Here is a 288,358-nt window from a genome sequence, read left to right on the forward strand (position 1 = left end):
TGCTTCAGAGGATGGTGCACGAAAACCATCTATTGAAAACCTGTGGTGTAATCAGCCTAGCAAGGAGGTTGTCGCTTAACTCTTGTAGAACAGAGATTATTTGAAGTCCTGAAGCATGAAGGAGCGGTGACAACTGAGGTGAAAATCAAAATATAAGGTAGAGAGAATGGAGGAAGTGAGAAAAAGAACAAACTGGGATATAAAATGAGCCCAGAGGATCACAACTGATTTTCCTCCTGTGCTGTGCTGAACAGAGGATCCAACTCAAGGTCTTCATGTTGGGCTTCTGTACAACATACAGGAGAGCACGTTATCTTTGATGAGAATGTTTTCTGTGGTTTTATGTGATACTTGCAAAGCTGCAGGATTTCTAAGTTACCCAGTTTGTTCCTCCATGTCATTCATATTCTTTTTTAAACAAATGGACTACACTTGTTCACTCCTTAATCCTTGCAAAAACTTGCAAAACATGGTTCCTTCTCTGCTTCTTACCAAAAGTAATCTGACATGCATTGACTTGGCTATACAAGCTGCCCAGATTTGGATACTCCAGCTGCTCATTGTTCTTTAAAGCTCTCATTTAAAATCTAAATGCTTGTACAATTAATATTAAATACTTACTCCGGTGTGTGGTGTCAGGGCAGGAATCTTAACTGCTATGGACTAGGTAGAGAGAGCTACCAAGCAACTCCACCGTGAGTGCTCCCCAGCGAAGGCGCTGAAGAGTGGCAATTGCAGCTCCAGGAGGAGTCTTAGCTGAGGCAAGCCCAGCTTTCCCTAATTCTTTCTGTCGTGGAGGGAGACCCTGTTCGGTGCTACACCTCTCCAGAGAGCAAAGCAGATGCTGCACGTTGTCCTTACTTAACCACCACTGCTCGTGGTACCTGAAATTAGATAAACGGAGCTCAGAGAGACCGCAGGAACAGCGTTATCCGAGTATTTCTACCTTAGTAATTCAAGACAATGCAAGACCCAGAAATCCCTTTCAGTAGCCCCTATTACCCTTCCAGATGAGTTTCCCTCATGATGGCCCTAGCAGCGGGATGTTAAGTAGAAGTGACAACCAGACCAAGCCTTGTGCACCTCTGCATGTCAGATATTTCTCGAGGAGGAGGGGGACTGGGGAAGAGAAGCTGCTGCCTAACAGTATTCACCCTGCATGGAGAGAAGCGAACGTATTTGAATGTTTTAGTACAAATACATCAGCTCCTTGCAGGATATTGAAACCGATCAGCAGACCCTGTGATCAGCTTATCAGAGCTGACTGATGTGTCAGTAGTGTCAGCCTGTTGTCAAGGATAAGTTTTTATTGTTTATGGTTGTCACTTCAGCTGGAGATTAGATATGAGACCTACTAAATTTGCAGCATTGTTACCTCACTGTGGACATAAGCTTTGGAATGTGCCTTGGGGAAAAAAATATTATTACATAGGAGAAAATGGTTCCTATACACCTCCCATATGGCCCAGATGGCTTCCGATTCTACACCTTAATTTGCTTACCCTGTAGTAGAAACTTTACTTTCAGGGCAGTAACTGGAATACCATCTTATCAGGGAATACTATTCGAGAAAGCATGCCATCTCCTCATCTTCAGAGAAACAAAACCCTTTGAAGACACGACAAGGTAAAAAAGAGAGTAGCTGGCAAAAATTCCCATGCTCCCATAGCAGGCTGACCTGTTACATTGCTGATTTAAATGGCATGCCTCTTTTCATATTGTGTTAGTGTTTCAGCCTCTGCCCCTCCTTGAGTTTAGCTTCTGGGATTTTGCAATTTATAGTCCAGTGTTCTGCTTTTCTGTTTCTAGTCTTGTGTTGCTTGCTTTGCCCAAGCCTGTAAAACTAGATGACCATCTTGTTCTGACAAATTTGCTCAGGGTCAGCAGGGTAAAAAGTCTGACAGAGGAATTATAAAGAAAAAAAAATGCACAGAGATGGACAGAGTTTCTCCTCAAGCATAGCTAAGTCAAGCCTAGGCTCAGTCTTTGTTTACGGCATAGCTACCGCCGTTTGTACTTTGGGGAGGGAAGTGACCAGAAGTAGTACTGGAGACATTTGAACATGCTGCATGCAAAACACACTTGTTTGCCATGGTACCTGATAGACCCCCTCATCACACAAATGTCTGAGTGTAACAGATTGCTTTTTCTCCGAGATTCAGATTGGAACTGCTTGGCAGACAAAATAAAGGAATGAATGTTTTTTTAAAAATAGTCAATCTGTTTTTTTCTGTGACAAACAAAGATTTATGTGGACCCAAATTAATAACAATATGTTTCACATTTCCTGGTCTGACTGCTGTGTGTATCTCACCCATTGATATCTTTATTCATAGGATGCAAAAAATAAAAGTGCAAGAGTAGCATTTTTCAGAGGATGAAAGAAAGAGGATGGTGTTTCTAGAAAATAAGCTTGTGCTTTGTACAAGGGAATGGAACTGCTGGGGGAAAGGAAGAGGGATGCTGTGGACCAACTCTCTTCCCCCTAAAGTGAGGTGTGAACATTTATGTCTGGTTTAAGGCAAAGACTGCTGGCATATTAGCCTCTCATGAGCTGGAGAAGAAAGGTACTTTTGTGGAATAGGTGGTAAACCAAGGCTCAAAAAAACCCCCATGCTCAGTCCTTGAGAGGTTTCCTGTGTGATACCGAGTACATCCCTTGGGGAAAGACTCATTCCAGCTGCCTTCAGCCACATAAAAGTTAGTCATCGCCTTTAAATTCCTCGATATGGGCATCTCCGATAAGCAATTAACTCCACTGATCTCAGACAACTCCTAAAGTCGGGATGATCTGCCCAGCAGACAACCTGGCAGAAGCGGCTTAGTGTCCGTCTGTCTGCACCGAGCTCTCCGTCCTGCCTGGGCTGGGACTTTCTGCTCAGGCTGGCAGCTCCGTCAGGACAAGCTCTGTCTTATTGCACGGGGTACGACAGGGCCCTGGATGCCCTGTGAGACTTCTAAGCAATTCTGCAGTAATAAGTGAATAATAGTAGCGGAGAGTTGCTTCGGGCTCGGTAAACTTCAAGTTTTATAGCAGCGGGCGTCTCGATTCAGAGAGCTGCCGAGTGTGAACAGCCATCCTACCAGAGCATCCTCTATTGTTTTGTGTCTCAACTTCTGTCATTTAGGAATCCATCGACAATAAAAACAAGAAAACTGGCCCCACTGAGTGAAATATGCATTGCCCTTTGGCTTTTTTTTTTACCTTTCATGGTTGGAAGCCCGGTGTGATGTATCTGACAAGGGAAAAGTTTCCCAGACTTCTGTTATGCTGGTTTCTCCATCGACCCTGACGGCGTCCACGAAAGCACGCAGGAGTACAGCAATGCCTGAGCACATCCCGAGGGCTTTCGTGGCCTGCTCAACCCCACTGAAAAGGCCCACAGCAGTGGTTTAATTAAACACAAATTTATCTTTGCATTTAACCGCTTCTCCTGCTCCGCCCCCCCCATACCGCTGAGCCCCGCGGTTATTTAAGCCAGGAAAAAGCTGGATTGAGACAAGGGCTGTGTTCCCAGGAGCACAGCCGACCCGCAGGAGCACAGCACCGGGTGCATTGATGGGGTGGCTGCTGAAATGGAAAGAGTTACTGTTCACTCCAGCCCCAGTGCTTTAACCTGACTGGTCCCCACTTCCCGGGGCCAGGCTCACCAAAATCTTGTACTTTACCGTTGCCACCTCTGGTACGGACTGATGCGGAGCGAGCGTAGCTCTTTTCACAGGCAAAACCGAGGCACACGAATCGGGCTGAGAAGAAGCGTTTGCCCCTATCGCAGAGGAAGATTTCTGATCCCAATTGTTGTTCTTGAGCTGGCCTTGAAATTTTCAATCCCTTCTCGTGGCTGTTGACCTTCACCCCATTTTCTTGCTGCCTCCATTCTTGGAGAAATTAAATTTTACAGAAATAAAAGAAGCACATTGAGAATGGAGGCATGTTTCATTTACTCTAATTATGCACAGTGAAAAGTTTCCATTTCAACAAACCTCATTGATATTCTGCTGTGAACTTGACTGGGGAAAGAAAAAAAAGAACACAAAAGGAGATTTTAGCAGTCAATTGACTTCAACTTAAAAAAAAAAGCGCTTTTGTGGATTTAAGAATATTTCATTTTTCACTTTAATTTCCTTCCCCTCTTTCTATGATTGCCGTGATGACAAAACACCTCCCTCGATCGCCCTGAGATTCTGGGATGGTTGTAGTACCCTAATACTCTGATACGGGAGCTAGTGTTATTTTTTGGATTAATTCCAAATAGCAGGATATAATGTGTCAATATTGCACAGGGCTTTGTGTTGTATGTGAACAGGCCAGCTCTTAGCCCTCTGGGAGAAATACTTATTTATCTCACAGATGTGGTTAAATCTCTCAATATTTCATGACCCCTGTCACTAATGCACTTAGACTCTATATGATCTTTACAAACAGTGTTCATAAAACTTACATATACAGGGATTTAATAGATCTGAGAGCAAGCTCAAGAATCATAACGTGAAACACTGAATAATTTATTAGAAAATATAGAAAACCTCAAAGAGAAAAAGAGACAAGAGTATTTTTTACTTACAAACCCTATGAACATTGTTCTCTCAGAGGTGGAAACTGTTAAATTCTGCTGAGATTTTCTTTATCACTATGAATAATACATAAATTAAAAATAATAGAAGTATATTTTCATAAGTGTTAGTATCCTTGCTTCCTTCTCATGCAAAAAAAGTCTGAACTAAACCTATCGCAGTAATTGGCTGTGCCATGACAAATACAGTGTTGTCATGAAAAATACCACAGTGAATCACTTTCTGCATTCCCGGATATGAAAAATGCTTGTTATGCTTGAGTTAAAGTTTTTAATATGTAGCAGTGGCTTAAAGAGGATAAACACTAATAGCATTTTATTGTTTAATAGTCTAAACATCAGGAGTACAAAATTAAAATTACACCAGGAAACAATGTAAACACTGTAAAATACAGTCAGAGAGAATAATGCAATGACTTGAACTTGGTCCCTGTATATATAACCATCGTCCTCTGAAATTTTTAATCTGCAGTCCTAATTAAGAAACTGGGCAGAACTTCCCTCAAAATATATGAGCAAGACACATCCCTGAATTGTGCAGGTAGAAATCCGAGACCAGTTTGGAAAACTTGTCCATAATACCAGTAGGTCTTAATCTTTGCTCTTCTGAGCTGCGATGTGCTGTAAACCTCTTCTTTCTGCTCAGCCCAGGCTGGAGTCAGCCTCCCCAGGGTGCCCTGACCCAGCCATGAGTTCTCACCATCCTCACCCCTCCTGCAGCAAACTGAACGCCCCGGTGCGTTCCTCCCTCCTGCGTTTGGATACTTGCATCTGCCTCCCCCACCAAGTTTGGGACATTTCTCTGGCAGGTGGCAGCCTATGTGTCCTGTGCCTGCGTTCCCATCGTGTTCGTGTTTGTACCAGCTGCATCAACTCAGAATCATTTTTTCTTCCCTTTTTTTCCCTTCCTTTTCCTTTTTTCCTTCCTTTTTCTTTTTTCTTCCTTTTTTCTTTTTTCTTCCTTTTTTCCTACCTTTTTTCTTTTTTTTTTGTCCCTTTTCAAGTGTCTCCCTTCTATTTTTTTTTTCCTTTTTCTTCTTTTCTTCCTTTTTCTTCTTTCTAGCAAGAGGGTAACAACTGATCCCTTCAAACCCCAGTATCCCAATATTAGATAAGATGTGCTGATACATGAACCAAGGCTTGCCCTGACAGCCAGTTTCACACCTGGGTTGGTTCATTTCTATTCCTTTACAGGCAGGAATAGGGGTTGCCCAAAATCCCCACAGCACTAGCTCTTCCCCCAACCAGGCTCTTGACTCCAAGGAGGCATCAGGACAGATTTTTCTGCAGATTTCACAGGTCTATATTGCAACACTCAAAGCACGAGCCTTGTAAACTTGGGGAAGACACGTTTATGTACTTTCCAAGGGGACACCACTATTTAGGCTTGCTCTGAATCCAGAGTTGTTTCTCAGCCATCCTCTTCTGACACTATTAGCGAAGTGGAACCAAGAAACTTAAATGGATTTACTGACTTGAAGATACTGCAAGGGCTTAGGGGCAAGTTTGATACTGTATCATATTGTTATCACTTTTGGTTTTCTTTTTCCGTGTTTCTTGTGCTCGAACATAATTGTACACTACTATAAATTGCCACAGTTACTAGTGTAGCCACAAAAATATTCCATGCTGTAATATATGAATGAGACCCACTGGGAGCCTGCTGAAAGTGTCATAAGAACAGAAATGGAGCAGCTGCATCTGGAATAGTAGACCTAGAAAGTGCCTTTAATCCAATAGGATTAATATTCCTAATGTTTCCATTTACCCTACTGATCTTCACAAGAAATGTTTCATGAGGAAAAAAAAAAAAAGTTTTGTTTAAGCATGCACTGTATAAAAACAAATAATCATGCCATTTCAGACATGGAAATTGCTTTTAGTAAGGTTAAGGTGAAAACTGGATACCAGTAGATTGATATCCAAAGCCCTCTGAAATCTTCTATGACCTTCAGTGGGCTTTAGATTAGGTCCTCAGAGAAAGTGGGAAAGACAAGCAGGGCAGAAGTCTCTCATTGGGTTCATGAATGAGAAAAAAAAGTAAGAAATAGGTGTGGCAGAAGGTGCCAAGGCTGAAAAATAAGTACTACAAGATCAACTGATGGAAAACTTGAAGTGAAAAGGCAAAGCCACTATGGCCAAGGGTAGAAAAGGGGACACAACTTTTAAGCATCTCTACACTATTTCTTTGCACCTAACAAATGAAGAACCACCCCCTATTCTAGGTGTTGCATGGAAAAGCATAGCATTTGAAGCAAGAGGAGAAATTTTATATGGTAGAGCTGGGCAACATTTGTCAGTAAAAAATTTTTGAGGACTAGAAATGCAGATTTGTTCTTCCTGAAAGATTTAATGAATTAATTTCCTTTCCATTTAATTGCTCTTTCCATGGAAAGAAAATAAGAGGAAAAAAAAAAAAAAAAAGATGTTTTGTTTTGACAGTTTCCAAATGAAATTATTCAAGTTTTCAATCAAGCTTTTCATTTTTAATTTCTGTTCCTCTTACCTCTTTTTTTGGGGGGGTGAGGGTAGGGGGAGTGTATATGTTTCAAAATTATTACAACTGTTTCAAGTCAAGTTGAATACACTACTTTAATTGTTTAAAAAATAAATGAGAAACTGTTTTTCAACTCAGCAAACTTTTTTTTTTTAACACAAATTTGTTTTCAATTTGTTCTGAGATTATTTTTATTTCTGTCTTTCTGGAACTGCCAACAACACTGTCAAGAAAGTTGTACATTATTAATACACTACAAAATGCTGTTGGAAGAGGGCTCCAGAGATTTTATGTGAACTCTCTGCAACTGGTAAACAAGTATGAACAGAAACATCTACAATGACAATGCCCCAAATTATTCTGACTCCGTAGTCAATGTAACCAGATAACATGGTTACAATAAAAGAAAATATCCAGCTTTGCTGGACCTCATGAATAGCAGCACAAACCACTTGCCACCCTGCAACTCAATATTTTTGCTTGGGTTTATGTTCCTGCAAAAAGACCAAACGAGCCCCTGGACTGCATGTAATTTTTTCTTTCTCAGCTGAGAAATATCATTTTATGATTGCAACCATGAAGAAAACTTTACATTGTTGTGTTCAAAGTGGAAAGCTTGCCAGCTTTGCTACATGAGAGCAGTCATCTAAGCAGTACCTTAAGTGCTGAATATGAGCAAAGAATAATTAGAGGAACACGGTGTGCACTGCAGTAGTGAGGGTGCATAAACATTTCAGTGTAAAATCTGTGGTCCAAATCCTGATGGCATCACTGAGGAACTCAATACTTTTGTCCTCAACGAAATGCTCTCCCTAAATCTCAACTTCCTTGACTGATCAGAAATTAAGAAAGGATTTCCACATTCAGACTTTCATGGTTACTTGCTTTGAACTTCAATTTAGAGATTGGGTTTGGAGTCTCTTAAAAAGCAGAGTACATTTCTCTCTAGCCACACATCACTCCCACTGAAAAAAATACGATTTCTGATGTGAGGAAGTTTCCTTGGCCTGATGAGATGGGCAGGTCCAGGAAAGAAGTGCCAGCAGGATTTGTTCTGTAATTTGAAAAACTATTTTATTTGCAGCACATACTACTAGCTCTCAGGTAAATCTCAGGGTTAAAACAAAACAAACAAACAACCCCCCCAAATATATTGCATAGACATGATTGAAATGACAGAGAAGGTAGGTGAGAGGAGTGGAGGGGAGAGGAAAGGGTTAGCAACAAAGTAACAAAATAATTTAAAAATTCCTTAAAAATAGAGGTGGACATAGTAACATAAAAGTAGCTGTGTTAGGTCAGAGATGGATTTGTGCTCCAGGTATTTTCCCCCTTAAAACCATGCATACCTTTGGAGTCTACAACAAACTGTTTCAAGAAGTTTCTCAGATTAAACCACCCATGTTTGAAGAACAGCCTCATTTTTTTTCAATTGAACTGATTTCCTGACTTCATTCGATGCCGCTGATCCCAGAGTGTAATGAATTAGAAATAATAGCTAACAATCTATCCCCCTTTGCTTGTCTCATGCCATCGGTGACTGGAACTCAGATTTTGGTTTTCAAAGATGTAGGTGTTTATTTCAAATTTAGTACATTTCAAATATACTAATGATTTGCAGAGCTGGTATGGACTTGCAGCACCTATAGACTCCTTTGGAGTACGGGTACTTTGCACCACTAAAAAATTTGGCTTGTGGTAAAATCTGAAGATGCTTGATCTGTAAAGCTGAGAGCATTTTACAAAACCCTTGTAGGCATAAATTCTGAATGAATTCTTCAGCACAGTATGAAAAACATGGTTGGGTCTAAACAGTTTTGCTAGCACTGTCCTGCAGAATCAATAGATCCTAGTGTTATCAATGAGCATATATAACAACAATGTATTTTTGTATGATTGTAAGTACAGTAGAAAAACTAAAAGAAGAGCGATCTGAAAGATCAGGAAAATAGCATACCCCGAACAGTTAAAATAATAGAGGGTTTGATTTATATCCACAAAAGCCAGAAAAATTCAGAGTTAAGCCTACATTTCCTTTCTTAAGTCATCCCATTTTGCTTCAGAATTTCAGAAGTCTTTCAAAATTGATAGCTTATCTTGCGATTATCGCTTTATTCTTCAGTCAGGTGGGGTAACACAGCACCATACAGAGGTTTACCTGGCTGCAGAGATCAAGTCAGGCCCTAAACAGCTCTTTAACACAGTTTTCCAAGGGGTTTCTGACATACAAGCAATTAGCTTGTGTAGACAGATGACAGCACAGCAGTGTTAATCAGCATTCCCCAGAGAATGGCAGGGTCAAAGAGAAGAGTTATCTTTTCACTCGATGCAATTTTTCTCAATATTGAGAGCTCATTCAAACTGGAGATTTAACCCCTATCAAACCCTCATTTCCAATGGCCCATTTCAACTGAAGGCAGCTCTTGTAGCCTTAGCTGGCACCACTAGATCACTCCTAAGGCACTGAACATTGCTAAACTAATTCTACTGTGTGCAAATGCTTCAATTTCCAACAGACAACTTTCCTGCATTCTCTGTTGGGGTTTGACCTACATCTGAAGTAATAAAGTACTCATAAAATGGGGGGGGAAATATAATTACTTGATGGGGGGACCTACCAGCAAGTGTACCTCTGCTAACTGCTTTCATGCCCAAGACAAGATGGGCTGAATCTTACCAGGTGGAGATTTAAATACTTGATGGAGCCTTCTCTCTGTCTCATTTTAAAACTGTTTTTTCAGAGAGCGGAGACTGCCAGTTATAGTTTAAACTCAAGCTTTTCAAGTGAAAGCTGTTGACTTCTCCTTAGAATCTCACCCAAGGTCCTATGGAGATTTTAATTTGTGGAGAGCTCTTGTCTGATGGGATTTTTACCAACCAGAATTGAAGGACATTCCTTCTGCCAGGACATAGTTATATTAAGAGAGTTTTCACTGAGAAATGCTCCTGGCAAACATACTAACCCAAAAGGACTGTGTTGTGTTTTCAGGCCATTAAAATAATTCCTAATTGAGTTTAGTAGAATAAATCCTGTTCCCATAGCTGATGGAAGACCATGTTGAGATGCCACTGGGACTGCTGTGGGGAACGAAGCATGTGTTGGTTTTGGTTGCTTGGGCCATGAACAAATCATATGCTCCCAGTTCCCTGTAAAATGAGAGGAGACGGGAACTTGGAGAAAAGGATGTAAAAGGGAAAATACACAGTTACGAAAATCTGCAAAAAGGGGATGGAAAGAGTTCAGTGAAGCAAATGGCAAGTGCTTGGTCATAGGGGGAAGAGAAAGAGCTATGGAGCTATGTGAGATATGGACAGGGAAGAAGGAATGCAGGTGAAACCAGAAGTTGTGGATCAGAGAGAAAGAAGTGCTGGAGGAGAGAATAGGAAATGATCCAGAATAGCATGTAGGAAGGTAGAAGTAATACAAAAAGTCCCTATGTAAGGTAAGTTTATTTGAGGAGAGCTGATAAACTATACAAGCCTTGTGAGACTGGAGACATCCAATTACCAAGACCTGCAAAAGGCAGGTATTTTGCATCTTTGTATAAATAAAGAACTCTTTGATGTTGAAACCTGTGTTAGAAATTATGCCTTTTTTTTTTTTTTCCATTTCATTTTGAAAGTACAGAATATTATCCATTAAACCACTTATTTCCTTAACAGGCAGAACTAAATACAACCACAAGACTATTCAGACCAACAAATGCAGTACAGAGCAATCCAATGTTCTATAGTAGCTTACTTGGGTAATCTCTTTTGTTTACCCAGGTGAGATTAGCTGCTCGTGAAAATGTTTGTCTTCATCAAAATGCAGATGTATTCACCACTACAGTTAGTATAGAAATAGCCCATAAACATATATTCATGCAGCTATGCATAAATTTAACGCATTCACTGGCAAATGTTTGCTCGAGATGTCCTGGTACTGTTCAAATCTGTTGCTTTGGCCATGTCCATAGCAAAGTGTTGGAGCATTCAGATATCTGCCAGCTTGATGGTAATGGGTTAATTAGCCCTTCAGAGAGTCAAAAAAAAAAAAAAAAAAAAAAAAGGAAAAGAAAAAGAAAGAAAAGGAAAAGAAACAAGTGCTACATGTTTCATTTAGCATGCTAGCAACTACTAACCAATTAAAGGAAGACAACAAATACACCCTAATTAGTTCACCCATATTCTTTATGGTGAATCTATCAAGGAGAAGGCATACAGGGCATGCCTGAAGAAATACTGCTCGCTCCTGGTGTTAGAAGACTCTTAGATTTTTCTTGTCCATCTCTCCTATTTTAGCATCATTTTTTACCCCCCTATTAGTGTCCGTCACAGTTTTAATCACCATAAGTCTTAGAAAAACATCGTAGACTATTCTTACCTCAAGTAGCTATCACTAAAATGAACTAACAGTGTTTTCTTGTTTACCCACAGAAATAAGGATTACTCTTCCACTGGATTTATAATTGGGTCATTGAAATCATTAACTACCACTCTCCCTGTCCCAAAGAGAATTATGATGACATGCATGGTTTTTTACCTGTTGCAGGAAACACTCAATTACAGGCTGAGGCAGGGATTTTCTTTTGTGGGGTTTTTTGGGTTTTTTTTTTGTTGGGTTTTTTTGGTGTGTTTTTTTTTTTTTTTTTTTTTTTTTTTTAACAGCTGGATTACTTATGGAATGTTAAAGTACATGACACCATCTCCATGGAGCAGTATTTTAGGAGACTGAGAAATTAGGAGACGACATTTGAAAAAGCGTTTCTCAATGCCACTCTTCGTAGGATGTCAGGAATGAAAATGGACTTGCCATTAATTCCTTGATACATGACTAGTGCGAGGAGTCGCTCAAACTAATTCATGTTTAAAACCACACATTTACACTTAGTAAGGTTGTGAAATTATTTTGTGATTTGGAATTTGAACGATGGCTGAAGCACAAAGGTGGACTCCTGGTCACCTCCAAAGACTAGACACCTTCATGGAGGTTTGCACAAAGATACAGGGAAAGCCGAGTCTTTGCAGCACTGTTCAAACTTCTAAATCTTCAGGAATTTACCATGGTTATCGGCATCATCCCCATCGAGATTACATTCCCCTGTAGAACTACAGGGACTTCTCTCTCTGCTCCCTTTGTCTTTCTTTGCTTCTCACCCTTCTCCTGTCAGCGTAAGAGTCTGTGGTTCTTTACATCTTGAGATGCTTCCTAGTTGCAGCTGCCAAATTCCCAGTTCCCATTCCAGTCCAACACAGTGCAAAGTACTGCTGATATTAAAAAGATCTTCATTTTATGCTAGTGCTAAGTCTGCACTTAGAGAAGTGGGAGGTGGAATACCATTTTAGATGCTTTGTGTCTGACTCAAAACGTGTTGTTAGTTTCCATTTGGAATTCTGCCTTTTCCATTTTTTACATGTATTTTTGGATGGGTAAACGAATGGACTCCATTCTTGGATGAAGATGAATGCGGACCGCTTATATCCCTTGAGTGGCGTAGGTGCCTATCAGTGTGATATTAGTAGAACCTTGAGACACCACACAAGCTTTTTATTATTTTTTCCCCAAAGTATGGGTAAAATTACAGTGCAGTATTTCTTGAACGGAATTCATTTTAACAATGTACTGTCCCCAAGGTGAGAGCAAGAAATACAAAAATATTACTCTCTGAGAAGAGAGAGTTTTGCCTGGGAAAATGTACTCATTTGTCAAGTACGTTTCCAGAAGCTGAGGACCAACCTGAAGTCTGCAGGTAATAAGCCTGCACACTCCTATCTGCACAGGCAGAACTGAGAACTACACTTACGAACAGGGCCTTCTTTGTCCTAACATGCAATTACCAAGCCATCAGGTGGGATTTTGAACACACAAACATAATACACACTGCTTTATGTACAAATCAGCTGTCAGGATCTGAAATTTTGTCTCCAAGTATTCCTTAACACTATAATAAACAATGATCCCTGTGAAGACAGCTGGATGCACAATACGATTCTGTAAATCTTGGCAACAAGAAGTGGAAAGAAATGATCCTCATTGGCACTACATCAAACAAATTAGCCCTCTGCTAGGTCTTTATCCTGCCAATACTGAAAATGATAAGCCTTGATCCCAATTGTGATACAGATCAGATTGGTTTGTGGCAATCAGCTTAAAATCTATTCTCAGATAATTTCAGTTATTCTAAATAAATAAACACAAGAAACAAATGGCTGTCTTAACTACCGATCTAAGCACAATGAGTCTGATTGTTCTCTCACTTCAATGCGCAGGGATCAGGCATAGCTCCAGCACGCTCACTGCCAGGCAAGGACATGAGGGCTGCTGTAGTGCAAGGGAAGGATAGCTGGAGCCTAGAGAAATAGCGATATGCAATATATGTAGATTCTGTCTGACAAAACAGAGAACGAAAATCACTCAGATTTACGGATTCAGAGATTCATTGAGTTTCGGACCAGACAAAGGTGTTATGTCAGCGATCCCTTCAGTGCGCTTACAGAGGTAATACGACCTTTCTATTCTTGATTAATATTCTTCTGTTTACACACGGAAGAACAGCATTAATCCTTTCAGCTGTCCTCTTTCTGTGTTTAACGTGTTTTACATGAGCTACTTCCTTAGTAGGGTGTTCAGGGTCATCAAACTACCAAAAAAATTATAGTCAGCTGATTATCTTAGATAATCCAAAGATTTTTCAGCACCTCTGCTTCCCAGAACCTGCCCAAGTGTTCCTCTTTATCCATCTATCTTTTTTTTATATTTAACTACATGGAAATACAGCATTGTATTTACCAATCAGTTCAGACAACTCTGCACTAGACACCCCTCATTTTCATTCTGTACCATTTCTCTTAGCTGCTTGTTGTACAAAACCTTTTACCAGTGATGATTCTGTATTTGTTTCTGCGTTCGTTTGTATGAATCATACTGAAATCAACTTACACCTGGCTACTTCAGAGACGTTCTCACCTGCCATTGCACGCAGAGGTTGATGAACCGACCAGTTTTAACCCTCGTACCATGAGCTATGTCAAGTTTGCATTTGAGGGGCTGCCCTCAATCCATTCAACACCCAGTTATCTACATGTCTGTTTCCCTGTGCCAAGGTGTCTTCCTACTGCCAGACCAGTACGTGACTGGGAATATGTTAGAAGCCGCAGGGTGGTCATGGTAGAAACATAAAGACTGAACGGGCTCAGGCCCACACTGAGAGGCAATATCCTGGAAAGAGAAGCTGGGAAACTCGTCTGATGCTGAAAAGCCACAGATGAGTAGGTACCTGGGCCTCAGCAGTAAGCTGGTGGGGAGAAGAAAGCATCCAATGGGACTTGGGAAAGGAAGAAATGGTACGGTAAGAAACCAGTGCATAAAGCATCATGGTAGAAGCAAGATCAAAGAGACTGTGACTAAACAGAGGGGTACAAGAGGAATATTTTGTGAATATGTTAGAGAAGTAAAAGAATATTGTGATCGTACCCACCAAAGCTGCTCCATCACTCCCCTCCTCAGCTGGACAGGGGAGAGAAAATATAACAAAAGGCTCATGGGTGGAAATAAGGACAGGGACATCACTCAGCCAATTACCATCATGGGCAAAACAGACTCCACTTGGGGAAATCAGTTTAATTTATTAACAGTCAAATCAGAGTAGGGGAATGGGACATATAACCAAATCTTAAAACACCTTCCACCCATCCCTACTTCTCAGGCACAGCTTCACTCCTGAATTCTCTCCCTCCTCCCCCGCTGTGGCACAGGGGAATGGGGGTCGGGGTCAGTTCCTCACACGTCGCCTCTGCCGCTCCTTCCTCCTCAGAGGGAGGACTCCGCACTCTTCCTCTACTCCAGCGTGGGTCCCTCCCACGGGCTGCAGTCCTTCAGGCACAGCCTGCTCCAGCGTGGGTCCTTCCCACGGGGTCCCAGCCTCCTTCGGGCATCCCCCTGCTCCGGCGTGGGGTCCTCCCCGGGCTGCAGGTGGAGATCTGCTCCCCCGTGGACCTCCCTGGGCTGCAGGGGGACAGCCTGCCTCACCGTGGTCTTCATCCCCACGGGCTGCAGGGGAATCTCTGCTCCGGCGCCTGGAGCATCTCCTGTCCTCCTGCTGCACGGACCTGGGGGGCTGCAGGGCTGGGGCTCTCACGTATTCTCACTCCTCTCTCTGGCTGAAATTGCTGGGGTTTTCCCCTCTCCTTCTTAAATCTGTTCTCCCAGAGGCACCACCGTTGCTGATGGGCTCAGCCTTGGCCGGTGGCGGGTCCATCTTGGAGTCGGCTGGCGTTGGATCTGTCAGACATGGGTGAAGCTTCCAGCAGCTTCTCACTGAAGCCACCCCTGTAATCCCACCACTACCAAAACCTTGCCACACAAACCCAATACAATCATGCGATCTGAGCTAAGAAGTGAGAAAAGTAAGCCCCTATCAGGGTGCTGTTACAGTTGAAACAGCTTTAATTTAGGCAATCTTTACCTTATTTTTTTATAGTTTAATTTATTGACACCACAAACTTCTGATCATTTGAGTATTGAGAGAAAAAAAAGACAACATAAACACTTAAACAAACACTTTATTAAACACCTCTCCTTCCCCCTGCCTTTTCTCAAATTCCCTTATTTTTTGCTGCAGATTACACTCAGTCCATCCCAACTCCACCTGCGAGGCACAGGAGGTTTGGGCTGTGAGCGTAATAGGTTCTGTCTGTTGCTCCGCGTGCAATGTTGGGTTTTTTCTTCTGATACCTGCTTCTTGCTGACTTTCCTCTTCTGCTGTTTGTTTTGGGGTCACCCACGTGTCCCCCAGCATAGGTCACCCACATCTCCAGTAGCTTTGCTGGTGTCCCTGCTCCGGCACGGTCAGTCCTTGCCCTCCCACCACGCAGCAACCCCTCTAACCCTCCCAAAACCCAAACCTACCGGCTGTGCCCAGCTCAGGTGCGAGGGTCACCCTGAGGGCAGTCCTTGGGCACAGCCTGGAGTGGTGTAGCCTGTGGCTCCCAGTTCTCTCCCAGTGAGCTCAACTGGGGGCATTGCACTGAGCCAACGCCGCCGTGAGCTGCTCCGTTACCTCCCCATCTCTGCATCGCATTCTCTGCACCATGCAAGCATGCCCTGGCTTGTAAAAATCTGTCAGAATAACCCTCTTAATCCTCAGAGGAAGGATTTTTTAAGGTTATTCTACTCTGGCGTACGTGCTGCATGTTGGACTGTGTATTCGATGACCTCACCTATGACCTATGAGTGTCAGTGTTTTAGTGAATGATACCATTTCATTGAGAAAACCATGTTAAACAAAGCAGCAGGCACAAATATGGAGAATCAATTGGCTGACTGGTAAAAAGGTTTATCAATGTAATTATAAACAGGACCTCGTATTGATGCCCGTTCTGTAGAACTGTATAGATTAGGAGAAACCACATTTGGAGATGAGTCTGTGGCGAGGTATTGAGGTGACATCTATTAACTGAATAACGTGGAAAGCTGCCAAGATAAACTGACACACCATTGTTCTTCTAGAAAAAAAAAGAAAAAAAGCAAAGAAAAAAGAAAATGTTTTGCTATGCAGCTCAGATATTTGCAGGTCCAGAGAATGAACAGACATAATAATACCCTCTGTAGATTGTAGGTACTATATAATCCTGCAGTTACATATTCAAAATTTCTTTTTAAAGCAGCTATATGTGTTGACAGGATTTATTTACAGCTGCACATTTTTTTCCCTGACACAGATCTCTATAAAAATAGAAGGGCTAAAGGTCAGGCCACTGAGTCATTAACCGGAGCATTTAGGTTATAAAATTTGTGATGGCTTCTCCCTAAACCTTAATGAAAAAAACTTGCAAAATATGATTATACCTAACCCGTATTCTGATAACATCCATGCTTTGGGTTGGGTTTTTTTTTTCCCCACAAGAAAAGAAATAATTTTAAAATGTTTTTGAGTCCTGCGTAAGAGCATCCTCAGAAAACTAGCTGTTCTGGCGATGGGCAGGCTGTGGTCCATTTGGGACCTGGGCCATCCTCAGAGGCAACGGCCGGACTCCTCCATCCTCCAGCACGGAGACAGAGCAGGGACTCTGCTGTTTGCTTGGGCCCTGCCATGTCCTCATCATTTCTTTGCCTCGTATAAAACACAGCAACAACAAGCAGAGTTCTGTAGGTTTTGAATAGCCCTAACCTGGATGGGCTTCATAAGTGTGTTTCGGAGGGGAAAACAACCAACCTCCCAATAACACCACTCCTAAATCTTTAATTTTCGTGAGCTTTTGTGTGGATGTAGCCCACAAAACAGGAATAAATTACTCATTTGCAGGAAAGAAAAGTGCTGCCTGCATTTTTGTGAAAGTAACACAGCCTACAGACATATGTGAAATTCCATTACCTGTAAAGAGAGTATTGATTTAATTTTTTTTTCTGTTTTGAACACTACGACACCAGAAATGATGGGTTTCCATTTTATTTGTATTAATTGTATACACACTCTGGAAGCTGATAGGGTATGATTGATTGTAATTGAGCCGTAAATTTAGCATTGAGAAATGCCATCCATTTAGCTGGACAGTTCTGTGATGAAATACATTTCTAAAGCATGGATTGCAGGCAGAGTGTCTGAGATAACAAATGATAAATGCTTCGTACCTGTAGCTACAGAGAGGCAATCCTCAATAAAAGGTGGGTAACTTCTCAAAGAGCTACCATAAGTTATTTTCCCTTGATTTTGCACCACAAGAAATTTGTTTTATTAAAATACTGTTTATCACACTACTCCTTTTATTTGACAAAAACACACAGAAGATACATTCTGAAATCTAAAACACTGGCCATCCTATCATTGTGTGATGTGTCACTAACCCTCTGCTCTACAAGAAAATACTTTTACATAAATCTGACTAAATAAATCAGGCTCTTGGTATCTGTATATATGTGAAAAGGCAAGCTCATGAATACTCAGTTACATATCCATATTGTAGGCTGCTGTAATGCCACCGAAGTCAGTGGAGCTTTACCAGTTTACACCACACAAGGATCTGCTTTGAAGTGTGTATGAAGGTTCTGGAAGCAAATCTTAACATGAGCTATAACACATGTTTTGTAGGTGACCGTGAAACGCATCATTATCCCTCATGTATTTTTGTTCTTTTTCCCTCTGCAGAATTTCATAAGCAAAACATCCTGCCATTTTGATTCTAAGATCACTTTGAACAGCTGTAAGAGGTTGATTTCTTTATAAAAAAAGATAAAGTTGTCCTGCAGAAATATGAATTTTTAAGCATCACCCATACAACCAAATTGTCATTCCTGACTTACCGTCTTTTTCTCTGAGTACTTTCATGGCCCTTATCAGTCAGGTGCCTGAGTATCTTTTTAAGACAAAATATGACGGTTCTGTTTCCCCTTGGAAAGGAGATGATTTGGCTTTGGGATGCAGAAAATGTGAATGAGAATGGATGTCAGAAAAGCAAACGGTTATGTTTAGAAGTGAAAGCAATGTAACTGTTGGTCTGGCTTTAACTGTGATTGATCCATCAAGGGTTTTGTCTCCTGTAGATTTAAGTTTCCTCTTGTTGGTCAACGGTACACTTCTGTTCATGCAATGAAGCTCTTAGAGGTGGTGATAGCAGTGAAACATGGAAGTTTACCAGATAGAGAGCTCCTACTCTGTGTTGAGCTTTCTCGTGTAGAATTATTCACGTAACAGAAATATTTTAGTGCATCTCCAGGAGCATATTGGAGATACATAAAATTCTGTCTTCCTGCTTTCTTTGGAGACTTCTACTTCCCACGTGGGTCAGCACAGAAAATAGCAGTGCTGGAACAGAGGATGGGAAAGGATCACCTGGATCCTTCATCCAGTCCCAACCAGTCATTAAAGCCTCAATACTGGAGACATACACAGGGCTGCTATTTCTAGTGACTCCTGATATTCCAGCTATCAAAAAAACCAGCACACTTTTTGTTTTCATATGAACAATGCTTGCAAGAGAATATAAACAATAATTTATCTGTAGCAAAACAGTTCATAGTGTGCTTGAAAGAAAAAGAGAGTGTTTTGAAGAGGAGTCAAGTAAATGGTTCAATCAGTATTTCAGGTCTTAATGTCTAAATGCATATTTTGAGTCCGTAACAATAATTTACTTTCTTTTCTCAATACTTTATTTAAAGCCCATAAAAATAGTTGACTGAAGCAGCAAAATATCTTATCCCTGTGTAAAACAGAAAAGAATGGTGATATGGTTTGGGTGACAGAAGGCTAGAATATGACCAAGGAGTTTCACTGTTGAAGTGGTACCATCTTTGCTGATAACAAGTGATCTTCTTTCCAGAAAAACTGCTCAAAATCTGACCATTGATTTTTTTTCTTTAGGAGAAGTAACTTTTGGAGGTATTAGAAATGTTTGTCAATAATATGGCAACTTTTTAAAAGATACTTAAGTTTACATTTAGAAGGAAACTAAAAAACAAAGCTCCCAAAATGACAGGGGCAGTGTGGCAGAGATTTTGATGGAAACAAAACAAAGAATTTATTTTTATTCTTTCAAAATTGTTAACAGAAAAATATTAAGTCCAAACCCATCAAAGCACTCTCTCTGGAATTAAAAAAAATCCATAGATTCTCTGTGTCTTGGCTTTAACTAAAATACAAATAATGATGGAGAATTTGTGTTATCCACTATCCATCCTGAGCTACAAGGTTTAAGGCACTGGATTTGTGCAGATGCAAGGAGGTGCTCACCAGCACACGCATTCTGCTCACATAAGATGCATACAGACCTGGTATTTTGGTTTACTCCTGACACCTAGAATAATAGCTCACATCTTCTGCCAGAGATGAATGACTGTGAATGAGTGTTTAAGAGACTTAACTTCATCATTGATTCCACAGGCTTTTTTTTTTGCCACTCAGTCTCCTCCACCAAACTCAAAGTGGTCTCCAATTTCTGCCCCTTTTCATTTTGTTTTGCAACAGAAATACATCATCCAGTGTATGCTTCTGAATTTATAAAATATGCAATAGGTATTCAGGTTTTCAACAGCACCACAGCTTTGGGGATCTTTGAAGGACTTTAACATTTCTGCAGTAGTACAACATGTTGAAAGTGTTACCTTTCTGTTTCCTTTGTAATCTTAATATCAGCCAAAATCAGCAACACAGGAACGCAGGCAATTATCAGAATGATTGAATAGAGACATTTAGGAGATGGATAGGGACACAGGATCTCCTGGTAACGAGAGGCGCATTCTGCTTGGAATTTGGCATTTGTCCATAACTATTATGCCCTGGACTTCGACGGTGTTTCGATTGCCCAAAACTTTCCCCTTTCACCCCAGCAGCAAGTCCTTCTGTCTTTTTCGCCGGCTGAGTCGGAAGCACATTTCGGGATGTCTCAGGGGATGGGTCGGTGTGGGTTCCTTCTCTCAGCACACACGTAGTGTCAGCGATCTGAGGAGCAGAGAGCTCCTGTCCTCCTGCGTTGTGTTCGATGGTGGCCAGTCCCTTTTTGTGAAGAATTCCTTCTTCTTGCCTTTACGGAAGAGTTTGACTTCTTTGTCTTATTTATTTCTTCTGTTTCTGCCTCTGAGTTGGTGGCCCTGAAAGTGCAGAAGTTTTGCTATATTCTTTTCCCACTTTTTACACAGTTTTCCTGCTTGAGGAACCAACATAGGAACCAGAGGGCTTGTAGGCTCCTTGTAAATCACATTTCCATGCCCTTTTACTTATTGCAAGCTCAGTCATTGCTTCACAGCCCACACAAGTAAGTCTCAAAGCTAATTTATGGTGCTAAGGCAGGGAGACCTCTATTTTAAGGCGGTGCACCTGAAGAATCCTCTATGAGCAGATATGGTTTATGAAAGAAGGGCCAGCCATGTATGGAAAGAGGAACTGAGACGATCGTAATAGCTGTGTAAGCTCTTTCCGTGAGACCTCATGGCAGTATTCCACCTGGCCATGCTTCTCTTCAGCAGTTTCTCCTTTCTTTACTCTTTTTATTTTTGTTTCATAATTCATGGCCTCAGAGCACCCTATTTCATCTCCCTGTTTTGGTGTGCTGCGAAAAGGACTCAGTATGGATGAGAATCAGGCAGCCCTTTTCGTTCTCTCTTGCAGGCCAGCCTGGATGCCTTCACTAGCAGAAATCTCTTTGGAATCACAAAGCTGGTAATGGGTCCCTTCCAAAAGAATGAAGTTTGTTACCGTTAATATTAACCAGTGATTCATGAGGTGCTTTTCAAAATTAAGAAAGTGCTGAATCAAAAAGTGCAGGCAGAGAAGGGTTGGCTCTAGAAAATGAATACAAATAGTCTTAGAAATTGTTTATTACCAACTCTTTTAATAATCTGTCCTGTTACTGCCTACAAAGCAGAATGAAAATGGTAGAAGTTCACAGGTATTTTCAGAGAACAGCACGGTGAGGTTTTAAGAATATACATTCTTCTGAAAAACATGCAAAGTGTGACATTTTGGATCTTTTCCTGATGTTGTCAAAACTTCACTGACTGCACCAAAGCCAGGTTTTTACCCTAAATATCAGAATACCGCTTTGAATTTATGTGGCACTGGCTTACCCCTTATAAATCTCTATATGTTCTCGGTACATGGTTCTTACAAATACCATTTGTAATGAATAGGGTGTGCATTCATTTGCACTCAAGGTACAAACCTCAAAAAAAAAGTCTTTGGCATTACTATATTCTTGTCCTAGTTTTAAATGACTGCCAGTTTTTATGTTGGTGTGTACAGCCTGCTTAACAGAACTTTTACAGGTTGCATTTCTGGAAGTAGAATTTCAGGTTGTTGGCCTTGAGTTTGCTCTGACTTACAGGAGGATTTCTTCTGACTGCTGCATATTGAAGATTTGAAACTTGGCATCTGAGGCCTGTCTTTTTCCTTACGAATATTAATTCTGTAGTAATGGTTCTCAGTTTGTGCTGCTTACAGAGGACAGTTTTGGTTTATTTTACTCCTTAAGCTTTTTCCCCCTCCAGCTGGAAAAGAGGAATGGGTTGGATAACTAATTTGCAGCAAGATTTTCTTTTCCTTTTTTTACAAGAAGAAGGTAAAGGGTCATCTATACATTTCCTGAGTATTCTCTGGTCTTACACAGGTTTTCAATCTACAGATTCTAGGAGAGGCTAGTAATGGGAGGATGGTTTACTAGTAAATTCTGGCTAGTGTCTGTACACATGGAGAAAATACCTCCATGTCTTCATTTCAGCTATTATCCCAAACAGCGCAAGGGATAGCAAATCTCTACAGCAATGGGCGACTCTCAAAGCCTTTCACAGCAGGATTGTCTTGGCAGAGGAAAGGTCATGGTTATGGACTTTGACAAAGAGTTCCTGAGAGGCTCTCTTTTCTTCCAAAAGTTTGGATTTTCCTTTCATCTTGTATCACTGTTCAAATACACTGAAGATCATCACTGTTCTGAAGAAAATCCTGAATAGGAGGTGTGTCCAAATGGAATAGCTATCATTCATTCAAGTCCATGACACAGCAAGTTCTGTAAACCAGAGAAGCTGATAAACTCATTGTGCACAGCTAGCCCGGAGCTGAAATTGCTGTTTCTTTGGAAATGCTGACATTTCAAGGAGGAAAATGCAATTCATAATAAGAACAAGATACTAAAAGTGTGACTTCTGCTCTAAAATGAAAATAGTCTGAAAGCATACTTGTGGAATAAAAACATTTTAATTTGGTAGAGTTCAGAAGTTTTTATTTGGCTTAAATACTTCTAGTCATTTTGTTTCAGTTCCTTGTTTGATATAAACTTTAACTGTAATCAAAAGCATGAATAGATGAATGGTATTAAAAAGGAAATCTAAACACATCATATACCATACATAAAAAATAAATACTCACAAACACACAAATACATATTTATATACACTGTGCCAGTCATCGTGTTTTCTAAAATGCTGGTTTTAAACTGCCACCAATGCCATTGTCTTTTTTGTGTGAGTTTTAATATTACCATAGAACCATACAATCATATTTCTAACCCCCCCTGCCATGGGCAGGGACACCTTCCACCAGACCAGGTTGCTCCAAGCCCCATCCAGCCTGGCCTTGGACACTGCCAGGGATGGGGCAGCCACAGCCTCTCTGGGCAACCTGTTCCACTGCCTCAACACCCTCACAGGGAAGAACTTCTTCCTTAATATCTAATCTAAATCTACCCTCTTTCAGTTTAAAACTGTTACCCCTCATCCTACCACTACACTCCCTGATAAACAGTCCCTCTCCATCCTTCTTATAGACCCCCTTTGGGTACTGGCAGGCTGCTATAAGTTCTCCCTGGAGCCTTCTCTTCTCCAGGCTGAACAACCCCAACTTGCTCAGCCTGTCTTCGTACAGGAGGTGCTCCTTCCCTCTGATCATCTTTGTGGCCTCCTCTGGACCCGCTCCAACAGGTTCCTGTCTCTCCTGTGCTGAGGACCCCAGAGCTGGACGCAGAACTGCAGGTGGGCTCTCGCCAGAGCGGAGCAGAGGGGCAGAATCCCCTCCCTCGACCTGCTGCCCACGCTTCTTCTGATGCAGCCCAGGGTACGGTTGGCTTTCTGGGCTGCAAATACAGACTGCTGGCTCGTACGCAGTTCTTCATCCACCAACACCCCCAAGTCCTTCTCTGCAGGGGCATCCCACTGGGCTCTACCTGTACGAATGAATGAAATGTGACGAAAGGGTTTCAGACTCTGAGACTAGATGGTGTAGCACAACTCAGGGGCATGCCCCTAACCGTTCTTGCCCTCCTTAACTGAGCAACTGCATGTAAACAAACAGCTTTTGGTTTCAAACCGTACTTTCTGACCCAGGCCAAAACTGTTCCTACAGCTTTACCAACCATTCAACAGTGTGGACGGTCAAGGGACGGTACTTTGGCCTATGGTTCAATTCTTTTTAGTTTGCTCATACCGATGTGGCCATAGGGACAATTCCAGGAGACAAGGGCCGATATCTCCTTCCTGAAGATATGATTTTGGAAAGAACAAAGAGGCCTTGTAGCAGAAAAGCTGGGGAAGAATTAGCTGAAATTCGTCAAAAAGAGATATATGGAAGACCAGTGAAGCCTGAAGGCCCGACTCTGAGCTCATACACATGACTCAGGATAAACGTCAATGAAATTCTTGGGATCGATCTGACAATAAAGAAGTGTAAGATAGCCACAGACAGCACCTGGCCAGAGATCCAGAATTAGATTCCCAGCCGAAACACTGAAAGAAAGAAAGAAAAAAAAAAGCTTCCTGACTAACTGCATATTCATCCACCTTCCAGACTTTAAGTCAACTTTTGTTCTTTTCAGAGCGTAAGTGTATGTATTAAAGCTACATGATCAGGTTTTTAACTCCATTGTAATAATATATACAGTAATTTTGTGACATACTCATTATCACATATACACAGCATTCAGCTGCTGCTGATTGATGCCTCCCACTGCTGCTGTCAACCAGTTATGACAAGTGTCCTTGCCTCAGTCTTCAGGTTTATAGCATAGCAACCTCACTGAAGATCCTTCTATTAAGTTGACGGTGGTAGGGGAGAAGGTACAAGCTGTATCCCATCTGATGGAAACCCCTATAACAATGCTGCCCCCGTGTTATCTAAACCTCTGCAATTTCCCAAAGCAGTAGGCTTTTTTATTTTTTAAACCTGAGCAGAACTGATTCAAGCATGAGGACTGCAGGAGTGCTGAATATATGTAGAGTGCCTAAAGTTACAGATGGGAGGAATCTGGCCAATGCGTTTAAATATGGAGTTCTGTGTCTCACTCTGGGGCTGGAGAACATACCCTGTGCAGTATTTTGCTTTTTCTTTTGAAGCAGAGGGCATTCAGCCCCTCAGGGATGGAGCTATTTTGAAAACACAGCAGTGGGTGACATATATTGCATACTCATCCACACCAATGCTGTTTAGAGTTCTTGCTTGCCTTAAGGATTCCCCTGCTTGCGTTTAGTAAGGTGTAACTACTGTAGGGACGTTTTTTTTTTATGTTTATTGTCCTTTCAAAAATAATTTTCAAAGAAAGGTGAATACAGTGGTTTGATTTTTGTATCGACCACCGTTGCATTGAGACCCTGCTGAAACAGAAAGCTGCTCCGGTGGAGTCAGAGAATTGAAGGTGACCTGCTGGAACAGTATTGCTTCCTAGGGTTTGGAGCGGATCCAGGCTGGCGGTGCTTGCCTAAAAACACTCGAGTACCTGCACAGAACTAACACACCAGACACAAGGGATTTCTAGCTCAGAGCAGGGTGCCCGAAGGAGGCTGGGACCCCGTGGGAAGGACCCACGCTGGAGCAGTTCGTGAAGAACTGCAGCCCACGGAAAGGACTCGCCTTGGAGAATTTCGTGAAGGACTGTCTGCTGTGGGAAAGACCCCACGCTGGAGCGGGGGAAGAGTGAGGAGTCCTCCCCCTGAGGAGGAACGAGCGGCAGAGACAGCGTGTGATGAACTGACCCCGACCCCCATTCCTCATCCCCCCTGTACCGCTGAGGGGGGAGGAGGGAGAGAATTTGGGAGTGAAGTTGAGCCCAGGAAGAAGGGAGGGGTGGGGGGAAGGTGTTTTAAGATTTGGTTTTGTTTCTCATTATTCTACTTTGATTTGATTGGTAATAAATTAACTTAATTTTCCTCAAGTCAGGCCTGTTTTGCCCATGACAGTAACTGGCTAAATGATGTCCCTGTCCTTATCTCCACCCACGAGGCTTTTGTTATATTTTCTCTCCCCAGCTGAGGAGGGGAGTGATGGAGCAGCTTTGGTGGGCTCCTGGCCTCCAGCCAGGGTCAACCCCCCCCAAGGATAAGTGGAGAATGTAGCTGAGAGAGAAAGAGACCTTCCTAGCAGGCTGCTAGCAAAGACAGAGATATGTTGAGGACTCTATAGAAGCAACATACCTGTCACAGGTTCAGTTTCTAACCAACAGGTTAGGCAGGAGGATTGATGGGGCAGAAGAGAGTGTTAATTTGCCAGACAGTTGGAACCATTAAGCTTGATCTTGAACTAGAACAGGTCAAAGAGTTTATCTGAACCCTTGTCTGCTATAGCCTGACCGTATCTTCTAGGAAAAAAAAAAAAAAAAAAAAATTAAAAAAAGGGAAAAATTATGTCTTGATTTTAAAGTATTTGTCAACAATTGTTTGGTTGTCCCAAATACTGATCACCATCACAATTTGAAATGTGCACCCTGCTTGAGTTCTAGTTTTTGGAACTTCAGCTTCCAGCCATTGGCTCCTGTTACTCCACCTTCTGCTAGACTGTAAGCAAGCCTCCTTTAAGCTTCTTTTTGAGAAATGAAATAGATTTTGCTCCTCTCATGTTTCACACTACAGGGCAATTTCCAATCATTTAATCACACTGGCTCTCTTCTCAAACTACTACTGTTTTTGCCTTTGAACTCCAAGTATTACAACCACCCACAGTATACTACAGCTGTTTCCCCACTAGAGTCCAAAACAGTAAAGTCTCTCTGCTTCCACTTCACATTCCCCAGTTTACACAGTCTTCAGTCTAAATCACCTTTGCTTACTGCATTATTCTGAGATCTTGCATTCACCTGATTGCCCACCATTTTTTTTCTAGAGCCCCCGTCCCCAGAAGAGAATCCTGTATCCACTTTTTGAACAATATTTCATTTAGTGTTTTGTCTTAGATGTACCAGTTCCACTTCTGCTGTGATTGGAAAACAGGAGAGATACTGTTATATTTTCCCATCATACCCGGAGACATCTGTTGTCTCTTAGTAAACCGTTGTTCTTATGAGCCATCACAAATTCATTTTCTGGTGTCTATAGATTCTTTAGGAGTAAAAGAAGGCCATGGAGCAGCATTCTTTGAAACAGCAGTCAAGCCTCCCACAACAGTCAAGGGTGGAGTGCTTTAATCACACGAAGATTTCAACTTTTGAAGTATATATGCTAAAAAGTAGCAGGCTTCAGAAAAGTTTGGGGAAAGCTACTGCAAATTCCTCATCTCCCTCCTCTTCTCACTCCCCCTCCACCCCCCTGATTCTTTTCAAAGTCACTAAGAACCCTGATCTGTTCCAGTAATACTGAGACTAGTTAAGGTGTGTTCCTTAGTCTATCATTAGCAAAGGACTATCCAGCTTCCTCCCCCCCCAAAATCCAAAGATTAACTAACATTTTGGAAGAAGCTCTATGGACCATCTCGTGAGGCGTAGCCATAACCATTCATATTTTCAAACAGAAAGCGGGTTACACTTTGAATATTACCCCTTTTTCCCCCATTGTGTACCTTTCCTTCTTTTAAAGCAAGGAAATCTGTGTTTGCGTCATATTAAATGCCTTTATCTGGCAGATCAACTTCATCTCTCCTACAGCCAACGGGTGGATTATCAGCTGCCGGTTGAGCAACACGGTCATACGCCAATCACTGCTTTAACTGTTCAGGGCCTTTGTAAATCCACTCTCTCTGGAAGCAGATTTTGGGCTTGCTGTATTCCATTTCAGAGTATGGAAGACAGAACAAAATTTGAGGGGATATATTTAAGTCACTGTCAAAAAATACTGACCAGAACATTTGCGATACGCTATTTTCACATCTCCCTAAGCTATTTTTTCCTCCTACCCCAGGAAGGCACGTGTTCCTTACTGAAGCAAACACAGGGCTATGTCTCAGTGAGAGAGCACCAAAATAGCTCCATTAACAGCAGTTAACTACCATGATTTAGCCCATCTGGAGATTTCATCCATAATGACATGTTTGAATATTTCAGCACAAACCATTTCACTGAGAGTCAGTGTACATTTGTATCTGGACACGTGTGCATCCATTAGAGCGTATAGATGTGTACAGGTGCGTGCGTGTGTATGCCGGCATCCAAAAAGTAAGTAGAGTAAAATATATTACAATCATATGTGGATAACTGAACTAGCTAAGTAGATTTCCTTCAAACTTATGTCCCCAAATTACCTATGAGCAAAAAACACAAGTATTAAAACTGTCAGCACAAAGGTAATTTAGAAGAGAGAAAGTTATAAGCTACTGCAAATTAGAGCATGGAATGAGAGTACTTCTCCTGTGAGAGAAGTCCAATTTCACCTGGCTTTGGCATTGAATTTTTCAGGGAGAAATTACCTTCAGAACTGACTTCAAATATTAAAAAAAGAAGAAAGAAGTATAAAGAATAAATACAAATGCTGACAGTAATTAAAATCAGAAAGAACTTCAATAATTTAGATTTTAATTATTTTAAAAGTAGAATCTGTCAAGGAAACAGCTGGGAAGAATGTTAACTAGAAACCACATTTACAAGGATCGACTTTAATCACGGATCACATTGAATCAATTAGTGTTATAGTTAACTAGCTATTTGTAAATCCAGAGGCAATTTTTGTTCATGGGTGAATGGAGTACACTCCATGAATAAGTTGCCTTCATTTTTATTTTATGTATTTGAAATACAGCAGAACGTCACATGTATCATGAGATTTGGTGGTTTTTCTTAACGTACTAGCTTCTGAATAGATTCATTTTTTTAAACTGTACTGAATATTAATGCTATGTTTAATTATAATCCATGAATCCTAAGCAGTACTGATGTTTCTTCATACAAAATTGCTATGAAGAACTATTTATCGGTTTGATTATTTTCTGCTTTTATTTATGTTTTGTCACTCTTGCTGTTGCCAAAACAGTTGTGTTATTTTTCTTTTGACAATGAAAGTGTGTTATTAACTCATGATAAGAATGCAGAAGACAAGGAGAGAAATCTGTTGTTGTTTTAGCCGTACTTTTAAATAGTGAAATAGCCTAGTGGGCTAAATTGCCCAGTGCTGAGGCACTGTAAAATTGTGGGTAGAGCCCACTACATGTGTATACTTCTCTTAAGTTTGTATGGCCTTTCATCCAAAGTTTGTTGAAATCAGTGCAAACTTTTCCACTGACTTCCACTGAATTTTGATTCATGGTCACATCGCTAGTAAAGGTCTAACCCCAGACCATCCAGCACTCATGGAGAAAGTGATTTATAGATCACATAAAGATCAGCCGCAATTTAGGACTTCCTACCGTGTCATCGGACCTTCCACAGCTAATGATGGAAAAAGACATGGCAAAGCAGAGCACTGAACGGTGAATATTGGACATGCAGCTCTCCTCTATGGTCTCTGCAGTTTGCTCTCCATGTGTGAGTCTTATTTACTCACCGACATTCAAAACATCTTTCATATAACGTGTCCCCTTGGAATACCAAAAACCCCCACTTTGTGTCAGGCTCCAGGTGGAGGGTGCAGACCTTCTCTCAACCTAATGCTCTGCACGATCTATCCATACATCCAAGATGAGCTGTCAGTTACAGATAATAATATTCAGCTGCCCATCACTGATCTTCATCAGCAGGGTGCTTTATCCACAGCCAGGCGTCTTTTGTGGTTACTGGGAATGCACACCCCATCGCTCGGTCCTGGAGCTGCTTCTTTTTCCCTTGCCTTTCCATTTTCCCTTTCCTTTTCCTTTTTAACCTTCTAATTAATTTTTGAGTTGATGACCTTGAAAGAGAACAGTCCAGGCATGGTGGCAAACAGAATGAAATCTGGGGCTACTGGGGGAGAAAGAGTGGGTAACAACAGTTACACACCACTCTCGGAGTCTGGCTATTGTCAGTGGCTGTATCAGCGAGCTTTTATGAATAACAAGTTTGAGAAAGGCATCCAGAAATACCATACATTGGGACTAGGTTTGTTGAGGTTCTGTACACACTTGAGCTAAGGCGAAATGAAAGATCGGAGCCCATGGGGGCACTTAGGATTATAAGAGCTAGGAAGCTGTAATATAAAAATACAAATGCCAAGTACATATATGCCATAATAAATAAATATTGTGATTTCCCACCGGTTTGGAAAACTACCTTTTGCAGGTCATTTACCATTGCCTTAACATGCTTCAGATTTGCTGTAGTCATTTTTTGCTTTAAGATTTCCCTGAATGCTTTCAGGCATGTTGATATGTCAGTTTAAAGCATTAGTCAGTATCTAATGCTAACCAGCACAGAGCATTTATTACATAAAGCCCTTGGTTGCCTCATTTGAAAGGAGTTTTATTAACGTATTGGAATGAATAGATTCTTCTGATTATTCTTAAATTTGTGAAATACATGAATAATTAATAAGTGCTTCTCTACAAACCAAGACAATGAGATGTCAAATTCACAGCGTCTGTCCAAGGCTCCCTCACTCTATAGTGGGTTTTCAACCTCCTGTGCTTGTTCTGTTCCCAGTCCCGCACTGGAGTCCTTAGCCGGTGCCTCTTCTTGAACCCCTTTTGAGAGTGGTCCCACAAAAGAAGTGGAAAAAAACACCAGAAGGAGCTCTGTTTTCTGGGGAAAAATATTTAGTAACTTGGTTTTCTCTCTTCCTGCTTCACCTTGCTGAGGACTCCTAACAAGGTTGAGAGCACATGGTGAGCATTGCTGCAGGATCCACTAGCTCCCCTTGGTGTGACTATCTTGTACTCAGGCAATTGAGAGTTGCCTCTTTCTTTTTTTTTCACGTCTGTCTGATCACATCTCTGGGTGCTCTCTAGTTTTCCAAAATCAAGGCAAGAGCAGGTCCCATGAAGCAGCTACCTGATAAAGTCTAGAGATAAGTTCTTGTTACAGGGCTGGAAGAAGAAGACATTATGTTCAGGGGTAATGGCAAAAATGCCTCTCTGTTTCTCCTGTTGAGGGTGGCAAGGTGAATGTAAAAGTGACAGAAAAATGGAACTACCATGCCCTAGTTGAAATGCATTAATTTATGACATCTGCTTTCTGTCTCATCTGTTCAACCAATAAATTATATGGGGGAGAATTGCCTTCCAAAAGGTTGACATGGGGCTTAAGGTTCCCTTTTTTCTGCACAGTGCGTTGCTTTCAGGCCCGTCGTGCCTCTCTGCAACTGCTCTTTGCAGTTTGCCTGGTGTATAAGGGAAACAGAGCTGGACTTCAGTAGTTGGCTACACCAGCTCAAATCTGGAATAACTCCTTGATACCAGCGGAAGACTTTGTCTTTAAAGCAGCAGAGAGCCAAATTTAGCTTGATGCCTCACCGCCTGTCCTTACCACTGCATAAACCCACTAGAGATTCTGGTCTGTGCCACATGTATGTACGGGAGGAAGATGAAGGTGAAGGATGAATGAGACTGTATTTGCAAACAGCCGTGAAAAACAAAAGCTTTCCTTGTAGCCTCTATTTTACTTTCTATGAGCTGGTGCTCAGTGCTTGTAGTAGCAAAGATCTCGTGCTCTGGAAGGCTAATAGAACTGTTTAGGCTTATTTGTTAAAATGAGTCAATTCCTGTCTAAGACAAGTCCCTTTTCCTGTGTTAGGACTTGTAAGCATTTAACAGAGAAGGGACAAATGCCAGCTAGGCACTAATAGTCTTCATTAGCAATTAATTATAAGTAACAGTTATGAATCTAAATCAGCATCAGAAACTAATGAATTCATCCTTGTCACGGACAAAAATGGCTAATGAATGTGGTCTGTACGTAGCTAAACAATGCAACGGAACTATAACTTAGCAAGCGAAAGAATAGATACTGTGAGATCCTGGGTCTGACCCTGCTCCCACTAAGTCAATCAAAAGGGTCCTGACACCCTTCAGGAAGAGAGAGTGTGGCAGTGACTTCTGTCATGGAAGAAAGAGATATTTTTTTAAATAGCTTTGACCCAGTCTTTTGTGACAGGTAAAAGACAAAGAAAGGGATATTTACTCAGGGAATGCTGACAAAGAGCTGAGTTGAGACTATCAGAAATGTCTAAGAGGTTTAGACGCTAGACGCTAGACTTTAGACGCTATTAAAGCAGAGTCACCGAGACCAGGAGTGAAACATCCACGTAATCAATAAGCTGTCAATGTTTAGGGTCATAATTAAGGGATACCTGTAAAAGAATAATACCCATTCGTTGAGAAAGCAAGTACTGGGTATTTACATGGGTCTTTCTAGAGCTGTATTCATTTTAGTTATTGATTTCTACCTGACAATTTTTTAAAGAGATAGTATAATAATACCATAATCAGTTACTAATTTTTTGATACCATGGCACATCTCAGGAGACAGAATCAGGAAGAAGAACAGATTTTTCTCCTTCCTAACATTTTAGCAATTAGCAAAATAGGTATCATCCTCTTCCATTTTTGCTATTGATCTGAAGGGATTGTGTGGGAAGGGACCTGGCCTAGGGAATTAAGATTCTCTCTCTGCTTGTGAGGGCGTGAAAATGTCTTTCCTGCCATGTTTCTTTCATTTGTCATTTTATGCTGTGCACCTGCAGTTTGTAGGGCAGTAATACCAGTGGCAAATCCCAGTTGTGAATCAGCACCATATGCCTGATCTGTTGTCAAGATACCATATGAAAGATCACGGCCTTCTAGTGAATAAATGTATAGCTACCCTCGGTGCTGTCTAACCGCTGTGTTTCCACTGGATCAATCTTAGAGTCCATCTTGAAGTTTTATCATGGAGCTGAAAGATAAGGCAATGGGAGAAGGAACACTGACGGCATTTCGAAGTAGGACTATTTGCCTGCAGCTCAGCTCAGCCAGTTGCGAAACTGCTACCAGCGCCCTGCTGCACCATGTCCCCAGGGCCAGAGGAGAAAATCAGCGTAACTCAGACTTAAATCCATCCAGCCGTAGTGATTTGCTCTGGTCTCAGAGTAAAGCCTAAACTCCCCATGTTGTTAAATGAAAACACACAAGAAGCACAGCACTAACTACGGGGAGAAATAAAGGTAGGAATGGGCGGGTGCTGATGCAGTTTGGTATTTCTTTAATCCTTTTGCTTGGAGATAAACAGCTTTTATTCAGACATAATTACCTTTGATCAACATATACCTTTTCAATTCCGTTTGAACTTCAGGAGCAGACCCACTCTAGGTTGGTGGAACCCCAGTCAGGTTCAGCACAGTTCCCAATTTTCCTTGTCTGTGGCAGGATCCAGCTTAGAAACCCCCAGGACCCCAACCCTGGAAGCTTTATCTTCCATGGAAGCAAAGGGCATCTTCTAGGGATGCAGACTTCAGGCTAACTAGCCCTCCTTTCCCAGTTCTCTCCCTGAGTTATTGGGGTGTTCCTCCTATTCTTGATTTTCTTGGGAAATGCTCTCTGCCGTTGTTACTGCTTCCATGGCACAGTCCATGTGGCGTGCCATTACAGCGTGGGGTTGTCCCTACATCGAGGTCAGTCAAAGATTAAGGGAAGCCGAAAGAAAAGAATGAGGATTTGGGTTTAAGTAAAAGCCAACTAGATTTAGGGAAGTGAGCAGAATTAGGGCTGCAAGGAGGATGTAAATGTGGATTGGGTGGAAGCTTTGCAGACAAACTCAGAAAATTTGTACCGCACGTGAGAATGACATGAAAGAAAACACAGAGGTGATACTATGCCCTCTGCTTTAATTATACAAATACTATATATTTGGACTACAAATTTTGTGAAACTCTTCTGTCCCTTGTAAAACAGAAACTCATGACCTTTCAGTGTTTCAGTCCATCCATCTCCAGAACTGGCTGATCTCCTGGTATGCACCATGACCTCTCTGCTCGTCCTGGCAACATCTCCACCACTTTCCCTTTGTTTTCTGGCATCCTGGTGCCTGTAGGAAGGGAAAAGCTGCTTTTGAATATTGTTGCAGGGTCATTACAGGATTTTGAGCTTCCACAGAGCAGGTCTCTTTGCCTCTGTAACCTATTCTCCGCAACCCTGCCAGTTAATGCTTCCTGGATTCTTTTCTGCTCTCTTATTTTCACTTCTCCTGGTTTTCAGAAGACCAGACCGACCTTGCTCTGTCAAAAAAACCCTACCAAATTTCTTCTGAAGTAGTGGTACTCTTTTCTTTTGTTTTTCTCTGCTTTCAAGTTTGAGTTTTTCCTCTATTCATTGAAGGGGAATCTATTAACCATAGGGTTTTTTTCTTTTCAAATTACTTTATTCCAATGATTTGTTTAGTTGACATTTTAATAGTCAGCAATTTGTTCTCAGTGACTTCTAATGCTGGATTTATTGTAAAATGTGTGGTGGGAACAATTAAACATTTTAAAATTGCAAACATACATCATTTTCTACATATTTTACATCAGGTAATGCCAGCAATATTCCTTGCAAAAAAAAAAAAAAGCATTTTCTGCACCAAGGACACTAATCCAGAACTTTGAAGAAGCAGGAAATTTATCAAGGACACAAGGCTCTGAAATAGTCAACCTCTTTTCAAAGTAAATCCGCCTAGTGAAAGCCAAACGCTTGCTTTATATCTCAAATTAATCCATCGATCACTGTGGATTTTTAATCCACAATCCCACTCTGCATTAGAGATTGTGTATAAAATTCCTTCAAAATATGGACGAAAAAAAGCCCTGACATCAAACTGAGTCTCTGCTCTTAAATCTCCATGGCAGAAAAGGACCTGCGGGTGTTGGTCAAGAGTCAGCTGAATGTGAGCCAGCCGTGTGCTCAGGTGGCCAAGAAGGCCAACGGCATCCTGGCTTGTATCAGCAATCGTGTGGCCAGCAGGACTAGGGAAGGGATTGTCCCCCTGTACTCGGCACTGGTGAGGCCGCACCTCAAATATTGTGTTCAGTTTGGGGCCCCTCACTACAAGAAAGACGTTGAGGTGCTGGAACGTGTCCAGAGAAGGGCCTGGAGCACAAGTCTGATGAGGAGCGGCTGAGGGAACTGGGGTTGTTTAGTCTGGAGAAGAGGAGGCTGAGGGGAGACCTGATCGCTCTCGACGACTACCTGAATGGAGGTTGGTGTTGGTCTCTTCTCCCAGATAACAAGCAATAGGACAAGAGGAAATGGCCTCAAGTTGCACCAGTGGAGGTTTAGATTGGATATTAGGAAAAAATTCTTCACCAAAAGGGTTATCAAACATTGGCACAGGCTGCCCAGGGAAGCGGTGGAGTCACCATCCCTGGAGGTATTTAAAAGGCATGTGGATGTGGTGCTTAGGGCCATGGTTTAGTGGGACTTGGCAGTGTTAGGTTAACAGCTGGACTCGATTTTAAAGGTCTTTTCCAACCTAAATGATTTTATGATTCCATGGTGTTCTTGAAGGCCTAAGTTACCTTTTACTGAGCATTTCAGACATAGGGGTCATGTTGCATTTTTCTGGGATCACCAGCATTTTAAAAATTTTGCTGTGGCTTTTAGCATGCTGGAGGCGTATTAATAACTCAGAATATTATCCTACCCATCTGTAAGTTTTAAATTGAAGATACAGAATTAATTTCCTATATGTACCAAGAATAGAAGGTTTGGATGGTTTCTTGTTGCCTTCACAAGCTTAGCACCTTTTTTGTTTCATACAAAATATGAAAAACTAATTTCACAGAATTAACTTGAAAATCCTTTTCTGAATAATTCATTCTGGAACATCTGGCTGACTCATAGAGGCTTTGCTGTTGCAAGAAACTTTCAAGCCTAAATTGCTCTGAACATATCTGCATTTCCTTTGATTATTAATATGATGGACAGGTTTCACACTGGTTTGTGCCAACACAAAGTAGCTGTGCAAATGAAATTTACTCTGAATGTGCCTAATGTTGTGTGGACTACAAGTGTTCTTCTACTGAAAGCTTTATTTTCACTGTCATCGAACTCAGGGAGGGGGTGAACAATTTTGTTCTTATGACTAAAGCAGCTGGCTTGACTTACCATCATCCATATTAGGCCATTTGCAAACCTCTTTTTAACATTTCTTGGATTTAAAATGTTTATTTCTAGTCTGATACAGTAGAGGTATTTTGTAATTCTTGTGCAGAAGCAAAATAAATTTATGGTTCAACTCAGTTAAAGAGAGAAAAGTAAGAGAAGTTAAATGTACAGTTTGATATAATTTGATAAGCAAATCAATCTACCATATGAAGAGGTATCTCCCCAGCTCCGTGCTCTGAAACTGTGTTAAGCAGTCTTTAAAAATACCTGAGAAGCACCCAAACCAGCTTACTACCTGACATCCGAAATCTCGCACATTTCTTAGTGCCTGGCTGTTGCATCTGCAGTGTATTCTGCAAATAAACGGCGTTTGCTGATCTCTGCCTAGGCTGCCCTCCTCCAAATCATACACAACATCCAAGTCGAACGTAGCACCACAGGAGTTACAGGTGCAGCCAATTAAAACCCTGTCAAGGGAATGTGAGCTATGAAGGTGACACTTAATATATATTAACATTAGCTTTTTTAGTTCCCTCATGAATTAATGGGTATTAGCTGCAGTATCAGCTTCTAATTATCACATATTTATTACAGGCATCGTGGGCTGGAATCGGGCGCACGCAGAGGCACGGCTTATAAACTGGTTATAGGCTACGCTAGCAAAATGGCTTCTGGGTCCAGGTAACTGGGCAATTGTCTCAAGTGCCCCGTGCAATGTGGGCTGGGCTGCACAAAAGGTGTTGGGAATACTGGGGAGGCCCAGGAGGAGCTTCTGATTTTTCTCCCACCTTGAGCAATCTGCAGGGGAGTGAATAAAATAGACTACAAGAAATGATTACGGAGGCTTGAGCATAAAGACCTTCATTACGTCACTTTCCTTTTTTGTAATTACAAAATGCAGCAGCTCGATACTGAGTCAAACTGTGCAAGACGCTCCCACCTTGAAAATCTGAAACCTGCAAAAAGTCATCCAGAAAGCACAGGGATGAGTAAGGTAGGAAGTGGGAGAAGTCTTTAGCAACTAGCCAGGAGGTGAAATAACCCACTAGAGGCAGTGGCAGCTATCCCTTCCCACTTGTATGAAGCCAAAAATATCCAAATCCAGCCTCTAGCCAACGTCTCCTGCCCTTCTGCGTGGCTGTGTGCTCTTCTGAAACACTAGCTGCAACACAAAAGTGCAGTTCTCAGCCTGGAAAATAGACACCAGCAATTGTTCTTGTTTGTGAGCAGTTGCATAAATATGTTTATAGAGATAAATAGGTCAGAGGAGATGAAGCCCATAAAACTTCAGAAGCCATATTACGTAAATCATGGTGCAAAGCACTACCTAGACTTCAGAAAATTATCATGAAATTGCAAAAACCCTCATTAAACTGAAATACTGTCCCAATAAAGAGCTGCTTATATCAGACATGCTTTCAAGAGTACTGATAAACACTGAAAGCTAGAAGCTGCAGGAAGAAGAGTTTGAAGTAAATGTGATTTAAGTGCTACCTATTACTGATACAAAATTTGACAAGTTTGAGCAAGAAATGTAAAATGACCCAACTTCACAGCAGCTTGAGAGAGTTATCTTAGACTGAGGCTAACAAGAAATAGCCTAAGTACCACCAACTATACAAAAGGCACTGGGATTATGGAGATGAAATAGCTCCGTGTGATGGGATATTTTATTAGAAAAAAGATTGTCACAATAGGGTATCATAAAAGGTCAGTAATATGGCGCAAAATCCACCCAGGATGTTGAATAGAGTGGAGCTCACAGTATCTGGTGCTGGTCACAGAACGGAGCCTGAGCAGAATTCCGTCCAGGCACAAACAGCACTGTTGGAGATAAGGTACCCAAGTGTGAAATCTTAGTACATTCAGGGAAAATATGTCAGAGAGCCAGTGACACCATGTTTAATTCCTGATTACCTCGAGGCCATGGATGGCACAGTCTGAATTAAAAACTTCATATCCTGAATACTTGAACCCATAGTGAGTCTAACAACACGCTTTACATCATTTTTTTCTGAGCTAATCAGTTTCAGAAATGAGAGGGAAAAGGGAAAAAAACCCCTTTACCTTCACCTTTTGAGCTAAATAAATAGAGCTAAGCAGCCCTGAAATCATGGCACAAGAGCCCTGTGCCAGGCAATGGGAATAAAGGACGTGAATGACAAACACTCACATGCTGGGGATGGAATAATGTTGAATTTCAGCCAGCAGATACCAGCACCACATACCGAGGATGGAGCTTGTCATGTCCACTCCAAGGCTAACGCAAGGACACCGAAACAAAACCAAGGGGAGGTTGCAATCCCTTTCCTGAAAGAAAAGAGAAAGTAAGTTGGAAGTAAGGCTACGCAGTTAATCGTTTCTGGTAGCACAGGTTTGAGTAACGCTCCCTGGCTCCCACGCTGCACACCAGGTTGCACCAGTTGCACCTGTAACTGGTCGCACTGGTGCTTGCCCCGTTGCACCAGTTGCAGGTGCAGCTCTAGGGAGCGCTGGTGTGAGCCAGACTGAGAACAGTTCTGGCTTTTCTTCTTTTGAATTCAGTCGCTCCCTTCGATGGCATTGGAAACACTGGGATTGCGGAAAATAGCAGTGGGGAAACATCACTCCGAAATTATCTTCCAGCTGGTCAGAGGACTAAAGACAAAATCAGCAAAATGGAGAGTATCTGTGAGTTTCACGGAATTAAAATGCGACCTAACTTTGTTATGCCTTTCAGTTTTATAGACACATAGCTCTGACAGAAAAAGATCTGATTTTTCTTTTGTTTTATTCTTTTTTGAACTGATAAACCTCCTTGTACAGATGCTGTTGTATTGGTATTAAGGTTATGGTTTACTAGTTTCTTTTTCTGCTTCTTCCACATGGAAATATCTCCTCTGATGCAAGCCAACATTTGTATCATTGTACCCATGCCTATCCCAGAAAAACTGAAATATTTCCATTATGCTGATACACACACACCGCCTGGAACTAACCAAGGCCCTGATCATCACTGCAGATATTCATATTCTTTTTAATTCATTTTTGAGGGCTTGAAATCCTATTTTTATCCTTCTTTTTAGTTACATTAGGCAGTTTAGGTTGGGCAAACTCAAAGAGAATCCCTAATCATCTCCTGTGTGAAGCACCGTAGCATTTGCGAATTTAGTTTTGCAGCAAGAGTAGAGGTATGAGAATCCCTAATCAGGTTAATAAGGTGCTAGAGACAGAGAAAATGTTTCTAAAAACAACAACAAAGTCCCCCCTAAGGATAATGATGTAAATGTCAGAAGTTTCAAGCAAGTAGTCACGATGACGGATGACACACTGCTCAAGTAACTGGAAGTGCTTACAGTGCTATCTAAATAATCATTTTCCAGCATTGATATGTACTGCATCAGGAAAAGTAAAGAAGACATGTAGACAGATCTGACAAGGATCTGGAGTGCAGAGCAGCCTGACTATGCAGTCCTCATTATGTTATTTTATTCTAAGCCTTTTCTATGTGATGTATTTTGCCTCCTGTTTTGATACTGTAATTCAAAATGTCTCCTATGCTCCCCCCCTACACCTAGAAAGGAGGAAGATACAAACAACAAAATTTCAAATAGATAATTCTATTGTCATTCCCATAAATATGAGTAGCAATTTAGGAAATTACGAGGGTTTGTTTAAAATAACTTCTTTAATATCACTGCAAGTGCTCTTGTGTTGCAAAGTACTATCCCCAATGCAAATTATATTTGAAGAAATGTGGCATGGAGTAGAGGCCAACAAGACAGGTCATTCAGTGTCACTCTATATATTTATTTTAAAGTAATATCTGGCAGTACTCAGGCAGTTATGTTATTTTGACAGTTGTATCAAAAAAATTCCCCCTTCATTTCAGATTAATTTCATCGGTCGTCTTTTCTCTTTTACTTGCCTTTTGAAAATATATGGTATCTGAACAATTTTAAAGTGCTGTAGAACTTCGTTATGGTTTTTCTGACTTCTTTTCCTAAATATTCAAAACCAACTCCTTCACTATTGGACTGCCAGGATCCCCTTAAGCATGTTGGCGTCATTGTAACTTTAGTGGATTTCATTACAGAATAAATTGGAATTTTGTGCTACTGTTATGAAAAGTATTTGGAACAAGCACAGAAATATGAGGAATGGGTAGATTTCAGAAATCCCAATAAACTCAAAAGTCAGATGACTACCGATTCATATTCACTAGATCTGACTTATATTATCCTGTTAAATGAAATAAACTTCCCTATGCCCTTAGTTTCCATAAGTCTGTCTGCCTACCATTGGCCAATAACAGACATTTCAGAAAGGGGTGGAAGAAACCCTATAAAAGATCGTTGTGAAAGGGACCACCTTCATAATACCCTCTGTCACCCCATAGCCAGTATGTCCCCAAAAGCAGAAAATATCATATTGGTTTCTCTTTAAATGAAGGCGATCTCTAAAGACACGTCAATGGATTTGGGTCTGTTTTCTCATTTATCTACACCCTGCCACTCGGCTTTCCTTTTTGATAGGATAAACCTTTTGAGATTTACTAGGTTATCCATGATGATGTCCATGTCTGTTATTTCTGCAATTATACCTAGTGCATAACCCAGAAACATGTCTAAGCGGTTCAAGTGTCGAGTCATCCCCTTCAGCGCTCGTTACCTGCCCGTTCAGAACAGCAGAACGTCGTTCGTCATCGCACACCCTCGTCACCCCCTTCCCCAAGGTCCTTCTGAAATTCTTCAAACTTGTGTCTAGTCTTAACTATTTCAAATTACTTTGTGTCCTCTGCAAATATCATCACCTCTGGGGCCTGGCAGTTGGAGAAGGATCAGCTTATACTTAGGTCGTGGTTTAACCCCAGCTGGCAACTAAGCACCACGCAGCCACTCGCTCACTCCTCCCCTGCCCAGTGAGATGGGGGAAAGAATCAGAAAAAAAAACCCCAAAACTTGTGGGTTGAGATAAAGACAGTTCAATAGGCCAGAAAAGGAAGGGGGAAAAAAAATAATAACAGAATATACAAAACAAGTGATGCACAACACAATTTCTCACCACCTGCTGATCGGTGCCCAGTCAATACCCGAGCCGTGGCATCCCCCAGCCAACATCCCCAGTTTATATACTGGGCGTGACGTCATATGGTATGGAATACCCGTCTGGCTCATTCGGGTCAGCTGTCCTGGCTGTGTCCCCTCCCAACTCCTTGTGCACTCCCAAACTCGGCTGGCAGGGCAGTGCGAGAAGCTGAAAAGTCCGTGACTTAGTATAAACACTGCTCAGCAACAACTAAAACATCACTGTTTTATCAACATTCTTCTCATCCTAAATCCAAAACACAGCACTATACCAATTACTAGGAAGAAAATTAACTTTACTCCAGCTGAAACCAGGACAACTTACTTTTATGTTCTTTCTAAGTATCTGCTCCTGGCCCCCATTGAAATACTGGATAAAGAGATCTTTCGTCTAACAAGTGCAGCTATTCTTACAGTCTTAAAGTTACGTATTGTCACCATCATCCTCTGTTATTAACTGTTTCGCCACATAATGTAGGTGAGACCCTGAGAGTATGAGCACGCAAAAGGCTGCTTGGTAATCTAAATGGTGAAGCTGTGATTCAGCAGCAGCTGCTCGTGCACACGAATGCATAGAAAAGCCAGGGCCATCTCACCAAAACTAGCTACGAGCTCAGGCCTTGCTCAGGAACTCAGATTTGCTGAATTTGAACGGCAAAGCAAAATTTGAAAACAGGCAGAATATGTCCACCATGAAAAATGTCAGTGTCACACAATATTTTGGCAATATTTTGGTTACAATATCGCTCAGCAGACTGTCAGATGGAGGAAGGTAATCTTCGCAGAGTTGTTCAGGTGGTATCTGGAAACAAATTCACGGGCAAGAAATATATTGATAATTTGATTTTGAGTGGAGGGACTACACTTGAACGGTGTGCCATCTGTACCTCCTCGTCTCGGCAGTTCTGCCTGTGCTATCTGCAGACAATCTTCAGAAAAGCCAGGTGATTGCTATATTCTTCTAGTTAAGACAAGCATTGTTGTCTTTATTCTGAGCTTTTTGTACTAAACTCTTCCTCAGTCCTACGTAACTAATATTAGTTACTCATGAAAGCTTTACCAGTCATCTGTCTGTCATATTAGTGACTATGAATATAATTAACATTCCACAACGAGCTTTCATCCAGTCACCATTTGATTTATCTGCTAAACCTCAAGCAATTCTTTACTTACAGACGTAATTGTTCTGTTGACGTTCCAGAGCTGAATTATCCACAGGTTTTATCGTAAAGTGATGGGAATACAATATTCCACACAGGGAAACGCTTGCCTTCCAGGAAAAGCTGATAATACTTCATGATAACAATGATCTTGGCTCACATTAATTGGGATGGAAATCAGAAAGAGCACTGTGGTAAAGGAAGGTAAAGAAACACCCTGGGTAATTCTATGGTTAGGGGGGGTATTTTCCTAAACTAAGAATGTGATTTTTGATTATTCATAAAAAACATTGAGTCTTGAAGAATGGATAATCAAATCATTCTGGTGTTAGGCACAAAATAGTAATTAATACTTTCACAGAAGCTGATGCATGTATTTTTTTTAAAATGTTATTTGTGTGATACGTTGTTTTAATGCAGCCGCGATAAATGAAGAAAGGTTATATGAATGGCAGCCTTACCTTGCAAGCCAAATCTATTATCTGCAACTGTCACATTTTCATAAATCTTCCACTTTAATTTTTTAAAGCTGCACTACATATTTATAGCAGTCATTATTCACCTAAATTAACAATTCCTTCTGACCTCCTGTGCAATGCATGTTTGTGTTCTCCTAGACTTTTGTCAGCTAGACGCTCCCTTCCCATACGTACAATATTGTATTTGTGTAGGAGCTCTCCATAGCAACTAATGAGCTCCTGAGGGTAAGAAAAGCAATGAAGCTCAACTTTGACTTACAAAAATGAATTGGTCATTTCCCCTTTTTTGATAGTGACTTTGATAAGATTTATAGTTCAGCTGTGTTGTCATTTGCTTCCGGTACCATTGCCATAGAAAATTTAACCCTGTCCTTCACAGCCTGGGAGAAGTCCTGCGTACACCAACCTCCGTGCTGGATGTCTTCTTTTTACTCTGTAGCTGGGACAAATTTTGAAAATGCAATGACCTGCTGTTGAGGAGTGGCACATATCAACAGAGCTGTGGTAGGGAGGTCTTTTCGTGGCAATACTAGAGCTATTTCTCCTCTGCTAATGGGCACCACTTAATTTTTTCTTTCATGCTGCTCTGTTTGGAGGGTGACTGTCATCTGGTCAGGTACTTCTCATCTTGTTCCTCTGAATTCTGAACCTGTCAAAACGCAACTCCCATCAGTGTGGAGTGGGAAGGACGTGGGAAGTTTGCCGAGGGAGGTCCCTTTCTGACAGCTACTAGCACAACCCAAAGCAATGGTGGGGTTTTTTTTCTTTTAAAACTTGTCATTTTTATAAATCTTTGTGGCTGGGTCTCAGGATCAATGTTACTACTTTCTCTCTTCATAGGGAAACAAAGAGTGGGCATAAGAACATTTTACAATATTGTGGCAAAATAACTGAAATTCCTAAATTTCACTGCTGACCAGTTTATTCTGCTGCCTGGTGCCCCATTAAATATGATTGGCTTTATTGTAAACCTTCAGGTGTGTCTCCGCGAAATAGGCATATGTCACACTTCCATGCTATTTCCAGTTTTCCCATGATCCTGTTCTTTATCTTCCTCTTTTCAGCCAGAATACAGAGCTATCCACTTTTTCTCTATCATCAGTTTATCCCCAAGATTTCCTGGAGAAGCAAAACTGAGCATCCTAAAAGACCAGTTCGGATACTGTAAACAGAAACTATCAACCTCCAACCATCTTCTCTGTGGTTTTCTTGCTAACCAGTGAGCACGTATCCATTTTGGATTGCGTTTTGAGGTAGAGCCATCTTTTTGCTTCAAGTTCATAAAAAGAACTGTCCCACTTTCCAGGAGCACTGCCAGAAAAAGAACTTGCACCGGGTGGTTACCTCTGGCTTTCATCCATGCTATTCCTGTCAGGTCTGCATTCCTGGTGTCTAGTAATAGAGTGATGCTCGGTGGGAATTCAAAAACTCTATCTCCGGTACTGGTAAGAACACAATATCGTTGATAATTCTACCTTTCTGCCCATTAAGTTGAAATTAGTCAACATGTCCTAAAACTATAAGTCAGGCTGACAGACACAAAAGAACTCAGGCAGCATAGTCAGATAAGTCTAGTTTCCTTAGAAAAACAGAATAAAAATCCTTTTAGATATCTAGTCCTCTTTCTATTGTACAGTTTCCTTTTCTTTCTCTTACTCCCCCTTGCAGTATAATAGAGCAGATAACGTCTTGCTGCAGATCTTTGTACATTCAGTTGTATGTGCATCAGAAAACCACAGTAAAATTTTCACTGCTTTTAATGACAGACTTGCTCAGATATTATAAAGGCTAGACTAAGCTAGACAGGCAGTTCTTTTGTTTTTCGAGGTTATTATTATAGGATAAACAGTGTTTTCAAATTATTATCCGTCCCCTTTCTCTCTAAATCCTAAATAATCTTTTCTCTAAACTGTACATAACTATTCTACTCATGACCCTTCATGTGGCTTCTCAGAGTTTATAACGTATTCTCTTATTTATGCAATTTATTATCCTAGCAGATTATTGTTTATCAACATTATCCATCATGCCTCTGCTTTCCAGTGTATCACTCAATCAAAATCCCCCTGGAATTTTTTTTTCTTTCACAATTTGTGAATACTTGTATTTTTCCCTTGTGAAACACCAACACTTGAAAACAATAAAAAAAACCATTTTCCAGTTACCTGAAAATAGCTGCATAAAAAAAAAAAAAATTGTACTTCATTAAAATTATAGCCAGGCAAGTGATATTCTTTCCATATTTTCGTGAATTCGTATAGTAGTCCAACTGCATTTTTTTATCATTTTTCCCCCAGTTCAGGTTCCAGTCAGTCACCTTTAAAATGTTACAGGGCATCTTGGCTTCCCAGGACTCAGAGGAAAAGGGTGAGTGGGTGGCCACGTAACCATACTCTTTGGCTACTAACGTCAAAATAAACCCACAGTGTAGTGAATAAGAAACATGATGGGACGTTTCAGGGTGCAAAACCTGGCCTTTTGGAAGGGTGAACTTGGCCCTGTTGCCTCCTCCAAACTGGAAAAATGTCACTGGGACCAACGGAGTGTTCCAGGATCCTGGCAGCAAAACCAAGGAGTGGGTGCTGGGCTCCGGGACAGTTTTATCAGGACCTTCGAACCTTCCTGTATTTTCCACAAAGCCTCCCAAAAACGGACATTGACCGTGCCAGTCTTGTTGGCATTGGCAACGTTTAGCTGTTATGCCTGTTGAAGCATTCCAGAGGGGAGCACTAAAACAAGCAAAATGTATGTAATTTCCTGATATTAAAAGCAGAGCTTTTTTTATCTCTTTAGTTTTAACGTTGTGATAACCTTTGACCAATTCTCTTTTTTCCCCTTTTGCAAAAGCAGCGTTCAGCTATTTCCTTGTCAGAAAGCTTATTATCATATGGGAAAGGCAGAGCTAATGAATTGCATATAACAAATCTGACGGTACTGAAACCATTAGCACCAGAAATTCTTCGTGATTTGAGGCACATCTGCAAAATTACTATTAGCTTCTCTTTACCGCAGGCTGAGTACAAAAATGTCCGATTTTTCATTTTGAACATCCGATGAAGTTACAGGCACATTCTTCCTTTTGAAGGCTCATCCTGGTGTGAATATTTGTACTTACTGCCCCTGAGAACGTCTAAGGCAGACTTTCTAGTTTTCCAGCTTTCCTTTAAAGTAGAGGTAGGAGTTAAGACATGCCATGTTTGCCAAAATCCAACAGTATTCTTCCATAAATATATGAAATCAAACATCTCCTGAGCTCGATCTGTAGTCTGTGTGACATCATGCTATTTATATCACTGTGCTCCTGATGATAACCAATCCACATGGTTTGGTTCAGATAAGAATCAGGTTGATAAATATTTATCTGATTCTCCATACTTAGACTGAAAATCATTCCAGTAAAGACAAGTTAAGCATTGTATATATGGTGCCATTCTTCATCTGTTCAGCCCCTACACTCTTCAGGGCAAGGACTGGGGATGAAGATACGGCAACATTTTGGAGCTCTGATCTCTGACTGATATTACTGTAGCAAAAAGAGATATAGATACAGATATCAATTCTGCCAAATACAAACATTTAGCTGGTGACCTCAGCTATTGGCCACAGATGACAGCAATGTCTGGCGATAGAGTACAAAGATGGTGAGAATAAAATGAAGAAAGAACATGAGAAATCAAGTGGAAAATCACAGAGATCATAGGGAGGGGAGGATGGTGAGAGAACCAATAAGTGTTTCAAGCACACCAGGAGCAAGAGGTCAGCAAGGGATATAGAAATGTTCTTTGAGAAGGAAAGAGTAATTTATTGACAAAAAAATGTTTTCTAGACAGTGCACTATCTCCAGAAAAGGGTCCTTTGTCTCTAGGTCTATGGAGAAGGATGGGGAGAAGCCAGAAACCAGACAACTAAATTCTTGCAAGGCAGAAGAGGGAGAATAAAAATTCAAGCTCTGTAAAAGAAGGGGATTAAATATACATCTATTCCAGGAAAATCTAGTGTGTAATACAATATTAAGTATGATAGGAAATTAGTCAAATGAGTTGGATGTGAAGGCATTTTTTCTTTAGCATGGAAAACCATGCATTTGGAGTCTGAAGACCAAGAGCATGAAAAGAAAAAGCAGGACCTTTCAGTCTCATCAGTCGGTGTATTCAGTGGTCTCTGGATGTGAGCAAGCCCTTCCTTGCTAGCGTGCTGATGAGTTAGGCCAAGGAAGGTCCAGCAGCACCATCCTACGTACTCAACAACTTGCTTTTTACAAAATCTGATGTTACTGTTCAGTGAAGGATGCTGACTGGCTGACAGATGCTGAATGCTTTTCTTTCACATTTTATGTCATCTTTAATGCCATAAGCTCTTTCTGCGTGTGTGTGTTTTGTTCTTACATGGGTGGGAGTATCTCGGCATTACCATAAGGATCTGGAAAAGTTCCTGTTTAGGAACAAGGAAGATGCTTAACTGGTAGTCTAAACCATCAGTGAGTATGTGGCATCCCTCCTCTGCTTGATTTAGACCACAGATGTGGATATGGGCTTCCTATCTCCCACATGAGCATCCTGACCACAGGGCTATTCGCTACACTTTTGTAGACTTCTTTCATTCCCCACTGATGGAGGTTGTGTTCAACACTTATTATCACTGAAGAAAAGAGAAAAACAGCCTCCTAGCTTCACATTTACAGCACTCACCAGGTGTGTGCCAAATGGTTCAGGTTCATTCCTGCATGTTTTAGTGCTTGTGCACAGTGGCTTGTCTTCAATATGCTCAGAGCCATAAAAAAACACATACAATGGTCCACTGTTTCCAGCGGAGATGTGCAAGGCTGGCGCATCCCAGGGAAGCAGTTCATACCTGCGTCTCACAGATCCCACAGGCATGCTGTCACACAAGATATATCTGAAAGACCTTTTGCTTTGCACAGAACTTCTACTGGAGACCTGAAAGACGGTTCGTAGCAGCAGTTTTGTTGAGGAAGCGGCACTTTCCAAACTCTGAACTCAACAGGAACCCGCAGTCCCTAACAGTTTGCTATTCATAGTCAGAAGTAACCAAGAATTTCTCTGCAATGTGTGCCTACACCCTGCAGCTTTTGGCATTTCTGGGACATTTTAGCAGAAAGGTAGACCTCTGATGTTACATCTGCTTCCTCTGCACCTCTCTGTGCATCCTTTGATATCTGTGACCGGCTGAAAATGCAGGATCTCTCACCTGTCCTGGCAATGCAGCAAATCCTGGGGCAGAAAATACTCCTCTGCGTTGCATGAGAAGGTGCCCGTGCTCAGTGAAAAGTTGTCCTTGGTACTCAGTGTGAGCAATTCAGCACACAAAGAAGAAAGAGGGTAATGCAGGTACTCTCAGGGAAAGGCAACCTTGTGAGATCAAAGCAAGGGGGACACTAAAAATATTTAATTGCGCAGCGCACACACCTCAGAGATGGGAAAATGCAGTCAGATAGCTATAGCCTGTGAAAAGGTATACGTTACGTGAATGTGACACATCAAACGCTCATCTAGCATAGTGTGTATTGATAATGAAAAGGAAATATACTGTCAATCGTGAATCGCATCAGTCAGGTCCCACTTTTCCTTTGACTATTAAAAAGGGATGAGTTAATGACCGCCCTGTTATCTGGCAGAAAGATTCACAATACAACTTACCCTTGTGAAAAAGAAAGTCAGCATGGTTTCTTCTCCCTTTCTTAATGCAAGAGAATCAGAGAACTGTAAGCTAGACCATGTGATCAATAATTGCCCAAGTGGAATAAAAATAAAGCCATAAAAAATGACTATCTATCAAAAGTTTCCATGAAAACACCTCACACAAAACTGAAAAAAAAAAAAATTATTCAGAGTTTTTTGAGTGGGAGACAATTTTCCAAAAATACTGCAATTTTACAGTAATTTTGCTCATGCAAAACCAGAAGTTCAGCAAAAAATATGTTTTTCACAAACTTCACTCATTACCTCCTCTCCGTTGACAGCAAAACCGCGGTCTTTCAGGGTTAAAATGGACAAGTGTGTCATACAGCCCCGTTACCTGAAGTCCAAATGCTCTCACAGAGGCCACCACATCCTTGGGGTCACCGAGCAGTCGAAGGCCAGCACAGATTCACGCCGTAGCCCTGAGCCAGCTTTGAGTGTAACCGTGACAGCACCCAAGAAGGGACCACACAGCAGCTTTGCAGCTGATGCTGATGCCCATCTTACCTTGCCACCGTTGCTGGTCCCACTCCCACATCCATTACGTACCAAATAGCCGGGTAAAACGTTAAAGAGTTTCACTTCTGAAATGGTTGTGATAAGGGAGCTTAAGGTCAGTCCAGATTTGGCTGGACCAGCCACCCTGCACCCTCCCTGGGGATGTTTGGATGTGTTAGCTCAAATTGTCTGCTGGGATAAATGGCTGAATCTCCATTGATGTTGGGGAGAAGGCGGCATTCACACCAGCTAAACAGCCAGCCTGCGGAGAGCACATCAGCTCGGCTTGAAGGAACGGCTTTGTATGCAGCAGCCGCACAGAAATCCAGAAAAAAACGCCTTTCCCCACCCGGGCAGAGGAATCTGAGCCGAGCTCATCACAGCGGGAAGTTTTCCTCTGCAAATCTTCCGGTCCACATGAAAGAGCATCGTTACCTGTTGCTTTGTAGACTGAGCTTGAAGAGAGCTCTGTATTGCAAATAGAAGGTGTGAACATCATTCCCTTTGAAGTCGAAGCCAAAACTCTAGACTCTGACAGCAGAAATATCAGGAGCATCATTAGTAACTTTCCCATTTCTTCAGCACACAGTTGAAAGGCTGCTGTCATGGCAATTTTAAAACATCTGCTTTGAAATGATTTTAGATACTTTTTTTGCACTTAACCTTGCAGTTTTTCAGCTGCTTTGTTTGCAGCTCAGACTGTATAGCTTTCCCTGCATTTAAGTTCCTTATATTTAGTTTCTCATATTTAACTTTTTAACACTGATCTAGGTTTGGTTTAGCAAGGTAAAATCAAAGTGTCTCAAAACACTTTGAATGAGTGTTTTTTGAGAATGAGAAGAATGGATAGACAGACAGACAGTTAGATTTTCTTTTCTTATAGCGTAGTAAATCAAAACCTGATTAACTTGCCTCCTTTACCTTGCATTGCTTGTACCTCCTGCTCAAGGGAGCAACCTTTTTTCCTATTTGTTTTGAAGGCTATATCACAGAGCAGTCTGAGCTTCAGAAATAGAACCGCACTCTTTAGCAGGTGCCAGCCAAGTAAAATCTTTGGCCATTTTGCTCAAAACAGAGTAAAAATGTTGATAATTTTAAAATAAGGTTCAAGATGTAGGAGTCTTCTGAGTGCAGATATACTTTCTGGACTCTGGCCTATTTATGTGTTAATAGAAAATGTGGGTAGCCAAGAAACAGTCTGACTGTGTCTGTTCATGAAAAGGAAAAACTTTTGTGTTCAGTTTTTCCCACGATAGGACAAGACAGAGACATGCTTTTGAAGCCATTACAATACGATCTCAGGTATGGAGGAGGCAGTAGGGGGAATAAGAGATATTTCTTGTAACTGATGGTGCTTTTACTTAAAATGCGGTATACATTTCAGATGGCTTCAATTATCTGGGCGTCGGCAATAATAAAGTATTTCTCTAGCACTTAATAAAAGTAGTTCTTTGTACGTTTTAATCAGAACTGGATTTCTGGAGAACGCTTCATGGGTAGGCAACGGTATGAAATCAGACGGCTCCTTGTGAATTATTTCCAGTCTGTGGGGAGGGAGGGAGGAAAGGCAATCTGCAGGAAAGCTCTGCTCTTCCTTCCCTGCCTCCCCGCACGCCTCGGAGCCTTCTCTGGCTCCTCTGCAGGCTGAGAGTAGCCTTCAGTGATGCTGAAGGAGAGAGGAGAGAGGGCAAACCAGTCTCCAACTTGCTTAACGCTGTGGCAGAGCTCCATTTCAGCAAAGGAAAAAGCTGGGCTGACCTCTTGCCGCTCTCGGTTGTACCAGCGCAGAGGAGGAGGCCGGCTTCAGCCTGCCCTCTCATACACATGCACAAAGCTGGATGAAATGGAGATGGGGAACATCTTGTTCTCCTTGCAAGTCCCCCTTCCACCGTACGTACTCTTTGGTGAGTGGCAATACCCTCCTCTTCTTCTTAGAAAGCGGTTCGCCTTCCTGCAGGAACAGCTTCCGTCGTTAGAGAATGTTGGATTATTCTTACACATCTTCATCCTGTGGCTAATAAAAAGTAAACAGATAAGAAATGACAGAAAAAATAGCAATAGCTAGGTCATGCTCTAAGGGCGTCTGCTGATCACAGAAATCAGGGCTGAACGGCAGACCTCCGCCACCCCAGCAGAGCTCTGCCAGAAAAATAAACTAAATAACCAGTGTTTCATAACAATAACAGTAATAAAAGTCACGGCAGGGAATTCTGTCTCCACCTGCGCGGAGCCAGACCTAAGCTCCCCGAAGCCACGGCAATGCCTCCGCCAATCCAGCCGGCTTCGAGGCTGCGCTAGAAGAAGCAGGAGACAAAAAAGAGCAAAGGCTGTCTCCGACGAGAGGCAACGGGCATGCAGGGCAAAGGCAGGACCGTGGCACTTCTTCCCTGGGGAATCGCTTCCCTGTGTACCTGGACAGGAATATATCACTAGGGGAAAATTAGATATTAGTCGCATTAAGGGTATGTCGTGAGCTGACTCCTGTATCCCAGTCTCAGCCCCGCCGACTGCAGGATTCCTGCTCTTCCTGGGGTCAGAAGGGACTGTGAATGCAGGTGCCCAATGTGTTTTTCAATAAGAACAAAAGGTCGTTTTCAATTTACTACAGCATTTTGTTTTTCTAAATTCAGAGTCCTGTGCAGATTTCGTGCTAGAAGAGATAGGGAAAAAAAGATCCTGCAGCCATACTGAGCGGAAGGGGGAGGGTTTTTTTCCTTTTTTAAATAAAGCAATGATTATAAAAACATGACAGGAGCATGTCTTCATATGGGAAAGCTTGTCATCTTTATTATTTCTCTTGGCAACAGGTACTAGATGTCCATTCTGAAACATAAGCCTTTCACTCGTAGGCACAGCATTGAAGCATTTCTCTTGTGAAATGTGAGTAAAAAGCCAGAGGTGGATGCAGCTAATTGTATTGGGAGAGGCTGTTAAAATAATCACTCGTTTCCATCTTTATTGCTTATGCCACAGCAACACACCTTGGGCCAGGCCCTTCCCTTACAGTGCCATCAGAGGGGGGCTGTGATCTTTCATGACGATGACTTCTCTTTCCTTATAAGTTCTTAACCAAAGCCTTGAAGAGGCCATGTTTTGTCCCTTTGAAAGTGATCTTTTTATTTAATGTTTTCTGCACCCAGAGTCCCTCGGTGATATTTCATTATTTAAGGTGTGTGAGAAAAACTTTTCATTTTTTAACTCAATTTCCCTTTTAACAAGAACGTCTAAAAGTTCTCACTCTGGGCTACTGGAAACAACAAGGATTTAAAAGTGAAGATAAGCAACAGCAACATAAAAAGACAGGAAGAAACCCAGAGAATTGTCTCAGAAATGATTGCTGAGAAATTGCAGGGATGTTGAAGGAGGCAGAGAAATGATAATATTCGCAGAAGGACAACAGCTGGGGAATGAGGAGAAGCGGGATTCCTCCCCGTGCCATAGTCCCACGGGATACCCAGCGTGCAGAGAACACAGGTAATGCCAACATTTGTCGGCGCTGCTGTCAAATCTTCAACTTAGTTGGCTCCATTTGACCTATTCACTCTTAATTAACTTCACCCAACAGCAAGAATTAGCTTCTGGTGGTCCAGCTCATCGAGCACGAGTGTGAAAGGGGGGTCAGACAGCTGGTCCTCTGCGGGTCCCTTCTTTTTGCCTTTACAGAGGCGTTGGGCGTCTTAAACCAGGCATCGCTATGCCCAGGTCTGGAAGAGCCCGTCCTGCAAAGCACGGTGCTGAGCACCCGGACAGGCACCTAGTGCACCGAGCTGCTTGCGTGGGAAAGTCACTGCCCCTGCGTCTGTGCAATATAAAACACAGAAGAGGGCTTGGAGCAAGCCCTGGGAAACAGTTTGCCCTTCTCCCCGCTGGCAGACCTCACTTTTGGACTACAGAATTAGGGTCTGAGTTTGGGCGGTGGCAGGTAGAGGAGACAACCGGCCTGATTCGGTCACTTCTGGGTGAGCGTTCTGCCCCGGTGGGATATTATAAAAGAGGGAAGAGGTGGAGGCTTCTCGTTTTCCTGCTACGTTTAGAGGTAGCCTTAATTCCACTTGCACTTCTCGGGTGTCACCTCCTTTACGAGGTTTGGCCCCTGCCTGGCTCTGCTTGTGTTCCCCCAACCTGCGGAGCAGATTGGAAAGGGAATGCCGGGAGCATTCCCGGCATTGGAATGCTGATGGTTGGTTGCCAGAAGGGTCTGGCAGCCTGTTAGGACAGTGTCCAAGCTTTACAGAGCTCTGAACCCCGCTCAGGAATGAGGGCTCTTTCGTGCCAGCTCCTGCCTAGCAGGTTCGACGGCCACGGCACGTCTCAGACACGAGGGTGGGTGCAATAGGTGAACAGGAAAAAGTCCTTTGGGCTGGTAGAAAGAAGGATTAAAGGAAAGGTTTAAAAGTAAAATTTAAAGCAAAACAGGTGCTGGAGGTCCTAAAGGGTAATCCATAGGTTTTTCTTGGGGAAAGAGGTTTTGAGGAGGGATTTAAAAGGAATTCGTTATGATCTTGCACGCATCTTGGTGGGCGAAATCCCTCGGCAAATCCACTTGGGCGCGGGCTAAGCTTCAAACTGTGTTTGTTCCTTTAGACCCATATTTTCAGAAACGAGAGGGAATTTGGGGTGCCATCCTTTGTCCTACTCACTTTTCCTGCTGGTATCAGGCAGGCATTTAGTGTTCACTTTCCAAAAAGCAAAAAAAACCCCAACTGTTTCTTGGTGGGTACTCAAAATCACTGATCACTTACAAAAACACAGGTGTAAATGTGGTTGGAAGGGATCCCAGTGAGAAAAGAACTCATTTATTACTGCTTTTAGGTTTATTTCGGCATCCATTAGAAATTATTCAGAATTATCAAAACTCCTCACTCTGACCACAGAGAACACTTCAGAAAATCCCATTTTCTGTGTGTCACCATACTTTACTTTCAGGTTAGCTTGGTTTTGGTCACATTGTAAATGGATAAAGTATAGTTATTTTAATGATAACAGATAATATGCCTAACTCTCCAACACAATCTTCCTGTGCAGGGTTTTCATTTATCTTTGCGTTTTCTTCTGTCACTGTCACTTCCATTACTCTTTACTGAGAACCGCACGCCTTTCTAAGAATCTGAATAACAGCAAAAAGGCTCTGGGTATTACGGTGAGACAGACAGGCAAAAGTGAATATGGAAAGATACTATAATGCCACAGTATGACAAATGCTCCCTATAATTCCACATTCTTGCAACTCTGTGATACTTGTGGCAATCTAAGTGGATACCAGACACATCCTTTCCAGAAGTATACATCCCAAGAAGCATTTGACAGAAAAAAACTAGTAATATGTTTATCAAGATTTTAATTTGATTGATAAACAAAAGGTGTTGTTTGGTTTGTTGGTGATTTTTTTTTTTCTTAAATGCATCTGTACTCATATGCGGGAGTAAACTCCAATACAAAGTACCCTAAATTTCTTCCTTTGAACAGTGGTAGCACGCAGAAAGCCTTACCATAAACCCGTGTTGTGCAGGCATGGAACCTCAATCCTCCTGGAATTAATAAGAAAGTAGTGACAGGCTCCACTGGAGTATGGATTTTGAGTGTATTCAGTTCCCTGAGGGTTCCTTCACTTTATCCACTAAAGACATCCTTACTTTTTCAGACTGATGTGTGACCTCCAACCTTCTGTTAACAGTTTTCAAATATAACTGTTCACACAATTTTTCAGCTGCAGAAACAGGCATTTTTTCACGCTGAACTGCTGAGGAATAAAATTAAAGTTCACATAAAATGTAGTGACGACTTGGAAATCTTCCCTCCTGGACCAATATCTCCTTGTTAAAATAAAAATAAATAGGATTGTCAATGTACAGAAATTGCATGGCATTGCCTTCCCAGAGTAAGCGAACGGTTTATTCCAAAATAAATCACAATATTCTGAAACAATCACTCCACCCTAGAATTTTTCCTGAACAAAACAAAACAATAAAATATCCTGGAATAAACCCACCACATTCTGGGACACAAAGAAGAGTAATTTGGAATTATTCCTGACAGTGTTAATGTGACTGCGTCAGAAGCATCATTTTGGAAGAGCAAAACAGTCTTCTCTTGGAAATGAGATCTAGAGGTTGCTACTCTATATATCAGGTAGTTTTGAGCTGGGCCATCCTCTGATGAGGTAGAAAGCTGGATAAATATTATTTTGAACTCATTAGACCAATTCTACTTCTTTTGGCCTCCCACATCACAATCATCAATAAGGCAACAAGGTCACCATACTCAGATTTGCTCACATTTAAAGGACCTGTTTTAGAAGGCTGAATTTTAATGTACTAGAGATGAAGACCTTAGAGGGTTACAAGAGCTTACTACATAAAAACAACAAAAAAAATGAATGTGGTCTGAAGGTTTGTTTAAATTGACTTTAACGACCCTTAAGCCAATAAGCCTGAAGTAGCATTTGCTAATTAGCAAGCCAGTGTCTTAGTAGATTTTCTTTCCCTGGGTCCTCAGCATAACTATTGCAAATGACCCCGTGACTTTCTTGCACCACGAGAATGCGTTTATAGAGTCTACATGAGGGCACTGAAGAGTTGGTTGTGATGAACGGCCCAACACAGCCCGCTCATTTTATAAAAATTGCAAGTGGGGTTCTAAAAACCTCCCCATTAGTGCTTTTGGTTTGGGAAGCGGTTTCACCAAAAAGAGACAAACACAAACAAGAGTTTCCAATCGGGGGAGGCTATCGATACCTGAGCAGTAGGTGGTCTGGGAACAGGCCTCTTTTCTGTGTGTTATCTAATGAATGAACCAATTTGCTTCCTCCTTCCGAGAAAAAATTAGAAGAGGATTTCATCCCACTTAATCAATATTAGTCAATATTAGCCTGCCTTGGCGAAGTTAGAAGGCAATTAAAGCACACACACCTCCCACTCTAATTCTATACTCATAAAGATCAAAACAAATTACCATTAATGATCAGCTTTCCCCCATTTGAACACCATGGTCTCCCTTGGGCAGAAATGAGCAACTTCAGGCAACCAAACTGCTATCAGAGAAATAAAATCAAGCACTGCGTTGTCTCAACCGCTGCTGACAGCGTCTAGTTGCTTGCAGGATGACGTGTTAGCATCTGGTACATACCCTCTGAGATAAGGAGTGCTACATATTATTTGGGGAATTGGATTCCAACAAATACCTTTGTTTCTGCAATTTCAGCAGAGCTCTTCGCCAGCGTGAACTCTGATCCGTCTACTTTGTGCAAAGTGCCAAAAGAGCGTGACAGAAGAGACTGGAGGACAGCATAATTCAGATTCTTTGGTTGTCATGCCTGAACTGTAGACCTGAAAGAGATGTTTTGATATTTCACTGGTGTGGATAAAGGCTGCCTAATCTCCTTGCACAGTGTGGAACTGTTCATACGATTTTGTTGGCATTTCAGTGGTCCTCTTTTTACTCTGCAATCCCAAATGTCCAGGTCTGTGAAAAGCACATTATCCCGTTTTGAAGTGAAGTTTGGCTTTTGAGAAAAATGGCACTCTAGAATAGAACCCAAATATATAGATAGAAGAAACACAGGAAAATCCATCTATTAAAATTTAGTTTTGTATCCTGTGAAGGCATTTTGCCCTGGTAAGAATATACTCTACTGCTCATTTTACCAGTTTCTCTGCTCAGCTTTCAGGTAGCTATAAAAAATTAGGACTTTCCCCCCCTCCCCAAATATTTTATTGCTCTGGTATTGAACAGGACTTAACTTGTTGTTAAGCAGAGCTCAAGTTTATTCAAGTCCTTGTTGATCACTATACCACATCCTCCTCACTGTCCCACATTCCTCTCCCCTCCCTCTCCCACCACAGACTCAGCTAATTAACAGCTAGGAATTGATGTCACTCTCTGTTGCCATTTACAGAGTAAGGAACTCAGGAATATAAACTTTTTTTTTTTTTACAATGCCTTTGTATCATCCTTATGGGTCCGATCTTTGTGGTTTGCTACAATCTAGCTAAGCCTTTGTGTTAATCCCACTTAGAAGTATTAGCAACCTCCAAAATAATGAGATCATTTCACTCCGTGAGGTTTGGGGTCTTCATGGAAAAGCCGGCGATGAAGCACATGGGGGATCTCTGTACAGATGAGGTCTTTCTTTGATGAGCACTGCCTCTGATCTCAAAGAAACTCTGTGGGTTTCCTGACCATTCTTCTTCCCAATCATATCAATATCCAACAGGACCAGCACAATTCTTACCGTTGCATTATAAGTGCTCTGCTATAATTAATCTTTTTGTTGCACTCCTTCTTGAGTGATTTCCTTTCTACCTAGGTATTTCAAAGAGCGGAAGAAAAATGAGCCTTGAGTTGCAACTACATTGCTGGCTTTATGAAGATACATAGTACAGCTGGGTAAACAAATTCTCCAGGCTTGAACAGCCTTCCTTGAAACTGCAGATATCAAGCAGATACTGTTCAAAACAAAATGATAAATTTTAAGCAAAGGAAAAAGCCCACCTCTTTTAAGCCACATAAACTATTTCATGCTCAACCACATGCAGTCATTCTATTCCCATTTGCTACTAAGAAAAGAGGGAAACAATTTAGGAAAAGGCTACTGAATTTGATGTCAAGGGTAAAATACCCTTCCTGCATCTGTTCTCTCCTGGTCACCTGCTGAGGGCTGTTCATGGTGCTACTACATACTGCAAGTTTGCTGGTGACACCACAAAAATTGGGGTTCCAGTAGGGCTAGGCATTGTCTGAACGCCCTGGAAAGTGTTCTGTAATCACAGCACTGCCCAACCTGCAGAATGCCTTTGGAAGAACTCCACATAACTTTAAATTAATTAAGGGGCATGTGAGGGGAGCTTACAGTGAAATCAAGCAGAGCCCCACATTTGGCTGAGCTACAGACCCGGCACCAAACTAGCTTGGCTATTTTGGCTCACAAGGTTTTGCAGAGCCAGGCAAAGTAGATCTCCTCCACCGAGAATGGGATCCACTATATGGGTCTTATTCCAACACATCCATAAATTCAAATCTTTTGTCTCGTGTTTAACCCTGTCCCCTGCCCAGGGATCTGTACGTAGAGTTGCATTCTGTGGTTCTTGCCTTGTTCTTCACCTTCTTCTGTTTTCCTCTTATCCCTTGCTCAGGAAAGGGTATTCTGAGTAAAGACACCTTAAGCCTAAATAATTTACAGATGTTGTGCGTCTTTATCTCAGGGACAGAAATGCTCGTGCAGATCTAGCTGGAGCAGCTACAACCTTCAGCTCTTTGTTACTGTTCCCATAGCTGAGACATTGTTCTGGAGAGCGTGAGCATTCCCAGACTGGTTTTTTTGCAAAGTCAGCCAGTGGATGATCCTCTGGGCTTGGGATCCTTTGGGGTTGGTTTTGGGGGGGATTACTATCAGCTGGGGATCCTTTGGGTTCCGTCAAGAACATCAGGCATCCCGTTGTAGTCGAACACGTGAACAAACGGACCATTTGCTTGCATTGTTTGGCAAACGTGACTGATACGGTTTGACTTATACACCCTGACCCACCTGACTTATAACCAAAAAAAAGACTCCAAATGGAGATTTTCCTATGCTCGCAGTGAAAATCTCCATCGAGCTTTCTCCGTGGCGTTGAGTCAAAATGAAACTAGAGCAGAGCTTCATCCTTTGCCTCTTTTTTTCTGAGTACATCTGCACTGTTCGTCAGCATCAGGACTGTAAGACAGTGGGACCGAGCTGTCATTTGTGCTTCAACTTCTTGAGGTTGCATATCTCACCTTCTAGAAGCAGAGCTCCCTGTTCCTTCACGAGAAGTGATGCTGCCCACTGTCCTGCTTTTGTGCCAAAAAAAAATAGATAAGTGTTGTGTTAAAAGTTTGTCAAACCAGGATAGCACAGAGGAGAACTGCCAGCTTGTTTGGGCTTTTTTTTCTCTGAAATGACTTTAAGATGGCAACCTTTCAGTCCCAAGCAGCTATGGTTACTACACCTATGCTGGGTCTGATAGATACATCTACTGTACCCACATGTTGTTGGCTGCTATTTTTTCTCTTTCACCTAAAAAATTAGTTTAGTTTATTCTTGCCCTCCAGGGAGAAGTGTTTTCCTGTTGTTTTCACAGTGTTAAGGTCCATTTTCTTAAAGATGTTTTCTCCCCTTATGCAAATTATAAAATGTTGGCTGTACAGTCAGGACAATGTGGTAGTTCTATTTTCTGTTGTCCAATTCCTTGGCTTCTAGGGGAAGGGGACAAAATCTATCTTTGGACTAACCAGAGCCTCAGAGTTTTGCTCATTTTCATCTTTCAAGACGATGTTTTTTGTTTCTTTTTTCTTTCTTCTTTTTCCAATCTTACATAAAAATTGGGGGGCGGGAAGGGGGGGATTTTGTGTGCTCAGATTGTCAGTTGAAGTCACGAAGTCATTCATCACAACTCTTTCCAGCCCAAAGGACTGCTCCAGTTTGCACCAACAGTGCAGCTAGTTTGGCAGACAAATTTTCTCATTGTTATCCTGTTTTTCCAGCACGACTGTTAAATCCTTGTTTTATAATAGTTTGCTATTTTCTTCTGGCAGTACCCACTGTTCATTAGACATTTTTGAATACAAGAGGAGGAATGTTTTTTGTCAAAAAAACCCTGCTAAACAGGTGCCAATACATAAAATTCAGAAACTCTGTAATTATTCTTTAAATAAGAAGTTATCTCTAACTAGTGTATCCAAGACTATCATTTTCAAATAATTGCAGTTGTGTGTTCTGTAAAAGATGAGGAATTAACATTTTAAGACTGTTGAGACTTCATTTTAGGCAGCATTCAGAAGCTTTACAAACAAATAATTTAAGTTGTATAAAGTAAGGCTATTGTAATCCATACAGTAGCTGTCAGATGTGTGATGGAAATTCTTTTGTGGGTTTGTTATTGATTGCTGCTTACAGTGTTATTTGTTTTAATTATTGATTGTGACCCCCCCCCAACTTCAGACCTGTCGAGGAAAATTATTGATATGCAAAGACATTTGATGTCAGGAGATAGGTGTAATACCCAAACAGGGAATAACTACCCCTCACCTGTAGCCTTTGGACAAGTTCCACCCTAAAATTCATATATGCAGGCACCACTCACAGAGGCCTAATCCTGTACTGACCGCAGTGTAGGTATTTGTCTCTGTCAGCACAAATCTTGTCTTAAACTAGAGATGTGAAATGGGCTTGGGTATTGTAAGACAGAGAGAAAACCTACTCGGTTAACTTCATCCTGTTTGAAAGCTGCAAAGTGAATTATTTCATCTATAATAAACCGCAGCCAGACTTTCAAATCGGTCCACTCAAAGGACATGAAACACTCACTTTTTTTTGTTGTTGTTTGTATTTTTATTTTTGTTTTTAGTTCTAGTTTTAGCTTCAGTTTTAGGTTTAGTTTTAGTTTTAGAATGATTGCCTTCTCTGTGGAGCCCATAAAAAAGTCCCCATTAATGTTGTCACATTCCCGCACTTCATGCTTTGCATGACACGACGTGCTGTGATTGACCTGACCCAAGCAGATACTATTCAAAGCAAGGGTTTGAATACAGTCACAAATATTATTGAAACAAGGGAAAAACCCCATGCCGTTCCAAGGCAGCAGGTCGGTGGTGCCCGGGCTGGTAGGAAGGATGCACGGCCGCTCTCCAGGTGTCTGACTGGGAATGGGCTGGATGGACATCACCGTTCTCCACTCTGGCTCTAGAGACGAGCATCCTTCCCTCCGCTTGCAAGGCTGGAGCTCCTCTAAGGACAGGACGGGGAACGGGACAGGTCCGTGTTCAGGCTGCTCCATCCCATTCAACAGATGCAGCTGGTGAAATTAATCTCTCGGCAAACTCCACTCCCTGTCACAAGAGGCGTCCCCTACCGTGGCCGCTTGCCCCGTCTACAAGATTTCAGTGGTGTTAATTTGGCAGCACAAGCCAGGGCAAAAGGGAAACTGAGGAAGAAATGGGAGTCACAGACTACAAGAAGCAACCTTTTAAGGACATGGCCAGTGTTACTGAGGGTACGCGATGAATTCCAAACACAGTCGATGCAATGTCTTTTTCTCTTTTTTACTTAACATAACTTTATTGATTTGAATATATCATTAACAGAAGTAATGGAGGGGGCAAGGAGATAGAACTGTCCACTATAATTTAATTTTCTGTCAAAAGCTATATATCTGCTGCACTCTCCGTTTCAATACTTCAGTGTATTGCCACTGGCAGACTACTGACTGAGAAGATTTTGCTTTATCGACAGCAAAATGCTCGTGACTCGTCCTATCACGGCTGCGGAGACAAAAATGCATAGACTTTAGTTTAACACAATGCCTACCTGCAGTTTCAGTAGGGATCCCAGGACAGACTAAAGACAATGCAAGAGCAAGTTAAGCCCACAAGTGCTTTCTGTGGGCCTGATCTACAACCATTCACCTTGAGTAACCTTCCAAGGGATTTTGCCTGTATATGGGTGAGGATTTGGCACGTCAGTCAGTGAAAGCTGTGGGGTTGGATTCTCTGTTCCCTGTGCTGAGAAATGGGACAAAATGGTCCCTTTTTTTACAGCTGGGGTGGGACTGTTTGTTCTGTATAAGATGACTGAGGCACTGCAATGGCAAATTTAATACCATGAAAAGTAGGAATCACATAACTTAGCACTGTATTGCAAGCATCGGTGCAACTCCGACTTTTGTGTCGTGCGTATTAAAGCATCCAATCCAGCTTCCCAAAAAGCTCCAGAGTGCCTCACAGCCTCACCCTGTACCCTGGGTCTTACTCAGACCAGTGTGAGTACGTTAGCCCAAATCTCAAGTCCCACTGCGGGCTCTCTCTGTGCTTACAGTAACAAAAAGAAGGACAATACAGTGGAAATGAGGGAAGGAGAGGAACAGAGCTAGCATCTGCGTTTTCAGCTGAGGAGCTAGCATCTGCGTTTTCCGTTTCAGAGTGGAAGACATCCTGGTAGAGCCTGTCCCTGGGTGGATATATTGCTCAGTCAACTCTGCTTTGGTCAGGAGCCTTCGGCAGTGAGGGGCAGAGGGCAGCTCCGACAGAAAACCCACCGCTAAGGGAGGCAAAGTGCCGTCTCTGCCCAGGCATGAGCCAGTTTGAAGCTGCTGATGTACTGTGGTCTGGAAGCCCTTGCTAGAGGAAATAGTCCATTTTTTATCCCTGAGATGCTCTTGTCCACTATGGAGATCTAGGCATTATTACTTTCAACTTGTCTGTTGCCATTAAAACCAAATCTTGTGCTTGTTTTCTATAAACAAGAGGGAATGTGCCTCACTTAGCCCAAGACCCCCGGAAGGGTGGGATAGGAGGGAGCTATGCTCTGAGACTCTTCCACAGTTTACATTACAGCTACATCTGCAACGATTAATTTTCCCATTTTCAGGACTTGCCAGCCACTGCTGGTTCACAGAAGTTATTTCATCCTTGCCCGTCTTTTCCTAGACAAAGTATGGGGAGGCCCCTCTTAACCTTGCCAGTGACTCAGAAGGCCTGTCGACCACAGAGGAGCCCCTCTTGGCTACAAGATTTGGTTTGCAGCGGTCTTTTCCTCCGGATGAAAGGCCAGATTTTTTCTTCATTTGTTCGCCAAGGCAGAAAGCTTTCCCAGGCTCCCAGAAGTATGAGAAGCCCTGGGTGTTATAGTCTGTCATGGCAGCTCCTGAGTGCACAAAAGAGCATTTCAGAAAAGCAAGAAAAGAGTTAAAAACTCTGCAGCATCTTACAAAAGCGATATTTGCTTTAGTGGCTAAGTTACTGCTTGCTTCTCTTGTTTTCCTGCTGCCTTGTAAGATCTTTACTGGCTGACTCTAAGTAGGGTAGAAGAGTAGCGTGGCTACAATGGCAATAAAATGTAAATTGCCCTCACGTATGCCTGTTGTGATAGAGACAAGACACGCTGAAGGGGCCTGACCCTGCTCTCGGTGTCACCGGCCCCTGTGCCACTGCCACTGCAGCAGAATTACTTCTGGTCTACACCAAGGCGCACAAAATCAGGCTCACCCCCCATGCCACATCTTCTTCCTTTTCCTTAATGCTCAGAGGCGGTTTCTCGTTTTTACGATTTATTCCTTGCTGAAAGGCAAATGAGAGCACCGGTTCTCTCTTCAGCTTTTTAATATCACTTGAATCTCTAAGGGTGCAGGACAGATTTTTCCCCTCCAATAAGGGAAGGGATTAAGAAACTCAGAAATGGCAGAGTAATGGAAAGAGATTAGAGAATTCAAATAATTGGTACAGGGGTGACAGCTCAGTTCTCGTAGCACATGAAAGTGCTTTAGAAAGAATTTGAGAGGTCAAAACATAAAATTACTTTCCACCATGTTGCTAGTTTTCCCTGGCTGCTGTAAAAAAGCACACCAGAGTACCATTTTCCCTTTCTACTTCAAGCAATATTGTTTCTCTCATTACAAAACCACCGCATAAAATTTTGTGGTATGCCATGTCTGAATCTATTCTCTCTGGCATTTCTGAGAAGAAATCACTAACTACAAGTGCAATAACTCTTCAAAGTTACACTGTCATGGAATGCGATGAGTGGGAAGAAAGGCAGAGTTCATGTGTTGAAACCTATTTTGGAATGGAAAATGTTCAACTTCCTTTATTTGGTCAGGCATTCAGAAACAAGTATCCTTCCTTTTTAACACAACACTGCTGCAAAGAATGTTTTTAAATTGATCTGATATTACTATACTGCGGTAATCTTCCAAAATCCATGCTAAATCAAATGCTTTCAGTGTACAACCTCTCATGGTCCCTTGTAGCTCTGTTTTCTACGGTTCTCCAACTGCACTGATTTCCCTATCCTTCTCTAGAGAGTCTTCCTCCTATATTTCCATACCATTGTTTACAATTACTTCAAAGTGCAGTAAAATAAGATAAGCGTGGAAGTCTGTGCAAAGATCAAAGCCGACCTTCTTAACAGTTGTTTTGTATGCAGTTAAATCTTACAAAAATACAGTTCCAGAATGTCAGTGTTATAAGAAATACGTCTCCACTGCAAGCCAGTACTCGCAAAGCCTGGAGCTCGGTCTGTGTGAAGGTTAAGGGAAATGTGTGGGAGCCCAGCGGCAGTCACAGGCAGAGAAGAGACGCGCAATGCTGAACGTGACTCTTCTTCCACACCTCCACCACTCCAGCACGTGAGGTGGAGTTACACTGACATGCACCAGCAGAACAGAGCACGCGAACTGATATCCCTTTTTCTTACAAGCTGATGTGAAGAGCTGCATAGAGGAAACCATTTGCAGTGCACAGTTAACATGGTTTTATTGGCCCAATAAAGCACAGGAAACATAGTAAATATTTTCAAGTGCCACCTACTGGCACTTTATCTAGTATTGACATAAATACAGCTATTTTTCATTTCATAGAGCAGATGAAGGGCTCTAGAAATTGGATAAGTCTCATCAGCTGTGTGGCCAACAGTTGAGCAGACTTCAAAGCTAGATGTTACAGCATTTTGTGCACAGTACGGATCTCGCATCTTTCTCCTGAGCCGCTCAGAGACCTGCAAACGTGAACTAAACCTTTGTAAATCCATGTGAAGCAGATGCAATCGGTGGAAGAGCATTCTCATTGCAGGCGGGACCCAGCAAGGACGGTAGTTACCAATTCTTGGTTCCACTGCAGACCTCATGATACATTTCTTGTGAACGCTCCAGCTCCTGGAGCCAAGAGATTGCATGAGAATATAAATCCCGTTCAGGAATAAAAATGGTGTATGTGTTTGGTTCTGGAAGGTGGTGGTGGTGGTGGGAACCTGGGACTCCCAGCAGCCTAGAAAGCAAAGAAACAAGAGTTACCTACGATCATTTTTCTTTTAATCTCAGAGGCTGTTGAAGGGAAGAGCTGGTTAATTAATTTGCATACTGGGGCTTGGCAGCATTGCAAGAGTTGAATGATGAGGCCAGCATCTCACAGGAACTCTGTGATACAGCTGGCAAGAAATCCCAGGCTTTCTCGCTCCCAAAGTCCTGCCTGCAAATTGCTTCACTGATCTTTACATCTGATTTTCACTGATGATACATACTGAATATGGGACTGGAGCCTCGGGTTTGTTTTGGTTTGTTTTTCTTGTTTGGCATTAATGCTACTGTCACTTAATGTGAAAACCCTCTATATGGCTATTTTCCTTGCAGGGCTGAAATGCCTAGAATGTTGCAAGAAAAGATTTTATAGACTTTGAGAGAGAAGGAAATTAATTTAATGATGTCAGAAAGTGATTCAATATAGCCATGAGTTAGGACAAATTATTAGCCTTCTGCAAAAACTCCAACCAAGATTTATATTGTCTGCAAAACTCACTAATGATATTGAGTCTAGGGTCTTATGAACCAGTTTAAAAGAAATTATAAATCTAAATGAGCACATCTGAGCATGAACCCTGCCATTTTCTCCAGGCCAAAACAAGATTTATTATTAGAGTTATGAAACTTTGGACCCTATTATATATTAAAGAATCCTATTTATGACCACATAGTTAGGTCTGAATTGTTGTGCTTATTCTAAACACTGCTTTTGCAAGATTTATGTCTCAGTCATTTTACAACTTTCAGGGATGAAACTTGCCATTCATAACCACAGCACAGAAAAAAATTTTCTTTTGAATTTTTTTGAAAGACAATCAATCACACTTCAGGACTCGCCTGGTGAAAAAATGTTGTTTTTTCAGGAAACCCTCACACCTACTGAAAGAGGTTGTGACCACGCTTAGCTTTAAAAATTACTTAATTTAGAAAGCTATGATTTTACATCCTCACTCCCTGAGGTATTCAAGCTCATTATTTACAGTACTGTTTTTCAAATGTAAATGTCTAAGAATTATTTCCCGTGAAAGGCAGTTGTTGCACACCTCTAACAAAAAGAGGAACATTCATAAAATTATTTTCTTGCCAGCTGAAAAAGTATCTCATTTGAATAAAAGTAATTTCAAATTTTGCCATTGAAATTTGGAACACAGTGCTGCTTAAGATCAAGGAAAAAAGGGAGTGATTCCCATGCCCTACTGTCCAGGGCCACCATTTTTAAAGAATTAACTGGGAGAAGTGTTCGTGATATCTGAGTCACGTAGCCCCTGGACAAACCATAATTACTTGTCTCTATAGATGGAATAGATAGCTGGGATGTGGTAGCCCTGGATTATAGCTGATTCAAGTCATTCACCTTTGTCTTGAATTTATTTGCAAATGTGGACTTCATACATCCCCTGGAACACCATGATAGTTGGTTTTTAACCAGCCCATGACTTCAGATGAGAGATTTCTTAGAAGAGTAGTGTCGTGGTTTAACCCCAGCCGGCAGCTCAGCCCCACGCTCACTCCCCCGGTGGGATGGGGGAAAGAATTGGGAGAGTAAAAGTGGGAAAACTCATAGGTTGAGATAAAGACAGTTGAATAGGGAAAGCTAAAGCTGCACGTAAGCAAAGCAAAACAAGGAATCCATTCCCCACTTCCCACGGGCAGGCGGGTGTTCAGCCATCTCCAGGACAGCAGGGCTCCAGCACGCCGAACGGGGGCTTGGGAAGACATAAATATTCCCCCTTCCTCCTTCTTCCCCCAGCTTTAAATGCTGAGCATGATGTGATACGGTCTGGAATATCCCTTGGGTCAGTCGGGGTCAGCTGTCCCAGCTGTGTCCCCCCCCAAACTCGTTGTGCCCCCCCCAGGCTCCTCGCTGGTGGGGTGAGAAGCAGAAAATGCCTTGATGCTGTGCAAGCACTGCTCAACGATAACTAAAACACGGGTGTGTTATCAACACTGTTTTCAGCACTAATCCAAAACATAGCCCCATACTAGCTACTGTGAAGAAAATTAACTCTATCCCAGCCGAAACCAGCACAAGCGGCTCATAGGCTTTATTTAGTGTTTACTGCAAGTAAACATTTGGCTGAAAGAACCATCTCGGTCTTGTGGATTTCTGTGCTCCCCGTATCACACTTTGACTCTACTAAGCTTATCTATTCTCCCATTGTGGTACCACGTGTATTCTCCCATCATTTTCTTTAGAGACAGAAAATCCTCTTGCAGTAGGAGCAGCTGGATTCTGTAGAGTCGAAATCTGGAGTTCATCAGTGCCTCAGCAGATTCACAGACCAACACCTCAAAGGCAGCAGGCAACCACTGAATATTTTTAGGCTAGATTGATTTCCATCACCTGAAGATCTCACCTCAGGTACTTTTATGACATTTCTGTTCCCTTCCTGCAGGATCCTGGCCACACCAATACCTGGTGTGGCTCTAAGGATGGTTCTACCAGACCTGAGAAGTTCACCTGCCATGTAAAATCAATGGGCATGTTCTCAGAATTTCTGGTTGAAACTAAACATTTCAGGTTCAAGGAAAAATCTGAAATTGGGGTAAGGAAGGGGTCATTGTTCTCTTTTGGGAAAAAACAGGAAGAAATTCCTAAAAGTTACCAGGAAGTCTGCAAATCATTATTCTCAGATAGTGAAAAGATTTGGTTAGGGATTTTTTTTAAACAAAAAGAGTACCCAGCTCTTACACTCAGGGCCTGTAGCTCAGCCACAGCTCCTATGCCTCGCAGACTCCCACTTACTTAATGCCTGAAAGCATGAAATGGAGTTCTCAGTGTTTCCAGGTGAAAGAAAACCGGCAGCACTAGGAAACTGGGTCATGACATTTTCTGTGTGGACGCCCTGACATGCAACGTGAGGTGTGAGTGCTAATGGCCACGTGTCTGGTAATGACCTCTTAGTCGAGTGTAACCTTCTAATTCAGGGAATTTATCCATGGTAGAAAATGCTGATTTTGAGCCCCCAGTTGCACAAAACCCAGCTTCTGTATTATTAAACTAGGGCACACTAGAAATTAAAAGTTTTGGGGCAGGGGTTAGGGGGGAAGAGGTTAGGATTATGGCTGTCGAATGTATGTCAGAATCCCACAGCACCATGAATCTGATCCTACACCAAACTGTCACACTTATACTGGAGGCAGTATAATTGGCATGGTAAAGGTTTCCATTAACCGTGAATATAGCCTTGTATGTCTTCTGTTTGCTTGTTCTTTTCTTTCGTTTGTATGCTTTATTATGCAATGGGAAGGTGATAATAATAACGTTAATCAGGCAGCTTCATCAGTGTGAGGTTAGGTGTAAGCGTGTCAGTGGTGACCATGTTGTAACCTGCAGCTCTCCAGGCCATACTTGAGTGAGTTTCAGAGACTGCACAAGTAGGGATTGTCTCTAGTTTCCTTCTCTTCAGATGAGTATCGAGAGTCTTCACTGATTGATATCATTGACCATGAAGTATTGCTGGCATGTCTGGAAGCCTCAACAAGAATGGACAAACCAGTTCCTGAGGCTCCATCTTCTCTTAGAAAAGACCCCAAAGATATTATTGGGCAACTCCCTGCCTGTCCTGAGGGCTTGATTGTTCATAAGCATTAGAGGGCTCTAGCTTCTTGCACCTCCCCGATCAGCGTGTGTATCGGGACACGGGTCGCACCCACTATGCAGGCAAGCCATACAAAGTGTTCCCATGTGTCACTTCTACCCGTTCTCCTACCTTCCTTGTTTTCCTGTCACCACATCCCTGCAAGGAACAAAGCTGTTAGATGGGAAGATGAAAGACAATAAAGCAAGCATTCACAGCCTCAAAAAGAAAATAACAAATGATGGGACCAGTTTCCCTGACAGCGTAAAATGGCATATCTCTGCAGACTTCATCTGGCCTACTGTTTGTATTTGAACCAGGCATAACGCCCCTCATTGTACGTCTGAATTTTGAAATGACCAATTTATTTACACGGTAACTATGCCCTGAGCTCACCGCAACAGGACCAACAGGGAAGCTGCCCTGGTTCTCAGGGCAGAGGAGGGCTGAGAATGGCAAGAAGACAAGCAACAGGAGGCTTCTCTGAGGTCAACTCCCTGGTGCTTAAAGGCAGGCCAGAAACAAGAACAAATCTTCCAGCCACTCTTTAAACAACAGCAAAGTCCCATAGCAGAATTCCACGTGGGATAGTATGGACAAACAATCCTTGAACTGTTCTCTGCAAAAGGGTCCAGTGGCAGCTGTGAGGTGTTGGGAACATTTGTCTGTACTGGCAGGGCAATGTATGAAATCCAACAGCAGAACGTCCCCTATACGCCATCTGTATATGGCCCAGCGTGCAGAGTCACCAACGCCTGCCCTGCCAGACCTGCAAGGGGAACCACAGTACTCTAGCGGGGAGAAGGATAGACCAAGCTTCATTTCTGAAGTAGATTTAAGTAGGTCAAAGATTTACTTTTTTTTTTTTTTTTTAAATATATAGTAATGCCACCATAATTCTTAATGTAGGCATAATTGTGTTTGGACAAAAATGCTTTAATAACTGCATGAGATGTGACTGCCTGCGATAGCAGGGAGCTGGAGGCAGTTTTTTGGAAGTGTGATTCCCATTCCTCATTAGGTATTTCATGTGCCTGTATGTCTGCACCGGTAATTAAAAATAATCAAGCCTAAAAGTCTGCACAGTTCCCTATTTACTCTTGCAAAACCATAACCAGCTTTCCCTTGGAAAGGAACTACAGCCAAATGAAAGTGATGTTGGTTTCAAATCGTATTAACTTGTAGAGCCTTGTGCACAAAAGGACTATTCACACAGTTGTTCCTATGAGGCATAACACAGACTTTGGCCCTTTTTAGGAAACTCATTACTTAACAATACATTATTGTGTTTGATTGAATTGGCACGGATATGCTGGCAAGGCTGGAAGAAGAATCTGTGTTGTCATGCCAAATGTTTTTCAACCTGTGTGTTCCTGTGTTCAGGTCTGATAAGGTTATCCGTGGTGCATATGCTTCTCATCAGAAGGTTACATTCTTATACCATCCATACAGGCTTCGGGGAGGTTGCATTTAACGCTGAAAAAAACCCACCTGGAAAGGCAGTTCTGCCCTAGCCCAAGGCTGGATCAGGCACCCCTCGCCCTATTCTGCTGATGTACCTGTGATTTGTACCTCCCCGGCTGCACCGTCCTTCCAGTTCAACAGGAGAGTGGGATGGTGCCCCATCCACCCTCATCTTCAGGCTATTTTGTATGGCGCTTATGGAGGCAGACAGGTGGGTTTGCATATTTTGGGGCTTGATGAGGTGACTGAAGCAACTCCCTCATACCTCATATACAGGTTTTAACCACTCTACCAGAAAAGAGAGTCTTGATTTTCTCAAAGGTGTTGTGAAATGAGCCCGGACCCACTGCTGGCCATGAGCACTAGGCACATGCTGAACATGCCTGCTGGCCGTGTCTGACCAGAAGTCTTAAAAAGAAGGGGTAGGGTCAAGGTATCCAGCTCACCCGTCTTTTGTCCATATATAAAATGATGTTCGGATTTAGGCACCTACTAGATTTTGCCGGATTTTTTGCAAGCACGTCCCAGGCTGGAGACTGCTGGGCTGTGGGTGGATTTCAGTGCTGCGATTTGTGGTCTTATTTTAGGTGCCATTGCAGGTACTCCGGTTCTCTTCCCAAGGCATGGGTACGCTGGAAAATTAGGGCTGCCTGAACTGTCTGTAAGTCCTGATCTAACCTCATTGAACACAGGTTTTACATTGGCTTAGCTTAATTAAATGATAATACTGGTGTAATTCTTAATACATGCACAATTATGTTAAGCTAAAGATTTCTTAATAACTGTATATCTTCCATGTACAAAGGAAAGGGTATTGGGAATTTTGTCCTTGCTGGGATATTGTGCCTCTTTGATTATAACAGACTTATCAAAACAATACATTTCTGACATCTTTTATAGACTTCAGAGTTGCAGCAGTCCAGTGTTTGTGTCTGGCACTCTGATGTACACTGTGTTGTATTTTTGAAGGACAAATGCACATTTCTATTGCTAGAATAGGACTCTTTAAAGTCATACGTGATTGCAAAAGGTCAAGTTTGCTAACCTGACATTAGTTGACATCTGTTTTCCACTGCCGCCTTCCTTCAGTCTAAAAACGTTCCAATTTCCAGCCAGCTTCATTTCATCTGATGTTGCCTCCATGAATCTTCTTTTCACTGTTTTGTCTTCACTGTATAGGGGGGTGGAAGTACAGGGAATGCCTTGAGTCTTCCTGACTCGTCTTCTTGCCATTCTCTATTTTTTTTCTTCCTGTTCTCATTCCCTAGATAGTGATTCCTTTGCCACCTGGCAGATTCCCAAGTCTCTAACCAGAATTTACTTCTACCATTTTGCAATGTCTTCCCCAACTACTTCCTTACCACCCTACTTCTGATTGTTTCTTTCTTGGCAAAACGCCTCTCTGATGTCAGGAAGAAATAAAATCTCTGAATCTATAGTATGAGTTCTTACCTGGAAGGTTTTCTTTGCCAGCCTGAGGACTAGAAAAGATTTTTTTTTCTGTTTTTAATGGTATATCCTGCAGAAAAAAAAGGGTTGTTAAGAAACAGCTTGTTGTTTAGGAACAGACGCTCTTCCTATGTAGTAATAAGAGCTTTCCTTCCTTGGTTGAGCAAGTTCTTTCTCCTCTGAAGGACTGGAACAGTACCGACTCAAGAAGCCCACTTCCGTAAAAGTTTCAGATCAAGGTCCTTTGTGAGTTACTAGCTTCAAAAGCAGGTGATGAAGAAGAAGAAGAAATCTCTGAGTCACATGCTGACGGCATGCACGGTTCACGATGCCACCTCTGATCAATCTGCGTAAGCAGCCACGGCTGGAAAGTACCTTTCTTGACCCTAGTTTTCGTGGCTTCCCTTCAGTTATTTGGCTGAACACAAACGCCTATCTGCCCTTCCTATTTAAACAACTGCAACCTGTTTGCCCAGGATGACAATTACTTTGGTTGCCTTATCAATGTCTGTGGCAAAAAGCTGTGGAGGAAGATGATAGCGTCTGCTCTGCTGCAACCTGCTATAACAACCCCGTACGTCCTTCTGCTGTAATCCCGCACAAGCGAAAAAGAGTGGGGCAAGGACCCTCCTCCTCCTCGCATCATTGCTGGCGTTCAGACATAAAGGGAAGCTTCATGCCTCCTCCTGAGTGAGAGCTGGGCCACCAATTCATGTCAGTCGTGTTCCACATGTATATACATGAGAGTAGCAGCAGTTGCTGCTCTTTGAGCTCCCACAGCCTTGGTAAAAAAAGCCTTCAAGAGCAGCTCCTTCTGCACCTTCCCCCCACTGCTGGATGTGGCTTAGAGCCACAATCCAGCCCTTAGACTGCAAATGGCTTGGAGCGGGGATTATGCTTTTCTTTTATGTTAAACAAGAGCAACCCACACTGAGTGTGCTCATTAAAAAATCATGTTGTTCAACACTGATCCCTTGGGCTATACTTAGAGCTTCGCAATATAACATGCAAGAGACAGGTTGGATTCTCAGGCCAGCCAGGCTCAGAAAGGGATGAGCGGACAGCAAAACTGTGTGTCGGAAGAACAAACCCCTGTTGGAAGAATAAACCCCATACCCGTGGTGGAACAACAAGGCAGCCTTCAATAGGAGATGTTCTTAACAATGTGGCCGCGTAAATGAATTTAGAAAGGATCCTAACAGGTGTGAAAGAGTGGCTGTTTCTGTCAACCAGAAAGATAAGTTCTTGGCTATGCTGCATCACAAATCACATTAAAAACCGAATTAAATAGTACCTTGTGCCATTACTAGAAGGTGTATTTCCTGGCCTTCCCTGCCCAGGAAGCCTACCCATCTCTAAGGACCACATGCGTAGGTAGATAAATGACACAAGAAAGAGAAAAATGACTAAGTAGCTAAGCCTATTGTGCATCGTATTAACTTCATAAATGTCCCTAATGATTTCGCTATGGGTGAAGTGCATGAGGGAACTAGCAGAGATAAAAGATGTGAGAGTGCGTAACAATTTAAGGATTCCAAGCATAAAATAGATGCACCACTTGAGCTGAAAGCAGAATGATGTCCCGAGAAGAGCACTGAGACTTCAGGTATTTTCCATCTCAAATATTGGGAACCCTAAGCAACCAGGATCCCACGCACAGTTGCTGCTCCAGATGTTTTGACCGGCTTCAGCCTCTCTGGGCAAACTCTTCCATGCGAGATCTTCCCATTGTAGCCTTTTGATTTGGCTGCCCCCACAGCCCCCCCATCCAGCCACACAAGGCTTTTTGCAGGAGAGACATCTCAGGAAAGAACCGATACACAAAGGAGGGAGGAGCGAAGCCTACTCCATTCGAATGGGGGCTGCAAAACCAACTGCATTAATTAATACTTGCTGCATTCCTTGGTGCAACATTTTGTGCGTGACACCTGACCTTCACTGAGAGTGATGTGTCACTCACGTCTCACTGCATGAGATTTGTTCAGCAAGTATCTCTGCATCCTGATAATGATGAGGCAGCTCAACAGTTTGAGCCTCAACGCTCTACCAGCCTGAGCTGAAGGAGGCAGAAGAGAAACTTCTCCGTTGTTAAAATTGCAATTGTGTTTTTCACTGTTGGGATAAAAAAGGCTGAATCTTTAAAGCAAGTGGCAGAGACACAGACATCACAGAAAAGTGGTGCCTCTGCTGGGTTCAGGGTGCAAGATTAGAAGGATATATATGACAGAAGGAGAGATGAGGTTGTTTAGAGCAGCATTTCTCTGCCTTGGTCTGCAGAATACCACTGATCTATCAGATATTCAGAGATGATCCTCAGGAAGATCTTAACTACTTAAATTTAAAAACTAAAATTTCCCCTAAATTCTTCCCACTTACGCAGATAATTATGCCAGGGAACTGGGGGAAGGAAGCCAGAGGTAATAAAAGAACACTCAGAGTGAATCCTGTTGAAATTAGCCTGTAAATGAGCAGAGTTGTGACAGCATTGAACGGACTAGTCCGTGACCGTCCTTTAAGGAAGTCAGATCAGAAAAGGCTGAGGAACACCAAGCCCCACAAACAGTTCAGCATCTGACTTGATCAACTTGTGAGAACTTCTTTTTTCCTTCAGGAGGCTTTTTGCACAGAGACAGTTGTATGTTAAACCCCAGATCACACACTAATGGCCTGATCATCTGTGTTTGTAGCAACCCGTTGCCTTTACGGCACTCCTCTTTTTCCTTCTCTTCAGCAAGGAGGACGCAAACCCCGCTGGTTTCTGTGGGCTCCGTCTGCAGGAGCGGAACTAGCAACTGTTTTATCGGAAGGCGGGGAAAGGAAAAGGTGACCAAAAGTCTCAGCATTATCCTTTTGCACCTGAAAAACTGCAGAAAGGACGCAGGGAGCTGCCCTTGGGGCTTTTTAGTGGCAGACCCTACAAGCAGTGGGGTTGCACATGAGGACACCATTTGTCCTGCAGAAATTTTGCTGCTGGAAATAAAAAAAAGATGGACTAGCTAAATCACTCCCTTTCGCTTTGCAGTGGAAAGCTGGCACGTTACCGGCACACTGCCCTCGTGCCTGGACGGTGGTGAGAGCTGGGGCACGTAAACCCTATTGTCCTAAAGGAACAGCCCGTGCTGCCGGAGCGCTCGTGCTCCGTGTCACCGACACCGGCCGTGACCCCACTTTGGGGCCAGCGTAGGAAAGGTCCTTCCCGAGTCCAAATGGGACACGAGGGACACCCCCGCTTCCCTCCTGGGAAACTTCAGGCACATTTTGAATGAGTTCCTCGCATGTGGAAGTCAAGCATTTGGACCCAAATATACCATCGGTTTGGCCCGCCATGGTACCATCTGGAGATCGTTTGTAATCACTCTAGTTCATGGGTTAGAGCACACCCCTTCCAATAGCTGGAGGAGAACTGATGATAACTACCATGAAAACAGCGCCTTTATTTATAGCAATACTAAGAAAGTGCTTAATTGGTTAAAAAGCTGCAAAATTGCTTTTCTTAATATAGACTTGAGTTCAGCAACAAAATTGGAAATAAATATCAGGAATCTGGTTTAGAAATACAATATTTTATTCATCTGGAAGTAAATAAGTTGCTTACTAGTGCATGCCAGGAGGGTAGGGCGGTGCCCTTTCCATGGAGTTCCCTTTCCCAAGTGTTATTTTATGCCTCAAAAGCTAAAAGACATTTTGCTGCCGCTCAATGGGAGAAAGCAAGCTTGTAGTGCAGAGTATGCAGGCAGAAGTAAACCAGTTTTTTCCAGCTGGAACTAGGTTGTTGCTATAGCAACACCCAAATGATAGACAGATTTTCTGAATGTGCAGTGGTCTACTGTGATAAGAGAGCTTCCAGGATTCCTACCAAATAGCTCCAAACTTGCTGGCGTGCAATAACACCAAATGCCACGTCTTTGAAATAAGACAAGCAAACAAAACCCAGCGCAATAACAAAATCATTTTTTTTTCACCTAGCTTTCAAATAAAAACCCCACTTAACACATGGCATTTATATTCCTAGACGATATCTTCCTGCCAATCTCTTTTTAGCACACTGGCATTCCGAATGACAGACCACACTCCAAGTTTAACACCACCTACGGGCAGATTCAATACAGTGGCATGCAAAGTCTTGTGTGCACAAGACGCTAGCTCCTTCGGATTTTTTTTTTAGGCTGCAAACTGCCTGCACACTGGTGAGAATCTCACTGAGTCAGTGAAGCTTCGCAAGAGCACACCGCTCTGTTCACGGCTATATTTTGCAGCACGAAGACCTTAGAGACTAAACGGCTGGGCATGTGGCGGAACAAATATTATGTTCATAAACCATCCACAGAGAAGTTTCTCAGGGGCCACTTCCATAGAGTATAAAACATACCTGCCTCGGCCACGTCCCCCTCGCACACCCTGCGCACGTGGTTTTCATTCAAAGCGGTTTCCTCCTCTGCTCTTCCTTCTCGCTCTGTTCCAGGAGAGGAGGGTCCAAGATTTTGGATTTCTGGGAAGAAATCTTTTCCCGAGCACAGCCAGGGGCTCATGAGCATCGCAGAGACGTTTTGGCTGTTTCTCTTCATCACCCATTACCTCTCAGTGGGAGTGCTACTGCACCGTCTGCAGTCTGCAGCTGACAGAGTGTGTTTAATGTCCTTTTGCCCCCAGTACCCCATCCCTCCGGCAGTTCCTCTCCCTAGGAAGCTGCTGCCAATTATATTGGTGAAATCTTCCCGTGATCTTAGCCTTATTTCTGTAAAAGCCATTTCATCCCCGTTGAAATGTATCTGTAAATCCAAGACGGAGGGTTTGACCTGTTTGTGTGTATGATATGTGGTCTGTACTCAGATCATCCTCAACACGCTTAGATCTGTAACTTAGTTATTGCTAGTGACTTTATCTTCACACAAGAGAATTGGGACATAGGAAGGTTTTAATTGCAGCTTTGATGTAAAGGCAGCTGGGAACTTGGAGACCTTTGCACAAATGTGAAACGAGAAGCCTTGGGTGGAGCTGGAAGTCCAATTCTCCTCATTTCAGGGCTCAGACCTTATGCACACAGCCCTTCTGCTACCAAACATTTCCAGTTAGTAAAGAAGAAAAACTTCCCTACACCTGTATATTAAAATCGCACTGATTGCAAGAGGAATTATTTGTGCAGAAGGGTGTCAGAAGCAGAAAATCACTTGCACGTCTAGGTATGATAGCAGATACATAATTTAGAAATGAATTAATAAATGAAAGAATAATTTATAGTTTGATTAAATAGAGTTATATGCATTTGCTCTGGTTGTTTTTTTTTTTAGTTATCTTACTACTTAAGATTGCTTTGGAACATATTTTTCTTCTTGCTTAGTTGGCTTATACAGCTTTGATAATGTCCTGCAATAGGGCTCAGCTAAATGAAAGGATGAATTGCCTTTATGATTCACAAGGCACTCTGACTAATTAATTACTCCGCATTTAGGGTTTGGCATTTGGTCATCAATCGTTCAAAAAATTCACATTTGTAAACATATCCTTTGCAGCTGGTCTTCTTATGTCAAACTTCAAAATGACTAGTGGAGATATGAGAGAGCTATAAATGTTTTTCTTTGAAATTTACTGGTTGTGCTCCAGTTTATTTCTTGTGGCAAAAATTAAGCAACAGATGTGGGAGGACAGCAGCTCTAAGGAAGAATGGCAAAGCATCTTGAATGATTCTCAAATGTACTTTCTTTTCCCCTTTTTGTTATTAGATGTTGGAATCCTTAACTGCTCCTTGCTGTGGCTTGGGTCTGTGAGCATTTGCTCTGGTGGTAGGGTGGCTGTGTGAAAAATTTTGAAAAGTCTGAGATGAGACCTGTTGCAGAACGGGAAGAAAAGCTAACCAACAAAGTTTGCCTCCATTCAGCTCTGCTCAATAGGGAAGAGAAGTGCAAGAACCGCAAATCCTGAAAGAATAGGCTTTATTTTTTATAAGACCAGCAGCTTCGTGGCTTACAAAAAGAATTCTTAATAGTCTCCATTGTAAGACTTAGAATCATCTGGTCATTAGATAGCAGAAATCACAACCATCTGAGCGAAAATTTTTCATGCTGAGGCTGAATTTTGAAACATGAGACAGATGTCCTACAGCCAGCTGATTCGCCCACTGCACAGCCCTGATTCCTCACCACCCAGGGCTGCTCAGTGCCCTGAGAGAGGCATATTCTGTGAGGAAAAAGAAATGCCGCATGGTCATTCAGACAGACTCACCTTCAGGTTGCTCGAGCGATCTTACTTCTATATTTCCTACATTGCAAACACTTGCCTTTTCAACACATACACTTTGGACAAAGTGATTGGCAGTCACTATATGTATGCATATTTGTATGTAAATACAGAGAGTGTACGCAGCATCTCTTTGTACAAGTGATACAGGAAAAGGGGACTAAACACCATTCTTATTTAAATTACAGTGTCTGTTGGTTTCACTTGGTTGCTTTTTTTGAAGCGTATACTTGTGCTTTTAAAATCAGATGCCAGCTACCATGCCACAGGGTGGAACTTTGATCTGCCTTAAATGCAGGCTTCAGCTATAGAGCTGTTGAAGGACATATATTTAGAATTAGAAGGACCTCCCTGGTTGACATGAAACATCCCCATAGGCTGCGCTGAAAGGGTAACTGCTGTAAGGAAGAACTTCTCCTGGGACGCCACGATCCAGGCTTTTTTGACCAAGAGAAGACACAACTTCTGTGACTGCACAGGCTCCACATGCAGATCAGTGTAACTCTCACGCTTGTTCGTTTTGACCTGCTGTGGCAAAGAAAGAGATTTGTGTATGGCAGTTGTCATACCCCAAGCTCTGCCCCTGGGCTTGGGGCCCTCTCCCCTTCTCTTTCTCTTTGCTCCCAATATTCTACCCTGTCACTAGGGTAAGTTACGACCCTCCACACCCAGTATGTATTTTCCAATCCTGTTTTGGGGAGTGGAGGAAAAGGAGTCTTTAGTACAAGTAGTTTTATGGCTCAATAATATAGTAAAAGGTGAGCAAACTTGCTTGTCTGCTGCGTATGAGACGTGGGCAAACTCGGAAGTGCCGGTGTTGTTAGCACCTTAGCCCAATCTGTCAATGTTGTACGCGTGCTCAATTCCCAACAGTTTGGGGGCAAAAGGGAGTCACGAGCGGTGTAAGGGTTAGAGCGAGCCAAATCGCAGGAAAATTCACTTTATTTGCATTTATCTTTGCTTGCCTCAGACACTGGGGTGGCATGTTACTACAGGCTCATTTTTGCTGCAGCTTAGGGAAGAGGAAGACTGTCCTGCACCGGGGCAACTCTGCCAGCTCCAAAGTCTGGGTCGTAGTGTCAGTTCTTCCCTGGTGACCAGGTTAAGCGAGCAGCGTGCTCTGAAGTGTCTGGGGAAGCCCCATGCAAGGGAATACTTGGACCCATCAGAACACAAAAAATCCTTCAGTACCACTGTAGGGAGTTTTTTATTTATGTGGGATGGAGGTCAAAATGCGTAAGTTGCGCTGCACAGCACTCAAAGGCTTGGGTGCTTGGAAGCAGTACTGAGGTATGCAGAAAGAAGAATCCAGGGGGAATACATCAATAGCACTGCAGGATGTGTTACTAAAAACCTTCAGGAAGGTTTAACATAGCTGTCTAAATGAATGCAGTGAATGAGTTTCAGTATAAATTAGCCAGTCATTTCCTTCTCCTACTGATGCACATGATAGGGAAACAGATTTTGCATTGCTAAATACGGAAGTAATGTGGGGCAGAGATACTTTTGTATACCTTGACTAGAGCTTGCAGTTTGCACAAGTCTCTCTACTGTGTCACTTCCAGTCAGAATACCACATTTGCCTGGCGTTTAAGCCTGGCCCGTGTTAAAGAGGCTTTATCCTGCTATAGCTGTTTTCACTAGCACACAATGATATAGGCTTTTTGTGTGTGGATGTTTGTTTTACATCTATTTCTGGAAGCTGCAGTTTAGGTGTAGTTATGCCGGTATGAAAGTATCATTTGGACTAGAGGAACTCATTTTGCAGCCTGAAGCTGAATAAGCTCTACCACTAGAAGCACATTTAACTGGTATAATTGCACTGGGATCCAGGGAAGTAAGAATGGCTTCTTTACTGGTGCAGTAAAAGCTGCAAGACTTGCCAGTGTAAACAAGTCTTTAGATGCATTTTTCCCACTCTAGCTGTTTCCATCCAAAACAATCCCAAGTTTTCCCAGGTCCTTCACTGCAACCTGAGTGCAGTGAGACAGGACTGAAAATCACGGGGTCATAAACTGCGTATGTCCACATGGAGGGACTTCCTTGGATCCAAAAGTTCGGAAATACACCTGCTTTCTTTCGGAGTACCAATCTAACAGAGTGGCCGGGCTGTGTTAACAATCGTTTATTTTTAACCAGCTCGATTACGGTGATGAACACTGCTAAAATTGCATTTGTGAATAAGGCCATTGGGTTATAAGCTTGTTCTGCAAGCGTGGCCTGAGCTTGCCAGCCCTACCCCAGCACACAGCTCCCACCACACTCCTCGGGACCACTGCACACATGCTCCTGCTGCCTTATTACCACTGGAAAATCGTCTGCCCACGTTTTGAAGGACACTGTTTCAGCCAGAGCCTTGCCAAGCGCACAGCGCCTCAGCATAAAGAGAACAGACAGGAGAGGATTTACTTTAAATTGAGCAAGCTTAATTACACCAGGAGAAGTCTTCTCAGGGAGCACGATGACTTTCTCATGGCTTTTTCTGCTTTCGGGATTCTGTTTGCTCTATTTACTTTAACATTCCTTTAAAATATGTGTGTGGTGCCTGAGGGCTTGGCTCAGGACAGGTCAGTGCTACATGTACTTGGCCAGCCTAAGCCATGCTCTGACATCTCCTTCACTTTCTCAGACCTTGAGTTCCATGGTTTGGGTTCTGGGAGCTTGCCTCAGGGTTCTGTGGACATCTTTGAAGAGGAGAGTCTCTGAGACATCCTGTCGTCATGTTGAGGTCAATCCTAAAGGCCAAATGTGTATGAACGAATCACTGCAACACCTCCCTTCCTTTCAGTGTCACTTCTCATAGAAGACGCGGGCTCTTGGCTTTGGCAGGACACTGAGAATGTCCAAAGTTTTCTGCCTAGGGAGATATGCTTAAGGGGAGCTCTAGCTGCAGACTACAGACACCCAAATTCTGATATCTATACATAGGTGTTTACATGTAAGTTAGATCCATACACTCCCTCCCTACTCAGTGGAGAGCTAGTCAATACAGTGATGGAGCATGGGGGGAGATTTATCTCATCCTGAAATAAACACCTATTAACTGGTCAGCTCAATCACTTCCCAGACTCCACTGAGTGCACGGAGTTAGAGAAGGAGAAAAGAACGTGGTCAAATCAGACTGAATACAATAGCTATCGAAACATTTTTCTTGACTCTCAGCAGAGACAGAATTAATTTCCTAAGCTTACCATACTCTTGTGGATGCCAGAGAGGTGCAAAATTACTGCAAAAACTAAGAAACCAACATTTCTGTGGCCCAACCTAAACTGTTTGGCGTGAGCTCAGATTTAAGACGTCTGAGAAAAGAAATCAAGCTCCAGCACTGAGAAGCTCAGTTATATAGACATGAACATTGTTTTTTTCTTGAGTTTTTCAAGTATACTCTCACAGATTTTTCCCAAAAGTGTCAAAGACCTGTTCCTAGCAATAATCAACTGATTTGCAAGCCCTGCAGTGTTTAAATGAATAGTAAAGGTTTTAGAATTAAGGGGAGGGGGAGAAGGGGCTGTATCCGGAATATTTGGAGATCCAGTCCAAACCTGTAGGACTCTGCATGGCGTCCTGGAAATCTGGGGATAGACTCCCCAGAGTGAAAGGAGACAATCTTGCTAAATGTCATTCATTACTCCAAGTTTTGTTTCATTAAAATGGATACTCAACTCCTGTATGAAAACATATTTGTAAATACATATTCACTTCCCGGTTGAGTTCTTTTGAATGCATTAAGAATTGTTCCTAGAGACATTATTATGTGGAGGCATCTCTGAGGACTCTGAAAATAATCAGAAACAATAGATGAAGTAAGCAGAGAGAACCCACTCCCAACAGACTGCACTCCATGCTCCATGAAATCCTGTTCCCTATGGTATATGTACGTATTCCCTATGGAATGCACGTGGTGCCACTGAATTTGCTGCAAGTACAGACTAGGTCTGTAGAAATGCTTACTACCTGATATTGAATCTTGCACATTCAATAATCTGTGCTCTAAAAGCAGGGAAAAAATTGATTCCCTTCTTTCCCTGACCCCTAACCACTGAAAACTGTACATAGCCCACATCCAGGCTTAACCCCTTCAGACATTTCACTATTTGAAAAGCAAGGCTAGCTGTTATTGTAAAAAATAAAATATCTACACAAACTGATTTTTTTTGTTCTTTGGGGTAGAGAAAGAGAAAAAACCCAACTGTTCTAAGGGGTAGGGTAAGATGTGTGCAAGGGATTGAATTCTCTTGTGTTAGGACACTGCTGATTTCTTGGCTAGATGTTACTCCTTTCATCTGAGGGGTGCCTACTGTGTGCTGCTTGTCTATTACAAAGCAATAGTAATGCTCAAATGCCCTAAAGTATGTCAGAAATTAATGTCATGGAACAGCTACAGTTCTTTGGTCCAATTTTGAACAAAAACCCACCTAAAGGAGTGCTGCATTGTGGCTGCATCCTTTCCTCACCAACAGGCATGGAAACAACACGTGAGTTTTTCAGAGATGTCAGAATGGGCATCAGTTTCTTCAGATTAAGGTGTTCATCCTCTTGTTTCAGGGACAAATGCAAATAAAGCACCTGAAATGATGTCAGTGGAATAGAAAGCAAGACTGCAAGTGTAATTCATAGCTCTGCCTCTGAAATCATGTGACTGTGCATGAAATAGGACGTCTCTGACTTCAAAACATATTTTCTTTTCTAAAGATCAAAACCCTGTATTTTGATTTAGTATATATAGTACCATAGATTGGTAACTACATTTTATAGACTGGAAAAAAACCCCAGTTATGATCTTCTTTTAACTCTGTTGAAGAAAGTAACATGGAGGGTCTTGAATGTCTTCTGTCACCACAGCTGCTGTTTCAATACAACCCAGGTGGAAAATGCTTCACAAAAGTACCTGCGTCACCTCCATTTCTTACAGCTCTGTGGTACTGCCAGGGATGTGGCAAGACGCAGCTGCTGCCACAGACTTGCCAATTCCTTATGTGATACCCGACAGCTGTTGGAAGCTGTGTGTTAAAATTCATGCTGGGATTTGAATTTCTATATAATCTTCCTCAGGAAGTGAAAGCTGCAAAGCAATCTTTATGTCCCCTGACTCCCAGCCTCTGCTCCTATATTAAGCAGGATTCCACTTTGGCTGAGAACGTGCACTACACTATACCATTTTCTTTAATTCTTTTTCTGCACAAAACTACGTTTTGGCATGCAATCAATCCCTCCATCAGCCTGTTCCACATGCATGTGCTTTCAGTTACAAAGCACTCTGATTTGTATCTTATATAAAGATGCAAAGCTTTGGGAATACATCTCTGAGGTGTGCAGATTCAGGAGGGCGGCAGCTTTCTGAGGACTGGCAGCATCTGTCTTCCCCTGCCTCAGCCAAACAACATACAGAGGGCTCAGCTCCAACACTATCAGAGTTGATGGAGCTGATTTCAGGCTACTGCTCCGTTTTCCAGAGGCTGCTGAGGGCCTCACCACTGATTCCCCGGTTGGAGAGGTGAGAACCCGGAGACAAGGTGCAGGGAGGAGCAAACAGGGAAGCTGCAGGTAGACTATTGCTCCACAGTCTAAGCACATCTCTGCCAGAAAGGCTCCAACAAACCACAGGAAATTCAGAAAAGGGCAACAAAAAAAAATGATTAAAGAACTTGAGGGATTCATTTCTAGAGCAGATTAAAGGAAATAAATATGCTTAGCTCAGTATTGCTAACTCAGGGGGAATTGGAGAACTCCGTGCAAGCACCTGCAGGTGCAAAGAAGCTGAGAAACCTTGTTTAAAATGATTTAAGGAATAGCTAGTAACAAAAGAATGGCATTGATCAAAGGAAATGTAGGCAAAACCCTTGGAAGTTCTTTGCGGCATTGATTGTAATCAAGCAATGGATCCCTGAATCCTAGGAACTGATGGAAGTCCCCTTGCTCTGACCATTTAAAAAAAGACTGGACAAAGTCTCCAGTACTAATTGGGAATGGACAGGATGAATAAAGTCATAGGGAAAAACATGTACTTTTTTTAAGAGGTAGGAACATAGCACTAGGAAGAGGGTGCTCCTGTGTCACAGAGGTGCAATGAAGACTGCAAAGGCTCTCGGGCTCCCCCAAAACACCTGCACCAGGAACCGCGCAGTTTGACTCAACGTGCTTCCTTCCTCACCCTTCTCTCCCTGAGGCTTCAGCATCTGCCCTGATGTGTCGTATTTCCTCCGTTTGCTTCCTGAGAGAAGTCCCTTTGGCTTGTCTTCAGAGTAACAGGGACCCACTACCCTCGGGCTGATCCAGATGTGAGTGGCCATGAGACAAAACCCTTCAGACCTGCTGGTCATACACCAACGAGCTCCTTTACCCAAGCAGATTTCTGCTGCTGGGATTAATGCCAGTCCCAGCAGTTTGTATTTCAGACAGGAACTATGTAGGAGGATGAATCCCATCCTGTCCAGCAGCTACTCGGAACCTTTCTTTTTTTACCTCGTGTGGTACTAAAGTAACCCTGATCAGCGGAAGGGCTATACTGGAAAGACAGCCGGTGCAGAAAGATGCAAAAATGGAAAGTGTCCTTTGTTGTGGTGATGGAATCCAAACTGCAATAAAGAGAACTCGCATTATCATTTTAGGGTGTGTTATGAAATGACGAACTACAACTTCCTTCCTCAATATCAGCAATTGCTGTTCAAGTCTGAGGATCCAGGCTGGGGACGTTCAAGATCTGCTGAAAAGGAGCTGGGGGTCCTAATGGGAAGCAAACCAAACACGAGCCAGGAGTCTGCCCTTGCAGCAAGCCACATCCTGGGCTGCATCAGCAAGAGTACAGCCAACAGATCAAGGAAAGTGATTGTCCCACGGTACTTGGCACTTTTTAGGCCACAACTGGAACACTGTGCCCCAGTTTGGTCTCCCTAGTTCCAGAGAAACATTGAAAAACTGGAGAGGATCCAGAGAGGTGTCATGAGGATGATGAGAGGACTGCAGAACCTGACATGAAGAAAAGCTGAAGAATTTAGGTTTGCTTGTCCTAGAGAAGGAAAGGCTCCAGGGGGGTGTAGTCACAGTCTTCCAACACCTGAAATGCAGTTACAGAGACGATGGACATGTGCCCTTCACAAGGATGCTCCGAGTTGCTTTAAGGGAAATTCTGTCTGGATATAAGAAAATAACATTTCACTGTGAGACAATGAAACAATGGACTAGGGTGTCCAGAGAAGTGGTGGAATCTCCCTCTCTGGAAACACTCACCACTTGGCCTGACAGGGCCCTGGGTAACCTAATAAGCAGAGGCTTTCAGCACAAGGCTGGACTAGAGGTCCCTTCCAGATGAGACTTGGCAAGCTCACTTGAGTTATATGGCAAACTTAGATGACTTCTCTCATACACAGATGATTCTTATTCTCTTCCATTGCAGAAGACAAGCATTTCCTTATGTTTCTTTCTATACAGTTCCCTTAATTAGTTTTCTTTTAAGGTGACCTGAGCAAAGACCTTTGAAATTTCATTTGGGTTTTTTTGAAGGATAGGTGAATTTCGCTTTCTAAGATCCAGAGGAATAGCTCTCCAATACAGGGTCTGGCCACATTCTTTTGAGTTCCCTGTAGCCGGTTTGTTTGCTCTGGCATGGAGACACATCTCCATAAGCATTTGGCCATAAAAGAGGTTTTAACATAAAGAACACTTTTTCTATCCCAAATCAGGTTTAAAAAAACGTTACTTCAACCATCTGTTTGAAATAATAACCCAAGCAAATTATCCAAAAGCATCCAGCTATAAGTTAATTGTAATGTTTGGTTTCAGCTTTGACACCTTGCTTTTATTACATTTCCCGAGCATGTCTTCACCTTTCTGCATAGGAAAGGAAAACATAATTTTGAAGCAACAAATTTCTATAGGTGATTTCAGATACTTCAGTGTGAAGCAGGAGATTTGGCAAAGCTGATCCTCTCCTGTGAACTTTCTAAGCATCAGATATACCATTTTCCAATGCTGGACCAAGATACTTTTCTGGAATATTTCCAGGCCACTGAACTATGGACACCAACTTAGCAGAGTAATCAGTAGAAAGTATACGTGAGAAAGATACAACAGTTGTTTTTTTAAACGCTCCTATGGAGCCCTTGCTGGCCAGGAGCACTGCATCCCACATTTGAGCCTTTGCTTATAAAGGAAGACTGTGCCCTTTCAGAGAATAAAAGTGTGAGTGGTGAAAGAGGCAATCTCCATACTCTAAGTTGAACACTAATGAAGTTACCTAGCCTGAGAGGAAGAGAGTGGGTGTTCCATCTTCCTCTGTCAAGCCAACATTTCTGTGGGCTTTTAAATTCCGTACTTAATGCTGATATGCATCTTTGTAAAAGTGATATTTTTCCTCCTGAGCCAAGCATATTTATCAATCCCATGACTTGCATTTTAAGCAGTTAGAGATTTGAATGCTTTAAAACAAACCAATGTGCTTTAGGGAGTTTTTGGATAAACAGGATTCAGGCTGGGCCCTTACTTATTAAGAAGTAGCTATATTAACTATGAAACCTCATTAATTTGAGTGGACTGGCATATTTATAAATAAGGTAGAATTTGGTCCATGTGCTATAATAACTTGTCATTTAGTTGTGATATTCATAAAGTTCCAAACAGATGCTGAAATAAAATACTGGTACAGAAGATTTATAGTCTCAAATTCTGCATGCCCAAACATTTTTCAGAGTCCTAAACATAGCTGCTTCAGCTGCTGTTCACCTTGTAGAAAAACTGAATTCAAACATAGCAGGTTAACTGTTCAAAAGAGAAGAAAAGATAAGAAAAGAGGATGAAAGAAGAAAAGAGGATGAAAGAAGAAAAGAGAAGGAGAAGGAGAAGGAGAAGGAGAAGGAGAAGAGAAGAGAAGAGAAGAGAAGAGAAGAGGAGAAGAGAAGAGAAGAGAAGAGAAGAGAAGAGAAGAGAAGAGAAGAGAAGAGAAGAGAAGAGAAGAGAAGAGAAGAGAAGAGAAGAGAAGAGAAGAGAAGAGAGAAAAAAGCCTGATGAAAATCTGGAATCTGAAGTAAACTCCTAATTTAGGGAAAAAAAATGAATTAAACACAATTTCCATAGGCTTATAAGCACACATGCATCATGGGGATTAGTGAGAAACTTAATTGTCAGTGTACTGCCTTTGAGAGCTTTGCCAGATCCCGTATCTTTGACTGTTCTGATCTTCTTCTAGCTGGTGTCCCTGCCTTAGTTTGTCATGCAGCTAATTCCTGGACTAAATCAAAAGAAGAAAGCTTAATTTTAATGCCCTAGTCTTTGCAAGTGACTTTTGCACTGGAACAAACTTGGAACTATTTTAAGAAGGAAGAAAAGCAATTAACTTTGTCAGCAATTTTTTCACTTGCATGTTTGGTATTATTTCAGCTGTGATTTTAAATGAGTTCTCTGCACCTCACTTTGCTTTCTACTTGATTTGCCAATGAAATCTGATCTCAGTGCTAGTCACATCACAAAGTCTTGCGGAGGAACTAACCTGAAGACAGATTTTACTCCTAGCTGAACCTACATAAGTCTGATGGAATGTGATACCCAGCCACTTTGCTACTCACTTGGTCAATAAACTGTAATCTCCCCTAAGGCTGCAGACAAGTTGAATGATTTTGAGAAAAACTAGTTGGTTTCAACATAATATCTGTGCATTACAGCAAATCTGTGTGCTTTTGGGCTCAGCAGTTTGTCACACTTTAATCGGGTAGGCTTCATCCAGCAATAAACAGAAATCCCATTTTACTGCTTGTGTAGCCTGTACCCCTGTATTCCCAAACAGGGCGATGGGCTCCTGCAGAACCAGCAAGTCTGTGCTGTGTGCACCGCGACCTGGAAGGCACCTTGTCTCCAACTGAGTGCTAATGAGGAGCAAATACAATTCCTTGCACATCCTGGACTTCAGAGCTTGTCTTCATCTCTGTTGCCGGCTGCCGGTAAGGAACATGGCTCTGCGTCACACCTTGGAGAAGCAGGGTGTCAGGACACAGCTAGGAGACTCAAATCGTTACAGTCAAAGGTAACGAGACGTTTCTAGCTCGGGCCTCTGGCACAGCCCAGTAGAAGGGTACCTGTGGTAACGTCAGTTGTAGACATGAAAGGATGTCATGCCTGGAGAAAAATCACAATGGTGTTAAAAGTACATTTTTTCCCAAGTTTCGTGTTTCCCATTTGCCTTCTGTTTTCAGGGTCTTGAAGTCATAGCAACCTCCCTCCTTTTAGAGGTTCTTCCTAGCCACAGAGGCTAAGATTGTCTTCTTTTTGTGAAGCTGAAAGTGAGGGGTGCTTGGAGAAAAGTGAAATTCCCCTGATGCAGCCGCCACACGTCATGCCTCCTTAGTGCAGCCCATGCCTCCCGTTCACATTGCCCCAGCAGTCCGATGCCACCCGTTATCTCCTGTGGCATCTCTCCTGCCACAGCTCAAGGCTGACAGTCAGTGGCTGCCCTGGGGGTCTTCATTATCCCTGTGACCTTCTGCCTGCAGCAACCCCTTCTCCCCTCTGATTTGTAAAGTCCAGATGTTCACCTCCACACCGCAGCCCTCCAGCTGCTGCACCTCCTCCGTTGCTCATCCCCCCTTGGCCGGCAGGCTCAGAGCCTGATCCTGAACCCTCGTGCTTCCTTGGGTTGGGGTCTCCTTCCATTTGCTGAAATCTCTGGGCTGTCTCTCATGAAAGTGCTGAACTGAATCTGTGCCTTTCCCAGGAAGATCTTGGCCACATGCATGTCCTTTCCCAGATTTTCTTCTCAGAGAATGGCTGCTTGGGAGGGAGCTGATGGACTGATGGCCACAGATCCTGTTTCTTCGTAACCCTCACAGCCCAGAGCAGGAGCCACACAACTAAATCCTTTACCACCCGGCAGCTCTTTGGCTGCATTCATAGCAAGTCTCAGTCCCGAGTTAGTAATGGTCCACGTGCGTTATTTCTCTTGGTTAAATTTCCGTGAAGTGTGGTTGTCAGTTATATACATCTGAAGACACTGTAGTTCTCAACTGAAAAAAAGAGGTTGTACATTGAGGTCTGTACTCCATCCTGCTTCTGTACGAAGTGTTTCCCTCATACTGGATGAACAGCTCGGTTATAATTAAACTGAGCACAGGGACAGCCCTTAGTTTGGTTTATTGTCTGCCATCTTCCTGTTCAAGCAGCATCAAGGTGAGGGCAGGCAATGGGTCTATTTAAAAGGTGTTAAAGCATATCTTTATCAAGTTCAAGCATTGCAAACATGTCCTGGGGGAGGAAGGGGACATTTTAACTGAACAGACCCCCTGGAGTCAGAGGCACAGGAGGAGAGACATGCCCCTAGATGGACGTCTTTTTGGTGAGGGACATGCACTGCGCCACAGCCGTGTTTAAGCACTTGATCTCACCTAAAAGAGCTGCCAAAGCATCCTGGCAGCTGCAGGGGTCAGAAAGGATGTCCTGGAGCTGGGCTAGCCTGTAAGGTTTCCCTTTACTTCTGTGCATCTGTCTGGAAACACATCAACTCCACCATTGGGTTTTGGACCAGAAAAGACAGGTCCGTCTTTCCTTCTACCTTTACTTTTCTCTGGTGGTCAGAGTGATTTTAGGACAACTGGCAAACTACAGATGCTCCATTTCCCAATGAAACAATAAGCCATAAAACAAGCTTGCTGGAACATTCTTGTAATTCACAGCACTCCCTTCAAGACTTGGGGAATAACTGAGTGCTTCCATCCTAAACAGCAGGTACCACTTTGAATAGTGGTCATGCAGGACATGAGCCGAAAGGAATGTCCTCGAGGGACCGGTGTTAGCCAGCACTTCTTGAGTGTGCTGCCCAGTGATGGGGGGAGGTTCAGGCCTCCCGCAAGTTTGTAACAAGAGCCAAGAGGGAATATGATTTTCCAAGGCTATAAGAACACCACTTCAAAGCAAAGGCTAAATAACCGATGCTCCCATCTAGTGGTGAAACTGTACCCAATGGCTTAGACATGTCAGGAATCAACCGGAATGTCATTCCCAGGGGATATGGAGTTGGCTGGACCATGCCACAGGACAGTGCCACTCCTGGGAACTTCTGTAAGGCTTTGCAGTCTGTGATGGACACCCACACATATTCAAAAGCTCGGGAAAAAACAGTACAGCATTAGTACAGTAAATTAGTAAAGCTACAGCATTAGTAATAGTAAATAAGAAAGATAACATCAGGATCGAGGGTTCTTTTAAGGCAAGGGAAGTGTGGAATAGCATTGTCAAAATTTCTTCAGCAACTTTCAGTGAGATGTAGGTGCCCACGTTACCTTGGCTTCGGTTCCTAAAGCATGAAGGCCCCTTTCAAAATGTTATCCTAGGTTAGTAATTAGCAACACATTATGATTTGTGTTGTTGTTATGTTGATTGTCATGTAATTAATATGCTAATGTTCTAATACGCTGCTGAACTTATAATTATTGGCCAGAATAAAACCACGCTTTTTTTGTTTCTTTTTTAGTTTACATCTGAAACCTTACAGTAAGAGGTGAACAATTACCATATGCTCAATTTGTGACATTATTGGGAGTCACCCCATGACACTATTGTAAATCACTTCACGAGGTCTGCTCAGTTCTTCCTAAGATGCTTATTTTCAATTGTTATGCTTGGAAGCTGAGCAGATCAGCAGGAAAATGGTGCTGTTCTTCTCACTGGATCTTTTTTTTTAAAGGCACAGCTGCTGCCTACAAGATATACCCAGAAGCAAAATTCATTAATGATGCTGAGACAGTACTTGTCACAAGAATGAGCTGTACAATTGGGAAAGAACTTTAAAATATCATCTCTTGTTAGACTGTAATTGTCACTGCTCTGTTTTGACTTCACTGTCCTTTTTTACTATACCTATATATAATAATGCAAATAGCAAAATAGTTCTATCACCGGTCTCATATATGCTCTTTCCAACAACACATTTCAGAGCACTTCACACTGCCATAATCCCCATTTTGCAGAGTCACAATTCCCAAATCTCAATCCAATGCCACCTGTGATAGAGCCAAAAGACAGGACACTCCTTGAGAGGACAGAGTATTCCGGAGCCCATGCCTACTGTAGGTGAAAGACAGAAAGGCAGCATTTCTGACAAGCAGTAGGACTTCAAGCAGCAGACAAAGCTTGGCTTTCATTTCACTGGAGGTCACAGTCAAGAAGGACCTACAAATTTATTTGTTAACCTGAGTAGGAAGGAGAGGGAGCAACGTGGATAGTGCTTGGTTAGATGTTAGCTGAATACCAAAACTGTTTTCTCCAAAAAGCTAATCCAATATTGGCAAGCCATGAATTTAATGACTCGGTACAAGATCCAAAGTGAACCCACAGAATGGCTTATGACAGGTTTGTTAATGAAGGATTTGTGTTTATTGATAGAGATGAAATTAATCCAATACTAGGCAATATTTGAGACAAATTCAACAAGAATTAATGCAGTTGACTGAAATTAAGCAAAAAGCACTGCTAAAACTATCGGGATGATACAAGTGCTGCTGAAATCCACTTCCAGTGTATGCATCTTATGTGGAGGTTATACACCTGTAAGTGAAGGGAGAGTCTGTGGCAAATGAATGAGAACCCACAAATCCAGTGGGGGGCTGTCATGAGAAGTTATACTGCCAGAGCAAAAGAAAAATCACTCTGAAAAGTGAGAGCAATGCAAAAGAATGCATCGGTAACAAAGAAACTAGAGATGCTGCCTTAGTGAAGAAGAAAGTTAAGGAAAGTAAAGATTGCATCAGAACTCATGTCACCTTGTCAGTAAGGGGCCAGGTGTCACTGGTAGAGATTATTCCTAGGATGAAGTGCCACTGCAAAGCCCAAGCAGAATTCCAGTGCGCTAGTCAAAATAATGCTTGCAAAAGTCCATAAGCAGTCACAGCTCTCAAACCTTGCAAAGATGTCAGCCAGAGATGTTTTTGATAAAGGACAGAACTGCCGATCATCATGTTAAGCACACTGCATGCACAAACACATACGGACCCAACATTCAGGTTGTACAAAACTGCCATTCCTAAAACCTGAGAACTTCAGGCTGCCAGGATACAACGTGATGCAAATCTGCATCATGCGCCAGAGAGATAAGAAAGGAAGAGTGCATCATCAGAGTAAAATATTTTCATCCTGTTTTTTTCAGTTTAGGGTAACCCTAAGAAATTGGCAGCAAGATGTGCTACTGTTGTTGGATGTTCAACTTAAAAAGATATTAGGGATGGCAATTTATCTTGCCAAGTTTTTACCTTACCTTTCAGAAGTCTTGGTAACACGAAGATCTGCTGAAGATTGGGTTTCAATGGGATGCTGGCAGGAATCCACCTTCATTGAAATGAAGTAACTAATAAAAATTCAGATGGATGCATCCAAGCAATGACTTGTGGCTCTGTTACTGCAGGTAGGGCAGTGAGTGGCTTATGTATGCAGCTCTTCCACCTTTACAGTAATAACCTATGCACAGATTAAAAAAGAGATGTATGCAATTGTGTTCAGCTGTGAGGGTTTCCATCAATACGTGTGTGGGAGAAGTGATTGTGGTCTCTCATCATACGTTATCCATGCTGGCTGTATTGCAAAACCATCTGAAAAACCCAATCTATAAATATTTTTATTCCTATTTGAATAATGTGGCTTGTCATTAAACACCAGGGCTCTAAAATACATACTCTAAGCAAATTTTAATTTAATATTAATTTAATATATCTTATTGCTATTTTACCACTGTTAGGAAAGGGGAGGATGTAAAGGATCCAGAGAGGGTGCTACAATAGCCATATTTTGATTCATTTCGGCACAAAATTGGTATTGCTGGTGACAGAGAATCATCAGTAAATAAAGTGACCTTGAAACCACCAATTGTGTGAGGCATTAAAAAGAAGGAAGACATGACAAAAATGACAGAGCATTTGACTGTTTATTTCCACCTCCCCTGCATTCCCCTGTCAAAGGATGAAGAACAGAAAAGCATAGCATCTGTGCTAAGGAAATGTCTATGAGCATTAATTAATCATAACGCTAGTCCTCTGTGTGCTGGATGTGGTGTCACTCTCTCACAAACACTTTACCCGTTCCACTATCATCAACTCAATTATTTGAGATGCTTCTCGGCAGGTGTATATGACGCGTTCTTTCAAAAGCTTCTTTGTGATGAAATATTCTCAATGGCTTAATGCATATTCCCTTATGCCACAGACTGTTAAAAGCCCAGTCACATCCCCAGTTCAAAAACCCCTCGGTAACATTCAAGCTGCCAATATAGCAAGAACCAGCCACAATGGTAAGAAAATTTGTGATTTATCTACCGAAGCCAAACAAATGACTCAAAAGCATACCACAGCCTGTGTGGGTTGAAGTCTATCCTTGCCTCATCCCCCGGCTTTAGCGTGAAGAGCACAAGGTCGGGGTGGGAGCACTTGGAAAAGAGCCGAGCAGTGTCCCTTGGAGCCTCCTCTCTAGCCAGCGTGGCTGTGGGAGAGAGCACACGCTCGGCATGGGTCCTCAGGCTCTGAGACAGCACCACCGGCTTGTAGCAGCCTGCTGAGTAACAGCAACCACTAAGATCAATAGGAGGACATCGCACCATTTTATCCTGTCTGCCAGAAAAAACTAGGCTTTAAGGTTCAGGTGAGATCTTTAGCTCTTGAAGAGATTTCCCTGTGGCTTTGTCCTCCTGCAGCCAAATGTAAGTCTTAAAGCAAGGGCTCGGCAGACACCAAAACCAAATCACAAATAACCGTATCTATGTCAATCCACAACTGCTGGTATTGCACCTCCATCCTTGGTACCTGGATGCACGTGTTTTATTTGCAAAAATAAAAATAGTCCCCATACCAGAGTAAAAAAAAGAAAAAACGATGCCTCCATTAGTGTTGGCACATTGGGCGTATGTTATGTGTTCAGACAGCAGGTTTTACAGCTGACTTCCACAAAGGCGGGTGACAGTGCACGGCACTGGGAGATGAAGCCCCCTTCATTTTTTTCACACTCATACCTCATTAAAATCCTGCCTTTCCCCATCCACTGCTAGAGACCAATCTGCTCCCGTCATACAAAATTATGAGAAAACTGTAAATGAGAAACCTGGCTACAGATATTCAGGAAGCCCCCTGCCAAAGGTTGCTCTATTTATCCACAGTGCAATGTATATGCCTTACAGATGTGGAATATAATTAATGGGGAATATTACCTGTCTCCATTTTTAAAGCTGTTGTTTCAAGATGATGTCACATACAGACAATACTCCCTGGCTAAATTGTACTCCCACGGCAGCAGGGAGGGAAGAAATTTAGAGCTATTTGCTACACCAGCCCAGGTCCCATTGCTTCATTTTGCAATAGAAATGACATACAAGTAGGCTAGCTTGTGCTCAGACCCTTGTCTTATTTGCAGTTCTTTTGTACTCTTATTTTCATATATTATGGGGCAGCCAGACCAAAAACATGTTGTTGTTATAGCCGCGTACAATCTGTTCTTTCTGCTTTGTGAATGTTTACTTTATAAGGCTGTTTGTCAGAGAGACAGAGGACAAATAGAGGAAGCCCATTTTATATCCCTAAACCTAAATTCAGACCTGATAGAGACACACAAAAGTGGTGCCACAGTTCTTCCAGTTAGGTGTTTCATCCTGCCTCTGAATTTGATCCTGCCTCCATAGGAAATAACAAATTTCCATTGATCCCAGGGTTAGAGAGCAGGGCTTGACTTTAAAACATCAGCTGAACAGCTCTCTGGTTAGTGGTGACGTTTCTGACTCTCAAACCCTTCATTAGGACAGCATGCTGTAAGACACTTTGCTTTTCAGAGTTTGCTGGCTCGTTTCACACTTAACAAACTTGCTGTGCTATCATGAAGTTCCTGCTGCTAAGGGACGTAGCCCATGGATGATATACATCCCCACCAATTCCCGTCAGAAGTGTAGATGCTCCATTAAAATGCAGGTATATTTACAACCACTCCCATCCTGTTTGACACTCACTAGGCTTCTCTGTATTCCAACAGCATTTATGTGCTTCTACATTATTTAAATTTCAGTGTGCTCCTGCGTCATGTCTGGTGCCAGGTACTTGGGCACATTTCCTTGGTCTTACAAATGCACCTTGGTCTCACACAGGTACATGACTTCATTGATACCAGGATCTCCCATAGTCCCAGAACTTAGGGTCACCCTTTTCCCAAACTCTCCCTGCTGCAGTTCTACTTTGTGTTTATGACCTTCTTCCTCTGGGACCAGGTGACAGTTGGAACAAGAGGGCATTGCTGGAGTTGAGGAAAACAGTCACTCTTTGCTTTAGCAAACACAAAAAATATATAGATCTAAATGGAATAGTACTATAAACTCTAACTCATGTTCACCATACTTTTTCCTTATCACTCTGAAGCTTTCTTTATCTTTACATCAAAGCCTTGCCTTGCCTTCCCTTCCCTTCTAGTCAGTCTTTTAGCGCTCAATTCCAGAATTTTTTCCTCTTTCTCCAAATGGCTGGTGAATGATCCCAACCTTAGCAACACTTCCCACTGACTTGACCTGTTCAGACTTTGGTAACAGACTCAAATAATTGTCCAGTTATTTAAGGTATAGCAGCCAGTTATTAGCCCAAGAGGATTTCCATGTAGCAGAGAAACACAGATGTTCAGCAGTTCCCCCTTATTAGGTGTGTGTCATTGCTCCTTTAGTCTTCCTCTGGCGGGCAGATGAGCCAAAAGTTCCAAGGGCTGCAATTTGATATAGATAAGTATTCATGGTCCCTGACGAGAAACAGAATAAACTTTATATGGAGGCCCCAAATTGATAGCATTGTTTGTTGCAAATTTCCCAGATGTTATGATTCAAATGTTTTTGTGATGTGGGGAAAAACAGCACTTTCCCTGCAGTCAGAGGAACTCAAGTCTTTCCAATTATGGTCACACGCTTAGTCTTATTAGCACAAAATGTAATTTGCGTTAATCAGACTGAGGTGGGTAGAGCGCGAAATTAACTTGACTTTCATTTTGCATTGTACAGTAAACTGACTTGGTGAAATCACTGTAGAAATCTGAGCTGTGAATGATGGATGAGATGAAAAAAAAACAGAGAATAAACAGTGTCGTGTAATCGTCACTGTACTAAAAGGGACACAATATTCAATTCAGTTGTTTGGAGAAATGCTTTACTTCCCTGGCAAATCAAAGGGCATGTTGCCCTCAGCTGCACCTATATTTTGCCACTGAAGCTAAGAGCAGAGTTTGGACCCAAATATTTGTCTTTAGCATCCCCTGTATTCTAAGAGCTTTGGATGCTTGGTGGATCTTGCCAACAATTTTTCAAACTGTTATTTTTGCCAGAAAATCACAATTTAATGAAAATAGAAACACATTAGTTTCAGTGAAATTTCCATTTGCAGTTCAAGACTCTTGTTCAAAATCCAGAGGGAAAGAGAAGCATTTACTAGCAGCAAGCCAGAAGCCACAGGGTGTCCAACTGGGATATGGGTTTCAAGTGTCTGCTCCTAGTGAGGAAGAGTAAGAACATACACCTAAAACCTTCTACATCCCAGAGAAGTACGCCAATGGCTGGCTCTTCTGGAAGCGTGTTTTCCCTTGAACTTATTCAAAAGGCTTCTGTTTCACTTCAATGAAGAACAAGGTCTTGACATTTTCCTTTTCTTTTCTTCTCTTTTTTTTCAAACCAGAACTCTATTTCCAGCCAAGCCTAACATTAATTCCCTTTTCCCAACTCTCTGCCACCTTTCCGGTGTGGCTAAAATAAATGTTTGGGAGATGGAAGCTGCCCTATACACTGGAACCATAACTGCCTCCACCTGAGCCACTTCCTTATAAACAACAGGAAAAATAAAACAATGCTTCTCAAACATTGGCCTCCAACTTTTTCAATAAGATTTTAACACTTTTTCCCACCCCTTGCCATAAACAGAGAGATTTCTGTCTTGGGGCAAACTGAAAATTTGAGAAGGATACTGGCACAGCAAGAAAGCTGCAGAAAAGTTTGGAAAATAAAAGGGGCAGGTTCAGAGGGCAGGGATGGGGGAAGAGAGAGAAAAGCATCCATTTCCTTCAACAAGAGCACAGAAAACTGAGAAACAGTAAAGTTCACTCCTGCGCAGGAAGACCTGGGTGAGACGGGGACTGAGGCAACTTCAGCTGGGGTAAAATAATCGGGAAAAGGGACATGTGCTTACAGCCGTGGTGACAGGTACCGAAATGCCACCTACCTCCTGATGACAGGACAATCCTGCTCCCCTTTATACCCACTGCTATATACAGGAGCAGAATGTTCCCTGCACAAAATGGTCTTAATTATTTTTTCTCAGGGAAAGAGTAAATTTTATCACCAAGTAGGAAACACTGCTTACTGTTTACTATCTTTAAACTGTGAAATGTGCTGGAAAATAAAGACTTTAATTAAAGTTGTCTTTTCAATGCCTGTTCCTTGCAGAAAAGTGACACCATTTCAAAACACAGCTTTTCTTGTATGCCTCTATTTACTTTCCCATTTTTCATATAATAGCTTCTATTTAACCAATTTCAGCAACATATTTAACTTCTTTGCAGATGTAACTGCAACACATTCAAGAGCCTTGCAAAGTAGAATAAAGTTGTACAGTATCTTCTGTGTCTCCAAAAAGGTGGGGAACACAAAATCAACCAGCCTAAAAGTTGTTCTCCCAGATTAACGTCAGAAGTCCTGCCTTTATTATTTAAACAAACCGGGTAATGTTTGCACTGTAAAGCTCTGATCTGAAAATACCAAAGCAAGATAGGAACAGGTTTTGCCAACTCTTCCTATTAACAGTGGAGGGTAAAAATTGCTGACTCGCTTCGTGACAGTAATTGGCTAAACCCCCTGAACTTTAATTGTGGTTTTAGTTGTCTTAAAAAAATGTATTTGCATATTCAAAGTATGATACATAGCCTGTATGTATGCAAATAGCCATTAAACCACAGCACTGTTCATATTTCTTTATTTGTCTTAAAGCATTTGCAAAGTACGCATGATGAGAACAGCTTTGCTACACTGATCCATCTGCACTCCCCTGCAGCGGAGATCGAGTCGTGGGGGTTTTTTTAGGCGATGTACAGCAGAAAGCAAGGCAGCATTTCCCAGTCCAGCTACAAAGTTTCATGAAACAATGTACTAGCAATAACTAGCGCTGGAGCAATGAATAACCAGCAACCAAGCCACTCCTGGGAAAGCTCCCTTGCATTTTAAATCAACAAGAAAACAATGACCCATTTTCAAAGTATAAAGTAATTCCTGTCAGAAAAGTAACTTTCATCGCTGGTTCCTAACCTGGTGAAACCAGTGTACGTGACTTCTGCAAAGCCGCAGTCCCACTTCAGGCTATGAAACCTGCTGTCGATTGCACCCGATTCGAGAGACACTTCTCTGCCTGCGGGAACGTTGCCCGTTGCCCTTGAGCTGCAAGTGCCCGTGTTTAGTGGCCAGACGACACTAGGAGGGATGCTTGGAGTGGGAGCGGACACTGAGGATGAATTTTTGAGAGCTTTTCAATCAAATGGTATAGGAGCACTTTTTCTGGACCTTTCAGTTACATCCAATAAACCCTTAATGGATGAAGGTGGAGGCTGGCTGGGGCGATCAGGACAGCCTAAAGGATCTTCTAGATCCCTTTCAGGGGATCCGAGGTCCAGGGGCCCTAAATCAAAACTCCTCAGCGGTTAGCAGGAGGTCAGAGAAGGGGAAGCAAAACAGGAGAGGTCTCTCCTTGTCCATGCAGGCACATGACTTGCTGCGACTCCGTGTGCTGCCTGGCCTGAAATGATGAATTCTGGCCTTGCATGCTGCCCTGGCCTCTCTCCGCACAGGTCGGGCTGCCTCTGAGCAGGTATGGGCTGCAGCAGGCAGGCTGGGCAGAAAGGGCTCTCTGCCTGCAAGGGTTTCAGGGAGTGAATATGTATTTGCCTCCCTGCTGATAATGCCATCCTGGCAAATAGGCATTTCTTCTTTGGAAAAAAAAGAACCCCACTGTACGTTGGGAAAACTGTTGCTCTAAAAGCAATTTTTTTCTCCATTCTCCTGTCTTGATGATTCAGCAGATGCAGCACATTTTTTTTTTCTCGTCGAAAACCCTCTACATAAAAACATGTTTATTTCAGTTAACCTTTTTAACCAAAGAGCCAGCCCACTGCAACTCATCAATAATGCCTCCATAAATCACAGCTGCCCAGAGTGCAGGCAGAGATTAATTCTAAGTAATTTTGTGTATAAAATTTGCTCTAAACCTCATCTATCTCTAGACGTTTATTTACGTATACAAAATATCCAGGTTTTGAATTCCAGTGAAGTTTTGCACTGACTGATTTTTAATAAAAATTGCCTAAAGGCTGCAAATTACTTTAGCATCCTCGACTTCCATTGAAAGGAAGTTGACAAGGAGTCCAGGCGCATAGCACCCAATGAGTGCTGCTAATGGGAGTAAATAATTGGGGGGGGAATGGACAGAAACTTCCAGAGCTTCAGCAGAAAAGTAGGTGAGAACATCATTGGAGTTCATCAAAGCAACCAGCCTTTAGGAACGTTTTACTGCCCATGTCCTTAGGATGCTACAGTCTTTTGCTTGTGAAGGCTTTGCGATCTCGTTAATGTGAAGGACGGAGATTTACAACGTTTACGACTTTAATTGTGTGACTGCCTATAACGTTTGTGCAGTGATATGAAAACACTGGCTGGTGGACGTTAACTGAGGTCGGTGGGACCGAGCACCAGAGGAGACAGAAGGAAGCTCCCTGCCCTGCTCACCTTGAAGTCCCCACCCTGTTACTCATTTGTTTTACAGATGCAGCTGAAGTTCACCTTTTTCAGAGCTTGGGGATGACTTCTGCAGTAATATGACAATTGGCAGAAAAATCCAAGCTGAAGATAGCTCGGGCACCTTTGGTTTTTCATTTCAGCTCTTTACTGTTTCTTAGGAATCTGGCTCTTGATGAGAAGTTCCAGAGGTGGGACATGACTCAGCCTGAGTGGCTTTCCACGTGCAAGGGAGTAAACGGACAGGTGACCCTGGTCTGGTTGAAAGTCCATGCTGTGGACAGGGAAGTCCGTGCTTCCTTCCTAAGGCAAGTAGGAGGGAGAGGAAAGCAAAGAATAGGCTGTGACTGCTTACCAGCTTCCACATCTGAGCCAGCAAGAAGAATTATTAATACAGGTCAAGTCAGCAGTAAGTTAGCAGTTTTCCTCAAGAGGAGAGTAAACTAGAAAGAAATTGTTTTGAGTACCAGGGCTGCTTCAGAGATGATGCAGCTTATACTTGGTGGCAGGCTCCAAATTCCCTCCCATTCCATCTCATACCGCACCTTGCTGAGACGCAACGAACACTAGCGTGCAACTGGGCTGGCTCTTCAGACACACCTGCAAGAGGATAACACATTTCTTCCAGAGATGATCTATGCCACGCTGGCAAACACCCTGCCCTTCTTTTTTTCCCTGTCTGTTCTGTGGAAACAAAAGGAGTTCCTCGAAAAACATTGTATACGCACCAGTACCCTTCAGCCAGGATGTGACAAGCCCTGCGAGCCCAGCCAAACCTGAAACTAAACCACCTCACCACTGAGTCAGGGAGGATTTCATCAGGATGTTTCTGAAGGGCAAAGAAACAGCTTGCTTTGGAGAGGAGGCAATTCTACCAATCACCTGCCACGAGATGATATGAGAAAAAGAAACCAGGCCACTCTCTCTCCTAAGGGAGAGCTGTTAATTGAGCTCTGTAGGCTCCCATCCTAAATCCACATCCGCATCTGAACTGCAACACCAAAATGCATCTGAGGCGCACAGAAGCCAACGACAGTATCTGCAGCTTATTAAAAACCTGCTTGATGATTAGAAACAAAAGGCAGGTCAGCACAAACGAGAAACATGGCATGTGACGACTGTAGGTCCCTCTGGGTGCAGCAGGACGGGAATGCCCAGCCGGAGGAGCCTTACCCAGAGGCAGTGCTGCTGAAGAGCTGGGAGATAGGGAACAGGCTGCAGCCTGCTCCTTCCTTCCCTGCCCCAAACAGGGACGGCGTGCACCCCACGCTGGTTGAGGGTTTGCAGAAAGAGAGCAGTAATCCACCTAAGGCGTCCCCTCCAGGACTAATGGCAGAGAACGATCTTGGGGGAATCGTGAGAAGTGGGAGGTGCACAACCTGCAGGTAGCCAGGGATTACTCACTCACATAACCTTAAGGGCACGTCTTTTGTTCGAAACCAGAAAAGTTCTGAAATAAAACTGCAATCACTTGGGTGAAACTCAGCTTTGGTAAAGTCAATGGAAAAATTCGCTTTTACATCAGTGGAGCCGTATGAGCCAAGGATATATTTTGAAAAGGTTGAATGAGTTTGTGCCCAGGCTTTAAGGATCTTTGTGTACTGTACCCTGCCAGTTTAAATGATGACTACAAAGATCTGTTATATAACTTTTTCCAGGAGAGGTGAAAGCTTTCTCTGTGTCACAGTTTTTAATATACTGTGACTCTTGCTCATAGTAAATTAGGTTATTTATCCCCTTTATTTATATGCACTGCTCTAACACTGTAACAAAACAAAGTGATAGATACGCCTATACCAGTCGTCAAACTCAATAACAAAGCAACAGCAACTGTGTAACTTTACCCTATTGTTAGCAATTTATATAAAAGACAAATTCTTCAAGCTGTGAACGTGTGAAAGTAAATTCTTTACCGTTCTGGACTTGCCAGCAATTACTTTGTCCTCTGATCTCAAACCCTTTCCTGGGCTCCTGCGACAGCATGGGGGCCTGATGCTGATCCTGCAGACCTTATCCCAATTTACTTTCCTGGTTTCCAGGGAAGCTGTTCTTTATTACACTGCTGAAATTGAAGACAGAATCAGGCTAATGGTCAGAAGTACAGGAGGCAGAGCTCTTCCATTTTGGAGTTCAGAGTCTAAGCCAAAAGCAGAATGTCAAAGGCAGACGCAAACCTTATTGGATTGCAGACTAACTCCACCTGCCTTCTGCAGATAAATTTTACATTTAGATGTGTAGGGACGACTCCCACTGCAGTCAATAAAAATTGTGCTCAACCAGCGTTATTTGTCACCAATCCAACTGCCCATTCTGGAAGTCTTTTGCTGAAAGACAGGGAAGACTTCAGGCGACAAGCTCTCCTGATACTGTGTTTAAACTATCTCAGGTTCCCGTGTAGAGTATCTTAGTGCTACCGGCTTCCCTGTAATATTCACTTAATTTATGCTATGCATTTACATTCTACTCCAAATTGAAATTCTATTTCACTGGTATATTAAAAATGAGCCTACTAAAGAACAGCACATTTTAAAATAGTAACAGATGGAGAAGTCTGTAGAGTTCTACAAATTTAGAGTCCTACTTTGAAATTAATTAAATAAATTAAAAAATTGAGTAAGCACTGTCAACCTTTCACTCTGCTTCTTAAAACATGTGCTTATGGTTTATTGTATGAGCCAGCACATCATTTTATAGACAGATGCAGCAAGCCTGGGCAAAAAAATTAATGGGAAAATATGCATACCTTAATTGCTAATTATGCTTATAAATTTAGATTTTTGAATCAATGCTATACGGGACTATCCCTCAAGCAGCAGTGTGCCCACAGAACCAATCTGCGGATATATCTACATCGCAGTCCCTTTCAACAGCATTTTGGTTGCCTTTATCACATGTATGTAAGACAACGTATTTGTATCACATCAGATCACATTGATAAATGAGGATTTTTACATTTTTGAAGAAATTAGCTCTAGGTTTGAAATTTGTTTTCACAATGTCCTAGGCCGAGGGGAAAAAAAATGTTATTTTTGTTCACGAATTGCAAAGCAGTTATTGCAAAGCAAGTTATTTAAATGGAATAAGTAAATGGATGAACTTCCCTGGGGTTTACAATCATTATTTGCTTTTGGCACGGAGTCTTATTTCAACAATCATATTTTTTTAAACCGTCAACCTATTCTTGATTGTGTTTTGTCTTCCACATCCTTGTGATGTCACCTCTTAACTTAGCAAACTGCACCTTTTTTTACTTTAGTACGAATTGTTTTGATTTCCACGCTCGTTTCGTGGCGTTGAAGGCGTGCCTTTTGCAGGCAGGGCGCTCGGATCACCTTACCCCTTACAAACCCGGGCACAAAGAAGCGACGGTCTCGGATGCATTTACACAGCCGCTTAACTTGGGGCATAGATTCAGCACAATAAAGGTTATCTGTCATTGCACTGATGACTTGTACGCGCAGACTTACTTCGACTATTTGCAAAGTAAACTGCCAGCCAGCCCGAACAAAGACAGTAAAACACGCTTTAAGGTATTTTTAGCTCTTCAGCAAGCCGAGAAAGGAGAGCAAGGACCGCACCGCCAACGTTTCGCTCTCCGTGCCGCTGGAGAGGCGCTGGCAGCACGACAGGGGCGATCGGTATTTACCGTCGCTCCTTCAGCATCTATTTGATCTCTCCTTCCCTTTGTGCTCGCCGATCTAACAGCCCTGTACCGCATTGTTTTCCCACCCGCTTTTACGAGCGAGATAATGTGTTTCTTCTCAGGAGACCTTTAAGCTTAAAATATTTCCTTAATTAACGGAGCCTAATCTTAAAGAGCCAAAGCTGGCTGCGGCGTTTCCACGCCGCGTGGGTGCAGGAATCCCACTCCACCCCCCCCCCCCCCCCCCCCCCCCCGCTCCCGGGGCCGAGTAAAGGACAGTCCTTTCAACTTTCCTGACCGGCCACAGGCAGAGGAGACCCTCCCTGCCCCGGCCGGGCTCCCGGTGCCAGAGCTCGGTGGTACCGGAGACTCCCCCCCCCCCCCCCTCCACACACCCACCCCGGAGATGTTTCCCGACCTCGGCAGCTGCCGCCCCGCTTCCCTCCCGCTTTGAACTTCTCCAGCACAAACCTCCGAAGGTGCACCCCCCTCCCCTCCATGCGTCCCCCTGTCCCCGGCCGGCGTGGGGGAAGATCCCTGGTCCCCCCCTCCAAAAAAAAAGACGCAGCGCTGCTTACCACCTCCCACCCTCCGCAGCTCCCGCCCCTCCCGCCAGGGCCTCCCCGCCCTCCTCTCCCCTTCCCCGAACAATGAGCCGGGACAGCGCTACGCGGCCCCCGGGGGCAGCCCTCGGCATGGCCGCTCCTCCACAGAACCCCCCGACCCCGGTTCCCTCCGCCCGGCAACCAGCGCAGCTTCCCGCCCTCACCACCGCCCCTCACCGCCCGGCTCCGCCCGTGAGGTAACGGGGTGGGTGGGTGTGGAGGGGGGGGGGGGGGGGGCGTCCCCTCATCCCGGGAGGGGGCTGCTCGGCCGTGTGGCGGCAGCCGTTGAGGGGCTGTGTGTGTGAGGGGAGAGTGTGTGTGAGGGGAGAGTGTGTGTGTGTGAGGGGAGTGTGTGTGTGAGGGGGTGTGTGAGGGGAGTGTGTGTGTGTGAGGGGAGTGTGTGTGTGTGAGGGGGTGTGTGAGGGGAGTGTGTGTGTGTGTGAGGGGGTGTGTGTGGGGATGTGTGTGTGAGGGGAGTGTGTGAGGCGGGGGGGGGGCCGTGCCGTGCCGCGCCGCGCCGCTGCGGGCCGCCCGCTGCCCGGTGTCACCTCCCGGCTGTGGTACCGCTGCGATCCGGCGGGAGCCGGGGGTGCCGCCCGCTTTCCCGCCTCCCCTCTTCCTCCTCCTCCTCCTCCTCCTCCTCCTCCTCCTCCTCCTCCTCTTCTCCGGCTCGGATCCGTCGTCTGCCCGCGCTTTGTGCGTGAGGCGGCCACCACCATGCGGGGGGAGAGGCACCGCGTGGGAAGCGGCCAGGCGGAGAAACCCACGCCGGCCCGGTCGCTGCACCTCGGGGGGCAGGCAGCCCGGTGAGCCCTGAGCACCCCGGAGGTATGTGGGGGCACCCCCGGGTGGAAAGCACTTTTATATATATATATATATATATATATATATATATTATTTTTTTGGGGGGGTGAGGGGGTGGGTTTCTACTGTGCAGCGTTTGGTGGAAGGCAAATCCTATACGTGAAGCCATATGGATTCTCAGTGGCATATAGCTTAGTGGCTTCTTGGCTTCACAGTTTTCAGGCGTGCAGGGTGTGTTTTTAGTAGGGTTCGCCTGCTCGAGAGGGCTTGAATAGATATGTTTAGAGAAGCAGTGCTTTCCAGGAATTTAAATGAGACCCTTTTTTTGTGGTTGCTTTTCAAGGCTATTCTATTAGTTCTATATTTGCTTTTGCAGATTGCGCTTATAAAGAGTTAGGCGGTCATATTAGCATATAGAAATCGATATTCTCAAAGAAAAAAAAAAGGTCTCTGCGAATTTACCTCTAATAAGCAGTGTAGATGACTTTTGCGGTCTGTTTATGTATTTTATCAGGAACATTATCATCTCTAATACTCAACTACCATTTGTAGTTTATTCTGTCATCGTAATGTGTTTCCGTTGGTACTAGAAAGAATTTTGATTAGGTTACTCGTTCAAGTAATTTAGTTGATAACTGTTGGAGTAAGATTTAGTCATCTCGCTTCTTTATGCGGAGAGAAATGTTAAGTGGTAGGCAGGAGGCAGCAGCAAACCTCAAGGTTAAGGTTTTTGCTCGTTTTTCAATCTGATTTTCCTTTTTCAGTCTTGTAAACTTTCTGAACTTTAACCCTTTGCGATGAATCTTTCCAGGCGTGGCGTCTGCATCCAGGTAATTTTAATACATATATATATATAGATCTTTTCTTCTTCGGAAAACTCATGCAAAAGTAATTCAGCTGGTTTTGATAGTGTGGGGCTTTTGGATATGGGGAAAGAATGACTACATTTTTTCCATTTAAAGATTAACCTCTTGCAGGTTGTTTTTTTTAACAGGTTTTTGGGTTACTATTTTAAATTCAAAGTATAGTTTAGAGGTATTTTTCCTTCATAGGCGCTTTCTGACTAAAATACTGTTTGACTAGAAATCCTGCGGGGGTTACCTACTGGTTTTCTGTGTGTCTTGCTAAGACCAAAAGCTGCACTGTTGGGAAAAGATGTGCTATTTGTTGCTGGATGAGAAGCTGTGATAAAGGGTCTGGAGGTGAGGTCCTGCCTGTGTATTCAAACCCAAGGATATTCAGCACTGATTCTGTAGCTGACAACAAAGGAGCATCTTGGCAGACACCTCTGCTGAAGCAGGCAGAGCTCCACTTGCTGTTTGCTGGGAAAGTGCTGGATTTGACATCTTGTAAGTGAAGACTTTGAACTATTTGTAGGCAGAAGTCTTCTGTGAAGGAGTTTAGGACCTCCACAACTCCTGATGTGGTAGTCAGAGAAGTCTTTTTCTGCGGTTCATCTGGGCAGAGGACAGGATTTCCCAGCATTGTCCACCCTGTGCAGTCAGAGTTGGAGGATGTATACGAAACGTTAAGAGGTTTGTTGCAAAGTTGCAGACCTCTCCATCTGTGTTTTGTGATGTGTTTTCTACTGAGGAAAGGAAAAGAAAGGCTAAACAATAGGGAAAGTGTTATAAAAACTTCATAAAATGAGCTTAAAGGGATGTTAGGATTGCATATGTAAATGTCCCAGTAGAAAGACTATGGATAATGTTATATGTTCACCTTATCTCTGTCCTTCTTTGAAATCTGCAAAATGATTGTTATATACCCTCTTAGATTAAACATAGAGTTGCGCATAAATAAAACCTGGGGATACCATTTCCTGATTTAAAATTAAGAAAGCAAAATAGAAAATAATTGTAATCCTACAGAATCTGTTTGGTTTTTTTTTTTTCCTATTTCAGATTAGTGAAATGAGATAAAACAGCATCCTGTTGGTAGCATCCTAATGATTACATTGTGAATTGATGCTGTGTATGTTAGTTACTGCATATACTAGTGGAGCATGCTGGATTTTACATAAGTTGTTGGAATGCTACTGGTCTATCAGAAATTGTATGCAAATCTCTCTGCAGTAATTTTCAGATTGTGTTTTGGGAACTTCTCTGTATTTGCTAAGCGATTGGCTGGCGGTCTACAGAGGAGTAATTTGGCATATGGTGTTGGCTCATTTTGCATGTGTTTAGCTACTGATGGCATTAAAAGAAGCCAAAATACATTAAATAACTCTCTAATATTAATTATCTTGATAAGAAATTCCTGCAAATACTATTAAAATTGCAGCTGTATACCAATGCTGTGTGATTGGTGCGAAGGCAAATCGAGGGAACAGGGTCAGTGGGAAATCTGTTGATCTGCGAAGGTCTGTCAAGATGCTGTTGCTGCTACAAAGAAACTGGGCGCCCCTGTGACGCTGTAACTTTGGAACAAAGGCGTAGGAACTTGATTCAAGGATTGGAATATCTGGCTTTTCTGCTACTTTTGTAGTGCAGAAATAATTTTTGTCAAGTAAGACTGTTGGCTTCCTCAGAGTGAAGGTGTACAAACCTCGAATAGCTCTTCCTGGCACTAAGCAGTATCCCTTTCACGTGTTTGAAGTGTGTTAGAAAGGCTGGCTAGTAACATTGGTACTAATGAAGGAAAAAGAAAGAAATTGACAACATCAGATACTTTTCTTTAAATTATTCCCCTTGTTGTTAGTTATTACCAAGCATTAGACTGCTACACTTGAATATAATTAATGTAGTAAATGGTTTATTAGGCACCATCTGAACTTTTGTCTTGTTTAATTATAGAAGCTTAGTGCAGTGGTCTGTGTACAATATTCAGCCCAAATAATTACTTTCAGACTTTTATCTGACCATGGTTATTTTTGGAGCAGCTGCATGCATGGCTTTTCCCTGAACTTTGCACTTTTTAGGCTCTCATTTGCAGTCGTGCCGCTACGTTTCCAGTTTGCATAACTAGAAGCAGTTGCGTTGCGATTTTGCTGGTAGTAATTCAGAACAATTGTTTTGCGTGCCAATCTATGGTAATGTGTTTTGATCTTCCTTAAAACTCTATCATTCATACTTAGGTATCCACCAAACCATGACACAAATGGGTAAGTTGCAATTATTTTTTTCTGAAAGTTTTTAAATGGTTACTGAAGTTAATAGTATTTCTTCCAGTGACATTGCATGTCTTGAAAATGATTTTAAGAAGGTAAAAGTAGTGGCATGGGATGAAATCTGTGCCACAAAGAATTTACAATAAAGGGTTCAGATACAGCAAACCCTTCTTCGTGTGCTTAATCACGTACATTAATTCCATAATAAATGCCATCTTCCTCCTGTAGAAGTCATGGTGTCATACTTGGGGTGCAAGATCCTATGGAAAGCTGACTGCAACTACCATATTATACCTGAGAATGATGTAAAAGACCTGGTATTTGTTATTGGTTTTATGAACATTTTGTATTTTAGATCCAGTCTTTTCTAACAGTGCAACTATAGAAAACTGATTTTCTTGATAAGTAACACTTCTGGGAAAAGCAATTTTGTAAAGAAGTTCAGATTTATTTTTATTTGGTCTGAAAATTTTACATAGACTAGAAAAAAAGTGCTTTGGTAGTTGGCCTTGAGGGCAAAGGATGCCAGAATCATTGTGTTTGTTGTAGGCGTTTTTCTAAGCTTGGCTCTTTCCAGAAGGATAAACACTTGAAGGGTTAAATGTCAGGGAGCTGTTGCCGGTGTTCTTGATGAGGGCCCTTGACCTTGGGAACTTGCTCCTGACAGATGCTCAGACAGAGCCTGTTGGTCTACAGGACTTCAAAGCCCCCTTCAAGACCGGTCACTTCAGAGAGACCAAATCTTCCATGTTGCTGAAGACGGCTGGAGGTTGGGTGGGAGCTGGGGAAGTGGAGCAGAGCTGGGCTCTGAGATGTGGTGGTCTGGGTTGCTGTTACGTTTTGTTGGAGACTTGACCCTACGGCTGGTTGTGTTTGCCATCACATTGTGCTTTCTGGAAGGTGGCACTTCAGAAATCTAAATGTAAATGAAAAGTAAATGTTATTCATTGCATAGCTCTGCGATTGTCATCGGAGTAGGATTCATCGCAGGTTTTGTACAATCCACTGTTTATTGTATTAAGTTGTATAAATACTATCTGAGATTAGGGTGTTTTTTATAGCTAGAGTTGTGAAACGACTGCGAGTGCTCTCTGGGGACAGAACACAAAATCATGTGAACCAAATGGCTGTTAACTGTGGAAAGGAAAGTTTCTTCTTCCCTTGTGATACGTATCTGTCTGGATGGAAGATACGTAGCCCACCAGATGTGGAGGACTTAGTGAGATGGGGTGATTTGTTCTGCAACTTTGTGAATGCATTATGTCATTGATGGAGCCAAAGGTCTGGAGGATGTCAAAATTTGATGAGGGATCTTTATAGGATCCTCAGCTTAAAGTAGCTCTGCAATGCCAAGTACTGTATTTAATTTTGGTGGTGGATTTGCCTTTCAGTCCGTCACTGGAAGGACTGTTTTTGGGCTGGTCACTGTCATGTCTGTCCTTCAGCAAAGGCCCTGATGCTGTCTCTACTGCCCACGATGTTCTGTTTGAGGGACAGGGACCTAAGTACATACCTTCTGGGTATAAAAATGTAGCGATGTGCTCTACAATCACAGTCCAAAATGCCCTCAGTCTTTGCATAACTGAGTAGTGCAGAATTTGACATTCTTTTCCAAGGCTGATTCCTAGATAAGAAGATGCTAGGTCAAAGTGCCGTTTCAACGCAATGCATTGCAAATCTGAAAAATGTTGTAGATATTTTATAATTCACCACGCAGACCAGGAGGTGTTTGGCTCTGGACTGGTGACGGGGTATCGGGCTGTTCACCCTTATACTGTGGCAGGGAACGGAGGTCACTAACAAATGAAAGCTGTTACCATCTGATGGCTGTTTAGCCACCTGTGAAATGTGCTTTCTAATAGACGGGCTTCCACATCATAGGAGCAGCCACTGCAATTAGATGAGCAGAGCCAGCCCCCTTGTCGAAAGACTCGTTAGAGTGACTAACAAGCACATCACGCCTCATCTTAGCCTCAAACTGATCCTGCCAGTTAAGTGTTTCCAAACACAGCATAGGGACCCTTGATTGCTCATCATGCTCTGTCTGCTGGTGGAGAAAGAGCACGTTTTATTGTCGGAGCTGTTGGCCTGTCTCTCCTAGAAAGGCTTAATCTGTAAAAGCAGAAAAAAAAAAAAAAGAAGAGCCTACAGCAGCATCCATGAGGCGCTGGCTCCATGGGAGTAAGTTGCTTGCAAAATGTTCAAAGCCTTCATGGGGTTTAGGATTTCATCCTGTGGAAGCGTTATAGAGGGCACCCTGTATCTTCCAGTGAAGCTAATCATGTCCAGACTTGATAGTAGTTACTGACAAATTGGCTGAGAAGTCAGCGATTAATTTTAACAAATGAGTTTTCTTTGAATGCGAGCTCACGCATGCCAATTATAACAGTATGCCTGTGATAAAATTAGGGATATATATTTTTTTTTAAGCTTCAAATCTGCTGGTGACTGATTATTTTTCCAGTGTCTTAAAACAGCTATGTTTTGTGGGGAGTGTCATTGCAGGGAGGGAGGGGGACATGGACGACCAGAAGTGCTCTTTCTCCCCCAAAATACCCTAAATATCAATGAAATGTTCAAAGTGGTCGCAAAATTCTTTTCTAGCAGTTACGGAGTATTTAATGTATTGTATCATACAGTCTGGAAGGCATCTAGTGTGTTCAGTGAACTACAGGTCTGATACCTTGTCCCGTAAAATCAGTAAAAAGTCTTGTACTGCCTTTAAGTGGGCTTTGGATCTAGACCCCTGTTGAGTACTAGTTTGTATTCCAGCTGCAGGCTCCTTTCAACAGGAGACAATAAACTTGGGTGGTAGGAAACAAAGCCCCTAGCAAATATACGGGAGTTGGGTCATATTTTGATGTATTGAAGAAGCTGGTTTTAAAACAAAGCCTGCTTGGGCTAAATACATCAGGAGGCATTACAGAGAAAGCATTAAGAATAAGAGGAGTGCCGGAATTTTTTGAAGAAAGCAGTGTACACTATGTGATTTTTTTTTTTTTTTTCCTAAACGTTGTGGTGCTAGCACAGAAATTGCATTATAGCTACATAGACAACAAGCCTTATTTCTTAAGAACACCAGTGTGGTTTATAGGAAAATCAAGCAGTGACATGTTTTTAGATATTTAACTTGGATATAGTCTTGCAGATGGATGCAAGGGTGCAATCTAACTACCTTGACTCCCCACACAGACCTTTTATTAGCACAGCTGAAGGGCACAGAATATCAAGGGTGGTTTTACACTGATGAGTTCGCATGACTGTAGCAGTGTGGTGTTGACATTTTCTTTATAATATGCTGCCTTTTTTTCAGAAGCTTATCATTCATCCATAAAACACATGTTCTGATTTAAAGCATAGTTAAAAGGTCTACTTAGCGGAAGGAGAAGTTTTACTAAGTATAAAAATGATTGCTTTGACAAAAAGGAGAATAATGTGGCATTAACAAAGAGAACTCACTTTTCTTTTTTTGTTGTTTTTTGTTTTTGTTTAACATGCATAACTCTTGGTATGCTTAGATTTAAAAGACATTTAGAAGAAGACATTTAGAAAACGGGAAGTCCCTTAAAAGATTGTTTCTTTCATTATCTTGACAAACCTTGAAAAGTAGTTTCTGTGCCTGCATAGTGATTATGTTTCAGAAACAGTTCTTAGGGGTTTTATTATGTGCTGAAACATATGTTTATAAAAAAGACTATAACCTGGTGGAAAAAGTGTCTTATAATAATAAACCTGTCGATGGGCCATATGCTGCCATCAGTATGTTTGAAAAAAATAAATTCTTCTACAAGTGTTAAGTAAGTTTACAGCCCGAGTGTTAAGTTAGGGTCAGACTGTGACTGGCCCTCTGTGGATTGAGAGGGGGAGGAAAGTGCATACAGATCCTCTTCATGCTCTTTTCGTTAGCTCATGCGGTGGCCGGTGAGATGGAGCGGGGTAGCACCCCTTCCCAAAGGGCAGTGGAGGCAGGTACTCCGCAGGAGGCTGTGAGAAGTCCTCCTCTGGCAGCTTTCCTTGGCGTTTGGCAGGTTTGTGCTGAGACAGCACAGGGCTGTGTGTTTTCCAAAACTTGGCTGAGCTTTGCATGGTCTCTCCCGAGAAGAGCAAACCTCTGAGGTAGATTATCTGCATTTAAAAGGTGACAGAACAGACATATGAAGGCAGTACAAATGAAAGAGTTCTGATGAATATGCAGTTGGGTAAGAACTTTTTTTGTGCTCCTATCGCCATTTTTGTTTTTTAAATGTAGGTGACATGGTCGTTGCAAAGTCTTTTGTTTCTGAAGAGCAAAAGTAAGATGCAGTAGGTCAAAGGATGTGTCATTCTTAAAAGGCACTTCTGTGTGGGATCAGTGTTTGGTAAATGTAGACGCTTTCAAGCCTATTCTGCTTTGGATGCACTCGCATAGCTCCTGTGAATGGGAGTCATGCATGTGTGCATCTCAAAAAGAGTAGGTCTCTTCGCAACCGAGGCACTTTCTATGTAGAAACATACTTCACCGAGAAGTGTTTTTAATGGCCTAATGTTTTCCACCACTGATCAGCTGTGCACTGCTTGTTTTCCTGGCAGCTTGGCAGGTGATAGTCATTGTCAAAGGAAATAGCAGACATTAAGGAGAATTGTATAAAGTAGTTGACCATGCTGAAGGCTGTGTCAAGAGATACATGAGGTTGTCATAGTATCCGTTATCAAAATCAAGATTGTGAACAGAGCAGTCCCCACCAGCATCGAATTCGTTACCCACAGTCTTTCCAGGGTTCATCAAAGCTTTTAGTTTGCTCAGAGGAAATTTGCTTCTTGAAGGGCTGTGATCTTCCCCCTGGGTTTTCCTGCCCAGAAGTCTAATGAGGTATATGTCATGTCTATGTGTACGAGGCTCCCAGGCTAGAATAGGGCCTTGGAGACCAAGGGAGTGGAGCAGAGAGAGGGAACAAGCTGCAGTAGAAGCACCCAGACCCCAGCACAGAGTTTGCAATCACCATGGAAATGGACATGGAAAATAGATTGGATCAGTAATCCATGGAGGAGAAGGTACTTGGGAGTTAAGCAGGTGTTCCCTGGGAAACTTTTTGGGCACATCAGAGAGTAAGGCTAAGTATGCATTGAAGGAATAGTAGGAGGACGACAAGACGTCTGGGGAGGAAACCATCTGTGCTTGGGGTGTGCTTACCTTTCCAAGAGAGGCACTTTGGTACTGGCAAGGCTTGGAAGCACCCTGGGACCATTTCTCTTCAGCCTGATGAAATGTAGCTCCGCCATGGACACTGTAAAGTCCAGCCAAGTTCTTACACCCCTTTGGACCTGCGGGAAGGGTCCTGAGCTTTGGTGCTGCCTCCTGAGCACAGTTGATGAGGTGACTGAGGAGCCTGCAGTGGGCCAGGCTGGCTTGCCTACGGTATATGGAAGCCAACATGTGGTGTTAACAACTGCAGCGCTCAGAATTTGCACAAACCCACATTTAGTAATAAAATAGCCTGCCACTAGTCAAAGGCACCAGTAGTAGCCAAGCAAATTTGGAATGTCTAAGCCAACCATTTTTAAGTTATGGTGAGCCAAAAAAAATTAGGAAAGAGTCCAAGAAATGTAGAACACCTCACTTCTCTGGAACTCTCGTATCTCCAAGATGCCTTGGCCGATCTACCTCAAAGTTTCCAGAGGAGCTTTCCTTGGCACAAGACCATGACTGTGAAATTTCATGTGACTGGGTTTTACTTTGTTGAAGTTATGAAGGTTAAAACCAGAGTTTGTTGTAGAAAGCTAATCTCTCCATTAGAAATATTTCTGCATAGTTGATATTCATTCCATTGTAATTGGTCACTGCTATTTCTTGTTCAGGCTGATTGTATTTTTGCTATTTATTTTACTTTTTTTTTTAAAGGATAAATTCAAAGCAGTGTAGGTTGGAGCCAAATTGTGCGTGGCTGTGTATAGGCATACATGGTAGGGCAGAAGCATTAGCCCTATATCCACTGGAGAAGGAGTCATAGTGGAGTGCTACTCCCACCTGACTATCACTGGAGAGGTTTTTTGAGTGTCTGGTTTGAGAGCTCGCTGTTTAATACAGCTTTTCCCTCTCTGCTTGGTAGAAGAGAGTGTTTCTGTTGGCCTAGTTATACTCTCACCTCCAGGCAAAAAATGTTTCTGGTTGATGGCCATCTTGTCATTCAGGGTTTCCCTCGTGGCAGTTCCTGCTGTGGAAGCCATGAAGGTGGCAATAGCCAAAGACTGGGATCAGTGTTCTCCATGTGTGCTCTTGAGCTGCTCTTCATTGTGTCAAAACATCTGTAGCCTGAAACGTCTAGCTGCCAAAATTGCAAAATTTCAGATAGGCATTAGAAAATACAGAGAAAATGTTGGTGGGCTTGGAACTGTGTTTTATTTTTCAAGTTAGGGGCACCTTAGCTGTGACTTAATTCTGTAGAGGAGTGAGACCTGGTTGTGCACCAGCCCAGTCCTCTGCTCTGGGTCCTGTTTTCTGAATGACGTGAAGACCAAAGTACACCATTGCAGATACACGCTATTGTTGGATGGAGCCAAATGAGCAAAGGTCTCTAAATACACTGTATTTAAAGACACTGAATTAATCTGACTGAGTCACTTCATAGACCGAGCAAGCAGGGCTGGAACAGATGTCAGGCTGGAATGAGCCCTCGCCCCGAGGCAGGGGCTGAGAGTGTTTGAAGTCGATGCTCAACTGTATTTTTCTTTCCGGGGCTGAAGTTTAAAAGCACCAGGAAAGACTCCACAGAAGCGAGGAGATGCTGCTCCTAGAATAGACAAGGTGCTGTTGACCAGTGTTTGGTAGGACTCTTTTTCAGGCCTGCTGAGCTCTGCATCTCATGAGGCCAGGAGATGCTCCACATCTGCAAGGCACAGGCTTTGTCCTGTTGGCCATCTGTACTGGCCCTAGCATGTGTACTGGCCCTAGCATCTGTAGCAGAGGGAGGTTACTGCTTCTTGCCTAACATATCCCACACCAAACATACAATTGTCTGTCAAGATATAGTAGATTATCATGGGTTAATTCCTGAAAAAGGGTGTCTGCATAAAATACCTGTCAGAAGGTTTTCTATTTGCTCAGGCGTTTTATTATTAGGAACACTAAAAAGACCAACAGAGCCAGCTAAAAATCAATCTGCCACTATATAGGCAGCCAATGAGAAGAGCGCGGGGTGGGTGTAATGTGATCACAGCTACTTAAACCAGTGATCAGATATACTGCTACAGTCTGCAAAAGCTGCAAGCGGTAGAGAAACCCCGCTGAAAACTCCTGGACCACAGAATTAAAATAATTAAGCCTTGCAGTCACTGGAATATAAGTTGTTCTTGCAAGGTCGTCGTGAGATAAATAAGGGCACAGCTAGAGCACGCTGTATTCGTGGAACTTTGCTTTTGTCCTGTGGGACACAGAGACTCTGTTTTTTTTAAAACAATAACTAGTCACAGTTGAAAGTGCCCTGAGGATTCTTCAGGTGGTGATAGCACCAAAACCACAGCCATCCAAGAGAAAATGCAAAGCAAAAAACATAGATAGGAGGATGCATCTTTTGATTCCTGAGCTACCTCAGGCATCACTGCATGGCATGTAGTGGTCTGCATAGAGACTCCCTGAATGATTTCTTCAGTAAGCAGGGCCCCCATGGAGGAGATCACCTCAGTGAATTTTTATCTTCTTGGCATTTCTAGATATAGCGTGTCTGCGCTCTTCAGACTGCAGAGCTGCAAAACTTCAAGTTACTACTGGTGCTACTCCATCCTGTGCTTGCAGGTGAAAGTTCCAAGGAGTCTCATAAACTTGTTGCACAAGCTGAGACAAGGGACAGAAAACTGCACAGCCTGTAATACTGTGATATTATAGTATTGTCTACTGCTGCAATAACCCCTGCTGTGTTTGGAAGGTCTCAGGCATACCAGTACCATGTCTAATCAGTCAAGCAGCCAATAGTAATTCATAGCCGTGACTGCGGAGAAATTCAGTATGGCTAAGATAGATATCTGATCCAGCTCAAGAAAGAAGTGCAACAAAGTAAAGGCCTCTTTCTACGGTAGTTTGTTTTTTGATAGTGCCACTTTAACCCTGTTTCTGAATTTGCTCACTTATTTTCTAAAGAATAGTTAAAAGGTATGGCACTTTAAAATAATTAAAATATCCCCCATTAAATCCTTGATATTATTTCCTTATTTACTCACTTTTAACATTTTAAGTAAATGAGGCAGAAACATTAACAGCCAGCTGTGCAAAGACAATAAAGCTGTTAGAAGGACACTGCTGGAGTTTTGTGACTCAAAACTGTATTTTAAGTGCAGAATGCACCCGGTAAATATATGTGATAGAGTATGAAGTCTTCCTTACCATTGGATTAAAGTCAGCCTCTTTCTACATGATTTCCCCCCTCCCCCCCTCCCCCGAATTGTTTGGAATCAGCTATAAAGCAGAATTGTGGTCAGTAACAGGAGAGCAACAAGAGTTGCTCATTTCCCCACTGCCTGTTTCTCAGAAAGTAATATTTGATACCCCATCAGTTCCACTGTGGTTTTGGGATACAAACCGAAATTGAGTTTTTCATTCAGATTCGCTAAACAAAACAGTTACATTTTTGTTCTTTGAAATGCAATACCTTTTTAAGCAAAAGGTTCCCCTCTTTTTCTATCCATCTGAAGTGAGGTTACAAAAGAAGAAAATTGCAAGTCCAATGTATGAGAAGTACTTGGGGAAAATGTCAAGTGACTTGGAAACAGGCATGCTGAATAGAAGTGTCGTCAAGAAAAAGACAGATTGGGTCAAGACTTGTAGCAGCGGTGACTGGTTCATAGGTGTTGGAGATGGTTCAGAATAGGGATGCTACTTCTCCTGAGGTTTTGGAAATCAAGAGGTGGTTACAGTGACATGGTGATGCTGGAGGAAACACACGACTGTAGTCTGGAGTCATCAGTCACTGGCCGAAATGCTGGAGAAGTAGTAGCTGTAGAGACAGTACATAGAGTACATAAAGTATGTATTATATTAACAATGCTACATTTTCCAAGAAAGACAGTGCCTTTAGAAAGTAAATGTTGTGTACTAAAAGTCTATTTTTTCCCTGATTCTCTGACGCCCAAGCTGAGTGAAATTGATTTTAAACTAAAGACACCAATGTGCCTGTTTCTTACAACAGTGTGTTTGGCAGAAAAGTGATACATTAGAATTCACATAAACTTGGATTCTCCAGCTCCTGGAAAGCAAACTATATACGTTACCCACTGACGGAAACGGGGGCTCTACAGCGTGCCCTTGGGCATGTTCTATTTAAGTGGCTTGAAGATATGTGATTATTCTTCATGTGCATGTTCACACTCAGTTTCTTTATGGAGACAGTGACATTTACAGTTATCTGCAGTCTGGAATACTGCTTTTGCCATAGCTTTTAATGATTATCTCCGTTTACTAAAAAAAACAAAACGGAGACCTTGGCATGGCGATGGCGTGGAAGGTTTAGCAGAAACAAATTGTTACCTGCATGTGGTGATAAAGTTAGAAAACACTTTAAAGAATAATCAAGGTTCCCATCTGCTTGATCTGAGCCATACAAATTCTTTTCCTTTAATTTCTCTTCCCTCATGGTATAAAACTACGTAAGTCTGCTCATTCTTTCATCAGAAATGATTCAGACCTGAGGGACACTTGTAATTTGGAAGTAATTAGTAAATAAGTCAGATAAATACTATCCATTGAGAATTGTGAAAGCACATTGGATAGGATTCTTAAAGAGCTGTATCAAATTTGAACAATTAAAGCTTAAAAAAATTATCAGTAGTTAGCATGATAAGTCCATTTCATCATAAATTAGTTACTGTTAATAATTTCTGCTGCTTTCGAAGCAATCTGAAGAGATTTAGCAATCTCAAAAAGTAGTTAAAATAGAAGAAAGAGAAAATCTGTAAAAGTACAGCATCTTTAGACTAAAATGTGGCGGTATCCAGCTACCTAATTTGCAACGCAAACTTGGGGTGTGCGCTGGCAGTCAGTGCTTGTGTGCAAATGCAGTCAATGGCGTTCTGCATCCAGAGCTGGACCTCAGGTCTGTGGGAGCGGGTGCTCCCTCCTCCCCAACTACCTTTAAATAGTATTTCTTTTGGTTCTTCTGGGGCACAATGTATTATCTGCTTGTTTGAGAAAAGCTCAGTGGTGCTCACTTTCTTATGCTGAAATCAAAAACCCCCAGCTCGTGTGGCTGCTACTATTCACAGAATTGGGCTCTTTAAGTGGAAAAGCAGAATGTGAGGCACAAGATATGTTTGAATAAATGTGGTTTGTAAGTAGAACAGTCTACCGCTGCTTGTAAATTCATCTTAAAATCTTTGTATTCCTCTACTTAAATGTCACTTCAGGATTGTGAGATGCTCCAGGATTCTGCTGTAGCTTCGTGTCAGCACAGGGGTGGTGGGGTAATGGGAACACGGAGAGCTGTGCCATTCCTCCCTGGGAATAACCTGGTGTCTCTCACGACCCTCCAGGGTCTGTCAGAGGTAATAGCAGACTTCATATTTGGGGGTTTTATATCATACAGTTCACTATAGTTACTAAAAGTACTATGAAATTGTACAAGGCATTAAAATAAAGTACAAGTTACAATGAATTAAGGAAATAGATTATTCCTTCTGCTCTATTGGATTGGTAAATTTTGTTTGATCGCTTCACCAGACTGGATTTGGTGATTTGTAGGTTTACCACTAGTGGCAGGTTTCCTACCAGTGAGCGTGGATTACCAGCACTTTGCTATCCTACCTCATGTCCAAATACAGATTCACAAGAATTTTACTCTTTTTGCCACAGCAGAGCAGGCACAATGGAATATTTTGCACGGATACTGAAAAATCTGAGAAGTTCGGAGTAGACTGAACACAGCTGAACACCAGAACAAGAGTCTCATCACTGCTTGGCATCATTTATGATTGCTGTCAGTATATCTTTTTGCATTTTTATACCCCTATTTAGCATGAACTTCAATGCGCTTTTCTCTAAGAGTTAAAAAAACTCCAACTTGATGAAAGTAGGAAAATTTTGCTTTGCTTGCAGTCATCCTGTGTAGTATACCCTATACCTGCTATAGCAGCTTTAACTGTTAGTAAAACATCTCTACTAACATATGCTGACTAGAAATATAGATGCAAATGAGGAAATAAAAGCAAGAATCATGAAAATGTTTGAAACGTTAAGCATTAGTTTTTAGATCAGACTAAATGTTGGGGTTTTTTTCATTTGTTTAGTGTCTGTATGGAATTGAAGCAGGACTAAACCCCATCAACAGAATAGCTTTGACAGGATTGGGTGTTGCTAAGGAATCAATCTATGTTAAAACAAAGATTTCTTTTTCAGAACAGTCTCTTTTTATGTTGGCAGAGAAAACCTTCCTCTGATTGATTTAGGGCAGTGGATTGGCTTCACTTTATTACTTGCCCTCTGTCTTTAGCACTTAAAAGCTGCAGACATGGATTGGGGCTGTATTATGCTAGGCAAGGGGCAAAACCACATCAAAGTTCGTCTCCAGCCTTGTGAACTTTTTTTCTGATTCTACAAAGTGTTGGCTTGAGTGTTCCTAATAGCCTTCCTAAATGGCAGATGGTGGCACGGTGAGGGAAAACTCTCGTTTTCTGGGAAGGGCATGAAGCTGAAGGGAAGCAAGCGCTGTCTCAGAAGGGAAAGCAAGCAGGCGAGTATGCGGGGGGAGCATGGGCAGACCCCAGCTACTCCTTGCCACAGCCGGGAGGGAGTCTGTTCCCATGGGTGCTGAGTTGCCAGTGTGCAGCAAGGGAGAAGAGAGGAGAGGGATTAAGAGAGTTTCAGACGTGTCTGACATCTTTCTGAGAGGACGGCTGTACTCTGTGCCAGGCAAGAGGATGCGGTTCATCTGCATCTTCTAAGCAGATGCATCTGCGTCTTTTAAGCAGAGAGTGCAAAAGATAGGTAGGGGGTTTGCATGTCTTGGCTGCTTAAAGGCAGTCTCAGAAGGAGAGCTTTTTAATGAAATCAGTGATATTTCAAAGGCCTGCCTGTTGGCTGAACACCAAAAAAAAGACGTAGCCAGCATTTGAAATACTAACAAATATTTTAATGAAAATTTTGCGAATCTCACCTGTTGAAGAATTGAAGGAAGGGAATATATTACATGTATACTGATTAGCTTCAGACTTCAAAGCCAGTGTTCAAATGGAGACTTTCCTCTAGAGGTAAAGGCATGTCAACAACCTCTGCCAAGTATCTTAGTAAGAAAAGCATTTACTCTTTCACAGATTCATCTGTAGTAGCCTGTAGATCTCAAAATACAAGGTTTTAGATTCCGTTGTCTCTTACGATGGTGAGAATTAACCATCAAATGGTAATTCCACAGTTGTATCCATTGGGGATGGGCTCAGAATCTTATCCCGTCATTTCATTTTTTATAACAAAAACAACTAAGGCAAATAATCTTGCAAACTAGCCAGCTCTGTCTTGCTTCTCACTTACCTCAGTTTCTCACTTTTTTCATCGTGTCAGAGCTTTCAGAGAACCTAATTTTTTTTCTGCTACCTTCCAGCTTGTGAAGTCGTTTGTACTTGCAGGGAGCAAATAGCAAGTGCTGGGAGAGAAGACTTCTTGTGCGCTGCACATGGGCAGTAATGACTGCACAAAGGGGAAGGCTATGAAGAATCCAACCAACAACCTTGATTTAATTGTCAGTATTCCTCATACTGGTTTCATGATGGTAGTTCTTAGAGATCCTGTTTCTCTGCAAAATTTCCAGACAGGCAGGATTCAGGTTCCAGTGTTTTGTGTCGGGTTATAAACAGCTGTATCCCCCACAGAAGAGATTTCTGTTGATCTAGTCATAGTTTAAACTAATATTGCCCTGAGCCATGCATAAAACAGTGCCAGAATGGAGAAGAGAAAGAAAGAAAGAAAAAAAAAAATAGAACTTAAATACTAATACCACATTATTTTGCTTTATGAAGCCAAACAAAACATCCCAGCTAGTGTAGGTTGGCTTATAATCAGCATAGTCATGTTAAGTATTAAAATATACAAAAAAGGGGGAAAAAATTGTTCCAGTCCAGGAAACTTCAATTTAAGGTTGTATTTGTAATATAGCAAGTGCTAAACTGACTTCATCCCTCAGTTTGGCAGGCCTTCTTCCAGGGTGAAACTTTTTATTCAAGCTTTTAGCCTAGAGCAAATAAGCGTATAGAAGGTATGTTGTTCATATGTATGTATATGAGCATATAGAAATGAGACATTAACAATGATAATTTTGTAAATGCTCTCTTACAATTATGTTGCTTACATAAACAAATAAGAATTGGCACTGAGATAGAGCTGAGAAATAGGGAACAATTTATTTACCATTGTTCTTTTTTAGAGTTTTAAAACAAGGGCTTGCTTGCTTTCTGTAACAAATGTAAAAAGACAAACTAGAGTCTAATAAAAAAGTAATAAAAAGCAAGCAAAACACAGTGCCTATAGGACTTGCTTTATTGGAACATACAGTAGAAACATACTCTGTGGATGTAAAATTTACTGCTATATTGAGATACGGATAATCAGTATATCTCAGAAACATTGTTGAGTGGAAAATCAAAATTCTCCAACCATTTCTGCCTGGAAGAGTTTGTGAGTTTGGTCAAATTTTTTTGTAATAGGATTGAAACAGACCTTTTGTAACTGTGCTCTCTGTTCATGCGCGTGTTAGTATAAACGTTTCCTTCTTTCAGGAAGCAATTCAGATTGCCCTTTTTCAGTGCAATTACTGCTGTGTTAAGTTCAAGTAATATAGCATCTAAAAACATTTATGGAGCAAAGAAAAGAAGCCTTTTATTCTAACCTTGCCAAGAGCAGAAATAAAATGAGCTGTTGTGCTGGAAGTGTAGAACTGCATGAGGATTTGTAACGTCCTAATTCTCATGGTTTATTCTTGTGTGCAGCCTGAGATTTGTGTGATTTAATGAGACTGTGATTCGTTTATCCTGTCAAGCTTTAAATAAAAACCCCTCAAAGCACTTCCTTCCTTTTTTGAATTATGTGTTTTTGCAAGTATGGTATCAAAAGCTGTCCCTTAAAAAGAGGGAGGGGAACCAAATACAGTTACGTATGTTGACTGGATGATTTTTTTTTTTCTTATGCTTTTTTAGACACTGAGTGGACTACCCATTTCTCTGCACCTCTCTGTCTTGTTTTGCAGCATTAAAAGATTCTTGCCATCACGTTCAGTTATACATGACATCAGAACATAGGCATGGGCTGCTCCTGAACTGTGTTTTTGCAGGGGGAAAAGGTCTAAAACCTTATTCCGTGGGCAGGGAAGGATCAGTCCCACAGAAAGCCAGGCCGTACTGAAGATGGGCAGTTACTCCTGCTCGAGTTGTGGGTCCTCAGGCACCAGGGGCATTTGGGGCGTCTCTGTGTGGGGTGTGAAGCGACGTTCACAGGGTAGAAGAGGGGAAAATACGTGCAGCTATTTTGGGTGCTAACCCAATGCAAAGCTCAGTCCGAGGGTGCCCCGGTGTGTAGGGTGGGAGGGGAGCAAGGGGGTCCCCTTCCTAACAGGCAGGGGTGGTGGGAAGCCGCACGTTGACCTGGGAAGGGCTGCCCGGAATAATGGGGGAGGGAAGACACAGCATGGGTCCTGCTGCTCACCCAGATCTCCCATCTGTTGCAGGAGCGTGGTGGCCTCTCCCATCGGTTGCTTGGGAGAAATGGGGTGGGATGCTGTGGGCCAGAGCCTGCCCGAAGCAGTAGCAGACCTCACCCAGTGCTTCCCTGGAGGGAAGGATGTGATCGTTCTGGTGGGAGGAAGTTTTTGCTTCCCGTTCTCACCCCCTCAGTGCTGAGGTGTCCCTGCCTCTGGCAGGTGTTGTTTTGCTCTGTCACTAGTGCTGCAGGCATAGTTTCTTCTCAGTTTCTCTGCTGCTCACCCCTGCCTTCCTGCCCTGCAGCCGGGCTTCCTTCCCACCCGGCTCAGGCTCCTTCCAGCTCCCTCCAGCCCTTTCTTCTTCCTCCCCATCATCAGTGTACTCGCTTCCTCCTCATCGACCTCACCTCAGCCATAAAAGTGTGTACCACATTAATAAAAGTATGAATAAGGTGGTTATGTATGAACGGAGGATGCGCAAGTAAGTGGTGGCCGTCAGTCCGATCGCCTTGTTTCCACACTTGGCTTTTACCCACAGCCAGCTTGCCATTTTGTCCTGCACACCTCGGACAAAAGCGTGATGTTTGGCTTTCCAGGACCCTTATGCTGCTCTACAACCTGCAGTTTGTGACGGGGAGCAGAGATGCACAAAGGGAGCGCAGAAAAAACTGCGTGCATCTCTGTGGCCTGATCCACAAGGCTTTTCCTGGGTAGGGGAACTACTGAGGTGGAAGGGGGTAGCCGGCTGGCATGGTGTTTGTACAAAGCTGGATCCCTCCGTGATTATCCAGTGGCATACTGAGTTTCACTTTGGAAGTGACTTGCGCTCTTTGGATATTTGCAGTGGTTTTATACTGATGAAGATAAAAGGGGGTTTTTTTCAGTTTTTTTTCATGGTGCTTGGATCAAGACACAGTGCTATGGCAGCTGAAATATGACTGAAAACTGTCCACACCAGCTAGTAGTTCTGCAACAGCAGAAAAGATACCTTAGCTGCCTCTCTGCTGTGGGTGAGGACATGCGAGGGACAATGGCCAAAGTGGTGGTTTCTGCACTCATGTCCCATGGTGGAACCAAGCGCTGCTGACATTTGCCACAATTCGAAGCAGCCTTGAACCTGTGCATCTCACTGTGAACAGGGCCAGGACACAGCAAAGGTATGGCAAGAGGAAAAAAAAAGGGGGGTCAGAAGTAGGTAAGGCGGAGTGCAGATAGTACCTGGCTATGTGAGGGGCTCCTTGAGAGGCTGTAGGGGCTGATTTGAGTTATGTTGTGAAAATTGCTTATTTTCAGCACAACTGTGTGACACTTCTGCCCCTTTGTAGTTTTGATTGAAAAGTCTGGAAGCGATTTACACTGAAGTTGTTCTGAATTTCACATGCAGTGATACTTAGTACATTTCTGTAGAAACCCTCAGTTACGATAACAAGACTGTGGTCAGCTCATAACCAGTCCGTAAAAGACAAAGAGGTTACGTTGTCTCCCCTGACCTGAAATGTGGGAGGAAATTCTCACAGGAGTCTTGAATCTCAGTGCACATCAGAGTGAGAGCTGCTGTCATGGCTCGTGAGAAAAGATGCCTCAAGTTGGGTAGATGGAGGTTGACCTGAGAGGTGCAATCAGTCACTGCAAAGCCAGGTTTTCCCTGGCCCTCGATGCTGTGATGAACATTTCCATTGGCAGTGGGAAAGTCTGCATGTGAAAGCTAAGAGCTGGTATGGCTATTTTTACTTCCCTCTTGTCAGCCCACACTCACATAACCTGTATGTGGTCTCTGGGTTGTGGAGGCGGCACTGTGGGCTCTAGGAAAGTGATAGCTGGCTGCAGTGCCAGGCAGTTTGAACGTGATGATGGAGTGTGGAGAGTGGGTATCAGATGCATAGAACATAGCTTTGACCTCCCACTAAAACCCGGAGATTTCTGCATCTAAGCCCCCATGCTCCTACAGAATAATCTAGGACACGTTCCTTGGCAGAAACCCCACTGAGCATTTCTCCAGCTGCCGGGTTGCCAGCTTGAGTGAGTTTTACTGCAAGTCTCACTATATTTGGTAATTTTCTTACAGCCTGAGCTCCTGGAAATGGGTCATTAGTAAAAATAATAATAAAAAAAAGCCACTCCACCCCCGCACCCTTTAACTTGTAATCCTAGGTTTTGTCAGAGGACCTTGAGAACAGGCACACTGCCTGCCTGCATCCCCAGAAGCAAACAAGGATGGAGACTTTGCTTTCCAGATGCCCTGGTTTGGGAGGCTTGGCTCGTATTTAACGGGTGATTCAGGGCAGCAATACCATCATTTCCATACCTCCCAAGGAATCTTGCCTAAGAAGATAACTAAATGTAGGTTAAAACGGCACTGAGAAATAGTGAGAAAAGAAGAAAAAAAATCCTACTTCTGAGTGGTTTGGATGTTTTTTCTTTGTTTCAGAAGAGATTTTCTTATGTTGCCACAAATAATACTGAATGCAGCTTGACTCCTCTGAAAATAACGTTGAAGGAAGGAGCCAGATTTATTGGGACTAACGAGGAAGTTATCCAAAAGAGATTAATTAATTAGGAGGCCTAATCACAGCCAATAAGACAAGTGCCCAGGCCATCAACAGACTAATATACATCTTTTGGCAGTCACCACTCCCCACAGGCTTGCCTGTCTGTTGCTGCCTACTGTATGGCTTGCTCCGCAGAAATGATGTGATAATGCTAAAACCAATTTGGCACTTCCCACATCAGAGGATGAGTGTGTTTCCCCACCCTGGAAATGCAGCCTCCAGCTGTCTTGCCCTATGCCAGAGGTTTCTTAATACCCTGGAATTAGCTGACTAAGAGATGAAGCAAACTAAAGGAGCATTTGCTATCTGTTCAGGCCGCCTAAGCTTTCCATCAAATAAACCCTGGTCTGATTCTCAGCCCTTTGGGAGTGGTTGCCCACAGCTAACATTTGCTACCCCAAATAACCCCGAGGTGACCTTCTCTCTACAAAGCTGCAGCCAAGAAAAACCCTATTTAACATAACAGTGCACAGCTTAGAACATCAACTTGAACTATCCTGACCTCTGAGCTGCCGGGGTCTGTACAAATTAATTTAACAATAGACAGTGTTGAAAGGGAGGAATGTTTCAAAGGAATAAAAAAAAGATGTCCCTCATCCATCTCTTCTCATTTAAGAAATAGTCAGGAGGCCTTCTTTAGAAAAATTAAAAGTGTGCCTTGTTGCAAAACAATGGGCTATATAAGGGGAGGGGGAACACATTGGTTCCTTGCATCTTAGCATAACAAAGTGAAGTTTCCCATAAATGGGTGCCGATTTTGGAAAATCAGTCTTTAATTTCCACTGGGGAATTAGCTTTATTTCCCGAGATGCTTCAAAGATACCCTTGGGGTTTGCCTTTCTTCTTCATAGCTGCTGCTAGTACTTCCATTAAGTAAATAAGTAATTCTCCCCTTTCTGCCCACTTCATTGCCCTATGCTTTCCATGGCTTTCATGCAAACAACCAGGCTGGGTTAGAAAAAAGCCCCTCTCCATGTGGTAGTTGGAGCTTAAATCAGTTAATGATTGAAAGAGCCCATCAGATAGGAGATACGTAGCAAAATGAGATCATCAGCTACTGGGGCAAACAGCTTTATTACTTCTGCTCAACAGGAACCTGGGTTGGGTTAAGTCTTGGGGGCTTTCCCCAGGTGCAGACTTGTTCCTCTGGTCCTCCTTAGCTGGAGCTTTGACTCCAGCGGTCTCGTTGTTTCTTAAGTAGAGAGGATGACTATGGCAGGGGTGGTGAAGTTGGAGGCAGTAAGCAACGTTAATTTGAAAATTTGTGTAGAATTGCTTTGACAGCTTGAAAGCTGTACAATGAGCATAGAAAAAAGAGGTGTAAGATTCTTCCTGAAGCATCCAGTGGACTTCAATAATTACACATATAAGCCCACCTGTTTTTCTTTATTTAGCCAGTATAATTAATTACGATCATCATTTCTGGTTTCCTACACAAATGTTTTTCTCTTCACAATTGAGTTGAGCTTCCTTCAGGAACACAGGGTGTGAGCCCGGGCACATCCCCAGGTGGTACCAAGGGAGATTCCCCTTGAGCAGCGGAGGGGTCTGCTGCCAGCCGGGGGTGGGGAGCGTGTGGAGGGGCTGCCCTCTCCTCCCAGACATTCCCAAAACTGGGGATTGTGAGCTGTGAGAAGCTGCAGGGGCTGACGGAGAAGGGACTGGATATTTAGTGCAAAGGGAGATAAGATAAACTGATATTTCTCTGGACTTACTGCAGCTTTCTACACACAGCCTTCAAGATCCTGTGAGGTTGTAGGGGTCCTCTCGCAACTAATACAGTAATGACCTTGAATTCACTTCCAGCTCAGCTGTACTGCTGGAGGACAAGGCTTTTCTTGTGAGCAAAAAACATTAAAGCAGCACAGAGATTTGCCTGCATAGCTCCGGTCTTCAAGAGATTTGAGTATCCTTTTTGAGGCCCCACTTGCAACAAGGGATTGTAGATAAGCTTCTGCAGTAGTTAATGTGTAAAGTTTTCAGATTTAATTCTCACTGGTGCCTCTCCTTTTGCTTGCAGTGTTGACAGATATACTGCTGTATGCTGATTTTTTGTTTTACATAAATAATTTTTTGCTGCATGAAAAAGGTAGTTATGTGCATGCTCACATGTGCACGTCGACAAGTACAAGTGTGCTTTTATGACCTTATAAGTGTTAGGGGGAAAAAAAAATTAATTCACTTTGATTTAAAAATAATTAATGATGCAACTCATTCCTTTTTCAGATTGTAACCTGAATATGAATATCAAATTTAGGAGTCCAGACTAATTCTTCATGCTGAGGCAGTCTGCTGCACCAAGCACATGCAATCACAGACAATTTGAAACTTCAATAGTCTCACACCTGAATTAAGACTAAACCCTTTCTGTTTCTTGCCAACTTCAACAAAACTGGGAAAAAAGCATAAGATTTTGTTATGGATTATGTTTAAATTGTGTTTGGACTTGTTGCGTGACTCAGTGGAAAATGTTGGTGACCTCTTCCTTTATAGCTTCTACTTCCTGCAAGCTTGTCTGTTAAAAAGATTCTGCAAGATGCTTCCTTTGTGGATCCTGTAAGAAATATATATTCAGCAGGAGAAGTATCTGACTGAGCAAAGACTAACTTACACAGTAGTTTGGAAGCCACGTGTTGAAAAGTGCTGGGGAAACACAGCAGGGAGAATGATAAAAAGGGATGAAAGCAGTTCAGACAGGCGAAGAATGCTGATTTAAAAATGCAAACCATCTGAACACTGATGAGTGGGCAGGTTGCAATAACTTCAGGGCAGACCTAAGTTGCACAACAGTCATATACTGTAAGCTGACTCCCACAGGACATTGCCTGCAGTGATTTAAAATTGGAAGGAGGCGGGGAGGGGAGCATCGGGGTGCTGCAGAGAGCAATCTTGCAGCAGCAGAGTGCAAGTAGGAAATGGGTCAGTTGGAGTAATAGCTTTTTTCCATGTGGTTTGTGTGAGCCAAGCCAAACGTGTGTGGAGCACAGGGTTATCGCACTCATGATTATGGTTTTTTTTCAGTGCAATAGAAATGAATGTGTTTGCAATGAAATTTGGTCATCCAAGTGTGACATTATGAATCCTCTCTCTGTTTGGATGTGCCTTGAGTCTTGTTTTTTTAATGTTCTAGGCTTTGTCTAGATCATTAAAATAGACTGTGTTTGGAAATGTAATTCTGTGGCCTCACATTCCCGGGAGGTCAGCAGAAATGCTAGCCTCAAGTATCCCTGCTAATACCACCTGCGGTTTGTTCTCGCCTCTGCATTGTGGTAGGCAATCTCCTCATTTGTGCTGAAACAACTGGATGTTTGACCACACTGAAGTGGATAAAGGAGCTGACCCAGTTTAAAAAACCCAAACCAGACCAAACGAAACAAACCCTCTAACTTATATTTCCCCACGCTAACCCCCTGCTGTATCAGTTTACTGGTCCAGTTTGTAATATGCGAGCCCCATAGACAAAGGTGTTGGCAGCGGTGGGGGCATGGTGCAGGAATGAGGGACAGTGGGGAACGCCTTACACCTTACTGCTGGTTTCTTTCTGATGTGAAAACACAGCCTTAGTTACACCTTTGGTCTAAACTTCGCACTCAGCTTTGATGTGCTTTAGCAGCTTGCAGAAAGGTGATAGCATATGGTGACTGCGTTTTTGGTCCCTCCTGATGGTCAGGTGTAAGCAGGCAGTGTGTTATCAGAGGTGTTTAAGCTGTGTGTGCTGTTCGGATGCGATGTGATGAGATAGTGGCTCCTGAGGCACAGACTGTTAATGAAATCCAAGCCTGCCCCCACTCCCGTTCCCCTTTCTGGTCACAGCTGTCTGGTACAAGTGGCTCTTAAGTCCCACCATTAAGCGGTCGTTGAAACAAATGGGGTTAGAAAAACTCCAGAAGAAGGGGCTTATTTTTAATCCTGATCAGGTAAGCGAACTGTCACTAAGTAGTACACTGAATTACACTGCAGTGTAGCAACTGAGGCTGACAATGACTATGGTGCAGGGAGGTGAATGGTAAGGCTTACGATAGGAGAGGGCTGGACTTTCTTCAGCCAGCTTTGCCGCCGATGCCCACACCACTTGATTAAGCAAGCGAGTTCGTGTAAGTACATAGTGTGCGTGATGATCCAGCAGTGTGCTAGTGTATTTTCCTTGGAACACAGCCCCCTCAGTCAGACTTTATTTTATTTTGGACCATGCATCCCTCCAAAAATAAACAAGCTGTCCAAAATCCCCAGGTATTAATAGAGATTTCCAAGTCTAGATCTGACATTCCCAACCCCCCCCCCCCTTTATGTAAATCTCTATCCTAAAGGCATGTATTTAGTTAGTTGTGACATCCATCCCCCTTTTTGGAAAACGCAAACTCCTCACGGCTTGACGTGCAGAACTCCTTCATGCCACCTCAGTGCATGTGCAGCATCCATCGCAGAGGTACAACAGTTGCTCTTATTTGGGCCTGATCCTGGGCAGCAAATGATGTGGCCCACTGACGCTGTGCCTGTTCACACCAGCTGAGGAAAAGAAAAGGTTCCCCTCTGACCCGCTCGTGTGATGCTCTCCCCTGTTCCCCCTTGATGATATCCACAGAGCACCATCCTTTCCAGGCTGTGGGCAGAGGACGGCTGTCCAGCTGAGAGTTTGTGGTCCCTGCCTGGTCCCTGTGGGGACAGGCTTGCTCACAGTCCCACTGCCTAAGGACTTTCAATGGCAAAAGAGAAGACAGCTAACATTGTCCCCACTGTGCATACAGCCAGGCATGGGTTTTGCTTTTGCTCTCTTAACGCTACGCTCAGTATAGCAGAAGCAGGCAGGCACATGATCTCCCTGAAGGCAGGATCCAGTGTTACTGTAGAAACTGGCCACCAGCTTCTTTTGTAGCTAGCAGCTGTTGCTGTGTGGTTACAGCCAAAGTGTGTCACTCCTACAGTGTCTGCAGGCTCTGGAGTTTGTTTCTGCTTCTGAATCCTCCATGCTACGGCTTGGAGATTAAATCTGCACCTTCTATCAAAGCGTGTTAAGATATTTCTGAATTGTATCTGGTTTTAGAACCATTCTTGATTAATATTTGATGTTCTTTCCAGGTTCCATTTTCCTTCACCAATACTTCAAGGCACAGAGGAGCTGGTAAAGGCATTGCCATGAAACCTAACTTGAAGCAATGGAAACAACTCATGCTGTTTGGGATCTTTGCATGGGGTCTGCTTTTTCTGGTGATATTCATCTATTTTACAGATAGCAACACTGCTGAACCAGTTCCCAGTTCCTTTTCTTACATCGAAACTAAGAGGCTTCTGCCCCTTCAGGGCAAGCAGAGAGTCATCATGGGAGCCATACACGATCCGTCATTCTCCGAAACCATTGATGGGAATGAGGTACTTCTCAATGAAGATCTCTTAGGCACATTTAAATCGGGAACTGGAAGTATTAAGAAATGGACTGATTTGGAAGATGCCTTTAGAAATGAAGATGAGTTTTTTCCATCCCAGGTAGGAAGAAAATCAAAAAGTGCTTTCTACCAAGTGAATGATGATTATTTATTTGCTGCTGGTCAGCCTCGGTCGCACAACCACCTTCAAGAGATAGCAAAATTCATCTCAGCTGATGAGGATAATCCAAAAGTAAATATTTTACAGAATGACTGGAGCCATCAGAGAAGAATGAGGAGGAGGAGCACAAAGCACAGGAGAAGCCAGATGCTTGATGAATCTGATGACTGGGATGGGCTATATTCCACAATGTCGAAATCCTTTCTTTACAAGCTCTGGAAAGGGGATGTCTCTTCCAAGATGCTAAACCCTCGACTGCAGAAGGCGATGAAAGATTATTTGAGCACCAATAAGCATGGGGTGCGGTTCAAGGGGAAACGAAACTCCAAGTTGACAGGAGACCAGCTATTCTGCGAGCTAAAAGAAAGGGTGAATGTGAAAACAATAGATGGCAAGGAGGCTCCCTTCTCCACTCTTGGATGGGAAAAGCACGTTCCCCAAATTCCACTGGGCAAATTGTATACACATGGTTTTGGGAGCTGTGCTGTAGTTATGTCTGCTGGTGCAATACTGAACTCCTCTCTAGGGGATGAAATAGGTGGGTGAAATGCAGCTATCCATGTGCATATATATGTACATGTGTGTATTCATGTTTGTCTTTCAAAAGGTTCATTCTTCTCAAGCATAGGTCTGTACAGCCTGGTTGTTCTCTCTCACCAGTGTTACATGAGTGTGAGCTTATGGACTTCAGTGAAGCTGTTCCCTTTCAGGACAATATAACTGAAAGGAAAATCAGGCCTGAAGTCATAATTTGATTTAAAGAAAACCATCATGCCTTCTTATCATATTATAGCTTGTAGTATAAAGGAGGCACTGGTTTCATCAAATCTGCCATATTTGACATTTTGCTGCAACATGTGTTTATTTCTTCAGCAGATTAGAGCTGAGTTCAGGTTTTATTCTGCAAAGCTGTGTTGTACCTGTCTGTATTTTGCCGTGGCTCATAGAGAAACTCCTCGTGGTGTTGCTATCCCAGGCTGTACTTTGTCTCCATGCCGAGAAGCAGCAGAGCATCCTCTTCATCCCTTGCATGTTTAGAGTTCACAGACATAGAGAATTCAGACCCTTGAGCAGCCTCATGTGCTGAGGTCAAGTCCCCTGACCTCTTTTCCAAGACTGAATTTAAATGAGTTGAAACATCTCCTCCCATTGTTCTTTTCCATTGCTGCACCGAGTCAGTAAGGTTGCAGGTGCTGAGATGTTAATGTCACACAGAATTCACCACTTCGAGGTGGAGTTTTGTGGTAGCTATTCAGAAAAGGATTGCGGAGCCATAAAACTAATCCAGGTCAGTTTTATGTTTTCTTTTCACAAACGAGTGTTACTACTTGTGTTAACATCTAAGTAGTTCTTCTTTTTAGTATTACATGTGCAGTATGCTAAAAGTCCTGAAAGAAGGATGAAACGTATATCTCAAACTTGCTTCTGGAGCAAGAAGAGTTATTTCCTTCAGCTCTCTATAAAAACCTTTTGATGTGCACTCATTAATCCTCCCATCTTCCAGGACTTCACATCCCAATACCTGCTTCATTGCACTGTATCATCTCTTTGACACAGATGGGTTTCCTTTAAATCTCTGGGATATATTAGAGCTGCTATCATTATCGAACTACTCTAATAGGCTTCCAGCACAGCACGGGTGCCTGGCTGGCCTGCAGCTAAAATCGCACCAGGGTAACACCCAATTCCACAGGAAGCCCTACTGATTTAGAAATCTTTGGGGTGAAAAAGCTTAACAGTTCCTCCCTTCTCTAATGTGTTATCCTTGACTGAAACAAAATCTTCTGTCAGTGTTCCCCAGTATAACTGGTTTACACCAGTACAGATTAGTGCTGTACTGGAGGATCCATAGCACATTGTGATATATTTACATAATTACATATTACAGCATGCATCGTGACATATTTGCACACTCAGGTGCAGCCCACGTGTGGACTTTGGTGCTTGACATGGTACCTGGGGCCCATATACTCCTGTGTGTACCCCTTTTCTCGGGAACACTCTGGGCACAGAAAGCTTATGCCAATCTCTGAGGAAGAGCTTTTGATTTAATTGGGAAATTGTCATCTGATGCTGCCTGAAGGGAGGAGTTGCTGTTTGGTAAGGGCTATGCAGAAGTTTCACATCTCCTCCTACCTGTTGTACAGAAAAGTGTAGGGCAGCAGGAGTCACAGAAGGTTTTTTCTATGCGTCTTCCAGGCCATGGGCAGGTACTTGTTACTGAGCAGAGAATTTGGCCCAGAACTATGGGGGGACCAACTGACTGCTTACAGCCATCCCAGAAGGACCTGGTGCAAACCTATGGGTCTTAGTGGTCAGTGCATCTCCTGGGAAGTGCTGATATACTGGAGACATTGTGCCAGTGTTTCCCACTTACAATGGAAGATGGAAGCTCCAGCATCTGTTTGTATTACTATTCCCATGGGGAAGAAGTTATGCTTCCCTTGCAGAGTCCAGGTAGTATGTGGTACAGCTGAGCTCTTGGCCATGCCATTCCACCTCCCCTCTAGTCCTTGAAAAAGTGAGAAGAGTCTGACAAGGAGGAGAAAGATCAAACTGTACAAGATGGTCTTTTTCCCTGTGCATGCACAGCTGTAGGAGAAGACTGTCCTCTCCCAGAGCTGGCAGTAGGGCTACAGCTCTTGGTTGAACATGCCAGCAAACCTGCTATTTTGGAGGCTCCATGGGCGGCCAGTAGTGCTGCTCTGTGGAGTCAGCCTGGCACTCACGCTGACTCGTTCCGAGTCCACAGAGGCACAGCAAATTCAGCATCATTAGGGAGTGTGGAAAAACACTCCATGCATGAGGTCTGGTTTTTGGGCCATGGGCTGTACAGCCTTGGTTGATGAAGTTGCTGCAGGCAAAAGGCTTTTACTATTTATCCTTCCCAAAGAAGAAAAGGTGTAGGAAAGCAGCAGTGGAGGACCTTTCTCTTCATAGGCCTTTAGCTCCCTCTTCTGTGATCCTTTTGGAAACGCAGGCAGAAATGTTAATTTGTGTTCTGGCTTTTGCCCTCCTCCCCCTCACCCCTCTGATTGGTTTTGAATGAAAATAGGTATGGAAATACTGTGCAAGTACAGCGAACACTCCCATTGTGATCATGCTGTTCAATGGAAGACCCAATTATTTTGGCATCACCAGGAAGTAATGGGGATCTGTGATCAAACCCCAGACGTTTTGGATCTTTAAAATTATTATCTCCAAATACTTAATAAGATTAAAATCGGTTGAGTTAAAACCAGCTATTATGAGTGTTAAGCTGCATCCTCATCATACATTTTATGGTGAAGGAAAGGTTTTTGGTCTTAATATGAAGAACTAGAACGGGTAATGTTGGAAATACAGCACACTCAGTTAAGTTGCGAACCATTACAATTCCCATTTACCGGCCCAATTCCCAGTTCTCAGTCAACAGGTTGTCAAAAAGTTGTCAAATGCAGGTCCAAATTTAGGTTCTTAAATTCATAAGCAGGTTTCAATTGTAAAGGACCTCTGTTTTTCTTTTCCTTTTCCAAAAATGTGGAGTACCTGCAGCTTCTATTGACTTCATGACCTCTAGCTCCTACACAATCAAGATGCTTATGTTTAGGCAGATGAAGGCTAGGTGTTGAGGCTAGGGTTGTCCCTGCATAGGGACATAGAAAAAGCCTTCACTCCTTAGCTTCTGAGGAGTTGGACACAACATGTTACAGCAAGCAAGTACAGCTGAGATTGGACTGCTGGCTTCATGTCACACGTTTTCTTGTCTGGAGTACAAGAAGTGTGCAGTGAAGGTGTGAAAGGACGGAAGATCCCAGTTTGATAGGATTAGGCCTGAACTCCATTGAAGCATGTTGGTTGTCTTTGGAAACTTCTGCCTCTTCCATTTTTGAGGTACAGATAACCACATTTTAAGTGACAAGATAAACAGCTGTATAAACTACCTATGGGTTAAGGCATTACAAGCCCATTTTGGCCTGAGTCATATTCTCTGCTTCCATTGATGGAAGGGTTAAAAGTAGACCAAACAGGGGGCTATTGACAGGAACAGTGTGTTTCTGGACAACGGATATAATGTTGTACTCTCCCCTCACACCTTTTGGGCTTTGAGAACTCCTTAAAAGAAGCATTGGGAGGGTGATTATCTTTTATCCAGCAGAGCCTTGCACACAGCATCTACCCTTGACCCATACTTGACCTATAGCTGCTTTCTATTCTGCCTGACTCCGAGGTCAACAGCTTGTGGGGAAACTTTGACAGTTCAACTCTGTTAGATCTTTGCTACCAAGGGATCCTCAGGTTTCTGTGTGAGCAGGTTTGTGGGCTGACTTCTTTACAGAGACTCTTTAAGACTTGTACTGACCTTGAGAATAAGTACATGGTATGATTAGTAGGTTTGGGGTAGTCTGAGATTTTCAGGTATCATAAAATACCGTGAAGCACAAGCTTATAGTTAAGCATTGTTACTCATTCAAATGTGCAATTAGATATCCTTGCAATTAACATGCTTTTGCATGGAGTAATTCTTTGTAAATTTTGCAATAGAAATAGCAAGCAGTTTTGTGTACTGGGTACTAATAACCTTGCCACACTAAGTTTATCCAATTAAGAGAAATATTTCAGTATTGCAAGCTAAATTAATAGATGATGCTGAACTTTTTTTCTGGTGGATTTTAATAATGTTAATAACATATGACAGATGCAAGAGGATTTTTGTTTGAGCATAGTGGAATGTTTATCATCCTTAGAATATCAAGATTAGGAGAAATGTGTAAGTTTTATCTTAGTTTAGATCATTTGTTCTATTTTACTGTTCTATATTATTAAGAAAAACAAATTACCCCCTCATTTATGCTCCTAGATTCTCATGATGCTGTTCTAAGATTTAATTCTGCTCCAACACGTGGCTATGAAAAAGATGTTGGAAATAAAACAACCATGCGGATCATTAACTCTCAGGTAAGATCTTCCTTTTGTGAATTCAAGTCAATGTCACTTCTGTACAATATGACATTAAATTAATAACTTCTGAGAAAGTGTTGGGTAATCTGGGAAATAGGTAGTGATTTAACAGTCACGATGTAGAGCAGGTAAAAGTTCTCCCTCATAGGGATGTTCATGCTGCTGTTGCTGTAGAGTGATTGCATAGTTACTTGATAGCCTTGTTTTAAAGAATTGGTTTGTAAAGTTTCTCATGTGACCTACATCTGTAAAGGCTCTGCAGGATGCCAGAGTTGGCAGTACAGAAGGCCTTCACCGCAGTGCCTCCGGGATCTTCACAAAGCCCAGGCTGTGGGGATCCCAAAGCTCTTTCCTCATATTCTCCATTTCCCCAAGTATTTCCTTGCCGGAAGGCGAAAGAAATGGGAACTGAGTTGTCTTAATATAGAACTTTAGGCCAGTCATCGTTCTTTAAAAATTTGGAATGAACTAGTAAAAACCTTTAATGTACACTGGATATTACACATAAGGTGAGTTTGTTCGTCTGAATGGAAACAGAAAATGGGATTTTCTGTATATGGGTGTCAACAAAGTTGTGCATTGAGCTACAGTGACACCTTATGGTTGAGAGTGGTTTTTCAATTTTGAAAAAACTTGCCTGAACTCTGGTCTTGGGCAAACCAAGCGTCTTTCCTCTTTATGAAACGCAACCCAAAAGCAACAACAGAATTACTGTGAAATTTTATGACATACTGAAGTGGCAAGTTTACTTAGTCAACACCAGTAGTATGGTTGGCCATGTAGCGTGCTCTATACGTACTTATTCTTGCTGAATGAGAGCAAAATTTGCATTTACTGTAGTTCTTATTAATTTGTTTTTTCTTCTTCTTCTTTGAGTGACTGCCCATGCAAAGTCCATCCTTGGTGGGTGTGTACTCTGTGTGTACAAGTTAAAGTTCTTTGCTACCACAGAGAGGACTGTTCACTGGCATTCCCTTCATGCTTGTTTTGTAGCTCTTTGTAAGGCCGCAGGACAGACTGGATCGTTGAAGTGATCTGGGTTAAATATGCCCACTTTCTTTTGCTCAGGGGAAGAAAGCAGAAATATCTTACTCTGGCTTTAGTGCTGAGATTAGTGTATCAGAGAACATTGATCTTAATGTCATTTATTTTACTTTTTGGGTTTTGTTGGGTACTTTTCTTTGACTGTTCTCTGTTTTACTGTTAGCCAAAGCATTCTAGTGCTGACCATGCCTGAACTCCTGTGCCAGGCAAGGAGGAGGGTTTCGAAACTTTATTTAGTTGACTAGTCTCGGTAGGCTCCCTGTAGCAGAAGAGAGAAATGCTTCCAGGGAATGATCTGAGCTTTGTTAGCTCCCCAATGTATTCAGAGAGACTAAATGGCTGAATTAGCCGCTCTCTGATGGCAGTGGCAGGCTGGGGTCCTCTTGGCTCCCAGAGCTGCTGGGTACACTCCCACTGGGGTGGTAATGGAGGGTCCTGTGGTCTTCTCTGCTGCGCTGTACATCGCTTGCTCTCCACAAGGCCTCTCAAGAAAACACAGGCATGGCTAAAGTTCAGGCCAAATCAGCTCACACAGCTTCCTCACAAGTGTTCGTATTCCCACTGCCTTTCTGCTCCTTCAAAGAGGCCACCCATGATGCTCTGGCCACCTCCTGAGAAACTGGCCTTCCTCTGTCCAGGGGTGAAATCTGCACAGGCCACTTGATAAAAGTTGCTTTCCCTACCAGTACTGAAGATGGGTTACCCATACAGGTTTACTCCTTCCCTCCTCACTGTTGGAAATTCCTGCATTCAGTTGATTAAAAGGCTGCTGTGGCCCTCTTCTTCCCTTATGTTCTCTGCTGTAAAGGAAGCCAGTGCAGCCACAACAGATATTGTTCTTTCAGAAGAAACTCATCTCATACATATGAATGCAGACTCACTAAGAGCGAAATTTGTGTGGACACCACCTCCAAAGGACTCTTGCTTACTGAAAGGCAAGTAAGAGCTCCATTGTGTGGAACCGAGCTTTTAAAAGCTTGACCTTTTGGTCTGTTTACTCTGTTCTCTCAAAAAAGGAGTTTATGTTCTCAGGCGAAAACTGCTCTGAGAAATGGAGTTGAGGATGCTGATGGCAGCAGGACTAATTCTGTTCTTGTAGAAGGCTGATGGAAAGTCATTAAGCTTGAAGTTTATGGTAGGAAGAATATTGCTATGGCAACAATATTATTTTTCTGAAGAAAAATATGCATAATCAAATATGGCTCATTGGATCCTAAAGGGAAATGAAAATTAGTACACATTTATTTGTCTGGAATGTTGATTAGTGTAACAGCTGGAGCCAAATTCACACTGTTTCAACCAATGCTGAAATCATTCAGCTCAACCCTGCCTGAGATTGGATGCACCAGGGATCAGAGAGATCTGGTTAGGCATGGAGGGTCTGGAAAGGGATGAGCCAGCAGGAGCAAAGAGTAAACTTCCAGTGGGGTGGGAGGATCAGGCAGAGTACCAGGAGATGCGTGAGGGAGTTATATGAGAGCAGTAGATGAGAGCAATATGACAGCTACTTCAAAAATAGCCCTATCATGTGCATGTTCCTGGAATTATTTTTCTAGGTATACCAGCTTTTACAGTCATGGTCTAATTTGCCTTTTTAGAGTTACTTGAAATGAGACTGTCTTGCTGTTGAAATGAGAAAGGGGGGTGGGAGTGCAGGGAAAGACGTTATCCTTGGGGGCTGTAGCCCTTCAAAGAAAGCTGCTCTGTATCTAAGAAGAGGATCCTGCAGGTGGTCTGAAATACCGTAGCTTTCATTTTCAAGTTCCAGAATACACAGTAACGTTGATATACAATTATGCAGCATCTCAAGTGGTCCCATCACATCCCTCACAGATGGAGAGTAATTCAGCATACTGCTACTTCAAACTGTCATGAGTGCTGTTTATGGCTAAGCTCTTCTTTATATATTTTTTTAACAAAACAAGATGCTTAAAATCGACCAGAATTAAAGCAGAACAAACAGCAGTGTGGGGAGGACTGTTCATTTTAGAGAAAGATTTTGCCATTATTTTGGATCCCATTTGCTTTTAACGCTGTGCAATTCTTTGCATCTGTGTTTGCAGATTCTCACCAATCCAAACCATCACTTTGTCGACAGCTCCTTGTACAAAGATGTTATCTTAGTAGCGTGGGATCCTGCCCCCTACTCTGCAAATCTGAACGTGGTAAGATGTCTGCTTGGACCTTTCTTCCCAATCAGTCTGAAAGCACTGGAGAAAATGAATGTATTTAGTACTGCAGTCTCCTGGTTTTCACTTGTTGCAATGAACCTCAAAGTCTGTCTTTAAGGAGTGGGGAATGCTCTTTCTGCATGAATTGGTCAAAAAAGGTTTATTGGTCAAAAGCTTTTCATTAGCTGGCACTTGTACTGGAATGAACTGATCTGAGATGCTAGGATAGATGGATGATGGGGTTTTTTTTGATAAAATATCACTATTTTCACATAACAATGAGTTTTCTATGTGTTTGCCAAGGAGGGACCGTTGCTAGATTTCAGGAGGTTTTATCAGGAAAGGTGAAGAATTGCATCCATTTTTCCCCACCTTCCCTTCTGCCTTCACAGACAAAATACAACACCCTAATGAAAATCTCTCTTGGTGTATTCCCCATTTCTCAGGCCTCCTCCCCACCAGTCTTCCCTTTGTGTCCACTCCCCCACAGCCATCTGTGCCCCGCTGTCCGCCCCCTCAGTGCGAGCAGCAGGCGTCCATCTGGTTGTCACTGGGGGAGTCTCTGCTTTGGCTGGTGCTGCATCTCCAGTGGACCAGTTGATCTGATGGTTCTTGGCAGGGGGAGCTCGGAGCTGAGCAGGCTGCAAAGTAGAAAGTAAACCTTCATCTGCTGAACTCCCTTAGCAACAGATGCCAGAGGCTGCCTGCCTCCTACGCAGGCTGCCGTCAGCCTGCTTCACGTGCTGCTGCTGCCTCCATTAGGGACAGGGACACTTCCAGAGGAAGGTTCATTCCCCGGACCTTGCGTCAAGGCTCTTTGAACCCCTGTTTTACGCAGGCCTGTGAAGGGAAGATGGGGTTGGCTCATCCCGCTGCAGTTAATTGCTTATTGGGACTCTCTGTATGGAGGAAGGAAGCAGAATAGCCCAGAGCAAGGACTGGCTTTCTAGGAGAAGCATCCACCAGTGCAGGCAGCTTTGCTACCTTTGCTTCTCTTCTGAAGAGCCCAAATGAAGCTAGTTTACGTTGTTGTTCATGTAGCTTTCAAAACACATTTGATACTGTAAGATTAAAAAAATTCTTACTTTTTTCCTCCCAGTGGTATAAGAAGCCGGACTACAATCTGTTCACTCCCTATGTACAGCATCGCAGAAAGAATCCAAACCAGCCGTTTTACATTCTCCATCCAAAGTTTATATGGCAGCTCTGGGACATCATTCAGGAGAACACTAAAGAGAAGATACAGCCCAACCCTCCTTCTTCAGGTTTTATTGGTAGGTGTATCAAAGATGGGCCCAGTAGACATGTTAGATTAAAAAAAAATTTTAAAATTGTAAATGTGTACATTGCATGAAGATCAAGTCCATACACAAGTAGTGTTTGTTCTTGGTGCTCTATACAGAAACAATGACTAGCTAAAACACACCATATGGGAACTAGAAAATAGTTGGGTGAATTTAATGTTCTGGTTTCTTGCCCTTCTCATCCATAGTATGTATACTATTTTTATAAAACATGTATCTGTGAGAAATTTGTATTATTCCATATTAATTTATCTGTTGAGAACCTACTCAATTCTGAAGTTCTTTCTTGGGATCATACAGCAGAGATGCATCAGACAAATGAAAGCATATGACAGATCATACAGAGAGGAAGAAAGGATAAAATCGCTGACAGGCCAAGCTGTATTCCCTACACAGGTCAAGGAATGGGATTTCCCATGCCCTGTCATGGCTTCCAGTGCTCAGTCTGAAAGTGCCCAAAGCATCCCTCTTATTCTTACACTTGAAGGAATAGTTTCACTGTCTTTTTTGGTCCTTCCTTAGTATTTCTTGGGGGACGATCTGGCACTGTGCCCACAGTTCATACAGCATAATGACTTACCTGATGCACAGCAGGTCCTGATCGTGAGTGTCTAAAAGATGCAAGTAGTCAGAGTACCAAGGCTAAGTCAGGGTCTTCCTTGCTCATGCTTCTAGAGACACAGAGGGCAATAGAGCTCCAAATGCCATCTTCTGCTTTGGAAACTCCATCCTTTCCTCCTTGATGTTGTGATATTGGTCTGTGTATTTGCTGCAGTCAGAAAATGCTCTTTTTATTCTTTCTGTCTGAATCTGAAAGCGAAGATACCTGAGATTGCATCCAACATGGGAAAACCAGTTCTGAGGACTTATCTTGGGCTCTGTATACAGTGTGGCATCCCAGGATGTTATGGAGCTCATCAAAGGCCTTAGGCAGGGTGCTGAAGCTCTCAGAGGGATGACATAAAGGTGTCTGGGAGATGCTGATCTATGACGTGAGTGGGTTTTGCTTACCTGAAGCATGAGTGGAAAGAAGAGGAGGCCTTGTGTATTGAAGGAGGATGGCTTGGCGGTTGGTTGCTTCTTGGAAGTGAGATTTTTGGAACCTGCTTGTATAAACTCATGGGGAGAAAACTGCTCATGTGGAATGATCTCACCAGCTGCATTCACATTTTGCGAAAGCATTTCTTGGAGTAATGAAGTTGTTGATAAAAATAGGTTAACAGCTGCTGATCATAAGAATAGTGAAGAGGATCATTGTGCTGTCAATCTGTACTTCCACCATATATAAGAAACACTTCAAAAGCTTTCTTTGAAGAGACGGAGTTAATTTCACTATAAGAATAGAACAGTAATCTTCAACCCCAAATCTAAATGTTCCTGACAAAAAATATCCTTTAAGGAGAGAAAGCTTTGAAAATATCAATCATTAAACAAGCAAAAATATTAACAACAAAAGCTGTACAGATAAATATACTCTGTCTGTACAGATGCAAATTTGCCTCCTTCTCCTCTACTGGGAATTTTGTTTATTTTGTTCTTTTCCTAAGAATATGCTTAGATGTTTTGGTAATGCTATTATTAGCTTTAAGAATACAAGACAGTCAGACAAGCTTATTGGGAATCATATCCACCTCATTTGATAACTAGCTACTGTTCTGATAGATGCATGTTAAATATTTTATTAGGGAGAGGCTTCCTATTTTAGTAATCTTATTGAATGTATGTCTACGCATTGCACGTGTGATGTACTATAAACTGGGAGACAGCACAGAAACAGCAACTGTGTATTGTCAAAGATGGACATAAAGGGCAAGATAAAGTATAAAAAATATAATGCTGCTTGGCAGAAATCTGAAAAGTCATGTTGGTCTTCAGATCAGGTATAGCTCAACAACTCATGCAGCAAATAATCCAGTTGGAACTGAAGCTGGCAGACACAACCGAGTGCAGCTGTATGAAAGGCGTATCCTGAATATTGAGCCTCTACCTGATTCTTATAAAATCTATAAAATTATTTCTTATAAAATTAATAGAAAGAATCGGTAAGTGATGGCCATCATAAAATATGACTCTCTTAATTTTAAGAAGATATGGGAAAATGGTTTGTTAAATGGCCACACACCTAATAACATTGTGCTCAAAACAGCTATGTGAAGGAAGATAGGCTGTTCAATAGAGGGTATGAATTTTCACAGGCAGAGGGACCTGTATCCCTGAATCTAAGCTCTTTATAGCATGGACCATAGTGATTCTAGTCCCTTTATTAGAATAACTTATTTTAAGTCTGTGTGCAATGCTCTGCAATTAGAACGATTACAGACCTTGTGCAAGGATCTGTTTGTCCGTATTTACACCGGCAGAAAGTCAGGTAGCCCTCTGTGAGCTGCAGTTACTCACAGCACTGTTGCTGCCAGTAACATGGAAAAGGTAAAAAAAAAAAGGTTGTGGATCAAGTGAAGCACTTCTGTTTCAAGCTTTTCAACCCTCTTTAGCCCCAGTTTGCAAAATTGGACAATACTGGATATAAATTAAAACATGGAAACATCAGACTATTTCCTTTCAGGAATGTCAGGAATGTTTTAGGGTGGTCTTAGGCTGTTTCTTCAGTAATTACGTTTTTCATCTGACAATTGTATCTTTTTCTGCCACTTAGCACTATTTATAAGAAACTGAGTCTTCCCAAAGGGAGGATCCTTGGTAGAATGTATTCTCACGGTGTTCTGCAGCAGTGAGTCACCATCCTTCAGCAGTGATTGATGTCAGGGGAATATTTTTACGATGTTAATAGCTGTATTAAAGTACTTAAGTCACAATATTACTAAGTCTCTTGGAAAAGGGGCCGGTGGGTCATTTGTGGGGAAGAGGTAGTCTCTTGCATGCTGTGACTTTAGTGAAGTGAGAGAGTAAGACGAGGTAGGATCTTTTTTCCTGGTTTCTCCACCACATGGCAGCTAGGGAGAACATTTTTTTGTGCTTCCTTTGGGATATGGGCTGCCCTATCTTGGCATAACTCCTTCCTGGAGCCCCTGGCTCCCCAAAACCCTAGGTACATTAGCTCTGCACCAGCATGTTGCTGAGGAGAGGCAATAGCACTGTGATAGTTGGGGTGAGGGAAGCAGAGCACATGTCTCAGGTGTAGAGGATGGGAGAGAGGTGTTGGATTGGTTGTGCTTTACAGGTTGCATACAAAATAAGGCATAAGTCTTGATGCTTTACTAATACCGTATTTTGTGTACGTTCACGTATGGTTTTAAACCTTCGAAATGTGTCACTGCTTCCAGCCACTTCTGAAATCGTAACACAACACACTCACACTACGGAGGTCTAAAACTAGGTGAGATGAATACCACCCAACACAGACCAGCTTCCTCCAAGAACAGAGTTTCTCTGTTCCTCTCTATTGGGTTCTAACCTGTAGCTGTTCCTGTCTTTGGTTTTCTTTTAAGCAGCGTGTCAGCTCACAGCAGCCTATCCATCACCGGTGCCAGGCTGCACCTTAACAATACTACACGCAGACCCACATCTGACCGCAGTCCTTTCCACTAAATTTGTTATTACTTCAACGTTGTTTTCTGCCCAAACTAGTGATGGGTGTAAGTTCAGGACATTGTTGAAAGTAGGCTGAACTCATCGCCTGTTAGATTGCGGCCCATTTGTTAGGGGTTACTTCTGGGGGTGTACCATGTCTAGGAAGCATTAACTTTGCACAGACAAGTCACCCTTCAGTGTGGTGGTGTCTAGCTCAAAGGCTATGAACAATGACCAAGGAAAGAGAGAGATGTTTTTTTGTGGGGAAAGGTTCACCAGGGTAAAACAAACCTTTTGTTTTAATCTGGAAGTCTTTTTTAGCTTGTTTTCTGAGACATGAATGTGGCCTTTCCCTGGCTTGTAACTTTGCCTTATGTGGCATGTCATAGCTTAGCTAATGTTACTCCTCATTATAAATTACTTACTCTTTGTCTTCCTAATCTAATCCTCAGATGAGCTTTGAGAACACATTCTTGCATATTTTTGCATCATTTTTGCAGCTGCCACCTTCATGCTTTTAAACAAAACTCTGCACAGTATTCTCATCATCTTGCATTAGCATTAGGCAATTACCATGGTGGCTTTTTGCAGTTGGTTGTGGGTTCACATTTGGCTGAAAATTGGGTTTGCTAAATGAGTATTGATATGTTTACGTCTCATCTTGGACTTTGATCTACTCCATTTTTTTCAGAAGAAATGTAAGCATCCAACCACCAAATCTCGGATTTGGATTCCACTGGTAAATCCTAAATTGACAGTTGAGGAAACGTCCCTGTTATTAGAGAAGGATTTGCCCTGTCTTTTGGCAGCAGAAATAAGTGTTACATCTTCATTTCTTATTAATACATTTTTTACTGTGAAATATGAACTCGGTCTTCCTCCCCTCTTTCTGAACATATCAAAGCTCAGTTTTTAATTGAGGCTGATGGTGTATAAATTGACAGTCTCTATTTTTACCATTCTGCTGTAAGGAAATTGTTCCTATACCCTCCTTGGTAGCCTGTGTAAACAACCTATTTCTGACCTTATATTTTTGTCATCTGAAGACCAAGACTAAAACTGCTTCCTAGGGTTTCTCAAGAGCAGCATTCTGTGTGCATTGGATGGGATGGTACATCAGCATTCAGAAAGTTTGAGGGCTTTTTAATAAAGTCTAGATTATATACAGACTTTTCTATGAACATTTTGCTCCTGTCCATTGTTCAGTAACTGGATTTGCTATGAATTTCTACTTACCGTAGCCTATCAGTACACTTTGCTAGCTTACCTCTTCAGAGGTGATTTTACTTGAAATTCACATTTATATACCCTTATATATGCAGCAGCTTTTGTCTTTTGAAAAAGCTAGCTGAAAGCTCTGACTGTGGTACTTTTTTTTTTAACTCCCAAATCAAAACACGGTCTGTGTAGATTTTTACATTTTAGGTCGTCTGTGTAGGTGGTAGTCTTTGCTATGAGTTGTAGCTTTTAGCGTAACATATGAACCACTGAACTCAAAATGATAACTAAGCCCCGATTACTTTATTGTTGGGAGAAAGAAAGGCTTGTTTGAGGCTTTACAGTTGACATTACACATTTAACAGTTATGCGTCATTAATAGTTGATAACATTATTTTAATCTTCATTTGCATGCATCGAGACAATAGTACAAGCAAGACTATCATTACACTGCAACATTAGGAGATCATTGTATGACTAAGAACTTAAATTTAAATTGGCTTCAGAGAGCATGTTGAATAGAAGAATGCAGCTGATCTCCAGCTCTGCTTAGAAAAAAATACACTTGCGTGAACTGAAAGAAACGATTCGACATTAAGAGTTGCCTTTATTACTGTTACTTAGTTGTTTGCCAGCAGTTGGTGAAGGAACAGAATAGTGCCTACTCTTTCCAGCTCAGTTTTGTTCAAGTATTATCACATGAATAAATAATACTTCCAAATACATAAGCTTTAAATTCTTCTTATTCTAATAAAAAGCACTCTGAAATTTGAGCATCTCCTACTTCCTGAAATACAGAGATAAAAGAGCAAACTGTCATCACATAAAAAAATCTTTACTATTCTAGTGTATCACCCAAATTTGAATAATACATTTAAAATTATATGATATTACTGGTCAGCATTTTCCAGTCTATGCTTATATTACAGAATATATTATTGTGATTAATGTTCAGCTTTTTGCATTTGGCATTAAGTGATAAATATGTCATTTTCTAGGTCTGCTATATAATGCAAGTATCTATACATCAAAGATGACAAGTATTGCACAATTTACTAAGCTTAGGCACAGGGCCATTTGGTGACAATTAAATTCCTTAATATTTGGGTTTCTTGTGGTTAGTATTTGTCATAGTTCATGAATTAAACAGAGGTAAAAGAACCATTTTTTAGAAACATAGTATTTTAAAAAGCCAGAGCTACTTTTACTGTATGTTCCAAAGAATAACTGAGGCACATTTGTCCCAGTTTCAAGGAGTGACAGATTTTTCTGTGGTACCTGAAATCCAATTAAGAGAGACTATGTTCTAAATGCTTTATGTTTATTTGTAATGCTTTCAAGTGCACAGCTTATCAAACTTACTAGTTTGATAGTAAAAACTTACTAGTGTGTCTAGCTAAATTCTTTTCTGTAACTAAATTTGTGGTGTGTGTGAAATAAGACACATTGTGAGTATAATAATCAGATTATGTGTATTTAAATGTTTTCAGCATCTCTTACATTTTGTTAAAATGATGCTGACTTCTTGCTGAATGTTTGAATTACACTTATTATTCTAGATGCTTTCATACAGCATCTGTTGTATTCAGATATATTAAACTATATTTTATTTACTTGTAAACTAGAGAACATTCTTTTTAAATCAGTGTGCTAACCACAAAACCTAATTGTACTGTACAAAAGATGCATGTTGGAAATTCAGAACCTCTTCAGTCATTAAAATTGCCAAGAACGAATCGAAAAACATTTTCTCCTTTTGATTAGAATCCATAGTATGTGTTCATTTGTATAAACGATCCATGCAAGGAATTGAATCTTAATTTAATTCTGGTTTAAATGTTTTCAGCACAGACTGTAAAAGCTCCGGAGTTTGTTTGTGCCAACTGGACTGATTTTAAACCATACCCAACAGTTCCTGACACCGTTGGTATCTGCCAAATAGGAAAAAAAAGTAACACGTCTTTCTAACGGTTTTGAAATACTAATAAATAATATTTTGAAATACATAATACTTTATTAGCATCTAATATTGTACAGTTATAACAAACTTGCAGGTTGACTGTTTTTCTGACAGCCACGTCGTTTCTTTGGAATAATATATTTTAAAATATTTTTTAAAGTATTCTATGATCACAGTCTTTTTTTGTTCAAGGCAGTATTTAGGAACATTGCCATTCAACTATAAAACATTCATAAAGCACACCTTTGAATGATCTCCTATAAAACAACTTTTCTCCACGCAGGCAGAATTATTTTGCATTTTTCCATTTTCACAGTTGTAATCCCAACAGGACTTTTGAAAATGCAGCAAGGGTTTTAGAATTAGGTAAGAGTGGCCTATACAGGAGTATCTTCAGTTGTGATTTTGAATGTATGGTTGCACCAATCATGTTTGCCAAAGCTAAAATCATGCCAGATACCCTGACTTTTTTCCTTACTGTGAAATTTAGATTGGATATTTAGTCTAAAAGTTTTAAAGCTTAAGCATCAGATCTGGAAGAGACCAGGTCTGATGGTCTTTTTCTCACCTGCTTGCTGGTTTCAGAGTCATGCCTACGGTATTATTTTTGTATGCTTCAGTGAACTTCTGAAAAGATTCAACAGCTCCATTTCCATCCTTGGAGATGCTCAGTACTGGGCTGGGCAGGACCCCAAGCAACCTGATCTAACTTCAAAGTTGTCCCTGCTCTGAGGGGACTTTGAACTGCCTGCACAGTTCCCTCCAGACCCCTCCACAGATTTCATGGCAACATCATCACTCCGACTGGCGATATTTCTGCTGGTTTGTCCTGGAGCTTAACAGGTTCTTGACCAAATCCCCTAGGCACAATAGTAATACTGCTACTACTAGATTAATCCAATTAATGTAGTTAACCCAGTTTTTCCTGAGCTTTTTTAGGACCCACAGATAAAAAGCAGACTTTGCGTTCTGTCCCATGGACTTCTCTCGGCATTCATTCTAAGGAGTACTGCACTCTTTTTTGATGTTTGCATGCTATAGATAGCTTATAGGCTTTCTCTTTCAGGTTTTACTTTTTCTGAAGTTGTGCATGTCCTCTGACCTTCCCTAATGCTTTGTAATTCTCTGCTTTCACTCCTATTCCCATACCTTAATCCTTATGAGTGTAAAAAAAGCCATCTCCTCTCAGCTTAATCCGTGCACATAAAACTGACTTCTGTTTGTGGTCCACGGTGAGGTCAGTCAGGGAGCAGGGCTCACGCCACCGAGCTTTAGATTTCTCTGGTGCGGGTCCATATTTGTGTTAGTCGGCCTCAGACTTATTGGAGCAAAAAATAGGCACCTCTTAAATATGGTTATGAGACCTGTGTTCCCCTCTACATGTGAAATTTTCATCCCGTTCTGGGAGTGCAGGTAGAACTCCTGTGGTACAGGTGTCCGTGCTGCCACTCAGGCTTCCCTTATAGTCAACGGAAAGAAACGGGAACTTCTGGGGCATGGCTTGTAAGACCCGTTTTTAGATGTCTGCTCTGAGATGAGTAGACATGGGCTGCTTCCTAAAAGTGCCACTTTCTTCTACTGATAGCAAAGGACCCTGTGATACCTATCTCAGGTGTGGGTAACTGCACCAGTGGGCACATTTGGTCAGGTGAATCACACCTTGTTTTTATTTTTTCTCACAGTGCTCCTGGAAAAGCCAATTACATTATTTTTTCACGAAGCTCCAAAAGCTTCTGACCTAGGAGAGTGGAGGAGAAGGTGTTTGATAGCAAGAGCCAGACTCTTATTTTCAGTTTTTGCCTAGTCACTTGAGAGAAGCAACACTTACAGGGAACAATTCATCCCATCCTAAAGTAGACATCTAAAATAAGTCAGATGAATTGTGCCCTAGAAATGCCTGTCTCCTGCATTGTCTGTAAAGAGTGTTTTAGACCAGCTAGGTCAGAGATGGGCATGAACATCTCAGTGAGATTAATTCTGTCCAGAATATAAGGTGTTGGGACAATGACTATTTCATCATGCTCATTAGTGTCTCCTTAGGTCTTGTGTAAGCCAGACTGTGCTGTTTTACATGTCGTAGTTGTGCATTGACTGAAAACTAACTTAAGGACTGTGAGCAAAGACAAAAATTGAAGTGTAGCATATGGAAATTCTTCTCCCTACAGGCTATCAGACAATTTGGTTTATATTCATACAGATGCTGATGATCATAGAGGAGTGCTGAGATATCAGACAAACTTGCAGATGATACTGAATCAGACAGTGACATGAAAAGTACACGGATGTAAGAAATAAGTAGATAGGCATGTACTCTACTTGGGTGGGCAATATAGGGAAAGGAAGTAAACTTGGGAACTACAGGTTAATATGTGTGGGAGGAAACGCGAAGAGATTCAGCCACAGAAGAGAAACCTAGGAAGCAATAATACAGAGAGAGATGTGTAAAGATAACAAATGGGATGACAAATAGGTGAGGTAGGACTTTGCAGAGCAGACTGGCAAGCAAACGGGTTAACAGAAGGAAGGTCAAGTCAGCAAGCAGTCAGCTGCATACTTCTTTATCTTTGTGATTGCATCCAAAACATAAAAGTTCAAACATAACAAAAAGTATTTTGGGTATCAGGTAAGTGCCAAAAAGCTATTAGTAATTTCAAAAAAATTGTAAGATCACTGAAGGTAACTGGGGGAGAGAAGGGAAGATGGGGAAACTGAGTCGTGAGGTAGATGAAAATATAGACAGCTTAGCACACTTACACCTGCTGGTTACAGATGTCAGTAACTCACTGCAATGTCATTAACACCAAGCAAAGAGAGGAACTGAGCCAGAGTGGTACTAAAAAACACAGGCTGGAACATGAGACCCTGTTTTAGGGACTTAAGGAAAACAAGCCAGATGTGGCGTTAGAAAGTAAAGAGAATAAAAGCTGAATATATTCTAGTACATGGACTGGTGTAAATGTCCTCATGGTTTAAACTGCTGCTGTTCTTTTAAAGACGATTGATTCATGGTTTTTGTGAATTTAGATTTCAGTAACAGGTCTACAACACTAGGGCTGTCCCCTATGGAGGGGATTCGCATCCTCTAAGGCACGGGACAGAACTGCACCCATTTTTTCCCTATTTTAGTGAGGACCCTATTTCTACCCTACAAAGAAAACAGCTTCTTATCAAAAGAGCTTTTTTTTTTTTTTTTTTTTTGCCTTCCCTCCCTTCTTTATACAGTGCTATTTGACCTTCTGTGTTTGAACAAAACAGCAGGAGCAGATCATTCCAAGGGAGAATTTGGGGGCTGTGACAGCTAAGTGGAGGGACCTACCTCCTTGGGTTCATGTAGATTGAGTGTGTAATACTGCATGCCCTGGGATCTCACCCATAGGTAGCTGGGATGGGAGTGCTGGTTGTACTGCACTGTTGGTCTCTTTGGCTGGGGTTCTGTGGTGTTAGAGGTGCTAAAGGAGAAAAATTCTGGCATTGACCACTGTTTTTCCCCAGAGTAGGGTTTGGGCATTTGCAGTGTGCACCAGGTCTGGAAGTCTCAGCAGCGCTCCCATTTCCACCAGGACAGATAAGCCTCTGTAGCCCAGGGACACCTCAGTATGTGGTAATCTCTACTCATTGTCTTAGCTCATCTTTCAGTTTGTTGACCCTAGACTTCAACACAAAGATGTGCTGTAAATCAGCTGTTACACTCAGAAACTAGCCTGTCACTTGTGTTTCCTCCCTCAAAACATCATTGTCCAGCATGAGCAAAAACTTGAGTGGACTGTCAGAAATTATGGTTATTTATGAGCAACCTGATCTGAAATCCCAAGACTTGGACTGGATGAAACAAGGCAGGAAGGGCAAGGAGCTGAACTAGATAGCCCAGTGTGCCTTTTAGATTGATTCTGGAGGGCATTGATCCACAGATCACTAAGAACTAGAACTCTACCACTTCTAAGTGCTCCATTAACTAATCTACAGGAAAGTCAATTATATTGCTTAAAATTTTGTCATTATTGAACCGTACCTGCAGTGATGTGGCCATCTTTACTGTTATTAATGAAATTATAAGAGAGTCCCAATTTTTGTTCTTGACAGTTTTCCTATCCCACAAATGGCAACTTCCTTTATTAATTTTAAGGTTAGCTGGGTAATGTGGTGGTGAAATGACACATGCTCTGTTTAAGGCTTGTACTTTCTGTCAGAGCCAATTTTCCTAAGACATTGGTGGTACAGCTTTTGAAACTGGCTCCAGGCTTGGCTCTGGGTGCAGGAGAGAAATCGTTTTACTGTCTGTTTCTGGACGTGGTTCATTATTGCACACGTTTCGACCGTCCATCCTCTGATTCAGCTGGATAACGGTTACCTTGGAGTGGCAGGTGAGCTCTCCATCACTGGAGGAAGGAGGTTGGCAGTGGAAAAGCTGACGAAAGCATTTGTAAAACTGAAACAACAAACAAACAATTCTAGACATAGTTGCTAGGCAAGCTACAATTCAGAGCATCTCTATAACAGCTTGGAGGCAAGGAAACGGTTTATTAAGCTCATACTTTTTTGCTCAAATAGGGATTAAATGGTGTTTTTTTGCCGTGAATCCATGTTTCTTGCTGCTTAAGACTAAAGTTCTTTTAAATTTGTGGACTTTTCCTTTGAAATTGATGTGCTTAGCTTTTTGAGACCATAGACTCTGTAGAGTGTAAAGCTGTAGAACAATTGAAAACATTTTCAGAACCTTTAATTTATGATAAAAGAAGATTTAATCACAGAAGTAATTGTTTCTCAGTTACTTCACACGTCAGGCAGGGAAAAAAATCATTTTGATAATCTAATGATACACAGCAGGGAGAACATAAGGTTCTTTTCATTAGCAAGCCATTGAAATCTCTGTGTTCCCAAACTGCAAACTAGATTTCAGAAAATGCCTTTGCTTAATTAACAAACGCAAAATAATTTTTTATGTTAATTCATGTCACTTGTGAGAATTACCCAAAACACCTTTGATGCTTTATCATTCCAAAGCTGTTGTACAGAAAAAAACCCAAAAATTACATTAGTTCTCATTTGTAAGTGCAAAGTGAGCAGAATTAGTACAGCTGTCTCCTCTGAGAGTTGACAGTCATATTCAACGGATAGGGACACCATTAATGCAACAAATGCTCCAATATATTTTCTATATTTTATTGTTTTTTAAGTGAAATCTTCAAAAAAATGGTGTCTGATGCTTACTCCATCATTTTCCTTTCACATGGCTATGGGAAGCAGAAAAGAATCCCAGAAGCTGTGATTGATGTGAAAGTATTGCACTTTAGACAGTGCTGTTGATCAATACCTGATGTTAGTCCCTTTGAAAAAGTGCAGCAGCAACAGTAAGATTTCTTTCATTTCAAAGCTATAAAGACCTTCTGTTAGTATGGATTTACAATTATGCCATAGGAAAACAAAGCTCACCTATCTGTCCTGGCCTAGTTTTGATCTTGAGCATGGGTTAAGGAGAGTAACAGCATCTTAGGACTGCGCCTAAGGTCAAAGCGAACCTTTACCTGGCTTTAAACAAGAAATTAATTTCCATATGGCCTTTCTCAGCCGCTATTGACAGTGCTGATGATAGTCTGCTATTGACATGTGGCAGGCAAAAATGGGTTGGCATTTTATGGATTGCTCCTTGCTGTGCTCAGCAGGGGTGGTCAGGGGCTTTTCCTTGTGGCAGCACTGCTCTAAGAAGGAGTTCACCTTCCTCAGCCTCTCTCTGTGAGACTGTTCACAAAATTCTCAGAAGCTGTGGGCTTCTGTGCTACCAGTACGTGGCTGATGCTTCTTTATGTGTCCTTCTACGTGTATTTAGACTGCCTTCTTGGCAACGTCTTCCTGCCTAAAGAGAAGCAAGTGGATGGAAAAAGTGGAATTGGTTCAATTCCAAGCTAAGACCAACATTGTAACACGGTGGAGAAGTTTCAAGGAGTACATTGATACCTTAACATTACCGACGATCTGAATGAACCATCCAAAAGTTGTCAAGGGAAGAAACATGGGTGATGCTGGCTTATCTTTCTGTTCTTGTTTCCCCTTGCCAGTGTGCAAAAGGTGGTATGCAAGCCCTTTATAGGCTTGTGACTCCTTCCTTATGATCGTTGTCCTACCCCGTCAACTCTACAGGGCTCTCAACTTTTACATATCAGGGACAAGTGAAAGCTGCCCTAATAAAAGCAACTATCACTCCACTTAATTTTACAGAAGTAATACCTCAGGTGTGCAACACCAAAGGAAAGCAAGAAAGAAAAACAGATTGGGTGACTGCAGGGAAATTGCTGTGAGAAAAGTAAAATTTGGGGTTCACTTTTGTTTTCACTTTCTGCTCCAGGTATCCTCATCATGATGTCCATGTGTAACGAAGTACATGTGTACGAATACATCCCGTCAGTTCGACAGACCGACCTATGTCACTACCATGAACTCTACTACGATGCAGCTTGTACCTTAGGGGCCTACCACCCACTGCTCTATGAGAAGCTGTTGGTGCAGAGGATGAACAAAGGTTTGCAGGATGATCTGTATCGGAAAGGGAAAGTAATTTTGCCAGGGTTCAAAGCTGTCAAGTGCCCTGAACGAAATAATTTCTCACACTTGTAGAAGAGAGTCCTTCAGAAACAATGTGCAATAAGGTACTACTGTCGTACTATAAACAAGAAGAGAATACTTGAAAAATGTATCTTAGACCAATCTAGTCTTGAGTCTATAAATTGTAATTAAGTAGCAGGCATGAGGAATACTTCTTTTCTGAGCCTGAGTATTTATTACTGCTTTGCAAATAGTAAAAAAAAAAAAGGCTTAGCTCATGAAAGGTGCAAAGGACATACTTAGGCCAAAATATAATGTATTGTTGTGGGTGTGACTGTCAGAATTTGTTGGTGGTCTCTTATGCCACATATGCTAGAGTGTAACTTTTTTTTAAATGAACTTATTTAACTGTTAAACCTGGCATTGTGAAACAGCCTCTATTGTTCATGTACAGGGCGGCCAGTTGAACAATGCGTTTCTCATGGCTCCATGGGATTTTCACACTCTCCAAAAATGAAGTAATTGCTACTCTGAGCTGTGCAGTCATTGACTAGAGTAGACTTTAATTCCCGTTCATACGCAGGCTCAGTTACAGACCTTCAACTGTATAGGGGGCCTTATGGTGGCTACAAAGTCAGTGCAGATGGAAATGGCTGTACACACAGCTAAACCAGTTAAACTGCTGGATGCACTTTTGATGCCAGACCCCCATGCTCACTCTGACTGCATAGGGCAGAGGGAAAAGAGAAATGTCTCATTTCTTTAGAGAGCAGCAACATATTTGTAACCCATTCAGGACAAAACTCTCCCTGGGAAGCCTGTCAAGAGGGTGTAAGTGAGATGGAAATGATGCCTTCCCCTGGTCTGCACAGATGAAGAAGATCCAGGGAAAGCCAGGGGAAGCTGTGCAGCACTCACACATCGCACTGAAAGCAAGCGTAGAGGGAGCTCACCTTTTTGCAGCAAAGATAGGATTCAGGATTAGACATAATTTCTTAGGTATTTTGTTGGGATCCAAATCAAACTCACTCGTTCACAAGTTACTGCTGTTTGTTAAGAAAGTATAGGGAGTTTTCTGACACAAGTAGAGGATATCAGCATTTTTTATTGAACGTTTGAAAGACTATACCCCAGAGAAGCTGTAATGCCTGCAGAAGAAGTGACTACGGATTGCATATGGACATAATTTGGTATTTTCCTTTATAACACACAATGAGAATATTCTCTAAGGCACTTCTAAAAGTCTGCCTGGTTGCTAATATATTTAAAGCAGCATTTTTCATGGCAAGACTTGAGTTTCAGGTTTTTTGAGTGGCCGGAGGTTAATGTTTTAGGGTTTTTTTTCACACAGCTGAACCCTTTCTCTTAGGGTAAGTTCAGCAGGAATGTATGTACACAAAAGCACAGCTATATCCTACTCGATGTCCATTCAGTAAAAAAGGCAGACAGCTCAAAGAGGCACTGAAAAGAATAGCTGAGTGACTGGTGGAAAGTATTTTTTGTGTTTTGTCTTAAGCAACAGAAAGGCAATTGAAGAGTGCACACAATATTAATGACTATTTCCTCTTCAATAGTAATGTAAGTATAATCACAGAATCATTTTTTTCCCACTCTGCTCTTTTGGTCTGATGATTTTCCTTCCTCAAAAGTGAAGAATATGTGTCTTACACAGGACTTAGCCTTCTTTTCCCATGTAGTCTCTTAATTTGGGCTTTATGATCCTCTTAAGATGCCTGTTGTTGACAGAAGGTATGTCCAGATGATCTAAAAACTGTACTTCTGTATTGTGTGGATATTTATGTCCATAAATCATTTTGGTACATGTCAAAATGAATAGGTTTTACTCATACTAGCGTTAGACTGGATATATTACTTACTGATTTCTTTTTAATGTTATATATGGTGGCAACTTTTAATAACTGTTATTTAATTTTGTGGAGAATAGATAACCTACATAGAACTAATCTATTTTTCCATATGTTTGGTATCCTGTTTGCAAAACATGGGAAATTTGAACAGTGCAATCAAACATGTCTCTCTCCTGTACGCTGGGTTAGCCCCCTGTTTGTAAAGGGAGGGAGTTGATTAGCTTTCTAGGACTAGTGAATATGCTACTTTTCCGTAAGCTGGAAATCCTCAAGTTCTGAAAAGAAGAAAAAGCATATCACTTTGACCTTTAACTTTGCAACCACTAACCTTTAACTTTGATTTTCACAAAGAAAAATACTAACTGCGTTACTCAACTACCCACAGCAGGATTATGTTGCATTATTCCCTCAGTAATTTGTCAGAATAATCAACATATCTGTTGTACAGAACAAGGCAAATGATTAAAGTTTCATGTAACAATACCTACTTAACACATCATTTAAATAATAATGCAGAACCAGGTCTGAGATGTTAGAAAATGAACTGTATATTTTTAATTTACTGGACTGTGCTCATTCAAGCCCTCCCAGCAGAAATTTTTTCTTTACTGTATGCTGATTTATATGGCAGTCAGTGCTCCTTCCACAAGTGCAAATGTGGGTGCTGTAGCACCATCACCTCAGAAGATGTGCTGCAAACGCTTGCTTGCTCACAGAGGAGGAAGACCGACTTGTGATGCCCCTCTTGAAAAAAGAAGCATCCCTGGCGTGCCTTCCCAACACTGGTTTCCACTGTGATACTATTTCACTGGTCTGCCTGCTCAAACACCTTGTGGCTGCTTAAAGAAATTTTACCCCCCTACCTTGTCTTGTCCTCCTTTGTTTTTTTGGCACAAGGGCAAGTGTGCCTGATCCCCTAACTGAGGGTTCACCTCCATTTGCTGCGACAGGGGAAGGGGCAGAAATAAAGGGGCGACATAAAGGACCTGCAGAGGTGCTCCCCTCACCACTGCTTACACTCCGTGGCATTGGCATTGCTGGCTTTTGTAAGAGCCCACCGGGTATTTTTGCATTTATGGGCATTTCCCCATCCCTCCTGAGGTCAGAGAGATTTTGACAAAGAATCATATTCAGTAAACTTAAAACAGTGAGCGTGTAGTAACACTGAACCATGTATCTTTTAATAATAATAACAACGTGTGAGAGTGCTGGTTTTAGATACCTATATTAAATGGAGACAATGTGAAAGGAAATGCATTTTCCCACCCAGATCGTGGGGCTTTTTGGGAAAAAGATACAGGCATGGCTTTGTAGCTCTCCCATGTGGCTGTCACATGCTAACAGATTGAAATGGCACTGTAGGCAAGAGAGGTTTGCCCAAACCCGGTTTTTGAGGTGCCTCATCAGTCATGCAAATGCCTCTGCCAGTGGACCCCTGAGCTCTCTTCACACTCGTTGCAGTAATGCAGGTTTTAAATTTACGGAGTTTTCCTGACAAGTAGGAGTAAGTTGCCTTCACAAGCTATCGAGCCTCACTTCTGTGCCCTGGTGCTGTGGACAACAGTTGCACTTAGCTGAGACAAACCAGAAACACAGCAGCAGCTTAAGGAAACGTGCTGAGTTTATGCTGAATTTCATTATGCTCTTTTTTCCACTGTGAATTCTGTAGCTTTTCTGACTTGTGGTGCTCTATCATTTTATGCATTCAGCCTTTGGATGGTTAAATCAAGGTATTCTGCTGTTTGTTCAAGAAAACGATATGAAAGATCTTGCTTCATTTTGAGCTAAAATCTTTTTGCTAAGAAAAAATATTAATTGTTCCATTCCTTTGTAGTTCTAAAGGTTACCTGAGCATAAACTCACAGCTCAGTAGGTCATTTCTTGGATTAAACTACTACTTCTTTTTTTACCTTGCTGTGCAGCTTTATGCTGTTGAAACTCTGGTAAAGTCAGTGAAATTACCATGATGTAAGAAATATGTACCTTTGGAGAGAGAGGGGGGTGATTTACACACTCTAAGCTACACTCTCTCTGTCCAAATTTAGCTAAATTATTGCATGTTTTTGGTCAGTACACTTTCTTTGGTGAAAACATCCAAATTCTGAACTTGTTGCTGTAGATCTTTTGCCAAAGTCGGGAAGACCGAGACAGTTTTTTTTCTTAAGTGAAGACAAGTGTCTACACTCAATGGTTGCACAGACTGAACACGGTCATTTTAGAAATGGCTTGAATTAAACAGGAGTTCAAAACACATGTAGACCAATCCAATCCATAGTGAGGTTTTTTCTTTTCCTTTTTCTTCAGTTTTTAAGGATGGAAAATGCCATTTGGACAGTGACACAGATGTATCAGGAAAGGAATATTAAATGCATTGACTGCAAAATTAAATGGCTACTACTTTTCCTTTCACGCTTTCTGAAGTTTATGCATATTGAATAAATGAAATTGTTTTTTGAAGTAGGTAGTTCAGAAGACTGTTATTAGAAAGCATTTGAATCTTTCCTGGGAGCTATCCTCTCACACACAAGGAGGATACCTGATTTAACTGTTTGAAATTTAAAGTAGCCCACGTCTGGGCATACTTGCATCTTTGAATGAATTTTGGCACTGCAAATTCCTTTTCTCTGGCTTAGTGATCAGATTCAGAGTTTTGTTCTTGAAATAAGAGTTGTGTGTAAAAGCCTTACATTTATTCATATCATCTCATCAGTCTTATAATATGTAGTCATTGAACTATTCAAATATAGACTGTGTACTTTTTTAATAGCTTTGAGAATTATTTTGTATGATGATTTTTTTAAATGAATGTGTACTCTAATAACAAAGCTTAAGATTTTACAGGAGTCACATTTTTAAGCAGTGTTTGTATACATTTTAACACTTTTTATATTTTCTATTATGATTTTGTATATTTTTATGTATGCACAGTGTACAGATTTTTTCCTGTAAATAAAACATTTGTTTTCATTTGTTTAGGAGTGCTGGTCTTTTCATATCGCCTTGAGTGAATGACACTGAACTGCAGATGGAACAAACCAGGGAAGATGCCTGTCGCTTCTGCCCACAATTGCAATGAAATCTCAAATGGAAATGGGCAGATAGGCTGACAAGTGGTTTTCACAGTAAACTACAGAAAAGAGGCAAATATTGTAAAGCCAGTTTTATTCTAAAATGAACATGTCTACCCAAGCAGGTGCTCTAGGATTCCCCTGGGAGAATGTACCATACCACTCTACGTTTGGCAGTAAATTTCTTCGGATAGTCAAGCCCCCTAAGGAGGTCACGCTCTGATGACTTGATGCTGTACTCGGAATGCTGGTAAACTTCAGCCAAATGGCTGTGCCACCCATTCAAGGAATCCAGCATCATGTTTTAAAGAATAAGAACAGACTTTTTTATCAATTATTAATTCAAGTAAAAACCAACTTACTTACCAAAAGGAAAACATAACTTGCCATTCAGTCTGTGATGAAATACCAAATAATTTAACCACTACAAGTCTGCTCACATCCATGAAATGTGAGGCATTCTGCTGCTTCTGGTAGTCTTTGAACTACGCAGTGGCTGGAGTTGGGCCAGCAGAGGTGGCAGTCACTGTTTCATCCCAGGGAGTCACTGTGAGTCCATGCCGACAATAAAGCTAGTTACACAGTAGTAGAACGATAAAAGTTGGATTGCCATTGCGTAAACTCCTGGCAGGCAGTAATCATGCATGCCACCTCCTGGCAGGCATTGTTGAGGGGCTAATTAATATGTCATGATATGCAAGTAACACCTCTCAGAAAACTCCAAACAATGAGCTACACTATGGGATAAACTGAATGCTGGGATGCATGAACAAAGCAACTAATTGATGCTTTTCAAATCCATCAACTTTACTTTTACTGTAGTGGTTTTCCATTTAAAAATGGAACAACAACAACAAAACATGATCACTGTATTCCATCTGATAAAATGCTCAGTCAACTTTGCTGTCTACAAGATGAGAAAGGCCATTCTTGTCTCCCTGCGTACAAACCAGTATTTCAGTAGGAGGTCGAAGCCCATTAACTGTATTGTGTGGGGTACAGAGAACATTTTGCTGTACTCCCTATTTATTAGCAGTGACGGCGATAGGAGCTATGAGCATTACCTTTCTGATAGTATCTCAGGGAACCTTGGAGGCAACTCATTTTCAGGTTTCTTCCCCAAACTGGACTGCCCTTTTCTGAACAACATGCCTTTGAAGGAGGTATCTTTTATCTTTTTATTTATAGAAGTCAGCTGTGGTTCACCTGAGCAGCTCTGGGGGGCATAGTTCTCTGACAGGTCGAACCTGATACAGGCATTTTGGTCTGTTTATCTGCATTATTAGCTCGCCTGTTGTGATCTGGCTGAAAGACGTGGCTCAGGACGATTGTTCCAACTTGCTCTCTTGACTGTAGCATGAACCTGGTGAAGTGATTCTACCCCTCTACTCCGCTCTGGTGAGACCCCACCTGCAGTTCTGCATCCAGCTCCGGGGTCCTCAGCACAGGAGAGACATGGACCTGCTGGAGCAGGTCCAGAGGAGGGACACGAAAATGATCAGAGGGATGGAACACCTCTGCAGTGAGGAAAGGCTGAGAGAGTTGGGGCTGTTCAGCCCGGAGAAGAGAAGGCTCTAGGGAAACCTGATCGCCGCCTTTCAGTACTTAAAGGGGGCTTATGAGAGAGACGGGGACAGACTTTTTAATAGGGCCTGTTGTGACAGGACAAGGGATAATGGTTTTAAACTCAAAGAGGGTAGATTTAGACTAGATGTAAGGAAGAAATGTAGTAAAACCCTGGCCCAGGTTGCCCCGAGAGGTGGTAGATGCTCTATCCCTGGAAACATTCAAGGTCGGGTTGGACGGGGCTCTGAGCAACCTGATGGAGTTGAAGACGTCCCTGCTCGTTGCAGGGGGTTGGACTAGATGACCCTTAAAGGTCCCTTCTGACCCAAACCGTTCTATGATTCTATGATAAGAACAGTTAGACAAGCGAGGGGGGAGCCAGTCTTTTGCTGTAATCACACCGGCCACCTTCTTCTGTAGGAAACTGCACCTGCAGCAGTGATTAAGCAGTGACTTACTGTGCGACTACCTCCTCAGTACGAACAGTCCACTAACGCTTTGTGGTTTGCATAATTGAATTGCTTCATCAGAATAGCATGGATTTATTTGCTGCACCCCAAAACCTACGCATGTCCATTCCACACATGTATCTTTCCTTATTTTTAATATTTAGAGTCTACTTTCTTGCAGTGTAAGTTACTCCAGATACAGCACTTCAAAGAAATTACTGCACTTCTGTGGAAGTTAAGTACAGCCTGACCCCTGAGGTTCATGCTTGATATCCAAGGCAAGTTAGAAGTGCCCGCCCTGTTATTGCTTTTTCCTAAAAATATGCCAATATACAAGTAAATGCTTATTAAATTTGATGGAAATGCTAACTGAATATATTAAAATGTCAGGGAACTAACTAATGCATTAATATAGTGGGTTTTTTTTTTTGCTGGAGGCAAAGTAGCCGCCAGAAAACTGGCAGCACAAGTAGGTTGTGACAAATCACAGGGAGAGCCATTGCTGGTGTGATTGCTGGATTCTTAAAAATCATAAAAGAAAGGAGTCCAGGAGACGGAAGGGGGGAGAGACAAGGAACGATGAGGCACAGCAAGGAAGGAGAAAGAAACAGCTAGAAAGATGTACCATACCAGCTGGAAAGGCAGAACTGCTGCTTGTTGCTAATAGTCACTTCATAGTTTTGGCTGTTTGTTTTCTCATTTTTTTTCTGCGCATTTGGAGAGGAACCCAGCTCATCTGTTGCTGCTCATCTTGCTGCTGTCAGGTTTAGTGTGCCGGGAAGTGATCTTAAAATGAAGAACTAAGGTAAAGAACGGTAATTGCCTTCTGCTGAGGCTCAGCTTCTTTGTAAACACATGAATCCCACAAATTAAACTGAGAAAAGACTAATGGGGTTACATCGCTACACTCTGAACAACCTCCTCCATGTGCTCATAGTCATCTGTATGATAACCGAAATAAGAAAACCCATTTCCTCTGGTGACCCGTTTCTGCAAGTAGACAAATACAAATCAAATACCCTCTGGTTAGAGGATGCTGACAGGTAAGGGATAATGACTGTAGCAACAACTCCTTACGTGCTTGTGAGAGGACTCCAGAGACCCCGAGGGGTTCAGGAGGGCAGGCGATAAGACATCGCAGCTGCCTTGATTTTATGGAAGCAGCCAGAGGGGAAAATTGCTACCAGTGCTGACTCCAGCCTGTGTCAGCTGCTGTTAATTGCCTCGCTCCCAGTCATCTGACAGCAACTGAGCTTCCCGATTAAAATACTTTGCTGGCCCACCTTCTAAACAGCGGGTTGGTTTTTTTCCCCCCATCTTTAGTCGTGGAGTGTTGATGCACGTGGTGGACTGGCTACATCCTGCGCTGTTGCTACCATGTGCGGCAGGTTTGTCTCCTGGGCAGGTGAGGTCCTCGGTGGGGGGGACTGGAAGAGGTTTGGGGGTTTCTGGACTGTTCTCTATAAACCTAGAAAACTTTTTTTGTCTTTGAAGCATAGTTTAGTCGTTCTTACGGTAGACGAAGGAAGCGTAACATGAGCATGCTTCAAGAAGCTAGAGTTTGTGACTTGTGAGTTGTCTGCTGTTTTGTAGGCTAGGTGGCATTCCTGATCCAACGTATCTACCCTTTGGATTAAGACAGGGACAGCAGGAAGAACTTTTGGTGAGTTAAGGCAAGAAACATGAGATGTGTCTCGTGCAAGGTGAAAAGCCTGGGGTCTACCCCTAGGCCCAGCTTTGCTGCCCATAAGGCAGAGCCGGGAGGCTCGCAAAGGTGCTATATCCTGAGCACAAGGAGGACAGATGTGTGGGCAGATGACCGGGAAGGAAAGTTTGGGAAAATTCCCCTCTGGGCCTGTTTTCTGAGCCTGCTTTCTCAGAAAAGAGGACAGGAGGATTTGCTGAAGCTTCCTGCTGGGTCAAGCAATGTTATTTTTCTTCCCTAGCAATTCCTCTCTGGAGGTGTTGGGTTATTTTTCAGTTACTTTCAGTACTTGTTTTCTTCTATACAAATGAAATTATATGCTATCTGATGGACCTAATTTAGATTTTACAAATGCATGGGGCTGAATGTAGCTATCAGGCCATTAGGCATTTTAATGAGCAGCTGGAGCATCCCAAGAACAGTAGAGATGGGAAGAAAACAAATCAATAAGCTGTTACCAAAATAATACTAATGAAGTTGTTCCGTAGTAGAAGAGCAGGGAAGGCAGAAACAAAAGAGCATATACCAATGTCTAAGAAATATTACCTTATTTTCATGGATATAGATAATCCTTGATCATTTAAAAGTACTCTTTTTAGATAAGTCCTCATGAAATACACTCTCTCGTATAAAGTGAACAAAATGAGAGATTAAAGCTGGAGGACTCATAAACTGGGGAGAGTTATTTTGTTAGAGAAAACGGAGACAAACTTTTCTTTACCCATACTTCCATGTAACCAGCATGGCTGCTGAACTTCAAAGGGATTGGTTGTGCACATGAAAGCACAATATTGACTTCTACCATGTCTTCAATGCACATTGGTTTAAGACACCACTGTTGCTTTCAATGGGAAAGTTTGGGAAAATTCCAAATTGTCATATTTATCTGGCACGTGCTCTTCCCTGGCCTTATATAGAGCTACTAAAACCCATACAGTATACAAAAGGGGCAGCATATGCGAAGTTAATTCCTCCTACCTAAAAGAAACTTCAGAAGAGTTTCCTAAAGCGATGTGAGGAACAAAAACCAGGCAAAGAACTTCAGTGAACAGCAACAAAATGGATCCTGCCTCTATTTCCTACTCCCATTTCATTAAGTCAGAATTGTTTAGGGCTTTGCAGTGATTGATGGACCCTGACTGACAGAGGCAGCAGCAAATTTACCAGTCCCTACAGTAACATTCTACCTCAGGAGGAGAAATGAAGGGTCTATTACTACTGTAATATGGGATGAGTGATTCCAGATCATTTTGAAATAACTCCCATTTTGCTGAAAGCTCAAAGCATAACAATGAGAAGTATTTTGACACTTGAAAAATGCGTTTATTTAGTCACAGTCAATATGCTGTTCTGCCTACCCAGTTTCTTCTTGTAGTTTCAGTTCTTTACCTGTGGACTCTGGATCAGCCCACAGGGATTAAAAGAAAGACTCCAGGTGACTGCGATGAGATTATGCTGATATATTCCTGCCCCAATTCTGCTATGACCAAAGTACATTAATAAATACTTGTAGAAATGTGATCTTACTGTGTTCTTTTTCGCTGTTGGTTGTGAGCTGCCTATCCTTGGCTATGTGTGTAATGCATGTTTAGGGAAAACAGTTCTTCCAGATGTTCCTTACAGAGTTTCACTTAGGCTGAGACCAAGGAAACGCTGCACAAGGAAATCCAAAGCCTTATTGTCCTGAGGTTATTTTTGTAGTACTGTACCCCTGGCTATCTTCCCTTGTGAATTATTCGGGGTCTTTTTGTTTGAGGGTGGGTCACTGTCTTCTATTCTGCTAACACTCACGCACACAAAAACTTCAGCAGCTCGTGGGCATTTTATCTACTGAGTCTTCCTTGGCACTATCTTTCATTCTGCCTCTGGCTATAACAGAGGTTCTTAGGAGCCTTTGCTTCCCATACCACGTGCCCTGTTGCCACAGCTCCCGTTATCCAAAATGATCTTTCTATCAATTGCTATGAATGCCATATTGGCAGTGCTGTGATATTAGAATGCTGGAAGAACTTTTTAATTACCAGATAAGCATCCTGCTGCTGGCTGAGGGCTCTTGTTACGGAGCTCACACTGTTTTTCAGGCAATGAGAGCTGCAGCGTGGTAAGTGGTGGGTATAAGGGATGGGAACCAAGTCTTTCCAGTTTTTTTATCTTTATCTTGGTTTGCAGCCAATTAGGTATTGATTTTACCCAAGACAGAATTAGCAATTACCAAGGGTGGTTTGATTTGTGACTGTTTTGGTAGCGGTTGTTTGGTTTTATGTGTAAGTAATGCAACAACAGACCCGATTGGGTTGAGAAATCAGAATTTCTGTTGTGATGGAATTTTTAATTCTTCTACAATTTCTTCTCTCGGACAAAACCAAAACAAATTATCAAAAAATGCCAGACAAAACCTTGGACTGCCAAAATATCCAATTACAGATAGATGCCTTCAGGGAATTACAGTTCAGCTTCATTCTGCCTGTTCCCCTATAAACTACATCTCTGGGCTGGGCTACATTTTGCTGCATGTCCTCCCCTAGCTGAGCCACCACTGTTCCTGCGCTGGTCCACGGGGGATGCGGTCTGGTAAGGGAGCTTAATCTGCCTGGGTGAAGGACAGTGTTTTTCATGGCAGATATACATTTTACAGGAATCAAGGTGTAGAGGCTTAGGCATGCAGATCTAGCCTGAAATGGGACATTTTGTCCTTATTTTTTTTTCCCTGCTGAAAATAAAATTGGCAAAATTAACAGCTTCTAATTTTGCAGAAAGCACATTTTGCACGGAGAAAATGCTTTAATGGGAAATTGCCCAACAAGTTACAAAATTGCCTGGGTTTTGTTTTATAAGTCACATAGAAATCCCTTGGGTCATCACTGAGAGAGAAGGCAGTGAAGGTGAAAAGGAAGACAAGGTAGATATGATTTTGGTTAGCCTTTGAGTCCTACTTCTAGTGTTTTCCTATTGGCCAAAAGCCAGCATACACAGAAGTCTTATAAAGCCCTGGGTGAGTTGTGAGGTCTTGAGTAAGTATTTTCCCTAAAGGGATAAAATATCACATCTGAGGCAGGGTCATTCATCAAGTACTTGGTATATACTAGTTGTACCCTATATAATGGACCCCTGTATATTTCTGTATACCCATTTCTGAAAATCTTGTCCTAATTTAGATAAAGGGATTTAAGAAGTCACTGTAGAGATGATGGTTTTGTTTTCAGTTCAGATTCTGAAGGTAACAATAATCAAGAGCGTTAAACACTACAGACAGGACAGAAACAAGAAATAACTTCTAATGCATTGAAATTTTGGTCCTCTACTAACAGCCAGTGAACACCTAAGAAGTTGTTTCCCAGATGAAATACAGTCCCAAACATAACTGCCAAAAGGAGTACAATTTGAATAGTTGTTTTCTATTTGAATTTCTCGTAATTTCAGAAAGCTAAAAGAGTTATTACATGGGAAAAATAGAAGAGGAAAGCACTACACAGCCAACGTGTCGTTCACTGAAGTGCTGCTTTTGCCACCGCGTGCCCATGCCACAAGAGAGGCCCGTTGCCTACAAGGCAAAGGAATTCAACTCACGAAAGACAGGACCTTTGCAGGGCTGCTTTTGCTATGACTACACATTAGGGATGGCCACTGGGCATTTTCCTGGTCACAGGCATTTGCACGGTATCAAGAGCACCGAGTGCTTTTGAGCATGAGATTATGTATAGCAAACGGTAGTGTAAGGATGTTTGTAATTGTGTTTAGATTTGACATCAGTAGGATAGGATGGAATTGAATAGTTCCAGTTGGAAGGGACTTACAACAGTCACCTAGTCCAACTCCCTGACCACTTCAGGGCTGACCAAAATCTTAAAGCATGTTATTAAGGACATTGTCCAAATGCCTCTTCAACACCGACAGGCTCGGGGCATCGACAGCCTCTCTAGGAAGCCTGTTCCAGGGCTTGACCACCCTCTCGGTAAAGAAATGCCTCCTCATGTCCCGTCTGAACCTCCCCTGGCGCAGCTTTGAACCGTTGCCACATGTCCTATCGCTGAATACCAGGGAGAAGAGATCAGCGAAGATGAAAAGCCTCGGTCACTGGAGGAAATGAAAAGAACTAAACGAGTTCAGCCTAGCAATATGGAGACAGAAGGTGATCTGTTTGCAGTGTCCCAATACGAAGAGAAGACAACAACCAAAGAAGGGCGCTTTGAGTAAACCAGGAATAAAGGTTTACAAACTGCCTACAAATACATTTAGTTTGAAAGCAGTTACTTTACTACACATCAGATAACAAAGGTCTTCAACAGCTTCTACTTCAAAAAACAAAAAGAACCTCAAATTTGTTTTCATTTGGACACTCAGATTTCTGAATTGCATTAAACGATGCAGTTTATAATGAAAAAGGGATTTATTCTAATGAATTACAGGCCCAGTATAGCTTTATGTTGTATTTTCCATACTGCGGCAACCATTATTTCCTTAAGCACAGCAGCTTTTTTGCCCTGAAGGAAGAAGGACATAATGATTTAATCATAACATAAAGTTCTACAGATTTGAGTTAGAGTTGCCATGCAAGTTCATGAGGTTTTGAGAAGCAATCTAACCTTTGATACTCAAATTTCTCTTGCTGTAAAACTAGGATGATGATAATTATCTGGTTTACAAGGATACTGAGGATTAAATCAATTAACAATATTTGTTTAGATGAGGTTACATAAATGCCAAAAAATATTCTCTGACTAGGAAATCTCATTTTTGTTTTTTTCTCCATCTACCTAATCTGAAATGATTGTTGCTTAAATTGTTAGCTGGATACATGACTGCAAAGATATACCTGGTAGACACAGTAAAACCCTGAGAAGTAATGCCAACTGACACAAAATGTACAAACCCATCCTGCTCTGGATAAAATTTTAGTATTATGACACTGCCACATCACTAGAGATTTTTCAGTGATTGAACAAGATAGGAAAATGAGAGATTCTATTACCTCCAGGGTTACACTTACTTTTCAAATCTTTTTCATCTGTTGAATTTGATTTTCCTCGTAAAGCAACTACATTCTTTGTTTATCTAATCTGTTGCATTGCATTAGATAGTCTGTTTTCTTCAGCTGACCTATGCCTGCATTCAGCTTTGAAATCATAAGTTGCAGCAAATACACAGCTGGAGTCCTACCTGTAAAATGTGGGCATATTATAGAAAAGCAGAAGCATTAGAATTAAAATGGGGAATTCTGAGGCTAAATTAACACTTGACCTTAGCCAGACCAAGGCATGGGCTAAAATTCAGTCTGACTCCTTACATAGCATTGCAGCTGACATCACTCTAACAGAAGATCCTGTAATATCCATTCAGCGTGGCTTGGCAATGCTATTTTGAAGAGCAGAACAAGTTCAGTCTACCTGTAGACCCTGTACGCCTTTGTAGCACCTTAACTGTCCACACGAAACTTGGAAATCACTTCAAAAAAAGATACCAAAATGCCAAGTGATTTCTCCCAACTTCTGGAGCACACTGAAGTAACAGCAAGTGAGAAACAACAATGTCATTAATAAAGTATCCTTTTTTTTCCTTGCATTTCTCTTAGCGCTAACTGAGCTCTTGACCATCCAGACCCTCCCTTGAAGACAGATGTACATGTGAAGACAGCAAAGAAATACTGCTATGGTCGAGTTTCTGCTGGTGCATATTTGCAAAAGCAAAGAGGATAGCAAGGGGCCTTGATTATAAGAATCATAACACCTTTTTTTTTAGCTGTCAATATACCTCGTTCCATGCTTCTGCAGTAAGCTCTGGATACAGGAAACTTCCATTTTTCTCTCAGTCTACCCTGCAGGTTTAATGTTACAGGTAGAATTGCAGGAAAAATAGCTGATTGTAAATGATGTCCTGAAGCTCCCAGCACAAACTACAGGCTGATCACGACAGGCAAGTGCAAACAATTTGACTGAAGCTGTTTTCCCTGTACTGGAGAAAAGTTGAGATGTGTAACCCTACAAATTCTTTGAATCCTTAAAGAGTATGTTGTTTTATTGTCTTTTGGATTGTGACAATGGTTTTAGAGGTCAAATCTTTTCCTATAGGTATTTCCCTGCTAACCCTCAAGCAAGCAGCGACGTTAATCTCCTGTCATTCGGTCACTGCAGTTAAGTCTGATTTCCCTGTCTCTGCCAGGTTAAGTGTGACCATGACCCTTTCTATTGACCAGCATCACCTGCAATGTTGTCAGGAAACAGTTGAGGCAATGGTCCCTGTTTTCTAAGCTAATATGTCAATGAAAATGCCCTAGGGTGGATGTGACCTCTTAAACTGAGATTCAACTATTTTTTTGTTTTGAAAGTTGACTCATCCAAATCGATCAAAATGTTTACCTGCATCATGCCTAGGGACTTATTCTAAATGACACTGATCACTTAAACCTCTGAAGAAATAGATTAGTCATCCAGGTTTACAGAATCTGTAGAAGAGACAAGAAAAGACCTAATAAGTGTGTTTTATGACAAGATTACTTTCTATATCCTAGAATGGTGGAATAGGTTGGGTTGAAAGGGACCTTTAAAGATCATCTAGTCCAACCGTCCTGCCATAGGCAGCGACATCTTTCACTAGATCAGATTGCTCAAAGCCCCCGTCCAACCTGGCATTAAACTATTCCAATGACAGGGCACCCACAACTTCTCTGGGCAACCTGGTCCTATGTCTCACCACCCTCATCGTAAAAAATTTCTTTTTTACATCCACCATAAATCTACCTTCTTTCAGTTTAAAACCATTGCCCCGTTTCCTGTCGCTACAGGCCCTGGTAAAAAGCCTCTATCTGTCTTTCTTAAAAGCCCCCCTTTATATATGAGAAGGCCACAGCAAGATTTCCCTAGAGCCTTCTCTTCTCCAGGCTGAACAACCCCAACACTCTCATGATTTCCTCGTAGGGTAGGTGTTCCATCCCTCTGGTCATTTTTGTGTCCCTCCTCTGGACCCGCTCCAACAGGTCCCTGTCTCTCCTGTGCTGAGGACCCCAGAGCTGGACGCAGAACTGCAGGTGGGGTCTCACCCGATCGGAGCAGAGGGGCAGAATCCCCTCCCTCGACCTGCTGGCCACGCTGCTGGTGATGCAGCCCAGGGTAGGGTTGGCTTTCTGGGCTGCGAGTGCACATTGCCGGCTCATGTCCAGCTTTTCATCCACCAGTACCCCCAAGTCCTTCTCGGCAGGGCTAATCTCAATCCATTTATTCCCCACTCTATATTGATAGTGGTGGTTGTCCCAAGGCGGGTGCAGGACCTTGCACTTGGCCTTGTCGAACTTCATAATATTTGCACAGGCCCACTCCTTAAGCCTGTCAGGGTCCCTCTGGATGGCATCCCTTCCCTCAGCATGTCAATGGCACCGCTCGGTTTGGTGACACCTGAGGGTGCACTCAATCCCTTTATGTCTTTGACGAAGATGATATCAACCAGTAGGTCCCAGTACGGACCCTTGAGGGATCCTCCCTCTCTCTTTCTGCACTACTTGTCACTGCAAATTTGGCCTCAGCTTCACTCTCTTTGGAGTCTCCTCTTTTTCTTTCTTTCAGAAAAGCCTGTTTTCCTTCGCAGGGTGTATATGGACTACAAAAGGATCCCATTGTCCTTGCTGCAAACCCTACTCATTGATTTCCCCCTGGGTGTTCTGACCCGTTCATTTCCCTTGTCTAATGTGGAGGTTTCTTCCCACTTCTGTGAAGCCCCAGTGCTATGAAAAGAGCAATATAAGAAGAGACATCAACATATCAGATGCTGTTTAAAATCATATATAAAGTAAAGAGATATTGCTGCCCTTCGCTTTCTGTGTCTTCCAGAAAGGAAGATCTTTTAACTGGATGTCATTTCCATTACTGCATTCCCTAGCCATAAGTTGCAAGTCAGTACATAGTCTAAAACACATGTGCTTATCTTCATTCATGTGTATTAGTTTCCAACTTTAGTTAATATTTTGCTTGCATGAGAGGTGGCCTGGCTGCCCGCTTCCTACTTTTGCCCTGGGTCTAAAGACCAAGTCCTAAACCCTTCTGTGGGGTTGTAGCCAGTCCAGCTCCCCGAAAACATCCACACAGCAGGCAGGACAAGGCTGAGCTTATGTCAGCACGCTCAGGTTGTACCAAGAATGTAGCCTGGGGCAGCAGGACGGCTGGCTCGGGCTGCTCAGGACCCTAGTTAAATGTCCAGGTTATTGACCTGTCGTGAGCCGTGAGAGAAATTCCTAAAGTAATTCTGAACTCGCTGTGTGAAATGCAGTTATACCTTATGACAGCAGCAAAGGTGCCCTTGAGACCTTTCTTCTCTTTGCCCCTCAATTTTAAAAAAGTCATAACGCTGCGTGTTGGGAGAGAAAAAATGTCAAAACATTCCTGAATTGTACCATACTATTGTACTTAGAGTATTCTGCACTAAGAGATCATTTTGACTTGACCCGAACTTATGAGCTCGGGTGTGCAATTCTATTTGGGGAAAAAAAATCTCACCATTTCCAGATGACTGAGAAGGTAATGCAGCATCACTTCTTTATGTTGACTATTACTTACTCAAAGTCAGCCCAGCTACCAGTGAAAAGAAGAGATGAAAAAACAGTTCGTGAGTGTCAACATCTACGTGAATTGTAATGAAAAATTGTAACTTATGATAATAAATCTTACGGTAAGCCCATGAACCTCTAGAAGGTCATGAACTAAACAACAGGGTCTATTTTCAGGACTTAATAGGTGTGTTGCAATTTATGCATAAAATGAGGTTTGGCATAATTGTCCCTGCATTGTATACTATCTTTCCGGATCTGTAGTTTTGTGTCTTCACACAGCTAAAATATCGTAGTTTTCCAAGTGGGAAAATGAGCAGCTTAAAAAACCCCAAAAAACAGTGTTAACCTATCCACATATTCTTGCGGCTTTAAAACCGAAACATTAACTTTTGCTGGAAATACTGAAAACTGCACAATACCCCATGAAAATTGACTGTGAATTGACTGTTATACAGCCAGTTGGGAAATGTTAAGGGTTTTGAGGGTTTGTTTTTTTTATGACTATCATGCGTAGCTCTGTTTCCCAAAGTGCGCATGCATTTCTCCGTGCTCAGTGCATAAGGTAAGATCAAGAAGGACTAAAAAGGGTGACTAGAAAACTGCATATACAAGGCACAGACAGATTAACATTAAAGAAGGATGGACTCTTTGTTCCTTGACCCACTAGGTGAGAGGCAGGTAGTGGTGGATCTTCCCGGGGACCACCGCAGCCTCTCCGTAGAGGCTCTCAGCTTGGGCTCAGGCAGCTATTTTACTTTGTGTTTTCAAACAATGAAGATAAATCTGGACAATTCAATGTGTGAGCAGTCCCATTGCAGCAGCAGGGCTGCGTGCCTGAGTTAAGTGCTCACTCGTGAGAAGCACCGTTGCACGCGCTCGGTCCAGGTCTCGTTAAGGAACATTCTTTAAGTACATTATTATTATTCCAATCTCATTGTCCAACAGGAAAGAAAAAAAAAGAGTCATTGTAGTTGGCTTAGGTTGTTCATTCTTTCTATTTAATTTCTTCCTCCCAATACAGATACATTTGGAAAGGTCACAGTATTAATTATTTTCAAGTAAGTGTGTATATTCTTTTCAGCATCGCTTCTCCAAATCCTTGGGGAAAATGACAGGATCAGCTTCTATTTTTAGTGCAATGGTTTTAATACGAGAAGACAAAGAGTAGAAATCAAACTGCTAATCAGGGACTTTTACTCACATCTAACACATCCCTTCCCTCACACTGTCCCTCCTACTTTTGCTCACAGGCACTTTCTGGCACCAGAGGTAGCACATTGCTGATCACAGGGTTTGGGTGGATTTTTTTCTCAATTGTAATATGCAAACCAGTATTACGTGTGCTAGCCTGAGCTCAGTAGTCCAGGGAGCCTTAGGTGCGCTACCCCAGTAACTAAATGTGTGGAAGTAATTAGTCAGAAGCCCATGAACTGCAGTGGAGCAAGGCTAGTTTACATCAGTAAAGGTTGTGACTTATAATCTGATCAGTGGCTTCCAAGCAATCAGTTCTGTAGATCTTTGAGTGATAGAGGTTTAACTTGACTGAAATTTGGCTGCCGGTAGCAACGCAGCGAGTTCCTATTTTCTCTGAGTGCTAACTTGAAATGACGTGAAATAGCAAATGCAAATTCACTCAATCTCACCGTTGTCTCATCTGTAGCAAAACCCTCTCAAGCACTCATTCTTCATATCTTGACTTCTGTATCAATAAAAAATGAACTTCTGATAAGTGAGATAAGGCTAACCTCAAAAGCTGCCGCGCCATTATGTTATCCAGCTAACGATCCCTGGTCCTCAGCGTGGTATGTCCTCACATATAGTTACACAAGCCAGAAAGCTCTTTCGTGTCGGGGTTCCCGTGCCGTTCTATGGAATACACAAAAGCAAAATGCCACCAGCAATCATCTCCTCAACAGCAAGCCCATGGCTACAGGGAAGCTCCATATCTTTTGGGTGAATGCTTAATACCTGCTTGCACGTAACGTGTGAAGGAGCAGATTTCTGCCAGCCCTGCCACGGCGAAAGGAAGGTAGTTTAAGCTGTCATTAAAAATCTGTTTGGGGTGGCTGCATGGGTGGAAGTTTGAGACAATGCAAACTTGACAGGGAGCTGCGGTGGGAATAAAAGACATTGAGAGAGGTAAGAAGAGATGAACAAGAAAATCTGCATAACTACATTAACTGTATAACTATAAAGGACTGATGCACTGAAAGTCTAAGCATGCTGGCCCTGCCCAGCTTGCTCTGGGAATTGGGAGGCAGTGCCAGCCCAGCCGGCAGGGTACTTGGCTCTGTGCTGCATTTTTGGGGACCTGCCCTTTGGGAAGGGCTCCTCGGGCACACATGGCCATGTTGCCAAGGGACAAAAGAGCCATCCATAGCGGGAAAACGGAGTCTCCTCTACTGTCTCTTCCAGCTTCCCCCCAAACATCACTTGGTCTCAGGCAGTTTAGTGCTTTACAGCTTTGTCAGCGAAGCTTAATGTCTGCCTGGCGTGATGTTACCAGCCCAGGAACGGTCCAGCTTAAACAGTGCATCTCTCTTCTCCCAGAGGAAGATGGAGAGCAGAGGAAGAGGGAGAGCAGCATGTCCCATGCCATCCCACCTGAGGGACTCCCTGCGGCTGGAAAGAAATTCCCCGTTTTCCTCAGTGTTTTATTGCCTCAGGTCATTGCAGAAGGCAACGGCAAAGTCAAAACATCTTCTCTGGGGTTCCTGGACCATGAAAATGAGCCAGGGCCTGCTTGAGAGCGAATTTGAAGGTGTGCTCTGCAGGATGAGTTTTAAGGCTCAGAGGCTGACGGTTCCATGATATTCCACATTGATTTGTGACAGCTGGAAGCTAACACGACAGCTGCAGTCAACCAATGGCATTTTGCAATCTTCAGGGCGTATCCCAAAGCAAAAAAGTTAGCTTACGCAGGAAGAACTAAAAATTAAGCCATAGGTTCTCAGTGTGTTTGTAAGATGCAGGAGTAAATAGCCTACTGTGGCATCTGAAAAGAGAGGACCGTGAAAAATGCAGGCCAGAGAATTTCTGTGTTGGGAGGCACCAGCCTCCTGTGACAATTCTCAGCTAAGCACAAAGCCCCAGAAAGCTGAGTGCGGGGAAGAAGACAGCTTTTCCTGAGGTGTTAAATTTACAAAAAAAGAATGAGAACAACTACAGAGTAGCTGAGGTGCCGTGAACACCGGTGACGGTGACGCATCGGCTGAGGGTGTTACTATTGTTCCTGTTCTGAAAGGATTGGGAACAGATGGAGGGATGTGTCTTACCCTTTCTGAGTGAAGCTCAGTCCTCGGTGTCAGATAAAAACAATTAATTTTACTGCTAATACACAGTGGCACAGCAGATGAGAGCTGCAGTTTAATGCTAGGCAGTAGCTATTATTTTGGTTTTAATACAGTGAAAAGTATTTACCTGAAATCTGACCGAGCTCCTTTTCAGGAGTGATTTTTGTCTTGATTCTTGCAACAATAAGAAAGCTAACTACGAAAAAGCCCCAACCCATACACCAACTTCCAGCTGGCAACCGACTATCCACCCTCCAAGACCCATTTGACTTTGCCCCTTGCATTTTTTTGTTAAGCGGTGGCAGCTGTGGAACAGTAGGCAGTGGGAAACGAATGAAACATTCTCGGTGTTCAAAGAGAGAAATCTAACACATCGGTCTCGCATGGAGCTGGAGACTAAGGAATGATTTTTAAGAAACTGTTTCCAGTTCTCTGCCATGGTGCTCCTGAATTCTTGCACAGCCCTTGCAATTCCTGCTTCTAAGAAACAGCCTGTCTCGCCTCAAAACTGTCCTAGCGGATCTTCCCCTTGTAGCCAGACCATCCCACACTGATCTTTCCTGTAAGAGATGACAAACTGGATCAAAAGTAAACCCCATCCTGAGAAACAAGATAAGCATCCAGAAGTATTCCCTTTGTAGCTGAAAGAGACAGCTACTGCAAGGAAAGAGTGATTTTAGGCAGCTTGCTACGTTCCTGCGATGTGCAAGCACCCTGGTTTTATTCCTGCTAATCAAATTTTTCCCAACAGTGAGCCTTTGCTTTTTGCCTCAGCACCCCCACAGCAGTGTGACTGTCTCCCAAGCCTTTGATGCTGCAGAATACGCAGTTCTCAAGAACTGCTTGGAGCACTTTGAGAATACAAAACCAGACTTAATTGTGTGTATATCTGTGGATGCCAGGTTGTCAGCACAGGTAATTGTGCTTGTGATTCTGTTTTCGAGATATAGGGAGGCACCCAAGGCTCTGTACTGAGTTCGTGTGTTTTAGGACCCATATCTTTCCCCCAGCTTCCATACCCTTGCTGTTTTGGGATGTGCTCCATGTGTAAAGACAATACCAAAACGTGCTTGCGATCACTGTTATAGCCTGCTCCAGCGATCACAGCACAGTCAGATGATCTGATGGAAGTCAAGGACCTCAGTCAAAGTGCTCAGAGAATAAAGCAGCAGGACAGATGCTGCTCTTGAGAAGTTTCCATAAGAAATGCAACAGGTAAGGGGAAGGAGAAAAAGTTATTGTCTTGCTTCAGCATTAGCTCTTTTCAAATGGAGCTCGCTATCTTCTTCAACGTCAGCTGAAACTAGACTTTGGAAATGAAGTCCTGGTCTTGGGGAAGGCAATAGTACTTTTTCCTTCTGATTTCATAGCTTGCCTGAGATCTTTCCCTCAAATTCCAGGAGTAAATTAATTCCTTGTTTAAGAACTTTAGGTTAGATGAACCAGACCAAGAATGATCTCAGGCTGTGGCAAAACTGGAATATATTTGGCTGTTACATTCAACTTTTCCCTTGTCTAGGCTCCATAATAATATAATGCTGGTGTTGATAAATACTAAGGGTAGGCTCCAGCATACACTGAACAAGAAAGGATAAGGAGGGTTTATTTGCTTAATAATAGTGTAATGAACATAATGAAGAAAGAAATTGGAGACAAAATTCATTATTTGTTTTGGCATGTAGGTGAACTGGGAATTTAACAGGAAAGAAGTAGAAGTCCACAAAAACTGTAATTGCAATGACCACTTGTTTTCAAGGGGATCTGTCCTGAAACTGGTATTTGCAAATGCTCTCATCCTTTATACTGTTTCCAAGCTCATGAAATCCCTTCCTCTTCTTGTCTCTCTTTTCTCCTCCCCCCCCCCCCCCCCAAAAAAAAAATGTTTGAGTATTCTTGTTGTAAATAGATGCCAATACCTTTGGCAACTGACTCTGCAGCATACAAATTAACACCCAGTGTGCCCTCAGAAGAACACAAGCAATTTCAATAAGCAAATGTTTATCTGTTCTTTCTGTCTAGCAATATATTGTTGACTGCAAACACTTCCACCCCAAGACTCCAGTAATATTGTTTGGACAAGCCTTGAATGTCCTTCTTGTAAAGACACATCTATAGGACTGGTAGTCACAGCGGTCAAGAATGCCTGACAGACCCTGAAGAAAACACAGTTGACAAATAATATATGTCTTACCTGCTTATTCATAAGTATGTAGATAATAGGATTGCAAACAGTGCTGCTTTTTGCTAGGATGGAAGGTATGACGCTTGCAACTGGAGTCACCACACCTGGCTTACCAAATGTTGCAAGTAGTGCTATAACTCCATAGGGAATCCAACACAAGAGATAACAGATAACTGTAGTGATCACCATGAACAGTACGCGGTATTCTCTTTTGCGGGCAGCGTTCTTGTGGATTTTTCCAACCTAGGGGAAGGTGACAAAAGATAGAATTTAAGAAGCTGAGCTGTTGGATCGATTGCTTTAACAACCTGCGACTATTGGTCTTGGATCAGCAACGGTAATCAACATTGTAGTTCCAGAAGCAAAACAAATGCAAACCCAAAAGTGAGCCAATGCAGTGGGAAGACTTTCATTGTCTCCACCAGGCACTAGCAGACATCATGCTGCATGCCAGCATAAACCAGAGTCCCAGCGGAGGTTGGAGCAAAAGCAGAAAGGAGACAAAGTTAGCATCTCGTCCTTAATAGCTGGTAGGTCATCTCCAGTTGCTTTTCAGGTATGGCATTTTGTATAATTGTACAATGTTTTCACTCAAGTTATTCCAGCACGCAGGACTTGCCTGAGATGGAGAAACATTACAAAGCACAAAGTGAACTAAAAGAAGCATTTTCTGTTAGGGATGTGGAAACAGCAGAGCAATGCTAGGACTGTGCTTAGGACCTCTGTCCTTGGATGTTTGCAAGGCTTGGCTGGATAAAGCCTCAGCTGGCCTTGGGGTAGTGTTGGCAATGGTCACACTCGGCGTGGGACACTAGAGAAGCCTTGCAAACAACACGTGATGAAGTTTTAAGTGGTAGGATTCATCCTTTCTAGACTATTTCTTCCAGGTAGTTCACCATTTTGATAAAAGAGCCTCACTCCTGATAAGCATCGAAAGCAGGTTTTTGTGCTCTTAGAAAAGCGTGCCAAATACTGACATCGTTCAGCTGTTGTGTTGGGGTTTTTGGGGGAAATGGGGTAGCACTGGGTAAATAGGAACACAGAGTTAAATGATGAGTTTCAAAGTGGTGGCGCAAGGGCCCATCTTGCTGTCATGCATTTACCGTTAGTTACAGTCTGTGGGCAAATCCAGCTCTGCCGTGGAAGTATTTATAGACTGTGCTTCAAAACGTGCTCTCCTTTGGCATGCTCTGGACTGAAGCATCATGCCTTTTTGGAGTCTACAGCTCTAAGATGGAGGTTAAACATTAAAATAACAGCCAATTTTTATTTTTAAGCTTTGGCGTGAATGTATTTTTCTGCGGACAGCTACAGAATGCTTCTCCAGTGAGTTTGTACTGCTGAGCACATTGGTGATAATTGTGAGGAAAAAGCTTCATTCCCTACACAGAAGGCACATGCGGTGCTATGCACAAGCATTATTTAAAAGCAAGCTTCCCATGCAGTAGCTCTGTGAGGTGGCCATTAAATTTGATCCAAAGCCCATGGAAGTCAGCACAAGATTGGGTGGGGTATAGATCAGGTTTGGGCGCTCAGCCTCATTTTATAAGGATTATGAAAAAGTTCTTAGGAAACATTCAGGGAGATTAACTCTGGAAAAGCAAGGCTGGTCTCCCTAAGCATCTTTGCAGCCAACAAAGAAAAGCAAATTCTGCAAGGGGGCTAATTTTGGAGCCAGTCTCTCTCCACTGACTCTAGATGGAGCCTCAGCACACTGGTCTCCTGAGGTTATGCTTAATTCCTCAGATTCCCTCCAGAATGTTTTTAGCAAACCCAGATGTGCCAGCAGAATTTCTAGAAGTATTCAAATGTTTAAACTCTATCGACTGAACCAAATGTAATTTATGTCCACTTTAAGGTCTTTTTGCCTCCCGAATGCGGTACTTGAGAGTAAACTGCACCCAAGGGAACTAAGCCCCTGTAAAGCTACAAACATAAATAAGCAAAACGGCAGCTCCTTGGAATTCAATGCATCCAAACTTTAACTAACAAAAAAAAGTTTGAAATGAATGGGTTTGAGCTGATGCAGAACACTGATGTGCACAAGTCTGTAAAGGAATAAAACACGGTTAAAGGTGGAAGCCACTAATCACCCGAGTCAAACGTCATCCCCCGTTGCCTGGCGCACAACTTGCACATGCTAATGCAGTGGAAATAGTCAGAGCTTTACCTACCTCTTTGTGGTGTGGGTGCTTTTGCATAACATATGTGTTTATGTGTCGGACTGCGAGTTAAAAACATATATAGTAACTGTGTAAGTACACACGGAAGGCAAAATAATATGGTGACACTGTTTGGTTTTAGTTAATTATGATTCTAGCCTTCTAGAGTAGTCGGTTCTATCTGGAGTTGCAGTAGAAATGTTCTCATTCAAAGTAAATAAAACACACACAAACTTAGTCTGCTGAAAAATAACAGGTATTTTTCCTGTCTAGTCTTTTAATGATTTTCTGCAAAAAGGCAATTACAAAATAAAATCCATCCTTTCTGAAAGCACAGGGGACTATTCTTTTTTTTTTTTTTTTCAAGAACAGGACTTGTTTATCTCATAATTACTTTAGCTTGAAAAAAGGATTAATAATAGATAATGGTCCAATCCTGTATTGCTTATTTGAACTAAATTTTTCATGACTAATGGGAATTTTCTCTGACTGAAGAATCCAGGATCCCATGTTAGCTGGAGCTATGTTACAAGTTTAATATTAACTGAACCCCAGCTAGCCATGGCATCCACAGCTAAAGATCTGCAATAAAAGCAGAGGCATCAGTCAGCACATTTTCCCTCTGTGTTTAGATAATATCTCTGTCTTGAAGAGTTTGCAAGAGTTTACCCTCTGCGCAGATAAAGTATCGATCATAAATAAGGGAAAGAAATGTGTGTAAAAGTGAAGTGATTCTGGGTGTGGTTTTGGTATATATCCTTCTATTTTCACACCTTTAGCTTGTTTCCTTAGGAAGGGAAGCCTGCATTGTCATTGTGTCTGTGCCAGTATGTTAATAATCTGTCCGCTGGTCCCAATATCTTCCTTGTAAATTCGATTGAGGTTTTGAAACTTATTAGGTGGACAGAGGTCTTTGACATAGAGTTCTTCACGTGTCACTAGAGCAGAAGGTTCCTTATTAATGTTCCCATTAAGAAGAAAAATGCAATGTGAAATGAACTCAAATTATACACCAGAGAATCCACTCTACTTTAGGTTTCTTTTTGATTTTGTTTGTATTTTTTTCCTCCCATTTTTCTCTTCTGATAATTAAAAAAGAGAAAGCTCTGATCACAGCTGTCCCTGAAATAGGACATTCTTAATGTGTCCCCAGTATCTATTAAGGGTGACCTTCTGCTGCAGGCTTCTATAATTGAGTTTAAAAACTCATTTGTCATGAGACAAACCTATTGGAAAGCAAACTTAGTTAGCTGTAATGCTCACAGAGTCTTTCACTTCATGTTTACACCAATGTAGCCAATTGTTTTGGGTTTTATGTGCCTCATTTTATAATTCTATTATATGATTTACTTACAGTCCAGATCCTGGGAATGAGCAAATTAGAACTTTAGGGGTTTTTTGGAAGTACTTTTTTTTTCCAGAAGTACATTTCTATTCCTATTTCTATTGCAGAGAGGAGATTGAAAGTACAGAATTGCAGTAAGAAATGCAAGCAATGGACCAGAAGTGAGGAAGGATCATAAAATACATCCTTCCTTAATGGTTCTAAAGCCCAGGTGACCTGGATGTCCCAGCTTTTCAGAGGGGACAAGGATGGTAAGATGAGTCCAAAGAACAAATGACCTCCAAGCATCCCTTGCCATGAACCCCAAATGTACTTGATGCTTCTCTCGATTTTTATTTGATGTCCCGAGTTGCTGTATCTGTTAACTGTTTTATGCTAAAGTAACTCATCTGCTTCCTCGGTGTCAGTTATCTCACTTTTTTTTGGTGTTCTGGGCACCAGTAAATTGCAGGACACGTGAGATGCTGGAGTCGTGCTTGCACAACTGAAGGGGTGGTGGAAGATTCGTATCGCTTGATGCCTCCGAGCGCGCTGCCGGGCTGGTTGCGGGACTGTCGTTCCCCTAGCCTTGTGCCACGTCTTGGGAAACGGCTGACTTGTGTGATCGTGTTTGTTGTGCTCCTTCTGTCTCTCCAAGCCACTTCAGCCCTAACGTGGCTGTTTTGATAGCGGTGAAGGCAAGCAGCTGAGTCTCGGCGTGGTTGTGGTATCGCCCTGGTACGTTCTGGGATACGTTACCAATGCAAGAAATGCCAGAGGATTTCAAGAAGCGTTAGACTACTCTATAAGAAGTGCTCCCAGAGTTTTGTTTTTGAAACCATGTACTGTATTTACCTACACACTCTTGGTTTCATTGCCTTTGCAGCTTTGCAGCCTTGCAGCCTACCTTTAGAAGGTGTTACCTTTAAAAATTCTCTATTTATTGGTGTTGGAAGGCCTCCAGCGAAATATAGCTCAAGTTGATGTAACCTACAGAAAGATTACAGTTCTGCAGATGAAAAAGCAGTAGGCAATTTAACATTAAAATTATTTTAAAACTACTGGACAATTTAACGCAATTGTTACACCATATTTTCAGTAGTCAAATGGAAGTGCCTCCCAGAAACGCCTAGTGTCTGCACAGCCAGCTGATAGAAGAGCACCAGATGGTGCTGAGAAAAAATAGATTCAAATAATGTTCTAGAATAGCCAAACTTGTAAAGCCCAATCTAAATGTGAACATGTAGGATATATATAATATACATTTAAAATACACAGAAGATCTAAACCACATCTTTAAAATGGCACAAGAAATACTGACCCATTGGGATCAAAAGGTATTTATTTAGGGTGGCTGGAAAACACCTCTTTGCCGTACACTCAGCTGTTTTCTCTGGGACAAAGGTCATCTCCTGCCAAATTCAGTAGCCTAAATGTAGGGAAAACACTATATTTAAAGAAAAGAAGAGGGTTAAGGGCGTGGGCATTGAGGTTATTTTAATGAGAAAATGGTGTGTCTCCCTTACTTTCTTCCTGGGAATTAGCAGAAGTGGTTTGGTTTTTCCAAACTCAGCCCAAGGCAGCAACAGGCGAGCTTGTCTAATCTTAGGCACTGAGCATCAGACTGGCACAATTAGCTCTCGTCTGGATTTGCCCTTCGGCCAAGCTCCATCTCGCGTACTCACCCAATAATCCCTTCTCCACTCAATCTGACGTGCAAGACACTGCTAGTTAGATGACTATGGCAGTGTGCTGAGTAGGTACAGTAGATGTGCCAGGGCACAGAGCGTGGAAGAAGCCATGGCAGTATTCGGTGAGGATGATGGCAGTGGTGGAAGCGTCCTCAAAAGGGGCCCGAGTCACACATTGCTTGGTTGACCTCAAAAGCTGCAACCCTTTGCCTTTTGGCTGACAAGATGTAGCAGATAGATCACTCACCAAGTGATGGGCTGCAGTGCATGGGAAAAGAAGAAACTGGGGAGGTCTGGGCAGAGCATGGAAAATTTCAACAGGTCAAAGCCTGGAGGGGTCATAAAACAATTAAAAGATGAGCTTACAATAAGAAAATGGAGGTGGTTAGTAAAAAGGGATGCAAACGGCTTTTGCTGTAGCTGGAGCTTGTGAGGTTGGAGATTCAAGAAAAGGACCCCAAATATCTGCCACGCCAGGAACCTCAGAGAACAGCCTCAGGCTGGATGCAGGCAAATGTGTGGGACCTGGGGAAAAGCCACGACCTAGAAGAAGCTTGGCTTCCTCTAAAGAGATCGGGTCTGTCCTTCCTTAAAGAGAAAAGAGATCGGGTCTGTCCTTTCCTTAAAGAGAAAAGAGGATGGGTCTGTCCTTTCTCTTGCAGGAGAGTAGCCAGCACCTTCCAAACACATGAACGCTGTTGTACGATGATATGGGAAAGAATAATGATACGGCTATGGACCATATGAAATTATTTTAGGGTAACAGGTTCCAGTTACCCAATTTAGGCATGCAGGGGTCAGTCTGGACCTCCCCACTGGCCAAGTCAACTGGTCCAGTCAGCCTGTTGCTGGAGGGAGCCAGGTGGCAACCACAGCTGAGCCCATGGGCTTTTTTCAGGCTAAAACGTCAGAGCTTTCCAGCCCAGACGAAAAAGGACAGCAGCTCCCTGCCTCCTGTGAGGCATATACTGCTAGATTTAATATTTAATATCCTGTGCTCCACAGCCAAAACTTTCACCTACTGCAGCCCCTGTTCAGCTCCCTCTGGATTTAGCTGGCCACAAGCTGGTGGGCCAAGGGAGCGCTGGTGCCACTTCATCTGCTCAGAAGAAGGTACAAGCGCCTGGAAAGACCTGAGGGATGGTTGTACACAGAGGCTGTGCTGCTGAATCTTGCAGGTAACCGCGAGGCCCGTAGTGCCGGAGAGACATGTCCAGGTCAGCCCTGTAAGGCACTAACATGTACGACTGTGCATACGCCCATCACCCATGGGCAAGCTCATTTCTTTTTATATATATAACACAAGGTACTTGAGCTCAGATTAGCTATTAAGAAGGGGAAGCTTCAGTGATGAAGATATAACCTGATGGTTTTCACTGAATTCCCCTGTGGTTTCTTTTTTTGCATTTACCCTAGTGTCCCCTCCTCACCTAATGTAGCTGTGTGCTTTCTCTCCTAAAGCATTTCCTTCATATTTTAACAGCTCCCAGCCATTTTCAGCTGTGAACATCTTGAAAGATGTTCAGAACATATATGCTCTGAACATATACGGGGAATATATGGCAACCCATCCATCTAACCACTAGATGGAGAGACTACAGTAAGAATCCAGCATCCAGAGCCACTTCAAGTAGGGGACATGAACGTCATAGCATCTTAAATACCAGGGGGCTGTTTATACATTTTGTCCTTCAAGTCAGTTTCTCTTTCTCCAACTATTTATTAAGATGGAAAATAATATCAGTTATTATATTCTGTGCATCCAAATAGCAGATGCTGTAATTGTCCTTTACCTAGTCTAAACAAGCAATATGGAAACAGGGTGCAAAGTGCTTTTTTTTATCACTGCTGATGCATTATTCCTGGATCTGGCTTTGTGCATTTTACACTCAAATAACCATGTTTTCTTCACTGCTTCAGAACTGCACAGTAAAGAGAAGGCTATTTATGAACAGCGGTGTTTGTTGCCAGCCACTTTAAGTGTCATATATAAGTGCTTGTTTTGACATGATCATGTACTCAACAGTACTACCAAAACCAGAGACAAATGAAATATTCATAACTATCTGAGGGAAGTCTGCCAATCTTTGAGCATTTAGTCTACTACAGCTTCTTGAAATGAACAGAAGGGAGCTAGACCTTTTAACGCAAAAGCTGCAGTAGAGGAAAAAGCTGTAAAAAGATCATTCTTCTTCCTTCATGAACCACTCAAGTAAGACAGTCTTCTTTGTTATGTTGCTAACAAAAGAAAATTAGAAATTCATTTATGGGTATGAATAACCCTCTACCAAACCCAGGAGTGTCTCAAACTAAGCAGTGATTCAAATGTCAGTTATGATGAGCTTTCTCCTCTCCCATCTCTATGGATTCTATTCTCAAGCAAAAACAAGGAAAAAAGCCAAAAAAATTCACTCCAAAGCATGAAAAGCTCTAAAAAGCTGTAGGAAATGGAAGCTCCAAGTAATCTACTTTTCAGTGTGGGCTACCTCAGAACTGATAGTTTATTGATTAATACTAAGATAGATGAAATACTTTGTTTGTTGCTTAAGATAGACAATCATGGAAAAAGAGGGCTCACTGACTTAAAGATAAATGCCTTCTTTATCAGCATTTTGGTGGCTAAGTTCAAAACAAGAGTGAACACTGAAGAGATCTATAGTGTCTCTGGAAAAAGGGACTAAACAGAAACATTTGCTTCAGGTCATTTTAGAGTCCAGTGGGCCCTGACTCTACAAAGCATTTACACTTATATGTTCACTGACTGAACTGAGATTTAAGCATGCACATGAGCACTTTGCTCAGTTGGGGCCACATAATGAGTTAACAGCAAGAAATACAGGAGGAGGAAGCCATAAAATCACACAAGGGGCTTTATAGTTAATTATATTAATGTCACTATTAGTTTAGGAATTGAAGTCCATAGGAAGGATATTTTATCAGCTGAAGTCTGGCTTTACTGGGAATTTTTGTTATTGAAATGGGAATAGTCAATGCCTGAAGGTGAAGGGAAGCTATGCTTTAAATACAAAACTTATGGCTTTGTACACTGCCCTTGAAGCATAACTGCTACTGCTGCTTATATCAGTGAAGTGCTATTGTGGACTTAAGGAACACTATAATCCTCTTAGTTGCAGGAATTCTTTCACCGCACTAGCTAAAGGGCTTTTAGCAGCAATTTGACTTACACAGTGAACACATTCCCATGCACTAAACAAGCAGCTCACGGTGTCACTTCCATCATATACAACTCATGTTTTATCCCGACCTTCTTTCCTCGCTGTGGATTTTCTAGCATCCGCGTGCACAAAAGAATTAAAGGTGTACTACACACAGCTATCAGTTGGTTTGCATTAACAGTTTGGTTTTAGAAAGAGAAGTCCATTAGATACTCATTACCTTCCCCAAGTGGTGGCTATCTCTTTTGTCTCTATAGCCACAGACGTACCCAGCAAGGACAACGGCTACAAAAACATGACCGTGGGCTTCTCACGCACAGAGTTGGCAGGACACAAACCCATTCCAGTGCAAAAGCTGAGCGCTCACCGCCCTCGGCCGTGAGTAACGAGCTCAGCTTGCCCGCGAGCCAGCCCGTGCCCTGGGCTCAGCGCTGGGCTAACGCCGACACGGGAGGTCTTGCATCGCACCAACCTGGAGGACGGGCAAAGCGTGCCTACCTCTACAGCAGCTGGGACCGACAGACGGACGGACTGCCTCCAGCAGCTGGGGCTGCTCTTTCTGGGATGGGAGGTAGAGGGCCAGGAGAAGCGGTCTGCCCCCGGCACGCCGTAAGGACCCCACGCCAAACAACAACTCATGCAACGGGACCAACTCATTGAATGGGCCAAAGGTACGACAGCAGCAAGTAAAGCAGTTGGGAACTGTTAAAACCTATGCCAGTTACAGAAAAAAAAAGTGCTTCCGAGGTGAAATAGAGTCACCGTAACACTGAAGAGCCACCAGCCCTGGCAGCTCATTTAAGCAGATATATTGTATATGTTGATACGCACTTCCCAAAAATGTTATTCGTATGTATGTCCTTCAGTAATTGTGGGACTGCAGAGAGCTGCTATCTCTGATATTGGCAGTGACACTTCTATGGCACTTACCTGCCTGAAACAAATCAAAGATGCGCAGAAAATAAGATATGTGGAAAATGGAAACTGAAAGGGCAGTGAAGTGTGTTTGCTATCTGGAAGATACAGTTAGTTGAAAAAACCCAGGGATGCAAGAAGCATCAAATGTTATGCCCAAAGTTATTTAAATTCTAATTAATTTTCTATCAAAAAGATGAGCAAAAGAAACTGTCTGCTATAAAATATTAAGGTGGTTGGAATTTCTTGTGTCTAACATGACTTAGCCTATTTTACAAATTCCCTAGACAGTTTGGGAGACTGTAATAGATAGTAAGCCATTCCCTTGAAGCCATCAGGTCTAATTTTCCCAAACTGATAGCAATCACAAACTGTATTACTTGCTTGTATTTGATTGCTTGTCTAAGTCCAGTTCTAGTGAGCATGTTATAACTGGCCTTGACTCCCACCAAATGACAGCCCTGTCAACGGGCTCAGAAAAAACATGTTGGCCTGAATTAGCCTAAAACCAGATTATATCCTATGGATGATAAAGAAACTTCAAAGTTTTAAAGCCGGATTCACTACACGGCTTCCAGCATGCACTACAAAGGGGATGAGTCCTCCTTGATAAAGGAAGACTCCTGTTTTGACCTGAAAAACCATTGACTAAAGCTGGCTCTCGCTCTGGGGATTGTGAAAGGTGCAAAGGCCCCTATATAGAGGTTAGCATCAAAAGTTGAGACCCCTGGAAGAACTGAACGTTGATGGGTCTTCTCTGATAGCAAATACTATTTTTTTCTGGTCCTTTCTTTCAAAGTAGCTGAAAGTTGGTCCCAGGCCATAGGTAGTGCTACAGTTACCTGGAAGAAGGTCTATCTGCACCTTTTTCAGGGAAGAAGGAGGTTTTGGTACATATTCTGGTGGCCAGAAAGCCAGAATCCTTTCTCACCTGGTGCTGAGCATCCAGACTGCCACTGTCGGGCACCTGGCAGCAAGAACTACAAGACTTGAGCAGATCCTCTGTCCTCCTTTTGACTGCAGAAGAAGCCTAGAAGACTAATTTGGCCTAATCTCTTGGTGACTAAGGTTATGCAAACTGAATCTCACCCAGAAAAGAGCAGGAAGGGGACAGAGAGGCAGCTACTCCTATTCCCACTGCATACTACCCAGTAAACCTGGGATTTTACACTAGTATGTGTCCAGAAAGTGATAACATCACCAAAACAAGCATTAAAAAAGAGAAAATTATGTGTTTTTTCAGGGGGACAGGAGTAAAATTGGAGACTTGGCACAAGACCAACACTGGGCAGGTTCTGGGGAACTAGCTAAGCTTGTTGGTGTCCAGATTTATCTATCCCATGGTTACAGGACTTTCATGGCAAGACCTATCAACAAGAGCGTAGGCTGCTTTTATTGGGAGTAGGTATTTCACAAATCAGCAGATTTTGTTGCACAGTTGAATTAAACCAGAATTAGGTGATAAAAGGGATGTTTTGTCAGCAAATACAACACGGTTTCCTGAAGGAGATTCAGTAGCTGCTGAACCAAGTCAAGACTGAGAATAGCACATAATACCGGGTTCATCTGTGAGTGCGAAACTGAGGAATTCCACCTTGGGGAGGGAAAAACTGAAGGTCTGAAGGATACTCTCCAATAATAGAATGAAAATGCAGCTAGTTCTGTAAAGATAATGCGCAAGAATATTACTCCATATGTTGCTGCTTAGCAACACAACTTGCTAATATAAAGGTGGAAGGTGCTGAGATCACTTTCAGAAAATCAAGCCAGTGACTTAGTTTAAGACTCCTCTTTTTAAAAAACTTGCCAACAAATTATAGCTTTAACAGATTTACTTTTCCAACAACTAACTTCTGGGTTTGGGTTGGTTTTTTTGTTTTAATAACTTTTGCAATGGCTTTGACTGACCTAACAGCCCAGCTGAAATTAAAGGAAAGGAAAAATGAAAACACATTTCTGTTTTTTAAAGCTGACTTCAGCATATTTTGCATTGAAGAATTTCTGGAGCAGAAGGGGGAAATATCAGGCATTAATTCCTTCTTGGTTTCCGTGTACTTTCTTCCAGAGACAGCACCACACAGAATGTATATCTGCAAAATCACTAATATGGTTGAACGCTTCAAAAAGCGATGAACTGACAGGTGTAAAATTTCTTTCCAGGTTTCAAAGTTACTTCTTGATGCTAAGCAATAAAATGCTACCATCTACATAGGAAATGGAGCGCACATTGGCCCGCATCTAAAGGAAAAGCGTTTTCAAACAAAGGTGACAAAAAAATAATGCTTCAAAAGACTGGAACACTTATACAGCTAAAGCAGGAAATAACAGCCTGTGTGTTGTAATTGGGGAGGACAATAAATATGAGTCAGAGCAAAGATGGAAAACTTATTCAGCTGGAATCAGAACACGTTAGAACCTTCTCCCCACCCTTCAGGTGTATTTGCGGTTTGGTTTGTGACCTCTCCCTTCTCACTGAAAAAGGCAGTGTATGTATGAATATATATATATGTATATATTGAAAAACTGTGTACACACCACATACTATACATGCTATATATATGTATACATACACTATACATGATATATACACACACACTACACATTATATAATACACACACACATACATATGTCCTTAATTGTGTGAAAAATCTTACACAGGAGTCATCCAAGGTTGGAGAAAAATCTGTGATGCAAGTATGACTCGCTGCCCTCTTCACCTCTTGAATTAGATTAACAACAACCTTTTCTACACTAAATACTAATACTTCCTCTGAATCTGGGGTATGAATTTAAAAAAAAAAAATTAAAAGATGCCAGGATAATGCTTTCCTTAAAAATGGAGCTTGGGTATTCCCCTAGATCCATTTTTAGATGTGCGTATAAAGCTCTCACTCACATTTAACACTACTTTTCACCAGGCTAGCACATGTGAGTGGGAACTAGAGCTTTGTGTTCCTTTGGATCGGTAGCTGCTCTCCTTGCAGTGAAATTAGGTGCTAAAATCTCTCAGGCATCAGCAGTCTTTCAGCACCTAACCACAATTACCCCTTTTCCTGGGAAGAGGTCAAGCTTTCCCACGCTTTACTGAAGGATCCCCTCCGACCCCCTGAAAATTTCTCCTGACATATAAGATATTGTAAGGCATCATTAAGGACATGTGGGTATGCCTTTGACATGTAGCTATTTATATTTAAATAAGCCTAATATAAGTGCTTGGATCTGCCTGTCAAATTCTGTAGACCTGGCATAGAATATAAATCCAAAGTGGTTTCAAAGCTCTCCTCTCACTGGCATCTTTAAAAATAGAGCAATTATGCTGAAACTGGCCTGAAAACATTCTCCATACTCACGGCAGACCCTTTCCCTCACATTATTATACACTTACCATAGCACAGGTGTATTCAGTAAAACCCAAACCAAACAAAAACAAACCCAACCCTGCAAAGTCTGGAAGTCTCCAATCCTCCTCTCAGCAGGAGCCTCGACACCATCCTGAATTTTAATCTCACTCTACAGCACATCGTCCTTTTTTCAACACAGAATGACAAGTAGGAGGGAGAAATTTATGTAAACTGCTAAGTCAGATGAATTACATTTAAGCAGTAAGACTGATGCTCAGGTGTACGTATTTTTTTTTTTCCTTGGGAGATTGTGTACCCAGGATTGCATTCCACCTGAAGAAGTTAGGTCTCTCTAGCCCTCACTCTGATATGCCAGAGAGGGTAAGCAAGGGGAAATTGGTTTAGTGAGTTGTATCCAGCCTGGGTGTTTATAAACATTTATCTTAGCTCACGGAAAATGAAGAGAAATTCCTTTTCAGTAGCTTGTGTATTACAGACAGTCCTCTATAAATTATGTATCATTTTAAGACTTCCAGTTAGGAAACTTAAACTGCCGTAAAGTTTCATATTTGTTTTAGATTACTAAAAAGGCAAGATAAGCAGAACCAAACTGTTGCAATTTTATGAGTTCAATACATTACCCTGTAAGGCAGTCTTTGACTGCGCAGCAATTTGTGCTTGTGATTAAACACAAAATAATCCAGAACTAAACAAGACTGAAGCCCATACTAAATACTTTGTAAACCTCTCCCCAAACCTCCTACCCATTAGATGGGTGAGGAGGGCAGGGTTTCCAGAACATGGTGTGCACGTGAATACAAAACAGTCCCACCGCCTGCCAGGCGTACCTAAGCTGCAAGCACACGGACAGCACGGTGAGGAGGCACTTGTTTTTTAAGAGAGTTAGGGTTATATAGTACATTACAAATATTTCTCTCCATCAGGTCAGTTTGCACAAGCTGATGCTATATTGGATATAGGTATGGCAGAATTGCATGAATAGAGATGGCCCCAAACCTGTTTATTGTTAATAAAGATGGTACAGGTATAACAAATATGGAAAAGTAGTTTTCAGTTCTTGAGTTATTATTCATTAAGAGGCTCCTATACAAGTAAACCCAATCTGTTTTATGAAAAACCCCTGTTCAATAAACTACTAAGTGTTCCTGCCTTCTGAGTTCAGAAGCCGTACTGTCAGTGTCTACTCCAAATAACCAGAGTACGAGGTACTTTGGCTGATTCTTAGATCTACCTAGAATACATAGAGTTATTTAAAAAAGCAACAAACTATTCCTTTTTCTAGTTAAAAGTTTAATTTCTGTCCCCTCAAAATAAAAAACTGATGCTGGAATTGGGATTTCATAATATTAGACCAAAGATTTGATGCTCCAAGGGGAAGATCAAATAAAAAACTGTGAGGAACAGATCAGGGAATAGGTAAGGAAAGAATACGTGATTAGACATGGAGAAAGTGTGTATTATGTGGCCTCTTCTAGTGATTCCTCCATAGACGTTTTCCTAGTCTGGTGCTACAGGCTCTGCCTTCCTAATGCTGCTTTTCCTAATGGCACTTGCACCCTTGTAGGAGAACGATCATGGCTTTAGTCTGGGAACATCTGCTCTGCCTGTCCCTCTAACACTACTTTGAGGGTCACCTCCATGAAGCAGCGTTCTTCTTCCCATCAGGGCCCACCAAAAAGGGAAGGTAGCGAGCCTGTTAACCCTCGCAGTCTGAATAAACACACACTGCCAGAAACCTTCACTAAGAGAAGAAAATCCCATTCACCGTGGGCAGCCGGCCGTCACCCCACATGAAAACAAAACGTAGGAAATTGTGGGTGGGAGTGACTTCTCCAAGCCTGCAGTACTCATGATCCCCAGGCCTTCAGAAAGGCAAGCGTCACTATTTGCAGAGATCCATAAACTTCAACAGCTTTTACAAGATTTTTAAGACACGCTACCCCCAAAAGGGACAAGACGCCACCAGAAAAAAACAGGTTTAAATGATGGGAAGGATTTTGAAGGTGCCAGATATAACATAAGGCAGATGGAGGGCAGCAATAGGGCATGGAAAGAAAGGGATCGGAGAAACAAGTCCTGGAGTGCTAAATCTAAAAGCAATGACCAGCGTCCACCCATGCCCAGTTGATTTGGAGACATGCGAGATCCAGCATTTACCATAAGCTTGTGATATACAGTACGACATGGATAAAACCAGACTACGGCTCCTACGAAATACAGAAAAGATGGGGAGCTGGATTTTAAAGACTATTCCTTGTTAGGATTATGAACAAGATCAACAAAAATAAGATGCTTTCTTGTATGGGTCAAAACATTCTAGTTTTCCAAATGCTTTCAACTTAAAAGGATGGGCTTGCTGAAAGACTTTCAATTTCTACCCCATGTATCCTGTCTGATGGAGTCTGTGGAAAAAATGATGCATAATAACTTGTAAGTTATAGATACATATGGGTGAAGGGGGATATAAATGCCATATTTTGCTTTTTTTCAGTTTTACACCGAATCATGACTTAAAGTGGAGCCATCTAGCTGCCTTCCCTGCAGTCAGAAACATCATTACAAAATAGAGCAAAGGAGCATGACAAAACACATAGATGTGGGGGGGGGTTTAGTAAAATGTCTCTGAATTCTATTTTTACCAGTGGACATGTTTTTTCAACTCCAGATTAAGCCACATTTTGTCCTTTGTCTACTTTCTGCAGTGGGATATATTATTTGAAAAGAAAAGGAAATACCTGTTTTCTCACTGAAATATGCATGACAAAGCATAATAAATATCTCATAAAGTCTAACTAATGGAAAACAAATGCCAAACGTGAGACAGTCAGCTCTTTCTGCAAAATTTTGGGTTATAGCTGTTGTTACATAGTCACAAATCTGGCATTCTGAAAGTTTATTTTATTTTGTCAGATGCACATTAAAATAAATAGCAGCTGGCAGAGGCAAAGGACTGAATTTCTCTGCTTTTTCTACCATTTAATTTTCATATGGCCATAAACTACTCTAGTACTTCAAATTTCCTGTTACCTTGATGAATTTGTTTTACAATCTTTGCAAATAAATGTTGGGAATGCCATGAATTTTAATGCATTTAAAATCACACAGCCAGAAGGCTGGAAGGGTTCATAAGAGATTTGGCGGTGTCCATCACCCCCCCTTCCCCAGTACGCCCTAAATGCAGGACAAGTACTCCTCGAGCAGCCCGTCACTGTCTAACAGAAAGGTATTTCATATCCCTGAATAACCTGCTCCATGATTTCAATACTTAGATCCTTACAAACCTTGCAGTAGCATCTAGAAATGAAACCCTTCATTTCTAGAAATTGTTTCCTTTTGTCCTTCCGTTAGTGTAAGGGCGTGCAAGCACAATTAGTCACAGCTGGTTTTCTTTAGTAGCGGTGTTTTTACATTTGAAAACTGTTCACGTGTCTGTTCTCAATATTTACGTACCTTGGTTTAACAAAACCAGCACACAGAACAGAGCACGCCCGAGGTCGTGTGTTCCACACCTCTGCTTACCTGTCCAACCAGAAGGTCTATTCTGTTTGCAGAGGTCCCGTGTTCCCAAACCCACATATTGTTTGTGACTCGCTACTCAAACTGGATCCTTCTGACTGTACTGATTCCCAACCTGTGTTTATCCATCCTGTATGATTTCTCCCATCTAAGCAAACCTCTGCACTTGCCTTGACCAATCCTGATGTTCCCTGACAGTTTTAGACATAAAGTCCTACTCCATCGTCCAAATTGGTAATGAAAATGCTGAAAGCACTTGACAGAGCTCCATGAAATGGGCACCTTACAGGGACTCCTTTAAGACAGTATTTCCCTAGTTGCTAAGAGCATATCATGTATCAAGAACTTGAGTTACATCACAACTATCCTTTCCCTTCTATCCACTAGACCAGGTTACCTGTCAAAGCGAAAATGAGTACAGTTCATTTTGACCAACCCATGTTGGCAGTTCTGACCCAGAACATTCAACTGCAAGGGGACAGAAACCTTTTTTAGAGTAGTGAGAGAAAGAACAAACTTCAAAAAGGAAAAAAACCCCACCCCTACCTCCTCTTTGGTGTGGCCCAACAATGACTTAATAGGGTATCTATAAAAAGGAGGTAGTTGAAAATGTCCAGGTTCTCTTTGGGAAACAAAACTCCCTGGCTGACATTTCTGCAGTAAATGCTCAGACTGCTGGAGAGCAAAGATGGTCTTCTCTTATAAATCATCATTTTCCATAACTGGTAAGATTGCTCTTTCTTGTCATGAGTGGATATCATCTCCAGCTCTCTTTTTAAAAACCATGTGAACAGCCTAAGCATTAAGAAGTTCTATGAATATGAGAAAAACAGGAAGCCAGATAGAAAACTGGTGGGATCATGCGATGATCAATAATAAAAGATGTACTCAGGGCTGAGAAGGCTCTGGGACAGAAGCGTCATGAATTCCTTGCATCAGTCTTCTCTGCCGAAGATGTTGGGAAGATCCTGTAAATTCTTTGTAGCAGACATATTAGAGAACCTAGATCAATTTGCAATAAAAATGCAAGAAGTATCAGACCAAAGAAATATGTTAGTGGATGTTGGGGAACCGGAGGGGAATGAGATGCAGAAACGGGCCAGTTTTCACACGCTTCCCAGATAGCTTCTGCCATAGTCACTGTGGAATATCAGGGTGATGGACCACTGGTGGGGCACCCATGTGCTCCAGGGGGAAGACCAGGGAAGCTGCATACAGAATTCAGCACAGAGAACAACCGTCCCATTGCAGCCTTTGCCTTACTACGTTTGTATGAAAAAAATTAAGCTAGAGATTATGAACACTTCAGTTATTGGTGTCTAAGATTTTTCTGGATCTTTAAGATGAATCCCTTTCCACGATCTACTTGTATTCAAGACTAACAGACATTACATATGTCACTTTATGCTGAAGAGGCACTCCTGACTTCATTATTTATTTCACCATCTATATATACTTAGTTGTTCCTAGGATTACATTTTTTACGTGTATGTTATTGACATCAAGGAAATAAATTAATCCTTCTCTGAAGGCAATAGCCACAATTATTTCATCTTGTGGACACGTATGAAGAGGACAGACGAAAACAGATTTCTGAAAGGCATTTGTCCTCTCAAAGGTATTTTTGTGTAACTCCCTCGAACATGAGGTTAGGCAGCTACTAAGCCTATAAGTGCCAAGTAATTGTTAAAATTGCCGATAGCACAGAGCATTCATCCGAGAAGGGGGTACCCACAGAATATTTGCAGCTGACTTTGCAACAGGCCACCACCGGTCTTCACTGAAACAAAGTTCACCAAGCTTGCTTTAAGGCAGGTCAGTGATTTCTATAGAGACACCAGCATCACTTAGGGAAGAAGTGGCAGTTTTATAGCACTAATAGCCCAGCTAGAGACCTACTGGCATTTCTAAGAGGGAGCCAAGCATTTGTAAAAGTGATGAGCTGTGTTAACTTCACCACACTTAGATAAATCCTTGTCTTTTCGCTGCAGAAAGACCGCGATACATAGTGCAGCAGCACAATTGTAAAGAATACTGATGCTGAATTACGGTGTTGCTAAGGAAGAGAAATGTATTATACGTTAAAAGTAAAATGTGCAACTTTGCAAAAATTGGTTAGTTGGCAAACTCCATTTCAATTTTATCTGTGAACTGTAATCATATGTAAAGTAAAACGTAGGAGACGACTTGTTTCTGAAAGGCATACTCACTTTGGAAGAAAACAGTGAAAACCACCAATAGCCCATCGCGTTATATTGGCTTTGATACTACTCATTCTTTTGAATCTTGACAGCTCCAAGTGCTCTGAGCTTGTAAATTAGCATTATTATGGCAAAGAAACAATTTCACTAAGAAAAAGACTAAAGCATCCTCTTAGAAGATGACTGGGATATAAGATAGCTGTTATTGGAACTTTAGTTCTAAATAACATTGGTTTTCCCTCAAATTTGTTTCTAGATTGTGGAGGGGGAGGAGGATAGCAAGTGCGCTACTATATTGTTATTACTCTGCTGCTGTACAAAAGGTAGCACTTTTATAAATGATATCTGCAGGTAGCACAAATTTGTGGGTTATAGGGGAACGAGGAGAATAACACAGTATTGATGGCAACTGAAAACAATCAATACGGATTCCAAATTTTGTATCCAAGCAGAAAAATTGCTACCACAATGTAATGGTTCATTTAAGCTATTTGCCACGCATTCTCACATACCCTGAGGGAACAGACATAAGGGTGCAGTAGCAGACTTTTATGAATTAAAACTAGATGACAGCTATTCTTTAGCATATTTTAATATTTCGGTGTGTTGGTTAAAATCCTGTAAGAGTGAAACGGCAGTTTAGCAGATAACAAACTGGTCTTCTGCTGGTGAGACCACTGACTGTATCTAAGAAGGTGTCAGTTCATACAGCTGCAGGTTTGGTTCAGGAGGAAGCTAAAATAATAGGGGTTAAAGATATAGCGCCATTAGAATGATTCAGTCAGCAAACACGATCAGGTAGCTCTGCCTTAACGTGTGTACGAAATTAGATGAAAACAATTGTTATCAGCCAGCTTTTTGTTGACTGACACTAACGTGAACAGGAAAGAGAAGGAGGGAGAAGGAGAGGGGAGGATGGCAGAGGAGGGGAAAATAGAGGGGGAGGAGGGGGGAAGGAGGAAAAAAGGGAAAGGAAAAGTAAAAGGGAAGGGGAATGAAGGAAGGGGAAGGAGAAGGGGAAAGAAGGACTCGCTTATGGAGGTATAGGTGGAAATTCAGAGCTGATGCCCCGCTTCTGAAACAGTATCTATATACACAGGGAATTCAGTGGGACTGTATAGGGGCCAGGGTGCTTCCCAGCTTGGATCATATTATAGTCTTGGAGTCTGAAGTTTCAGCTTGAAGAAGCTGAGTGTCTCTTCCTAGGCTTTTCTTTCCAAAAAATTATTTCTTTTTGGTCCCAATTTGTTATTCTCAGTGATTAAGTGACTGGCCAGCTCAGTGATCAGTTCCTCAACAGCAGCTATGCCTGTTATCCTTTTCCTCTACAAAGGGCATACTGAAAAAGAAGCAATGCAGCAATATGAGTCTGTAGCCTTCTTGCTTGTCGATTTTTTTATTTAAAAGGTCTGAAAAATTAATCAGAGGTTTTACTTTAAAGATAAAGGAAATGCTAAGCCACAATTCTGCCATTTTCCTAATCAGTTGTCTAAATTCATTTTGGAATGAATTTTCTCTGCTGAGATGAAAGGGTCAGTGCATTAAATCCTTCACAGACAAATCTCTTCTCCTAAAAATTTTAATAACTAGGCTTGGTCACAAAGAACCAATTATAAAATAAATAGTAAGTTTGAGCAAATAAATACTGTTTTCCATTATATTTAATCTGGAATCACATTGCTACTTAGCAGTGTTGTAATTTTCCAGTTAGTCATAGAAAATGCCAAGACTAAAGGATTTCATACAGGACTTGGTATCCAATGCCATGAATATGAAGTGAGGAAAAAAAAAAGTAAATTTTCAAAATAAAGAAAGAAACAGAGCTTCTTGAGCTTTGTTTTCTTTTCCAGGTTACCTTTCAGAAACTGAAGACAGCTTAACTGAAGTGATTATGTTTAGAATCACAAATACAGCAAATTATAAATACTGGTTAATTATTATTTAACCTGGAAGGTGAGTGAGATTAGTGAATCTTAACACCAAATATCTATGTACATGGCAAAGCCTTTATTTACTTGTATGGCAGAGTTTGACATACAGCCTGTCTAGCAGGATTATCAGTGTACCACAGCTCATAAACCCCTCTAGTTTTTCACAGCAGCTATTTTAGCTTAATGAGCAACCTTTTCTTCTTGTATTTCCTAGAAATTCCTCTTTATGTGTACGACTATGTTACAAGCACCAGAATGAAGGAGAATGAGTCAAAACGAAGAACTACTCTGAAATGTAGCACCACAACTGAAAGATGATAATGTTTGAACGGTGGTTTCTGAGGATGTTTCTCTCACTGTTTAATCTCTCCTTGAAAGCTACTTCTGTATCTCTGGTTGCACTTCTTATCCTTTTTTGTGCCTTTTCTGTTTCTCCTGTATCCTTTTCAAATAGATGACCAAAATTCCTTGCAAGATTCAAGCTTATACAATGATATAACAACGTTGGGGATACTTCTCTGCATCCCTTTCCTACTACTTTCCACCATGTTGTTTATTCTTTTGATTTTCCTGACCAGAGAACTGAATTTTTCATGAAATTACTCAAACTGACTCCACGATCTCTTTGAAGAGTGAAAACTGAGAGCCCTTCATCACATAGGTACGTATATGTGTGATATATGCTACAGTTACTTTTCTCTGCACAAATACCCGCACCGTGGGTGCTGTTAGCACCTACAGCCCTCGCAGACCTTGCAAACTCTGTTCTTCTCCTCCAGCAGCACCACGGCCGGTGTTGATCACCCCACTTTGATCTGTGACACCATTGCCAAAGCTATTCGTTCCCCTCATTCCCAAGTTCTCCGCTTTAGACAATCATCGTTGGCCATCGTCCCTTGCTTTTCTAATCAACTCATTTCCCAGCTGATGATCTCCATGGATATTTACTATAATAACTGTTTGGTTTCACATCTGCTAAAGGGGGCTGTAACAGAACGACTGGGGTTGTCACACGCTGAGGATGGAGATTCTGCGTCCCTGCACGTGGCAAGTGATCAGATCCGTGTTTCACTTTCTCAGTCTGCAAATTAATAGTACTCCCAATAGCAAAACACGTCCCTTATCTTCCAGAGAAGAGGTTGGCACTAGTATAATATTCTTTTACAGCCTAATTTTGCTCTAGATATGCTGGTTTTGACAATTACATCCTGGAAAACCAACACAGGTATTTTAAATAATTCTCTAGATTTCCTTCCAATTCCAATTTCAAAGGGTCCAACACATGCCTGGAACAGTTAGTACCAATATACAAACTACTCTAGCAATGATTCACTAATCAGCCCAGGCCCCTTCCAGTCAGTATTTATTAAATATGGATATTGCAAATTCAGCTCTCTTTTGTGCAACCCTTTCATTTAAGAGTTTTGTGACAGAAGAATCCTTCAGAATGCAATCAGTAAGTAGGGATGGATATAGTCAGAGTCAGTATGAAGCCTGTCCAGTGTGAATTTTATCACCTCAGAGACAAAAGGATGATGTAGTCTTGTAAAATTCCACCATTCTTCTGGAAAGACCGAAACTAATCGAGCAATACGTGCACCTCCCTAAGGAAAGGTCAAAGTAAAAAGAATACTGAGTTAACAAGATGATTCAGCAGGCTGGAATCGTATTTCTTTTAACTTGACATTTAGACTGAATTAACATCCTGAACTTACTCAGCAAGCAATGGAGCTCAAAGCAAATCCATTTAGTTTTATATTGAGAAAATTCAAAATGTGCCAGGCTGACATGACTAAGCGCCTACTGAGCCTTGACCATCCTGAGGCACGGAAGCATGAGAAGGGCAGAGGAGCTTTTTCACTACTGAATCGTGAAAAAAACCCCACGCAAAAAGAAAAGGCTCCCACGAGTAGCGTGCAATTAATAAAAGGCCAGATTGCCAATCACAGTTACAAATTTTCTTCAGAAAGAGCGTAAAGATTGATGCAGAAAGGCCAGGATGAAACAATGTGAAGGTCAGTTCTTTCAACTTGGCATTTAGACTGAACTAATATCCTGAACTTGCTCAGCAAGCCAGAGAAAGTATCAGGTAAGGTCTTTAAAGGCTTTTAGTGAGCGCTTGCAAGCCATACCAATAGAGAAACTAGAAAGCGATATCCAGGTGAATTAGCTGAGTGAACTTTCCCAGGGATAGGTGTTTTTAACGGCCCGGCTCCTGACGAAGGCATCAGAGCAGAGCGCTGCTGGTGTTTAAGGACAGCTACGGTCAGAAACTAGTGGCAATACTCGTTCTATTTTCTGTGCAAGGCAATGGCTTATATGCAGTGTTTAACAAACTTATATCCAACCTTTTAGCATGTGCAATGGGATTGCTAACAGGAATAAAAAAATGCATACACTTCAGTGTTTGCCAGGTAGGGAAAGCTCCATTCATCATAGGAGTGTTTGCTCAATCTTTTTCTTTTTTCTTTTAATTTAGGCTCTGAATATCTCAGAATATTTATGAATTTATTTCTTGTCTACTTCTGTGCAGGTTGGTTTTATTCACACTTTTTTTATAGTTAATCTTTAATAGGCCAGATATAAGTAGCAAGATCTCAGCTAAATGGAAATTTCTCTTTCCACATGTTTGGGGCGGTTTCAGGCAAAGTGTTACATTACCAGATAAAATGGATGTTACAGCCTTCTGAAAGACCGCAATGTTGTGCCTCTTCTGTCTCATGCGTGACTAGAAACAAAACAGTCCAATATTACTGAGATCCCATTAGTAAACACCTTACATGCCTTTTATTATCTGAGAAGCTGTTTAGTTGACAGATCTCCCATTTGAATTTAGATTACCACTTTTAAGTACAGCAGAAGGTCTGGAATATACCGTAAAGGCAGCCCTAGCACATACTCAGCTGTGATTAATCTACAGCTTAGCAGATGTCAGTTGTACTGCTAAAAGTCAAACAATCACCCATTTGCTGTAAGCTCAGATGACTCTACCTCAAGCCAGAGACCAATGTTCATTTTTTTAAGATGCATACGGTGTAGATGTTTTAAAAGAAGAACCACGGAAAAAAAGATGCTTAATGAACAGGAAAGTGAAGCTGCAGACCCCTAAATATTAAAAATTAAGAGTGAATGTCCATTCTTTTTACTTTTATATCTTGTAATAACAAAGGAAGAATGAATTAAGGCCACAAAGGGGACAGTAGTTAAGTTACAATGAAAACTGTATGAAATAAGTAGAAAAGTTGGAGAGTCAATGGATTAAGTGTCTTCTTTGTAAAAATAACTTGAGAAATAGAGTAATACACTTCGTGCATATTTCTGCAAAGAAAACATTGGCTACTTATGATCACATCTTTTTCCTTCCTGTCGTTCACCTGTCCAGAGGGATATTGATTTACTGCATAAGGATTCCTGAGATTTTTAAGCTGAAGGTCTCTATAAGTAAGCAGCTGACGAGTTCATCTGACAACTGCATTACTAGTGAAGAGGAATTCAAATGAAACGTGTGCCTGATAAGAAGAGGTGTAAAACTCTCTATGTGGTGTGATAGACCGGTATAATTTCTCCTGGGAAGGTTCAGACAAGCACTCCTTCAGTGAAGGAGGCTCCCTGTAAAAATAAAGTGTCAGGTGCCAACTGAAAAGTGCCTGAACGGTATCTTTTCTTCCAGCAGGACCAGATGTTTTGAAGAGCCATATGTTAGTACTTAATTAAAAAAAAAAAAAAAAAAAAAAAAAAGCCTCAGAAGCCTCTACTCTAACTAATTCCCGAGGACCGTTCTCACTCGGTGGAAGCTGCTCTCCGTTGGGGTGCAGCGTGTTCGCCCCGGACCTGCCCAGGCGCAGATGCCTGGTCCACACAAGCTGCTCTGAGTTTTTGCTGCTGTCAAGGCAGAGGCACCAATCCTTCCTCCCACCCCAGCCTTGCCTTCCCCATCTTATCTCCCTGCTACGCGTTAAAAAAAAAAAAAAAAAAAAAAAAAGATTGATTGCCCCAGCGTTAAATCCAACTTGAGTATTGAGTCCTGTAGGATTATATTCTATCAAGGCTAGTAATTAAAGGCACTCAGAGTATTACCAATCTATTTTCATTGACTCAGATTAATAAAATGCTGCCTGAAATACAAGTCTGTGTGTTTAAAATATTATTGCCCCTGTTTCTGCCATCATTTTTCACTTGTGGCAGTGACCCTCACTTTACTATCAAACCCACTGAAATAAGTAGAGCCAGCTGCATAGTAAGATACCTGCAAATTGAAGTATGACCCCAGTATTAATCTACTACAGAACACAGAAGCTAATTTCCACAGACTCACCGTGAGACAGAACCAAGTAGTGTGCAAAGCAGCAACATTTTAGTAAAGGGGAAGAATTCAATAAAATATCCTGGCTGTTTAATAACAAAGGAAAAAACAAGTATAGACCAAAAAAACCCAAACCCCTGCAATAATACTGATTTGGATTGTCTGTATGAATGTGACAGAACGCATCATTAGAATGTGAAAACTAGTGTGACTTTTCAACACTTCTTTGCAATACTGATGAGGCTCAGGAAGCTGAATACCAGTATTTGTACCTTTACCCTTGTTAAATCCCAAGGGCAATGAACTATTATGTGAATGGGAGAGCTGCACATTTATTACCGTATCACATCATGCATACTGAACAAGGTGGTGAAGGTGGAAAAAGGTTTAGGTAGAACCACAGAAACATTCTTGGCATTTTTTAAGCCGGCTGCACTGCAACAACAGAAGCGTTTCATTCGCAAAGAGGCAAATTACAGATCAGTTAAGGTCAAAATTATTCCTAGTGTGACATTTTTGCACTGGGAAACCGAATCACAAAAATGAAAACATCCTGTGGGAACATGCAAATTTGAGACATTTCTGGTGGTACCCAAGTTTCCCTGGGCTTCTCTCTTGTTCCTTGACAATATGCCTGACAGAGATCTAAAATGCCTGGGCTTTTAGTGCCTGGTTACCTCACAGAGCTATTTTATTCAGGACGCTGGATCTCACAGGCATTTTATCTCATCGGCTCCAAGGTTTTCCAGGCCCTGTTGTTCCACATCGTTTTGGCTAAGCAACCGCCGTACAAGTGCACCAGGACCCTGAGCGGTTTCAGGGTCAAGAGGAGATTATTTTATTTTTAACATCTGAATGTCCCAGTGGAGGATTATGTCAAAATAAAATACTGCTGATTTCCTGATCTGTGAAAAATAGTGAGGTTAAGATTTGTGTGTGTGTCCCCCGCCTTATGCAAGACAAGAAATCTCTCCATCAAAAACCTCAAACTGAGAAAAGACCAGAAAGTCCATTTCCCAACCAGCTCTATTTAAAATAGTACCCACAATTGTCTGAAGTCAAGGAAGAATGCCAGAAACTTAGATTCATGTGCACACAATGAACTTTTTTATACAACAAGCTGCCCTTAAGGAAGAAAAGAAAATTCCAGTTTTCTTAACACACACATTAAAATTAAAGTTAAACCTCCATGGAAAAAAAAAAAAAAAGGACACAGAATAGGCACATATTTTTAAAAGCATGAATAGCTATGTCTATACTACTAAAGAAAACCACTCCACGAAGCAAAAGCTCTTGTCCCCGATCGCCCATCCTGCTTAACTGTTGGCATCCTTACCTCCCCAGCCCGGATTTGCCTTAGCACTCTCTAAGACGACACCCTCAAGCCGCTACGTGAAAGACAGAAAGCATCAGTGACAAGTCCCAGGAGTCCCGCGGACAAGGCTGCACCAGGTTTGGCTCCCCCCGTTCTTCCTCGTCCTCTGACTTGTGTCCGTAGACTTGCGCTCACCAACACCTCTGCTGTACAGATCAGGGCATGGCATATCAACTCTCAGCTCCACACTGCAAGAGCTGGAAGGCAGCCCTCCCGTCATCTCAGACACTTTGATTTGGGCAAATAAAGAAAATATGAACTACCGTGTTTGAAGTCCACAGGGACGCTACGTAAGGTCCAGAGGATGCTCAAGGCCAAACACTGTGTAATATGGACGTAGGCAGCTTGTACCGTTTGCTTCAAGGCCAAGGAAGGTCCCTGACCGTGTAAAATCGTGTCAACATTGAATATGCACAGTTACCTGCGTGCATGCTCCTGCGTGCAGAGTCCACACAAGCACGAAACTAACCCAGAGTTATTCTTCTTCCAGAGTGTGTACGATTTGAAAGTGACCTGCCCACTTCACATAAATGTTAAGTATTAAAGTACATACTGTGAAGACAACATAACCTCACATCACTGCCAAAATGTTGTACTTATTTAATCTGTTATATTCATATTACCCACGGGTTTGCTTCCACTGAAAATAAAAGTAGGTTTCATAGAAGAGGTATACACATACCATTTAAGTCTAACTCCTTAAGCAGGGTATATAATATTCACCATAAAAAAATATAGGATATAGTAGGTGATAAAAATATGAGAGTGTGAGTAGTAGTTGAGCAAAATTACACATAGGTTAGGCCACCTTAGCTTTAGTCAGATTAAGCTGAAGCTGTAGGATCAGAAAACTTTGCAGATGTAAGACAGAGATGAACTGGGCTTTCTCACCTTTTTGTTGTGGATGAAACAGCTTTAGTGACAAGTAGCTAGAGAACCTAAGTTTGACCTTATTTTAATTGTGGTAAAAAAGTACGATCAATCTCATAACTTCATATAGTTTAATACATTTCTATTATTAAGATAATAAAAGCCTGACAGCTCAGTTGCATTCCTATGGCCATAAACCTTGAATCTGTGTTTATGCAGAGGTTCTCATACAGATGTGCAAGTCATTCAGCTGAGCTAGCCAAAAAGTCATACCTAGCCAGCAGGGTTAGAAACTCACGAAACAACGGATTAGAAACTCATGAAACCATGTTTGTTCTAGATTGTATGTATTTACCTTTCTTCTTTCACATGGTTTTGATTTTCATTCTGTAAGCACATAATCATCATTTGCACCCACTTCGTATCTCAGTAGCATGCGGATTTGTCGTGTCATACTGGGATGCCGTTGCTCTTCACTACATAATTAAGTTCTCGGGTAAAATTCTTTCCCTCTGTTACTGCCTCAGGCGCTGTACCTTGAGCTCTCAGGATTTCCAGCAGCGAAAGCGGGGCTAAAGCAAGGAACTAATGAATGGGAATAGCTCTTACAAATGTCCCTGGCCAAATCCTGTAGCTGCAAGTAACCCAGGACTAACGCGGAGGTGGAATAAGGGTGGAAAAAGTCAAGCAAACATCCTCATTAACCCTCTGCTTCACCGGGAAAAAAACCAGAGCTACATTTTGGACTGCGACTGAATACTTCGCTAGATACGTTATGGTTTACGTGCGGTGACCCGAGGCCGTCTGCTTTGACTTCCCACCCGGACAGCAGCGCCGGGGTCTGGCGTTAAGACCTCTCACACAACGCCACGGTTAATGTGATAGCAAGTGCGTGGTGGTCACCGGAGAAGGAAGCCCTTCGGCATGGCACTTTTGTTGTTTTTTTTTCTCACTGCACAGCAGCGTCCCTTTGCAGATACACCCTCAGAAGTGTTTCTCTGGGGGACAATGCCAGAGTGCTAGACGGAGGACAATTTGTTTTGCTCCAAGCCTTCTGGCAGGGATTCTGCCTGAGGTCACAAGTTGGTCTCTTAAGTGGAGTCAAACCACAGGAGAGTACGTAAGTGTGGCTCAGTGCTAAATGGAAGGGCGCAAACCCACATTCTTTACCCTGCAGAACACCCTTCTGTACATTCAGCCTTTCCGGTTTTGTAACTGGTGAGCAAACAAAAAATCTTATGTTTTTACTCACCAGGAAAAACCTTGACTAAAACACCCCCCGAACTGAGACGTCGTGAGCGCTTGGTACTGATGTACACCATTTGCTGTAAACTGAACGACTTGTGAGACCACGGCCTATTCTTTATGGACATAATGCATCCAGAGATTAAAGCATCAGATCTTAAATTTCTATTAGCTTGTTATTAAAGTTTGTGACAGGCTTATTTCCTCCCTAGTTTATCTAAAGAATGAAAAATGGCAAACCCAATGAAATCCTATTTTCTGGCCAGCCATTAACTTGATTTACAATGAATTTGTACAGTGCCTGATTTATGCCAACGTTGTATTACTGCTTCTCTGCAAAATACAAACAATTAACTAATGATTTATGCTTATGCAAGCACAGGGGAAAGAAGATCATAATCTTTGCTCGTGCCTGTTTCCCTTCCAGCATGCTCAGACCTCAAAAAATGAAGACTAATCTGGTCACAAGCGTTTCAACAGTCAATCCACACTTTTTAATTAGAAATACAGAGAATAACCCTAAGTGAACATACCCATCACCCCTGAGTTAGACACGTGTCTATGCAAGACCTGACAGCAGCCGAAGTCTCTAAACACTTTGAAAGGTATTTTACATTGGATCGACTCACCATACCTTTACTCTCCTAAAAGCTGAGATGCTGAAATTACAAGCCTTGCAGCTACACACAAAGAAAAAATGTTAGCTATCTCCTTTATTTCTCAGGGTTTCACAGGGATTCGCATTTTTCTCCACTGTTACAGAAAACACCGGATTTTGTGCCCTTGGGACAGACTCCTTCAATAAAAATTACTATTAATGTAGTGCACAAACCCGAAATCTTTTTACAGTTGCAAGCGGCGAACCCCAAGAATCAATACTATATTTATAGTGTCTTCATGATAGCTACATAGCAATCTTTCACCTCCTGGGCAAAGCCTAACAGTTATGAAAGAGTACAAGAATAAGTTAGCTCTTTAAATATTAAGCATGCTCGTAAATCTTCCTCTGAGCTAATCAAAGCAACTTTTTACTCCAGCAGGCTTCCCATTTGGAAAAAAAATAAAACCAAACCAACCAGCTAACAGGAATAAACAGTTATTCTATGCTTGTATTTTGTATTATGACCTGGCATTAAATAACAATGACATAATGGCATAATCATTTAACTATCATACCATTTTTTTTGGAAAATCATTGAAAACAGGTACTTTAAAAAAAAAAAAAAAAAATTGATACCCTGTACCCTCTTTTCAAGATGGAAATGTTTCCTTGTTTGGTTGTAAGACAACGATTTACTTCTTTTAAGTGGGACTCGTCTTACATGTCTGCAGCTGACAAAAGTTGTCTGCTGTGGGAGAAACCTTCCTGGATGTGACTTTCTTTCTCTATTCACTACAGAGAGAATGCAGACAAAATTATTAGACTGCATAGATGCTGAAAATGCCTTAAATTCTCACAGTTCTCAATACTACATGCTTTCCTTCTGTAGAGTAGGAATAGTAATATCATCTCTACAAAGCATTGGAAAATCTGTATATTTAGGCATTTTCAAACTGTCAAAGGAAAAATTTTATGGAAATCTCTTCACTGAAAGAATGAAGGAGGAGATCTATGTATGCAAAAAATGCTATCAGGGTAAAGGAGAAAAAAGGAAGCAGTGAGACTTACGGTCTGGGAAAGACAAGAGTGGTTACAGAAATGATCAGAAAAAATTTTAAACAGAAAAAGAGTTGATATGCTAAGAAGTTTATATTTATGTAAGACCATTTACAGATTGTGACCTGATTCTAAACAAATTACATATTCAACAGAATTAATTAACTTCTTGCAAAATGGCGAGAGCAATTGTTGTTTGCCTTTTTTTTCCAGTATTCCATGACTTTTTTATTAATAATTTACAAAATAGCTGTCCCAGATATCACCTCACCTACAGGATTCTGAGAAATCTCATCATGACAGAAGTCAAGAAAACTTGAGAATAACCAGATCTTCAAAGAACTAATCACTGATACATACTAGATGCAGCCCAATGGATTTCAGTGCTGCTCTTCTTTGAAACAGCAACAAAAAGGCAGCTGCTTTGCCTTTCTACTTGAGAGATTATCTACAAATTCAGATAAAACATATTGTTATACAGGAATGTCAATTGCTCTCATAATTTAAAGCCCATTCTTCTACCAAAAATCCCAAATCAAACAATAAAACCTCATGTCCTGAGTGTTGTTACCACAGAATGTTTCTGTTATTACAGAATCTAAAAAATGGCCTGTTACCAGCTTTGTATTTTAGCTGTGCACATGTAGAATTTGGGAAAGGTCAAACAACTGCCCAGTAAGGAGATGTTGAATATTGACTGCTGTGTGCCAGTTGAAGGCTGTAGAGAAAACTTGGAAATACTAACATTGATGATTTTCTTGATGGTACTGGTTATAAGCTATATGATTACATTACTTTGTAACATTTGATAATCCAGCAGACCCCCTTCATTACATTTTGCTAAGATTTATTCCAATTGCTTCAGCCTAACGTGAGACATATTTCAATTAACTTCCCATATTCTCATGATGATGTGACAGAAAACATCTGTCCATTCATAGAATCACAGAATCAGAATCATACAATCACAGAAGGGTTTGGGTTGGAAGGGACCTTAAAGACCATCTAGTTCTGATGCCCCTGCCATGGGCAGGGACACCTTCCACCAGACCAGGTTGCTCCAAGCCCCATCCAACCCGGCCTTGGACGCTGCCAGGGATGGGGCAGCCACAGCCTCTCTGGGCAAACTGTTCCAGTGTCTCACCACCCTCACAGTGAAGAATTTCTTCCTAATATCTAATCGAAATCTACCCTCTTTCAGTTTAAAGCCATTACGCTTTGTCCTATCACTACATGCCCTTGTAAAAAGTCCCTCTCCAGCTTTCTTGCAGGCTGCTATAAGGTCTCCCCAGAGCCTTCTCTTCTATGGGCTGAACAACCCTAACTCGCTCAGCCTGTCTTCAATTCATATGCAAATTGAATCTCTTTTTGCTTATGAATTATATGTAATTATTATATCTTTATGGCAAGGTTTAAAAAGGAAAGGCAAAGTTATTTATCATTCTTCCTCTATACCACCAGAAGCTAGGAAAGAATGTATACATGAAGACCCAAAGGGAAGAAATAAGATTTATGAACACAGAGTAAAAAAATAAGATATGGTTGTGAGTATAGCTGACTGTCCGAGCATAGACGCAGTTAGGGTCAAACATACTTGATATTAAGTCAAATCCCAAATATACTTAATCACATTTGAAAGAAAGAGATGAGACAGAGGAACGAAAGGGCCAGGTCTACATCATCTTCACCTGAATTACATTTCTTAGGACTTCTTTGTTTCATTAAATAACCAGAAAGATTTTGAGCTTTGCTTCTAAAAGAAGGCCTATGACTACAAACCTGTTTTTATTTAGGGCTTTAGAAGATAGACTTAATAGTACATAATTGCTTTATCAGTTTTCTCAACATAAGTCATAACTTCAGTGCCATCAAAGATAAAGTTTCAGAAAATCAAGTTTCTCTATAAATAGACATGAAATATATGAAGGAATGATGGAACAATTATTGCTTTTCCATCCTACTCTTTGTATTATGTGAAGATAATTTCTTTTTGGTTTAAATCATTGAGCATTCTGCCCAAAAGTGTTGCCTTCCTACAAACGATCATTTCCGAATGAGCTGGAGAACTGGAAACAGTCACAGGAGCAATCCTTCTACTTTATAATCCTTTCCTGACTACTTTAATGAACAATGATGCAGTAATTGTTTTTACAGATATTTTTTAACTGTTCCAAATAGTAAAGACATAAAGCAGGATTAAGGAATCAGAAGTCATAAAATTCCACATCTCTTCTTTCCTTTCGCTCTCAGGCTTTCTTTGCAGGCACAGGAGATTTCAAAACCACCCCTGTTGTTTATATCCAATGCTTTAAAAAAATATACTAGAGTCAAAATCTCACCACACAGAATTCAAAATTAGTTTCTTCAGGTTTATAACCGAGTCACAACTTCACTCTGAGGCACTACTTCTCAAATAAGAGACAGAAGTACTTTTCCTCCACTACATTTGGTAATTTGAAGACTGGAAGAGGAGTAAAAGAGAGAGGACGAGGCAGCTCTCTGCAGCGTAACCCTGGCTGTCCCCACTGCCCTACAAGGTGACAAGACTCAGAAAAGTTCAGGGGATGGGATAAAAAGAGATGAGCTGGTTCTCCTATGACACGTGGAAGTCAGAAATCACGTAGCATTTTTCAAAAGAAACAACAAAAGTCACTGTAAAGGGAAATAGTCAGGTAATTCCATTACCTGAACCCATATTTCGGTCACTAGTTAAACTAGCAGTTTGTGAGGAAATAAGCATTAGTAGGTGCAGCACAGAGTGGAGGACAAGGCTGACTTCTATCTCATACGGGCTAGTCTCAAAATTCTCATTGAATATTTTTTCTTGTTTTTTTTTGTCAAGAACCAAAGTCAAAGTAGAACTGGAGCAATGACGCAAAAGAGCGTAACAAATGTTTTCTGACTCTACTTTTTTTCCTTGCGGCTCTCAAGTAAAAAGAAAAGGACCCCAACACAGTAGTACTATCATACCAGGTCACAGGTCCATCTACTCCAGAACCCCCCGAGACAGTGTGACCACCGGCCCTTTGCCCGCTTTAACACACGGTCTGTTGCACTGAGCAAGAACTGCATGGTCAGGCGCGTATTACGCTATGTGTTTAAGTCTTCGTGCTCTGCTTACAATCTTTTTTATTGCTTTCCACATCCTAGCTACAGTCCAGAAAGAGCTGCTGAGATTTGCTCAGGCACAACTTTTGATGAAAGGAGACTGGCGATGAGATGAGCCAAGATGAGAGGCTCCACAGAATCAATCTGAAAACTTTTCTTGAAACAATGATCTGGGAGTCTTCTTGTCCTTAGGCAGGATTTCTGTGTGCAAGTGGGAGATAATGTAGCCTGCAGAGATCTCTTTTACAAGTTTTGCTAATTTTCATTAGGCTGGGTCATATGAGTTCTCTGGGCCCCTCAGCAGAGGATTTTAATAATATTGTGCCTTCTGCACTACAGCGATCACAATGCTAATCTCTGTAATTCCACATTTGGGAGGCCACTTTTCAAAGTGTAAACAGCTGACACTGACTTTATAAAGAACATTTTTCCAGAGGGAACGCAATGGTAGAGTCATAGAGAAGCATCATAAGCCAAAAACTGAAAAAAAGATCTAATTGTACTAGGAGAAATAAACCATTCTCAGTTTCCTTCCCTTGTTCTGTAGAATGTGCATGAATAAAATATATGTGAATAATATTTTGTGGGGGAGAAACTTTGTCCCTTTCTACTTACAGGTATGAGACGCATCATCTCTAAAGGAAAACTTAAAGAAGAAATTGAATTTCTGCATCTGCAGGAATGGAAGAACAGGTTTCATAAAAACAGGAAACAAGATCAGCATAAGTGAAAAGATGGACTCAGAGGGAAGAAAAGTCTCATAAAATATTTGTGTTTCTCTATGTCTTGAAATCTGATGCACTGCCAAGTTCCCTAACAGCTTCTGAAACCACAGGCTTTTCTTCAGCTCTTCGTTTTGAGCATTATTTTGCTTAGCATTTCTGAAATGCGCTCACTCTTCGGAGCTAGTATTTCCCTCCTCCGTGCAAGTTGCACCAGGACAGCAGCAAAGACCATCTGCAGAACCAAACTCAACCCTCCAGATAAAACCATTCTGGAAAAAAGCCCATACCTTTATAGAAAATAACTTGAGCAATTCCTAAGGGTCTTCGAGCTTGATAAATGGCAAGAGCTCTGAGAGAATAATACAGTCATGTTGTAATACTGTTTAATGGCATTTGCTGTTAACATTATTCATACAGGGATGCTATTGACTTGAAATTCCTTGAAAAGACAATCTTTTATAAAAGCTGTATTACTGAAATCCTCATGCCTTTTACCATTACACAGATTGCAAATGACTTCACAGGATTTATTAGTGCCTCGAGTGAACGAATGCTACAGCACCTAAAATTTAGAGGAGAAAAAGAGAAAAGCAGACCTATAATTACTGTCCCTGCAAAGAGAAAATGCAGGCGCTGTGCCAATTCTTGCATTAACTGTCCCAAATCTATTAAGATAGTTCTTCCACCTCAATTAATTTACATTGCAGTATTAATAACAGCATAACTTCTGCACTCTTGATCTCAGGGTGCAATACCATTAACGCTACAATGCTCTAACATAAAAACTTCTAGGTATCTTGCAAAAATATGAAATGCATATTTTAGAAAATTTACTAAGCAGCTGGAGCTGGGATAATGCACTTATTATGTTTGCAATGCTCCCGCATTTCTTCTAATATATTATACACTACACAGAGGGTCATAGAAGGACTTTAATCTATGAGGCCAGAATATTGTAAGATAATGAATTTTTTGCACCCATCAGAAGGTTACAGTATTACAATGGATGTAGTAACCTCTCTTAACTTTTTTTTTTATTACTCTACCTACTCTTTGTAGTTTTATGTAAGAACTGCTATACTTTTATTTGTGTATTGCTCATCTCTTCCTCCAGTTTGAAACAGGACATAATTTAGGATTTAATAATTTATCCTGTTTATTACAGAATAGTTAGAGGACCTCAGACCGAAGGAAAGAAAGTCTGCGTTTCAGTGACTGTGTCATGAAACGGTCTTTGGAAATGTATATGTATGTCACAGGTAATGTATAAAATGCAAGATTTCAGGATTTCGGTACTGGAGGTATGTACATCACAGAAAGCTGAGGACTGATGAGTTTTCCGATTAAGATTCTTTTTGCTGAAATACAACTTCTCAAGGAAATCTTTTACAAACGCCGGGAAAGCATTAGATGTTTTGTGTAAGAATTTAGGGTTTAGCTATTCAAGACTTCACAAATGCTTGGGCAGCTGTTACGACCCTTAGTCACAACAACTTTAGAGAGGACATACAATCTAATCCTCACTGGAGTTTCTTTGCATTTAACAAGCATCAGTTTCCTAAGGCCTACAGGTTATGCAAGATCGGGTTCGATTCTTTTTCACCTCCACCATTTACAAAATTTCTCAGGGGTCTCTAACCTCAGCATCCCAGAGGCTTCCTCATCACTCTCGAAAGCACACGGAGGATGGAGGAGAGAGGATTGTGGAAAATGCTATTCCTGCTCCCATTTTTTTCTCTGGACAGTCAACTAATCGATCAACCTAGTCTTCCGCCCAGTCTACTCAGTCTTCATGTCTAAATACAAAATGGCTATAGATTGCACGTATCTCTTCTATGATGCTACTACAGTCAATATAACTGAATTAAAAAAAAAGGTGAATAAAATAACACAAGTCTACATTTAGAACCAGAAGCTAAAGCACATGCTACAGAAGCTTCATCCATACAAGTATTTGTATGTTGTGGGTGATGTCTGTTGCCAGGAATGACAGTGAGGGCTGAAGGAAAGAAGAGGCAGAAGTTTAAGTCATATCATCTGCATTATTAGTAGTAGCACATGTTCCAAGACCCTGCTCCTTTCTTTAAGGTGATGGTAAAGGATACTGCTGCCCAGGGACCAGATATGGTCTGCAACTTCATTTTAGTTTTTTTCCATATTACTACTGCACAACATTAAGAGGAGTATTAATGTGTGATTCATCACAGGGATTTTTACTGGCCTGCTCAGCACTCAGCCAGGAAAAAAAAGATTCCCCATTTGGGCTTCAAGTGTTCTGAAAGTTTTGACAAATCATGTAAAAGGCAGGACCTTAATTCCTTACGACTAATCAAAAGTAAACTATGTCCACTTTAATTCTGTATGAGAGCCTCTATTTAGGGATTTACGGCTTTTTTTTTCTCCGTTTAACACCTTTAGTTAATTCATCTAGACATTTTAGAGAATTGCTTTTTCGAGAATACCTATACACTCATTCCTTTCTCATTATTCATTGTTAAACTGTTTCGTTGCTGTCCCAAGACTATTCAGACTTCACAATACCACACCGCCTGGCAGGGTCTTTTGGAACATTCATTTTGGAATATCCGCAGTATCCCTTAAACCAGTCAGATGAGTGTCGGCGCAGTAGCAGTCATACTAGTAGTGGTGGTAGTAGTATTTAAAGGAACTTTTAAATGTGGCCTAGAATTACAAGGAGAAGCTGATCCCGGGGGTAACTCCGCAAATTGCAATTTTGCTGTAGAGTTAGGTCTCCTCAGATTAAGGAGCAGTTATTATTAAAATGTCATGAGCGAAACTGAGGAAGAAATATTTGCATGGATGTCTTATTGCTAGACAGGTAAACGTGTGTTGGCTTCATTACAAATGCAACCTTCACCCAGATATGCTGCTTTTCCTAGAATGTAATATTTTCAAACCACAAAGTCAGTACCTATATGGCTGTTATCTGTTTTTTTTATAATTGTTTGGAGCTCTGGAGTACGAAAAAACTTGGTGAAGACCTTCTGCTCCTTCCTTCAGGTTTTCTGTGGGGTTTTTTCCATTTGGTTTTGCTTTGTTGTTTTGCTCTCTATCATCAGTGCTTCCAAACTCGACAGAAGAGAAACGCAACGTAATGTCTAAGAGCAGTTCTCACTATCAATAGCATACAACAGCTTACCTGTTTAACGGCGTAAAGGAGGCGACCGTAGCAGTACATCATGACCATCACAGGGATGACCAAGCAGAATATGAAGAGACAGATGATATAGGACGTGGACTCGGCTGACTCCGAGGACCAGCGTACCGAACAGCTTGTACCCGCACCTTCTACCCCGTAACTGCTCCAACCGATCAGAGGTGGCACGGTCCAGACCAGGGAATAAATCCACGAACCGCCGACAGCCAGCAAAGCCTTCTGGTAGTCAGCGCTGCGCTTGTTGCACAGGGTGAGAGTGCTGTAGCGTTCGTAGGACAGGACAGCCAGGGAGATCAGGGACACAATGCCTGCAACAAACCAAGCAATTTAAATGCTTACTTTCGTTATTTTGTCCAGTCTCCGTTTTAAACCCCAAGAAATGAGATGCTTTTCTCAGCTATTACATATTTGAAGCAACAGTGAAAACTATTTCCATTATTCTCTATGCTTAAATCCCCACTGGACCTGGTTGCTCTGTCCGTCATGTCAAATTTTGTTTAACTCCTATTTATCTTATATTGGAAGATTTTCATACTTGAGAGCTATTCCTCTTTTAGGCAGGTTTTCAGATGTAGCTGTTTTAGTATTACCCAGGGGAAATCCATTTTCTACATGAACTAATAAAATGTTGAAAGATTCCCTTGCTCAGAAATATTCAATTTTTAACATCCATGAGCATTTTCAAATATTGCATTGACTTTTATACACGCAGAAGGCTTTATATTCAAGATTGGGAGTGCAAAAATTAAAGAAGCTTTTGCACTTCTGCACCATCAGCTAGACACAGCTTCAGTTCTGACCACCTGTATATGGAAGCAACAGACAACCCTTGCATGAGTGTGATATGGCAGGTCGTAACTTTACATATACATCACATAATCAGTCAAAAAGTGATTTAGGTTAATAGTGAGCTCTAGGTGTCAGAGACCAGTTCTATCCTCCAGTGGAAGATTCAAAAATCTGCGTTGTAGGACATTTGCACTCTCAAGGTTCAGGGTCCTGACTCCCTCTACAAACCTTTATGGATTTGCATGGCATGTTCTTAGTCGTGACTCAGTGGGGATTTTTTTTGCTATTTCCTATGTTTTTGTTCTCCTTGCAGCTTCCTTACAGTTCTTGGTGACACAACATTGGATACCACTTCCCACGATTTATGACAGAAGGAACTGATTGGAAGAACTGTAACACCATCCCTTCCCATGGGTTACAGGCCCCTCCTTTTGGTCCCATAAGATGAAAAACCTAAATAGCCCTATGTCAATCCAGGTCCTTCCAGGAATTTTTTTTCTTCATCCTTGCCATTAGTAACAGCCAACTGTACAGTAGCATTGAGATCCAGCCTGCCAAAATTCGCTGCTTTTTAGTGGTACCTACTTCCAGCAAATCTGTTAACAAAAAAGGATGATCTTCAGGGGAATCCACAGCTGTAATCCATTTTTTTCCCCCATTTAACTGTCAGCTTATCCTATAGCTCCTTCCCAGGTGCAGGATGAAGGTAAGTCAGAGCCTCCCCTGGGGACAGCACCAGTCTATCCCATACCTGGGCAACCCCCCCACACACACAGGGCACAGCAGGATGCTCTCTCCAGGCACAACATCTTGCTTTTCTTTCCCCCCAAAAAATTCAGTCACTCATTTCCTAGTCAGCTGAACACAGGCGCAGCTATTCCTGCCATCCTGACAGAAATTCGCAGTTACTTCGTGCAGAGCTGGGTACGGCAAAGGAGCCGGGGGGATGCAAGAACTGCTTGCTGCAATAGGATGCCTTAGTTCTCAGGGGAAGAGAAGGCAAAAAGGTGTGAGGAGAAGGCAACTTTTGATGAAGAAAACATCTTTCTTGTTACAAGAGCCTACTAAATCATTTTGGGTATATTAATGGGAAGTCAGCCCTAAAAAGTAGATACGCTTACAGCTGGAAGGTGGCACAGCTCCACTAAACTCAACTGAATTATACAGTTTAAGAGTTTAACTTTAACCTATTTTAAGGCTAGACTGTTTTAGAGGCAGTGAAGATTTTCTGTTCATCCGTCATCTAATCTTGATTTCCTACATAACACAGCTGTTGAAAGCCCTTGGCCGTAATTCCTGCATTAAACATGTATCTCAATACAGAAAGAAAAAAAAAAAAAAAGTGGGTTCTGAATTACAGACTCAAGAACAAAGAATTTACCATTCTCTTCTCACTTCCAGCCCACACTTATTTAGCTTCACCATGTTAGCATTGCCTCTTTCCATGCTTTTATCTGCTTGACTAAAGAGCTTCTTGCTATCAAAAACATTTAGCTCATGTAGGTACCTAAGGCAAAAATCCAGACTTTTACATTTGAAACTTAAGCCTCAGTAAGGTGATACAGATTTATTCATGCATTTCAGATTACACCATCACAGCCACTTGGGAATAAGAAATCTCTCCCTTCCCAGCTGAGTGCTCTACAGCAGGGTTATATTATTTTTGATTTACCTCTGATGGCAACTGAAGGCACTCTGTCCCTATGTCGACGAGATGGCAGGTGAGATATACTTTAGTTGAGAATATCCTACAGTCCTGTGGGTGTGGGCTTGCCTAGAAAACCAAAATGGGATATGCAAACTTCCTTAGAAAACCGATAAATGGGATGTGCAAACTTCCCCAGCTCCCTGGATGGCTGCTTTAGCCATTGGGCTGCCAGCTCTGCCTGCTCGTCCCCACGGCTGGGCTACTGCCCAGCAGCTTCTCACGGTTTATATCATCACGATTTACAGCATTCGTTTGCACTTCTTCACATTTTTGCTTACTGCCTAATATGAGAAAGATGCTCAGCTTTTCTCATGATGGTATTTATGATGGATGGCTTTATGGAGCGGATCTGAAGATAACTGGCCATGAATACAGTATTGCTTGCTTGGTGCCAAAGAAGAGTCCTGTCTTTAACTGGCATAGAATTAATGCTCAGTTATTAAATTAGGACCATGGCGATGTCAGTAAAAAATAAATCAAATATTAGCAATCAGACAAAACCACAGAAGTTTCCTTTAAATTATAGCAAATAATTTTTCTTTTCTACACAGAAGAAAATTGGAGAATCTTAATTACACACCTCGGCAGGAGCCATTTCATCTTTACTCACTTCTTATTACTGAGTTCCACTGACATGACACAATCTACATTTTCCTCTGGAGGACAAGAACTGTGTGTTCTGGTTTCAGCCGTGATAGAGTTAATTTTCTTTCTAGTAGCTGATATAGTGTTATAGTTTGGGTTCAGTATGAGAAGAATGTTGATAACACACGGATGTTTCCAGTTGGTGCTCAGTAGGGTTTAGACCAAGTCAAGGATTTTTCGGCTTCTCCTGCCCAGCCAGCAAGAAGGCTGGAGGGGCACAAGAATTTGGGAGGGGACACAGCCAGGACAGCGGACCCAAACTGGCCAAAGGAATTATTCCATACCATGTGAAGTCATGCCCAGTATATAAACTAGGGGGAGTTTATATAAACTGGTCAGCAAGTGGTGAGCAATTGCATTGTGCATCACTTGTTTTGTATATTCCAATTCTTTTATTATTATTGTATTATTATTTATTATTATTATTATAGTTATTACTGTTTTCTTCCTTTCTGTCCTATTAAACTGTTTTTATCTCAGCCCACGAGTTTTGCTTTTTTTCCCCAATTCTCTCCCTCATCCCACTGGGGGAGGCAGTGAGCGAGCGGCTGCGTGGTGCTGCTTAGTTGCCGGCTGGGGTTAAACCATGACACTGTGATATATGGAATCCCAAACCACAAAATTTCAGAAAAAAAAATAATATTTATCTTTTTCTTTTTGTTACAATAAGACTTTAAGGTCTGTGCTATACCTGAACTATTTAATATCACTGAAGTTAACACCACTGTGCATTGACTTCTAATGCTTTTAAAACAACATGGGAAAAAGAGGAAAGCACTGAAGGGGTAGTTCATAAGAGATATTAAAAGTTAAATGAATTCAGTGTGGCTCATGTGGTTAAAACATACTAACCAGGCTAACTATTTAGAAAAATGAAAAATACTTTGAAAGAATGAAACTGGTGCTTAGAAAGACAGAAAATGATGACATGAAGAAGCATTAAAAAAATAAAACTTTTTTCCCAATAGCGAGATACATTCAATTGAATTGGCTGCGAGTAATGAAAACACCTATTACCCGCATGAGGAAGAAACACAAGCAACAGAGGCCATGGCAACCCTCTCTCCGTCTACTTAGTGTGAGCTTGCGCAGTGTACACAAAGTCACAAGATGTGCCCGGACCCTCTACGCCCCAACACTGCAGCTCCATCAACCTTGGTGCTGAAGGACCTTCCCCTTAACACAGAAGCCAAGACTGGACAAAGCCAGTATAAGATGCACATCAAGAAATAATCCTGTTCCAATATTGTGGTAGATTATCAGCTCTAATATGTCTGTTTGCTAAGAATATCCTCAGATTTTTAATTTTAAAAAGTCTTTTTTTTTTTTTAATCTCACTCCTTTATCAGTTCAATAGCTGAATCCTGGAAAGATAGCACTATCGTTTGATCAATTATAGCAGATACAGAGGCCTAATTTGTTGGACTGAAACAACATCATTTCATAACAAAGGCAAAACCAGGTTTTGCGTCAGTACTCAGTTTGACACAGGGCAGAAGTAAAAAACAGGGATCAGGTGTGTAACAGTGAAGGAGCTTCCAGCAAAAACCTGATGATTGCCTTGCCCTTTACATACCTTTCAATAGCACCCAGTATGATTTTCTCCATAATTTTTCCAGGTATTGAGGTTAGACTAACAGGTCCGTGGGTTCCTCGGTCTTCCCTCATGCCCTTCTTGTAATCCAGTTTGGATAAAGTAGAATAAAGTTTCTTGCTTTTCATTGTGCCTCTTATTTTTGTATATCCGAGTTTTCTTAATGTCATATGTGCTGAACTGTTGTGGCCTTTGCCAGAAATCCTGCCATTATCTGGTATTCTATTTCACGCCCTATCTATTGCAGTCATAGGAATTAGTGAGAATCTCAGCTTTAAAACAAAAACCAATTAAATATTTCAGAATTATGGCTGAGGAAAAGACTTGAATGTAATCTCCATCATCTTAATAACCAGAAAACAAATTAAAAAAAATAATGTAAGTTATAAAAAGAAGAAAATAATTATAATTTTAAAGCTAGTCACAATGCTTTATGCCAACATTTCATTCTTATTTTGCAGTAACATTTACGACTGGGTAGACTGTGTATATTAATTTCAAATGAGTAATGTTTTCTAAAATTGCAACAAAATTAAGTTCAGGAACTGCACATCTAAATAGAATTTGCCTCCAACAAATATTTAGGGCCTCAAGCTGGTACATAGACAAATAACTCCACAGGAGTCAATCACAGTGAGAAATGTAATTTGTTCCCCCAACATTTCATGCCTATACAGGAACAAAGCTGAGGTTCTCACTGAGCAGTACTGAAAGATGACATAAATATCCACTGCAGATTGCATTACAGGAACAAATAATTATTCAAATATTAACCACAGAAATAAGTGACTTTGAGACAAGCCCGGTCTGAGGCATGAGCCTTTCCTACACAGCAATTAGTTGGCAGTGAGTAGAGTGCAAGAAATTCAATTTCAACTCATAAAATAGGACAGGCATCCATTTATAGGACAACCATCTGAGACATTATCTATTATTTACTTCTATTTAAAGATCTGTACATTTCTTCCTGGCAGCACAGCACAGAGTATGGCTCTAGGTGAAAGACACAGCAAATCACTGTTTTTTTGCCACGAGTCTCAACTAAGAGTGTTACATTTTCATATTAGTTTTTGCTGGTTTACACTGCTCACTGATGTAGTAATTGGAAATGGGATGCAGCTTGCCCGTGGTCTGTAGGTTATGAAAAACTGAGAATCGCAGCGATTCAGCGTACACTGGGTAAATGTTTTGAGTACTAACTTATGAATATTTACCCTCTTACAGCTCCTGAAGGCTCCATCATGAACCTGGAGCATCACAGTTGCATGATGTAATATATATCCTGCACTGTATTTTGGATATCGAGGACCAGGGGCAATGAAAAGAAGCCACAGGTAAACTTAGGCAAACTGAGCTTGGAGGAAAGCAATAACACCTTCTTCAACAAGATATTAATGGATCAAAACTAAATGCAAGCTACCACAAAAGGCCAAGGTGATTTTATCGCACCCAACCTCCACGCGGGCTGATTTTACCCACTCACAGTCACTCTCTCCCAGCTTTCATCCCTTCACACCCCCAAGCACAAAGGTCTGTGTTCAAGAGGTCTGTCCAGGATCTCTTTTGCGCAACAGGGAGAACAAGAGATTCCAGCTATCAGTTCATCAAACCTCTTGCTTATGGCCTCCCTGGCCACAAATTGGGTTTTGGACCGAGGTTTCATACACTTTAGGAAGTGACTGTTGCTACAAAGTGGTCCATTGCTTACAAATCCTGCCCACATGAACCTTGGTGTGTCTCGCGCAAGGCTGCTGCTCCCTCTTTGCATTTCCTCGTCTGGAAGGTCCATCTGCCCGGAATATGCTCACCTGCACGGGCACCGTCTCTTTCACCGTGAGCTACGAGGGAAAGAAACAGCAGATGTGACGTGCTGCACCCGCGATGCCACGTTCCTCTCCGTGGGGTGCAGGGTCCTCTGCCGGCGAGATGTCGTGCTCCGCTCTTATCAGCACACAGTCCTTCAGGCTTGCCCAAGTCAACGCGTGCTCGGTTTTACTGGTGGGAAGAGCATTCTCCATCACCTGTGTGGGCTGTTCTCACTCTTCTTCTGTGGTTTCTTCAAGTATTTACACCCCTTTCCCTTCACACGTCGGCCGTACCGACCTCAGGAATTCCACAGCAAGTCCCTACGCTTCCCAACGCCGCTGCAGCCCACGGTCGGACCAAATCCAGCTGCCGAGACCGAGCTGGAGCGAGAGCTGGCTGCAAGTCCGGTGCAAGGCAAGGAGCCAGAGTCCGCCTGGCCGGGCTGCTGCTGCGACCCAAGGCGTGATGGAGCCCGCTGAGCACCCCGGGCGAGCGTCAGACCATCCGCCGGCCACGTACGAAACACAGAGGGGGGAAATCAAGGGGGTAGTTAAATGCTGAGGTTCCTACGTACCAGCTACAAACCCTGTGCTAACCCCAGAGCAACCTGCCAGCCGCAGAGGTTAACCAACAGCAACTCTGGCCACCGCCGCTCAATTGCGTTGCTGAAGGAAGAGAAAACAGCGATGCTCCATAAATTTACAAGACTCCATACATACACACATGTTTATATAGTTCCCATTACTATGAGGCGGCTTTAACATAATATCACGCACCTGGAAGAGGAAGAGGAGCATGAAGAGGCAGCTGGTGGGCTGGGACTTACCAAAAAACATCCCTCTCACCCGTCCTGGTTGAAGCCAGGCCACCGTGCAGTGCTGAACAGTGAATTCGGCGAGATAGCAAACAAGAGAGAGCACAGTGCGGTGAGGACATTTGCAGGGAAGAAAAATACACGCTCTGGTCTCCGCTTGGAAATGCCGTGTCGGTAAATACCTAAGGCCGCCAGCAGGTAGGTTTTTTGGCAATGATGTCATGTGTCGTATGTAATACGGCTACGTTCCCTTCCCTCTAGTCCCTCAGGTTTCAGCTGATAAATCTGCTGCTCCGTTAGCTGGAGAAGATGCTAACTTGGTCTGTGGCACTACGAGATAGAGATAAGTAAGATATAAAAGGAGGAAAAGGGGTTTGTGACAAAATGCATCCCAAGTTGGGAATATTGGGGAATCGTGTGCTGAGGTGTTCTGATGTTTCTTCTGGCTGATGTCTTTCATCATGCTTGCCCAAGGACTTAGAGATAAATACAGAACCACAGCAGTAAGGAACAGCCCTCTTCAAATGAAGGCTCCTACTACCTCAATTTTAAGGTTTCAATTTTAATTCCAAGTTATGCTACTGAATGGTATTACATAAATATGTTATTGAGTTACACAAAACTAGTTTGATCAGTGACTCAGTGCTGTATTCAAGGGAAATAACTTTCCTGAATTTCAATGAGAGCATTTCTATTAGTTCTCTATAGAAATAAACCACTCCACACATGGGAATGAAACACAAACAATTTAAGCACCTTAAAAGACGTGACCTTTCCAACCACTTCTGTATCCCCTTGGAAGCCTTTCTGAAAACAAATCCAAGTATCATGCCTCAGGGACTGTGCATGAAATACAATTTGTATGTCTAGTATTCACAAGAGAGGTTTGGAAGCAGCAAGAGGGAAAAAAGCAACAAGCTCTCTTTCTAATGGTAGCTTAATCTTCAGGCAAAATTTTGTCAGCTCTGGGCCAAAGTACCTTACCTACCACCTGCCACAGCATTGGAGACTTTATGAAAGTGCACACAGAGCTATCCGTCCTATCATCAGCTTTGTTTCCACCTTTTCTGTACTAGTTAATACTAATAAGCAAAACTACTGGGCTCTGCTTACCTTAAAGTCAAAGCATTTCTTCCACAAAAATAGAATAATTTCCACCATAGCAGTTGCTGCCATCAGAGACTCCCTTGCAGGTGAGGAGGTAAGAATATTATAATGATAAAAGCAGAAACTTTCAAAAGCTGACTCACTGGGCAGAAGCGGGGGAGCATTTCTGTAATTTGTTGACCTGATCACTGACCTCCTCACAGCATCTGCACTTTTGCAAAAAATCAGAAACTATTGAGGCACAGCATCACGGGGAAAGAAAGAACAAAACTTGTTAATTGTTTTTTTAAAAAGCAAACATATTCCATTTTACTTTCTAGCTCTGAGTCTTATAAAACACCTTTCACTTCTACAGTCAAGATACAGAAAAACCTCTCTCTTATGCAGTGTCCAGTGAGGTTCTGCAGGTTACATCTCCTCTTCTTGCATGATACTGGAATTGCCACAAGTGGCAATGAGAATGTTGATCAGCCTGCAAAATCTGGGATAGGCAGCCCAGAACGAAACAAACTCAGCTAAACTAGCAGAATGCGGTTAAGTTGGTTAAGTTAGTTAAAAACTTCCACAGCCACTGCTGCTAGTGGGAAAGTAGCATCATATGAGCAAATGTGAGAGAGTAACGAGTGAGAGATTGTGAATATGGGATTTCACAAAATCATTTCTATCAAGGGTTGGGATTTTTTTTTTTCCTTTTTTTGAGACGAGAAGCACAAATGAATATTCAGAAGAGATGCAAAGAGGTCTGGAGAGTGGCAGACATATGTGGCTGCTGTTCCTTCCTCGCTAGCCCCCAGAATATTATCTACTTCCCCCTTTTCCCTCCCAAACAAAAAAGAGACACATATTTTATGGGCCAAAATCCAGCTGCCAAAAGATTTTGGCAGATGACCCCAACCATTTCCAGAGTTAAAAAGCAAGCCAGCTGAACCTAGAAGACTTTCCAGAGTTAAGATGAATAGACTCAAAGTGAGCACTGGCCTTGGCAGACAACCAACCAGTACGAGCCTGACTTGCTTGAGCTTTACAGCTCAGTATCCACACTCCAGTGAATAAACAAATCACAATAAATCATTTTATGATACAGCAAAATCACAATGTGTATATAACAACTCCTGATAAGTTCACTGCTAATATAAATGATACAAAGGGCAGAGGATTGCATGGATGCCTCAGTAACTGACAGAAGCAGCTGAGAATGGGTTGTGCTTCCAAAACACTATTAGCTGTATTTGGATATGCCTAGTAAATATTTATAGAATAAACAGTCGAAGCAATCAAATATTCTTGCATTTGGTGACTCTTATTCTAGTTGAATGTTCCCATGTGTTAGTGATCAGATCACCATTTCCTTTTGAATTTTAAGAGATTAAAAGCACTTATACTGATTTGAAATTGAGAAGATATTTCCCACTATCACTTGTTACACATTAGCAGTTACAACCAGTTTTTAAATGGTGGCAATCTAGGCTTTCAAAATACAGGCTACTTCAAATAGCAACAATTCGCTTTAAATAGAAATAAAGACACCAATGACTATTTATTGAATGCCTGTGATTATTTGTTTTCTTTTGCTTAGATGACTTGTAGTCGTGAGTCCATTAGAGCAGGCAATCACTCTTTTTCCTAGAGAATCCTCTTTCTGCTTAACTCTAATGGGAGTCATAGTTTAACTCTGCGCTTGAAAGAAATCACTGCAAAATCACTATTGCATCCAAACCTGCTGGGACAAATCTGACAGCAAACATTACTGGTCCTGTTCAGTAAATCTTTCCTGCTCTTTTCTCAGCAGTCATTTCTCTGTTTCTTCCTTTGTATACCATATCCTTTCTTTTGTGTTTGGTGATATCATCAATACAGATAGTATGTATTACTGTCAATAGTAAAGAATTATCCTTTTTTTTCTTTCTTTCCTTTTTTTCTGAATTTTTAAATGTGTATATGTTGTGCTTTAAGGGTGATCTTAATTCTTAGCTGTATCTTGTGACGTAACGTGCATCACTGTGCTTATCTGCTATGTTATTAATATGCCTGTCCATCAACCAACCCACCAACCAACAACTACTCCTAGTGGCATAAATATAACAAAGAATTCCCTTTTGCATCTCAACGATACCAGCACAGTACAAAACCCCCCCCCCCAAATATTCATTTCAATCTCATTTTCCATACGTAATGCAGGATCGCTTTGCATTCTGGAAAGCAGGCTAGCATTTGGAAATTCAGCCTCCTAAATTGGCTGCCTCCACATCGGTGTATTTGTTCTGCCACCTTAGGGAAGCAGAATAAGAAATAATGTCAGCACTAGATGGAGCTCCTATACAGCAACATCTCAGGAGAAGTCTTTGGGGCTTGTGTGCTTGTGGAAAGCAGGGATGGATGTACAGTGCTGGGGTGGCCTGAGGATGCTCTCGGGGAGGTCAGGTTCGCTGCAGCATCCCCATCTCCACGTCCACGCTGTCCTGAAGGACCCCCATCTCCTGCCAGGACTGCTCCTTTGCTTTCCACCAAACAGGGGGAGATCCCCCAGGACCTGCCTTCGTGCTGAGCATCTGCACAGATGTAACATGTAGCATGTAGTCTCAGGGGTTTTCTACGTATGGGCTATAGCACCAAGTAAGCTAAGAGGTGAAATTATAGTGTATTATCATCTGTCAGCCGGGGAGCAGAACTTCCACCAGAGCACACCTAGCTAACTTCCCTCCTATGAGCCTCTGCTTTTTCACTGCATGCAACTGCTCATTGTTAATAATAAAGCTTTATTTCCAGAGATTTTAAAATTCTTCTCTAATCTGGGGCTTTTTTTGGCAGTTACCATTCCTAGAGATGGAACGCACTACAAATATTTACTCTCCTGTGACAAGTTTCTGTCATAAGGTCTAGTGGTCAAATGGTTTTCACAATAACTAGCTATTAATAGGTCAATAACTATCACATCTGATAATATGAATGCAGTGTCAAAATACGTAGACCAGTCTTTACACTGCCCTTCGGCCAAGAGGTACTTGTGCAGTTTTACAACCCAGCAACCTCACGTGCTATGGAGGTGGGATGAAGGACTGGAGAAGGCTGCTCCTATTTCTATCCAAGATGACTTTGCTGGCTAAAGGATTTTCAGTGAGGAGAAGTGGTATTCTCCATACTTTAACCCCTGAGAAGGACCTCAGAAGAGGAGATATTTTGCTACATCCATTAAGAAATGGTTTGTAACTGATGCAGACAGAAACCCCGTGCAGTACGTTTCATCCGACCGACGAGTCTAATTGCATCGCCGGATAGGTTGGTGGAAATTGCACTAGAGAATATAGTAGTGGATGTATACGGAGGTATGACACGGGGATAAGCCCTCATGGATACCATGGAGGGAAACCATCCCTCACTAATTCATTAGAGGTCCTTGGCAGCGCTGTGCAGACAGGGGTGCTACATTCCATAAAAACCTAGTTGGCTTTCCAAACAGCTCTGACTAGCCCAGAGGCTCTTAAGGATAGTAAGCTACCTTGCAATAACAGAGATCTTCACATGCATAAATAATTGATTAGAGGCAGGAAATAAAGAGCGGGAGAAAATAATTAGTTTTCTCAATGCAAACTGTGGCCAGCAAAGTCCCCTCTGGATCTGTGTGAGGCCCTGGGTTATTCATCACATTAATAAATGATCTGGAAAAGATGGTAAAGAGTGAAGTTTGCTGATAATACTACACTGATTAACTCAAAATCAACAAAAGCTGACTGCAAAGTACTGCAGAGCACCCGCATGAAACTGAGTCACTGAGCAGATGAAATGCAATACTGATGTAAACTGCCATATGTGGAGAAAACCTGTCCTAGCTTTAAATACACAGCGATTGTTTCTGACTGACTTGCTGCTCTACAAAGAGAGTTATGATAGATAGCTTTATGCAAACCACTTCCACTAAGCAGCAATGCTCAGCAGCATTTAGAAAAGCAAACATCAGGGCTTATTAGAAAAGGAAAACAGAGAAAAGAAGAGAAAATATGAAAAGGTAGATGGGGGAAGATTATTTAGCGTTTCTTGTAATACAAGAACTGGGTTTTCAAATGAAATCATCAGGTTGCAGACTCAGAATTAACAAACAGGAGAAAGTACTTTTCTTTGCATAGCGCAGAGTACGTAGTTAATAAGTAGAATTCCTTGATATATTATGTTGTACGTACCAAAATTTTGCAGGGTTCCCGAGGGCGAGCGGCCTGGGAGATAAAGCCGGGAAGACCTATTAGACTTAAAAGTACTACTTCAGGGATGAAGTCCCTACACCAAAACATCACAGGCTGCTGGGACTACATACTGGAAAAGTATCACTGGATGCTGAAAGTTATCCTAACTTTAAGTTTAGTGTTCTAGAAGCACAGCTGGGCAACGTATTGTTGTATGGCAGATACTTAGTATGGTTATACACAACCCTTCACAAGGCGCAACTATTTTTTGTTATTAAAGTGATAGGAAGAAACAATTACAGCACAGTAAGAGGCAATTACCTGCTTGTATCTACTATTTTTTTTTTTTCCCCCAAAGGTCTGAGTGCTCCCAACCACAGAAAAGGTATTAACACTTGTAAAACTCCTACTCGTTCTCATCCTCAAATTCCTTGTTAAACACCCCTTGATGCCCCAACCAATAGAGAAAAACTGTTACACAGAGCAAACCAGATGGCGGTATGTCTACTGCTCTTATCACAAAGAATATTAAGCTATGGCTTTGTCTTGGCTCATAACCTGCTTTCTACCCATTAGAAAAAGCCCATTTAAATCCTGACTGGCATATTTATCTGGCAGCCTTTCATCCTACTCCTGTGATGTAGTCTTTGCCAAGGATATTAAACAGAAATACACTTCCAGTTTTAAGAAATACACAATCCTCGACATCCTCACGCAGCCAGTGCTGGACCTCAGCCCTCTTGTGCTGCCACACGCTCTTTCTCTGAAGACTGAGCAGACCAAAAGCAGAGCAAAATTGGGCAGTTTGGATAAATTAAGGCAAACTGCTTGGATTCATTACAAAGACTTGCACGAAGAAGAGCTGCTTTGTGCACCACAGTCAGTGTACAGAACGTACACATAATACCCACCCAAATACCATGTAGATACTCCACCCTTTCATTAAGAGGCAGAATTTGTAACTCCTCATCCCTACGGTATTACTTCCTACGCCAGAACCGTTTCTAATTAACTCCTGCTGAACTCACACCGGGGCAGATGGCTCAGCCACAGAGATGGCCATCGGCGGCGGAGGGGACGGCAGCGACCCCAACCACCGCGCGAGATCCCCGCTCCAGGACACGCTGCCTTCTGCCGCGCAGCGTGCCAACGGCTTCCATAATTTCATTAGGGTGATTAAACGTGTCAGTGCAAAGAGGTCCCCCAGTAACTTCATAAACAGCCCGAACGCAGAACAGAAATTACCCACAAATTGTAAACTTGGCAAACAATGATGCCTCAGTGCGCATATGCACATAAGAATTAACTCTAATGCAGACCCAACTGTATTCAACCACTGCGTGCTCTAAAATTTTCATAAGGACAAGTTGAAGGGGATTATCTGTGTTTTTGTAAAATTCATACCATTTCTTAGCTCAGAGCAAATCTTGCCAGATGTTAACGTGCTATTTCAGTACTATCTCAGAGGTCTGTACTAGACTCAGACAACACTTAGATATCAAGCAATAAAATGTCATGTATGTGAATTAACTAATGGGTTTGAATCGTAGAAATTGTTAGAGTCCTAATCTAAGCAAAGTCTTACATTGCTGTTGGTTTTTAAAGATGATAAAACTAATCCTTATGAAAGATTTTCACAATCAAGTCTGCTTTAATCTACCCTTTCTTTCTGATAGTTATTTGGTCCTGAATAAATTTCTGTTGTTATAAATCTCTAAAAAAATAATTCAGCATAAACCAGTTTCCATCTATTGACTCATCTGAAGCCTGTTCACTTTGATCCCTTCTTCCCACAGTTATCCGCTATTTCTGCTCTGGATTGCGTTAGTGAAACCAATAGAACAATAGGGGGAAAAAAAGAAAGGGAATAGAAAATACAATTGAAAAACAACACTAGAAAATTAGCACTTAGTGAACGTCTGCCTCTAATATAACACTGCGCGATATATGTAAAGATTTACAGCTCACCCCGGTGAGCGATTAGCCTTCTGCATTGTGGCTGCTATACTTTCATGAGGAACGGCAGAAGTTTGTATCTGGCCATAGGATGAGACTGTACCTCCAACATATTGGCAACTGTCTGTGAAATGGGTTTAAGAAACCACAAGCAGGAGAAGTAACGTAATTTTACCACATTTTTGGGAAGACCTGTTGGCTGAAATAGCCCAGAGCAATTGAGCCGGGTGCTGATAGCTGGCGTGAGAAACCTTCAGCTGAAGGACGTGTTATAAAATAGTAGTTTTACAGACGGTGCCCAGGTGCCCTTGGTGAGAGGCGTTATCGTCTGGACCACCGAGAGCTGCGAGGGGACTCGAGCAGCCCCTTGTACGGGGTGAACGCTCGCTCCTCTGCCTGCCCTGATCCACGCTGGGCCAGCACGGCACGGGGAAAGAGAGGGGGAACCGGGTCCCAAATCACCCAGGAGTCAAAACACAGGGACACTTCACGGAGAAGGAACGGTGGGATGTCAGGGGGAAGGAAGCGGCCGCCTGGAGTGGTGCTCCCTTGCTTTTGCTGTCTGCAAATATCAAATGTTCCTCCTGCCTGTAGCAATTACGGGAAAATTTACAGCAGCCAGAGGTCATTTTGACTTAGTATTAAAACAAAAAAAAAACCCAACCCACAACAAAACCCAACCCGCAAACCTTCCAGTAATAGGAGGCATTTGGATTACTTAAGAAGTGAATCATGTTAGCTGTGAAATCAACAGAAACAATAAGTGGTCTCCAAATCAATAGAGCCTGTAGTTTATTAACTTGTTAGACATTTACTCCGGTTTCAGAAACCGTTTCTCAGCTACTGTTGATACCTACAAAAATACAAATATAAGCAGGATAGCTCCAGCTTTCGAAGGAACTTATTTTTTCCATGTCAGCACACACTTTTAACAAACTACTGCAGATTATTTTCTCATCTTAATAGACATTTCTAATCAGAAAAGCGGCAGACGCACAAACAGAAAAAAAAAACCAAATCCAAAACCAAAAACCCTTTAGGGATTACTTTAAGTATGAAATATTGGCCACAGCTGAGAAAAAGGGGAAAAAATGAAATTGATAGTTATTACCTATTACTGTGTCATTACTTGGAACTATGCCAATGGTCCTGTATCCCTTTTATCACTGAAAAGCCTGTAAGTATTCATTTGCTTACTAGACTGGAAGATATAGCATTCTGCTTAAATGCTTCCTAAAAAGAAATGGACATAGAAAATGACTGTAATCAGTTAAGAAAAAGCCATTAGATATATAACTTGGATTTAAATAGGCAGAGATAATATCCTCTCTCTAGTATACTTCAGAGACTACAAATGAAGTTTAAAAGTTTTCAAAAAAATTACCGAATTCTGTTCAGGTGTGTCAGCACGCACATGGTTTTAGGAGTTACTAGAGATTATTAAACACATAGTTAAATAGAATATGATTTAATAGCCTTTCTCAGGCAAAGTCCATTGCTCTTTAATATAGTTTTTTGGACTGAATATTGCTTATTTACTGGCTTCTAGTTTATTTCATTTTACCCACTGAGGGACCAGAAAGCCAGCTGCATTTTAATAACATATTTCTTCACATGTGTGCAGCCTGACTACTGGCACAGATGTCCTTAAAGGAATAGAAAACCAACATCAGGCATAGCGTTGCCTAGCTTAATGCCACGACCCAGGATTAGGGAAAAGGCCCTGCAAATGTAACTGCAAATGATTAAACCTACCTGCTGACAGAAATGCTCTTCCATCATCTCCAACACAACTTACAGTCATGACCTTTTAGACTCAATTCACCGTCAGGATAATTTTACAAGAAATCTGATGCGGTCTTTGCCTTCAAGCTCCTATTCCAGGTCTCTGTAAAGTGATGTTATTTGTCTACCTCCTTGCATAAAGTCTTTAGAGTTCTGCAACACGTGGCCATAACGTAGAGTGAGGTCTCAGAGCCAAAAATACGCAACTGAAGGGCAAGCATGGCTGCTCAATAAGGAAGCATCAAACACTGGCAGAAATTGGCAGTCCCTTGCACGTACACAGAAACACACCTGGGGCATGGGCAGAACATTTTCTACAGACCATAAATTAGCAACACATGGACAGCTACATATGCACGAAAAAAGCCAAAGGAATTATCAATTTCCTTAGGGAATTCTTCTGTCCTTCTGTCCCTCTTTCCAGGGACAGGTACACAAGCTGCTGCCCACCCTTCGCTGTTGATATCTCTGCGTGTTTTTTGCTGTTTTCTTTTGGTCAGGCGTTAGGAAAATAGGTTTTAGATTATCATACACCAAAACACAGTAGAAAATGTTAAGGATGGCAGCCAAGGGAAAATACGATGAGTCAACCTACACGTGGCTGCTGGTGCAAGCTGAGGGCACCGAGGGTTCAGTGACCTGCTCAGAGCACCCTCCAGCTCCTGTTTGAGCCATGTGCTCGAATTTCTGCTGTGCTGGAAGCTGGGAGGGATGAGGAGGAGGCAGTGGGGGGGTTCTGGAGCACCCCCCAGTCCCACTGCAGTACGGTGTGGAGACGGGGCTCGGCTGGGGCTGCCCAGACCAGGGGAGGGAGAAGCAACCATGGCTGGTAACACAGACACCAACCACACACCGCAGGATCTGACCTCACACCGTTAGCATCAACGCCCATGGTCTGTGACGACTTAAAAACACGGGAAAATTGAATGAGACCTTAGGCGATGCTCTGCTGTAAGGAAGGCAAAACCTTCTCTTATCCTAAACCAGCGTTAAAGCACCTACCAGAGTGAAGTCTCTGATTTAAGGAATAACGTTCAAAGCATGACATTAGGGCTTCCATTTCCACTTTCTCTGCATGGCATGATTCCTTCTTTATCAGGTTTTTCAAAACTTTTGCCTAAGCTGACTCCCAGTTTCAAGCACTTAAATTGAGCGCAGAGGCCCAGTACTTGTGCTCTATAAATTATCTGTAGGAAGTGCAGACAGCATTTTCCCTACATGATGAATGTGGGATCTCAAGCTCTGAAAGAGGACTTGGGCACCTCTTCATGGAAACACAACAGATGTCTTCCAAATACCCACTCTTGGACAACTATTCCAAGTGATTTCAACATCGTACAGTGTTTAATACCTATAGGAATGAGAAATAGCCTAAGAAATAAACCCAGCATCCAGGAAGAGGACACTGAAGTGGGGAAGGAATTATAAGCAAAAGTAAGAAAATGACAGAAAGAGAAAAGGAGCAATAAGCAACTTATTTGTGATGATCATTTCACGACTCCAGGGAGGTACAGAGTAAATATCTACCCCTGAGCTTGGGCTCCCTTCATAGATGGTGGATGTAAAGGGGCACTTGTAGGACGTAGCTCATATCACCCTGAAGAGAATATCTCAAATACGTCAGACAGTTTGCATGCTGGCAGTACAAATTTGTTTTTCTATTGATTATAAAAACAGCCTGGGGGATTGGAAAATGTCTGGGTTTAGTCAGATGATTCCCATCTGTCTCTAAGGGGTTCAGCATTTCATTTTTCCATGTAAATATGACCCTCAGAAGTGTTTTTAATAATATACCACTACCTCATTGATTAATTATTTAAACAAAAAGAATAGCAGGCTAACTTCAGTTTCCCTAGAGAGGGGATGCCAAAGAGGAATTCAGATTACATATCTCCTGAATAAGTACTTTTGTGTTGCCATTTACTATACAATCTAATGCATATCAGGGCAAACCATCAGCTCTAACACTGTATTAAAATAAGTAAAGCCGCCTGGGTAATGACAACATTTGTCCTTTTTTAGGTAAAGGAGCTATAAGCACCTTTGACCTATTCCCATTAGTCAGACCCCTTTTTTCCCCCCTCTCTTTGAACCAGCAGAGTATTTCTGATACGGAACGACTACCTGGGAAAGCTTGCATGGGCCATGCCGACTGCAGGCATAACAGAGTCTGTGCACTCCAAACAGCGAACAGTTTGGGGGCCCTGATGCAGAACTACATTTTCCTAAACATTACTGATTAGTTGTGCTTGCTACCAGCTTTATGTATAGAAATATCACTTTTAATCCCATCCCAAGCCCACTGGAGAAGGAGCTATCCCTGTTCAGTGGGCAGGTGAGGAGCTGCTAAGGGTGGTTTTGTACTAGGAGGTGAGTACTTGCTCTATCAGGGCTCAGAAAACTTCAGGCTTGAGGTGTTGCTGGATCAAGCCAAGGGAGATTATGTCCTTACTCCTGGAAATAAATGTGTCTTCTCACAGAAGAGCCATTCATTTCACCTGGGGTATCGACTGCATCTCATAAGCAGAGCATTTCCAGTGGGTTAGAACTCTGTACTCTAAATCTAAGCACCTTAGTTTGGTGCAGTGAATCTAAGCCACAGCATATAAAATCAAGGTAAAAGATTAAGGAGAAAATTATTTGTTTAAGGTCACAAGGCAGCTGAACTTTAAAACAAAATCATGAGCAGCTCCGTTTCTCATTCAGCGTGTTCTCTGGCAGCTTACAAAGGAATAAATCAATAACTGCTTTAATGTGACTGAAAAGATTATCTACCCATATAGTTGAGTACTGTGGGGTTTCTAAAAAGATTAAAGTCCTCATTCAGATACGACCTTGGTTTATCAAAGGACACAAGGACACATATACATGCCTTACTTCGGTTAGAACAGGTTTAAGAACGTAGCCCTCTGCATCCAGGACAGACAGGACGCCGTGGGGGAAGACACGGCCTCGAGTCACACATGGCATAGGCTTTTCTGTGTCCTCTTACATAGTGATGTTCACTTTCCACCGCACTAGTCTGAATTCGTTTTCTAAAATGAAAGATTGGAATCAACTTCTCAGGCAAACTGCCAGCTATTTTAACTACCCTAAAAGTTGAGGAAGAGAAAACAACCAGTAGACACCTGAAAGCACGAGCTAAGAGTTCAACAGTCACAAAAATATCCCTGCTAGTGACGTGCCTTGAAATTTTTCCAGCGTTAGAATCTAGCGTTAGAATTCCTGAGCCAGAGAGTGCTTCATCTTTCCCATATGTATTAATCTATTTAATATTTAATCCTGATGTGGCATGGCATAAAGTAGCAATTCTGAAAATGAACTCCAGAAGTCATCTGAGCCCAAATTCTGCCTGTCCTACATGTTTGGGCAGTCTACATTAGTGCAAGTATCTTGGGAAAAGATTAATATTTCTGAAAGTTTTTATCTGTCCAGATTTGAAGGGTTTAATAAGGCACTGGAGAGATAACGTGTGAGATGGTCAAAGCTGCATGACAAACTTCATCTTAGGATGGCATAGCACTTTGCGTATATATGGTCTCTATGGGAGTGTGTTACTAAATAATGTATTTTTCCTAAATTAATATCTAATGCTTAATCATTTCATGATAGATGTAAGGGTTCTTATTTCAGCTTGCTTGCAAAGTTTACTCAGAGTTCAGCTGGGAAAATGCATCCTGTCCCTGTGTCCCTTTCCATGTTTGCTTAAATCTATAACCATGAGCCTGTGAAACCGTGGCTAAGTGGTGGGTAATGGGAGCAAATTTAGCAAATCCATCCATTTCCCCAACTCGGCGACACGTGCACTTTCCACTGCTGTGACCTACTTGACAGTGCTGCAAACATGCACAAGCACCAGGGTAAAATCATTGACGCTGGGAACAGCCCATGCTGTTCTTCCTCTAGCTCCATCCCTAATGTCCCCCAGACCAAGACCCAACAACCCTTACACTTCCATAGCGGGTCTCATGACATTTAATGTTCTCCTTAAAATCTCCCTTACATGCTTATTGATCAGCACCTGCACTTCCCATTGGCTTCTAAAACGTCTGCTTTCTGTGAATGGTTCGAAATCACAAAGCAGAACGTGTGGAAAGCAGCAAGTAAATAAACCAAACACCTACACTTTGTCCATATTTTTTTCCATTGCGCCCATGGTAACCCCCTGGTGCTGGTTCTTGGGTCATGGTTTTTAAGTGCCTGGGGTAGGCAATGGATTGCCCAGTAAAGAACTTACAGCTCGATCCCACAGTAAGTGACATCGATGTACATTCCGCTGTCGATATTGCTGGGAGGAGAATCACATCTGCTTTCCAGATGACCTCCCAGGGCAACAGTTACGTGATTTTAAAAATGGTAAGACACTTTAGAGAAAAAAAAGAGTGGTCTCTCGCCATGCATTTACATTTGAAACAAATCTCAGCTTCCTACTTTCACTGGCTCAGGTTTCATCCAGGCCACAGAGCTGGGGAACAATACCTTCACTCTCAATTTGGTTTTAAACAGGAAGAAGGAGGTTTTCATAGCATCACAAAATGAAGTGGGAGGGAAAAAAAACCCCCAACATTAAAATACAGTCCTTCTCAGAAGCCTTTTTAGAAAGAATAGCATTTAAAAATATTTTAACAGTTTGAAGTTGGCTTAGGTGTGTTCTACTCAAATACCCACCAAGTCATGAGGATTAGTTGCCCACTTAAAATTTCTTCATGATTTAGGAAAAGGCTGCAGTTTAAAAAAAAGGTACATGCCTTCATTTGCTACAAGAGAGTCCAATTCTACTGAAGCCAGTGAGCTTACTGTAACATCATCTGAAATCCTGGCCCTATACTGATGTTTATCCTAGTAGGGTAGGATCTATCCCATGAGAAAAAAAAAAAAAAGGAACAGAAAAGAATACTGAAGGGTTTATTCTTACAAAGCTTGATGTTGAACTTCAGTTCTTCTTAATTACGTTTCCTACTACACATCTCTCTGCTGAACCCCAAGCATTAGGACCGTTCCTCTTAGCCTTGATGGGCCAAAATCAGACATGAGGCACAAAGGAGGTTAAGCTAATTTTTATCGAACAGGAAGTATATATTTTTTTTAGGAATAGCTAAGGGATTGCAAGAAAGTGTAAATAATACAAAGAAACGTTCTCCTGCCAGCCTATTTTGCCATTTCTGTGTTCTTACATGCTTCTTTTAAACCATAGCCTCATACAGTATTTTGTGGTCTTTGTGGCTTTTGCATTTATGTTTATAAATCTAATCAGCTTTGCCACTCACAAGGTAGTCACAGTGATCGGGCCAAAGGCTATGATCTAAACTGGACTACTTAGGTGTCAAAAAATCCCCTTGCTGACAAAAAGCTTCCTTATCCTCCGTAACTGCACTGCACCAATCAGTGAGGTCTTAAGCCACCAGCTTATGACACAGAATATACTTGATTTTCCGCCTCTTGAGTTTCTGAATCACTTTGATAAGTTTTATACAATTTTTCCAAAGTCCACAGAAGACAAGGAAAATAATCATACAATGAATAAGATGCTATTTGTTTTTTCTTTGAGCAATAATACCTGCAAGTCTCAATAAAAAGCTCACAACTCTCTCATGTCACTTTCCAATAGTCAAAAAAAACCCAACACCATTCCATTCAATGGATCCTGGTTCAGTCTGTGATGTTTACAGCACACACTGAATGCAAAAAAAATAAATAATAATAATAAAAAATAATCATATACCTAAGCATTTTGTTTTCAAGTGCTATGAAGTCCTGGAAAAGCTATCAACTCACTGCACACCTACAGTAGCTCTTTTTTAGCACACTTTGGAGTACAAAAATTCAAAAAAACTGATGAATAATGGTATTTATTGGCAGATACAATCTATCCATAGAGACTTATAAATGTTAGGCAACTTCCTACTATTATTTGCTTTTACTCATGTTATTTTCCAGTGAACATTTTTTAATTATAACCCTGCAAGCAAACTTCTTCAGTATGCCCTTTATACACACTAGTGAAGGAAAAAATGTGAGAGCTGCAAGACTTTGAGAAAAGAATTGCAAAAGAATTTTTTCAACACTCTCCCGAGAAGTTTCCATGTGCACAGTTCAGTAACTACCTGCATTTAGGCTGCCCAAAATACCCTGCTGACAGCACCAACACCACTCAGAGGAGCTGAGGTCACCTTCGGCATTCTGGGTTTCGTGGTTTTCTTTGCTTGCTTGTTCCTTGATGATCTAATCACTTCTAAGAATTATCCCAGAAACTCTCACATGAACACAGCTATCAGAAATCTGCACTCTTGCCATCCATCTGATGTATACAGAAGATCTGACTTTGAAGAATTATCCCATAAGCAAGTCACCCCAGGAGAAACTTACCCATTCGCTGGTTTAATTCCACAGTTCCCAGGGTGGTAACACACGGGTATCCTGGCAGAAGCAGGCTTGAAGGGCACTTTCCACATACTTTTGTTCTAATTCCTTAAACAAGCACCTTTTTTCCCCCCCTCCCTTCAAATGTTATTCTCCCATCCCACCCCTAAATAATAAAAAGGAGGCTAAATCAAAGGATGGAGACAACCCAGTCCTAACCTCTTCCTCCCTGAGAAGACTAGTTACTGAAATATTGCAATTAGTAAAATGCACCAAAATGGAAATGAAATGTGGAAAGAGAAGACACATCGTTCTGCTCTGCACAGACCAAACCCAAACCAGCCGGTCAAAACAAGCCGAGGTACTGTTGATAACGGGGTCTGGGTTTGGATGGCCAAAGTCAGTGTTTTTATATTACACAACACTGCTAAGTCCTGAGAGCTCGCTTTGGGCAAAGCACCAGTTTCCCACGGGAAGCTGCTGGGCTGAGTTAACTCCCATCCCCGGAGCACACGTTTGAGGAATGGAGGGGTACGGGCGACCACACCATTGCAAATAGCGAGAGCTTATAATTCGGGTAGAAAACGTGGCTTTGGAGCCACAGCCTGACTCTACATCAAGGGCTGCGGGAGCAATTCTGGGTCCAAAGTGCCTGCACGAGGTGGTCCACAGCTCCGGGGTGGGAGAAGAGCCAGGGATGTTTTCGGTCCTGGCCTGGGGACCCGGAGGCTCGAAAGCAAGAGGGAGCTGGGCCAGGTCCCCCAGTCTGGGTGAGATAAGGATCACGTCTAGATCTGCACCCACAGGCCAGTTTATGCCTTAGTGGACCCTTTTTTTTTGAATGTAGGAATAAATTCAGAAAGGGTCACTGCTTGGTGATGTAATTCTTAAGGCGACAGGACTTTTTCTTTTATCTTATTTAATAATTAAAATAATTTTCAGTTAAAACACTTAAATCTAGCAGCGCGAAAGCTGGCTGCAGGAAAGTTTTGTCTGGGCAGGAGAAGAAAGCTGAACACTGTTTTACCGTGACTTTGATGCACACTGACTCTTTCCAACAAATCTATTCCTATGACTTAATTTGCTATTGAATCTGCAAGTATGTAATTTTAAAATAAAGATTTTGCTTCGGGGGAGAACAAAAAGTATCTAATGATGAAAACTGTCATTATCTGGGACATGAGGGAGTTCATATTATAGATTAATAGATAATTACAAATGGTAAATGGAATACTGGCGGGAGGCTTTGTTCATGACAGAAGCAGCACTGAGGGGCCTGTAGTTTAGTGTTGGCACAGATTTTCCTGAAAAAGAGGGAAGTATTACATATGTCCATACACTTAGTCAAGCTCCTTCCAGTGGCTTGCCTCTTTCTAGATGCCATCTTTAGCTCTTAAAAACAAGTCATTTCAAAAAATGGGATACGTTAGGAAATACTTATCAGATCTATGCTATTCTTTCATAGTCTGTTGTGAAAATGTTTTAAACCATCCGTTTCACTTGTGTTTGACCGTAACAAAGCAATAAAAGGATTCTCCTATTTACCACTGAGCAGCGATCAGCTAGCTCTTCAAGTTGCTTCACGTACCAGCGTTAAAAAGAATAGGGTAAGAGAATTATCGTTGAAGCCTTACCAAAGCAGGAATTGACAAAGCCATACCACCTACAACCATGCTCCCCTCCAATCCATTTGCCGTGGATGTTAGATGCAAAACTGAGGGTAGTGCCCGAGATGCACACTAACATGTCGCTGATACTGATGTTCAGGAGGAGCATGTTGACTGGGTTACGGAGGGTTTTAAACTTACAGAAGAGGATGAGGACAATCAAGTTATTCAAGAAACCAAAAAACAAGATAAATCCAAGAAAAACAGCCACTACTGTGTGCCCATTTCGTGAGAGTCCAGCCCGTGGTTCAACAGGATCTGTAGGTGCACCAAAGCTCAGGTTGTATGTCCAAGAGTGGTTCATTTCGGACTTTGACGGGGATAGGTGAGGGCAGAGACGGCAGATGCCCTGTGCAGAAGTCCTCCAGCAGTTTCCCAGAAGCGTCCCTCCATTACAGGTCAAATCATCTCAAGATTCTTGCGATCTTCACTCAGCTGAGATACTTCTTGGATGGTTACGCAGGGGTGAAATACTGTATTGCAGCACAGGAGGGTTTTCTTGCACTGTGCCTTCCCAGCGCTCAGCTCTGCAGCTAACTCCAGGACAGAAAAACCAAGCAATCACCTCAAATTCATCTTAGTTAGTTAAACCCAGCATCATGTTAGATGATCTTTTTTTGAGGCTCAGAACGGAAGATGTCTTAAAAAGGTGCTTCAGCATGGTCTCTTCCTTCAGAGCAAATGGGCAGCTACCGTTGTTTCCTCTGACAGTGGGTGTCCTTCTGAAAATAGAGAAGAAAACAAAACAACCTTTTCCATACCAAGACCAAACTAGGTACCTAATTTTATAACAGTTCCTCCCCTTTTGAGCTGTAACAAGTATTTCTCAGTCTTTCCAGTTTTCTCTCTGTTTTTCAACAGAAAAATCAGTTTGTGGACATCACCTTGTTCTAAACAGGTTTTTTTTCCTAGCTCACAGTTTAGCATAAAGAAAGTTATTTGCACCTTCCTAGTAAAGTTCCTCAGGTGAGAAAATGCATGTTAAGACATATCTTTCGCAGCGGCTTCCCGGAGGAAGAACTGTATCTTCCTCCACATCGAGTCAATCCACACCAAGCAAAAAACTTCAGTCTTGGCCAGACCTTAATTAAAATGATGAAAATTTTAGGAGAAGGAGAAAGAATTGCCTTACCCAGAAAGACTAATTTCGAGTGCAGTCCCTGAAGCTCTCCTGTGCTTACAAAGGTTGCCAGAGCTGTGATATCAAGTTCACTTCTCCCACATTTACCAGTGGACAGATGTTCTCCTTCATTATTTATAAAGCAGCCAAACACCCAAAGCCTCACATCTCCCTCCCACCACGCACATGACCTTGTATATCCACAAGCGGCGACTACAATGTGTGTGTCTGTCGTGAAGCACTAGCAGGGTCCTTAATGTGGATGTGTAACTGCTTAGCCAGCCTTCTGCATGGTTGCAGGCAAATTCTGCCCAGACATTTCTATAAGAACAGAGATGGGTAGATATATCTCTGTATAATGTTTAGCCTGAACTAAAAAGCATGAAAACTTTTCTTTCAGGAGTCATATACTCCTAGAATGACTACACGCATTTCAAAATCTTCTATATTACTCCTAACCACTGCTTTTTGGAAATTGCCTCATAGGAAAAGATGTGTTAACCAACTGGAAAGATGAGAGTTCAGAGATTACTGAAGACGGAGAGATTGTTTGGTTTTTTTCTTTTACCATATCCTTGTGTCATAGTGAATGTTTATAGCAAGTATTTCTTCTTACTATTTCTTTACTTTCACAAAGCCACTGTGCTAGATATGTCTCATTGCTGCAGTGGTTTTGAACTCTGATGTATACAGCCTGTCTTTACTTCCTCTTGTGATGAGTAAATTATGTACACTTTGCAAACCTTCTACTTTCAGGTCACTCACAATCCGAAATGCTGATGCGTTCTGCTTTTTTCCCCCACTTAGGAGGTACACGGTAATTTAGATTGGTAAGAGTCTCAGGTGGCATATCTTAGAGAAAGAACATTTGAAATCCTCTTTCTACCATATTGGAAAAAAAAAATTATCCCCTGTCTAATTCTGGTTGCAGGTTATAGAAGGAAACTAACTGGGACTAACCTTCGATACACTTTAAATTTACTCATAATTGTGTTTAGAGGAACAGAGTTAAAGTTTAGTGGAACAAAACACAAACAAAAGCACAACTCATTAAAAAATAATGATGCTGAGTGTTTCTCAGTCACTAACTGTATGACTGAAAAGGCAAACAGCTGTGCTTTCTTTTTGGTAGGAGAAAAGCATGGTGGCATTGTGCTGAAGGAGAACTTCAGAAGGAAGAAAGAATTCACAGGAAAAGACGTGCACTTGTCCTGCTTTTGGCTGGGCTAGAGTTAATTTTCTTCCTAGTAGCTGGTACAGTGCTGTGGTTTGGGTCCAGTATGAGAAGAATGTTGATAACACACTGATGTTTCCAGTTGTTGCTCAGTAGGGTTTAGACCAAGTCAAGGGTTTTTCAGCTTCTCCTGCCCAGCCAGCAAGAAGGCTGGAGGGGCACAAGGATTTGGGAGGGGAAACAGCCAGGACAGCTGACCCAAACTGGCCAAAGGGGTATTCCATACCGTGTGAAGTCATGCCCAGTATATAAACTGGGGGGAGTTGGCCTGGGGGGATCACTGCTCAGGAACTAACTGGGCATCGGTTAGTGAGTGGTGAGCGATTGCATTGTGCATCACTTGTTTTGTGTATTCCAATTTTTTTATTATTATTATAATTTCACTATTGTTATTATCATTATTATTTTTTTCCTTTCTGTCCTATTAATCTGTTCTCATCTCAACCCATGAGTTGTACCTTTTTTTCCAATTCTCTCTTCCATCCCACTGGAGGGGGGGGCAGTGAGTGAGCAGCGGCGTGGTGCTTAGTTGCTGGCTGGGGTTAAACCATGGCAACAGTGAAATAAACTCAATAATTAATAATCCGTAGATTATTTTTTTTTAATAATTCTGCTTACACCCGAGCTTCTACCAAACTAATCTATTCTTTTTCCATCACTTCAAAGACAGTTCTGCCTAATCTGTTTGCACGTGACTGTTTACTGAGGAATGCAACTAAGGTCAGTTCTATCTGCTCCTCCCTTCTGCAAAGCATATTGCAGAATCTGGCTTCAAAATCTGAAGAGACTTAAGTCTGATTTACATGCAGATTAATTTCAGTTACAGATGCAATTTGTTGTTCCAAGCTGAACTGGTTACACCTAGATAATCTGTAGCAAAGACTATAGTATGCCACCAGAAATGTTTCTATGTGGGAATTAGCTTCACCAGAATAATCAGAGGCAAAAGGTCTGAATAATGTTATCGTTAAAGCATCACAGCCTTGGTGTTAGAGAAAGCCAAAGGTTATAATCCCCTTAGCAAATATGACCAACTTTATACATGTATCTCTATTAAGCTCAAAGTAGAAATAATAAAATGTAGCTCTTTTATACACAGTCACATACATCCTACATTCTTAAAGACATATTTAGAGTTCATATTTACAGTGCTTGTAAAAGGACATTTACTCCCTGGATGGGATTCAGCTGGCTAAAATTTCGGAGTCTGACACCAGGTATGCAGGCAAAGCCCAGTGCCAAGGTCGTTTCTCCAGTGACCGCTACCCAGTGGGATGAATTCTGCCCTGGTGCGCTGGGGAAGGATGCCTTAATGCCCAGGCGAGAGGAGCAGGCCCTGGCAATTCAGTGTAAGATGAGTTTTTAAAAGTTAGTGTACACAGCGTGAAGGTGAAGCTATGCGGCCACTTGAAATCAAAAGATGACAAAAAGGACGCACAGAGATGTGCTTTGAAAAGTTTGGGGTCATCTTAAGAGACGGGGGTCTGCATAGGAAAACGGCTGAAGATCTGGGCTGTGTGGGACTAAGTCTCTTATTGGAGAGCTTAGTAGCTCAGGTATACACTGCTACGTTTTTTACACCTTTGGATGAAGTACAAGCCAAATTCAGATTTCAATAAGGCTTCTAAACACCCACACAAATCCCTTGAAGAATGGTCTAACTCTTACCTAATGTTAGCATTTAACTGAATAATATACATTTTTGCTGAAAAACACCTGAAGATGGACTTGTGTGCTTGAAGGTTTACTTGATTTTTTTTTTTTTTTTTTCAGCCAGAGAGTTCAATTTAATAGAGTTTACTTTGCAACTCTGACAGGCCTGTCTTACAGGTGACACTGCGCTCCCCAGGTCTTCATGATCTAGCTGGACATCCCAAACCCTTCTAATTTCTAGCAAACTCAGGAGCTTGCAGGACTGGACTCTATCTAATTCTGCCAATTCTGCTTCTCAAAAAATGTTTAAAAAAGAAAAAAAAAAACAACAAAAAAACCAATAAAACCTACAATTGCATTCAAAACAAATGAACTAGCATCCCGTTTGTCTCCTTGAATTTGTTTGACGGGGAATGGAAAACGTACCTAAAGTGATACAAAACATATGGCCAGGTGAAACAGGCCAAAAGTTCATTTAACGTCACCAGTTATTAAATGCTTCATCTGTTAACTGGTTCTGACAGTAGTAATGTAAAGATACAGCAAAACAGACACCCATCACTGCTTGCACTTTTCTCTGAAGCAGTCTGTTGGAAAAAAAAGGTTTCAAAAGATGTTATATCAGCTTCTGGGAACACAGACATTAATACCGAGAGTGTAAGGCTTCTTTTTGCACTTGCCACCATGCATTAGTTTGAGCAGTATCCTACACCAGTGAAGCTGACGGTTTTTTTCTCACTTTGCCCCAAAATACGTACTTACTTATTGAACATATTAGCTTTAAGGGTTTAGGATTGTTTTGGTTTTTTTTTCTTAAATGAATTCATTCATTATTTCTAATTGGCAGATTCTTTACCATCTTCCCTTGCAAAGTTGTGCAACATTCCAAAAATGATGCTTTATTCACTTTCAATATTTAACAACTGGTAAAATTGCATAAAATAAATAAAATCAAACTTTGAAATAATTTTGCTAAAAAATTTACCTTACCCTTATATTATACTTACATTATTCTCTTGTGATATCGAGGAGCTATAAAAAAAACTTATAAGCACACAGCCTTAATCAGTCTGCTGTTGAGTTCATATTAAAATCAAATTTTAAATGGTGATTTTCCTTCACTGATGAACGTAGCTTTCTACTGAAAAGTTAAAATTTAAAAAATATTCATACCATTTCAAAGACATTCCCAGCTGAAATTTTATGAAGGAGGAAACAATTTTTTGACCCGATGCCAGAATTATGGCAGGTATACTATATTTTTAAGTTTTTATACACTAAACCTTGTTTTCCAGATCAGAAACTGAATTATTCTTAACAGCAAGCAACCACAACCAGAGGTATCACCTGAAAAAAATTTTTTTCAAACACAGCTGAAAGACGAGGGGACTGAGGGGAACTTTGCTACACTGAAGACAAAATTCTTGGACTATTTTTTCCATACCCTAAGTCACACCGTGAGATGTCAAGAGACCCAGAGGTAGGTCTTTAGAAGTAATCTAGAAGACAGGGAGGAGGCTCCAGATGTTTAGGTATCTCCCAGCTCCCAAAACTGTGGGAGAACCTCTGGCATGCAGACTTGCAGACTTACTTTTAGGCATTCACATTCATGAAAAAGACAAACAGGAAAATGAGAACAACGTAAGTGCAGAATACGTGGGATGAAGTCCAGCCCTATTTGACATGTTTGAAGCTGTACCACTCACTCGAGGGAAAATTCTAACAGTGTGCTGGAACAGCGTGAGAAAATTGCTTTTGAAAGAAAAGCTACTTTTATATAGTACTGTAAAAGTTAAGGCAACCCCTCCTGGGTGTGAGGAGGAATTTTTTTTTGCACGGAAATGTCAGTGCTAACAGAAAATGAGACGGATCTGCTCCCGAGCTGTGCAGAAGGGCCGAGATGCTGCTGGCTGCAGCCCCGGGACCACCGAGCACCCCCCCGGCTCTACCCGACCCTTCCACTTTGCATCAAGCCAAAACCTCGCCACCCAATTTCCCTTTGTGATTTCTCCTTCGCAAACTTTTTTTACACTTATTTAGGAGGGAGCTGGGGCGGGGGGGGGGGGGAGCAGAGAAAACTGGTCTAAAAACCCACCTGCATCCAGCATCCCGAGCAACCCAAGGGGGAAAAACAAGCCCAAAAAAGCCACTTAAGTCTTTGGCAAAAGAGATGTGAAGCGCAGGACCCCCAGCTTCGGCACCCACCGGGCTGCACCCCCTTCACCCCCAAATCTCCAAGGCGCGACCGGCCGTGGGAAAGCGATCGCTGTCCGGCCGTCCGCCCCCGCGGATCCCCCTCCACCCCCGTGGATTCCCCTCCGCGGATCTCCCTCTATTCCTGCGGATCCCCTCCGTCCCTGCGGATCCTCCTCCGCCTCTGCGGATCCCCCTCCACCCAGCAAAGCGCTTACTTTCCGCGGGTTGTATGCGGTGGGGGTTCACTTCTCCCTTCTTTTTCTTCCCCCTCCCAGGTGGGTCAAGAAGACATCCAACTTCAGGCTGGTGGGGGAGAATAATTAGAGTCTTTAAATAAAAAAAAAAATAAAAATAAATTAAAAAAAAAATAATTAATTAATAGCAATAACACCGAGGGATGCTTTCCACCGCTCCCACGGGCGGACTCCCCGCAGCCGCCGCGCTCCGCCTGTAGCGGGGCGGTGCTGCAGCCCGGGCCGCCCCCCCCCGGGATGAAGGGGGGCACCGGGGATGGGGGGGACACACACACTCACTGTCCCCCCATTTTGGGAGCTTGTTCTGCTGTGGGGATGCTCCCCTCCTGGCCTCCCCCCTCCCAGGTTCTGCATCTCCGGTCGCAGGTTTGCACAGGTCTTATTGCTATAAAAGTCTTTTTTTTTTTTTTTTTTTTTCGGTAAGCAAGCTGGTATAAATACCTGTTCAGCAGCAGATCAGGAATGCAGTTTAAAAATGTGTCAAAACCAGAAGGCACGGCTTGGGTGTAATTTATCGCTCTGCTTTGTTTGTGTTTTCCATGTGTATCTTTACGTTTGAAGCATTTACAGATCAAAAAAGCACTGTGGTTGCTGTGTGCTGAAATCTGTGTTTTCGGAAATATGTGTATCACAGAAATAGCATACGGCTTGAAAACTATGTAATACTGTGTCTTTCTGTTACTACTACTACCTACTGCTACTTTTTTAAAGACTTCTACTGCTCTGGTCTTTCTACAGGAGAAAAAAAAAAAGCCCATGGGGAATGAATTGCCAGATAAAAACACTAGAGGAAAAATATTCCAGAGTATACCTTGCTCTTTTGAAAATCTCTTAGCTCTGGTTCGTGCTGAACTTCTAAAAAGAGTCTTTTAAATTTGTAGATCACGGTTAAAGCCTGTAAAGTGATCATCATAGTCATGTTATTCTACCTCAGCTAGATTTAATCTTTTATCTGATCACACCTGTCAGCTTTTTCACCTTTTCTGGCTTAAAGACAGACAAACAGATACACCTATCATTATAGAAAAACAACCCAGCAAAAAAGATGCTGTGGAGTCTCCTAATAAAATCTCTTCCCAGTGGAAGCCTAAAGGCAGACCTCCTAGGTATTATTTGTTGTACTAATAACAAGATTTTTTTCCAAAATTCAGCTTAAGTAAAACTATTTCATTAAATAAAGTAAGAATTTCCTGAAGAAATCAATCAGGAATACACCTAATACCATCATGTTCAGAAAATACACAGTATCACAATTTTGCTGATTAGACCACCACTGAAAACTAATAACCCCTTCTCCCCAAATACAAAAGCAAAAGCAAAAATAATGTGCTAATGTCACATTCAGAAAGAGAGCAGGAGTGTACCTCCTTTATAGATGCCTAACTAAAAATAACAATATAAAGGGTTATTTTTTCAATGTCACTTATAAAACGTGTACCTCTGAAATTCTCCATCATGGCATTTAGTTACAAAAACAATCACAGTTACCAAATGCACACACTTCCAATAATTTTTCACACGACACGAAAATGTGCTTCTCTGGGTGTTAAATTGTACTTTATTACCTCGTGCAAAGTCAAATGAAACCACTTACTAAAGGTAGCTGGGTTAAAAAATGGCTTGAAATTCATTTACCTGTTATGAACTTGGAAGTTTTCAAAAAGTGGGTTGTACCAGCAGAAAAACTTGTCAACCCAAACAAATCTCAAGACAGTTTACCTACCTGATTCATTAAATCTCCTTTTGATTCAGAGCAGTTTGGCAGCATTACTAATTGCCTGTGTGTGTCAGTGAAGGGCAGGCTGCTGTGCCCGGGCTGGTGTCCGTCTGGGGTTGTAATTCTGAGGTCCTGGTGATGCTTCAGGTATTAAACTGGGGCATTTGATCGGATTTCCTTGTTTTGTTTAACAAAAAATAAAAGTCGCTAGGGAATTCCAGCATCTCCCATGAATTTCCTGCTTACGTCCTGCTTCCCAACAAATGGTGTGATTTAGTAGTCTCTAATATTGTACAGAAGAAGGGACAGCAAATGAATCAAGTGGGGAACAACCCCGGGAACACCTGCTGATGTGTTGCCCCAGTGCAGCGGTCAATGCCGCATCCCCACTGTCCTTCAGAGCAATGCCCAAGAGCTCACCACCCCAGTTCCCCGCCTGCAGCAGCTGGAGTTGCGTAGGAGGTGCAGAATTGGGTGTACACCAACGTGGAAGCCCGGTGGAAAAATGAGGGATGAGGTTTCATGTGTGAAGTTGAGATTGTGTCCGTATGCTGGTTATATCCTGCTTTCAGAAGCTGCCCTTAAATTTGAAAGAACATAAGAGATCTTTAAGTTACTTTCTTATGTTATGGGAACTGCTTTTAGTGTCCTCATTTATAATCTCTCTAACTTTCTTTGAGAAAGACCCGGTTAGTCCAGCTTAGCACTAGGGGTAACATCCATTCTGATGCTCTCCACAGAAAAAAAAAAAAAAAAGTTTCCTGACTCTTTCCCTGGTTTTACTAAAAAGACTTCAAATTTGCCTCAGTCATCATAATTTCACTGGCATAACATATAACATTGAGTGGTTGCTTAGCTCAGTGACATGCTGTCCATACCCTGAGATGCTAAAGAGTGGTGGCACATTACGTGGTTTCACCAAGAAGTTGTTTCGTTAACAGTGGAACTATTTTGTTTTGCATGACAGGGATAAAATAAGGAGAAACCATAAGGGAAAGGGAGGCAAAGTCTTCCCTTCTGCCTGTCCAGAGCTGCAAACATTTATAATTCCTAAAATCCTTACTGCAATGGTATTTACCAATGAATACTGGAAGCGAAACCAAAGTATCCTCAGATCTATCACAGTATCTCACAGCCTATTCCTTAAAAGCCAACTAGTTGATTACTTATAAAAAATGGTAGCAGATAACAAATGCATTGGCCTCAATTCCATATTTAGATGTTTTGGATGGCACAGATTTCACAGTTTGTGAGTCTGGCGAGAGAACAGCTGATGCAAGTCCAAGATTGAAATTGCTCATAATCTCCTTATTCTCCACAAAGCATATGATGACAAGACTCTGAAAGCAGCTACTAAAATTTAGGGTTAGATACAAAAATTTAGTCATTCCTGGTTTGGAATTAAGAGACAAGACCATATTGCATCATAATAAAACCACCATCAGAAGATTTTGAAATGTCTTCTGAACAGTGTGGAGGAAGATGATTTCTTGTAAACTAAGACAGAATTTGTGAGTCAAACCCAATTTTCTTTACCTAGAAACAATCGTTAGGTTCAGTTACCCACACAGAGGTATCTAATGAGTTTCGAGACACCCTTGAGAATCCTGTCCAACCCTTTCCTTCTAAACCAAAGGACTGTGAGTCTCCAAAAGGTGGTCTAATAAAAGGCATTATCTGTATTTAGGACAAGAACTTGTGTGCATAAGGCTTATCTAATTTTCCAAGTATACTATCTGGCCTAAAAAAAAGATGCGAACTCTGTCTAGAAACCTTGTCTTACCTGCCCTTTGACTATCACAGCAAGAGCAACACGACCATTCAGTTAGCCAGTTCTTTAGTTGCTATTTTGTTTTTGGGGGATGATTTTGCTTAGGCTTCTGCAAGGCTCTGAAATGCCTACATGAAATTCTTTCTCACTTTTGTGCTTCATGTGAATTTCTAAATCACAATCAGCTGGTGCTTAATTTACCTACAGATTCTAAAGACGGATCTAAGTTGTGAGACAGAGAAGGGTTTCCCAGGGTCTGGATCTAGACAGCAGATCCCAGCTGCTCCCTGACTCCACAGTGGGTGAACACTAGTCATGGTCATGTCCCCTCTTCTTTCTCTAACTGGTCCCAGTTAGAGATGCTCAGGATGCCTGAGGGATACTCCAGCTTCAGGGACAGCACACAGCATATCTAGGCAGACAGCAGGACTAGAATTTTTCTCTTTCCAGTGGCTTTGTTTCTGAAGGTTATGGTAAATTTAAACCATTCTTACTGTAGCTTTGCACTTAAATAAATACTTACTTCCAATTATTTTGAAGTTGCCAAAGAAGATCCTATGCTTTTTCACAACTCATGCCCAGAATATTCTGCCATCAGCAGGTAAGGGGAAGGCAACAGGAGAGCTTTCAGAAATCCAGGCCCAAAGTTAGAAGTGCCCTCAGAAGACAGGAGACTTCAGATAACACAAATATCTGTGCCTCGCTTCACTCTCGTAATGGGGGATATACGAGGAACGTCTTTCTTTGCTGTAGTGAAGGGGAAACCAAGGCAGCAGAAGGAACTTTTTGTTCAAAAAGGCAGAGCAGGAACTACGGAGGAAGCTCAGATTGTTCTTTGGGCTTTATCCAACTTCCCTTACTTTTATGCAAGATGGGGGTTAGCTTATATTCCTGTTCCCTCTGGGGATCGTGTGTTTCTCTGACCTGCTGTCACTCAGAAAGAACAGGGCTGACCAGAGCCAAACCGCGTGTGGGAAAGCTGCGCGGCCGGTCCGAGTGTGCGGCACAAGTTTCATCCTCCAAATCACTGGTGGCATCTCCTTCTCTCTTTTCCTTGGGTGGCCAAGGGAGGGAACTGCACGCACTGCTGACACTGCTCCAGGGAAGACAGATGTTGGGTACAGCTGCCGATTGAAGATAAAAGACAGCAGAGAAAAAAAAAAAAGATCAAGGGACTACAGAAGACAGGTCAGGAACTCTATGTATTTGCATTTGGCTGGCAAAGCCTTTTCCCAGCAGAAGTCCCTCGGAGATGTTCTCTATCCTGCCTCCTTGCCAGGGCATACCCTAGAAAAACAGATCACAGGCATTTCTCTCTCCTTCCGCACTCTGTCAGCTCCATCACTCCCAGTGCTCCCACTGTAAAATCCGATGGGCCACAGCCTCACCCAGAGGCACCTTCTGTTTCCCTTGTTGCCTGGCCACAGTAAAGGTGGCTCGGAGCCAAGCAGGATTTTGGACTGTTATTTTGCAGTATGCCAAATAACAAAGGCTCAAAAATCAGACCTCCTCTGCTAGAAAGGACTTTTTAAACAAAGGCTTGGTTACCTGAGCCCTCGGCTTGCGTTGCCCTTCTGGAGATAGGTGTGTGCCTGTATATGCATGCAAGCGACAGAGAGAGAAGAGCATCTGTGATGCTCACCGTTCCATATTTACCTCCTGCAAGCACGTCTGTTCACTGTGTACCCAGGAATTAATGCTATCCCTAAACAGCCTCCAGAACAGCCTCTACTACAGCTGCTTCTTCAGAGCGATCCTACAACCCCATAGTTCTCCTCAGCAACCGCGTCTGCTTCCCAAATTCTCACGTCAGTCCCTCTTGCACCCCAAGGAGTTTTGCGTCCACCTTATCGAAGCGCTGGAGGCTAAGGCACAGACCCAGAGCTCTTCACCCTTGCACCATCTTCTGATCTGACTTTTCTTTGAGGAAAAGTTTTCTCCTGGGCAATAAGAAGGGAACAAAACTTGTGAGTTTCCTGATTCCTCTTCCAGAGACCATCTCTTGAGGTGAGGAAGAGGAAGAGCTATTTTTCTCTAGCTTTGACCCGTTTGGCCATCCTGCCCCCCAGCAGTGGCTGAGACAACTAACTGGGTTATAGTCAGAGCTTGTCTGTAATTTGGTAGACGGCTGGGATAGTTTGCTTTCTAACATTATCTCCAGCTCAGCTGAAATCTGGTATCTCCCTACTTACTATAAGACCTGGCAGCACGAATGTTAATGGAAAATACTGGGTAATTTGTCGGTCCAAGCTAGCAATGCACACAAATGTCAGATCTGCCACAGGGAGAAGGTAAGGCACTGAGCTGTTTCGTATTTCTGAACGTGCTCTTGCCAAAGTGCTACATCTTACTTTTCTTATCAACCACTTAGCAGTCCCTTTGAATCAAAGATGAATTTTTTTGCAGCAGTTACATTTCATACTGGATGTGAGACCTACCCTTCCTTCAACCAACAATCTGTTTTCAGCAGAAGGAAGGAGGCAGCTGTGGAACCCACCAAGATCAGAATTAGATGTGCAGAAGAAGAATGGACTAGGGTGAAGAAAAGGATCAGAAATTATATGTCTGCAAAGCTTGGCACGAGTCTTCAATTTATTTCGTAGCGTGGAGGTTATCTGGTAGCTAGAAGGTTATGTCTATACTACAGTGGGAAATTTAGCTGTACCCTGTGGACACTTGCTTGTGTTCCTGTCACCCTAGCTGTTCTGGGGAACAGCCTTTTGTAGTGACACTGCCTTGGGCATCAACCATCTGGGCCTGGCTGGTTCTGTACAATATTTGCTGAAATATTTGCTGCCGTGGTTTCACTGCTAAAGGTACCCGCACTCGTGTGCTTAAAGCCAGCTCTGTAATTTCTCAGCACTGGTCAGGTGCGTTTTACAGCAGACGGCTGCCCGCTTCAATTTCTCTAGGTTTTCTCACATATATAGGACTCTCTGGGTTTGTCTAAGCTGCAGAGCCACAGAGACCTTCCATGCTCTCAGGTCCAAGAGTATACCTCGTTCAAGTCCCAGATCCACTCGAGGGTGAGGCTCAGCCCACAGCCCTTCTGACTTCTCCTGTACCTTGGTTTGAGGACAACTGAGCCTATAAATCAGCTGCTTGTCCTGATTTACCCCATCCACATCCCTGAGACGGACAACCAGGAGCCGCAAGGCAAGCGACGATGAGCTGAGACGCAGGCTGATGCATGTCAACGCCACGACTGAGTAGTATTTGGGTAACAGATGGTGGGAACAAGGGCATGAGGGGTTTGGGATCTGTCCCTAAGAATTTACCAGCTGCTGTCACTGCTTATGTTCTGGGTGATATTTAGGGTCATGTTCATGATCAGGACTTAAATTGGAGCAGAGGTACAACTTTTTCCCTTATGTTCTTTGTATTCTTGATGATGAGTGCCATATTATTTATCATGATTTCCTTAGTATGAGGAGAGGCTTATTGTTGGGCGCTTTTTTTTTTTCCTTTTTTTTTTTTTTCTTACCTAAATCTCTAGTATCTAGATTAAGTTGGTTCTATGAGAATCAAAAATTTCATTTATAAAACCTTTCACTTATTCAAAGATGTTTCAAACACGACCCTAGTTAAAACTGACCCAAGAAAAGTACAGAAAAAGAACTTCAAAGTTACTCATTTTACATACTATACTTTTTTTCTAAAAAGGTAACTAAAAAAAAAGTCAAATCATGTAAGTAAATCTGGAAGACTCAGAAGTTAAATGAAGTTGAAGAAACTATTGGTTTTAAAATGGAATAATATGCAACAAGCCCAAGAGTAGATATACTCATTTGATTTATAGGCACATAAAAAAGACACATTTTGTATCGTTCTGAGAATTTCATTAATATTCAAAGAATCTGGCTAGAGATTCAAAATTACTAGCTAGTGATTTTTTGTGTCGATATAAGTCAGGAGGAGAATCTATATTTCTAAAGTGCAGTCCCATTCTTGCCTCTTCCTTAGCAATTGTTCCTGGAGGAGTAGTTTTTCCATCAACATATTCTGTTTTCTGGAGGAAGAAAATTATTTCCATCCATTTTAAAGCAAAGCACAGTCTCTCAAAGCATAGTAACAAGATTTCCCATGCAACACAAACTGAACTTATTAAGAGCAGGCATCTCAGAAATTTTAAAAAGGATATTTTCAACTCCACAGTTGTAATTGTTCTGATCGCTTCCAATCCATGTACTTGGCACTCCAGCCAACCCTTATGGAAAAGGAAGACCATCTTTCTCCCTTGCTTACAAGTCCCTCCAGCAAAATGCTTCTCTGCTAGAAAAAAATGTTGTGTCCTAGTGTCCTGGTTTCAGCTGTGATAGAGTTCATTTTCTTCCTAGCAGCTGGTACAGTGCTGTGGTTTGGGTTCAGTGTGAGAAGAATGTTGATAACACACTGATGTTTCCAGTTGGTGCTCAGTAGGGTTTAGACCAAGTCAAGGATTTTTCGGCTTCTCCTGCCCAGCCAGAAAGAAGGCTGGAGGGGCACAAGAATTTGGGAGGGGAAACAGCCAGGACAGCTGACCCAAACTGGCCAAAGGGGTATTCCATACCGTGTGACGTCATGCCCAGTATATAAACTGGGGGGACTTGGCCTGGGGAGATCGCTGCTCGGGAACTAACTGGGCATCGGTCGGTGGGTGGTGAACAATTGCATTGTGCATCACTTGTTTTGTATATTCCAATCCTTTAATTATTATTATTGTCATTTTATTATTGTTATTATTATAATTTTTTTCCTTTCTGTTCTTTTAAACTGTTCTTATTTCAACCCACGAGTTTTACATTTTTTTTCCAATTCTCTCCCCCATCCCACTGGGGGGGGGGGGGGGGGGGGGGGGGCAGTGCGTGAGCGGCTGCGTGACGCTTAGTTGCCGGCTGGGGTTAAACCACGGCACCTAGCTGGAGACAGATTCCATTCTTGTCAGAAACATAGGTGGAAGATGGATAATGAGTTTCTCATATGTTTTTCTGTTGCTTTAGCTCCTCTTTTTTTTCCCTAGGGTCTCTCCCCAACTTCCATTTTCTTAGTCTTCCCACGTAACCCTTCTTCAGGTAAAATCTCAAATCTTCTAAGCCTGTCATGGTGGAGTGGGACTAAAGTATGACTTTCAATTTTCAGCGTAAGACTTCAATTAAGCTTAATAAAAAATAAATATTTTGAAGCTTTTTCTCTGAAAGTTTAGTGGTTAAAAAATAAAGTTGCTGCAAATGGAGGAGGAAGATAATTTCATTCTCAGAATGTTTATCCCAGAAGAATGTATCAGATGATGTCCCACAAAAAATACCAGCTCCATGACATTTTTCACCACTCAGGACAAGCAATGTCTGCCATACTTCTGAATTACTTGTTTGTGAACCTGTAGTAGATGATGGCTCTGCAGCTGGTTTGTGGAGACATGATGAGCAGTGAAAGTGATGGTCCCTTTATTTTAATTAATATTTAATTTAATTAATTAAATTTTAATTAAATTAAAAGTCCATGCTAAACATACCTTTTTTTTCTATGAGAAACTTGAGAGTGCTATCATTTCTTCAATTCCAGAATCAGGAATCTATAGTCGCCCACAATTTCATCAAATACCTACAAAAACTAACATTGTCTTTCACTAACATTCTTCCTGAACACTATATCTATGCAATCAAGTTCATCTTTTGACATGAATTGCCCATCAGCATTTGCCCATACAGTTCACATCTGCTACTCAGATATACCCAAGTCGTGATTTGTGCTTATAGAAAAAAAAAATTTTGAATAACCATGTTTCAGGTATTACAGGGATTTCAGAGTGTAACATATTCAGTAGCATGTTTTAACCAGGAATCATTTGTAAAAATATATATTTGCTTTCTATTTCCTGTTTTAGGCCTAGTTGTAAAACAAGATTTTGCAGCAGATGCAATACATGCTGCCAACAAGAGCAGCCATGTTATACAAGAGCAAGGTTTATTACAAAATTCAGTAGATTTTTTAGCAAGATGACAGCTGTTTTTTCTTGGCATTAGTAATTACAAATCCCTACGAGAACACTTTGAAGGCTTTATGACAATCCTGGCTAGAAATGTAATTGAATGAGGAGATCGACATTCACATTCTGTAAAAACCAATTTGCCGAATACTTGTCATGTTCCATAGTTAGCATTACCACCTTTGGAAAACAAGAACAGACAACTCGGTCAAATGGCTGCTGGGCATGTGTTGTAATTTTAACAGCAACCAGCAAATCCATAGTAGAATCGGCTGGCTGATAGGAAACCAGCCCCGTGAATACCCATGTATTACGTAGTACGTAAATACCGGGTGAAGACTTCTGTGCCAAACGCAACGACCCAGGTGGACAACAGAGCAAGGGCTACTGAGGTGTTTATTTTCATTACGCAGAAGTTTGTTTTAGGGGGATATGCGTGAAACGCCCAGTGTTTCCTTCCTTCTATGCCCAGTGAATCGGTGGAAGACTGGGGCACGCTTTCCTTGCACCGGGATCTGCTGGAAGATGCGCCGGCAGGATTGCTCTGACATTGAGTTCCCCTCCTAATCCAGAGTAACGATCCTGACTGCAAGCGTTAATGGGTACTCGAGCACCTGGGTTTGGGACCCAGAGGTTTTTGGAAGTCAGCTCTGCTTCTAGTGCTTTCTTGCGTTCCACCCGCGATGGAAATCAGTGCGTCTTACTCCTGCCAGCCCATCGGCTACAGAGGCTGAGAGAAGAGGACTGTGCAAGGGGGAGGTATTCCTGCTATGCAGACTACTACAGCTTCTGATATTCATTTCAACGACATGGCTTCAGCGCAACAGGGCATTAAAACGTTGGCGTCTTTGGGTTTTTGAGAGTCAGAGAGAAGAGACTTCTTTGGGGTTTGATTTAGAGTCATGCTCCCAGAACTGAGTTTATCTTCTCTTTGCTGTTACCCTAGAAACTGAGCTGTACAAATGGGATCAGGCTCTGGGGCTCAAAGGAAGAACAACTTCTCTTAGCCAGGTTTCCGCCAGGAACGTGGAAGCACAGCACAGCAGCTATTTCCCCCTGGAATACAGCTTTCCTTGGGTGCACTTTCTCCCATGGGCAGAGAGGGCACATCTGTCTCTGATTTACAGATTCGGTGGTGGGAAAGTTAAGCTTTAGCCTGTACGATTAAGATTAGGCTGAGTTTGGTAAAAATAGGGACAAGACAAATATATACCTGTGGCATAATACCTGTATTAACAATTCATGTATTTAATCTAAGCTATGTACATTTGATACGAGTACATTTTCTAGGTGGATGTTGTTTGGAGTCTGTCTCAAAAAATACCAGCCTACCTTACAGGATCGCTGAAGGCTTGCAGGAGGCCAGTCAGTGGTAATTTTCCAATGCCTAATGCGTACAACCCAACCGCTAGCAAGCTAAATTCTACAAAAGCCTCAAATACAGGTGTATGCATGCAGGAATAATCCTCAACCTAATAAGCAATGATCCTGGCAAAGCATAGGTATTAGTTTTTTTTCTGAGAGAGTGAGTCCCTGGACAGTATTAGAATGTAAAAGGAGAGTTGAGAAATATTTATGTGCTGGGCAGACGCTAACTGCTGCTGGGCATACAACTGGCAATTACTTTTTAACAAGAGAACGGGCAATTAAATTTCTAAAAATAAATTTCTATTTATTACTGTGCAAAAGGATAACAAATATTTGAACGGTAGTGCTTGATCACCAGCTGGATTTATGGATTATTGTGTTTTGAAAAGAGCTCTTTTTGCTGTAGCATGCCACAGATCTCTGCGCTTGAGAGGTGTCATTTGTGTATGGTAGGAAAGGGGAAGGGCCCGGGGCCATACTTAACATAAAAGACAAAAAATGCTGAGATTCTAAAATGGAAGGAGAGAAAAAAAAAAAAGCCTTGCATTTTTGCTTGTAACCTAGGGGTTTGTGTCATTGCATGGCTTCTCCTGTGAAAGGTACTATCATATTTTTAAATTAAAGCAGCAGAAGGTAATTTCCTGAAAGAAGAAAGGTGTTAAACTGTAAATGATTTATTCTGCAAGGGCAAGTGCACATGAGCGACTTCACCTGCGGAGGCAGCCCCCAGGGAGAGCCCGGGCAGGGAGCTCCCATCACCAGCCCCATGGCTCGGTCCTCCCGTGGGCTTCAGGAGAGGGAGAAAAAAAAATAAAATAAAAAAAATCTCTTTTCAGGGAATTTCATTTCCAAGGCAAGGTCCGAGTCTGTGCTAGTCTTGCTTTAGCTGTGGAGCAACCAGTAAGAAGCTGGGAGTAGGGGGAATTAATCTAACACTGGTAGTATCTAGAATTTCATTATACGCTTTTCTCAAAATTATTCTTATCAAAATGGGTTATGCTCCTTCCACCACTTATTGAATGTGTGCATACTTTTTTTTTTTTTTTAATGGCCATGAAAAAGGAAGCTCCACGGACCTTAGTTTTTAGAGCTGAGAGAACCCATTTAGTGTCTAAAAACCTTTTTTCAACCCTGCAGGTATACTGAAACCACTGCCTGTTATCCCTATATGTTTGCTTCACTGGTTTGCTGTGCTCCACATCTGCCTGTCTCTCTCTCTCTCTCTTTTGTTTTTTTTGGCTTTCTTGCTGGGGGATTTTATTTTGGGGTTTCTGTCATTATTTGGGAACAGGACCACTTTTTATTCAGGGTTTGTACAGCACCTATGGAGCTACAGTCCGTGACCGAGAACCAGGATAATGGCATTATAGCTGATGACAACAGTCTTAGGAGCAACTTCTGCAGAGGCAGCAACTGCTGCTTGTCTTTTTTAAGATAAAATCTTGTAGATTTATTTTTTTTCTACCTGTTTCTGTCGAGTACAGCCAAAAGATGGCAGCATTTTACTCAGCATCGGTGTATGAGCCTTGCAACTGTGCAGGCTGCAACTCAACGCTCTCCCTGAGATGAAGCAAAAAAAGCGACTTCTAAATGGAGTAGTCAGGATTTTGTTATAATCCCTGCTAAATATAAACCATACCAAAATGCGTTTATACCATAAGTTAGAATAATTACTATGCTGGAAATTTTTATTTTTTTTCAATAATTTTACTTAAAACTGTTTAACCATTGTTTTGGGAGTCTGGGAACACAGTGGTTTGGGGTTTTTTTTAGCACAGTCAGATTTATTTTCTGCATACCTTTGTGCTTCCCACCAACTCACAGCTGGAGTCATACCTGAAATTCAGTTTTGTTAATTTTGGACTTGTGAAAGGACAGATGTGGGGAATTTTGACAAATCTGTCAGAGCTTTCTCTGCAGTGAAACCAATAAAGATTTTTTGTTTAATGCTTACCACTTCCAGCAAACTTTCCATTCCTGTGAGTTCAGCATTATTTCAGTCACAGGTACGTAGAAAGTGAGGCAAATAGAGTTATCTGGCTTCTTAATAAGTGCCTTCTTGGCACCCTTCTTCTTGGGTATCTGCAGACATTTTTACAAATGCCACAAAGCACCTCTGCATCTGTAGGTGCAAAACACATTTGAAAACCCAGCCTGAAGCGACTCATGATGCTGTACTAAAAATTTATGTTCATAATTGCCTTTGCTTCTGGACCAGATCATAAAGGAAGCTCTCAAATCCTTGCAAGTAGCTTTAAAAAAATAGGTAGCTTAGCTGGCACTATTAAAAACATCAGGTTATTTATACCTTATTTTTTTTAAAAAAAAAAAAAGGAGAGGTTTTTTTTAGCTTTGTGTTTGGTTGGTTGGGTTTTGGGGGGGTTTGGGGGGGGGGGGGAGTTGCCCCCCCTCCAAGTTTATGAACACTAATGGATTTGCTAAAGCACTTGCAGTTAGTTTCCATATGATATCTTGCAACCTCATGTAGCTAAAATAGCTTATCAGCACCTGGAATACCTACACTTGATTAAGTGTACCTGGATTTAAGGGTATTGGTGTCCAACAGCAGTAACATTACTGACACTTTGTCCGAAAACCTTTTCCAGTCACTCAGCTAATTCAGATGAAGGGACAGAAAATATTCTTAAATCTGTTGTCTGTTTGTCTTGAGGCTCAAAAAGCCTCCTGGGTACCGGTTGACATTTTGAGGCCCATCAGCCTAATTAGAAGGGTCGAAATTTCAATTTGTAAATGCAGCCTGGGTGATGTGTGCCAAATACTTCATCGCTGATGCCTGGTAGATGTCTGCGCTCGCTGCCGGTGGATCAATGCAGCGGTGCCCGCTCTTGGCACGCATTAGCGCGTATCTGCGCTTGCAGCAACGACACTCGGATGAAAACTGTTCAAGGAGCCTGGGAGCCATAGGTTATCCCCACAGGGACCATGGCTAAAAGGCTGTCACCAGCACCATACAGTAAGTCTTTTTGTTCGCTGGTTTTCATCATCTTTTAACACCGTAGCTGGGAAAAAAAAATGTTTTCAGCTTTAAACAAACTGCAGGCTGCTTTGCAGCAGAGAACAAAATTACTGCACGGAAGTTTAAAGATGGTCAACTAATCCAGCCTGACTATGAGATACCAGCTAAAGTTGCTGACACTAACCAGCAATGGGTTTCAAGCTTTTCAGGAAATCATTTCACAAGATGCTACAAAGACAACTAACAGCAGCAAAACAAGGTTCTTCATACTGTAGTTATGGCTGAACCTCATGAAGAACGAGTGTTGTGTATAAGAGGCTGCTCAACCTCTACAATCTGGTCAAACTTGCTCAAATTTACGTGATCTTTACATCTTTGCTATAGGGAAACTAAAAAGAGGTATCGTCAAGGCAGATGGGACTGACGGTGGGAGCAATCGCTGCCCTGTGGGGCAGAAGAAGTGGGGGGGAGCTGGAAGCCCTCATGCCTTACCCCATGACCTCACCAAGATGAGATAATCGTCTGCTTTTCACTCCTCGGGGGCCTGACTGCACCCTCACTTATCTTTGAGGCAACAGGGAATAACGTCACTGGCGTGCAGAGCTTTGGCCATGTGAGGTTAAGTAAAGCTGTGGGCTGCTGAGGGGATGCCAGGGAAAATAAGCAAGGTTATGAGTTCCAAAAGGGTTAATAAATCAAACTCGGAAACAGATGTTAGGCAGTTTTCTAAGCTACCCATTGCTTTTAATTTGGTTATTTTTAACTGTCAAAGTAAAGCTGAGAGTAGCTGTGTCTGTTAGTTACACTGAAATCACAATCTCACAAAATAAGGTCTTGGCACACAGAGTAAGTTAATCCATTTGAAAATAATTCTCAACACGGAAAACATTGTCTAGAGATTAGTTTATGGCCAGTGAGCATACAGAGCCTGTCCATTCTGCCAGCTACAGCCTCCCCTGGGAATGGAAACGAAGCTGTGGATCAAGATCGTTAGATCTCCAGCCACAAATAGTTGGAAGGAAAGCAAAGCTGGTTTGAAGACATACATTATCCTTTCTGCAGAACTCTTCTTCCCCACCGTGTTTGTTTGCCTATTTGGAATCTAATTCCACCCTGTCCTGAATCTGGATCACACCAGAGTTGATGGAGCACACACACACAGTCTGGATGAAATTTGCCTCTCTGTTTCTACAGCCATAGTTACTGGGAGCCTTCCCCTAGGATCCATTGGCCAGGCAGCAATCTGAGAAGGTGAAAAAAATAGAAAATAAAATTATTCTGAAATGTTTTTCTATATCAGCAGGCACTTTTCAAGGAAATCTCAATCATCACTGCTTCCCTGCACTTCGGCTTGTATTGCAGAGGGATGTCTCAAATCAAACGCTTACAGATGACACGAAGCCAGAAGACACACAGCCAGCACCCAGCACGCCTAATCCACAGCAGCCACCCAAAATGCAAATTGCGTGAATACGAGATGCTCAAATGCAGCTTTTTCATTCTGCAGGACTCATCTCGTCTTAACACGTTGCCCTTGCTAACGCTCCCAGCCCTGACCCGGGCACCTGAAGCGTGGCGGGGACGAGAGTTACAACTCGTTACAAACACTTTCATCCTGAAAAATTCTGGAAAATTCCCAGATCAGGAGGGAGCTCTGTATGGGTTACAATCTGTGTGGGAACCAGACATCTGATGCATGCTGCACTTCAGCAGCCAAAGTTTTATCCATAAACTAAGTCTTGGGATTTTCCATCTTTGTACAGAAGAGGCAAACATTTGTTTAGGAACCCTGTTTGGTCTTTACATTTAGATTTTATTTTAATCCAAAGAGCCAATCTCATAGCTACTTGTTGAAATAATATATGCTAAACTTCCATGCCTTTTTGTTTTAAATACAGGAAAAAAGCACATGCATCTTAGAAGAGAGAAAAAAATGTCTACAGTCTATCAGATTTTTCTGTGTTGTAGCCAAAAGGATTTTTTTTAACCAGTACAATATTGCTTTTAATTTCATTTGTCCAAAATAAGCCTCCCTTAATTGAATCATGTTATTTTCCCACTAAACTGCACAAAACCATTTAGAACACAAAATGACAAATAACGCTGAAGAGACAGACAAAATTAATTACCAGCACCAGAACCATCTAAAAAACATCATTCTGGAAAGAACCCAATAGGTTGTTGCATCCATTTCCTGCTTTCCTCAGAAAACTTATTATTTTAGCCTCTCATAATCCGGTATAACTCTATCTTCAAACTGCAGCAAACCCTTTCAAAAGGCTGAACAGAAACCCACTTCATGACTAGGCATCTGTGCAGTTGATCTTATGCCAGCTTTCCTCTTATACATAAATATTTCATCTTACTACAATATCTACCCCACTGAAGTAGTTCAACAGAGCAATCATAGCCTTCCTCAGCCTTTGATTCATAGACTATATAAACTATGGATATTTAGAGGGTATCTATCCCTACAGCGGAGCTTGTCGTGGATGACTTCTAGTGCTGACTGCAGTAAGTAAATGCACAAACTCTTTAGGACAAAGGTCGAACTGGTGGAACCCAAAAGCAGTACAGATGCATTCATGGATTGCTGTGCCTCACCTAATACGTGTCTCAGCTGGCACTGTTGACCTTGTGTCAAAAGAACATGGTAGGAATTAATCTGACAACGCCTTTCAAAGAGTTTAAGCTTTTATCATAAACAATTTGCAGTATTGACATGATAGCTTTGATATCTCACTCCCAATCACCTTCCTGGCACTAGCCAGGGGTGGAATAGGGCTGCAGATACGAGTGGGAATCGGAATGGGATTTCATGAAAATCTCTGAAATGAGACTAGAAGAACACCCAGAGCTTCTGAAGTTGTGTGATCTCTCACGTCCCGTGGGAAACGTGTGAACACACATATTCTGTTCAAAAAGGCTGAGCAGAAGGCTTTTTTACCACCTAGCTCCATCAATATGAACTTAATGCTTCAAACGTGTGATAAAAATGTGTCTGCACTGTAGAACACATAAAAATTTGCCAGGATCATGTAAATAAGAGCAGTAATAACAGATGCATAAATAAACATGGTATCATGGCATTCAATTTTCATTTGGCAGCTAACTCAAAAGCTGTTCCTGTGGGAAAGTTATCACACATAAGAAGTCTTTACTAACCCATATAAATAAATCTGTCTAGTTCCAGTTTGCCTTGTTAGTGATGCAAGTTGGAAAATTGCCATCTCAGAGAGCAGACTTGGGCTCCCGATGTTATTACAAAGTCCGCTGCTTTGCGCCGAGGTACGTGGTGGCTCTTGAGAGGTCGGGGTCTGTTCATGCCCGTACCCACAGCAGGGACTTGATGCCCAAAATTCACAGCAAGTCCCCTTCTTTCACAAACACACACAAAATAAAACCACCACAAACCATCGTTCCATACCATGTCTTGTGTCTTTCTCTCAGATGAATACATACACGTGACACTGAGTGTATTTTTTAAATTAACTATGTTTAGAGTATTAGGTAGCTTCCATCGAGACAACTTAACATGCAAATGCAACACCAGAAGTTGTAACTTCAAAAAACATACCAAAGAGAACCATTTTTGCGTTGTAGAAAAGTGATAAATACAGAATAACAGTCATGACTTCTTTGCACTAGCATCGTTTGTGATCAGTTTTTGCAATTTTTGTCTTTTCCCAACAATGAAGCATTGTAGAAGAGAGTTTGTAGATATGACCTTGCATGAGGTGAGAGGCTGAAATATTCAGGGTTTTGTCTCCCTGGGGAAGGAAGGAAAGGAATAGGGGGGAAAAAACTCTTTCCTTAGTAGAAAGGCACACAGGACTCATGAACCTGTAGCTTATAGGCTCTAACAGGACCATATACACTTGAGAATATATCAAACAGTGGAGAAGAGACTGCTTGGAAGTCATTTTTTGAGCGTTATAAAAGCCTGGAGTCAGGAAAGGGAGAGGAAGTCACAGTGCATATCTTGTTATCCAACAGCTGTAAGCTGCATATTGATCTGGTTTTGAGCAGCGATAAACAAAGCCATGAACCCAGTTGAGACAGATTGCAGAGTTTGGCACAAACGTGCATCAGTCATTCGCAATCTTATGTCAGCAACACAGTCCCAGTGAAGAGGGAGCTATGTGAGGTTGGAGCTTTGCGTAGCTTTATTACAGAAACAAATTTGGGAGGCTGCTTGGAGCGCCATCCCATGAGATTATCTTTTGCAGAACTTTGGACAAATATGCAGGAGGCCACAAAAAATGTAAAGTGGCATAGGCAAAAAAGGAAAGAAGAAGTTTTGAGGCAAAAAGAATTCAGGAGTAATTTTGAAATATTTTACCTTTCTTAATCTTGTCTTCTTCCTTTTTCACTTTTTTTTCTCTCCATTATTTTACTTTTCTTTCCAGTCATCTCTTCACAGGAAGAGCTCATTAGGAAGGTTCGTTAGGGCAGTCAAAAGCTAGTGGATATTCAGAGTTTGGCATCTGTCAGAGCAAAGTCAGTGTATGAAATCCCATGAAAGGCAAAATCATTCATTGGTGTCACCTATTGCAAAGAACTGTTTGCGAAGTTTTGCTTTCAATACCAAATTAAAAGGAGCACATGGAAGAGAGAGCAGGATGAAAAATAACTTGTAGAGACAGCTTCAGAAATGTAAAACAGAAAGTAAAAGCCTATAAAGCACTCTTCAATTCAGGCTACTCCGTGTCAAACATCAGAAAAGTCATGCTTTGTAATTCATCTGGATACTCATACCCTAAGGGATTTATGTTCAGCATCTATTTTCCTTTATTTCAGCTAACTCACAGGCAAACAAGAGCATATATTTTAAAGGCTATTTGTATCCTTTGCTTCTCCTTCAAGTATGTTTTTTCTTGGTTGCTTTATAGTGTAGCCGGGACCACATGGGGCTTAGATCAAGCCTAAGTCTATTACTATTTATACTCAGCTCCCCTTGTGGTGTGCCCTACCCTAGCTACCTTTCTTGAATAACCTAAAATCCGTCATTTTAACTAGGAAATTTGGGGTTGTCAACTTCATGATCTACACAAGAACACCCAGATATGGTGGCACACCTCACGTGAGGAGGAGTTTTACAGGGAAGTCTAAGAAAGTGTCTTACCAGTAATCCTGCCAAGCTCAGCAAACAGTCTTGAGAAACTCCTATGCTGATTGATAGCCTGGTACATTCTGTATTATTCGAACAAGAAGTGTTTTATTTTACTTTTAAAAGCCACCTTTACTCTAATGAGAGTACCCAGGGCAGGGTATCTCTCATCTCACTTTAGACATCTACAATAAAAGTAGTATTAATGGATGCAGTTGTAGGTAATCATTCATTTCAGTCTGAGATCTATCTTGATTGGAAAATTATGTTCCAGAACTGCCTATTTCTCTCTATTTATTATGGGCCATATGTTCAGGTAAGGACATCACTACAGCAGATGCCTAGCATGAGCTAAGGTGAGTCTCATCCCACAAGTCCTCCACCACCACAACTCCTCTCCAGTCTAGTATTTTCTGTCCTTAACTCTTTTGTCTAGATACCCGATCCTTCTTGCTGATTTTCTTCTGGAACTGTCTTGTCCTTCCTTTAGATTTAATCTCACATATCCTTTGGTTTGTTAGGCTGATACAAAGTCTACAGGAGTTTCAGCAACCAGCCTTACAGAATTCTTACCAGTGATCTCTTACTGGTTTTTATTGGATGATTAGGAGGGTACTTTTGCCTTATATCATGGTGAATGTGAGCCAATTAATTAAACCCAATTAAACTTAAAGTCAGCCTCCTGGTTGCTAATTATTTGTGACAGCTGAGTAAGCAAACATGTTTGGATCTCTGCACATTTTCACTGCAGGCAAGGCTGGTAATAGGTAGATTTAATCACTTCTGCTACATTAAAAATCTTCTTTGAAAAAGCAAGATGAATTTTTCAAAGTTACTGTAAGTACCCCTCAGTTTCAAAAAAAGCTTTGAGGCTTTCTTACACATTTAAATGGCAAGATAATTCTCTGCATCCTGCGATGTGTGCTGCAGCACCACAGAAGTATCAGAAGCAGCTAAGAGGCGGTAGCATCCATGGGGCTGATGTGAGAATTGCTTTGCTATTCTATGAAGGGTTGACAACGCTTTGTTCTGTCTAGAGCTTCTGGAAAAATGGAAATTCAGCCCGCTGAAAGTCTAGACATTTAAAAAAGCATGGTTCAGCCCTGAACTGGAACTTTTGGGCTTTGTTAGCTGCACGATTTGAAAGATTTTGCTAACTTTCATAGAAGATTTTAGCAAAAAAATGCAATTTACTGATTTTTACTAGTTCTTAGTAAAAAGTGTATGGCCTCTGAGAGGAAGAATTTTCATTCCAGTTGGAAAGTTAATTTTGTTCCTATTGTTTTCAAACAGCAAATAGAAAATCCCCCAAGGTAAATTTTACTTTTCTTCCAGAAAATTGTTCTGATTAAAAACTCCTAAGCAGCTCTATACGAAACAATGCACAGTCAGCCATCATCCAAGTTAGGAATGCTGTCTGACATGGTAGGGACTTCAAAGTGCTGGCATGTCTGTTCAGTTTTTGTATTTCTATTCAGTAGCCATTTATTTAACACTCCAACTTTTCTTTGAGAGTTCTTGTTTGATATTTATTATTCCACTATCAGATGCAACCAGAACTGGAAATTTGTCCATGTTACAGGCTTTTGCTGCTCCCCAGCACTACTGTGGGATATACATGTATTTTCTTTTTGAAGAAAAATCAGCTGCAGCTGAGGAAACAACAGGCTTACAGAGTTCCTATGCTGCAATCCCAAGTTTCCATGCTAGATTCTGCTTTTCAGACTGATCTGGTTGAAATAGCCAAACATCGACTTATTCCGTTAGTGCTTTATATTTCCCAGGAGCTTCAAATTGTTGCCTTTTCTTAACGCCATGTAAACCAGATTATCTGTAATTAAAAACCCAGTTCCAAAAATACGCTGGCTACTTCCATTGCACCTGTGCAGCAAGAAACCTTCTTGGCCAAACAAAAGGTTGCAGTTTTTAATTCGAAGTAGTGATAAAACATATTCTGAGGTGGATATCACTTTGCTTTTGGTCCTTTTCTTCAGGCTTATGTGCTTAGTTTCTTCAGACCACGGTCCCAGGCTTCTTGTGATTAAGGTTTTGTACCAAACTCAAGGTTGAGCATTCATGCCTTGTATTTAAATAGATTTGGAGTCCACTGTGAACTGGCTGGATTTGGTCCATTTTTTTCCTATTTAACAACTTACTAAATACAATTCCAGCATTTGACTCTAGGTCAGCATGTGCTGCGTCTTCAACCCACGAGCATCTCTGCCCCCCTCCTCCCAAACTGACAACACACTTTGCCCACCAGTATCACCCTTGCCAGCTGTACTGGTAAGCTGAGCAGTGCCACGATATGAACCAGGGCGGTCTTGCAAGCCCCAGCTCCTGATTTGGCCGAGGCTTTCCCACCGCCCCAACTTCAAGTCACCCGCGCAGAAGCAGAGAACGACAAGGACAGGGCGCTGGCCATGTGCTGCAAATGTTTGGTTGTCCTAAAGCCGCTTTATTGGCCAGGCCAGTCCAAAATGCCGTGGTTTCAGCTGGGGTGCGAGCCTCCCGACGTAGAATTGGCCCCGTGGGTTCCAAGGGGAATTGCCCGGCTGGTTGGGGAGAGCTGTACCACGGCGTTGGGGCTGGTGAAATTTTAGCAGCTGCCTAACTATGCTTTGGATGGTGAGTGAGTCACACGGAGGATAGATGCTGCACCCTAAGCTGTGGCAGCTGTTGGAAACAAAGCCTTGGATGAATTTCTCTAGGTCTGTCACCCTCCATGAGAAATTTAGGCAGCTGAACCTGCGCGCATTCACTTCCAAGTGACAGCTGACATTTCCTCACACTACTACATGGAAAAACTACGCCAGATGGACAATCTTGTCAGGAGCAGCATTTGCTCATTTTCTTTCTCTGCTACTGTGCTGAAATCCAAGATGACTTGGGAAAAAAAAGAGCTGTATTAAAAATGTGCAAGTTGCAAAGCTGCACACTTAAGAAATCTCTAAAGTGTCCTTATGGCCCCTTCTACACATGAACCACTATAAATCTTTAATTATATGCTCACACGCTGCTTTTCAGTGAATCTTGTCTTGGGCAGTAGCTGGATATTCAGTGTTTCTCTTCCCGCCATTCAGAGGGGCCTAGTTTAGCACATTTCACCCAAATTGACCATAAAAGATTGTACTTGATGAACGTATGATGTTCCCGCTGTAGTAACTGAGTGTGTCATAAGTCTTACTCTTGTTTCAATGATGTTTTTCCTTATTTAAAATGGGGGAAATGAGTTACAGGCAGAGTGGCCAAAGTTGGCAAGTATCCATCAACTGCAAAAGCCCAACTTCAGGATGATGTTCTTTCATAATATTTTATTATCGAGCAAAACCCACCCTTTCACCCCTTTCTGGTACTGCTGATGTGACCTAGCTCCTGTGCCATGGTTCCCAGGATGCTTCGATTATTCTTTGTGGGACTGGATTAATTTATTAATGTGTACTAACGTCAATAGCTTGCACCTAAGCAATTAGAAGTTGCCACTTCTGCAATTCTTCACTGGCAAGTGTGAAACACGTAGGAGTCTTCCTGAAATTGCTTTGCACAAGGACATCTGCACCACCTCCCTCCTCAGAAGTTGATGTCTTAATGGCAACTTCTGCGAAGGGTTAAGAAATAAGCTTGGACTGCCTTCCACGGCTGTCATCCTCCAGAATGACAGCAAAGACGAGAGAGCGTGGTGTTTTTTGTTGCCGCTACCCATGCCAGATCTGCTACGGACACGTGTCATCTGAGGCTGTCAGAATCTTGTTTTGACAGCACAAAATCTTTTCACAGCGTGCTTTGCCATACGTTCGTGATTAGTCTTGACTGAAATTTAGAATTTCAATTTTGGAAATTCTGACAATGAAAATTAAATATAATCTGAATATCAGCCAACATTTTAAACTTAAATGGTTAAAAACTTTCTCTTACCAAAATGGTATGACACTCTCAAGAAAGAAAACATGGTGAGCATTGTGAAAGCAAAGCTTTGACACGGAATTTTTCCTTTTTATGTTTTCACAGAGCATGCTGCCTGAATTACCTACGCTTCCCATCCTGTACCATGAGAGAGGAGAGAAGAGAGCGTGACATGAAGTCCAGAACTGAGGCTGCCAGAAGCCAGCCTTCTAAGCACAACGTCCCAGAGGTGCTGTGGCAGCACAACACCATAATGTGGTTTCTACTCTCCTCAGTAAACTCAAATACCTTGATGTGGAGTTAGCTTATTCAAAACATAGCATTATATTTCACCTTCCTGCTAGAATCCTGAAACATTCCACGTAGAAAGCTTAGCCCTACTATAATCTTTTCAACTTATAGTATTTTCTACCAATTCATTTCAAAGGAAATAACTCTCCCATTACTAATATTTATTAGCTTTCATTTGAATGTGTGTCTTATGGTTTTTTCTTCTAAAAAAATATCTAGTACTATATCCCTCTCCAGTCTCCCAAGAAACTCCAGTACCTTCTGGGTACATCTGTTTCCCATTCTTTTCCTCCCCTGTATTTGCGTACCAAAGCCTGCTAGCCTTAGAATGAGTAAAATGACATATGTGAAGGTTTTGCTCTTCCCTTGTAGTTTCTGGTAGAAAAAGTCCTCTATACTTTCATTTAAAAGTACTCGTAGTCTTTTTTTCCAGATAGTCTTGTGGGTAATCCTTTTCACTCGCCCGCTGTTTGAGGAAGAAAGTCAGGCTGGTTAATGAAAACCTGAAGCCACGGGTGACTTAGTGAGATGTGGAAGAGTGAATAACTACCCGAGCCCTGGTAAGACATCACTTCAAAGCACACCTCCGTTTGGTGACCCGCGGAGTGCCCTGCTACTCCTCCGCAAACAAGTAGAGCAGCTCAAGGGGAACGGGTCCGTAGGTCAAAACGGCTGGTGCTGAGCACTCAGCATCGGCATGGGACATTTTCGGGGGAATTTCAACTCGCGCTCGTCCAAGACAGGGAGCTGAATGCCCACCCGCAGCCGCCGTTCGTTACGGGCTACCCCCTGGAGGACGTCTCGTGGGTTAGCTTGGCTGGAAAGGGATCCGTGTTGGATGCGCTGAGGTCGGTCCGTGATGGGAGCTGAGCCACAGCAAAGAGGACAGTTAGGAGGTTTGCTTCAGGAGTGCACTGCTGATCCAGACCGAAACGTCGTTATAGGTGCACCGACGGCCGACTCCTGGCACAGCAAGACCTCAAAAAAATCAACAGATATTCACATTATACTTATGTGCCACTTCCAGTGCAAGATATCCAGATTATTACTGACTCACATTCAGCACACCTGAGGTCACAACCCTAGCAAACAGAGCTGGTCATCTCACGCCGATACTGCTGGTTATAACATACGGAAAAAAATAAACAACCCACTTCCTTTTGCAACACTTTCTACATGTGATACCTTCTGAACTTCACGGCTGATTTTGAAAAAGAATGAGAACAGAAAGAGCAAGGCAAGTATTATGAATCCTCTTACACATCTTTCATTTTTATCAATAGGCATGTGGAATAACTTTACACTGTGTGGAGGCACCGAGGAACAACGGTGCCTCTCAGAGGAGAATCTAGAGCAGTGTTTAAGTTGGGCCGTAACAGCAGCTCTCTAGCACTGCTTGGATGTATTCTAGCAGATTCCTGTTCCCTAAGTATTTTTTCCCTAGTGCTATGTAGAAAGAACAGCTCAAAATCCTACAGTATACTAATATTGAATTATGAAGGCTGCATTATTCCTGAAATAAAAAAGAAGACTTGAGAGACAGGCTCCCTTACAAAAAGCAGCTATACCTCCTGAAGAACCACTGCATTCCTACAAATATTTTCTAGGACATCTCCTGCACCAAATCTTCCAGGCTACCATTCCTGAAATACAAAGTGACATTTTTCCCTCAGGAAATCATTAAACAATTATATATCAAAGTCATGACGGAATTCAGAATGTCTGAGGGATTTACATTTTCATCCATCCTCACTTCTTATTTATTAGAAAATTACATTTTACCCTCAGGAATAGGACGTGCTTCCCAATTCCCCCTCAGTTTCAACTAAGCTGTAAACATGACATGCTATCTCAATACGCCAGACAAATAAAGTTGTATCACATATTTGTATAATTCTGCTGTACATCACAAGAAAGTTTGCTGTCACATGAAGTGCTTTTTGCAGGGTTTAAAGAGATGTTGACCTTTGAGTAAGTCTTTAAAACTTATCTTTGGAGTTGCAGAGTATGACATTTGATCAGCCATTGGTGCTGAGCTCAACTTAAATTCATTCCTGTGTATTTGCAAAACACTGGTGCAATCTTTAACTCGTACAAAAATTCATACACAATTGACACAAATTTTAGTACTCAGGTTGCAAAATGTTGAAAGCTGGTAATCTTGCTGTGGTTTTTATTGAATTACTATCTTGGTTTGAACCATTCAATTTATGCTGCACACCTCTGTCTAATTCAGAGAGAATTTCACAGTATTTAATTTGGCAAGCCCTTGGACATCCAGTACTCTTAAAACAAAGAGCCCTTACTAAGTAATAATTGTACAAAAAACCCCAAACTGTTCATGTCCAGAAGGCAGCACTCTGCAGCCCTCTTTCCTGTATTCTTACAACTGGTAACAAAGGACTTCATGGATACAATCCCACAGGAATGTTCCCTAAAGCTATGACCTAGAATGGGCCATGCTTAAAATAACTAAGTAGAAGATGGCTTCAATATTTAAAAAGCTTAAGGACCCCAGAAGGGTCAGTGGGATCACAGAGTCCATCCTGCCCTGACTGCGTTCACAAATTGGGATTTCTCTTTAACGTGTGAACACTGATCACATTCTTTTCTTCTTCACTGTCTAATCATGGAGTAGTATGAGCAGATTTGCTCCTTTTTTTTTTTTTTTCCTGAGTGAATTATATCTCTCTGCCTTTTATGTCCACTGACTTTAATGAATAACTTGAGGCAATAAGAGATACTGGCCTCTGCCTGTCAGAGGCAACTTTCAATTTAATATTTTTGCCATGGTTTAACCCCAGCCAGCAACTAAGCACCACGCAGCTGCTCACTCACTAGCCCCCACAGTGGGATGGGGCAGAGAGTTGAAAAAAAAAAAGTAAAACTCGTGGGCTGAGATAAGAACAGTTTACTAGAACAGAAAGGAAGAAACTAATAATTATAATAATAACAATAATAAAATGACGATAATAATAGAAGAATTGGAATATACAAGTGATGCACAGTGCAAGTTGCTCACCACTCACCAACCGATGCCCAGTTAGTTCCTGAGCAGCGATCCCTCCCAGACCAACTCCCCCCAGTTTATATACTGGGCACGACAACACACGGTATGGAATACCCCTTTGGCCAGTTTAGGTCCGCTGTCCTGGCTGTGTCCCCTCCCAAATCCTTGTGCCCCTCCAGCCTTCTTGCTGGCTGGGCAGGAGAAGCCAAAAGATCCTGGACTTGGTCTAAACCCTACTGAGCAACAACTGGAAACATCAGTGTGTTATCAACATTCTTCTCATACTGAACCCAAACCATAACACTGTACCAGCTACTAGAAAGAAAATGAACTCTATCACAGCTGAAACCAGAACATTTTTAGTTCAGAAGAAAGATAAGCAAAGCAAGAAATTCAGATAAATTTCTGAAGTCCATGGGGCATGGCTTGGACCTAGTTGGCTGAAAGTTGAGCAGCAGCTAGAAAACTGGGATTTTGTTTTCATAGCGTAGTATTTACTGGGGGGAAAGCTATAGGCATTATGCCAATAAACATAAGGGGGAAAGGGATAGCATTACAGAGAATCTTCTTCACAAGAGTGAAATAGGAAAATGGGTCTGGAAGAAACAGAGTGAGCAGAAAGCTCCTGAGAAGTGATGGGGCACCTGGAAAGAACTGGCTACAGGAGTCCACAGCTGGGAGGAGAAGAGTAGGAGAGCTAGAGGAGAGAAGACTGGAGCTAGAGGGATGAGAAGAGCAGTATGGTCATGGGAAGAGAGGGGCAAGGAAAAGACCACAGATTAATAGAAGGAAATACCAGGTCAGAAGGATGGAAAGGAATCAGCAGAGGAATACCTGGACACCAGAGCACCATCAGGCAAAAACTAGAGCTGGGCTATGACTAGAGCACGTTCTGTGTCCTGTGTAGTGAGCGCATGTGGGTTCTCTTCACTGGAAGCCAAGGTGGGATGGAGAAACCAGGGCAAAGCCGTGTCCAACAGGAGGTTACAGATTACCTGGGTGAACACCTGGATCCAGGCATTTGGAAGTATTCCCAGATCCACAGTTTAAATGGAGCCTCTGTAACTCCAAATGGCCAAAGTCTGTGTTGTCAATCTGAAGGCCCAAAACCATGTTGGTGTCACAAATGAGTAGAAAAACTTAGAAGTAAAAATGACTGGTTGTTTTCTGAGAATGCTATTGTTATGACAAAGTCGAATATCTTCCTGTAATGTTATATGACACAATGAATGTCACCCATGCAGACTCATTTTGAGCCCCTTGTATTCTGAAGAAAATCTTAACTGCACCTTTCCATACCATTTTCACTGCAGAAGCCTTGTCCCTTCTGGGGACATATCAGGACACCTTATGAAGGAGTTTGTTTTCTGTCAGATCTGTATTTAACTGGTTGCAGAATTCAGAGTTTACTACACATTCTTTTTCTAAGCAATTGTACACAATGAACAGTCAAAATACAGAGTTTATAAATGTGCTATGTGCAGAAATTTATTATGGTGAATGTTCATTTCATAATTATGGAGAGTATGCAGCACATTCATAGTCATCAGGCTTCACAGTGCTCGGTTCAACCAAATCGAAAGAAGGGCTGACATGAACGCTACATTTTTGAAGAAACTCACAATGAAAAAAATATACTTTTAATTTAGATTGCTTTTAAACACAGATTTCAGCTACACCTCAGTGCATCAGCTTGAAAGCACAAAGGAGCGCGTTCACAGCATCCAAATTGCATTCTCGCACTGCTGGTCTCTGCTGCTGTCTAGCTACCTCATTTAAAACTGAAAGTGGAACATGGTTTTAAAGGATCAGTAGGTTCAGTGAATAATTTGAAAATCAGTGTGATAAGAAGCTCTAAAAGGAGCACATTATTCGAGCCACTTGGATCACAGTCAACAACACTCCTGAGTGCTCCTCAGAGGAACTCATAACCGTAGAGCACACAAACCCACCCGGGCGCATCTATTGCAGTTCCTGGCTTCTCAGGAGGGCAATTTTTTAACGCTGCAAGATTTTGGTTAAGACAAGAGGTCAGTACCTGCTGTCGCAAATTTAGACATTAAGCGGCGCCTTAGATGCTGACTAAGCCATAAGCAGGCTATAGCCACGGTTTATGTTGGTATCTAAAGTTCATCCTTGTGTGATAAAGGCTGGGAGACAACGAGAAAGGAGCTCCGCAGCAGTGGTCCCTGCAAAGGTTGAACTCTGGGGGACAGAAAAGGTAAAATCTGAGCCCGAAGCACTTTCCAGAAATACACCTGGCTCACCACTCGGTTAAAAACTGTGAATTCAATGGGTAACCAGGAGGAATATTCTCAGCAACCCTTCATAAGCAGCCACCGTTTCCTTTTTCTGCTCAGCCTTTTCTCAACATCAGATCAATCAGCCCAGGCTAAGTGAGGCAGAAGTGATTCTTTTTAACAGAATCCAGCTGGGCAGGCTTTGCAACTACTTCCTGACAGTGAATTCAGTTGCAAAAGTAAGCAGAGACAGTTCCCATCATGTCCTGCCCGCGCTAACACAGAACGACATTACACGGCTCTGCTGGCACGGGTGACACAACTGTTGCACGCAAACGTGTCCATCACCTTCTGCACGTTTCTTCGGGAACCTGGTTGCCACAGGGACTCCAGGCTCCCTGCTAGGAAAAAACCTCAACCCTTCTTCCTTGTAGTAGAACGTATCTTTCAAGATTTACGAAAGATAATCTTACCTCTGCTGTACAAACAATCTGAGGGATGAACACGCTCTTCCGTGCCTTTTGCTCCTCTGGAAATGGAAATAAAGGGCTCTAAATGTGTTTCTGTACATCGTTGTATGAGTTTGTCACATGTGGCCACCATGACTTTCTGAGGCTATTAAAAGATAATTGCAAGATAATTTATGTTGGCTATTCAAGATGTGCTCTTCAGAGTTTTTTCCAAAAATGACTGTTATTTTTATTCTGCAAAACCTTCTGGGTTTTTTATGCTGGTATAAAATGTTTATTAAAAAAAAGGATCAATAGAAATCGTAATCTAGACCAGTTCCCTCCATTGAGTCCAACATATGAACCTGCCGGTAAAAGGCAGGACTGGATTTCTGCCTGATTCTTTGCAGTGCTTATGCAGAAAAGAATGGGAAGACCCTGAACATTTTAAACCATAGTGGATGGCCTTGGGCTGGGCCTTGTCAATAGAAACAGAGCAATTTACTCATTGATTGGCCAGAAATGTGCAAGAAAAGGTGCTTACCAGGTGTAAGCTCATATACGTCACATACTTACACGGACTCGTTTCTGCTCTTGACATACTTCTTTCAGTTGTTCCACTGTTATCATATATTGCAAGGATTCTCACTGAAGATTATGCTTTTTTACAGAGGTAGGCAGCTGTATAATTTATTTATACTCTATGTACAGTAAAGATCAAATACTTCCTAATACTACTACGGAATTACATGGTACTCGGGAAAGGACTTTAAAAAGGTATAACTGCCTCTGTTGAAATTTGTTTTCACCCTGGACTGTTTCACCATTAGGTATGTTTCATAAAGCAATGAGCTTGAACTAGTTCTGGAAAAAAAATACAACATATAAGCTTATGTAAACCAAGAGCATTGGGAGCTTTCTTATCAAAACAAAGAATCTTGTTGAAATATACTCACCAAATGTCATCATGCTTTGTGTGAAAATTTGTAAGTATTTAAATGCAGAAGAATATAAGCCATAGCAGCTCTCTTATGAGAAAAATGGGAGAAAGATTATTAAAAGGAGAGGAAGGCAGAGGGAGAAAGAGATGTGAATGAAAATCTGAGGTTGAGAGTAACAAGCTATTAAACTATCCAGTATGCAGACTCAAGCTGAAGGCAAGGCTTACAGGTTAGAAGTTGAAGTTCCTTCAAGACCTTGTTTTGCCTACACTGAAAACAGACTTATCAATATGCTAGGAAGCGGCAGTAAGGGCATAAGATGTCAGAAAAAGTGATTTTTGTGCCCTAGGAGAATAATTTTTGACATCTGAGGATGTTTACCAGTTTCTGTGGAGTCCAAAGATCATACCCAAAGGGAGAATCAACGCAGTTACTATTTGAGAACAGGCTCGGGGGAGACAAAAAATTAAGTCAGTCACATGTGTGAAATGGAAAAGGTCCCCATTGCGTTTATTAAGTTTTTTTAAGCACTGTTAAACATGGAAGTAGATGCAGGTTGGTGCCCACGTGATCTGCCTAATCAGTGGCTTTGCAACTTGCAGTTATAGAAATGTACCTGGATAGTACGTATTATGATTTGCGTGGAAATAGGGAAGTATTTCAGTTCTAAAGAATATAAACAATAGCAGCTTTCTTGTGAGAGAAATGAGAATAAGATTAATAAATATTCTTGGACATTGAATAAGACACTTTTATTTTTATTACTACTGTTATTATTTAGCAATAGAAGCATAACTTAGCAATACTTGGTTATGTTGGAAGGCGTGTGTGGAACAGATAACAGAGTTATCCCATCACCAAGCATCCTGAGAAGGCATCTATGAGATCAGGTAACTCTGACACCAATATTTTTAACATACTGATGCAGGCAGATTCTGATTTTATTATGCCCGTGGAGTTGTTGTTCATATAGAGGTGATGTGAGTCCTGTTGTAACAAAAAGAATAAAATCCCTCAAGTATACTGTAGGGTACCTGCCTACATTTAATGTTCAAGGAATGAATAAATTAGCTGGTCTTGGGGAGAGCATGGACCACCATGTGTTCCCAGTGGACAGTATGGAGGAAACGGTTAAGTAAGATGAATACCAGCCATGCTCAATTTTATGTACTGGTAAAACCACAACCTTAACATGCACTCTGGTATTTCATTCTGTACCTATAGGTCGTGGTTTAACCCCAACCAGCAGCTCTATCCCAGCTGAAACCGGGACAGTATAGTCTTAAACTTGCAATGAGATATGAAGATTGTTCTCAAGCATAGCTCAGTGGATCACTGCTGAATTAAATAACACAGTAAGTCACCTGTGCTGAGATTGTTGTTTCTGTAGCCAGCAATGAACAGTGTTAATGTCATGAAACGGAGGCGCTCCATGGCTGTGTTTGGGTTGATGTTTCAGTGCAGGTTACACTGTGCAGAATCACATGGTATTAAGATACAAGGTGGAACGATGAGCTACAAGACGATATGAGAGATGTAAGACAAAACGAGAGGAAAAACCCTTCCTAAAGGTACCTTCCCACCAGGAATTATAACAAAGTCCAACCGACTGAGTGGCCCAACAAATTCCTTGTGACCAAGGAGGTGAACTGAGCAGGGGTGGTCAGGTAAGACACTGCTCCCTGCACAGGCTTGGCAGCTTCTGGGAATGCTCAACTGCCAAAGCCTGACTAGCAAAATACGGTCTTGTCATCCCCAGAGAGAGGATCCTGGAGGTAAACCAACAGAGATGGTATTTTGATCCCATGCCCTGAGCGATTTGCAGCAACGAACCATCAAACACCCTGCCCAGAGACTGGCAGAAGTACAGACAGCAGTGAACACGTAGCAGCACGACACTGTTTCCTTCGCTACTCTTAAGAAAACTGCCAAACTGGAACACCAGGCAAGCTGATCATCAGATGTCACCAACGATGAACTTGATTGTCCAAATAATGTGAAAATTGCTAAATGACAAGAAATCAACAGAACAGGGAATTCCAAGACTGAATAAAATTCAGTGGGGGACTCACACTGGGTTTAAAACCAATGAAGCTTCATCAGTAATTATCATGGTCAGAGATGCCACTTATTAAAGCTGCTGGTGAAACAAATGTCTATTGAGAAGTCAACATAATCTTCATTCACTTCATACACTCATCGACAGAAGGAAGCCGTTCTGGGACACAAAACGTCGTACCCTAAGGTAGGCATCTAAAATAGGTCTGAGCATCTTTCCTGTGCACTAATGATGAAGGGAGCCTGTGAGCTATAATACTTACTATTGATATATGGAGAATAACTATTCTAAGAGTTACAGGATGGTGAAAGCAAATCAGAAGGTGCAACAGCCAGTAATTCTGCAAGCAGGTCCTGCTACTCTGAAGAAAGAAGCTGGTTGTGTCTGGGCATTTGCACATGGCCGTTTTCATTCCAGCATCCAGTCATGGGGGATTCAGATGCTCTCGTAACCACACTGAATCTGACAACACTTCAAAACAGGCAAGCCTTGATTTCCCAACGCAGTCTGGGAAGATTATCGGGATATACTCTGCCATAAAACAGCATGCTTCCACACCAAGTCCAAAAACTTTTGCATTTTACTGTGAGGGTGCAAGTCTCGTGATTGTGAAAATGGCCCAGTCTTTGGATCCAGCCACCAGGCAGATGAAAATCGTCTATCTGAGATCAAAAGGCCCAAGAAAAATTACAAATAACTTAATTTGTATCCTATAAAAGAGACTGGTGACTCAGGTGGTTCTGCTAGATGATTTATGATCTACCATAGCTGGAAGACAGAAAGATTTTTTATATGTATGTAACAGAGACTTAAGGCAGGAGCTGAGGTGCTTTTTTTATATCCTCTCCCATTGTTAGACAGGACATAGTCTGTGCATTTAATTTCTGCTGAATTAATACAAAGATGTAGATTACCTCAGACTTCACATAAAGAGCTATTTTGTCTCAGAACACTAATTCATTTTACATGTACAGGAACTGATGCAGAGACAAGACCGATTTTTTTCTCTGCTAGAAAAAAGCAAGGTTCCTGAGATTAAGTGAACCAAGGAAATGTCATTATTACAAGGGAATTAATCAGATATACAGGATAAACCACAGACATAACAATAAAGGACTAACAGACTGGATAGAGAATTGTCTGCCATAGACGTAACTTGGCAAGCAATTGAAGAAAATTATGGAAAGTTGAGACCAAATCTCACCAACTTCAGCGCCGTTTTGCTTTAAAAGAAGATCCACAATTAATATATTTTCAAGTCCTGTCACACATTTTCCAGGCTTTATTTTGTCATAGGCAGACATAATGTGATGCAACTTGACAACGTGCACAATGCCTGAACAAATGCAGCATGTCAATGGCAGGGCATCCCATCAAAGACTAGAGATAAATATCTGCCAGGGGTTGTTTGCGTGTGCTTGTTTAGGAATACGCTGCAAGGGATATACTCATTATAAGACAGTTCTGCCTTAAAATATGTAAATTGGAGGCAAAGAAAGAGACTGAAGGCTTTTGATACCTAGTGACTGCATCAGGAGGCATGTCCCTAAAATTTTGGCAAACAGCCTGTACCACAGACAGAGGGATACGTATCTGAGAAATACACAACCAGGAACCAAAGCTGCCGCTTTGGCCAACTTTGCACTGCCAAATACTACGGTATTTAGCACTTCTGTGGGCTGCCTGAAATGTCATCAAATGAATAGTTTCCATTTCTTGAAAGCCTGTTCTTGCTTGAGCCAGCTTTTGGTAGAACATCAGTATAGCAGGACAAGAAATCATCCTTAAAACCGCACTGATTTCCTCAGACAAGAAATGCACCAACGCGAAGCAAACAGAAAGGCCCTGTAGTACTGAAAATCAAGGCACTAACTGGACCTCCCACCTCCTATGGGAAACCTCGTTTTTTTAGTGCTGCAGTCACAGAAAGAGTTTCATTAGGTCTAAGCAACTAGAGATAAGGTGGTACTTGAAAAAAATCTTCCTTGCGTGCTCTCATTGCCAAATCTCCATAATGCTCATCCCAAAATAGTAATCCTGGAGCTATGCAGATGATAGGAAACATTCCCTGCCTGTGCACAGTGGCAAGGGTGTGCTAGTGCCCTGACTGCCCCCAAATCCTGACACAGGGAAATAGATTTGACCATGGACCGACTGGAATAGAAATCAGATTCCCAAAGGGGTCCACGGTATAATGAATCTGCTGGCTCTGGGCTCCAGAGAGCGCTCATCTCCATTGCGCTCCTGGTTATTGCAGTTACACACGTCCACACTTCCCTTTAATAATCATCACAACTAAAATGACATAATGCAGCTTTTCACAGGTTTTAAAGGAACTGAGATTTCCTTCCTCCAAAGGGAGATTTTCCCTCTTCCCTTGTACTGCCCCGGCTAAGCTCGTCAAATGTGGTTTGGCTGATTTGCTCCCCTCCTCCTCTGATTCTAGAAAGAAGGAAATAATTGAATTAGCCAGCTGGCCAGCTCTGTTTTCGAGCTCTCTGTGACTCGTGCATTTAAAAAAGATAACGACAAACACAAATATTTGAATTCTTTTCCCAGAGCTGACCAAGCAGAAGAGGGTGGCACAGCAAAGGCTGGAAGTCCCTGCCTGCAAAGGGCAAGAAAGTTCACGGGAGCAGAGCAGAGCCCAGAGCCAGATCTTGTCATAATTGGGATTACGGGAGGTGGGAAGAAAGAGACCTGCTCAGCAGGATTTGCAGCAAGATTTGGGGGCAGAACGGTTGTTTTGTTGGCCACCCCCCTGCTCTGATAGCTGCCTGCTTGTACAAGCTAAGCCAAATGCATACACGTTCTCTGAGGTACAGAAAATTTAATCTGTTGTTACTGCTCATGTGCTCTTATGGCACATTTGGAGGCAATTCTGCTTAAAAGTGCTTACATAAAGCCAGCTGCATTTGATGGATATTATGTAAAAAAAACCTCTGTAACTCTTTAAAAATAAGGCTGCGTTTTTTATTGTCCATGCTTGGTTGTTTATAACATTCCTTATAACTTAATGGAATTAGAAAAGCTTATGCCTTGTAATTTCAGCTCTCAGACGCTGCGAAGTGAATTAAAGTAAAAAGTGTATTGTGCTGGTTTTGGCTGGGATAGAGTTAATTTTCTTCACAGTAGCTGGTATGGGGCTACGTTTTGGATTTGTGCTGAAAACAGTGTTGGTAATTCAGGGATGTTTTTGTTATTGCTGAGCAGTGCTCACTCAGCACCAAGGGCTTTGCTGCTTCTCCCCCCACCCCACCAGCGAGCAGGCTGGGGGGGCACAACGAGTTTGGGGGGGGACACAGCTGGGACAGCTGACCCCGACTGACCCAAGGAAGATCCCAGACCATATCACATCATGATCAGCATTTAAAGCTGGGGGAAGAAGGAGGAAAGGGGGAATATTTGTGTCTCCCCAAGCCCCCGCTAGGCGTGCTGGAGCCCTGCTGTCCTGGAGATGGCTGAACACCCGCCTGCCCGTGGGAAGTGGAGAATGGATTCCTTGTTTTGCTTTGCTTACGTGCAGCTTTAGCTTTCCCTATTCAACTGTCTTTATCTCAACCTACGAGTTTTCCCACTTTTACTCTTCCAATTCTCTCCCCCATCCCACCGGGGGGGAGCGAGCGTGGGGCTGAGCTGCCGGCTGGGGTTAAACCACGGCAGTATCCAGGAGGATCTCGTCAGGGGGAGAAGACTGGGAAGAAGAACCAGATGTGCCATAGCTATACATTGCCCCATGTTTCCTAATGATACACAGTTGTATCCGAAAAGTACTCAGAAATGGTAAATGCTTATTTCATTGGTATGCAATGGCTGAAAGTATGGATACATTATAATGAGCTACTAGGGAGTGCTGGAGGAAAGCTCAATATCCAAGAATGTAATACAATTTTCCCTGTCACAACACTACTGTATTTTGCCCTTTGTTTTTTTTCTTTGGTTTTTTTTTTCCCCCCCAAAGCCTGGATTAATTAGCTAGACAATAATTACCTGAGCAATTTCCTCCACGGCAATAAATAAGTAATGTATTGCACTCTCAGAATGACACTGCTGTAACACATCTGTCATCTGCAATGACTGCAACTGCAAAAAGCATTGCAGAGTTTATTGTTATTACACCACAGTTTATAATAGATGGTTGGTCCAGTTTTACACATTTAAAAGCCTATCAGGTAGAGGACATCTATATAGCAAAAGAGATTTATTTACTTAAGCGCTAATTGTTTTGATGCAAGGACCAGAAACGGAGCAACAGTGTGGCATTATCTTACGGTTCATTTGTTTCAGAGGTTATTCATCAGGGAAAACAATCCTTAATGCCATACATCTTCATATGCATATCTCTCATCTGCTGAAAGTGGCTTTCAGTCTTAAAACTAAATGTGTGTTTTAACTGGTTATTAGACGCAACAAGCAATATTTTAAGATTTTATTGCCTCTCATTATCTTTTAAGCTTTATAGAGCATTGATAGTTTTTCAGGACAAACAAAGAGGAAGCGGTTTTCGGCAAGCTGGGTCCAATGAATAAAACTGAGCACATCGGTTCCTAGGTTGAATATCCAATCCGCTCCCATCAGCTGTGGGAGAGCAGGGCTTCTGCTCCCTCACATCTTCACATCCAAGGCTCAGGCCAGCCCCAGTTCGCCCTCTCAAGCCACCCACAGTGTCTACAATGTTGTTTTTCCTTACCGGGCACGTATGCTGCCCCGAATGCACAAGCCTATCTCTCTGCCCCCCTCTAGGCTGCTCCCTCGTAGGCATTTGCAGGGACCATAAGCACTCTCAGCATAAAATGCCCTTTTTCTTTAAAGGTTCTAGTGCGTTGCTCTGGTTATCAAGCGGGGAAAGCAGAAGCAGTGCTGGGCCACCAACTGTTGACAAGCAATTTTTCCTGAGAGAAGAAAGCTTTAGAAACCTTTAGAGCCATTTTCTTTCCAGTATTTTCAGCTCTGCCTTCCACACAAATGTTCTCCAATTTTGTAGTTTTTATCTAACTGATTCAAATCAACTTTAAATGTCACTACCTAAGTGTAAGAACACTTATCTGGAGTTAATAGCACAGTGTAAGAACAAGCCTATTGAAATCCGTGGAGTCTGGCCTGTTTTAAACTGATGTAAATGTCGTTTCATCTCATTTAAAAATAGCATTTCTCAAAGAAATGTATTTATTGACGTGACGTTAGTTAAGTTCAGGTGGGAAGTCCTGTGGTTTTGCTAGCAAGCAAACTGAGAGTTTTGCAATGGCATTCAGTGAGACCACATACAATTGGTACCAAGTAGACAGAGATCCAAAGAACAGCATGGCAGAGAACTTAGATGGTTTAATTATAGCCCCCAAACTAAGCAATAATATAGTGCAATGACTACTTCATTGGCGGTGGTGGATGTGCCGGTTTTTTAATCCTCAAGTCTACAGTATAAGCCTGGGAGGACTTACAGACTAAAAAATGTCTTTTAAATGGATGTTTAAAATATTGTTTAATATTTCTACATGGAGAAGTCTTGCCTCGTGGGCGACTAGCAAAAGATGTTATTGTCTGCATATCGTCACTGGCTTCTAACTACACAATAAGGTCCAGATATTGTTTAGTGCATGCGGTTTCTGTTTTCAGAGGTTTTATGCATGATGTTTCTGGAAGAGATGTGTGTGGGCAAAGGAGCCGGTACTGCATTTCCCTGTGTTTTGCTGCCAGGTGATTTTTCCAGGTTTGGGGACAGCTGCTAAGGATGCTCCAGCTCCTCCATGTGTGGAAACCTTTTTCCAGACAGTAGCTGCTGGCACTCAGGACTAAGTCCTCTCTTTAGATGTATTAAAACGCTTAGGCAGAGCACCTCGAGTTCTGCCTAGCCTCTCCCCTTCTTTTCTTTCCCTCCATCCCCCACTAAGCCTCGGAAGCAAACTCTCACGGTGGTGGCCGTGCTGTGGAAGCCAACATTTAGACTCACCCAAACAGAACAGAAGAAGGAAAAAGAAAACACAAGGACAAGTCAGTCTGTGAATGTGACTCAGTCTTTGTCTCCCCTGGGACTGGCAGGCGGAGTAGCCACCGCGCAGCCCACACCAGTTTCTTATACGTGGCTGGGAACACGGAGCTTCTGTAACCCAGATGCCGACTTGGATGACGCCATCCCTGAAAACTGCTTCGCTTTAATCGCACATTTTATCAGCCACTCCTGCTGGCAGGCTTGTGGCCGGTTGTTCTTCCCAGTCTGGTTCTCTACCAACCAGCCAGTCCTGCAGCCTGTGGCTTGCGCTAGCTGCGCCCCCGAATTGTAATCACCCACTTGTTACTGTCTGCTCTCTGCAGTTTGAGGAGACAGGTGGGAAGCTGGGGTTCGTGAGCTAGAGCCCAAGGGAAAGTCCTGGACAGGCAGGTGTCCACCTCAAAACGTGCATAGCTTGAATATAGGTATTGCTTGAAGGGTAGGAATCAATCAAAGGTAAGACCAGGACTATACAAGTGGTGTCTACGGCACACTAGGGGATTGGTTCCGTTGCTTTTGGTGGCTTCTGTGGCTATTTCATGCCATAGCTGCCAGTCTAGAAGAGCACAGGTTTCCTGTATGTCCCATGTCACATCTTAGGGCATCTTGGATGACTCTAGGTTCCTATATGTTGCCAACCGAACTAAGCCCCTAACCGCTAGAGTCAATGGAGAAGACATCAGGTGAGTAAACATGAAGTGTCTACTTCAGGGTGAATTGAGTTGTGCTCCAGGCTCCACCGGCTGGGTTGACCACATCTCCATCGCCTGTAAGGAGAGATCCAAAACAGTGTGCTTGCAGGTGCCCTGCACAGTGGTTATTACAGACGAATGTGTTAATCTCAAACCGAATCCCACCAAAGGAGTCTCTGTAAAATTGTGCTACCTACAGTTATGCTTTGAGCTGGGACAGCACGGTCCCATAGCTGGACATGTCACATCCCGTGGCATGTGACAAACCATCTAAGTTCTCTGCTGGTCCCAGCAGTGGCACGATGCAGAGATGTGATGCAGTCCTTTGGAAGTCAAGCAAGCACAGAAGTTATGTCACTTAACAGCTGTTTTCAACTTTTATCACAGCTTTAGGCTTCATACCCTTATACCTTGAGAGAAACTACTCAGTTGTGAGGCACAAGGTAATTTACTTGACTTTGCTAGCTCTGACAATACTAGTAATGCAATCAGCTATGCATGCAGCTGGGATCAGGATGAGCTATGTGACTCTAGGCTCCAGAAGTAAATTTTTAGCATGTGCATTCTTGTATAGCTTCCATTTCACTTGCCGTGCATGACACAAGTATTAGCTAGGAAATGAGATAACTCACATATGGTGTATAGTGTAGGAATGGAACATAGATGCTGTTTTATACAATGCAGAGCAATAGTATGAATTTAAATATAATCATAATGGTGTTTAGTGAAATAAACCATCAAATCTTAGATTAGCTTTCAGGTGTTTCAGGATGACACTGCAACCATCAACATCTGGCATTATAACATTTTATATAAATATTAAAAGTGAATTTTTATAACTGGTGAATAATGAACTAAATGAATAGAAGGTCAGGCCACGACAAGGAGTTTCCTTTTCTGTGCAGTATTTTCATGCAGTCAGGACCACAAACAAAAGTCCTCCATGAAACATATTAGAAACATGAACAACTTTGGTGATGGTCTCCTTTGAACTATTAGTACAAGTGCTACCAAGCATATTTCAATTGCAAATTGCAAGTCTGTAAAGCTAAGAAAAAAAAATGTCTATTACATTTGACAATGAAACAGTGCTGTACACTTTAACAGTCACAGGATTTATTTCCTCTCTATGTAATAGCACTCATAAAAACATTCTCTATAATCCCCCTGCTTTGGGGACCTACATTTGATGGGATAAGCCCATAATGCATTTGTCCAGCCATGTGACGTTGATACTCTGAGGCTTAATTTATGTAAGGCTTTTTGATCCAGATCCTATACAAATGTGTGAACCACAAGATGGCATATATGCCGAATGTATTTCAGTCATGCTAGAAGGATACTGAGTTTGAGAGTGTGCTTTGTATTTCTGACCGTTCACTCTAATTGCAAATGGATTTTAGTCTAGTAAAGGACTGGCGTCTCCATCAGAAGAGCATTTTGCCATTAGTATCCAAATGCAATATTCTGGTATTTCACTTTTTGCAAAATTACCAGATCTTTTGGACGTGGTTTTCCATGGGAACATCACTATCAACATTTTAAGGCTGATAGGGATTATAGTATGCAAGCAGTTACTGGGACTTTACCAAGAAACAATACAAGCCCACCTAGCAGATAATGATTATATTCAATGTCCCACGGCTCTGGGTCATCTCAAGAGATCAAAAAGCCCTGGGTTCACCTCCTGTATAGGTACCTGTACAAAGAACAGTCTCCTGGACAGCCGATCCAGCCCCTGAGGATACACACACCGTCAACCCTGCCATGTGTACACAGGCAGCAGTTTCTGACTATTTGTCGGTGGCCCGTGAAGTGCGAACATACCCCAGCAGTAGTGAGAAGAGCCAGGAGGATGCAACAGGACAGCAAAAATCAATTAAGCTCAATACTGAATACTGTGTCCCACGCAAGAAACAAAAATGTGTGAGACAGCAATCCAAATTACCGAATTCGGTGAGAGGACTCCCTTGGACCAACACTTTGTTTTCCCTGGGTGCCTAATTTCCCATCAGTTTTCATCCTCATTCTTGGTCTGTGTGTCCACAACACCAAATAATGAGGTGTCCATCTTCAGTGGAGTGCCTGGGTGCTATGGAGAGACAGCTAAGTCTAAATCCAAAACTCAGCAAACTTCTTGCTGTTGAAGGAAGAACTCTGGTCTTCATTTGTACAGTACAGAACATATCTTGGTTTAGAAATTGTATTTTTGAGGTGTGGCATCTAAATATTATCTTATCTAACCATGGATCCCTCTGGCTCAGTGATCTTTCAGGCTTTGTATGAAAAGCCACCCTTATATAGTCCCTACTGTAATCGCTTTGATTCTTTCATTTGTTCTGAAGTAAACCCGTCTTCCAAAAACAAATACAAACCTCCTCGATGCTCTCCAAGGTTAATTTACTTGTCCAAGCAATTCATAATCCTAACAAGCAGAAATAGTCTCTGCCATGAAATTTTTCCCAAAGGACTTGGCTTGTTTTCTGTCTGTTCCTCGTTCAAGCACGCAGTGATGGTTTCTTGTGCCTTGTTGGTATACAAATTCTTAGAAATGTTTTCTGCATGTGAAAAAAAAATATTGGAAAAAAACCATGAACATACATTTAATTCCATAAGAGAAGCCATATCGCCATTTCAAGACAAATAAGCTATTTTTTACATATCAGTGAGAAAACATAACCAATATTAACACAGTCCACCAAACGGAAACAATGTTGTGTTCAAGTTATTATCATTACCTGAGCTGTAATCAAACTCCTGCTTGATTAAACAAACTTCTTATTGTTCCCATCCTAAGTAACACTCTATTTTCTGCTCCAGGGGCTCTTGCAGAAGCAGTCCACTGCGTCCTCAGCCAGCTCCATCTTCCTTGCCCAAGGTTCGGATAACATCACGCTCGGCAGCAGAGCAGGGTGCAAGATCAAAGAGGAGACGTTCTTTCAGAGCCTGCATTCTCCGTGCTCAACTCTCCAACACAGGTAAAGATCATTAAAGTTTGCCCAGTTCCTGGAAACGATGCCAACAGCAACACTGCAGTCCCCGAGACTCCCCGAAGGGCTGGGGGGGGGATGAGGTGCTCCCACCCCCAGAGGAGCAAGGAAACAACGGCTGGCCGTTCTGCAGGGACCTCCTGGTAGAGAGAAGTCCAGCCATCCTTGCACCATGGGGTGGGAAAGCTTTCACGTGGCCAGGAGGAGCGAAGCAAGCACAGGGCAGGCAGGCGGTGGGGGGGGGGACCTCTGGAACAGGAGGATCGACCCCATCCCCAAGGGTGCTACAGAGAAAAGGGGGCTAGTTTCTTCTTTAAGGAGCCACCCAAGAAAGTCAGAGGCACCCACTGGGCTCCCTAATAATATTGTAGGAGGGCAGAGACATGAAATATCTGAAACTTCCTTTCAAAAAAGTTTTTCCGGAAGAGTTTGCCCATTCCTGCTCGCTCTGCTCCACTGAGCAATCTAGATGAAGTCTGGGGAAGCTGGAGGGTTTTCTTTTTTCTCAAGTAGCTTTCCTCTAGTCTCTGTGTGCACAGGATCAGAGACTGAAGGCACAAAGTAGGAGGTAGAAAGGGGGAGCTGCTGAAGAGGTGAGATATTGTCCATGCTGGGATGCCTACGAGAGCTATACTGATGGTTTTCAGAGGTGGCAGGATGGTGGCTTTTATCCTGGGGGATATAAGACGGCATAATTTCATCTGAGTTGATTCTCTGCTGAAGACAGGCAATTAAACATCTTCATCTTGTGCAGCTTGCACTAGGAAGCTGTAAGTGGAAAGCAGATCTAAAATAAGGCCTGTGAAACTCAGCAGATGTGCCAGTCTTTGCACTGTTCCTCTTAATTCGTTAGAGTTGGATGTCTTTTGATCTGAAACTTTAACACACTGAGGCTACGTGGGTTTCATGGTTACAGGAAAAGAAATAAAGACACAGAACGTGAAAGATTTGATTCAGAAGAAGGTTGAGTTGTGATACCTACCCACAGGTCTGTATCTGGACATTTTTGCACTTAGGGGAAGGCTTTCGTCTCAGCTGCCTTCAACCACCTGAGCTACATGCTGAGCTCCGTTTAGCAATCCAGCTACCTTCCTAGTAGTTGGGAAAGACAATACCTCCAGGTTCAGCTATGCATCTTAGGATGGGATGAATCCCTCTGCGAAGCAGCCTTTCTTTAGTTGACTAGCTTATAGGAGCAGCCTGTTTTTCAGGTGCATGGGATGAATCCCACCTAAAATGTCAACATCTAAGTCTGATTTTGCCAACAGATGTGGATGTCAGTGAGGGCTGCTTCACCACCCAATTATCTGAAAAAGTCCTTTCTGTGTCTGGCTTAAAAGTACCAATGTAGAGCAAAATTATTCTTACAAATTTAAGAGTTGATACTAAAGCCATGGCCTGGCAGGAACCGGCTGTAATGGCAAGCAGAAGAATCGGAAATCAGCAGAGGAATCAGATATCAGGTGAAAAAAATCCTTCCCTAGGGTCAAGTCTGTGTCTTGTGCTAAAATGGAAGCCTGTTCCTGGAGATGCTCCAAGAACTGGTAAAATCTTGCTCCTGAAAGGGCTATTTATTCACTGAAGAAGATAAAATCTACACCGAGGCTGGTTTCTCCTTCACTAAACATCCACGGTGTTCTGCCCCCGCTGCAGGCATCCTCTGCGGTCACGCCATCGCTGGGCTGAGTTGTGGCGGAGTTCCCGTAAATCATTTCAACACCCGGAGAAGACGGCTCTGCTGTCTTCAAACACAGCCCTGAGATGTCTCCAAGAAGACAGGAAGAGAGGAGCAATATGAACAGATGCTTTTACAGAATACATGTAATTTTTTCCTCCTCTGACCGCAAAGAACCAAAAGAGCACTTGGCCAGCTCAGCTGGGGACTGCCTTCACCTCTCCCACAGACAGCACGTGTGCATCCCACTTTTTGGGGTTCTGTAGGACAGCAGTTGTCCAAGGACGCGAGAGGACACAGCAACTGTGAGACGTCCCACGGAGGGGAGGGATGCGCGAGCTGCCCTTCAGCAAACACTTCCCATTCCCACATTCTCCTTCTCCCGCTGCCACGGGCGATGTTCACACCTGGGATAAACCTCTTCTTGGCTTCAGGATCCTCTTTCAAGCCCAGTAACCTGATGGTGGTCACGCGGGGACAATTCTCCCGCCTCCAGCCTGCGCATTCGCTCCCGTATCCGAGCTTGAATCTGCGCCGGGACGCCGGCGGGCGCCAGCCCCCTCCGTCCTGGTTGGCAATGGGAGAGTGGCAGGACTTGCCGACGAGCTGGTCCATCACGCTCTCAGAGCAGGACCGTTTCTTATCACCATACCCCGAACATTGTTTTTCTCTCTCTTCTTTTATTTCTGCCTCCTTCCCATCATCCCTATCTCTCCTCATTTTGTCTAGGAGTTAAATTTACCCAACTGTGATTTTAAGTTACATAAATGCCTATAAAATATGTCTAGCGTTTATAGTCACTGTATGAATTATATGTGTACACTTTATTTAAGAAGGTATGATGTGACTTGTTTATTTTCCCTTGCAAGCACAAATACAAATAATTAAGTCTTTAATCTTCCCTTCATGTTACAGTTGTGTAGAGCGGGAGCTTTACCCAAGCTATAAGTATGTTATAAGATATCCCTGACTGTATATTATACAGTCCCAACTTTAGAAGAGATGTCAGGGGCTTTTTAAGGTGATCAGCTATTACACACCTGAAAAATATAAATCTAGAATATCCTTGGCTTTTAAAATCCACTAGGAGGTCATATTTTTAAAGGCTTTTTTAATTTGAAGATAGGTAAGTAAACTGACAGATAAACTCTCTCGGGGCCTGCAGAATGCATTTTAATTAGTCATGAAATGTCATGCTTCTACGGAGGAATTATTTTATATTTGAAAAGACATGCAAAGCCTCTAGGAACTAAAATAACTTCAATCTCTGTGTACTGATTTCAGTTCTCATGCTTGCCTATAGCTCTGTACTATCCCTGATCCACAGAGACTTTTAATTTCTTGGACATAAACACAGTAAGAATGATGGTAATTCTGCAGCTGTTGTTCCTGAAGTAAGGAGGAAATGCTATGCAAAGAGTAAGCAAGAGTAATATTGCTGTTATGCACACACTAAAAGTAATACAAAAATTTATTTAAAGAAGAGAAAGGCAACTTCAGAAAGTCGTGGCCAGACTAGATTTGTTTTTCAAATGGCTGCCTTTTTTGTTTTTTCACACTGAAATATACAGTAGATGTCTCAATAATCAAATAATAAAGAACAGTGAAAGCTTTCTTTTGAATGGACTGCATCTTATAGTAAAGGGTACATTGGAGTATCTAAGAAGCTCCATTATAATTTGGAGTATTTGTTCAATTTTTTCTTGATTCGGTAAAAATTATTTAGAAGGTTATTTTGGTTGCAGACACAATTTATCGTATTTAGGAATCTTCAGTATTTAGGAATTCTCTTCAATCAGGTTCTTTATTCCCTGTTCTATGCAGACTTCTGTATGACATGTCACGCTATACATATAATTGCACCTTATAATAAGATGTGCAGTTTTACTAGGTATCCATATATTGCATCTAGCCTTTCTGGCAGTAGGAAAGGAAAAGGGAACATGCTGAGGGGTAGAGTAAATTTTGTATTTTTATTAATATTAAAAAATATGCTAGGCCAGTTGTTTTGTACACTTCATCTGTACTGTCCCTAACCAAATAAATTTTGCACCTCATTTCACTGTGTTACATTTGCCAGCAGACACAAATGAATAAAATTTTCAATCAACAATATATCCTTTTCAAATTTTTGCAAAACTAAATTTATCTTAGCTGTGTCGCTGAAATCCTGTGAGCAGAAGCCCTGTGCTCTTCTTCAGGGACAACACGGCCAGAATTCAGAAGGACTCGTTATAATTGAGTTGGAGGGAGAGGAACTTAGAGCTAATTTTATTAGACTGAGATTTTCTGCAGGAATGTTTTTTAGCCTGAGATGTCTGCTACCAGAAGTCAGAGTTAAGTACTCCTTGTACTTGATTTAATTAATCATTGTAATTATATTCCCGTTATGTTTTTCCTTTTTTTTTTTTTTTTAAACAGCATATCCTGCTTTTCTTGGCTAATAAAAAGATCATAGTTCAAGTATATAAACTCCTGCA

General features: G+C 42.0%; 2 protein-coding genes across 7 annotated transcripts; one reads left to right on the forward strand and one right to left on the reverse strand.

Annotated features, from left to right (window-relative positions):
* Positions 1-103,578: 103,578 nt before the first annotated feature.
* ST6GAL2 (ST6 beta-galactoside alpha-2,6-sialyltransferase 2) lies at positions 103,579-155,480 on the forward strand. 3 transcript variants are annotated; one of them, XM_049834362.1, is made up of 8 exons: positions 103,579-103,947; positions 104,688-104,753; positions 129,300-129,704; positions 129,852-130,302; positions 134,605-134,702; positions 137,813-137,914; positions 139,020-139,194; positions 152,271-155,480. In XM_049834362.1, the coding sequence occupies exons 2-8, from the start codon at positions 104,721-104,723 to the stop codon at positions 152,537-152,539; spliced, it is 1,533 nt and encodes a 510-aa protein (XP_049690319.1). In that variant the 5' UTR covers positions 103,579-103,947; positions 104,688-104,720; the 3' UTR covers positions 152,540-155,480. The 3 variants fall into 3 exon arrangements, with proteins under 3 accessions (XP_049690319.1, XP_049690317.1, XP_049690318.1); XM_049834360.1 differs by having other exon boundaries at positions 129,300-130,302; XM_049834361.1 differs by lacking the exon at positions 104,688-104,753 and having other exon boundaries at positions 129,300-130,302.
* Positions 149,193-242,792, reverse strand: LOC126052968 (opsin-3-like). 4 transcript variants are annotated; one of them, XM_049834364.1, is made up of 5 exons: positions 242,696-242,792; positions 236,245-236,999; positions 211,854-212,179; positions 175,141-175,374; positions 149,193-150,356 (listed from the first exon to the last, which is right to left on the reverse strand). In XM_049834364.1, the coding sequence occupies exons 2-5, from the start codon at positions 236,579-236,581 to the stop codon at positions 150,129-150,131; spliced, it is 1,125 nt and encodes a 374-aa protein (XP_049690321.1). In that variant the 5' UTR covers positions 236,582-236,999; positions 242,696-242,792; the 3' UTR covers positions 149,193-150,128. The 4 variants fall into 4 exon arrangements, with proteins under 4 accessions (XP_049690321.1, XP_049690320.1, XP_049690325.1 ...); XM_049834363.1 differs by lacking the exon at positions 242,696-242,792 and adding an exon at positions 237,410-237,513; XM_049834368.1 differs by lacking the exons at positions 149,193-150,356; positions 242,696-242,792 and adding exons at positions 160,102-160,218; positions 237,410-237,513.
* Between the last annotated feature and the right edge of the window lie 45,566 nt (positions 242,793-288,358).

The sequence above is a fragment of the Accipiter gentilis genome, chromosome 31, assembly GCF_929443795.1.
Source record: "Accipiter gentilis chromosome 31, bAccGen1.1, whole genome shotgun sequence".
Classification (NCBI taxonomy): domain Eukaryota; kingdom Metazoa; phylum Chordata; class Aves; order Accipitriformes; family Accipitridae; genus Astur; species Astur gentilis.

Excerpts from the sequence above, each read along its gene's own strand:
- ST6GAL2 (XM_049834360.1), top strand. The coding sequence starts at position 104,721 with ATGAATCTTTCCAGGCGTGGCGTCTGCATCCAG. Across the intron at positions 137,915-139,019 it reads ACTCTGCAAATCTGAACGTG|TGGTATAAGAAGCCGGACTA; the intron begins GTAAGATGTCTG and ends TTTTCCTCCCAG. Across the intron at positions 139,195-152,270 it reads TCCTTCTTCAGGTTTTATTG|GTATCCTCATCATGATGTCC; the intron begins GTAGGTGTATCA and ends TTTCTGCTCCAG.
- LOC126052968 (XM_049834364.1), bottom strand. The coding sequence starts at position 236,581 with ATGAACCACTCTTGGACATACAACCTGAGCTTTGGTGCACCTACAGAT. Across the intron at positions 175,375-211,853 it reads TCCTTTACGCCGTTAAACAG|GTTGGAAAAATCCACAAGAA; the intron begins GTAAGCTGTTGT and ends ACCTTCCCCTAG. Across the intron at positions 150,357-175,140 it reads ACATACTTATGAATAAGCAG|TTTTACAAATGCTTTCGTCA; the intron begins GTAAGACATATA and ends TTGTTGTTTCAG.